We start from the raw sequence: 260,572 nt of genomic DNA on the forward strand, positions 1-260,572 counted from the left end.
AAAAAGGTAGGGTCAAATATCTATGGGGGTAATAAATACATCCCGTGAGGAGTTATTTCACTACAAAAAAAACGGAGTAAGTGTCATGAGAAACAAAACAGATCTGCACCGTGAGATCTTCAGGACCAAATATGAACCTCACAGTTGTAGTAAAATAGTCATAGCTGTTAAGGCAATTAGCTTAGCTCTCGTAGTTTCTATTTCGGGGCTCTCTGGGGGTCTCTAGGGGAAGGGACTCGCAGTGGCCAAACCCTACGAGCCCATAAAAGCGAATGAGCCTTTGTCCGAAAGGATGTCAGGAATGTGACCAATCATTTGGGTATTTGAGGCAGGAGAGGCCAGGCTCGATGAACGAAGACTGCAAATAATCCACCATGTCGTACGACACTCTGGAAAAATGTATCGCATGTGCACAGCGGGTCAGAAAGGGCGCGAGAATACCGGTTCATGCATTAGGGAAATTGGCCTAGTTTGGGTAGATTAGCCTAAAGCTAAAGCATTGCTGGAATGTTTTTGCTTTGGGAATGTTGGCTGCTTTATTGTTGGCCAATCCGATGGAAGTGACTGATACCATAAATGCCATCAAGCGGGCAGTGGAATTGTTTGATGTATATTAACTGTCACGTCGGATTTGACTTATCTTGTATACGTTTGCCATGTATTTAGTCTGAATTTAGCAACAATAATTCCACTGTGTTTGAAGAGGCAGACATCAGTGAGAAGGGTTGGAAAAAAATCTGCGACAAGTCGGCAGCATAACGGGAAGATTTATGAAAATTGATGATAGAGTCATGTAGATTTTAGTGATGTAATCTGCTTGTTTTTCAATTAGACCGTTTCTAAGAGAACAATTACAAAGTTGTTCTAAAGTTTAAAAGGGTTTCAGTGTTATTATACTTCAAAGCATCTCATGCAAGTACATCAGATTCAGATCCAGTACACACAGGAAAATAAAATAACGGCTGTATATGCTATAAAAATAAATAGGAAGTACGACACAACATCAAAACTTCGTAACATGTGTGCTTTTAACCAGGCTGCTGTAATATAAAATATGGTGACTCCTGGATGGCACATACAAAGTAAAGCAAACAAGGTAACTAATGTTAAAAGCACAATGTATGTGAAGCTAAGATTACTGTACATAAAAGAAGCAGTCACAGCAGAAGCCATGCAATGTCACCACTTGTTTTCATGCTCCCTACCTCGTTGTCCTCCTGTGATTCATGTATGAGACAAAACCAAAGTCAATATTGATGAGGATTATTGTGAGGTTGAATTATAACATGCAACTAACTCTGTTTTTTAATCACACGTTTACATACTTCTCCCATAGATGCAGATGTCGAGGACTTCCTAACGTAACGGGAATCTTCCGACGTCGATTGGTCTGCTGCAAGTCGAGCTCTTCGTCCAGACTTTGCAACCTGGGAAACGTGCATGATTTTGAAATTGAAAATTGATATATCATAAAACCATAAAATGGCACATCAACCAATTATCTTATTAAGCAGAAATTCTGGAAATACACCCATCTCTTATAGAAAATAGGTTTCTCAAGTGCTGAAAACTCAAATTGTCATACCTCACTGACGGATCTGAAGGTACTTTTGCCCAAAGTGGGACCTATATGTGCTTAGTGCTTATTGATATGGATATGGGATGAATAGGACATTTCATGTTGGTCAAGGAGAATAAAGTTGAACCTTTCTCAGTCACTGCAGTTAATAAGGCAAGATGGAAGAAGTGCATCAGTGGTGAGACATTTTGGGCCGGTGGACGTGCCACCATGGGGGGGTAGGGTGTTAAATATAGACAATAACTAGTTGATTATTTTTTAATTGCACTGTATTAAGTTACATGACACACTATAGTGTATTTTTATAATACCTACAAATATAACGTTAATATTTCCTTACTGTAAACTAAAGATAGTTAGGTGCAATGCAAATATTCTCTTGCATGTGGGTTTGATCGTCAAAATGTTAATAAAAAAAAGTTTAAACAAGGTTGTATGGAATCAGAATTGTGGTGTATGGTTGATTTTGCAGTTAAAATAAGCTCATACAACCTAACGTCAATTAAATGTTTAAACTTTGAACTGTATGTGCATACAGCTAGCTAGCAGTGCTAACCACTCACTTAACGTTAAGTTAGTTATCCATATCGTTATACTAACAAGCAAAACGACCCGCTTCCTTTGTTAAAAAACAATGAATGGCAGGATAAGGCCTCCTTACTGGTACAAGATAGATTCTGTAAAACAGCTTTCATTCACTGACTGTATAGATAACTAACGTTAATGCTTTACATTCGCTTAGCAACTAACGCTAACCAACGTTAGCTAGCATTAGCCTCTTTGCGGCGTTCCATAACGCTCCCAGCTCCATTTACAGCACGAGCAGCTAACGTCACCCCTGCCTATCTGACCCCATATATGACCACGCCAACGAGTCACTTACATTTTTTACAGATCCAACATTTCCGAGCTGAAAGTTGTCATCCATTTCTCTCCTCCTCACTTGCTTGTTACCACCGGGGCAGCCAGCGTCTTCCTGTTTACAAAGAAGCGTCACATGGCAACGCTCTCCATGGTAACGCCAATCAGAAGGAAAGTTCGTGTCCAAGTCAATCATCATGACGTCTTGTCTGTAAGTTAATTTAATAATTAACACAAAAAAATGCTTCCATACAAAGATAGTGCTAAACAAACATTTGATTTCAGATTTAAGGGACCATGCCTTACATACAGAAGCATGCGGTTTTGACTGAATGGTTGGACCAATCATTAACTCAGTTTTGGGTTGTGCCAGTGAAAACATAAAAGAGGGATAGAGGAAAAAAATGATGTCATCTAAACAATCAAAGTCGTAGGCTTCCTTTTACCAAACAAATATCATCATCCCCACAACTCCCACGCCCTTTGTCATTTTTCCCCCCAAACAAACTCCATCAAGTAAAGCACCGTTAGATTATCTCATCTAATTCAGGCCTGCACAGTCCACATCAAAGACTACATATGAGAACAATATTCACAACACTTCAATCTCTGAAAGAAAATATTTGGTACCTGAAGTTACCCCCAACGACCGCTAGATGGCGCCGTTCTGCATGTTTTGTTTGTTGCCGGGAAGAAGCTGAACGGTGGCAGCATCCGACAGATCACAGCAGCTGGTTGAGCTCCTGTGCACCATCAACATCATTTGATATCTTTGGCCTTAAATGTGGATTTGTTTTTTCCTCCAAATCTTTGTTTTGGGTGAGGTAAATACTTTCCAAAAATGTGTAAAAGTCCAAGTTAACTCAATTTTAGGGTACAAGAACAAAACGCACAAAACCGCAGGACCAACATAATTCCATTGACATAACGCTCGAGCGCCTTTGGTCGAGAGCCGCTTTTTAGGAAATCGCAGTTTTACGAAAAATTTTCTCAAAAGTCCAAATTAAAAGCATTTAAGAATAGGACGGAGGCTAAAGGTTGCCGCCCCCTGCCTTGGAAACGTCACAGCCAGTGGCTATAAAGCACGAGGCAGCGTGGAGCGCGCCGCAGTGTGTTTGAGCCCGGACTGCAGCGAAGGAGCACAGAGACGCACTGACTCCACCGGGTAGATGCAGTGAGACTGAGACTGAGACTGAGCTGCGGGTGCAGAGATCGGCACACTATAAAACTCACGAAGATACTTAGGACGTGCTTGCATGAGATACGGGGGGTAATGAAGAGTAGTACAACGGGTTTGATTGAAGAATTGAGAGTGTTTTTTCAAAATGACACGGATTTGCTCCCACGCAAATGGTCATTTTGCAAAGATGACATAGCACTTGAGAAAATGGGATCCCTTCTGGAACAAGACTCACTAACGACCTGAATGAAAAGGGAAAGGGGATTCTATTCAAATCGGAAAATTGCTTCCTCTTTTCACTTGACACCCCTCGTTTGTGAGTACGTAGTGAAATATGAATCTGGGAAATGCACTTCTGCTTTTCCTCCTTTCAAACTGTGTGACAATGACTCTGTCGCTATCCACGTGCACCACTGTGGACATTGGCCACATTAGGAAAAAAAGAGTGGAGGCGGTGCGGGGACAGATTCTCAGTAAACTCCGGCTGACCAGTCCGCCTCAAACAACAGGTCCAAGTCAGGTACCGTCTCAGGTCCTGGCCCTTTACAACAGCACCAAGGAGCTCATTGAGGAGCTGGGAAGAGAACGGCATCAGAGCTGTGGACAGGATAACACGGAGACTGACTACTATGCCAAAGAGATTTACAAGTTCAACATGATCAATGGTCCGCCGGAAAACAGTAAGTTTATTGTTTTTAATCATTCTGGTGTTTTTTTTGAGGCTCATCCAAAAGCCACAGAAGACCTTTTGGTGTGGAAGTGTGAGTGATTAAAACACAATGATTTGCTTTGCCAAGTGCGCCTTTCAGCCAACATTAGCCGCCCAAACGTAACCCAAAAAACCTTTTAAACGTCATTGTGCGAATCTATATAGATTCTTTATCCTGGCTTCAATTGAAAACGTATTATATGCGAGGTATATGACAAAAGCAGGTGTCTAGCTTCCCCAGTTTACGCTCAGTGACCTGGGGTCGGTGCCTTTACGCACAGACGCGCCTGCAGTGGAGCGGCGCACGGTGGAGAGGGCAAAGTAAACAGTCTAATTGGAATGAGCACCATTCCTCATACATACCTCGCACCAAAGCCATGGGAACTGCAGCCTAAGTCTGACACATTCCTAAGCAGGGAAAATTCTCAGGCAGTTAGGTCTATAGTATTTATTGCCAACTCCAATACCTCATTTCCATTTTCTGGCTGTGAGTTTCCCCAATATATTTCATGCAGCGTGAGCAGTCTCTCACTTCTATTTCCCGTCTATTTCTCTCCGGTAGCAAGGAGCTGAGTGGCTCTCTCAGTAATGATCTAATCCCCTTGTTCATCCATATTGGTATTTCCTGTGTATGGTCTATTGATTGTTCCAAAAAAAACAGTAACAGAAGCTAACCCAACGGCTGGTCCTCCAAAGTGAAACGCTTTTTTAAGTGGACCATTTTGATTTGTCCCTTTTCAGAGTCAGAGACCGGTTGGTGCAGGGTGTTGCCATTTTGAAATCAACAGGTGTTTGTGCTGCTGTGACATAAACCAGAGCCTCCGCCTGAGTCCTGAATCGAATCTGTTTCACGGGGCCCACAAAGTGCTTCTGACACTCAAAATACACGGCTCAGGGTTAATCCCCTGGTCAGAGGTTGCGAGATCTCCCAAAGCAAACAGAGGCCCAAGGAGTGCCATCCGTGATGAGGAGGCCATGGCGTGGGTGATAACACGAGACGTGAACATGACCTACCACACGCTTGACGGCCTCTCCAGAAAAATCTATTGGCAAATCCAACAAATACATTAGGATTAGATCATTAGAAAGAGAGCGGGGCATGTGGCTGCATAAAGGAACATCACGTCTGTGGCCTTGATTATTTTGCCTCATTCCTGCTGAATATAATGCATTTTACATTCACTGCATCACTGGCTTAAGTATATTGAGACTGGGCAGCCATATTTCATCCTTTTCTGGTCATCAGAATCATCAACCAAATACCGTGGAAGACATTTGATAAAAAGAGAACCAAACTGAATGATGACCTTTGACACATTAAGATCCTTGGAACCCGATGCCTGTTACATTAGGAAAGCCCAGCACACTGAAGCCTGCAGTTTCAGTGAAATTTCGAGCCAATACTTGACTCAGTGTTGGGTCAGTGAAAAAAGAGCACTAACGCTGAGGACAGCAGGGTATCTGGAATATAGGACAGTCGAAAGATGATGTCATCCGAGCAAACAGAAACAGAGGTCTTTGGCTGGTTCCCAAACCCCCCCGTCCTCCCCCCCTCACACACACACACACAGACACACTAACACACCCCTCCCAACTCCCACGCCGGAACCAATTTTTCGCTTCCTCATCCTTAATCAAGTGCGAAAAAAAAAGAAGTTGTTTTTCAACTGCAGAGCAGAGCTCCGTCACATTATCTCATCTGCTGGAGGGGCCGAAGCCACCAAGCATGACTCCTCAGATACAAAAGCAGCTTTGCGAATCTGTATTATCAAAACTAAACATTATCTATGCGCAGTACCAGTCAAAAGTTTAGACTGAGACAATGCGTCCTATGAGACCCAGTAGACAACTCAGCAGCTGGCCAGCACCTGCTGCCTTGTGCTTCCTATTTCCTTTGTTTACCTCCACAAAGCTTTGGAGGGACTGACACGGCGGACGATCCGCCCGGCGAAAGGGCAACGAGGGGTGACCCTCTAGTTTTCATTTTTGTATTTATTTTGTCATAGGGGGATCCCAGACACTGGAGGGTGAGCCAGGGTGGGGGGGGGGGTTACAGCAGAGCTCTTCAAACATCTGTCCCCAGGATCTCCTGAACAACTCCCCCCCCCCCCCCTAAATCCCTCACTAAGCGTCCATTTAAAATCAACTATTTTAGGTAACAATGCGAGCATTAGATGAACTGAAGCGTCTGTGTTGTCATCCTGGCTTTCACATGTGTACCACAAAGCAAATGCGTTAATGAGAATGGTTGACTGTAAATCCAAATGACTACTTATTAACTACAACATATACCTACTCTGCTTACTTCCATCAAATTATCATTCGTTTTTGAGTGGAGTTACATCTGGAATCAAAAGTCCAATGAAACTTATTTTTGACATAAATCTGTCCGTTTCAAACAAGTTACACTTATGTCAACATTCTTTAAACAACTGATGGGAGGTCACAGAATTGCTCAATGTATTTAATTTAATTATGCAAGCAACCCCTTCCACTTACCAACGTGGAACAAATTACCTTTCAGACCCTTGGCAAAAATAAGCCTTAATGTGAAATCCACCTAAAACCATTGCAATAGGAAAAATGAGGTCATCCAAAAGGAAACCAAAGACTTGATTAGAATTTCAAATCTCCCCTCAAAGTGGGGCTTTCCACCTCCTGTTGGGGGGTGCAGAGGGGTGGGAGGGGGGGGCGGAGGCTACTGAGGTTTCCTCCTTATAGATTGTGTGGAAACACTGGACAGATATCTGGCTGCGGACGAATGCTGAAAAAGGTCACCTATAAATAGGGAAAGTTGAAAAGAAAAACATTGTGGAAATATGAGATAATGACTGGAAGGACTCTGAAATAGGATAATGGGTCAAATGAAGTACAGATACTTCTGCAAGTTCCTTCGGCGTGACACAAAACAACCGATCCAAAGTTGCAATGCACCTTTCAGCCACCAGCGAATCCGAGGCCCGGGTTAATAAAATACAAACTTCGGGTAATATATTAGCAACGGCTTGGCCGTAAATGACTGTTTCCATTTGGCCCATAAAAAGTTTGCTTTGTGCCTGTTTTGCTCGACGCTGCATGTGCTCGGCCCTGTAAAAATAACAAAACTGCTCTACGGTGTTACGGTGTGTAAAAAGGTGGTGGGACGTGGTTGTCTTTGAGGGCCTTTCGCCTTTAGAACGTAGCGGATCCAGCAGAAGGATCCGGCGTGCCGTCGCCTTCCCACGCGCCGCGTCGACAGCATGTCGCTGCCTGTCAAAGGCGTGCACTCGGTCGCCCTCCTGGATCACAGCCCACGGGGGGGGGTGGGGGTGGGGGGGGTACTTGGCTCGCGGCCGAGCCCCCTTCGGAGCACCTGTTGGGAGCAGGAGGAGGAGGAGGAGCACCCTGCCGTCCCACTGCAGCCGGCTCCACCACCACCACATGGGACATTTGGTTTTCATTTCATGACTTTGACTTGTTGCTAACGCGGACCGCACAAAGTACAAGCAGATGGCTGGTGGTAACGGCCAAACTCTCTCTGGAGTAGAAATAGTAAAAACAAATCATAATAAGGGCTTGCTTTTATCTGCAAACTATATAAACTCGTAGAGGGGAATCCTCTGAAAAAAAAAAAAAAAAGGTTTATCAATAATCAGAAGAATGTCCAATTCTGGGAGGAAAAATAGTGTAAAAGTGGCCTCAACGGCGTGATCACTCGGAGGTAACAGATGGGTAAGAGTTTAAAGAGATTCTGAAAAAAAGAAAAAACAATGAGAGTCTGATCTCTTTTTGAAGGAGATATTAAAAGCCTCTTAAAAGTCATCCTTTCCACTTTACCCGCAGATGACCTCCCCTACTGCCCCAAGGGCATCACCTCCAAGGTATTCCGCTTCAACGTCTCCACCATGGAGAAGAACTCCTCCAACTTATTCCGGGCCGAGTTTCGAGCCCTGCGGATCCCCAACGCCGGCGCCAAGAGAAACGAGCAGAGGATTGAGCTCTACCAGGTGTGTGTGTGTGTGTGTGTGTGTGTGTGTCGGGGGGGGTTTCATGTGCTCCGTTTCCCTCAGAAAGGCCTGCGCGGGGGCAGCTAGAAGGATGAAAACATTTATATTGGGGTGTCCAACTCCCTCTCTCCTCTTTTTGAGTGCTGATCATTATTCCACGTGCTCACGGTCAAACGCACTCCACAAAGTCAAGAGCTTCACAGCCACCGTACGTGGAACTGCACCTGCGTGTGTGTGTGTGTGTGTGTGTGTGTTTATGAGGATGTCCTGTGGTAAAGCAGGCATCTGTAAGATGTCTCTGTGGGGGGGGGGTGACAAGATTGGATTTTTTTCTTTTCTTTTGGGTTTCCTCATTAACCTCCCGTGAGACACTCGGAGTAATGATCGGGTTCCAACATTTCCTGCCCAGGGAGACAAGCGTCTCCGGAACCGCGTTCCGCCTCGGAGGCAGAGCTCCGGGCGCCCAATGCAGGCTGCCCCCCCCCCCCTCCCTTTTCCCCCCGAGGGGAGGCAAGGTCACCCGCCGGGGGCAGTAAACGGAGCCGCTCGCTCGCCCCCACACTTTTGAGGACGCCGTTGATTGGCAGGAGGGTCGACTCGGGCCCCTCGTTCCCACAGGAAGACAGATTAGATGCTGACAATGTTCAGGAACCTGGTTATCCAGAGCACTGCTGGTGGGGGGGGGGGGCTCACCACCCAAACACACACGTCCCTGCATACAGATAAACACCTTTGTTCAGAGGGGTGAGATAGGAATGTCTGGACCACAGTGGCAATTTTCCGTAGTCGGGTTTGTATCATTCGGGGGGGGGGGGGGGGGCAGCGAAAGTGTAACGACGTAAAGGGCAGCCATGGTTCTCATTGGCAGGGGGGGGGCAACGCACAGGCATTAACTTGCAAAAAAAGGGGGATATCAACAGGAGTCACTTTTTCCATGAAGAGTAGACATTTGGCCCAAGGCATCCTGGAGAGTCTGGCTCAGACAGACAGCTCTGGTTCTGTGTGTGTGTGTGCGCGTGTGTGTGTGTGTGTGCGTGTGTGTGAAAGAAAGAAAGAAAGAAAGAGAGTTTATGCAGCTGGGTCACATTTTCATCTTTCCTCACAGATCCTCCAGAAAGACGACCCCAAAGCCAAACAGCGCTACATCGGGGGCAAGAATGTCCTGACCAAGGGAACTCCTGAGTGGGTGTCCTTCGATGTCACAGAGACAGTGAGAGAATGGCTGATGTACAGACGTGAGTGGGACACGACTAGTTTTTTTTTTTTTTTTTCTCGCATCGCTCCTTAATATCGTCCGCTGCCAAATAGCAATGAGGTCAGGTTCCTTCCAAATGAAGCAAAGCGGCCTCGGGAGAGAAAGAGCCGGCTCCTCACAGGCTCTCGGCTCTCGTTTCGTCCTCAGAGACCAACCTCGGCATGGAGATCAGCGTGCATTGTCCCTGCCACACGTTCAGGCCCAATGGGGACATCATCGAGAACGCCAACGAGGTGCTGGAGGTCAAGTTCAAAGGTGAGAACGCGTTCAATACCTCCATGATGTGGAATGAATTTAGATCGTTCGGATTTGCAGCCGCAATCGATCCTGTTTTTTTTTTTCCCGAAAGATTGTTCAAATTTAAGATTAGATTTAGATTGGCAGTCAGACACATTTTGGCTCGTGGCCGTGTGACTAGAAAATATATAAAATAAAAAGCTCTAAAAAATACAAATACCAATGGTTACAGATGAATGGATGAGTCATGGTTCAAATTCAGTGGGACATATGTTCCATTTATTTCATGTAACCTACTGCCAAACCAAATATATATATAGGTGTTTATTTAGTCTCCTATTGTGCTGTTCTCGTCTAGAGCAGACTTTCCTACAACGAATGAGAATCTGGTGAGTGGTTATAAAACAATAACATCCACAATACGGTCTAAAAAAAGTTCTCCTTTCATCTAGTCCCCAACATGTTCCTCCAGCAGCAATAACCATCGAGGTCTTGCTGGTTAGATAATGGGCTTCCTTTCTAAGACGAGGGGGGAGACAGAGAGAGAGAGAGAGAGAGAGACGCGGGAGCATGGGAACGCAAATCGATCTGGTATCTCGCTTAGCACCGGGGCCCCCGGGGGCCCCCGGGCCCTCGATCCCTGGGAAACACTCCCGACTGGCTCGGCCGCAAGGAATGTGCTGCCACGGCGCTCAGGCGCTTGGCCCCCGAAATTAAAGAAGGGGCGTACGTATCCAACAGCAGCATCCCTCCCTCTCTCTCTGTCTCCCTCTCTCTCTCTCTCTTGAGATATCCACTGCTTTAGCTATCAGCGGCAGATCGGATGAGCAGACGCAGGCCCAGGGGTGGGGGGGGGAAGCTTGAGGCCAGTGGTGAATAAGGAAAAGGGTGGAAAAGTGAGCCAGAAACGAGTGAAGCCCTTTCCCTGCATATTACGGGATCTTCCTGTAAAAGCTCCAGCTGACCACACTGATCAGAGTTGAGACGCGGCTCCGCTGAAGTAAAAAAAAAAAAAAGGCGTCTTCACGGTTCTCCCGTAAATCTGCAGTTTTCTCTGGTGTGCCGCGGACTAAGTGTCTGTCTCCTGCAGGTACGGAGGCCGACTATGACGCCAGAAAACAAAAGGAGCAGCTCTACCCCCACCTCATCCTCATGATGCTGCCCCCCCACAGGCTGGATGCCCAGTTCTCCTCACGCAGGCGGAAGCGGGCGCTCGACACCAACTACTGCTTCAAGTACGGCAAAAAAAAACTTCAGTTCTTGTGATTCGATATGTGCAGGGTGGGGCTGGGTTTTGGGGGGGGGGGTGTAAGCCTCCACGCCTTAAAAAGACGACATGCAAGAAGAGTACCTGGCCATTGAATACACGGAATTAAGCGTGTTAATCACATGGACGAGCATGACAGAGGTATTAGCCCGAAACACACAAGTCTGAATCCGTCCCAGTACCAGCAAACGCCACCTCCCCTCTGCACGCCGTCTCCTCGCGTCTGGATCTCCTCTGTCAGGCTGACAGGCAACACCAAAGGCACCTGGGCCCGCTCCAAGGAGGGGAAAATAAGGGCACACCCAAGGGTGGAATTTCTGAACTTCTCGTCTTTGGCCGTGTGCCCACAGGGAGGAAAAAAAAATGTATACAACTGTTTATTTGTGAACACGGCAAAGTTAATCCTGTGAGTCTAACCCTCTGTGTGTCCTCCCTCCTTCGCAGCAATTACGAGGAGAACTGCTGTGTCCGCTCGCTATTTATTAATTTCCGGCAGGATTTGGGCTGGAGGTGGATCCATCAGCCGGAAGGGTACTACGCAAACTTCTGCTCGGGCCCCTGTCCTTACCTACGCAGCGCAGACACCACCCACAGCTCGGTGAGGCTCGAGTGCCGCGGGGCACGTTGCACTTTTCGCTTGTGGGTCTATATATATACGCTCACGGGCTGATCCCCCCCCCCATCTCCCTCGGACCCTCTCTCTCCCACAGCTGCTGAGCCTGTACAACACGTTGAACCCGGAAGCCTCGGCGTCGCCCTGCTGCGTCCCTCAGGACCTGGAGCCCCTCACCATCCTCTACTATGTGGGTCGCTCCCCTAAAGTCGAGCAGCTCTCCAACATGGTCGTCAAGTCCTGCAAGTGCAGCTAAAACATCCCGGGGGCCTTCGGGGGGGGGGGGGTGGGGGGGGGAAGAGTGAGATGTGACCCCCCCCTCCCCCCTCCTCCCCCCATCACGACTCAGGAGGAGCGGGTGTGAGGGGTTGACTTTGCCCCACAAAAAGTACCTCCAACCCCTGCTTCAGCCCTGCCTGAGCTCTCTCTCTCCCCCCCCCCCCCCCCCCTTTAAATAAAAAGATGCACTCCACCCGCAATCATTGGCAGCATTTACCGAGAAGACCCTTCAAACACCACTCCACCCAACAGCACTCTCAGACCCGTCAGACCTCTTCTCTGTCCATTGCCCCCCCACCCCCAACCCTTGTTTCTCTCTCTTTGTTTGTACTTTTCTTTTATTCCAGCATTTTTCGAACGGCCGGTTCCTCCAGTGTCACTTCGCAGGAGGAAGAGAGCCGTAGTTGACTTTCAAAAAGACCGGGGCGTTCGTAGTGGAGACAAAAAAGAAAAACCCCGAGTGCAGTCGAAAGGAGAAAAGCGACCACGAGGAACACGTCGAACCGGGTGGGAAACCGGAGCTCATTTCGTTTGTCGAGAGCAAACAAAACCCTTTCGGGCTCTGACGCACGCGGGACACCGTCGAGTGTTCGGCGCCGGAGGCCCGACGGCGTGGAGGCCCCCCCCCCGCGCTGTTTGTCTGGGGCTGAGAAAATGACACTTGGGAAAAAAAAAAAAAAAAAAACATGCTGGAAAAGTTACATTTCCATGGTTTTATGTTTACCTCTGTAAGACAACACATTTTTGTGTTTTAAGTGCAGCCTTTTCTGTTGTATGAGACGACGTATGTCACTAAGTGAACGCTTAACTACATCACAAACTGTAAATGTTTTTCCTATTACTCTTGGAAACACCTTTTTTTTTTAATTAAAAATGAACAGTTGGATAGAATTGTTCGAATTTCATTGTTATTGGAGTGTTTTTGTTTAGTATTTTAGAGCACTTTATTTGATAGGGTAATGGGGTCAATTTTGATGAATAGCTAAGAGGTCCAGTGAGTCGTGAACAAACACATGAAGGCACACGATCGGCACGTTTTCTACGCGTTCATTTTAATGTTGTTCGATGTTGTCACTCGATGATTCAAAAAAATATTACAATTCCATGCACGTGTGTTTTACACAATCCGTTACAAAACAGAGTAAACGTTCTGACTGTAAACAACTTAGTATCAACCACAGGAGACCAAACGCATTGATTTTGATTCTGCTGTTGGACAATTGCAACACATCATGCACTGGCCCAAAGTAGTAAATCAACAAGATTGAGTTAAACATCATTACTAAAAAAATACCCCAATAAAATGGACTTAAAAGCAGTTCTGTGTTACCGCGTTAAAAACGACTGTACAAAAAGACTATGATGACAATCATCAGTTGATATGATAAAAACATGCACGACATTCAAGTATTGCGCTCAAAGTCACCACAAATATTCGGAATCTTTTGATATTCAACACAAATGGTTTTATTCTATCAACACACCCTGAGTTAACTCGCTAAACGGCCACAAAGCAACAGAATATCCACATGAGCATTGATCTCTGAGAGCAATGTTAACCTTCGTTGTAGTCAAGGCTGTGCATAGCCGCACAACGTCTTGATGCCTTCAGCTACAGAAATGGCCAAATAGGCTGTTTGGTCGACAATTTACAGTAAATAATTACTGACCCAATAACACTCATTTAGTCTACAAAAAATGTTACTTTTGGTCCATCAAAAAAAAAAAAAAACAACATCCACATCCCGACAATTCAGAGGAATAATGACAATCCAACTGTATTCTGATCTTGATCTACAACTTAACCATCCCAGCAACATCGCTACATCGTCGTGCCGAGGATGCTACAACCAAGCACATCCTTCCCAACGTGTATGATGGGGCAGCAACGTCAAACAAGGACCTGGAGTTGGACTGCCTGATCCTTCTCATCCTTCTCTTTGCGTCCTTTCGTGCTGTTTGTAGAACTTTTCAGGAAGATAAAATCGAAACGCTGTCAATGACGAGCCATCTGATGAAGGCCATCTGTCGGTGAAGTCTTCGGCGGTGTCGGTGGGACAAGCGCACAGGGACGGGTGTAGGGTGACCAGAGGGAGGGAGGGCAGGTCGGGATGGAGCTGAAGAGGCCATCGAAGGCCGGGCTGAGCAGATAGAATCCCGACCTGCATCAAAGCCCTGGAGTTCCTGGCCTGGAAGACTATCCTCTTGCGTGGGGCTGGATCATGGGGACATTCGATAGGACCCCCCGTTTGATGTCTGTGACGCTTCCATCTGTGGCTTTTGTCCTTTCCCAAAATACACCTCTGTGAGGGATGTGGTTACATGCAGAGACACCTGTCGGGCCAGCAGAGGGGCGGGGCGGGCCGCCGGTCGCTTTCATGTCATCTGTGGCCGGGCTCCTGGCCCTGGAACAGATTGCGGTACGCAGAGAGACCTTGGGAATCAATAGATCAAAGTATCATTTCTGAACAGGGATAGAACGATAAAAACTTTCCCCCACAGCCCCCCAACAGCGTCAAGGTCAAACCTGGAAGAGCTTCGCAGTGAAACCCTCCCGGTGAAATGTTTTGTTGATGTTTTAAACTTTTGGTCCAGTTGGTTACCAGCGGATCTCCTGCGTCATCTCCGCGCTTCGCCTTTTTGTCTGATTGTGCCTTCATTCTCAAACACCCCCCCCCCCCCTCCTCCGGCTACTCATCCTATCTGCTGGCTCGAGGCCAGGCATCCGGTAGAAAAAGGCATTCCGAGTACGGTTAGAGTTGCACTATTCGTGCTGCCAAACAGTATTTCCTTTCATTCGCTCCCTGCACACTCTGTTTATTTTGGTGCTCTTTTACATCGTGGGGCCTGCCCGACTAACTGGAAAACGAAAACATCTCCCTGACTTCAAATCGGAGGACACGACTGCTGCATGCATGTATTGTCCCTCTCCAAAAAGAACTAAAAAGGACGGAAGAAGTGGTCAATGTACAGTGGCAAAGAATAATTATATAAACAGAAATGTCCAACAGCGTCGCTTCAGATCAAACTTACACCACACGTGTGAAAAATGGATGGCTACCAATAACTGCCTTCCTCTCTCAACAGGGTACCACGCAGTCTTATTTTGATGGAGGAGAGACCTGAGCTATCCGCCCTAACATGATCAGACTCCCTTTAAAACATCACAAGTGCGGCATTCGTTTCCGTCTAAATCTCCCCAGTCACCAGCTGTTGAGCCCTGAGAACTCCGAGGGAAGCGTCGTAAAACACACGCGGTCGATATAATCTCGGTTTAGCGAGCTCTGATCGGTCCTCATCAAAAAAAAAAAAACCTCCCTTCATCTCGTGTCAAAACTGAGCGCAGAAGAAGTGGGGAAGGAAAACGGGGGGGGGGAAAAAGGGGTGAGGCCCGCAGGAAGAGTTTTCAGAGAATAAAGGGGGGTTTGTGCGAGCAAAGAGAGGAAGAGATTAAGAGAGCGCACCAGAGAGAGAGAGACAAAGGGAGGGTGTGATTAATGGCGGCTGACAGCTGATCATAGAGAATGCTCTGCGTTTGGACCCGCTCTAACTCCCTGTCAGAGTCAATCAGCGGACCTCAGTCATCTCGCTACAAAGGTGCACACCGGGGCAGGCAGAAGGACCTGACGCACTCCGGAGCCCCCACAAAGGCTGCTCCCCCCCCCTCTAACAACAGCCTCCTCCCTCCGGCGCACCCCACTGAGTCGCATTCTGACAGCAACCTGCCTTGCTAACTGGTTTCGTTACGGGGACATTTTTTCTTCTTCTTCTTAAGTTAAGACACTTTTTTAAAGTTAAGAGCAAAGCTTCTCCCCCCCCCCACCAAAAAAAAAAACCTTTGAGCCCCGAGCGACGGAAAAAATGCACGCACGAAAATTCAGAAGCTTCTCCCAACGGATCCAGTTACAGTAATTGATGAGTTTATAAGATGTTTGTTAACTTAAGCCAGCCTCCACAGTTTCGGGGGGGGGGGGGGTGACGGTCACAGACACACGCACTGAATTTGGGGTGGGTGGGAGTGCGGGTGAGGGGGGGTCTGCTGGTGTGGGTGGGGGGGGTTACTGGGTGGTGCACAGCTACTGTGTTTTTCCAAATGCTGAGAGACCGTCTTGACTGTGGGAGCCACGTGACGTGATGAATGGTATGAATTGCTAATGCTAACGTATAGTGGGTCTATGGAAAAAAGCTCTTGATCAGGCAAACAGATGTGTGCATCGGCGCAAGCGGCCTAATATCACTGCTACTGCACCGAGCTCCACGCTTTGCTCAGGATGGAAAGAGTTGTGGAAATAGGGCAGGACGGCGGAGCCCACGTGAGCGCACGCAACCACAACTGCAGTGCATTACTCATAATGCACTTAGCAAAGGCCGAGCTACATTTTTCATTCTCTCAGTGTGATTTCTGGGGCACAACTGGACGGCCCTCTTGGCGGACAGACAGTGATTACGACTGCATAGGAATGACCAACAGATGGGAACGCTCGAGCTGTTCCCATCACTGGATCTCATTACAAGAGGAAGATGTCATCCGTGCTGTGCTTCTTTATCTTTCTGCAGTAATCTGACCGGTATTGTTGCACCGGTGCAAAAAATATGATGGAATGGCTAATTACAGCACTGGTGAATTCCTTTATGCCGGTTGAGGTCCGGCTGTTTTGGGTAGAAACCTTAAAGTGGGTTATAGTAGCAAATAAAACCTCAATTGGACAAATTCTGGTAAGTTTTTACACTATTTACCATTAAGTGATATAGTTATGTGAAGTTAATCATGTGCAGAATAGGTTCACATATGCTACAAAACCACTAAGCGGGCTAAAGCCGGGCAAAAACCCCCCAGTCAGTGGTGTGTATCGGTCCTCCATGGGGAATGTCCACTATGGCTGGCTGTGATCAGGGACACTGGCATAGAGAGAGGGGGCAAAACCTCCAACCGGCCCAAGGACTGCAGCACCGACCGGCCAAGTTGCAGCTTGGTACTAAGTGTGTGCGGAACTGCAGCACCAGACCCACCTGTTTTACCACAGACGGCTTCGTAGACCACATGACGGCCACTGGCTGAACTCTCCGCGGACGTCTGCCTGTTAAAAAAAAAAGAAGAAGAAGAAGAAGAAGATGACACAATTAGAGTCGGCGATGACCGAAAAGATCGCTCCACGAGGTGTTATCCAATACGAAAACAAACTGTATCTGAAAAGCGCCGCTCATCCCCACGGCACAGGTCACCTGATCGATCCCAACGCGTCAGCGCTGAAAATCAACAACAACTAAACAGCAGCTGAAAACTGTGGCAACTTGTGAGCAGAGTGTCTGATGAGTCATAGTCTGACAGGAGAGAAGTGGAGTCAGTTTCTAAAGGTGTGTTGTGTGTGTGTGTGCAGCCATCCGAGGCTGGTGTGGGGGCCAAGTGTTGTTGCTGAGTGCCTCTCGTGAGCTATGGTGACAAGACGGGCCAAATTCCAGCTGCTTGTCCTTGTGGGCGATGTGATTCTCACCAGATTGTCGTGTCGATTGCTGACAGTGGGCACCTGAGGGTAATTGCTACAGGCACAGAAGGGGTAGGCGTAGTCTTTTGTCAAAGGGGGGGAACAGTTAATACCGCAGCGTACATTTGCCTCACACAGATACAGGAGGACGATTTTTTTTTTTTCCCCAAACGAGCAGAAAGCAAAAACAGTGTTTTGAAAGAGTAAACCATTATAAGCCCCGTTGAAGCGCAGCGCGGGAGCAGACACGTCTGCAACTTCATACCTTAAATCTGCTAAGCATTTTTTAGGGGGGGAACAATAAATAAAGCTTAGCTAGCATTAACCTCTCGCCCCCATAACAGCAACCTGCCAAAGGAGCATTAACAAGGTAATGAGGGTGCACACTGCCGCCTTGTAAGGGACTGCACAGTTGTTCTTTCATACCATTACACAACCACAAATAGAACTGGCCCACTTTAAGCGTGGCATACCTCGACAGGAAGCAACCCCTTTCGCATTGAAAGGGTGGGGGGGGGGGGGGGGGGGGGGGGGAAGAAGAAAACCTGACCTCTGGGTTTTTCACATCGCTCTCTTTGTCAATAGTCTCACTCCGTCACTTCGAGAGGCGGGCGGCGGCCAGAAACACTGCGGCTGGGAAGAAAATCTGAACTGGCCGTACGCACGGATGAAATACGAACCTAAAGTGAAAGAATATTTCACACTGCTCGCAGAGAGAAGCACGGAGTCCACAGTGTAAAAACACGGCTGATGTGCTGCTTTTTATGTGTTCAGGTAACCAGCACGTCCTAATGATGTTATTCGGGTTGACCAAAGGGGATCAGGTTTAACCATAAACACACTTTTGGCCGCTTCTGTGTGTATACGGTATCCTGCAAAAATAACTACTGTTGTGGCTGATTAATAGGGAGTGAGAGCAGCAGCAGGGCTGGCATTAATGGTGGCGCTGTAATTGTCACCCTATTAGTAATGCCACACGACAGCCCGGGTTTCCGCAGTTACAGCTGCGTCTAGCCAAAACCTCACAAACAAAATACCAAACAGGCTCATTTACTTGTGTTACAAATTGCTCCTTTCAAAGCCTTCCCTGAAGTTATACCACATTGAGTCCTTGCAGCCCCTTGGAGTTGGCAGCTGTGGTATGTTGATGGACCAGGGAGCCCTGCCCTGCTGCGTAGATACCAACACGAAGCACATTCGCCTCAAGCAAGTGCAACGCACGCGAGTTGAGCTCGAAAAAGGCATCCGCCGCTCTTTGCCAAGGTCTATTCAGCATCGTTAGATCTTCGATTCGTGCTGACAGCGGCTTCAGAAGAAGTTGATCGGACGGCACCATTGTAGTTTTTTTTTTTTACTTCTCTCCACTTCCTTTTCCTAAACCAGTACGAAAACCGTCTGCCAGTGATGATCGGGGGGTGTATTGCTCAGGGGAGGACCAGGTGAGGCCACTGCTGGTACATTATTACATTCAGCAGCTGGTTAGAGGAAGGTGTGACCTTGAAGGGTTTGAATACACCGAGCAGAGTGCTTCTATGATACGTCTTAGGACCTTGGGTCTACACTGGGTGCATTTCAGATGTGCCTCAATAACAGAGGTATTGTGTTGCCCCTAAAATGAGCCCTGGAAATAAAAGGGAATTATTATATTATCCCCCTATTTAAAAAAAAAAAATCCTCCTTTCTCCTTTTTTGCTGTCATTTTTTTTCTTCTCCCCTCTCTTTATTCTTTTCTCCATTGTTTCCATCTGTGCATTTTTGTCCCTGAAGCTTCCGTTTTTCCCACACTCTCCCCCTGTCACACCGCTCGACCGCAAAAAATGCAGGAGAGAGGAGAGTGTGAGGGGGCTCTGGAATTCCACAAGCAGAGAGGGTAAACACGGCAACTGCAGGAAGACACACACACACACACACACACAGGAGCAAACACAGCACCTACCCCGGGCCGCCCTAACCCATTCTGCGACCCCTGCCCTCTTAACTCCTCTCCTGCCAGCAGATGACCGTTGGTACCAGTCAGGTGAGATGACCGAACGTAACGCCGTGCCGGCAGTGCGATGGCGTCGCTCGCCCGCCCGCCCCGCCGCCTGCTGCTGCTCTGCGGCTCCGCCGCCCGGATCGCCGGGGGACCGGAAAAAAGTTGCAATGAATGAATTCAATTCGTTTTGTGGCAAGAGACCGGCACAGCCCGCGAAACAAACAATTTGCTGTTGTTGTGTGATTTGGTCAAATTTAGCAGTGATACAATTATAAAGTAAGTGAGGGAAATAGTTGGCAGTCCAGCCCCGCTTCCCTCCTTTCCTTTCATTTTCCCTTTTTTGCGCTCCTCAGCTTATCTCCAAAGCAAACAGAAATGAAACGGCACGCGGAGCCCAGGGTCCCTTTAACTTTAACCACGTTCTGTTTACAGTTGGGGGCAGAAATTCAGGCCTGTGATCACGTTGTTTACTGAGCAGCGAGATACACCCTGCGGCCAAACGCAGTATTTGGGAGTATTCCACATATTGTGACTCGCATTATGATGAGCCATATCCCCTTTAACCCACCGATGTCACGCGCTGGGGTCTCAATCCGCGGGCAGCGGCCAATCAATGCAATCACCGGGGAGGAGTGGAAGTCACATGGCCGACTCTGTGAAACCCTCAGCTAACCTGACCCTATCACCAGGAGTGGGAAAGAATCGGGGGGCTATTGCTTTAGTCCTGAGTCCCGGAAGAGCTGGTCTTACTTGATGAGGCGCTTGTTGCCGTTTTCCTGATGTGTCCCTCCCGGGCACTGCTGGGCGGCTTCGGGGCGAGAGCAGGACGAACAGAGGTCTGAAGGGGGCCGGGGCCGTGGCTGGGATTGGACGCGGCATGAAAGGTGGCCGAGGGCAGCCGGATGAGGTTTTGGGAGCCTCGGCGTGAGGAGTATGCGTCTGGTCTGGGAATCGAGCCTAAGGAACAAGAAAAAAAAACTGTTATTTAAGGTTAGTTTTAGCGAGCCGCTGGATGTTCTTTCATCAACTGAGATTGCAATTGTAGTTTAACCTTTAAGAGCATTAACAAGTAATAATAATAGGGATGTAGGAGTCTACAACAGCCAGCGTGGCTCTCAGCACCGTTGAAGCTTGGCCCCTAAAAGATTCCTTACTAGCACGGCAGTAAAAAAAAATAGAATACTCAATACTTTGACAAATGACAAAGGATGGACGAATGACAAGGTGCGAGATCAGGTAAATTATGTCAGAATTCCCCGATTGTTGTTTCCGTGAGGAGCAGGAAGAGCAATCACAATCGAGATTGGGGGAGAAATCTCGGGCCACTTCGGGGAAATGTGATTTATAAATGCCATCCAGTATCCAAACAACACATTGCAGTTGGCTGCACTAAAAAGCAAATTCTTCACGTTATTTATTTGTTTATAAAAGACCTCTGCAAAGGCTAGGGAAGGGGTGGTGGGGGGGGGGGGGGGGGGGGAATACTCTTTTCTTTTTGACATAATAATGTATTGCTACATTTCACTCGGCCTTGAAGTTGCTGGTGAATGCTTTTGCGTACATTCCTTCCACATCTCACGTCAATACTATTTCACTGCCGCTTTATACGGCTATCTGACAAGCCTCACAGTTCAAGGGGCCCGGGGCGCGCGTGACAGGGGGATATCTGATGAAATTTGCGCGTCGATAAAACGAGAAGCCGAGTTTCCAGGTTGCGGGGGCCTTCGGGTCGCCAAGTCGGGTTAGAGCGGGACCAGCGAGGCCACCTTTCGTTGGTGCCAGGTGGCTCGGAGCCAAGCCTGTGGAGGAGCCGCGCAGTCTGCTCCCAGTAACTGGAACGTGGACCGGAGCGCCCCCCCCCCCCCCCGCCCCCCCCCCCCCCCCCCCCCCCCCACCTTTTCTCTCCATTCTCCTCTCACAGAAGAACACACTCACACATGGGCCCTCGCGCTTGTGTCTTTCGATTATTCATGAGTTATTCATTGATTTCACCAGGAAGCCAGAAAAGCCAGCGAGGTGAGATTCAGTGACGTGAAAATGAATCGCTCCGGGACCAGGCAAAGATACGCGTAGCTGGGTCGGGGGGCCCATGTGGGAGCGGACTGGAAGGGAGGCCCTCTGATTTGATTGAGAGATATCCAGAGTCAGAGTTCCTATGAGCTCAGTTTGGGAGGGTTGAGCAAAAGGACGGCTGTGTTATAAAGAACACATGCAGGAGTATGATGGGACGGCAACAAAGGAAATGTGGTCAACTCTGTACCAACTATGGGACTAAATTAAAAAGGGGAGAGGAACAGAGGAAAAGCATGGGATCACGTCCATAAAGTGCCTCGCGTAAGGCTGCCCGACCAAGCCAAGACAAATACCACCTTAATTGCATTAATTAAGGCCTGACCAAGACAATGACGTTAGAGCAGCCGCCTTGCTGAGGACAGATTGGAAAGAAGCGGCTGCGTCAAATCATCCCTCCTTTAAGCTGTCCCATGAAACCCTCTCTTTCCACAGACGGATACAAAACCCATCAAAATCCGCTTTCAGAGCAGATGTACAGAAAAACAGGGGTGCTGTCTTTTATCTCAAAACGTCCCATGTGTGCAGCGCAAAAACGAACACGAGCTCTTTATCGTTCTAATCTGCCTCTAAGAAGAGTAACGTCTCATCACAGCTGGTCAGGCATGAGAAACACAAAATGTTGCTGCATTACTAAAGTGTCACTGTAAAATTGTACGTGTGTTGTGATTGGAATACAAATGGAGCTTCGTTACCTACGGTGCATTCTTCACACTCATGATTCCTTGATTACTCACCTTACGATGTGAACCCAGCAGAGTCGATAAGCCAGACAATGTCATCTTTGAGTAAGGAGCCATGTTTAGCTCTCCAGGAAGGAGCTTATGTTTGACAAAGGATATTCCAACTGAGCACCATTTCGTTGAGTAGTTAGGCAGGAGAACGGCAGAATAGGTTTGAAAATGCTCACATGAAAGCTTTCATCTTAAGGTGGATGTACTTTACACTACTTTGGAGGGCGCAGTGTTTAGGTAAAGGAATATTCTCTACACACACACACACACACGCACACACAAATATGAGAGCTTTCCCGAGCTACAGATCAATAAGTCTCAATAATTCTCTTTTCTCATTGGCTTGAGTAAAGCATCGCGCAAAAACAAAAAAAAGCCAAGTAGGTCAACTATTTTGATGAACCCTCATTCAGCAACAACAAAAAACGACTGACCCAAGTAACACGATGCTGTGGAGCCCTCATATACCTGGTGTCTGTGATGGCTTTGGTCCAGAAATTGTCGAGACTGAAGTCGTTGCTGTTGCAATTGCTGTATTGCAAACTGAAGCTGGTAGCTCTCCTGGGTGGGCAGGTAGCGCTGGAGGGGGTTCACCCCCGTCCCCAAGCCACAGGCACTCTGCATCCGACCATCCCGAAGAACCTCCTCGCGCTTCATCGGCATGTGGCTGGGAGAGCAAGAATGAAGAGGAATTTAACGAAAGACGCACACCAACGTTTGCTTCAGGTTCAAACCGCGGTGCAAACCGCGTTGCTTTGCAGTAAACGGTGTCGGCTAAATGTTACTTATTTGGAGGAAGAAATCATGTGTGAGACAACCCTGCACCAGAAAAAGCTCCAACGTGTGTGTGGCGAGGAAATATGAATACATTACATTCATTAGATTATAAAAAATTGCTGGCAGTAATGGTTGAGGTAAGCAGCGTTTTTTTTCCTTCTTATTTGGGTGGGTTAGGAGAAGAGACGATGGGGGAGGTGTGACTAAATAAAATCATAGCATACATGGAAAACATCATGTTAAAATAATGACAAGTCTCAAATTGAGCTAGCACTGACGTACAACTGAGCCATCTTCATAGCGAGCAATTACTTGCAAGATTGCAAAATGGCACCAGCTTAAATTACTCAATAGTAAGCCATACTACCACAGTATTTGCTTCTCCTCGTCGGTTACTTTCCCATCCAACCAAAGCAGAGATGATCCACGTGTTGAGCAGCAAGACCACCAGCAAAAATGAGACGAAAAAAAAAGAGAGACACGGCAGCTCCCGGAGTCCCAGTCGGCGGCTGCCGGGCCCACACGAGCCTCGAGCCGAAGCGCGCAGATCAGAGTCACAGGAGAGGGCAAGTCTGTGGCAAATACAGGCTGAACTAAAAACCTCTTCTCTTTGCCTCGGTGCTCCTCCGGCTTCACGTTCCATTCACATCACAAAGCCACAAGCTGGAAGGCAAACCTTTCTGACGAGTTCCACGAGTTTGTAACTGGATTATTCGTCATTAAAACTAAGACAGCTTTTTTTTTTTTCTTTTTTTTGGGGGGGGTTCTGTTAAAGCAATGAGGTGATACTCTCCTTCAGACACGCTTCAATTAAGTCTACGTTGAGTCTTGTGTGCACGGACAAGAAAAAGTGCCATTAATAGCACTATTTTAAAAAATTGAAAGAGAAAAACACAGAGATGGATACAAGTACCGTTGAAGAAATGGGATCCCTGGGGTTCATAATCACAATCACAAATCCTTAGAAACTCCCCCCATTCCATGCAAAAACATTTGTCCATTGGTCGAGAGTAAAAGGAAACACTGCAGACTTAAAAATCACAATAGCCACTGTATTTTTAGAGCCAATCTAAAATTAGATTTCAATTAATCCTGAACAATACACACTGTGGGATAATAATCTCGTGTCGCTCAAGTGAAAACATATTCTCGCCCCGGGTGACACGAGGCGCCTTAAAGCCATGTGAACAGAAAGGCACATATAGTGCAAAAACAACTGGCGTGACCGCGGGGGCCAATTCAACGTGTTTCAGCTCCTGGAAAACAAAGGCTGGTCTGTGAACCTCGCAAAGGCCAGAGATTCTACATGGCCGGGAGACAAAACAAAAAAGTCCCTCTTTGTTTACAACAGTCATTTCCTTCAGCTTGGAGGCAAGTTTCCCTACTGGACCACAGGGACCTTCAGCCCTACCGGTTTATTAGCATATGGTGCAAAACAGATCACCTCTCAGGTCAGGGGCATTCACTTTTCCATGACCAGAAGGTATTTTTTCTGTGTTTTTTTTTTTTTTTTTTTTGTCAGACACCTCGGGGGAAACGTTCGACAGAATCACCATTCATTTAAATGCATGAATGCAGGGGGCCGCGGCTCGAGAAGAGCAGCTTTACACAGCTGAGTTTCTCATCGCTCGGGACAGCAAAATCTGCACGGCGCTCCGACAACGCGGCGGGGGCCCCGCCTCCCCCCCGCGCTGGAGGGCCGCCCGCCGGTGTCGGGGTTGCTCCCCGCGGAGCTGACCGTCTTTTAATGTGCTGATGCGACTCGCTGCAAGTTAAGCACATCTAATCTGACTGTGTGGGAACGTGGATGACAGGGTGAGGGTATTTCCACCCCGTTGATCAGTTGACATTTAACGTAACTTAAAAAAAAAAATTAGCCCAGATGCTTCAGATAAAGAAGTAGATAGCAATATAAGATACTGAAACTACTGGGGCTCTACTGGTTTACAGACACATTGCGCCTAATAACAGTTTTAGGGAAATAATGTACAGCTGGTGGTGCTGTTTATATAGTTGAGTACTTTTGACTGGATGATGGCACTACAAATGTGCATCATCCATCCCTTACGACCAATTATCATATATGCAGATAACACAGAAAAGACATTTTTCAAGTTTATTGGTGAACTTAATTTAGTAAAATTACTTCACGACGGGTGCAACTCAGTGATCTATTAACAACCTGAGTTTAACACAGTAGACAATTGCACTGCTATAGAGCATCAGTTCACTAGAATGACCCTCTCGTACCTTTAGGGTACACCCTCCTATTACCACATCTGGCTCCAATAATTGAGAAATCTCTTCTTTTAAATTCAGGGAAGAGAGACATCAGACCAACCTCCATCAAAGAAGTTTTACATTTTCAACAGAGCTATTCTGATTAGTTGGGTTGCTGGCTCAGCAAATGTCCTGTCATAAAATCTTTTGGAATGGTATGTTCGAAGAACATTCGACCAAGTCAAACATCAATCTACCAAAGTATTGAACAGAACTAAAAATACCCAGCACAAGTTTTGGTATTTCTCAGTTCTAGCTGTGCTGGAGAGAACACTGCAGAGGAAACACAGGTTTGGTTTGTGGTCATTTGTACGTACGGTGAGAAGAAAATGAGGTGTTTTTTGTGGACGTGGTGCTATTGCAGCTCAAGGCACATTCATTCAAAATACTAATACAGGTGGAGAGGACAAACCCGACTATATAATACCATACAAATCATTCCAAATCAGAACCGCAACTGTCAAGACAAACCAAAATGAGTTGTCTGTTTGAAGAATGTGTGGAACTATTATCATTGATGTTGTCTCCCTGACTGCAGTCAGGATGTCTGAGTGCTTCACACTGCTCACGTCATCTCACAGGTACGTCGGATGGAAATCATCATTAAAGTTTCAGGAGGTTTTCGGCGCCGGAACTGTGCCTGCCTCACACCCACCCCCCCCCCCCTCCCTTCAGCTCGCCGTGGATGCACGAGGACCAAAGCCCTCCGGGTCGTCAGCACTCTGCAGTGAGGCAGCAGCCCTAATAGTGCTGATGAAGCAGACCTGGTAGATCCCGGCAGCGACACTTCAAAGGGCCGCGCTGCTCTTTGAAAACCCATCCTACTTCACCCCTGTGGCTGCTTAAAGAGCCAGTGTGCTTAACGGTTTCAGTGTGTTTGGCACAAACCGTCGGGCCGGGTGTGGAGGGAGTGTGTGTGTGTGTGTGTGTGGGGGGGGGGGGGGGCACAGGAAATTCTCTGTTATAAGAAACAGCTCCGAGGTGAAATCAAGGCAATTTATCCTAATATCTTATTAAAAACATTTCACTGCAATGAGAGGTGAAAGCCAAACCGAGGGCTCAGAGTAACGGGGTACAAGGGAGCTTTTGTATTGCTAGCCAGTGACAAATGGGAAGATAAATGCGGCTGTGTGTATCCTGGAGAGATTTGGAACAAAAGCTACTGTATATTCCACCCTCTATGAAGTATTAACCTGAAATGTGAAAAGCTGATGTAAAGTAAATGTATTTTTTTTACATTTTGTGTTGAATAAAGTGCCAAAAAGTGTAGGAAAAGCACAGATGTTTAAAAGGGCACGAATGTGTGATCCAATTAAAGCACTGGAGTTCTAAAGTTAAGTGGGAGACCAAAAGGGGACTTCTGTTGCTTCAGCATCATATAAAAGCTACATGAAGCTACCCATTATATTATACATTGTATTAAATCTCTCTTTTTGATTTTTGGAAATAAAAGGCAAACGGCCAGCAGACATTCTTGGAATTCCCTGACAGCTCGATACATAAGGAGGGGAAGGACTGGAAAAACAGAATCCGAGATCAAGGCCAAGCTGTCGGAGACATTGTCACTCGCGTATCAGGACAAAAATAAAGTGGAGTGACCCTACATGCTTACCCCTCAACGAATCAGACCTTCAAATAGCCCTTTCATTACCCTGGCTTGCCACGGAGCGTGACTGTGTGATCACATTCTGTCCTTCTGTTTCCTTTTCCATCGTCTCCTCGCAGCCACGGGGAGCGGGGGGTGAGATGTGGGCCGAGCGATGGGGAGTGGGAGGCTGGAGAGGCTGAGGAGAGCTCGGAGCAGACAGACTACGTGGGTGTTGACATTGCCCCCTCACCGCTGCCTCCGACGCAAAGGTTTTCGAGCTGCCAGCGTGCCCCACACACTCCCGACACTCGGCAGCCAATTCTAGTGTAACTTAGCCGCACAAAGCACCAATAAAAAGAGAATCAAACGCCCATTTCCAGGCACGTGTTGAACTAACCTGCCCAGAGGAGCGCTGGCGCTGCCCGATCCTTTTCCAAAGACTAACAATCTTCAATCTAAAAATTTGTCAGAGACCATTAAAAAAGCATTTAGATTCTATTGAGTGTGACCAAATAGGCTACCACAATCCAACTGTCTAGTAAAGACTTGTGTAAAGTTGATTACACAGAAAATCCTCCGGATATTGATTTGTCCAAAGTGATTAACACTTGACAGTGAGAACAGCTTTTATGTCTTATAAACACTGCTCAAGAATGAAAACTCAACTGTAGCATTTACACTCTTCATGCCCGATGACATATCTTAAAAAAACAAAACATGAATGGCAGTTTATATAAACTACAATTTCTGTTTAGGTTTACATCAGTAAAGCATCGCTCAGAGGAATGATCTGTTCCTTGGCAGTGAACCCCATTCAGACTGTAACACACTATTGCTTCTCTTCTGACTCATGGAAGAGTGAATACGTTGTTTATTTGGACACAATAGCGCAATTTGACCTGAAGTAGAACCGAGGAGGGTGCAGAGGGTAATAGAGTAATAGAGAATTTGCTGTAATACTGAAAGTCATTACAGAAATTGAAAAGGAGATTGGGGAGGAAATGTAAAAAGTTTATACACAGTACCTCAATGTGAGTAAAAAAAAAGGGCATGTATCAATGGACATGAATGATTTCATGTCCACTGATACATTATTTCCATTGTACATACATAACTTAATGGCGTTTGCAGATTCAGAGTACCAATCAGACCCCATTTATTGCAGTCATTTGTATCGAAGATAACATCTGGGACTGTTGTGGCACTAATAACGATAACGAATGACCAGGAATGTTACTGATGGTAGAAACACTGAGTTTTACTTATAGAGGGAGATCATCATCAGCAACTGTGCCAATCCGTCCTATCAAATTGGTCCATCCCTAGTTGTAGTGCAGTAGAAGTACTTTGGATGTGCCCTTTTTTTTTACAGTTCTGCAGTACTATGTCACATGTCTTTGGACTCACCCAGTGCTGCTGCTACATAGATCTGCTCCGGAGTGAACGGCTTTCACCGGCCCTTGGGTTGTAGCGGCAGTGCGCCGCGCTTTGGTGTTCAGGGAGACGTTCTCTCTGCTCAGCATCCTGTTTGCCAGGTTCAGGTTGTTCAACTGTGGGCAGAGCGGGAAAACTTCAACGGATCGTTCAAGCCGGACCAATTCAAAGTCAGTTTCATCACGCAGTTTTAACAATACGCGTGTATGTATGCACATTCACCGACAACATCTATGTTCCTGTGAGTCAAGTGTCATCCGCCAAACATCCCACTAAGCCCAACAGTCAAAGCAAATGGGAATACGTGACAAATAGGCACTCACATCGGTTCCTCCCCACGTCGACCACCGTATTCTCTCTTCTCTTGGGGGGGGGGGGGGGGGGGGGCTGTGTGAAATGTACACACCGCACATGGCACAGCTAGTCTCCGCTCAGCACTAAATCCAGGTGGTCCCCTCCTCCCGTCTCCATCTCTGACAGGATCCGCTATATCATGACTTGCCAGCCCCAAAATCTGTTTACGACTACCGCGGCAACTGCACCACTGTGCTGCTCCGTACTACCCTGGGAATTATGTTCACGGAACGCCAGCGGGAGAATAAATTATCCCGCTGTGGCGTTTTATTTACTTTATTTACTCCCGTGCACTAAAGAGTCCGTTGGGAAAATTGTAATGCCGCCAGGCCTTGTACGACGTGAAAAAATGTGTCAGCGTGGTGTTACACAGCCGCAGCTCTGAGGGCAGACTGGACGTGTTCCGAAACTAAGGGAATTAAAAGACGCATGTGGAAAAACAATACCGGAGGGCTTTTGGACTAATTCGCATGGATCCTTTATCGTGATAAGCCATTTAAAGCTGCATATCCAGTATCTACCATAATGAATACATCTTTGACATAAAATGCACAAAGTTTGCGTGATTGCCATTACGCCACATTGGTAAAGGTCATCTGCACTAACTCTTCTAACTGACCCCGAGGGTTACATTTTTTCTTCATATTTACGCATCTCAGCACATAAATCTTATTCACTTTATTGAGTCGGACTTTACTCAATTTTAAGTTTCTGTTTTGTATACATTCTGAGCAGTCTGAGAGCGAGCTGTTAGACATTAGAGTCAACATTAGAGTTCAACTGGGGCGACAGGGTGTTGTTCGTGTTTACAGCCCTCTCCATTTAGTTCGGCGAGTGATTTAATGACCAAATCTGACCCCTAAAAAACCACAAAATTCCCTCTTTGAGCCTTTAAGTGAAAGAGCCTGGACTATATCACTCTACAAAATATACTGCTGCCATGTCCAGGATTAACTAGACGAAAGAAATACAGGAAGCACTGTTGGGATAGACAGAATAATGAAGAGTCGAAAGGAAAGGATGTTGTGGGGCTCCCCACAGCGAATGACAAACCTTTGGGGAATACAGGAGAAGGTGGTGATGGAGCTGCCGCTCCCCTGCTCGGTGCCAATTTGCCACATTCCTCTATTTATAAGCATCAATTACCCAAAAAAAAAAGCATCTGCTTGTTAAGTATCAACAGAAATCACTCCCCCGTGGTGCATCTGATAATGAGACCTCACACAGAGCTGAGGCTTCATGCGGCTCACTACTGTTTAGGCCGGCCAGCTTCAAACCCCGGGCTCCAGATCCCCCTCCCCGGCCCCCCACGAACCCTAGCCCACCGACTGCTGGCGAGCGAAGGACTGAAGGAGGAAGGTGCAAGGCAGCAACAGCTCCAACGGGTCTGCTGAACGAATAAGCAGATAGATGCCGGCAATCGGCGTGGGGGTCGGAGCCGGGTTTACGCATCGACAAAGAGAAATATCACAGACCCAACATGGCTTCTTGTCGGAGAACAATGGAATGTCGTGCTCCCGGAGGGAGGAGCTGCCGGCTCAGCGGGCTGTAGAGGTGGAGGTGAACTCACGTTTTGTGCCAGGTTGATGTGACTGGAGCTGGCATAGTGGCGAGCAACCTGCTTGTCAGCCAGCTTCTGCAGGGCTGAGATGAAAGCCCGCCGGTTGGACTGGGCTTGTGCCGACAGCGAGTTTAACTCCTTGAAGGTCCCGGCTGAGTTGGACTTCGGCTTACTGGAACTGCTCGTCCTGATGACTGAGGTATAGAACAAGCAGAAGAACAATGTGAAAGACACCGTGTGAATGTGAGGAAGCAACAGCCGTGTAGAGTACTGACTTTACCTTGGCCTGCAGAGGTGGGTCTAGAGAGCTTCTGGCTGTAGATGTGCGAGGCACTCGGCATGGAAGAGGCCGCTCCAGAGCTGGACGATGATGAGGTAAAGGACTGGATCCTCCTGAGCCCCTGGGTGGGCATCGTTGGGTCACAGCCAGCGGGAACGGCTGTCCACATTGCTCTGGGTGGCTGCGTGACCACGAGGGCGGGGGTGTACGCAGGGGGGTCAGAGGCAGCATCCGGATGGCAGAACTGAGACTTGGCTAAGGACTGAGCGTAGGACGGCGGCCGAAGAGGGGGGGGCGGCGGCGGCGGGGGCGGCGGGCAGTGGAGAGGCAGAGACGTCGGGGCTGTGGAGCGGTGCTGCAGATCTAAGGTCACGGGAAAGCCGGAGCGGTGTTGGGAGGCCCGGACCTCCGGCTGGGATTGACCAGTTCCGCCAGCCGGCCGCGTGTCTCCGGCGCGGACAGACGGGCGGCGCTCCGTGGTCTTGATGTCTGGGTCGCTGCTGACTTTCCCTCCGGAGAGCGAGGACTCCGAAGCGCTGGAATCCTCTTTGGCCACAGGCAGAGCTGTTCAAAAGAGGGGAGAAGCCAGAGCTCCTTTATCTTCAGTTAGTCATTCCTCGGCTCTGACACACATTTGTTTTCCCCCAATGAGTCCTAATCGTTTGAAGCTGACCTTTTCTTCACCCCAGATGACTCAATTTTTTTCCTAACACTTTTTTTTTGGAGGGGTTAGGGGAGGGGAGGGGGGTTTACAAATCTAAGCTATTCCTGAGTGCCCAAATGATAAAGTATTAAACACAAACCAGACCTTCGGTAACAAAAAATATGGGGGAAAAACATGCAGGAGGAACTCACTTTTGGAGTTCTCACAGTTTCTTAAGGCATTTACTTCATGAACGTCTTTCCTGACACTCTTGACTTTTGTTCCGAGGAAAACGGTGGCAGATTTATTTTTCTGTGTGTAGAACGTCAGTACTTCCTCCAGATCGTTTTCACTGTTGTTGAAGAAGAAAGACGTGAGATGAATGCGCATTGCAGACAGAGATCGTCCTCCCGTCAGTACCATACATACATTTAAGAGTAAAGAGCCAGACAATTAACAATGGGCAGTGAGTTTGCCAATTCACTAACCTTGCTGCAGTGATGTACTCCTGAAACACACTGGGATTAACACAGTGCTCCTCTTGGCTCTTCTCGGCTTTTTTCACCACGTGTTCAGTTTCCTGAGAAGATAGAGAGAGAGTAAGAGAGCAGCTATACGCTGCACACGCTGTGTATTTCCCAGATTAGATTGGTGGTCTGGGAACAGGCACCTTGTTGTAACAGTGGATAAACTCTCCTAGCTGGTGGGACAGGATGCGTCTGCGGTCTTGGAGTGAAAGCTGTCGACTGGGCAAGACCACCTTGATTTCCTGTTGAAGGTTACTAGCTGCTCTTCTCAGGAAGCGAATCACTAGCTCCTGTGCAGATTAAAAACATTCCTGTTATTCCTGCAATATCGCTGAATCACCCTGTGGCACTTATTCAAGCTGCCTGTGTGTTTGCCTTTCAGCGTTCAAAGCTTTAGAATGTAATAGACTAGAAGTCTACTTGAATTCACATCTATTTGCCCCTTGGGTTTGAGGTCACCGATGATGATGGTGATGGTGATGATGATGATGATGATGATGATGATGATGATGATGTATGCCCTAACGATGCAGACTTTCCAATCAGGCTAACATCTACCAGAGACCACGTTTTCCCCCAGTGCGGCCACAAATGTCTTGTGCATATTTCAGCTACAGCCAGGGTACATATGAGTAACTGAATAATAATTAGGGGAAATTTGGCATGTAGGGAGGCAATGCCCCAGGGCCTTCCACTCATGTCCATTTATTAGGAATGGGAAATCATTATACCACTTGGTCGTTGTCCTCGTCTGGCCAAGCCGGGATGGTATTTGCCCTGCTTTCTGCCAGCAGTCTCTGCTGGACTCGCAGCAGGTATGAGGAGAAGGCCATCCGGGCCTGCACTTTACTGTAGAAGAGCGAGGGGAAAACCATCAAGAACTGCAAAGGTAAAGCACGGACAATAACAAGCAGTTCAAAACGTTAGCAACTGGGTTTTCTGCTAGGAGGAATCCGCTACAGCAGAAAAAAAACAAGCGTTACTCATTCATAAATTCATGAGCTCACATATGATCCAGAAAGGGAGAGAGAAAGCAACAACAGGTATATATCAATTTCAGGCAGGCGATGTTGAGACACAACGTTTCTTGTCTTGCTGGGCATCAAAATGATAATGAAATGAGTACTTCAGAAGATTAAAAAAAATAATAAAAATGTTTTGGAAAAAGCTGTCAAATACAAACAATGATATGCTCTACTAAAATGTTCCCTGCTCCATGCAGAGTCCTGGCAAGCACTGAGGAATTTCTACAAACTCAGACTTGTTATTGTCATTTTTCCACAAATTATCATTTCAGGCACACTTTTGGGATCACCATCAGACCGCAGTCTTTGTTGCACTTAGCTAGAACTTACATTGTTACATACTGTATGTGTTAATGATATGTATATGTTGTCTTTTTCTTGATTAAACAATATATCAAAAGGGAAGATGTTTTTCATACTCAGCCAATTCAGAAAGCCTTGCGTATGTTGATATCGTCTTACCAAATGTCCCTTCACTTCTCACTCGGTAAGCAGCAAAGGCTGTAGCTTTCACAGAATGGGTTACAATTTAACAAAAAATGTAAGATGTAGCTTTCTCGCTAAGGCATGACCCTCAGCAATCCTACCTATGAGGCTTCCTCATTGTACGCTTGCTCAAAACTAAATATCCTGAGGAACCAGCCGGTGTAAAGCTTTAATTCAAAGGAGCTCAGAAAATAACAAAATAACGAGAACATTCAAAAGTAATGTATTTTCTGCACAGATGTGCAAGTTGTGGCGGGCGATTAGACTCTGTAGGTTGTACGGTGACAAGTGCACACAATAGTGTGAGGTGTGATTAGTGCATTTCATATTTCCCCTCATTCAATAGGAAAAGGTGCAGAGAAGAAAATACAGTAACGGTGGGAGGCGAGAGCGGCTCGGCATACGGACTGACCTGAGGTCCCAGCCCTGCTGAAGGATGTTGAGCAGGTCGACCGTGCGCCTGGCGTTGTGTGTGGCTGCCTCCGAGCTGGACGGAGCCTCGCCGTGGCGGCGCTCCAGCGGTGTGGCCATTTGTTTTCTTTGCTCCGTTACCAAAGCCCTGTGTGAGACCGGCTCGCGAGGTAGTTTCCCCTCCTCCCTTTCCTCCTGGGCGCACTCCTCTCCCTCCTGACTGCTGCTCTCCCTCAGGGAGGCCTTGGATTCCTTCCCTGAGGTATGCGGCATTGCAAAGGAAAGACACATGTCAATTGCATCACCGACATTTTGGACCAAATACACACGTAACCTCAAAAAAGAGGGGTTCCATTGTTGCTGCAATGAAATGAACTCATACCGAGTCATATTTGGCCAACCTTACCATGACACGGGAGAATTATTTATTGGAAACAAAAATGCATTAGCGTGTGTTTTGGTCCCACTCCCACAAGTTGTTTCCTGAAGTGAGGGCGTCCTACCAGATTTCTTCTTCTCCGCAGCAGAGCGATCGGTCCGGTGGCGCTGTCTCCTCTTCCGTGCATCCAGGGACAGCAGCTTCCTCTCGTACTGGACATCGTGACATCTGTGGACGGCCTCCACCCTCAGCTGCGTCTTCCCGCTGACATTCCTGGCAGAGCAAGACATGTCATCACAAATGACAAAAATTATAATTGCTATATATATATATATATATATATATCGTCAACAATTATGAAGCAGAGCGACTGTGGTCAACTTGTGCTTTCTGAGAAAGAGTTGGTGTTGAGTAGCTCTTCTAGAAGCTGACATGACAGAGTATGAAAAGGAGAGAAACCAATAATGATTCAAATAACCTAAATGCATGTTGTCTTATAACAACCAAATGTGGTTTAAAAAAAATAAAGTTGATATAATATATACACTATAATTGTCTTTCCCCTTCTGCCCCCAAAAGCAACATAGACGTTGGGCGCGTGCTGGAAAAGTTGACTGTGCAACATCTTTTCTGCTGCTCTTCTCACCTAACCCAATCAGAACCAAACAAATGACAATCCAACCGTTTCCACAGACCGATGGAGAGACTAAATCCCCAATCCCAACCACAATGGAAAAGCTTACCTTCCATGGAAAAGTCGGTTTGCCAACATGTAATTCATCGATGTCTTCGACTCCAGATATCCACTGAGAAAGGAAGATAATGAGCAAGTTACAGTCATAAAAGGCAGAAGCCCCAGTGAGCCTCTGTCTTATTATTTGCAGCAAATGTGTTAAAAATGAGGCTTCTGTGATAAAGCTACTCTGGAAGAATCCCCCGTTAAATGCGCCAATAATTCATCCAAAATGCTGACTAATATGCTTTTAAAATTGTCACAAAATCCCTGCCTCTTGGAGAGCGATGGATTTCCACTCATTTTAAGACAGCATTAATAACGAGTAACGTCATACATGAACATGAACAAGTGTTTGTTCTTGGCTCAGCTCACCCGTAGCGCTCCCAGGTTTCTGCGGTGGGGAAGATCCTGACGAAGCCTCCCCGTCTCTCGTCCTCTTCCTTTATCCTCCTGAGCACTTTGATCTATGTTAGAGAAGGAATACAACAGACAGTTTAGTTCAGTTACTGTACTTTCAGGTTCCCATTATGTGTTAATACCAACAATATCCGGCACTTCATGTCCATCACTAGCATTTCGAAGGCCTTACCTCTTCTGCTGTCAAGCTCAACGTGCTGTCTCCTTGGCCCTGCTTGGGTCCGGGCTTGTCTTTTGACCCGTCTGTGTCTGAGTTACTGGCTGCAGTGGGCCTCTGACGCTACAGAGGAGAAGAGTGGAGACGAAATCAACTAACGCCAACCACTAGAGCCTACGGTTCTATTTTCTTCTAAATCAACACATGCCAATGTAAGAAAAATGTCACGCTTTTCAAAAGGTTTTAAGAGTGGTCCCGCTTTTGCCATTTTCTGTTCCAGCTTCTGTAACTAACCTCTTTTCTTTTCTTCCTGTCACATAAATTGAGCATTGTTATTATGCACTGGCCTCCCTGTGTACCAGGCTGTGATTGACAGGTCTGGCATGCAGGTTGGAACTTGGGCCAGGCGGAGGGGCACAACCCCACAGGATCACGTACAGAATTTGTCATCTAAATAGCAGGGGGATCGTATTTAATTTGTCTGACCAGCTGGGGGGATACAAAGGCAGCCAAAAAGTGACATGGCCTAATCCTTAAAAAAAAAAAAAATCTGTTGCTCCTAATCAGAGTAAAGGGAGAGGAGAGGTTCGCTGAAGGGCCCCGGAGTTGGACACAAGCCTCTGTGGTTTAGTGTCGGGCTTGCTTCAGCGATGTGTGAGTAACTCGGTACATCAGAGTCGGTGCGTTTTGGGCCAAGTGGTGCATTGCAGCACTTAAAACCACTTGCCTACTAAGGCCACGTTGCTAATGTAATGAGAATTCTATTCAATGCAGCATTAGGAATCGATCCGACTGTCCGTCACTATGAAAAATAGGGAAGCCACATAATCAAATAAGGAAAAAAAAAAGCAGTAAGCAATTTCTTACCAGTAATGTTACAGGCATCAGGGAATTGCAAAGGAACAAGGCAGAAGAGAAAAATGATGTCTGAGTCTGGATAAAACTCACTACTTTGCTGTGTGCAGTGACTGTCGGTGCAGAAACAGGTTTCTAAGAGCCAATGGGTGAAGACACTGAGTTGTTTGTGAGCATCAGAATCACTGTTTAATCTTATAAAAGCCCCATAAAGACAGCAGAAATCTGTCTGATTTAGTCATCTCTCTACAGCAGATCCTGCGCCAAAACTAGGTGCAGTAGTCGAGGGGAGGGAGCCAAGTGTGCTAGCTGTTGTGGCATCATTAGGCAACAAGGCCTAGAGAGCGCATTAGCCACTTGATTAGAAATGATAAAACAATGAGCCACAGAGAGTAGCTTTTACAAACGGATGTCGACCAAACAGCGTAGTTACACTAGCAGTTGTTTTGCATTACAGTGAATTCCCCATCAGGGTGGAAGAAGAGCTTGACGATAGTGGCAGGAATGTACTGTAAGCAACACAGAGATGAAGACAAGAATGGGAATGTTTCACAAGGAAGGGTGAATGAGTCCAACACTTGGCTCATCTCTTTGCTGTGTGTGTGTGTGTGTGTGTGTGTGTGTGTGTGTGTGTGTGTGTGTGTGTGTGTGTGTGTGTGTGTGTGTGTGTGTGTGTGTGTGTGTGTGTGTGTGTGTGTGTGTGTGTGTGTGTGTGGTACCTGCGTCCTTTGGGCTGCTGGGTGCTTGAGGCTGGGGTCCAGGGGAACTCGGTCAGACCGCGGTTGTCTCAATAGGGGGTCGTGACACACCAAGCCTGCGGGGACACAGTAGAGCCACTAAGAGCTACATCAATGACATCAGATCTCAAACATGTTACTCATTCCCTTGACCTTCATACATTGCATCAGATCTTGAATGTAAGTGCAAGAAGACCAAAGTACAGCATGGGAAACCAAGGCATTAAATTACATTAAAATCAAATATATCTTTAACAATATCCTTCTCGGTCAAAGACACATGCTTTGATATACTGACAAACCTCAGTCCCCTGATCTGAACCAATGACCACACAGAATTGCCTGATGGTTTGGGAAATACGCTGATTTACTTTCTTCCCCAGAGTTATATGAGGGGATTGATATCACTCTCACAGCGGTATGTTGAATTTAAAGCTAAAGCCACCATCTGGTTAGGTTAGTTCAGCATGAAGGCAGGAAACAGGAGAAAACAGCTGGCCTGCTCGCTGCCTCCCTTCAAATGCACTAATTAACATGCAATAACTTGTTTGATTGGTAAGAATTAAAATTATTTACAGGACTAATTCTTGTCTCAGAGCAGTTGCCAGGCAACCACCTCAAGAAAGTTACAGTTAGTTCCCCTCATAATTAGACTTTCATTTGTATACATTTTTGCTATTAGGGGTATTTTTGGTATTTTCTCACTGTCAGACAGAACCAGGCTAGGTGCGTGTCCTGTTTTTAAACTTTTTCTTACGCTATAGCATTTTAATACACAGGTATTGATCACGCCGCCCAACTCTCGGCAAGAGGGAAGCTAGACAAACTACTCCTTTAACTTTTGACTCCTGGACAGAAGGAGTGTTGTTCTAATTGTGACACTGGTTAGAATTTACATAGCTCAAAACATTTGAATTCTAGTGGCGGCTTGATAAGAGCGGGGAGACATTTGTAATTCCTATTTCCCACAAAGACGTTCCCACCCACTCAGTAAGATTTAAATCCACGATCTTGTGTTTATTAATTCCCACGCTCACTCAAGGCTAACCAGAGGTGAACATGAAATGTTACAGTATTATGTTTATGTTGCATCTTGCAGTCATAGTTGAGTGAATTGAGTCCATCGACAGCTTGGAGCTGGAGGCTATTTGTTCTACCTCAAGCCGTCAGGTAAGAATCAGACCTCTGCCGTGCTCTTTCCTAAACACAGCAATTATTACAAACACAGGCGACACTGACAGCTCCACGCAGGCGGAAAATGAATGCTAATGGAATGCTGTCATTATTTACAAGTCTGGGATGCGGCCCAAGTGTTATCATCCAACAGCGCCTTAGTTTGTTTGGTACATAATAGATGGGCTATGTTTTACATGCCACTGCTCATTTTCTCTCCCCCCCGACCCGCGGTAGCGTCTCGGTCCAAAGATAACTGGCAATTTATGATTCTGCTCTTTCATTTAATGAGCAAGAGGGGAGGGTTTCAAGCCACAGCGTGGACTGGGCTGAGATACTTGTGCTCTCACACTGACACATATTAGCTATTCCTTTAATGTCATCAGGAGACCACGGGCGGATTTAATGCTTCAGTGCCAGTTCAGATGTATACCTGCAAATCACTGTGCTCCAAGCGTCCTGTGATTGGTAGTAAGGATACGTAGTAAGGATGAAGTGTATTAATCAAGAGATGTGAAAGCTGTGTAGTTTGTCCCTTCTTTTGCTAAGACAAGCTTTCAGACTTCTGCATGTGTTATTTTCATGTGGAATTGATCTTACATATTGCAATATACACTCACCGGCCACTTTATTAGGTACCCCATGCAAGTAACGGGTTGGACCCCCTTTTGCCTTCAGAACTGCCTCAATTCTTCGTGGCATAGATTCAACAAGGTGCTGGAAGCATTCCTCAGGGAGTTTGGTCCATATTGACATGATGGCATCACACAGTTGCCGCAGATTTGTCGGCTGCACATCCATGATGCGAATCTCCCGTTCCACCACATCCCAAAGATGCTCTATTGGATTGAGATCTGGTGATTGTGGAGGCCATTTGAGTAGAGCGAACTCATTGTCATGTTCAAGAAACCAGTCTGAGATGATTCCAGCTTTATGACATGGCGCATTATCCTGCTGAAAGTAGCCATCAGAAGTTGGGTACATTGTGGTCATAAAGGGATGGACATGGTCAGCAACAATACTCAGGTAGGCTGTGGCGTTGCAACGATGCTCAATTGGTACCAAGGGGCCCAAAGAGTGCCAAGAAAATATTCCCCACACCATGACACCACCACCACCAGCCTGAACCGTTGATACAAGGCAGGATGGATCCATGCTTTCATGTTGTAGACGCCAAATTCTGACCCTACCATCAGAATGTCGCAGCAGAAATCGAGACTCATCAGACCAGGCAACGTTTTTCCAATCTTCTATTGTCCAATTTCGATGAGCTTGTGCAAATTGTAGCCTCAGTTTCCTGTTCTTAGCTGAAAGGAGTGGCACCCGGTGTGGTCTTCTGCTGCTGTAGCCCATCTGCCTCAAAGTTCGACGTACTGTGCGTTCAGAGATGCTCTTATGCCCACCTTGGTTGTAACGGGTGGTTATTTGAGTCACTGTTGCCCTTCTATCAGCTCGAACCAGTCTGGCCATTCTCCTCTGACCTCTGGCATCAACAAGGCATTTCCGCCCACAGAACTGCCGTTCACTGGATGTTTTTTCTTTTTCGGACCATTCTCTGTAAACCCTAGAGATGGTTGTGCGTGAAAATCCCAGTAGATTAGCAGTTTCTGAAATACTCAGACCAGCCCTTCTGGCACCAACAATCATGCCACGTTCAAAGTCACTCAAATCACCTTTCTTCCCCATACTGATGCTCGGTTTGAACTGCAGGAGATTGTCTTGACAATGTCTTCATGCCTAGATGCACTGAGTTGCCGCCATGTGATTGGCTGCTTAGAAATTAAATGTTAACGAGCAGTTGGACAGGTGTACCTAATAAAGTGGCCGGTGAGTGTATTATGAGCTGTTCTTCTTTATGAGCACTTTAGTAGGGAGGATAGATAACAGAAACATTCCCTACTACAAACAATGCTGTATAAACAGCATTTATCTCTGCAATGGGCCAGGCTTGTTTTTTTGCATCATCATGTGAAAAATTGCTTTAGTTTGACACGTCAGGTCTAGTTTCTCATGAAAGCTTAATGTCTCCAAAACAACTACGGCCTTTGTGGAGAATTTTGTCTGCAAGTCATTCTGTGTTAATTAATGAAGTGGTTTCTTCTCTCAACAGTGGAGCTTTGCAGTTATTATTGGCCGTTTAGACAAATTCAAATGAGTGGAATGAACAAAAACAATGAGCTTTAAACAATAGATAACCGTCTCCGCTTGCTAGAAGCCTGATGGTTACAAGTGGGGCCGCTTTCATTCATCTCTTTCGAGTACAGTGAAGCGAAGAAAATCCTGCATAATAACAACACTGTTCATTTTATATCAGCTTTTCCCAAACTGAACATATTTATCAAAATGATTAATAAATAATCGTACCTCAAGTAAAATACATTTAAATTCAAATCCACATGACTAAATTATTATTCAGAAATGTGGCTTACTGAATTACAGTACATTTATTATTATTTATACTGGTGTGTGTCTTACTTCTTTTTCTGCCTCTACCCACGATTTATCCAACTCCTTCAACTACGTGGTTGATAATATAAGTTGTGATATATGATATAAGAGTGTTCAGTGACTCCAAAGGATTATAGTTGTTCGGTGAACATTATTAATTGTAAGCGGCGAATTGACATGAACTCAAAGTCTATGCAGTGCAATCACCCAAACACTGTTGTTGTATTTAGTCATTGTTTCAGCATGCACTCACCCACAAGTGAAAACATGTCTGCAATCATGCTGGCCTTTATCTTCAGATCCAAGGGCGCATCACTGTAAATGAGTAGATTTATTTTTATTATGGTGAATAAAAAATAAAATCACAACACAGTTGGAGTTGAGAAAATGAGTCGAGTGTGATTGGAAGATAGAGATCTATTGTATGACCTTAACTGACTGCTACACCGACTTAACATTTCTCTTCTAGTACTTTTAGCCCGTGGGTGTGCTTTCAAAGTGTGAATGTTGCTTTCTCGGTTGGTGGTGAAAAAATAAACAGTGATTCCTCCGCAAAACCAACGAATAAAGAATAGAAATATTGAGACGGTGTCACTCACCAGGCCAGGGAGGGAGAAAGGTTCACCTCTAACAACCAGGGTTTCAGGTTGGAGTCAATGAGCACGTCAAAACCATACAGCTCTACAGAGGGAAACACAAAATGAACCTCCACAGAAAGCTCTGAGACCTGATCGCTGGAATCCAAGGATCAAGGCTATCAAAGCATCAAAGTATTTTTCATAGCCTCATTGTGTGGCGTTTGGCTGAATGGCTTATGTCTCTCTGCCACTGATTAAACGCATGTTATATCCCCGATCACTCAAGAGAGAAACCGGCACCCAAGCCTCACACCAAGCGATTGGCTCAATTACATTAACTAAGTACGTGCACATTTCATCTGTCAGAAAGTTGCTTGCGTGGGACGGTGGATTAAAAATCCATTGAGGCTTTGAATATTTAGGCTGACGGTCAATCATTTTCTTGTGACTGGTACGGTTGAGCAGTCTAGATGTCAACAATAAGGAGGGCACACTTAAGGTCACCAGAAAAAAACCTTCGCCCTGCTCATAAAGTTAGAATCTTACTCAACATGGGGCAATAAAATATGAACTTCAGAAGTACGAAGCTGGAGGTGGCACGTGGGAAGGTAGGATTTGGTATGGTTCCCTCCAATAACAGCTCAGCCCTGAGTGGCACAATAAAAGACTTTTACAAAGTGGTGAGGAAGTTCCCTGACTAATTTGTCATTCATTCCAACCCAATTTTCCCTCTTGTTTCACTGACTGATATATACATATATATATATATATATATATGGCTCACAGAGGCAGAGCTGGCTGGTGAGAAAGCATCACACTGCTCTGGGGAGTGTCACCGCGTGAGCCAACGACCCGCCGGCCTCAAGCAGAAAAACCACAACATTTTACAGGGGTAGTGGCAAAACCCAACCATAGAGCCAGGGGAAAAATCACGGTAATGGCACTTAAAAGAATAAAAGTGGGCCCAGAAGCGGCTATAACCGCCACCGTTTGTCAGGTCAGCGCCGGTGTCAGCGAGAAAGGGGCAGTATTGTTCCGCTGTGCAATTCTCCTCTAACGAGGCGAGTTAAATGGATTTATCTATGCATTACTTACGGTTGATATCTGTGAAACAAATTGTCACCCGCAACTCACAAATTTGAATTAGTTTACTTGACAATGCATATATATATATATATATATACACACATTTGGTCTTTTATACAAAGGAGCATGGATTTCAAACAGAACACACTCGGGAAATGCATTATAGGACATTTACAATCCAGGATTTTTCCACATTTGACCATTCTCGACGGCCCTTTTTTTTCATCCGTCTCCTGTGAGTCCCCCAAGTTTATTAAAAAGTAATACTAAATTGCTCCTTAAAACACTGATTTGATGTTTCTTTCCCTACTCAACTTTCAACGTCTGTATTACGACAAGTTGGCAAAAAGGCATATTGGATTTTGTCCTTTGGGCTACATAACATGAGCCAGGGGGATCAAAATCTGGTAGCTTCACGAGGTCCAAATTGGTGTCGCTGTGAACTGCCTTTTCATGATGGAACTGAACGAGGTTTGCCGAACGCCACTGAGCCAAGAGCAGCAACCGGAGCCGGCGCTGCCATCTTTAACGTCTTTAACTCCTGAGGACGGGACGGGAACCCCTCGAGCAGCGAGCAGAGCGCCGAGATTTTATTTTCCACTCGTGGGTTCATGCCGTTCTAGCCGCTTAACGCACGCATAAAACATTTAAGCATCAGTTCCCGGGGAACAGGGCGCTGGAATAAATAAAATGGGTTGGAGAACGCAGTGCCTCACTCGTGGCACCACAACAACAGGGGGAAAAATTGGGGGGGTGGCGTTACGCCGCCTCACCAGCCCCCCCCCCGACAAGCAGGCTCCATGTGCCGCTCATTTCACCCCCCCCCCTCCCCACCCCCCAATTAGAAGCAGACGCCGGCTTCTGCCCCGTGAGCCTGCCATGCCGCTCACTGCTAGACACGTTTATCTGTGCGCCCGCAAGAACCACAACAGGCATCGCAGACAAGGAGAGTGGAGGCGGCGAGCGTCCACATCACACCCATTAAAGGGGGAGGATGAGAGCAAACGTGACAGAGCAAAGGGATGATGAAGAGCTTTTTTTATATGTTATTGGATGGGCGCTGCTGGAAACTTCACCACAAGAGACAGACGCCCAAAGACAATAATCCCCCCCCCCCCCCACCACCCCCGGGGCCTGGTGCCGGGTTGGCCCCACAACAACGGCGACGTGGAGCGTTTTTCGCTCTGTGTGTTTTACTCTTTTGGCGAGGACTATCGGTGTACTCTCGCAAACATTTCGGAGGGGGGGGGGGGATTAGCGGCGTTCCAGGGAGAAGGGGCGGGGCAGGTTGGAGCCACAAACGCGGGGGACCCTGTGAGCACAACGCAGTGAAAGGAGGATAAGACAAAAAAAAACACTCTGCGGCCTCGCGGTGATGAATTACGCAGCGGAGACACTGTCATCACAGGCGAAACCAACGGCGTGCTGCAGTGTGGGAGTATCTGACAGATGTGAAACAGGGAGGGCGAGCGGTCCACACACAGGGGATCCGACCACACGGTGCACCTAATGAGCGACGCTCCGTGGAACACAGGACCAGCAAGTGGAATGTTTTGCATGTAATAAAATAGGCCTTTGGGCTTGGCTAATCAGATCTCAGTCAAAACATCTCGTAATCAGCATCCCTCAGCAAAAAGCCTGTCCATTAATCACACGGCAGCGGTAAGTAGCTGCATGGGTGGCATTTTCTCCCCCCCCCCCCCCCCCCCCCCCATCCACACCACACACGCACACACTCTCTTCTCACCAGTGTAAAATGAAAAACCTTTTGTTTTTGTTTCTTCCCACATGAGACATTACGGAGCTATAAAAAAAAAAAAAAAAAGGTTTTGTTGCAGTGTGCCCGTTTAGATACGGATGTGCAATTTGCGCAATGAGAAGAAATCCCATTTGAAAGCAATAAACATAGTATTAAAGCGATTAATGGACATTAAAATGGCGGTGAACAATTTGCGGTAAATTACGATTATAATGTGCTTTATGGTCTCGCAAGGCTCTCTTCCAGTCAAGCAGAAGACCGTATTAAAAACATTGGCTCGCTTCTATCGGCACACTGGCAGTTATTTTGTTGCCCTTGCATTCTGACAATCTGACAATTGAAGGGCAACTGTCGAGGCCCCCGGGTCAGTGCTGCGTGTATTTTAGGTTGCAAGGTGGACTGGGAAAAAGTAGTAAGGATACGTGCAGCTCCCAGGAGGGGGGCTGAGGCTGTCAACGACAGACTGAACCCGACTCCTCGGCGGTTTGGGTGGGTTTTGTTTAAAAGACAAAAACAAGCCGGCCCCCGAGATGCTAGACTGAACTCCCTGAAGCTTATGCAGACCTGTGTATTTGTAAAACGCGTGCTTCACACCGGTTGCTGCATGTCTCTACAATAATACTGCGTGCGTGCGCACACTGACACACACACACACACGTGCAACATGACCACACTGGGAGAAACAGATGAACAGAGAGAGGGTGAGGGTGGTCCTCTGGAACCGTCAGTGTCTGTTTTTGGAAACTTAATCCTCTGGACAGAACTATGAATGCTGTAATTAACTTGCTTGGGGACATCTGAGGACAACAAAAGAACACTCAATTCAATAGTAAAGTGATACAGTTGAAGTAGTAATGGACATGTTCACAGCGGACCACAGTGTATTATATATCTGAGGGAAAAGTGTAGAACCTAATTGCCTCTGTGGCGCATAATGACATTGCTGCAGTATCTATGTCCACACGGATCTCTATAGGCTTACGTAGTAAATTAAAAGAAGCCTCAACGCAGATGTTAAGACACTTGAACTCTGAAAGTTTGTCATGTTGTTGTTCATTGAATCCTTTCATATCCTTTGTAACCCAGAGTAAAAAAAAACATTAGAAATCAAGCACAAAAGATGGCACCACACCGTGTGCTCTCATTCGTAAGCTTATTAATGGACATTCCATAAAGCATTGTTGCAATTATAATAAGGGAACGTGTATAAACAATTAATCCAGGTCTACCTGAATGAGTGAATGAATGAAAATAAGGGCAAACTTGTTTTTCCATTCCACCAAATATGTGTCATCTGGTTGTTTCATGTCTAACACACGCGTGTGAGAGCCAGGTGGAGGCACGGTAAGCCACATTTCTCCGTAAACACCTGCGTGGTCGACATTCACACCCCGGACTAATGTGGTTTTCCAACCTAGCGGTTATGCTGCTGAGTGCAGATAGCGTCTTCATGCAGGCGACCGTCTGATGATGGGAGTCCACGCTGCCGCGCCCCCATACAGCCCCGAACAACCACCAATCCGCGGGGCTATTATGTCTACAGAAGCCTGTCAAAACTAAAAGTTCTTTTATTTTCCCTAACATCTGAGGGGTGAAAGAGAGTGTGAGCAGGAGAGGGAGAATCATAAACAAACAGAAACAGCGAGGCGAAGAGGAAAAAAAGACAGCGGTGTTGAGGGAGGCTTGGCCAACGCGCTCGTCCCTCAAACCCCCAAATCTCAGAGAGACCGCCAGAGAGAGAGAGAGAGAGAGAGAGAGAGCACAGACAATTAGGGCCAACACTAACACGGGTAATGGCTCCGAAATGGAGTTCACACGAGCCCGGCGCTAGGCATGAGCGGCCAAGAAAACAGTCAGCCTAAATCAGGCCGACCTGAAATCGCAACGGGGGAGGAGGAAGCAAATTCCTCCCGCAGACAGGAGGCCCTCCGCGACGCGGCAGCCAGTCAGAGGGCAGCGACGGCCCGGAGGGCTCGGTGTGGAAAAGCTACAGAGGAAACCGCTGGACGAACGAACGTGAAACTAAAAGGAAACGTGTGTGTCTGTGTATCTGCACAAAAAAAGAGAAGAAAGAGGAGAAATTCATTTTCGAGGAAATTCTTCCGAAGCAGCTGACGTTTAGATAATGGTCAAAGGGGCTTCTGTTCATCTTTAACACTCCGTGACATCATTCTCCCTCTCACACCTGCCCATCAGAAGTACAACTAATCGTTCTCACCTACCCGTACACCGCGGGACCAATTTGGGGTCAAGTGTCTTTACCAAGGACGCACTGTCACACGCCAGCAGAGCCCCCGTGCAGGCGTGAAAACGTTTGGCACAGCAGATTGCTTTTAGTTTCTTCGAGGTCAAACACACGGCAAGAAGAAATTGAAATGATTTACCGAAGCAGTTGGTTTTGTGGGGAACATACGTCTTGCAGGCGTTGGCTATCTGCAGTTCAGCGCTCAGTACCGATTTGACGACGAGGTCCTCCACCTGTCGCATCAGCACTGCAATGCACAGAAATGGAGAGATGACTTTCTGAAGCACTCCCCCTGGATTCTTATGTTGTGCTTAATTGACACTGTTTTTTATCCGATTCTAAAGGAGAAAAAACAAGCAGCGGGTCACAGTGCATTCTTGGTCAATTTTAATATTATTTTTGGTATTATTTATTCAGTATTATTTTCGCATTGAGGTATAAACAAAAAAGGCAAAGATGAAAGGAATGAGCAGGGGAATGAAATGAAAGTTTGACTCACATGTGGTGTCCTTCCCCTCCTGCTTCAAATACCTCAGCACTGCACTCATACTCCACTTGTTCCCATAATCCTCAACTTCAGGGTCATCGCAACTGAAAGGAAGCAAACGCACTTCAAACGGCGACGGTCCAACAAAAGGATGAGACGAGCAGCTCCCCCCGTCCACCGCCGCAAAAAAAAAGGTTACCTGACATAATCGCTGCTCTTTTTGTTCACGCTGTAGTTGGTGAGATGCATGAACGTGTTCTTAATGTTCTTTGAAGTCTGGTCATACTTCACGGTGGCAAATCTGCAGACAAACAAGCGTTTATTTGTGCAAGAGAGAAGAAAAAGAAGAAGAAGAAAAAAAGATTCTGTCATCCAACAACTTCACTTTATATCAACATTCATAAAGCTGAAACTGCACTGAATGAAGAGGGGGGGCGGGGGGGGGGCACTTTGGATAGAGATTAGCTTCTGGCAGTGTTTGGGAGGAGTGTATGCCACATGTGCAGTACTTAGAATTCCTTGGCACGCAGAGCGTACCTGAATACCAACACAACCCGATGGAATGTCACGAGATAAAAGCAACATTCAGAATTGGGCCGTGTTTCATTGACCACGGCTGATAATCGAGCCAGCAAACAGGGGGGCGGCGGCAGCAATCCGTTTCCAGCACGCTGCCCCTATCGGGCCGTAAATCATCATCAACGTCTCCTCGCCTACCTGCGCCTGACAATGGCCCCTTTGTTGATTATGAAAGAAGTCTCGCTGAAAATAAGTAGATCCAATGAATACAGGTCGGTTACACAAAGTCTTCGGGGAGATATGCCCTTTGAATAACGACGCAATCAGTCATTTTTTGATGAGCACGTTGCACAACTGGAACAATAGAGTGCTTTGTTGCCCGCCGGCTCCGCGACGGCCCGGCCTGAGAAGTTAAGGCTGCCCTCTCCTGGACAGGGAGGGGGCACCGGAAACTTGTTTCATTAAAACTCCTCACACTGTTTATATGTCTTGATCTGTTTTTGTCAGAAATGAAACCTAGGAAAACCATTATGGAGGTTTTAAGAAGTTGGTGTTGCATTTTTTGTTAAATATGAATTGCGCTGTGCAGTATATTTGTCCCCAGAGAGCTGTAATAGCAGGTAACCCTGTCGCAAACGGTGCGTAAACCTCACACGCCCCCCCCCTCGCACTGCTCACCTGGCCAGGCCCTCCTCATACACGTAGATGAGGACCGGATCGTACGATGTTACTAACACGTACAACCGCACATCGAACTTGAACTCTGGAAAACAAAGCAACAAAAAAAAGGTGGAGTCATCCACGCCGGTTATTCAGAACGCCAAAACCGCATCCGTGCAAACAAACAATGGGCGAGGAGGCTACTCACCGTCTATCAGGAGTGGGTTATTGATGTAGCGGGACACCAAGATGTTCTCGTCCATTAAAATCTGACTCGGCTGCAGACGATAAACAGAAACCAATAAAAGACAATATAGTTAACACAATGTTTCTTTCACCTGGATGCGGTTGAGATGGAGGGTCGATTTATTGACTCAACAAGCGGTCGTCTCTGTTATTTACCGAAGTGATGAAGTGTGACTTATGAAACTCCATCTCCGTCTCTCACTAGCAGAGCATGAAGAACATTTCTTTGGCAGAGGTTTCACACTCCTCCATACTGTATATTCATTCACATACAACGCCGGATTCCAAATAGATGATGTGACTCTGCTGTAAACCATTAACATCAAAGAATCAACAAGAATAGCCGGAGACGGCAACGACACTGGCCGTAGCGGGTCAACGATCCGAAACAGCCTATAAAAACACAATCCGGTGGTGGGAGATGGGTCATTTATGAGGTTGAAATGTGTTGCAGGTGGGGAAGTTGAGATGAGATGGGACGGAGGAGGAGGGGAGAGGAGAGGAGAGGGGGGGGGGGGGGGGGGTGGAGGAGGGGCGGGTAACCTCAGCGCTGGCTACAGTTCAGAGAAAAGCGAACCAAAATAATGAACGTATTTCTTTCCTCTCTCTCTCTCTCTCCGAATATCACTCCGACATTCTTTCCACCGTTTCATAAAATGCCTGAGAAGAAGAAGGATTGTGCATGTGTTTTCCGAGAGTGAGAACCTTGTTGAGCGCCTCCAAGAGTCCGAGCCTTGGAAGACTGTAACTTACTCCACAGAGCTTATTAATGTCTGAAACCCCGGTTGATACTTATTTCAAAGACAGCTGTATCTGCACGCCCCTCCACACACACAAATAACATCTGGACAGCTGACTTTTTCAGTTCACACAGTATTTCTCTAAAGTAAGGATGCTTATAGTTAACTCCCACAAGGTCTCACATTATTACCAATCTGTGTTCAAAATTAAAAATATTTGGTTAGCTCAGCTTGGCTTAAAGATGACTTGATGTGTATTCCTTTAACTCAAGTCTTTGAAAGTAGATGTAAATGGCTCATTTTAATGGTATGTTTAAGCATATCGTTTGTCATTAGTCAAATAATCAAATGGCCTCTGAATTCACCTTCTCAAATGTGAGGATTTGCTGCTTTTTCCGTTTTAAATCTTAGTCAACAGAATTTTCAGTTTTCACAGTTGGGTTTTTCATCTTATGCTCTGGGAAATGTAGTTTTTTCAACTTAATGTTTTAAAGAACCAAAAATAGGCGGAATAATGGATAATACAAATTAATAATTACAGTGCTAATTTCAGTTGGAGGTTCCTAAAAGTTTGGGCAAAATCACTCACATTGCTGACCAAGTAGATGCCTCGCCCTCTTGAAGATGCCACTGGTTTTATGATCCAGGGGCCCTTGTCCTTCGCAAAACAATCTGAGGTCGAGGCATAAAGCACGAGCAGAGATTCAAAGAGAAAACAAAAGGTATTTAGTTTAGACATGGACATTTCACTAAGACAGGTGTACTTTGACAAACAAGACCGTGTGGGGTGCTTCTTACTGCAGAACTCCTGGTACTCAGAGGGAAGCACGAAAGTCTGAGGGACAATGTGGAAGTTTTTGAAGCCGTGAGTCTGCTGCATCCGCTGGATGTTCTTATACAGGCGGTCTTTGCGTGTCAATTCATACGATCTGCAAATGAGATTACAGGTTGAGAGCGTCGACACCGACAGAACACAGAGTGTATGCACATATAACAGCGATGGATCGCCCTCTGCAGCATGATTCATTTCAGGGAGGCAGTGGTCCAAACCAAACTGTGCTTTGCAATGGAAGCCAACAAACACAGTGAGGCTTTGAATGGCTCAGTCACTGCTGATATTTATAACACAGAAAACAGCGGCAACACACTCACACAACTCTATTATTACCTTGGAAAGTGGTTGACCTTCTGAAAGTCTTGAAGGCTGCGCAGTATGTAAGGCTTGAGGTGAGATCCTGTCCACATGAGGTTGAAGTCGTTGCTGTTCGGGTGAACCTGAGGAAACAAACAAAAAAAACACAGACAAGGAAATGATTTAGATTCAGTGTTGTTATTATATTATTACAGCGTTATTATATTCTGATGTCCGTCACATAAGTAAGCAGTAAGTAAGAAGCAGAAAGACTCAATCAATAACCTGTAGAAATACAGCCGGCTCTTCAGCAATTATCACAAAAGGAAAGCTGGCTCACAGATTTTCATCACCCTGATGTTATTTGAGCTGTTTTGTTTTGTTTTATTCCGATTGGTTAGGAGGCAGAATTCAAACGGCTGCTCTGTGTTTAGGGGAGAGCCAGATGTTTGCAGTAAAAGCTTATTAAAGTTCTGGCTTTGCCGCGGCCGTAGTAGACACTCTGCCTTTGATGATGGGTTCACGGGAGTCAAGAAGCACTGAAAAGAAATAAAATGGGAATTAATTGTAACTGTTTGGAAAGAGCCATAATGGGGATTTTGTGCCCTCGTGAAACAGGAGGAATGCTTTTGAGGTCATTTTCTTATCACAAGTGCATTCCAGGGCTTTAACAAAAAAACAAAAAAAATGATCTGTTATGCTGCACAGCCGAGAGGTATATAACTATGTGCTGCAAAGACACACAGCTTTTGTTTTTGCAAGATATAGATAAATCTTTTACATTTGCATGATTTAGAACATTACCTCATGGAATCCATGATTGGTGAGTAGTCCTCGTACCAGGCGACTCTCTGTGCGAACAATCTTGAAGGCCATATTGTAGCGCTCTATGGTAAACAACGTTTTTTAGTGTCCACCTTATTTGAGCTTTCAAACTTTGAACTTTTATTATTTGCAAATTGTAGTGTACCTCCAGTAGAGCAGATGTCCCCATCTTTCGTAACAGCAGCTTCAGGGAAAAACAAGAGAACTGGGATGGTCTTGCTGAGGCCACTCCAGGCCACGCAGGGGTGGTCTCTAGTGCACAAACAATTAGATGATACACTCACAGTGAGAGTTCAGGACCCACAGAACTGATCAGAAAATCTAGAAGAAATGCACAATGGAAAACTTGCCAAAAAATAATATCATACAGATGTTTGTACTGTGGCACCGGAGGAGGTCAACTAACACATACGTGTATTATGACAATTATTGGAAAAAGCTGCAGGTTCTGGGGGAAACAAACCCATGCACCGCATTAACAAACACCCTGAAAAAGCTGCATGCTATGTGACACAACCTGCTTATCGGGGACTAAAAATAGGATAAGGCAGTTTGACAATGAAATAAACTCAATCAGGCACGACCGGCCTTGTTTATGTGGAGAGGCATGGAAACAATTGCCTGTGATATCGGTCGATGTGCAACATGTCTTTCCCCCTGTGGTGGATTTCTTGCACACCATTACGCAATGTACTCGTGCATGGGTGTGTTGGTCTGCATGTGAGCTGTGTGCCTCCTGTATTGGCTAATAATACAAGACTTGATTGTCTTTTTCATTATTGCTATTCATTGTTGCCTGTTGTCATAAACTTCTACGTCAGTGATACCATTTAATCAAATTTGCCGCCAATGCTTATTTGGTACTAAGTACAAAGGTGTGCTGGAAATAAATATATAAATATCTGTAACACAAAAACAAGTTTGACAATTGTGGTGTTCGAGGATGCAGTTTATTGAGCAATGTCAGTTCTTTCTTTACTGTTACGGAAGCATCTCAATGCAGCTGCATCAACGGAAATAGCATTGGTCCCCTGGAGGTTGAACCATAACACAGAGCAATCAAAACTAATTTAGGAAATGGAAATTAGACTAAAAGCAGGCGCAGTGACGCTCAGTGTGCAATGACTAAGTATAGCTTAAGAGGGAATTAGTCTGCAGGGACAGAGCTAATGTAGTCACAACTTTGCTGCTATGATCTTGATCTCGACAGTCTTGTCTCATTCAGTTAATCGGTCATCAGTGGTGCTAAGACCTGCTAGTATCAACTCTTAGGTGACTCTCAGGTGTGCAACAAAAAAAACCCTATTGAGTTATTTCGTGGAGGAGGTATGGTGGGGGATCCTTATCACAATCATGTTTTTTTTTTGTTCCTTCCTTAAAAGCTTTACCAAAGTGGTCGGTAACTATGACGACCGGAGTCAGGAGCGGACACTTACTCGTCTTCTGAAGAAGACTCGGAGTCGTCCTCGTCGCGGGTCACCGCGGGCATCTTCACGGTGAAAGAGGACGAGCTGCCCGGTGAAATCCTCCTGACATCAAGCATCCAGGTCTTACCATGGCACCTGACGCTTACCAACGGCCAAAAAAAAAGAAACAGCCGTTAATGAAAAGCTCGGCTCCATTCAAATGAACGTCGGCCTGTTGCTTTTTTTTATAAGCGTAGCCTAATCAATAACCACGTTATAACGGCGCGTAAGAATTAATGGAAGATCGTAGGGTCTTTTCAGTGCTTCATGTTTAGCGCTAACTAAGGTTAGCTCGGGACTGCTAACGTGTTAGCTCCGTAGGTAGCGGTGGCGCAATGGTCTCATGGTGACAGCGGCACGGGGGGGGACAGAAGACGTTACGACGAGTTAAACCCAAACAGAGAGAACATAAAGACGTGGACAAAGCCGCGTTAGCTAAGAAGAAGGAAACAAGGAGTTGAACGTTGCTGTCATTTAGTAGCGGGAAGCTAAGTTTGAGACCGCATGAACAGACGTTTGTGAGATGCCACACGAGTAACGTTACACACCAACGTAAGCTTGCCTTTTTCTCTGGGGTGCTGCTTGCTGCCAGCTAGCTGGTATCACCGCGACCAGTTAATCATCGCGGTTAATCTTCCTGGTAACTACAACAACTGAGTAGCAACACAGCAAAGAGCATGCGCAATCAGACAAGATATGTATTCTCCCAACTGACTCAAGTTTGCGTTGCGTCTACTGTATGTTACATAAATACTCGACGGTGGCACGTGGGAACGTCCAACAAACAAATAATCCTAATGACGTGTGCTTTTTGTGTGCTTCAACAAATGCGAACAGGGAAATCCAGTCTCTTACTATGGACGCACATATTGCTTGATTATTATTTGTTATTAACTATTAAATATTTAAAAAATGTAATACTGAGAAGAGTCCTTCCTTTACGAATATTACAGTAGTATTAATGTTACTTGATTTTCATTTTCCCCAAAAATGACAACTCAGCGTCTCCTTACGGTGTACTTCTTCACGCATTATTGTAACAGATTAAACGAAGACACAAGTCATCGCACCGCACGCTGTTGTCCAACATATACTCTTTGTTCATCCACAGCCCGTCCCACAGTTTACAGGTGACCGAATTGTTGAGTTCCTACTGGTTGGATGGGATAGTAGGCGGGTCGTCTAAACTCGTATGGGCCAATCATATGAATGGTACGACTGGATGGAGCCATTTCTTAAACTCTGGTATTGGTCATCCCTCGAGTACAAGATAACACGATGAAAGCGTAACACCGCTGGCTTGAATCCCACCTAAATGCTTTATATTCTAACCTTTCTCTCAGCATCATGTCCACGTTGTAGTTTTGCAGCGGCCTCCAGGTAAATACACCCACAACTCATGTTATTTATTTGTTCGGGGAGGGGGTGCGCTATCCTGCAATGTCACGTTACTTGTCGTTGACTGTCTTGCAGACAGGTTTGACAGGTGCGTCTCTCGGACGGAACATGAGTCGCTTTCTGAACGTGCTGCGCAGCTGGCTGCTGATGGTGTCCATCATCGCGGTGGGAAACACGGTGCAGAGTTTCAGAGATCACAGTTTCCTGTCGGAGAAGCTCTACACGGGCGCGCCGCAGTTCGGTGAGCGGACCCGAGTTAAACCACATTTTACATGTCGCCTCGTAAATCAGTAAATCAGCTGCTAATTATGACATTCAAGCTTTATACCTCCATATGAGCATATGGATATGAACACAATCCCAATAAAACAGTCAGATACTATACTATACTGTTTCTTTTTGGGGGTGGGGGCAACTGTGCTGTGCAAGATCTTATTTATAGTATAAAAAGACCAGAGGCCAAAAATCTATGTGTGAGTAAAACCTCTGATAGAATAGAATACTCATCACCTGAATAAACGTTAATATCTTGGCTAACGTGTAAGTTCTCTCTGGTGTAAAGGTGACGCGGTTTCTAAATGACCCTGATCACAGCATCTTTTCCTTTTGAGTGCAACAGTTTCTCTTTTTATACTCCAACAGCAGTGAAGTGTTTATCAGCCATAGATGGGTGAACCACTTTAGCAACAAAGCATACATCTAATATTTGTAAATGAACTTAATTTAGGCAGACTAGGATAAACAAAACGGTGCCTCATTCGCATATTGTTTGTTTACTTGTAATTTGCTTCAGTGAATGGTCTCCAAGCGCGAACGTTTGGCATTTGGACGTTGCTGTCGTCGATCATCCGCTGCTCCTGTGCCATTGACATCCACAACAGAACGTAAGACCGCTCCTCAAGTCCCGCACCTGGTTTCTGTCTTCACCCTGCGTGTTCTTACCGCGTGTCGTACGGGCTCCTGCAGGCTGTATCACATCACCTTATGGACATTTGTGTTGGCGTTGGGCCACTTCCTGTCGGAGGCCTTCGTTTACAAAACGGCTCCTTTGACGATCGGGGTCATGGCGCCTCTCATTGTGGCAGGTGAGTGTGGACTGTGATGGGACATATATTTTCCTTATCCCTGTTAAATGTTGATTTTTAAAGGTATTTGAACACCATGTGTGCTTCTAGGTTTCTCCATTATAGGAATGCTGATCGGATATCATTGTATCCCAGAGTCCCATCAGGAGGTCGGAGCCAGACAGAAGAAGCGTAACTGAATCCTGACAGTGACATCTTGTTGTACTCTACATTTCACTTTTGATAGACTACATATACAACCTAATCTTGGCTGTATTTAATATTTTTTTCAGAGAGCAATCATCAATATGTGCCATTTGAATTCATTCTCAAGTGATCGGTACATAGACGTTTCATTTAGTTTATTTGAACCATCAGTGAAAGTCTGTTTCAGAAATGTATTGAGTTTTTATTTCTCCTGCACACGTTGTCTTATACCTGATCTGCAAAAGAACTATACTATCAATTACTAAATCTACCTTTTCTATTAACTAGTTGTTCTTGGTTCTGTGCTGTGAAATATTTGCACACCCTTTAATTTCATGCACAATTATTGTCCTATAAAACCTTTTCTTGATGTTTTCTACTAGTCGCCAGCAAATGATTTTATGCATTATTATCGGAGCTGGAGGTTATTTTCTGCTGAATATAGACTATATTTGGCTGAAAGAACCAGATGCAGAAGGCAACTAAAGATAAATACAGACTAAAGTGGCACATTTTTCTTGCAGTTGGGTATAGGACACAAACTCAATTTAGTCTTGATTCATGGTTTTTAATCCAATTATTTTTTTTTTTACTTCATTTTCCTGTTGTCATAGAAAATACTACACGGTGTATACAGTCAAATTAGAACAAAAAAAATCAGGGGATGTGGATTCTTATTTTATAGCACTGTAAAATGCAACTGAAAGAATAACTGGCACCTCTTAAAAACACACTCCCAACATTCATTATAGCGGAGGAAAACCACTAGACAACTTGCCACAACACATCAAGTAAAACAGGTTTATGACAAACTACACTGGTTACGCGGCATGGACTACATTTATAATTAACACTTTTACAAGCTCAGTAGTATTACACATACAAACACTTGTTCCAGACGCTCTCTCATGTTTATCCAGACGCGTATGAACAAATGTGAGATCACTTACAGCAAAACAAGGACCAAACTGACCTTCCAAAAAAAGTGTAGTCAGATGCACAGCATCCATTAGATTTCATAATCAGCAGTGTACAAAAGAACAACGTCTGATCCTGAAGGACAGGCAGAGATCATACGACTTGTTGATCTGATGATGGGGGGGGGGGGGGGACGCAACACAGTTCCACATTATGTTAAGGAACGTTCACATTTTTAATATTGCTCGTTAGATACACAGAACACCAGAGGCGGACGGTAAAAGCTAAGGACCAAGTTAAGTTTAGTCAAGTGGCCGTGCATAATGCAAACATTGGATAAACTTAATGTTTAAACAGATTATTCTGTTTAAGGGTTTCAACCATTGAGGTTCTTTGTGCAAGGATCAACGTGTGCTTTTTTTTTTGGGAAGAGTTAAGTTGCACTTGGGATGTTCGTGTGAATCAATACATAATATGTAATATATCCGATGTAAAGCAGGCCTGCTGCTTCTTAAGGTCTCACAGAGGGCTGCTCAGTGTGATTCACTCGACTTGTGCTCACACTTCACAGCAGCCCTCTTCTCTCCATGGCCATGTGCGCTTTGTAACGTGTTTGCGTGTCGGTGTTTCTCTTTTTATCCGTCATAGTGTCGTTTACAGTCTGTCCTCCTTAGAACTTCCCCTCTTTCACGACGGCTCCTTCCAGATCAGCCGTCGCTTTCTGTAAAAGGACGAGGACAGAAGACAAATCAGAGGGCACAAACGAATCATTGCAGCCATCACAATATTACAGAGGATGGCTTTTTTAGAAGTTTCCCCACAGTGCACCAGTGCAACCACCGCGTTCACTCTCGCGCATGCTTGCAGCGGTGCACTGCAGTGTGAGGACTACAGATGAACCAGTCAGAGAGCATTGAGCCCAGAGCGGCCTCCCAACGCGTTGCTGCTCCAAAAGGGAGGCGAAGATCTCACCTCTGAATTCACTGTCTGCGCCTCAGCGTTCAGAAGGTTGGCTTTCTGCCGTCGGAGGTCCGACTTGATAAAGCCTGTGATGCGGGGGGGGGGAAGGAAACACTTGGTTCATTAACGCGGTCTGTGTGAAATTAATATTAATAATTAAAACTAGAGCTATAGGAAGAGGAATAGCGAAATGTAGGTAATCGTGTTCATTTAATAATCACCTTCTATCAAAATAAATTATTGCAACATGGTCTACAACCATTATCACTTTAGCTTTCAATGGAAAGGAGAATCATCATCATAATAATAATTATTATTATTATTTCTAATCTCACAAATCATTTTGCAATTGCATTTTTGGTTGCAGAGCCCTAATCACTGCATCTCAGTTCTACCTCCTCAAACTTTTTCTCACATTTTATCATCTTTGAAATTAGTAATCAAAATTCTATACAAAACTGTAACAAGTACCTGCTTTTCAAAGTGATGATTTGCATGTTTCAGTTCAGTAAACATAACATTTTTTGTGTGGCAATGTGAATCTACCGCTAATAAAAGTAATGACGTATGGAAGGAAACGTAAAGGAATTTTAAAACACCACTTGTTTTTGTTTAATAAAGAGCATTGACCTTCCCATTCATTGGTTTCTGGGGATTCTTTGTTCTGCCACTAGGGAGAGACTTTTTCCTACCAAACAGACGACAGGGTTAGAAAGTCGTTCTCCACCTCTAAAAGACACCATGCTTTAAAAGTGTATCTAACTCGCATCTACGGTTGCTGATACAAGTTCATTGTTCACGAGTATTTCTGTGTCGTCACCACAGGATGCTGGAGGAACAGAGGAGGAGTTCATTTTGTACCTGTCAGTGCTGTTCCTATCAGCAGGAAGATGCACAGGAAGATGTTTCCTGCAAAGGTGCCCCATTTATCAATAATCTTCCCTTGGCAGATGGTGAAAATGATTCCAAAGATCTGAAATTAGAATTTAAAAAAAAACACAGTTACAGCCCCAAACCGACACATTTTGTATTGGGTCTTGTGTGTGTGTTAACCTCTGCTGCCCGACCCTGACCTGAGCCGAACAGTTAAGCAGTCCAGACGAGGTTCCCTCTGACTCCGGATATGTCAGCTCTACTGCAAACTCAAAGCCCAGAGGCAGATATCCCGTCATGAAGAAGCTGCAGATAGTGCAGGTCGAATTAAAGGAAAGACTAAAATGCATACATGGAATACATCCACAGAAGTTTTCAAAAAAAAAAAAAAACACAAATCTAGAGTATCACTGTATAATACTTTTTGTCCTGGGTTAAAGATAGAAAGGCAGACAGGAATCTCTATCGAAACCAGTTATGGGCTTAATCAGCTTACCACAAATAGCAATAATTGTAGGGATAAAGCACAAGGACTGAGAGATCCAAGGAGCATTAAAATTGCTTTCTTGCCATGACAAAATTCTGTAGAAAAATCGAGATTTTAAATTATTAAATTATTTCTGATGGAGAAAACAAGTGACTTGTCAAATCCCGGCTGGAAACGTTTACGGCCCCCCTGTGGTCATTTATCGGTCATGGCCACTTACCCTAAAACTCCCGCAGTGACAAACACCACCCACAGGTGGCCCAGGTTGAGGGTGAAGGTGTAGACCAGCATCCCGATCAGAGAGAAGAGATAAACGGCCAAGGTGGTTTGTCTGAGAAGACACGAGAGGAACGCGGTTTGAAAAGCGCTCCGGCGACCTGACCGACCCTCAAACACAGGAACACACACAGACTATCGCCTGTGAAATCTGTTGTGATCTCATTTGACTTTTACCTTAATTAATTGTGACATGGCTGCTGTTCGCTAGTTAAATACTTAATAATAATCCGTGTGTATTATGAAAATTCTGAACTAAAAGCTGTTCCCTGGGAACACTGGGGTTTATTGAGTATTGATCCCATGTGGTATTTGCTGACTAAATCATTAAAAAAAGTTTTTTTTTTCTTTTCTTTTTCCCCCAGAGTTAAACTGGGAGGACTGGGACAGTCCCACAAGCCGGTGGCTCTTCTGCTCTACACTTAACGTGCATCGTTCCAAGTGTCCAAAGCATTTAATGTGTGTAATACATATCTTGATACAGCCGGTTTAATGTCTACAAATATCCTTCGTTTCTATAACTAGACGAGATGAGAAAGAAAAAGATAAGATAAGAATATTTATTTTTACAGTAATCTCAAAAAGTAAAACTAGAGCACTTATATATATATAATATAATATGAAATCCTAATATTCCAGAGCCACTAAAGACCAGTAGTGACCCAGGGCCTTCAGCTCAAACAGGCTTACCCTCGTACAACCACGCGTAAGATAATGCTGCAAAATATTGTTGTTAATATAACACAGTCCTTTCTCTCTCTCTCTCTCTCCCACGCGGGACAATAGGCCCGCAGGGGTCAACAAGGTAAATCTGGGGCCGGACTGCTTTGACAGCTAAGCATCCTCCTGACTGCATGTAAGGAATCTGAGGGCCGAGGATTTCTCTTTCGTATCATAATAGTTTGCATGCCAGGACCCTGAAGGCTGAGTAGTGTTGGGGGGGGGGTGGGAGTTAATCTTATGCACACTATAAGTCTCTCATTAACTCAGTGACCTCTCCCTTAACTCTGTGTCCTCTCTCATTAACTTAGTGACCCACATTCTGGACCACACTGATTCACAAAGGTAGCGTTTTACTGTCTTCTGTCTTTCAAACAATGATTGTCTTCGGCCACACTAAGGAGGGTTGGGGGGAGAGGGGGGGGGGGGTGCATTGCTCCACACCGGTTTCCCTCTCTGATGTGTATTATAGATTCTCTTTGCACCAGAAGCTTGGTCAGACTTTGGTGCTCTCTGGGAACTCTGTCCCTTTTCAGCAGAGTCATTGGACTTCTGGCTGTACTTACAACTTGTTTTCTGTAATTTTCTATATATTGTAGTTAGTGATAAATACTTAATCACAAGAGATTGATTTCGCACAGGGGCATCATCCACACATTTCCACCACTTGTACCCAGTATCTGACACGCGGAAAACTGCTGAAAATCAGTGGAATCATTCTGTTGGAAAAGGGTTCAAGTTTAGCTAAATCAAGACAAAAATAAGAACAATAATAATAATCAGATACCCATTGGATTTCTCCACTTTTAGGATGGAATGATTAGTATGCTCCATGTTTAAATGTGGGGGGCTTGAGATGAGCAGCAGAGTAAAGCCTGTCAGTTCAGATAAGCGGAGAGCGACATCACGCATAAAACTCAGTTCCGCCGGAGTCCACTGTTGTTAAAAGTGGGCACGGATTCCATTGGTCGCCTCCATGTAAATGGATGGTTTGAGAGACATCTATGCAAGGATCCCATGTTTTGAAATGAATAAAGAAGAGGAAAAAAGGACGTCTTTCCTCAGCGGTTTTATTCATTTTGTTACACAATTATTTTTGATTGCTGACAAATTCATATGCCAATTTGATGATTTTTGGGTATGCACTGATCAGTTTGGCAGCTTTTCTGCTCCAAAGTGAAATGATCAATAGTAAAAGAGTTATATAGAAACATCTTACTTGTATGTTTTGGTCCTGTCCAGCCAAATGCCACATATGAGGGACCCTGCCATGCCAGCAACAACAATAGTCAGACCAATTCTCCCAGCATTCACCTCTTCACCCTGAGAGAAAAAAAAATAACTGTTACGGTTTTACAGAGCATATGAGGCCTCTCGGACATTTGTGGTGATCTTGTCCTGGAGGCTCTAAAATCAGACCCGCAGGGTGATCTCCAGTGGCAGCTTTTTAAGCGGTGTCAAAGAAAACCCTACGAATGTCAACATGCCAGCATTATTGACACAAGTACTATATGGCAGGACAAAACGGTTGAGGAGATAAGAAAAAGAGCAACACATAGGACAAAGAAAGAAGTAAGCGCTAATCTAGCGGGGAATAAAGTAAAAAAGAAAGTGGCATATTATAGAGCAGACACGCCTTGACTCACTGGGTAGTGTTCAATGATCATCCGATTCAACAGTGTGGAAATAGAATAGAAGCAGCCAACGTTGAGCCCTGCAGACAACAAAAGTAAATTAGTAACTGTCTATTTGGAGAAGACCTGTAGGGAAAGGAAGGGGGTTGCAGATGGGACCTCATGCTGCCCCCCCAAAACACAGCTGACAACTTCACACATCAAGTCACCACATTACAGCCTTGGGAGACTTTCCTGGCTCAAAGCATGCAAATTCATTCATTAATTCATACTGGATCACCTTAAAATAACATTGTTCAGGCATGTTCAGGCAACAGATTTACAGCTTTTTTGATGTAAAGCATTAACATGGCCACATTAGTGACCTTAAAGGCAGAATTAAAGTGTCTCTCAAGTCTTTCAAATCAATGATAAACATGTTTAGTGCACTAGAGGTCAATGTGTAACGATGGCCCATCCTCTGAACACCAGCTGATCAAGACAAATATGAAAGTGGTGGCTCCATCTGAAGACATCGATTTTGAGGCTTTTACATGGATAGCTTTCACCTTGGTATTGCAAAAAGTAAAAAAGTAAGATGGTGGCAGTGTGCATGAAATGCATGTTGCAGTGATTTAATCAAAACATCATTATGACAAAGAGGTGTCATGTGAATGCACTCACCTAGTTTTCTTCTTTTAATATCTTGTTGATTCTATCTATGATTTAGAATTTAATTTATAGAAAGTAATGAAAGGATCTCTGCTGGAAGTAATTGTCATCAACTAGTCATGAAAAATGAGAAGCATCTACCTGTTATGGTTTTCAAATGTGAGGTCATTTTTCTTTATTATTATTGGATTTTTGGTGGAAAAATAGATATTTTGACATTTTGGAAGAGTTTGCCTGACATTGACCTCGGATAATTACTCAAAAGAATAAACCATAGATTCATCATAAGTTGCAGTTCTAAACATGCATGTATGCAGCAGGACCGACCCACCATAGCTGAGCACCAGGAGCATGAAGGGCTTGTTGCGCAGCAGGCTCAAGATCGAGGCCACGTACGAGTACTCGCCGGGAGGGATGTTCCTGGACTGAGCCTGCGCCTGAGTCGGAGGGATCTCTGGCTTCTCCTGAAACACTAGAAGACAAACAGACTTCCTTCGGTGTTCCTTCGCATAGCTGCTTGTGATTCTCTCATTGGCCGGTAGAAACACGCCAAACAAACAGGTGTGTGTGTGTCTTGTTGTAAGCCCAGAAAGTATGTGTTTTGGATTTGACAGAGCTGACCAGGGAGATGGCTTCTTAAAACACTTGCAGGACTAGCGGAGTTCCTGCATGCATTTCACATTGTGTCTACACGCATCTCATCAAAAGGTGAACCATTACAGCAATTACTGCAGCTGCTCATCCAGTGCACTGCGATGCTGTTGAGTTTTCGGTAGAAAGCACATCTCAGGGACAGAGCTCTCCAGCCGTGCTGCCTGAGGGGCCCAATGTAACTGCTCCATTATATAGAAATGAAGGAAATTGTTGTGTTGAACAATAAACCCTGATGTTGCAAAAAGTCCATCCAGGAAATCACTTAAAAATACCATTACAATTTAAACTAAAAATGCTGTTAGCAATGCTGTGGGACAAAGAAGGTGAGGTCGCTTTGTCACAGTCCGACTACTACTAGAAAGCCCACAGGGTCCGGATGCCACTTTGCTTTGTATATTTTCACAACCATGGCTGTGGGAGTTCTGTGACATTGAAGGGTGAGCTATTTCTGCCCGAGTGAACCTTGACAGCGCCCCCTCCCCCCCCTCTACGAGCCTGCGACCTGGGCAGTCATCTTACCGAAGATCACAAGGACAAAGATGAAGGTGGCGACTCCTGCGCTGATGTAGAACATGATTCGGATGTGGGACGCCAGCTCCTCCACATCATCCACATTGGGCACGAGGATGGGTGGAAGCAGGAAGCCAACGGCGATACCCAGCTGTCGGTGTGAGAGGCACAAACATTTGTTTTCGTTTAAATAACTCGGCGCCGCCAGCGGACAAAACATCATTGCATGAGGGGAGAGCATTTGAGTGACTAAAAAGGAAAAAGGCTTTTTTTTTTTTTACCCTACCTTAATAAAAGAAAAGTTCACGTCTGACTAGCTTGCCACAATCATTTCTGTGAGGGATGCCTGTTGTAAACAGATCAATAATAAATAATGGGTATTTCCCATGTGTAGTGACTACATTCAAAATGTATGAAAGGGGAGGATAATTTTCAGAAACAAGTTGATTAGCTTGCCGTAAAGACTGTAAAACAGTTAAACACTTGGCCCGGTTCAGTCAAAATGAAATAAACCCACAAAGCCATCAGCATCTCTTAAAGATCACGATAACATAATATCTTATTTATGTAATCTGTAAAGATGAATGTAGTGTAAAGAATGTAAAGTGTAAAAGCATTCTGTCTCAATGCTGAGCTAAGCTAACCGATGCTAAGCTAAGCTAACCAACTGCTACTAAACTTTCCCAACGTGAGTGTATATGAGCTGTCCCCACGCATTCGACGAGAGGGGGGAGAAGGAAAAGTGCAAAGAGTGACACGGCATATAGAAACAGCAATGGGAGCACCAAGCACAGAAAAAAGGAAAAATCCCTTCAGTCTGTTGGAAAAGTGAAAGCCACCGTGAATAACCGACATGCATCCGTTAGCATCTGCGGTATAGCATACAGACACAAATTAAGCTTTGCTACTTGAGCAGTCATTGTTGGGTATCACTGTCCCATATCGGATGCAAAGAAAAGCCACTGTGTTACTTATTTATGTGCATCTTGGATAAGAAGAGCAGCTGGAGAACTTGTCCAAATAAAAGACCTCTTATGAAGTTACTTCTGGCTAACCTTTCGATCGGTTTGTTTGTCAAAGACCTGCCAAAGGAATAAAGACGTGGTGAGCAAGTAAACATCAACAACAATGTGTCCTTTTATCCTCAGCGGCAGGGGGTTTGACTTATGAACAAAACAAGAACATGCGTGACAATGGCCGGTATGCAGTGTTTGGTGGAACACAGGCGAGAGAGGACAATTGAAAAAAACAACATGTTATGTTCAGAGGTTCAAGAGCATCGGGGGGGGTACGACGCCTTTTGATGGTCCATGTTTATAGGTTAAAGGCCACGGTGCCATCACAAGGCATCCATATATAGCCCAGGTACATAGGAACGATCATGCGTGTGCAGTTTGCCTGTGTTGCATTGTGAGGAACCGTTTAGAGATGACGATTTTAAAGAAGTCAGAGCTACACTTCTCACTCCCAGTTTGGTAAAGTCCATACCACAAACACCAGTTGCCTTGCCTGACTACCCTACTGCAAGCGTGAGAAGTGGAAGATTTTTTATAATTTATAATAAGCCTGTATTGGCCGACATGGAAATTTGCTCACTGCTTCCACATTTTCAAGCAATTTAGATTTTTCTTAGAGTTAATAATTTCACAAGCTGACTGAATTTGACTTTTCGACTAAACTGATACCAACAATGCCGATGTGTTTTGAGAGCTCGTTTCTGCTTCTCTTAGATCCGCTCCGCTGATGGAAGCTGAAGCACCGGCCAGAGAGCGATTTGCTTTGTTGAGTCAAGAAGGACGCGACAGAATTCCCGTAAACAGGCAGACGTACTCACACATTCACACATGCCAGACACTGAAATAACATGACATGTAGGCGAGAACGGGATTGGTCGTCACACCCTCTTTGTGTGTAATATTCGGAGATGCCTTGGGCCCACCCCCGATTCCCCTTGAATGTGATAACCAAACCCATTCTCCCCTTCCTTCCCAGCCTATTTTAACCCATCACCAAAGACGATAGAGCTCTCTTTCAGTCTTCCTCTGCACCTGACACACTCAAACGAGTTCTCTTAACACCAACCCGAGAAGTAAACAACACCCTTCACACCCCGCCAAAGATGTTTTGAGCCCAACAGACACACACCTGGGTTCCGAGAACAGCAACAGAACAGGCGGTGGACACCTCCCGCTCCCCAAACCACAAGGATGCAAGTCTGGACGGGATGCCCATGTAAACAGTGGCCACCGAACACACGAACTGGCCGAAGAAGGTCATGGCGAACATGCTGGGGGTGGCCGTGCCCGTCTTGATCCAGGCCCCTATGCAGTTGAAGGCCGCCGCCGCCACCACGACCTCCCTGACGCCCCGGTTGTTGAGCACCCACGTGGCGGGCAGGAAGAGGGCGACGTAGGTGAGGAGGAAGACCATGGACAGCCAGTCGATGGCCAGGGCGCCGATGCCGTAGAAGCGCAGGAAGATGTTGTCGATGATGCCGTACTGCAGCCACATCAGGGCGTTGCTCGCGGAGAAGCCGCTGAAGATGAGCAGCATGACCCATCGCCGCTTGTACAACCTGGTCTCCGCCGGTGGGAGGAGCCGTGGGGCGCCCAGCGGCGAAGGCTCCGAGGCGTCGGTGCTGTCTGCCAGAGGCAGCCGTCTGTATTCCCCCAAACCGTTACTCTGTTTTCTTTGTGGAGACCAACCATTGTCTCCATCCTCCCCAGCGCCGTCCATCCACTCGTCAGAGGATTCATCCAAAGAACTCATCTTCCTCCCACTGAAGCCTCAGGTTCATCCAGAACTTATCAACTAGAGGGAAGAGCAAACATTTTTGTTTTCTTGTGGGTCGGCTCTCTGGACACTGTGGCGGTTTACCTGACCGTCCTGGTCATAGGCAGATCACCAGCTGTTGCTAAAGTATGCGGAGGTCGATCTGGGGTGTAGATTTCGAGAAGCGTTTGAAAGCTCTGATCACAACAGTTAAATAGCTGACCTGGCCTTTTCGGTCATGTGATGAGCTTCACTACTCATTTCAAACCGGATATACAGTCAGACGGTCCAAGAGACCAAAGTCATTAAGTTAGGCACATGACCACACACACACAAACCTACATAGATAAGCACAGAGGAGCTAAAGTCCCTTGAGGGTAATGCTAAATCACAGTGCATTGATCAAAAAACAGTCAAGATAAAATGAATGAAACTAGTGCCTCACATGCTGGGAAAACAAAGGCTGTGCACGTAACGCACTTGCAGACGTTCTCTCTGTCGCTTTATTTTTTGTAATCTTCCTTTTTTAAGACAGGGCGGGATTTGGCTGCAGGAGGGGAAATAGGTGAGTTCAGGACAGGCGGAAGTGTTCAGAGGTATCAGAGACCATGTAGCCATGTAATTGCTACTGATTGTTGAGTTAATATATCAATGGAATTAACAGTCTCGCAAGCTCCGAAAGTCGTCCATGTTCAGGTTTTGCATCCATAGTTTTCCCAGTATGAGAAAAAATCTTTAGCAAATTCTGAAGAAAAAAAAAAATTGTGTTGCTTTGCATGTACTCCAGTCAACACCAGCTACAACAACAAAAGCAATGACCACTGGGGGATTTATTAGGATCTTGTGGGAAAAGGTTAAAGGTGGACCTCACAAAAATTGGGTTGGGCCATAACTCAAGTATAAGTGACGAGGGCGGAGGCGATCAGCCTAGTTTTATAAAGCCACGTCACCTTGGGTTCCAGAAATTTCAGTATTTCTTCAACATCTGTCTTCAAATCGATGGATGAAGAAAAACGAGTAGATTAATCAAAATTGCAAATGATTTCACTGATCTAACAAAACGTTATCTGTCTGACTGTAAATGACCCTTACTTTAATGTGCCTCACTTTAACTAAATAATACTAACGCAACATGACGCAACTCTACCATTTTGATTTTAGTTATCCAAAGCATATTTATACGTACACACAAAGCACTGAATTCAGCCTCCAGCTGCTGCACCTGTGACGGCATGGAGCACATCCAACGATGGAAGGAGTGAAGGGAAGAGGCGGAGACTCACAACTCTAAAGCAATTTAAACTGCAGCCCGAAGGACTTCTCACTGTTCTTGTTCCGATGTGGAATGCGATCATGTTTCAGCAGCTTTAGCGGGAGGGAAAGGTGTTTAGCCGAGATTGGCTCTGTTGGCAATGGCGATCAACCCCTTAATTCTATCAACAAAACACACAAAAACAGCGCAACAACACGCTTAATCACAGCAGATCACCCGACGGTCCAACACTCCCAGGAAGCCGTATCTAAAAAACACTCTCGGTATTTAGAACTATAAATTGAGTTACCAACACCAAGTGCGATGACGAGGTGTGAACACGTGACCCTCTGAAATAACGCCCCTTCAGCCAGGGTCGTATCTTCTGATATTGTGATATACAGTTTGTAGAAGTTTCCCATACCTGACGCGCGGCAGCACGAACGCACTCGACGGCATGCTTCAAAACGGCGAGCACGTGACCTGCGGACGAAACCGGCGTAACTGTGCGCGTCACCTGACATTGTCTTTGGCACCCGCCCTCAAAACAAAGAATCCGTGATGTCACCTTCACTCCGAGACGATTTGGGAGGTTAAAGACAACTTTTCTATATAAGTATACATATCTGATTATAATAACACTAGATAGTATAAAAACGAAACCTTTTGAATGTGACTTCTTGCAGAAAACCAGAGTTGGGCCAATTTTCCAATGTCTGTACAGCAGCTTCACCAAAGAGACATTTCACATCTTTGTTTCTCCAATATTTAATCAATAAAAATGTCAACGCCCAAAAAGCGGTAAATATTGGACATTTCACAAAGATTCACACAGCACAGCTTACTTTCTTTTGTACCTCATCAATAATGCGTAATATTTGGTTGGGGCCAACGCACTGGAACTATACATTTATTTAACTATTAAAATCCAATAATATGATATACAGCTAATAAAAATACCCAACTCACGAGTGTATTTTTTTGTTTGTTGCAGAAACGCACGCACGCACACTCACACGCACACACACATATACCCGGACACTCCTTCAGGCTCGGGTTCACCTTAAATTTGCCAATAAACAAAGACACCTGGTCGCCTTGTCAGAGTTTAAATAAGCATGATGCTTCGCATTAGAGATAAATGTGGACCATTAACAGCGCTATAACTCAACATTTTATGATCATGAACAATTCAATATATTAATCACTATATTTGTTTAGTGACTAGATTAGTTTCCTGTTTTCTCTTGGTATCAGCGCAAGAAACAAAGAAATGAATTGCAACAAGTTTTCCCTGAGAGGTCAAGCCATAAGCTTAAGTGTAATTTGATTAACTCGCCTGATTCCCAAAAACTCCAATAGAGCAGGCGGTGGAGACCTCGTCCGCGCCGAACCACACCGACGCCAGGCTGGACGGCATCCCGAGGATGAAGACCTGGGCAAGCGAACTTACAAACTGCCCGAGCATGGTCAACCAGAACAAGTTGGACTTGGCGCTGGCCACCTTGATCCACGTCCCGGAGAAGTTGAGCGCGTTGGCCAGCAGAGCGGTCACGCGCAGCCCTTTCTTATCCAGCAGCCAGGTGACCGGGAAGATGAACGGGATGTAGGTGAGCATGAAGATCATGGACAGCCAGTCGATGGCGAAGCCGTCCACGTCGTAGAACCTCATGAGGATGTTGCTGATGATGCCGTACTGGATCCATTGGTACGCGTTGCTCAGCGAGTACGCGCTGAACAGGCACACGATCACCCAGCGCTTCTTGTAGAGGCGCGTCGCGGCCGCGGAGCGCCCGTCGCCGTTCGGGATGCTGCCGCATTCGATGTGCTCCAGGGCTCCCGGACCCGGCGCCGCGGGACGCGCGTCGTTGTCCTTGGCATCGCTCCTTTGGCGCGTGGCCGGCGCGTCTTTCCCCATTTTACGCGTCGATTTAAAACGAGCGCGCGTAGTTGGAAGGTGAAGTCCTCCGCGACCGGCGTAGTTTAGTTATTTCAAAGGAAAACGGTCAGAGTGAACTAATTCAATCACAAAAGGGGCAGCGGGTAAGGGGAAACACTTGCTCACTTGGTTCAAAAGAACTAGTGAACCAAAAGGAATTCGATAACTTTAGACGTCATTCCAAAGCACTGACCGGCTCGCCACGAGTTGATTTAATACTTGAGCTGTCTGACAAATCCTCTGTATTACACAATACTAGTGGACCCGACTTTTACTCCACCCAGCTTCTGAGATGATAAGTGTGTGTGTGTGTGTGTGTGTGTGTGGGGGGGGGGGGGGGGGGGGGAGGGGGGTCAGTCAGTCAACAGATAAGACAAACACATGACATGTAAAATAAACAAACTGACTCCATATGAAAATGTATGATGTAACTTTTTTCCGTCATATTTTCTGATTATAATCTTTCTCCAAGTAGAGAACAAAGTGGGCCTTGTTGGTAGCTGGTTTTCCTGTAAGTAGCTTGTTATTATACTTTTATCTGGGTCAAATGTGAATTAAATACCCAATCTGATCGCATAAAAGTATTATATTACACTATTGTTCCCCTAGTTCATTTAATAAACGATAAAGTAAAAATAAGTCATTTGAAATGGTTGCAAAATGAACACGACATGAAGTGAAGGGAATAAGGTCAAACATTAAATATGCTTCATTAGACAAATAATAAATCACCTCGTCTTTTCCGCGGTTATAATTTCTATCAAACTGCTGGAACAAAGCGTTCCCTCAGCAGATCCATGAAAACCTCCCTGTCAGAAATGATCCTGAGGGTAAAGTGAGATAATGAAGAGGAACAACAGCTAAAATGTTACATTAGTTCCTGCACAGAACAGTAACAAAAGTGTGACTTAATGTCGATGCACAGGTTGAGTCGGGTCGAGATGCTCCAGGCCACCAGATGGCGCCGTTCAACTAAGTTGGGTTATGAAAACAATAATGATTTCAAATGTGCAGGACTCGAATAAATCCAAGGAAAAAACAAAACTAAATATTTATTTCTTAAGGAAATACAAAATGGGATTTTGTGCTTATATATTTATATAACATATATAAAAGTATAAAAAAACACAATTGGTCTTAACAATATGCTAACAGAAAATAAAGTACAATGTAAACAGTCCATATCTATATATATATATATGTGTACAGATACATATATATGTGCATACATGACGCCTGCGCCAAAACCAACAAACACAAGCATCGACCGCTCAGCCACCAAATGAATAAAAGAACCTAAATGCGTTTAGTAATTCACTGCAAAGAATCGTGGAGGCCGTTATGTAGTAAAATAACTGTCTGCGGGTGGAAGAATTGAATGTACTATTTCCTTAATGAATTGAATGAGCAATTTAAACTAAATGTATCGATTAGATCTTCCTATTTGCCCTCCTCTAGTTGCACTTCAGTTAAACATTCTAAGAATTCCAGAATACAAATAAAATAGTTCCTTTGACTATAACTTTCTGAGCTGAAACTCTTCTCAATAGTACACAAACTAATGTATAGAATGTAAAGTAACGCGTCGACAACTGTGTTTGTTTAACTTCATACTTACAGTGCCTGGAGCTCTGATGATCACAATGACAACAACAAAAAGAAGAAAAAAAACACAAAGAAAGAAAAAACGTGAGAGCCAGAGAGAGACAAAGAATATGCGATTCAGCTGCAGGATCCACGTCCTTCGGCGGCGTCACTCGGCCTCGCTCTCCGGCGTCTTGGCGCTGTCCGTCCTGACGATGCACGTGGGCCGGTGCCGGTTCAGCAGGAGGATCAGCTGCTGTCGCTCCAGCTTCAGCTCCACGATCTGGGCCTTCAGGTCGGAGTTCAACGTCTCCAGTCGCTCCGATTCCTGCGTGAGGACGGAGAGAGAAATAAAAAGGAGGAGGTGATGCGGGCGACCCTCCGCGACAACGTTTGAGGTGATGACCAAGGGAGTGTGTTTTCACATTTTGAAGATAATCCGTTCTCTCCTTCTTCTTGTTTCGACATCGCGCCGCGGCCACTTTGTTTTTTTCCCGCCTTTGTTTCCTCCTGTCGTCTTCCTCATCTCTCTAAACCAGCAGGTGAAAGAGGTTTGAGATTAAGGACATGAACATTACTATGTGTTTACTTTTTTATAATTTCAGTCAAGTCAGTCCAGGAGATCCTGCAGTGTATTTAACAGCACCCTGCATGTCCACTAGGTGGAGCTGTTGATTAACGAATAACACAAAGGTGGAACTGCAAAGGTATCTTCACACTTCACAGATACTGAAGTATTGAAACTCCTGGTTTGTCCTTTCCAATTGTGCCTAAATCCCACAAATATGTTCCAAAGTCCGTTTAGGAGAAGAAAAAACCCAGTAACGGCCTCAAAAAGCCCTTTTGTGTTGATACAATGTAGTGTCCCATACCTCTGTTTTGATCACCAGGGGCCTCCTCCCCAGACCGTCCAGGAAGTGCAGAGGCGACAGCATCGCGCCGAACTCGTGGAAGTCGCCGAATTTGAGCTTGTCCGTCAGCGTGGTGGCAGAGATCCCAGCCAGGGGGCCCAGGCTGGGCAGGGAGCCCGCTGTCACAGAGGGATCTGGGATTCGTCCTGGCATCGCGTCAGACTCGGCCGCGACCGCAGCTGTTAGGGAGGCGTTACAATAACCCGTTAGCGGCTTTATTTGACCTGCAGCCGGTTACAGAGCTTGGAGTAGCCACGTGCCCCGAGGTGCACTGCTCCTCTCCAGCAGGCCCGACTCGCCTTGCTGATGAATCGCTGGTCTGTCATGGGAGCCGGATGCTGAGGCTGCTCTCATTAGGCTATTTGACTATTTGCCCTTCTTTTTTTTGGAATGAACACACAGTCATTTCCAGGGATCTTAGCAAGACTTTGCCTTATTTAATCCCCACAGGCGTAAAAGCGAGACAAGTAACAGAGTGCAAACCACACTCTTGACAAATTCCTCTTTATTTCAAGGAGAACTGCAGATATAATCGCTGTTTCGTCCTCGTGAGACCAAAAGAAAGGAAAATGCAGCAACCAAAACTCAGCAGAATGGGGTAAAATATGAAGCCAAATGTATTTGTTTGGTTTAGCTGCGTGAAAAATAGAATTGACCCTGTCCACTTATAATTTATTGCTCAATTTGAAAAGGTTGAAGAAGAAATTGCATGGCTCGACGTAATGAAATGACTTTCGAGAGCTCTGCAAATCTCCAGGTCAACATCTAAGACCTGTAGCCCACACTGCAGTGACGACAAATAGACAGGAATCAGGCATCCACCAAACAGTAATGCTGAGAACGGGGGAATCATACGTGGGAATAATTTTGCGTTTTCACACTTCCCCAAAGAACAAGTCCAAAAGACCGAGCTAAAGGCCACGGCTTACCGCACACGACAGGCATGACGTGTGGATAGTGGAGCAGGACTAAATGAATGCGATATGTTATGATATGCATTAGAAATGAATGTTGAGTTTGAGCAACAGCATTATGCCGATGCTGCTTTAAAACCACCGACTCCCAAGCATGGTACACAAGTAAATGCTCAATGTGCAATTTATGTTATTCCCCTGAAGGTCCCAGAAGCCGACTATCAAACTTACACCGAGCAGACTGCATTATAATTAGTTGTTGACGCACTTCCACGTGGAATAAACACCCTGCAGGACAGTTCACGAGCAGGCAATTTCCGTGTGTGTCTTGAACTGCGTTGCGTTGCAGCGTGCACACTGAGGCCATTGGTCAACTTGAAAGCGGAAGTTTTTTTTTTCTCCAGTGCGGTATTTACCTTACGCAACTGTCTTCTCTTTTAAAGAGCTGCAGACATAATGAAATAAAAAAATAAAAAAAACCGTTACCGCTTCTCCAAACGCATTTTGCTTTCGTTTACTAAAGACAGTTTAAGAAGCAATGCACAGCTCCATGGACACGCGCACACGGGGTCTAGATAGGAACATTTTGTTCTGCAAGTGTGCACGCCGTGGTCGCATGCACGAGGAGAACATACACATCAAAAGAAACATCATATTTCTGTGGCACGCTCGGTGGGATGCGAGGTCTTCTTTGAATGTTGAACAACTCACTGGATCAGTTTTATGCGAGCGTGGCCGCAGACATTCTGTATCTGCAGCGCGCGGTGACGTGCGCGTGGCGCGCGCCGATGGGCTCTTCAGCATGGAAGAAGAAGAAGAAGAAGAAGAAAAAAAAAAAACATTCAGCCTTTGACGATTCACGAAGTTTTGGGTATACCGACCTGACTCTGATCCCAGGTGCAACAAATGTCCCTTCTTCTGGTCAGCCGAGGGTCGAGAGTAGATTTTAAAAAGTGGAAATCGTTGCATCAGCGCGATTTTAAAAAACGTGATCCCGATCTGGGAGGACTCGGGAATGCGGAAATTAGGTCTGTGCCAGGCGAACGTAAGCAGGGATGTGAGCGAGTAGCCTGCATAGTGGGGGCAGTAGTGGGGAAGTCGCACCGCTCCTCCCATAAAGAAACACTGAGGCTGCAAACTGCAACGACCGAATGTGGCTCGGATCGAGGCCCGCGACGTGACCATGAAAAGCCTAAAAAAAACATAATTTAAAACAGGATTCAGGAAACACATGGAACGTATGCTGGAAAATACAGTGATTCCAATTTGTTGACACTTTCAACTCTTCCCCAGCATGCTATATTTCCTTTGTAGAATTCTAAATATGTAATTTCGTAGATCACGTCCCCTGGATGAGAAAATTATTTCTTAGAAACAAATCGCAAACACCAACGACAAACTCCACTTTGAATGTAGATTTATTGTAATTATTCAGCAGAATAGATAAGCAATCAATGCTCATTTTTACTTATTTTTTAATCCAACAATAAGTTAAATTCTGAAAAGGTAAAAAAATAAATCATAGGTTACATCTTGATAAGATATATAGCATATAGCACTGGATGTTTTCATGGAAAACTTTCGACGAGATCAAACCACAGTTGATGATATTGAGGTATGCACTTAACATGGATACGTAAATACAACATTTACAGCAATCAATACGCTATTAACACAAAACCATACCGATACATCAAATTCCACATTACATCTTCGATCTAGTGACAGATCAGATATAGATATATATGTAAGCTTTTAGAACTATATGGAATTGTTCAGCATGCGTTGTGAAAATCAACAGTTGCTTCAGTCCCGCTTTCAAAGTTAAAAGACATGCGTTCTGCTACATCGCTCTGTCGGCTATCCGGAGAAAAGTTCACACACTGGATTCGTCACAGACACATGGCATTGCACGCGTGTGTCCCTTGCAGCAAACTGGGACGCATGTCATTCGTATCATTTCAGAGTCAGAAAAAAACAACAACAAAAATCACAGAGATCACCTCCCTCTGTCGATTATAAGGCCAGGAGAGTCGGGGAGTTGAGGAGGTCCACCGAGTCGGCCTTGCCCCCGCCGCCTTTATGACCGTCCAGCCCCTCTGACAGACAGTCCAGCTCGGGACACGCGAACGTGAACACGGACAGGTAGCTGCCGCAGGTCGGGGTGGAGGTCACCACCGGCGTGCTGAGCGGCTCCAGGTCGCCGGAGACCGACTTGTACAGGGTCTCCCAGTCCGACACCCCGAGGGAGCCGCTCAGATCGATGTCCGGCACGGATCGAGCCGTCTCCATCGGGGTTCTCTCCTCCGGACCGGGTGACATGCCTCCCAGCGGCCCGTCCTTGACGTCCAGGGAGGGCTCCAGGTCGTAGATGTTGATTTCGGCGCTGGCGCACAGAAAGATGTCAGAGTTCCCGGAGATGGCCGCCGACGGATCGCTGGAGACGTCCAAGTCCTGGAGCGAGGGCGCTTCCTGGGCACCGTCCTCCGGGAGGCGGCCCTCGTCCGGACCGGCCGGCTGCTCCGGGGACCCGGCGGGCTCCTGGAAGAGGGACTCCAGCTCTTCTGACATGGGGCACGCCGGCCTGTGCGTGGCGAGGATGAATTCGAGCCGTTCTTTCTCTTTGAGGAGGTTGGCTATCTCGGTCTCCAGGGCAGCTTTTTCCTCCTCCAGCTCGTCCGTCTCCTTCGGGTAGATGTACGTTCAGAATCATCCACATCCAAAAGACACACAAACAAGCAGCTGGGTAAATAAATCACCATCTACTTACAGTTTGCAGCGTATCAGTCAGTTCCCTCCGTCTGTTGCGACATTTCGCTGCAGCCATTTTATTCCTCTCCCTCCTTATCCTCTTTTTCTCCTCCTCCTCCGGAGACAGCTGCGATGGGAGAGAAGGAATTCAGTTATTTCCTTGCGGAATCCAGCCCATCTCATCCTTTAATCCGCTGCATATGTTGCCAATTCACCCTCTGCAGAATGGCAGAGGCATGTTTCGCTGCAATGCGTCTAAAAATAGACCATTGTTGCAGACTTGACTGTGACCTGAATACAAATTGACGGCTTGAGGACGGCACCCAGCCCGGGCACACGGCCCCAGAGGAGCGTGCACAATAGCTCCGTCGCACACACACGGCATTCAGACATGTGTAAATTTACGCTCCCGACTGTTCCGTCCAATGGCAGGTGGGCTTCATCGGAGCCAACCTACCTGATCCGCTTTTCCCTTCCTGACAGCATTTTTGCCCTTATTCCCGCCCACTTTGGGTGTCGCCTGGGGAGAGCTTTGTGGATCATTGGCTTGCTTGCTGCCCGGAGACGGGGAGGCAGATGTAATAATCGTGGGCTGGACCATCCACTGGAAATCGGGGGTAGAGGAAATTGCAGTGACCGTTGGAACAAACAGAGTGTCTTCAATGCTCATGTCTTCGCAGAGATCCTGGGAGGGGGGAAAAAAGGAAATAATCGACAATGAGGACTACAATAGAGATGTGTTGATATTCATGTATTCACATGTCGTTAGTGGCTTTAAGTGGATCCTGGTGGGACGATCATCAAAAATCTATAAATCGAATGTTTAGGAAACTAAAACAGAGCAGGCTGGATGTGTGCTATAGTTTCTTGAAATACATCCAGTCCAAAAATAGCCTCCTTCAGATCAATATTTGACTTGATCATGGTTTCTGACGTCAGCACTGACGCAGAGCTGCTGTGGAGTCTCCTGAATGGATTTATTTTTTTTCTCAATGAACCGCTGCATCAACACGCTCACATTTGGTCCCAGGACGTCGGGATCATAACAACCCGGGAAAACGGGGCTCAATTGTCAGCGTCCCATCCCACTGCCGACCTCATCCCAAAATGATGAAAAATACAATAAACGATGTAGAAAAATGAATAAATAAATAATTAAAAAAAACCGTCGAGTTGATTCAAATGGTATCAATCAGTTCCCCCTCCCCCCACCTGGAATGCTAACAAGCCTCGATACAAAAAGGGGGGCTCAATCAGCCGGTAAACGCGGCGCCTCGCGGGCTGCATGTGGAACGCATGTCCACCCGGAGCCCGTCATACCTTCGCGTCGCTCTCCGAGGAGGAAGCCGGAGAGCTCGCCTCTTCTGACGTCTTCGGGGAAAGTGTCCCGGCGGCAGCCTCGGTCCGGCAGGTGGAAGAGACTGAATCCATGTCAGGCGCCAGGTTATTGTGATACACCACGAGGAAAAACAAAAACAAAAACACACACACACGTTCTGATCAATGACAAATATGACGGTGGCGTTCCGCCGTGCAGATCGGCGCGGGTCTTCTCTCCAGGTATGTGCCAGGTAACTGGACGACTAGAATGCAAGCCCCTCCTTTTATGCTCCGCTAGAATTTTATGAATGAACCGAGACTGTACCATCCGTTGAGGAGGGGGGAAGGGTGTGTGTGTTTGTGTGTGTGTGTGTGAGGGGGGTGTCTCAGAAAGGCAGACACACATTTCGGGGTAAAAAAAAGAACATTATTTCGACATTTGGCTTCCTGAACATTTCCTCCGCGAACGCCATTTGATTCATATGTCGCAGATGTGGTGCAAACTTCGTCACGGCACGAAAGCCACGCGGCGGCGTTCACTCCCATTCATAAATATCCGCTTCTTCTGAATGCAACGTGGTGGGAGAAACGGGAGCCGATTTATAAATAAACATATGAACAATTTCCTTGACGACGAAAGCTTGATCCTTCCATCTATTCGAGGGTAAAATGAAAAAAGGCTAACTGCAAAACTCACTCACTTAATCGCATGGTTCAATTAATACATGTCGTCTTTGCTTACAGATTAATCGTATGTGCTCTAAATATTTCATTTTTTAATCAAATGTAGGACTCTTGCCTTTTTATTCTAAATGTTTTACTCAGTGTGACAAACTTCTGTAAAAAGCAGCACTTCCTGCTGGCAGACATAATAAAACGATGCTGAATTGTTTACTTGGGGCCGAGGTGGGCGAGGAGAAGAGGCTGCACATGTGGGGGCGGAGAAATCACGTGACGCGACCCGGAACTGGGGGGCAAAATGATGTGAGGGGGGCGTGGTCTGCATTTGACAGGACCAGCGTCATCATCACACTAAGTGAAACGGCAAGAGCATCAAACCAGTCGGGATTTATGTTGGTATGGCAAAAAGAAGAATGCAAAAATACATACTGCAATGAATGGACATTCGTGTTAATACGTTTTTTTTCTAAAAATATAATGGATGCTGTGAATAATCACAAAGTCGAAAGCATCGTAACATGCCATTCTGAAAGAACAGTCTAATAACCAAATGTTATGAACAGAGTGCCATTTAATTATAATATGGTTCTTCACCGAATGGTCAAGCTGAGCCTGAAGCATGATGTGGGAGCCAAGAACAACACAGAGGTGAGGGGTCGTGTTAATGCGGTTACATTAAATATCACCAGCACCATTAGTATTAATCCAAACCACTACTGAAAATCCAATGTAGGATGGAGCGACAAAAACACATTTTGCAATCTCTTTGTCGGACGTAAAAACATTGGACAAACTGACCCTCCATGAGGCGGAGCTAAAGCATCTCGAGCACCTCTCATGGTCCATTGCGGATGACTTTACTGGTCCCATTTGACTCTGTTCAAGACAGGTGTAATAGCAAATAAAGGATTCCTTTATAAACTCCTCCTTTGTGTACAACTTGTGTATTCATTTGCTATATATATATATATAAAATTGCTATATGTATGAAATGTTATTTTGGGAAGTCTTTCAATGAATTAACAAAGAGGCTCAGGTTACAGAGCTTTGGGGGGATTTTGACTATTTAAGCCATTTAATAAGGGAGCTTTGATGAGATACACACCCAGTTATCCATTTCCATGGAGTTTCCATGATTTATACATTCTTCTGAGCCTTTGAAGGTTGGGTTTCTGTAATTCCTAAAAGGGGACAACAATGTTAATCACCACCAGATTGTAAAATTCCTTAAATAGCATATTCAATACGCAGTTCTGGTCTCGTACCTTCTCGTCGCTGTCCAAATGGAGGGTGTCTACTAAGGGAGCAATGGATGGTCGGCCATGGGCACACTGGAAGGGCAACTGACAGGAGGACAAGGAAGCCACCAAGCTGCAGCATTCGTCTCTACTCAGGGAGTCATTGAATTTGATGGCACCTGTTTAAAGCATATACTTATCAAAGTGATGTGTATCAAGATACCTGAGGGGAAAACGGTTATCTACACAATCGTCAAATGAAAACAAGTGAAACTGATTGATGGAGAGATAACTGAACCTCACCGTGGCATGCTAACGAGGCTAGCACCTTCAGCACAGTGAGAGGCAGAGTTCCTCTCACTCTCCCAGTTGAGCGAAGCAACTGAGGAAAAAAAAAGAATGATGCATGTTTCTCTTCATTGAATCAATGTGACCATTTATTGATACAATAAGGTTTAGGACAAGAGAAAGCTTACCTCAATCTGCTCTTGAAGATATTCCTGACGTGCGAGTATGGGGGGGGGGAATAAGAGTGGTGAGACGCTGGTTTAGCTAAATGAGTGACGCAATAGATGGTCCTAATACGGGCTTTCATAAGTCCTACCTTAACAACAGTCTTGATTACGGACGGTCGGCCCCGCCTGAGCTCATTACTTTCCTTTTCCATGAAGCACAGCGGTACCTTTCCCACGAGAGCTTGTGGTTTCGCTGCCGCCGAGAACTTCACTTCCAGGCCCAAACTACGCAAATGTGCTTCACAAGACCTTGTAGGGGAAGGGCCCATTAGCAATACAGACAACCACGCTCACCAAACCAATGTAATAGGGTCCGTATGGTCTCAACAGAATGCCCAGTGTCAGAGACAAGGAATTAAAAAAGATTAAAACAGAACACAGCTATGGGAAACATTGGTTCAAAACATTTACAGCAAGCAAATTGATCATTTAAGTTTGAAAATTGCAAGTTTGAAAGATGACAATTGACTTCTGAGCTGCCCGAGGGCGTCTGCAGTTACACATTCAAATCAGGCAAAGTGCTTTCTCAAGAATTGACTCATTCTTCTACCTGGAACCTGACCTGTTTTTCTCCACTTACAAGAAAAGCACAGTGAATAAAACACAACCTTTGTATTTACCTTTATTAAATGTAACTACGGCATTCTGGGATGCACACGCTACTCTTAATACAGAAAGCCACTTAATTAGAGGGCTGCTGGTTCTACTGAATGAGGGCATTACGACGAAGAGCACTACGCAGTTAGCTCTTCGTCCCCCCCCCCCTTTGCCATCTCGATTGCTACCGTCTATAATCTCATTGACAAAATCGGCTTCTGGCGGCCTTGGTTGTTGTAAAGAGAAGACGCCGGGCTCCTTAACCTCAACTAGCTCAAGTGCAGCAGCGAAGAAAGGAAATCAATCAGGCCATTAGAATAAATGTAAATAAAAAAAACCTATGTATTTTGACCACTGTCATTACTGCATAAAAGCCGGGGTTCATGCACAGAGAAGACCAAAGGTCATTTTGTACCTGAGTATTGAACGGAGCCCTCCCAAAAAAAGAACAAAAAAAACAAAATCTTAGATTGAGAACATTTAGTCTCTGCACAAAAATCAGACACTAACCCAGAGATGTCTCCTCACAATTGTTTTTGTGGCTTTCACACAGCAAAGAAGGCAAACCGGAGGCCAAGGGAGTAACACTTACAATACGTTCCGCTAAGTATTGGAAAAACGAAAGTTATACTATATCTAAGCTTTGCCTTTAAGCCAAAGTGTTCTGGTTCTACGGGTGTTCTCATGGGCTCGTAGTGTGTCAATAGAGCAGAACCCACCTCAGCAGCCTTTGCTCTTCCTCCGTTACGCTGATCTCGAGAGGCGGCAAAATGGTGGATGAACACAGACGTCTCTCCCCAGGCGCCTCTGGGTCCTCCTCATAAGAATCTATGAAAGGATGTGCATTGATGACTTTTGTATCGCATCACGTTCCCAAAATTGTCAATCCAACATTGAATTCCCATTATTAATACTGTAAATTGTGATGGTTAAAAAAAAAAAAATTGTTTTACCTGCGAGTAGATTTTCGAGTCGAACTCTTTCGTGCGCAGCGTGTTGGTCTACCAGCACCAGGAGGTTTCCTGGAGTTTTAAAATAAAGAGTGTGAGAAGCTGATGAAACAGCAAACATTAAAACCGTTAAGTCCTGACTTTACCTTCAGATTCAGCGAGTGCTGCAGACTCCTCATCCCTCGTATCAATAAGACACGCAAGAAATTTCTTATCCACCTGATGAATAACCTATAAATGTAATTAAATAGCAATTACTTCATAACATCAATGGAGGTTAAATGGATGAATCATTAGAAAGAACATTTGGTCAGAACATGGAAAACCAAAAGAGAAATGTGCCTTCATTGAATGAATCATGGCCTTAGAGAAACGGTACGGAAACAGGATGTTGTGGATCTTGACAGCGAGTCCGTCGGCTCGCCCACTGGAGACGTCCACGCCGACCTGTGGGCACAGTAGAGTTCATGAAACGCCGGAAAAAATAAATCAAAGTTCAAAAACTAATTAGCAGGACACTAAACGTGAATAAGGAAGATTGTAAATCTTTACAAAGCTAAACAGAAACGTTTTGTTTACCTTAGAAGGGCAGACAAAAACAGGATTATTCCATTTTGAGTACATCGACTTCAGCGAGTTGGCCCTCTCGACGTCTGATAAGACAAACATTATATCACATGAACACACACACACAAGCAGGCAAGTGTTCCCTTTGTATGCAAATGTGTGCGTGTGTGTGTGTGTGAGGCAGCCTACCATCCAGGATGTGATCTGTGTGTGGGGCACCTCTGTCATCAAGCCCTGAGCTAACCACTCTTTCTGCCCTGGATTTAGGGAGGAAGGGCAACACTAGCTTCACCTGAAATGGGTAACATCTGTATTCCAGCCCTACAGTTTAAGAAACTCCTGGTTAATGTGGAGCGCGACTCCCAGCTGCCAACCACTTCAACCCGACCTGCCAGCTCACCCGCTTCAGAGATGACGCTGACCGCCATGTTGGTGACATCCGAGGTGCAGCGCGCCCGGCTTCCTTCGGCAGGCGGCCCTTCGTACCGGCTGAGCCCGGTCGCTCTGTTGACGTAAACCGTCTTTCCGACGCTTGCATCGTAGTGATGAAGCCAGTCGCCCGACGCCGTGTCCTCCTCCTCCCCCTCGGCCAGTCGAGGGCCTTCACACCGGCCGAGGACGTCGCGGCGGTCCTCGTCGTTGTTGTTGATGTCGCCGTCACCACGGCAACAGGTACCATCCTGGGAGGTCGCCCGCGGCGGGTGTGCTGAAACGTTTGGCCTCTCTGTCCTGTGTTGTGTCAAGTGGGAAAGTTTAGCCGCCAAAGACAACTTAGCTCTATCCTGCCCGGAGACGGGTTTTGAGTCGGCGAGGGCCGAGGAGGTCGGCGGGCGCCGCAGGTCGCTCCGCGTCTCCGGTTTGGGAACGCCGCCGCTCCGATGGTCCTTCTGGCACACAGACACATTGTGTGAACGCTGAATTTGGGGAAATCTGGTATCCTCCTCTTGAGAGAGAGATTTCAGTTCACCAGCTGGACCACAAATTCTTCTAAACTTCTCAAGGGATCCAGACTCCTTACATTGAGGCAACTTTTGACCAGCAGAGACCCGGAGAATCTTTTTGGGAATAACTTCTTCCGATGGTTTCTGACAGGTTCCGCCACGGCCCGCGTACAGGGAGATTTTGCGTTTTGATGCAAAGGATCTCTCTTCGGTTTTCGCCGCTGAAACCTGTTGCTGCAGTACCGACTTGTTGATTGGGGCCAGGTCCTGAGTCAGCAGATTTTCATGAATGAAAGGATCACACAGGCTGATCCTTCGGTTACTGATTAAAGTGTGTTCATGCCCTCCAGCACCCTGGCAGTCGGGTACTATTTGCTCAACTTTGCTTGAATCGGGTTGAGTTTGTTGATAGATGCTTTCTAGTGGAATCACACTGATGCTTGAGGTACTTGTGCTCCACAATATCTCGTTTTCCTTTGAGGTTTCCAGTTTTTCACTTTCTAGTTGTCTGACTGAATTCGACACAGACGACAATGGAGGGTTTTCCCCAGCTCCAATAAAGCTTCTCTTCTCTTCCACTGGAATTGTATTATCAGAGGGTTGTTTGAGCCCAGCATCATCATACAGCAGCTCATATCTATTCGTTTTGTTTAAACTTTCTTCATTATTTATCTCCTCCTCCTCTTTTTCAGTTCTCTTTTGCCTCTCTGGTTCTTCAGTCTCTTCCTGGCCCTCGGTCTGACCACACTCCTCGCTAACGTCGTCCTCACGCACGCGGCCATCCTTGCGCTTTCGATAAACAGCATCAGATGCCAGTTTCATGCCAAAAGCACAATCTACAGAGGAAGCTCTGTGGGGGTCTGGACCACCGTTGCCCGTGCTGTGTGCCCCTTGGTCTGTCACACGAGCACATGACATATTTGGAGCGTCGCCGCCCACGTCATCCTGACGAAGCACAGCCACCAGGCCCTCCTTGCTCAAGAAAGCTTTAACGGCCTCTTCCATGCATAGCAAAATCCCGTCCCAATCTCTGAACTCTATTAGAGTTTTGGCAGGCTCAAGGCATATGTCGTACTCCGAGTAAGGGCATTTGATGTTGATGACGTACACCGCGTGCAGTTCTTGGCTTCGCTTGTGCTTTGGGCTCCTGGTGGTGGAATGCCCGTCCGGACTGTCGCCCTTCTGATTCGAGCTGCTCAGTCTGCGGAGGAGAAAGTTCAGGAGCTTGTGTAGCCGCGTCCTCAGGAGCAGTCGGTCATTCACATACAGGAACTGCAGGCTGTTGCTGTAGTGGCCTTCTCTGCCCACGTGACCCGTCACTTCAAACGGTCCGCGGGTGCTCCGGATGTCTCCGAGTTTCTGTGCCCGCCCGAGGCCGTGTATCTGGGCATACCTGTGGTAGGTGTCTGTGACTTTGGGGAGCTGCACCATCATGGCTCCTGTGCAGTCGTTCTTCAAGGTGAAAGACACAGAGGGGTGCATCAGCGAGACGGCCTCCACTCGGTGTCTGATCCGCTCGCCCTCCAGCACGGCGTCCATCCTCTTCCTCCGGACCGGCATGTTGCGGAGGAAGTTGCAAATGACCACGGTTGTGCCGGAAGACGGCCTGGCAGTCTCTGCTTCAAACACACCCATGGCCTTGCCGTCCTTGAAGATTTTGACGTGAGTTCTCACCGACGATCTGGTCCGCGTGGAGATCTCAACCAGCGTGGCTAGCGACGCCACACTTGCCAGGGCTTCTCCCCTGAAACCGTACCACCGGAGGTTGTCCAGGTCTTCGGCGGTGCCGCACTTGCTCGTGTGGTACCGGTTTCCCACGCACTCCATGTCCTCGGCATTAATGCCGGCACCGTTGTCGACGACCTGAACTTTGAACGCCTCCATGTCCATCCTGACCCCCACGCAGGTGGCCTCGGCATCCAGGCTGTTGAGGATGAGCTCCTCTATGCACTGTTGGAGTGAGGGAATAGCGACGCCGGAGCGAAGTTTCCCCTGCACGTCTTCGGGCAAACATTTAATCATTGTGGTCAAATACTACACGCCTGTTCTGCGCGACTTGAGAGCAACGCTAGATAAACGAGTCAGTTGGCCTTAAAATGAGCAGTTGCTTGCTAGCTAACGGCCAGTACAGTTAGCTTTTCCTCCCCCTTGAGTTACAATTGTTTGATGGCGATACATTAAAAAGTAACTCCGGATACACCGCCTGTAATAATGAAATAGATAAATTATTGAAATCCATGTTAAAAATCAACCTCGGCTGCTGTTTACAGTCAACGTGTAACGACAAGAGCTGCCGCAAAGCGGCCAACAGTCAGATCTAACAGCGCCATCTCCTGGTGGGAGGAGCTACAGTTCGACCGTCGTCTTCCTCTTTTATGGGTCAGCAATAAAACGGCCAGCTTTCAGTGTGCGTACCGCCACCTGGTGGACGGAGTGTGACTTCTCACGTGTTTACTGTTATTTGTATTACCAACTATTCCATCTCATGAAGATACTATATTGATATAATCGTTAGATATTTGGCTAAAAAAATTCCACACACTGTAAATGCACTGTAGCTGAACCATTGGATTCTTTTCAATATTCCTATTCTTTAACCATATCAGTTTTTTTCCCAGCATTTTTTACATGAGACAATTTCCATTACTGTTTTTCCTTTAGATTTTCAAAAGAGACAAAAACATGGACAACATATTTATTCTATGGAAAAAAGTAACATCTTCACTCTTAATAATCCCTCCAGATGTAATTGTTGGTCTATTTTGTATTTTGTATTAATGTACCCCTTTCTATCGACAAATAAATATATAATTTCATCACAATTGCGTGAAGAGGTGGTCACACATTTTGTAAGACGTGCTGTCTCCTCCAGGTTTTTCTCCTGACATTAGTGACTTCCATCACAAATCACAAATCCCTCAAATTAATAAAATAACCGGGATTTGATGTTTAATTGAGCTTTGGTAGTTTGGTCATTTTCTCCCCAGTCACCCGCAGAGTCACTAATTTCCAAAGAAGACCAACAGCCTTTAAACTGGGTATTTAGTTATTTTTCAGGCTCCCCTCAGAGTCCTTCAGTCTGTCTTAGTGGAGGCCAATGAGTTTGGCGGTGACAGATTTCAAGGTCACACTATCGCCTGTGTGCTCACCAGGATGTCTGCCGCACTCATCAAACAGATAAAGAGTTTGTTAACAGTGTCTGTTAGGTAATGTAGTCCCCTCATCAAGTATTCCCTTAACTCGGTTGCTACAATAAAATTAAACAATGCAATACAGGTTGGAAGGAATTCTATTTTTATTATACTATTATATAGATGTTATGGAGGAAGATAAACACATCCTTTCATTCATTTCATTGCTTGAGCCTCATTCCAACTAATAAAATAAACTAAATAAATAGTATATCTGCATCAAAGTTAATATTTATAGGTACAATCTATACTTTATTTTTATCTTACTATGTTAAAAGATAAGTGTTCTAGGCTATCAACCGCTTTCTCGTTTTTGAACTCCGCCTTGCTTATGCGGGACTTGGGGCTCCCGGTGGATTTTAGCCACTCTTGCATTTCCTTCACGTGGCTTCGTGGGCCTTGAAGCTGCCCCTGAACAGTTCCTGCGTCTGTGTTCTGGACCCATCCCACTAGGCCAAGCTTCCTCCCCTCTGCCTGGAAAATCACACAGGTGGATTATAAAATAAATAAAAATATAACTGATGATATAACTGATGAGAAAAGAATTCACTAGCTTACTTTTGATATTTATCTTTAGGTCACTGTCAAACTCACTTGAGTGTATTTCCGAAAAAACACGCCTTGCACTCTGCCAAAAATTTCATACTCCACTGAAACGAGGTCTTCTTTGCTCATAATGTACCTGGAAAAGGAGAAACGAGACTGTAGCTACCTGAGTGTAGTGTTGTGTATTATTATCAGGTCCCATGGTGCATTGCAGGAGCTAAGGTTAGCTAACGTTACTCCAACCTATATGCTAACATAATTCATGTCTGTAGGTGAAAACCATTTACAACTTGAACATTTTCCATATTTGGTGTATTACTCACGCTGTAAGGATACGGCAAAGCTCGCTATATGTCATATAATTCACCTGAATACTGTTCGTACGCCGTGAGACGAATGTGCTGCTACAATTTCAAAACACAAGGGGCTGCGTTTCCGGAAGCGATCAGTGGACCAATCAGAGAGCACCCAAGATATTTGGTTTCTAGGCAACGAATGCAAACCTAAAAGTCGCAATAGTTAGAATGCCTTTCAGCAGCTCTATTTTTCGATAGGTTGCTAAAACTACTGGTGCTTATCAGTTATCAGTTTTTTGTAAGGGTTTCTCCTTTCCCTTTTTTTGTTATGGCTCATTTATTTAGAGAGTTTTGTTATTCCTTCTCCGCAATGGCTTAAAGGTAAGCTTAACGCTTCAATGACCTTAAAAAACAGCAGAGGACAAGCTGGATCTCCACTGGCTTGCATATTCTAAAGCTTTTGACCATTTAACACTAATCTTTGGCACACTTTATCTGCTGTTTACTTTGTTTTTGGCATGGACGTGTGCCCCCATAGTGATGACTGTATCTATAGTGCAAGGAAAGTACAAAACTACAAATGCCTGAAAACTTGGAAAATGTATCTTAAAGTTTGTGATTTGGTTGCAAGTGAGTTGTTACTGACTTTTTTCAATGTCAAGAATATATTGTCAAGTTCAGTCTGAGGACCTGTATGATTAAAATACTTTTTTTTAACTAAAATTAAACAGGACACTGATTACATGAAAATACGTAAACTTATACTGCAGTTGCACAGCATTTTCCTTCAATGTCTTACCTTTTTGATGCTTTTTCTTCTTCTTAGCGATGATACTGATAACATTCAGTATTTGGTGTGAAGGACTTGGGTTTCACAACAACAAAGCAACCTGAAAGAAAACTGCTTAAGTCATGAGCTCGTACACAGGAAGAAGACAAAGTCCTCAAAGGGGCCACAACAGTGCAGGAAAAATAAATGGCAATGTCTATACACAGGCACAACCTGAACCTGGTGGGAGAGCAGAGGGCCTAAATGGGCCATTTCCAATCAAGCCGGTCTACCACAAAAGATCTGTCCAACCCAGTAAACAAGACATATTTAAACCGTATGATTTAGAAAAAACTGCTATGACAAAACAACCAAGAGACCCTTCGTCGGCCCAGGAACAGCTTACAAATGGCAAAGAAACCAACGGATCCCGAGATCCAAGAAACCGCTCCGACTGCAGAACGCCCAGCGGAGAACTGCAGATGGACAGAGCGATTCATGCGGGAAAGCTCATGCTGCAGGATAAGCTGTGGATCTTAGCGGAAAAAATGAGACAAAAAAAACAGAGGGACGCCGCTGCACTCGATGACCTAAAGAGTGAGGAGCCGAGACACAGCAGGGGACAGGCTGAAAGAGGAAACCCTCAGACCAGATCCAGGCTGCCAGAGCAGCAGAGGAGAGGACCAGCGCACAGAAGGGAAACAAAGGGGCAAGGAAGAGGACAGGAGAATTTTGAACACGTGGAGACACAAGGTCAAGAAGAAGGGGCCAGGGGCACAGGAAGGGAAATGGCAGTCGCAGAGTCACGCGAAAAAGCAACTCACCAGATCACAGTTCCGGAGCAAGAAGTGAGTGGAAAGCTGAGCAAACCACGGTGGGAAAAAGTGAGAAGGGAAGAGGATGAAGAAAAAAACGGCATTTGGGGCGAGACACGTGTGAAGTTGCACAATGGAACGGTGAAAGCAAAAGAAAGATATCAAAGTGCAGCCTCTGCGGGTGATGAAGGTCGGGAGGGAGAGAAGAAATACAGGGAAAGGACATGTGAGGAGAAACGCGTTTCTGACACCGACCGATATACGCCTCAAACGAGTCAGCAGAAGGCTTCTCACGAAGCTGCAACGGGAGGGAGAAAACCATCGGGGGGACCGTCGCGGCCCCCGGCGTCCCATCCCGTCGGGCTCAGCGGACCAGAGCCGGACCAGAACCGGAACGAGGACTCCGGCCTCCAGCTCTTTCCTTGCAAGATTTGCAAGAGAAAGTTTGCAGGCGATAGACTGCAGAAGCACGTCCAAATCTGCGAGAAGGTGAAACGATCACCACGCAGAGTCTTCAACAGCCACCTTCACAGGATCAAGGGATCGGACGTAGAGAAGTTCTTAAAAACGCTGGAAGCCGTACCAGCTACACAAGCAGAGGTAACCACTCGAGTAGTTTGACCACTCGTACCCCCATGGAGTGCTGTTTTAAAGAGTGCGTAATATTGACCGTTTATAATGAAGCATTTTGTTTTGGGTTTTATTCAGGTTTTTAAATAACAAAAAGAAGAAGGAGCCAAGCGAAGATAGCCCGGATCCAAAATGGAACCTCACAGCACAAATGGACTGACCCGTGTAAAAGGTTTGGTTTGGAACCATTTGAACAAGAAGTAATAAAACACAGTGTCAAGTAAACCATCACCATCTCATTGGTTAGTAGTTTCTTAATTCTCTGCTTTGAAGTATTTGCCTTTTCAGATCTTGTCAACAGAAGAGTTGTTTTCTGACTCTTTACCCGACATGTAATCGTATTAATATTAATAAACAGAAATAGCTGCAGTTTTGGTCTTGCATTGTGGAAAATATAAAACATTTGAAAAAAAAAAAAAAATTAACCGCTATGCTTTATTTTGGACTTTTACACAAAGGAGCAGTTTGCAGTAAGAGAAGTGTTTATACAACTGTTATGTCTCCACTACGTTTGGTTAATTGTTGACAAACAGACATTATTTTACACTCATAAAGGCACACATTTACATATTTGCTCAATTTTTTGGTTTCATTAGCTTGCTAAGGCACTCTTAATTGTATTAACGTTGCATTTTGCAGAATCTAAAATCCTGCCAGTGTTCTCGTGGTGGACCGCTGACGGCTTGTAAGCAAACTATGACAGAAGTGTTGAAGTGTTTCACAAACAAACGCACAAACAAACACACATTTGATGTGACACGCACAAACATTCTCAAAACGTGCAACTAGCTTTTTTAAATACATAAAAACAACATTTCAGAAATACCAACAGGTAAAATGGTTAAAATAAGAAAACATTATAGCCACATGGTAAGCTGTATGTTAGATGCCTCCACATGAAAAAAACGGTTCATACGTGTCACAGAGACCTACATCTGTGCTTCCCTGTCAAGAATTCAAGAGTTGATGCTAATAAGAAAAAGTATGCAGCAGCAAATAAAAAAAAATGAAAGTTTTGTGTTTCACACAAATACTTTATAACATGCAAATGTAAAAAAGATATATATATCTGCATGAGATAAGTAAAATATGTTTAAAACATTTCTCATGAATGTGGGTAAACTGTTAGAAACTGTATTTGGCACTTTTAACTTTTTATGGATATTAAATTAAATCAAAATAATTAAAAATTAAAGCAAAGTAAAAGTCAGAATAAATCTGCACAACATCCTGGGAGCCAAAATCTGGACCATTTACAAAAAAAATAAATAAACGTGATCTTTGGATTTTCTATTTGCATTAAACGGCCTTTAATAATATATGAGGCACAAAGGACCAAAGCCTTAAAGCTGACATTGCTTTAAGTCAACAATAGCTATACTCACTATGGTGATGGTCTGTCTGAGGGTCCGGTGCCTCGCGTTGAATCCAGCCAACATGTCAGCATGTGGAGAAACTAGCCAGATGGCTGCACACGGCTGAACACAGGTGTGCAGATGAGGGTCCAAGGTGTTACCCACGGTAATACACAGGTAACGGATAGTAATAACGCAACCTAGCATCCCGTGAAACGCGTGTGCTGCATGCATGACCTCTGTAAACGAGCACGAGACCGCAGGGCGGACTGCATGTCCCGACCAAGCCTCCGATCCCCCCCCCCCCCCACCTAACCCCGGCTGGTTTAGCTTCACATGTCGCTCCCGTAGTCAGGACGCCCGCAGGTAAAAGTCACACGCTGGCCCCCGAGGATCGGCCCCCGTGAATCGCGAACGCGCCTCCTCGCTCTCCTCCGTCCCCGGGCATTCGGGCATCGGAGGTATGGTTTCCGTCGCCGTCGCGTCCCGCTTCCCTTGGCGCCGAGCGACCGATGGCCGCCCAGAGCCTTTCGTTCTCCTTCTGCTGCTCGTTGACCTGGAAGGAGGCAGGGGGCGCCGTGCTGTTACCCCACCGCACGCGCCCGGGATCAAACTCTTTTTTGGGGAAACATTTCTTACCTGACTTTCGAGCCTCAGGATTCTCATGTCTTGATTAGCGAGCATTTCTCGCAACTGCAATAAAAAAAAAAAAAAGCCCTGTTGAATACTGTGGCAACGGGTTGTAGTGAATATATCGGAACCTGCGGCGCTCGAGTGGGCAGATTTCATACCTGTGTGACCTCGTAACTTGCATTGCAGCATGCGCCAGTTTCCCCTTTTTTGCAGACGTCGGCCTCCTCCAGTCCCTTGACTTTATCACAGCTCATGCGTTTAGTCTGAAAGATAGTGGACATAGTGAATGCGTAGTAAAACATAGTAAGAAAAAAACGCAGTATGAACATCAGCTCTGTGAAGCAATTACTTGGAGTACATTACTCGTGTCTAGATAAGCGACAGGACAGGTATTCTGGGCATTACCGACAGGTCCTTCTGAGTGCAGGCTGCTTCTGCAGCGGCCTTCAGCCCTTTCAACTCCTCATAAGGCAGAGTGACGCTCTCGGAGATCGAAGAGAGCCGGTCCGGAACGGATCCCTCGGAGTCTTCTGGCATCGGGATGACCTCGGCATTCTCAAGCTCCTGTCGGATGAAAGCCTCCCTGAATTAGAACACTCGAGTCTCCACTCAGGTTTAAACATTCCAACAAATGTTTCCTTATTCCTAGAAGCTCTCATGATGACAAACATTTCTAAGCCACAGAGGGCAGGAGCTGTCCCCGGTCTGACTCGTCAGCGACATCGCCGGAGTCTCCATGAGGCACCGCTCCGTGTTATCCTCCAGTGTACCGCCGAGACCCCGGTCACGACCGTCCGTCTCCGAACCAGGTTCTATGTCCAGATCCACTGTAGATGTAGATGCCTCTTGGCCCAGTCCTATATCAACATATACACAGATTGTCACAGACGCACAAAAAACGTTGATTTTCGGGTTTAAATGTAGAAAATGAATCAATACACATATCGGTGACCAAAGGAAAGTATGTACCACTACCGACTGATAGTCCGCTGCTGTTAGAGCGAATGGTCTTGGAGTTGAGCACCTTCTCTGCAAAGGAGAAACGATATTAGACGGCTGGCTGCTTGCACGAGTACACTGTGCAAGCGTCTCCGGTTGTGGTTACTAACCCATTATGATAATGGTGTGCCAGCCACGGCAGGAGAGGTCTGGCACATGGTGCAGGGAACCGAAAATAGGCTTCGGCATGGCAGGGCACACCTCTGTACCAAATTCCTTATCAGCCGGCATCCCAAGTCGACCGTTTCCTGCGTTTCCCCATGCAAATATGTGATTGTCTGCAGGCAACACAAAAAAACGGGTGACGATAAATCCTCAGGGCCGAAAGTTAGGGGAAGGAAATGAAAGTGGTACAAACTCTTGACATAGAACCTGAGAAATTAACTTGTTAACGCGACAGAAGCACAACAGGAACAGGTGTGGTCCTACCCAGAGTGGCGGCAATGGTGAAGCCATCCCCACAAGACACTTTGGTCACTTTCTTCCCTCCAAAGGGTCCAACAAGGAGTTGGACACCCTGGTGTTTCTTAAAGTCCTTCACACCCAGCTGTCCGTACTTGTTGCAACCGAAGGTGATCAGACGGCCATGATCTGAGAAGCAAAAAAAAAAAAAAGATGTACAAGTTTTTGGGAAATGGTGAAAACGTTCACTGTGGTGATGAATATCAGCCTCTTGGGAAGGTACCATCAATGGCGGCTGTGTGGGCCTTCCCCGGGGCTATGACCTGAATCTTAAACCTGGCCAGCTGCTTTACCAAAGTCAGTGTAGTGATGTACGGGATCCCATAATAGCCCTGCTGTGGTGTGCAAAGGAAGACAAACATGAACATGGCTGCATCCCCTAAAATCTGGATCAAAAGTAGGAACTAGTACCTCTCCAGTGTGTTTTTTTAGACCAGAGAATCCCTGGTTCAGACCAAGTTTGTTGAATTCATTGTTTCCACATGCTAAGACTTTGCCAGTCTCGGTTAAAAAGAAGGTCCCGTCGCTGGCACACGACACCGAGGAGATGATGGCGCCTTTAGGGATCTCCACCTGGGAAAACCGGACAACAGACGGTACTTTTGATTGCTTAAAAAACACTTTGTATCTTCCTGACTCCTGCAAGGTTATAAGTGTGTGCGCCAGAACATCTTACTTGCATCGGAGAAGAAAAGTCATCCTCACACTCCAGGCCGAGACGCCCTGCAACCAGGAAAACAGAGCAGATCCTCCTGAGAACGCTTATTTTTAATGTATAGAAAAACAACAACAAAAACGGAGCGCCTCTACTTACCATACTCTCCGCAGCCCCAGGAGTAGATGTCCCCGCTCTGAGTCAGGACGGCCACGTGGTGGTCTCCGCAGGAGACCTGCCGGACAGGCCGCTCCTCGAAAAACTCCAAGAGCACCGGTTTCAGAACCTCATTGCCGAACTCTCCCTCCACGCCGATGCAGCCGTAATAGTCCGACCCGAACATGTACATCTGGTCCTCGTCTGCAAATAAAAGATGGGGGAAAAAAAATGAAAAAGCAGCAGAGGGTTCAAAGTGCACCTTCACAGGCAACGTTTATAGTTCTTCATTTCTTGTTTGTAGGGGAGGACGCGGTCCCCTACCGGTGACGCACGCGGTGAAGTCGGCCCCGCAGGCCACCTGCCGGAAGGCCTTCCCCTGGAGCTTGTCCACCTTCTTCGGCTGCCGGTACGAGGCCTGATCTCCCTGCCCCAGCTGGCCCACCATCTTGGCTCCGCCTTGGACGTTCTGAGAAGAGACGTTTTAAGAGAGAGCTCCTTGTGAGCGAAGCACAAGAAGAGCGGCAAATACTCACTGCCCAGGTGTACAGCTCCTTTTCCACGGTCACTACTGCAAAGTGACTCTCTCCCGCGCACACGTGCTGCGCACTGCTACCTCCTTTGAATATGTCCATTTTCTGGGGCGTGAACCTCCCTCCGCCCCAGTAGTACACCTCCCTTGAGCGCGTAGTCACCACGGCAACCGAGGTGTCAGTCACTGTACTCAGCCTGTGGTGCATCCCGGGACATCAGGTGAGTTAAAGGCTACGACATAGTCCTTAAGGGACTTTTACAATGGAGAATATTATGAAACATCTGTCAACAACTTACTTGGGTTTTTTCATAGCCAAACTCAGGAGGGCAACTCGTTCTTCAAGCTCCCTTAAAGAGGGAACAAAGTTGTCAGTGGGTTGACTGATGGCTGTTTGGGTTCTGTTGGAAATACTCTTTAGGATGGAAACAAATCGACCAACTTACTGTCTACAGCAGGAGACGAGTGGCTGGTCCAGGATCTGGTTCGCCGTGGGCCTCTTGGCGGGATCCTTTCAACAAAAAAAACACATCATCAAGGAGTCAAACGGTGGATCGCTCCACAGAGCCGGCACAACAATCCTCTGGTTATTCCCGTCACTCACTGGGTCGAGGCACTCGTACACCTGTTTGATCAATTCGGATGAATACACATCCGAGTTCACTTCCATGGTCCAGTTCCCCTGGACTATTTTCACACAGAGGTTCAGAGGGTTCTGGTTGACAAAAAAAAAAGAGTACGATTTGTTCATTCTGGAGGAGGATTGGGGGGGGGGTCTCTTTTTTTAGATTGAAGACAATAATGAAAAATGTTTTTTAGCAAGTTAACAAACCAACCGTTGCATCGAATGTCCGTGTAAGAGCAAGGACTTCAAAGACGACACAACCCATGGCCCAGATGTCCGATTTGAAGTTGTACTTTGTTCCTTGGCACAATTCAGGTGACATGTAATATGGAGTTCCAACACACTGGATTTACAGAAGAAGAAAAAAAAAAAATGAAAAATATCCATTCATATTTATTGAGTTCATAGCTGGTCTAGTAAAATATGACAACTTACAGTCTCTGCCATTGAAAACTCAGAGTTAAGCTTCTTTGCGAGCCCATAGTCACCGAGCTTGATGAGGTCGGTCTTGGTCAAAAAGATGTTCTGAGTTTTGATATCTCTGCAAGAAAAGAACAAAAAAGAAGAAATTAAAAAACGCAGAGGTCACCAATGAGGGCATGGAAATGTGCTGACTATCTCACCTGTGAAGGATCCCAGCCTTGTGAATGTAGGCCACAGCGGAGGCGATCTGGTACAGGTACCAGATGACCACCTGAAGAAACACGTCAAAGAGTAACTAGAATAGTCTGTTTGTTTGAAACACAGGGCCTGCAACGGTGCACCCATACCTCTTCACTGAAAAGTTTCCCCTTCTGGCGGTTGATTTTATCATACAGGTTTCCTCCTGTGATGAAAAGCCCATTTAGCATTTAGTCACAGACAAAGAGCATTCACGCTAATCCTGTAACATTGATTTACCATTGCAATACTCCAATTCAATGAGCAAGGTGTTTTTATCCACAAAGTGGTTCAAGTAGGCGATGATGTTGTTGTGCTGCAGGATGGAGAGGATGCTTATTTCATTCATGACATCTCTGCTCTCCTTTTCCGAGAGGGATTTCAGCTCCACCTCCTTCCACACCACCAGGGAGTTGTCCTAAGCCACAGGGGGGGACATGTTAGGAAAAAATACTATTGTTATTAAAGGTGAAGAAGGAAAACATTAAAAAAAAAAACAATGGTGTCCCGGTGTCTCTATGTTGCTTGATACCGGTTAACAGAATAGAGAGATACACAGAATAGTAAGATATCGAATTGGTTGAGAATTCATCTATGGGAGGTGGCAAGAAACGGGAAACTGGACGAGAGGATAAAGCAGCAAAGCATATGGAAAGTAACTCATCTAGTTCTCCTTAAGGAATTTCTCACGGGGGGTCACAAAAGTCAGCGGGGACTGACACATCTTGTACAGGAAATCCTGCATCACTTTGCGCACAAAAAAAATCGCGTGGCATTAAGTGACGTCCGTGCCCTTTTTCTTTGTAAAGTGTCTTTTGGGGGCGTCCTAAAGCTCACTCACCTCCGTTCTGCGGTACAGAGTCGCTTCACCAAACGCCCCCCTCCCGAGGATCCGGATAGGAATGTAGTGCAGCTTCTCCTCGTCGCCATTGTACGCGCTCGACGCCGTCGATCTCTCGCTGAACACCGACCCGCCGAACAGGTCCGAGTTTAGCGAGTCGAAATGCCTCTCATCGTCCGCGAGGGACATTTCCTGCCTCGGGACTTTGTTCGGCACAAAAAAAAATGAGGGGTGGCAGTGATGGAAACAACCCGCACGGGCCTTTCGACGACTATTTCTGAAAGAGTGCTACGTAACTCGTAAACACGCGTCTGACATGTCTCTCCCCCCCTCCCACACACACACATACACACACACACGGATACCCGTCAAGTGAATGGTAATAAGTTCCCCGGGTGCCTTAGAAGCCACTTAACACACACACACACACACAAACATACGTACAATGTACGAATAAAGTACAAACACAGCGTAGCAAAATAGTTCGACAGAGTGAGGCGTAAAGAAGAAAAAAATGAGGGCGCTCGGTCAACTCTTTCAGAATTTCAAAACAAAGGTCATAGCTCCGGGAGTGTTTTGGTGTATTTTACGCTGAAAGTCCACCCAGCGTGTTTCCGGTCGCGGCAGTAGTCTACTCGCCTTGACGAGTTGAGCTTTAGCTAAAGCTTCGGTTAGCAAGACAATATGACACTAACGCAATGAAAACATCTAAATGTTGTGGCAATGTTAAAAAGCTAAAACAGCTCCGTAAATTCCGCGTAAGGCGCAGTGGTGGGCGATGTTTAAAATCAGCTCACACGCCGACATCCCGGACACATCCATCGTTTACTCGCGACCAAACCCGGAAACGATCAAATTAAACGGTCCGCTAGGAGTAAACAATAATATTAAAAAAGTAAAAATATTTTTATATACTGATGTTTGGCTACTCTAGAGGCTGTGATGAAAACTAAAAGGGAGAACACGTTTAGTCAACGGCAGTCAGGTGTCATACATACAGATATGTGCACGTTCAGTTCACAATTTTATTTTGATAGCGAAGGAACATAGTTCATGTGAAACATGCATTGTGACACAACTTTCAGAGATTACATTCTATCTGTATAATTCTGCAGGAGGGTTTACAAATAAGCGTTTTTTATGTCTCTCACACCCCGTTGACAAATCACAACCCTTGGTGTGTGTGTGTGTGTGTGTCAGCTGTATAATCTATTATACCTCTCACTATTTGCATCGTGTGCGTAATGAGAATCCAAAAAAAAGAGAGACAACAAAGAAAGTGAGTCAGGAGACATTTTCACATAAGAGATACCGGTTAAAGGGGAGTCAAACACACACACACACACACACACACACACACACACACACACACACACACACACACAGTGTTGTAATATTGACAGAGCAGCCATCTCACACAGATAAAGGTGGCATGCGAGGGGACTTTCTGAGATCAAAAACAGATGGCTAAGACAAGAATGATTTCAAATAATGACGACAGCATGGATGGAAGGAATAATGGTAGGCTTGCCGAATTTGAACCATGACAATTTCAGAAATTACAATGCATTATTATCCAGCCCTTTGAACTAAAAGCGTCTGTCTGTTCAGGATCCACCCGCACAGTCAGAGTTGGGTCCATAAGTCTTCCACTGTATCCGGTGTGTTTAGGACTGCTGAACATTATACTGGTTTTAATCGGTATTGTGATTGGGATTTACTGTGAGTACAACTAATCCAATGCTTGTCTTGTTTAGAGTCACTTTGTAGTACATTGTTGTTCATATACATCCTATCCTTTCAATACTCGTTGCTAAAAAGAAATATTTCTCTGCTGCTCTCCTATAAGATATGACTGTAGAGCGACCCTCTTATATCTGCTAACCACAGGTGGAAAAGTAAGCGGGGAATCCAACCCCTACCAAATAACAGCACAGGACCTCATCCTAGAGGTGAAGCAAATTCAGATCATGCAGACTGAAGTGATCAAAGCTCAAGAAGAGGCCCGACACGCATTGGAGACAGAGCTCGAAAGCCACCGGCAAATGAAACTTCAGCTGAAGCAGGCCGAGGCCCTCAGCGACGGCGTTCAGAGGCAGATTGAGACCCTACAAATGGAGGAAGAAACACTGAAGGCAAATTCATCTGATATTTGTGAGAGCTGTTAACGCATACGTTTAAAAAACATTTGGAATCAAACTTATTCCTCTTGTTGTGACTTTAACTTTTTTCTTTGAACAGTGAAAAGTTGTGGTCGGTGCCAGTCAGGGTGGCTTTTATTCAACACATCGTGCTACTTCCATTCTGAATCCCTACCCTTAAAGAGCTGGCATGACAGCAGGGAGGACTGTCTCAGGCGCGGCGCAGATCTTGCTGTGATTAATAACTTGCAAGAGCAGGTGAGTCTAGTGTCATGTTGGGGGAAATGTAGAGACGAAAAGTGACCCACAATAGATAATGCAGAGGTTTTCAAACTGTGCCAAAAATGACTGAACAATAAACCCCCAAATGTAATAAATAAGACGAATAGTCTCAAGTGACTCTCTGTCTAAGAAGTCAACGACGATTCCACGCATCCTTTTTACTTTTTCGTTACACATTTAATCAAGGTCCATTTTTTTCAAGAGCTTTCCCCATTCCTTCAGTAGCAGATTTAGTAACTCCCAGGTGTGAGAAGAAAAGTACTTTTTAAGACGTTTCAACTTGCAATAGAAGGTAAAAGGCTGCCTAATAACATAACTGGCGGCTTTATACCATCAGCAACACATTGTGATGCTATTCAACATCTGTTCATCTAGGTGAATATTTTCGAAAACCTACCAAAACGAGATCCAAGCATTCGACCGTGGTGGAAGCCGCCAGGAGGCATTTGGATCGGCCTTACGGGTATTCAAGCAGAGGGCAATTGGACGTGGGTAAATAATGTGCCTCTGCAGGATGAAGGGTGAGTGTTTTCATACCTGTTGTTGTGTTCAAAGAATCATGTCATGGTTTGGAATTGGCTCATTGGCTTCCTTCTTGAGAGTTTGTCGATCCATGGCTCTCAATAAAGTAAATCAACTTAATTACCTGAATGTCAAACAATTATGTCACTATCAGACTGTATAGTCCTGAAATGGCCACAAAAATATTTTCCATAGTAGTTATGTTAGTTATCCATGAACCTCAAGTTGCCTCTTCCTGTGTATTCAATATAGACAATTTCAAAGAGATTCATTTTGCTATATTTGCTATATAAACAAATCACATTCTTAATGAGGTCCATACAAATGGCTGCAATGTGGATCTGTTGACCGATTCAAACCAGGGAGACAGCAGGAATTATTATGATGATTGTAAAGTGTATCTTCGGCCTCGCTTTAGGTACTGGATACAAGGGGAACCCAACAACTATCACACAACAGGATCAGAGGGGGAGGACTGTGCAGCACTCATGAACCTGAGAAACGTCAGGGCATCGTGGTACGATGCCGACTGCAAAGGGAACAAGGAATGGTTGTGTGAAAAGGAACCCAACTAGCTGCGGAGAGCATGACCAGCCGAATCCTTCATGTTGACATCCTCTGTGATGTCAACATGATGCTTAGCTTGGCCTGTAGTAAATGTACAAATAACCTCTAGTTCCTTAATGCGTTATTTCTGAGAGTAAGCAAAACTCAAGTGAATAAATTACATTCATGTGTCAACTGCTTTTTACTGCTTTGTTACATGTATTTGACAGATGTAGTGTGTCATTCTCTGTATAGAGCTGGATACAATACATGAAGAATCTCTTTTTTCAAAGCAATACTTTGAAAAAACTTTGTGGGCAGCAGGTGGTTATTATTCATTCATTTATTTTTCATGGAAACCTATAGGCGATAACACAGTTAAATTATTATTTGCGACCACTGTTCATTTAATATCTTCCACAACTCATAATGTCACAACTCTGACTTCATTAAATGACCGTGTCAAATATTTACCACGTTTAAATAATTAAGAATTCATATTTGTTCTACACCTATGATTCAGAAAATGACCTGTTTTCTGATATCACACATAAGATAGAAATAAGTGACCTCCTTATTCTGTTAATCACATTTGGCATTTTCAGTGAGGGATCTGATCCTGACCAAATAGCAGCAGCTGAGCGCATCATAGTGACACAACTTCTGATGACTAGCATTATCATAGCAAGTGATTAAATATTCTTCTTCTTACTTTAACTGTAGGGAAGTTGTGGACGATCTTGGTCAGGATGTTTTTATTAAGTACATTACGCAACTTCCGTATTCAAACAACAATCTCTTCCCCCGGACTTCAGATGCCGTACATGGAAACAGGACACGGCATAGAGACACAGCTCTCCCTTTATAGCTTGGCTCAAAGCGCTGTGACTCAGTAGAACCCCACGTAGCTGCAGGCTCTCCCCATTAAACATTTGCACAAGGTAAAAACTTACAACTGAACCAAAAACTATCATCCAATGCTTTACAGTTACTCATCATTTACTCTCTCGAAAGGACTCACACTGAAGTTTCTTTTCTTTCTGTGACCTCGGTTTGAACTTTCCGCATTAATTGACAAACATCTTACATGTTTTTAGAATTGAAAACAAGATTTTAACTCTGTAATCATATCCATCAGTTATCATTAGAAGATCACCATATTGCTCTAAAATAGAGATGTAGTATTAAAAGTTTGCCTTTGAGGAACTTATGGTCTGTGTACAGGAGGAGGTGACATAATTCATCAATAACATAATTTCGCAGAGCCCTAAAGGACGTGTTCAAGGCCTTCGGTAGTTCAGACACGCCGGTGTTGCCAAATACCTTCAGGTTCCTCATTCAGCTACGATGCGCATCATTATGGAGACAAAAGTGCACTTTAAATCCTCTGCAGCCGCTGTAAATATTTAACAAATTAACCTGATTTTCTGTTTGTAATGTTACACACACACACGCACACACACACTTAGACACAGGGCAAGGTCCTAACAAATAAACCTCGGCGGTTGCGGCAGACTCATTTTAAGCGTCGAAATGGAGGGAGAAGAAGATTCGAGTGGTTCTTTAAATAGTTCATATAACAAACTGATTCATCAAGAGGACTCCAGTGAAGATAATTACAGTCTCAACTCAAACCAAGACAGGCAACAAGGTATAGTAAATGCCTGTGCACACCAATGACAATGTTATAGATTTTATCTAGAAATTCTAAGATATTACTGGAAAACAGTCCCTGTTGTAATTCAACATGTTTCCTTGTTTAGTTTTTAGGTGCACTGTTCAAATTGTTGTACATCTCATTTGGTTTTAATTAGCCTTTCCCGACTCTCTGTATGTGGTTTTGCTTCTACGATCTGTAGTGTCCGTGTTGATGGTGAGGCCTGAATCCCGTTTGGATCATCACAAACTGCTCACTGTAAGCCTGGCGCTGCTTGCTGTCCTTCTCTTAGCAGGTGACGTTGGCCTGGGTGTTTATTGTAAGTTTACTCGCCTCCTCAGATACGCGTGTGGTGATCCTGCATTTCTTGCAGACCCCCGTGTGAACACATACCTGGTCCATAAATGTGATTCGTAATACAAATAAAGATCCTGTTGACAAAACAATTTATTTTATTTAATAAATTCTAAAAGTTCAAGTAGCTATGATGTGTTTGCATTCATCCCTTTCGCCATTCACTTTTAAAGTGGCAGCTAAGGAAGGGGAGTTAAAAGGAAGGAAAGGGAAGTCAACAAACAAGGTAAAACTCTTATAGGTCCGACAGCTGGTTTCTGCTGCCCCCCAGACATAAAAAAAAATGTAGAAGTCAGTCAGCCAACCAATTAAACTAATATATAAATGTATAAAGATGTACAAATGTATTTAAACATATTATACTTATGTTAATTCTGTGGATTCTTCATACTCCTGCGCGCTTATATAAATTATTACATTTACTAGCTACTGTAGGAAATTGTCTATGTAATTGAGAAACACTTTGTCTCGATCCCTTGCAGATAAAAAGCTAACTGATGGACAGGATGCAAATGACATCAGCAGCGAGTTGGCCAAACTGCGAGCTTCTCACGACTCTGCAATCCAAAGCAGGGATGAAGCCAGGAAGCAGCTGGAAAGTGAGATCAACGGGCAGCAACTGACCAAATGGGAGATTGAACACCAGAATAGAAGAACCAAATACTACGAAGAGCTCAGTGACAAAATCCAAATGAAAGTTTCGACGTTGAAGTCCCACATCCCAATGATCAGTGAGAGCTTCTTTCAGTGATTTGTTTGTGTTGTCGAGGTTTACGAGAAAAAAAAACATAATTATTGTGCCTCAAACGACGAGACGTCATGTTTCCATTCTCTTTGGCAACAGAAGACGGCTGCAGGCACTGTCCACCCGGGTGGACCTTCATGAACTTGTTGTGTTACTACTTCCCATTCTCTGAAGTGATGCAACACAGATCATGGAACGAAGCAAGACAGTTCTGCAGAAACCAAGGAGGTGACTTGGCAGTGGTAGACACCAGAGAGAAACTCGTAAGACTCCACATTTATGCAACACCTTGACATTTCTTTTTCTAAATGCAATGTAAATGTATCAGTGGTGAAAGGCGTTTACAGATCCTTCACTTAAATGAAAGTACAAATACAATACAAGAGGAAATACTCCACTAAAGTCCTGCATTCAGAAACACACTTAAATAAATTATGCATTAGCAGCAAAACGACCATTAAGTGGGATGTAAACTTTTAAATGAGAAGTTCTGTCAGTGTTTTACAATTTACAATGTTTTTGAATTGATCTTAGTGTTGACAGGTTGTGCTGATTGTAACTCGTGTATGTGTGTGTTTTTGTACATTTCTGTTGTCGGCAGATGGCAATAACTAGCTTGATAAATAATTATCAACGCCCCTCAGGCCCGAGGGGTTTTTGGATCGGATTGACAGATGTGGAGGAGGAAGGGTCTTGGAAATGGCTGGATGGAACAAGGCTGATTGAGGGGTAACAGTTATATATGCACAGAAAAACAACCATAATTCAAAGAATAATTAAATGCAGTCAAATGTTGTGTGTGTAGGAACTGTTGAGACACTATAACACAATCTCATAATTAAAGCTGTCCATTCATAATACCACTCTTCGAAACCAAGGAATAACTCCTTCTGTTTGCGCTTACAGTTACAGAGCAGTTGTTATTTCTCACCTTCCTATTATCTTCTTTAGATACTGGAATGATGGAGAGCCCAACAATTCGGGTAATGAGGACTGTGGAGCAACATATCCCAACACGAACCCCTTTAAGGCCTGGAATGATGCGCCATGCAATCATGGACTGAAATGGATTTGCCAAAGAACACCAGGTGTTAATGTGGCATTTTGAAGTCACATTTAGTTAACATTTAATTGTTTGAATAAAAACTGAAATGTTTTTTTTAAGACTTTTAAATCTCTCTTTACTGTCATGTGAATATTTGATGAGACTTCAATATTACAAGGAAAGTCCAAATACCAAAAATACATTTGATCCATGAAATATAAAATGTTGGACAAACATTACTATACTGCAATAAATAACATGACTATGTACATATGAATTGCTACTTTACAGACATGTACACTAGAAAACCAGTTTATCACACATATGCATTGTACATTCCTACAAGTCACATGTTGCGTGTCAAAGCAACACTTCAAGTGTAAGTTAGCATCAAGTTGTTAAGTTCAGCTTACAGATGTTACAGATGCTCTTAACCGCTGGAGCTAATTTACCAAAACAGCTGTCTGTTTGGACCTTGTGGAAAGCAAACAATCAGTATCACTGATTGTTTCACTGACTAGTACACTATCAGGGATTCTGTACATCAAAACGGCTGAAGGGGTCAAATGAGAATGGCCAATTTCTTGATTTTCAAGTCTGACTTACCTGCCAAACTCCATTGTAACAACCCTTTGTTCAGGAGTGTCATGGCTACTGCTACAGCGCACCCCTTAACTTTAACTACTGCATTATTCAAACCACACCTTGCTGTTTAAGCGGGCTGGTCGGACGCTCACAGAACCGAAAAGTTCTGCCGAAGTTGCTTGAGAAGCTGCTGAGTGTCGACATGCTCCGGGAAGGAGTTCTCCGACTTTTGGGCGGCAGTGTAGCTGCCTTGAAGGTCTCCAATCTGGAAACAGACCAAATCCTCACATCAGCAGACTGTACTGTGGAGATTATGCTTTTTCTTTCTTTAATTACTGCACTGTTTTGGATATTTAGATGGTTTAAATAGCGACAAACTACCTTTTCGGAGAGAATGGAGAGATTGAAGTGTGGCTCATACATGTGAGGGGCGAGTGACGCTGCCGTCTGCAGGAAGGCTTTGGACTGGACCAAGGACAGGGCGACATTTGTAGTTCAGTCACTTTGTAGTTCAGTTAGTTTGTAGTTCAGTGGCAGTTCAGTTGAAGACTCTAGCGGTTTGGCATTTACTCCCATCTTTGCATTAACTTTGTATGTAATCCAAACGCCGTGTTTGGTGTGCAAACAGCATCAGCTATCAACAAGCCCTCCGGATGTGAATCAAATAGACTTTCAAAGCAAATAGACTGGGTTTGACATCCAAACATCCCTAATGAATGTCGGTTGTGCCCACAAATTACCTAATATGTTTCTCCTTGGATCTTCAGCTTTTGCCTGACTTATGTTAGCACAGCTACGTACCGACTTAAGGCTCAATGTTGTATCGCACAAAACCTTCTCAAACAACAATTCTGTGTCTTACTACATGCTCTACTTAGGTTGGAAAATAATAATGCCCCGAGGACAGGAAAATGATCTAATTTCACATATTTAAACAGCGGCATTAAAAGCTGTGTGACTCAGACATATTTTCACCTGTTCGATGCGACCTTTGCGCAGCTCCAGCACTGCCAGATTGTTGTACGCCTCCGCATGATCATTATTGTTAGTCAAGGCCAATTTAAAACACTGGTAGGCCAGTGTCAAGTCTCCTATGCCCTGTAAACATGGAACACACGACTCATCTATTAAATATGATGAAATCAACCGCCATTCTGAGATACATTTGGAGGATTGTGAACTCACCACAGCCACATGTCCTATGTTGTACCACACATCCGCCTGCTCTTCGTCATTGGCCACCAGGGCCTGAGCCCTCTCGAATGAGGACAGAGTCATGTCGTACTGCTGGGCGTAGAAGCAGCACAAGCCCAGGTTGTTGTACAGCTGGCAGTTATACACCCCCATCTGAAGTAGCCGTCTAGGATTGAGAGGGACGGGGGGGACGGGACGTATTGAATCACAGACGGGATACAATTTCTCGTAACATATAGTGTAACAACACATTTCATAAATGATGCATAGATGCGTGTCGGACCTGTAGAAGCGCAGGGCGATCTCAGGCTGATCGGTGTAGAAGTGGTTGCTGCCTATGCAGGCTATAGCCTCCACGTGGGTGTTGTCCTGCTTCAGCACATCTTTGTAATACTCTGTGGCTGATGAGATGTTGTTCATCTCCTGTGGTAATATCACAGTACAAACATCACAAGATGGCTTCCTCTTTCATTTTCGACATTTGCAACTGGAGTGAGAACTAGGTGGATCCTATAATGACGATCATGGTGACATACTCTACCTCGTGTATGCGAGCGATTCCAGTTAGCAGAGTAACCTCCCCGGGAAAGTGGTCCAGACCTTGCTTGAAAAGGTTAAGTGCTGTTATTGGTTGATCCAGGCGCTGATACACCTTGAGGAAAACACAAACAAGGGGTTTCATAGCTGACACTTGACACCAAGAAAGTATTTTCCAACAAATTGGTAATGCGTCACTACCTTTGCAAGGTAGAGATACGTATCCACCACCTCTTTATGGTTGAGCGCTGATCTAAACTGTTTTTCTGCCTCTCGATATAAACCAAGCCTGCAAATGTCAGAGATATTAAACCTTAGATGAATTCCAAAACAATACGTGAAATGTGGAGCTCCAAACATTTGGGTGCCTGTGAGTTACCTGTAGTAGCATTTTCCGAGCTGAACTTTCCACCACCAGTCTTTAAACTGGGCATGTTCAGTAGCTTGAGCAGCCAGATCTAATGCCTGGGAAATAAAAAAAAAATTGTTGTATGAATAATTGTCAATGGAAAAAAACAAAAAAACATTTTCACATTTTCTTCAGAACAGAAGAAGATTCATAAAACACTTACATTTTTTACATCATTTTCATGATGGAATATGTACTCGAACAATGTCTGAGAAGGGAAAGTATGATTATGTGACATGCCAGAAAAATAAGGATATTTACTTATTTATGCAAGTGGTGGTCTCAATCTTACCCTGGATAATTGTGGTTTTTGGGAATACTTGGCCATATTTAGTCTCGAGAGGTTTATATATGGTCCTTCTGGATTGGTTAACATTGAAGCCTGGAGACACAGTAAAAGGAAAGTCATGCAATGATGATTGCTTTCCCTGTAGTCAATATAGCAATAGAAAACTATTAAAAATAAACAACTGCACGCAAAGATATTGCTGCAATGAAAATGTAACATATTGCATTTTAAAATACTATAGACAAAAATCAATAAAACACTAACATCATGATGGATTTTTTTTTTTTTAAGCTGAAAATATTGATGAAGTTGCTGTGTTTCAATAAAGTAGCTGATGTGGGAAAAACGTATTTGTGTTTGCACATGGAACCCTTTCTGTTGACGCAGACACAATGTCATGGAATATTTACTCACTGTGCCCAGACGAATGAATCTGCCCGAAGCGCTGGTGACAGGACGAGCGGTGCTTGCGGTGCGGGGGGTCTTGATGGCCTGCTCCATTGTCCCAGGACGACCTGACTGTGTGCTGGGCCTCACAAATCCTGTGATAGGACGCCCTGATTGTGTCATGGGCCTAGAATACGGAAAAGTAAATTTAGTCCATGTGTCCCTTACATTGGTGGAAAAGTTATCATAAAATGCAATGGTAGCTACTACAGAATCATTTTCTGGCAGAGAGCACCTGACAGCCGGTGTGGGGCCGCTGCCATGACTTGTTCCAGGGAGCCTCAGTGATGTTCCCGGTCCTGGGAGAAAGTCAAGTCTTATCAATAAGACTGATTTAACAATTGAGTAAATGTATGAATGATTTATTTTTCCAACCGTAAGGGGCAGGGAGGAGTACACACTTACGTGCAACTTGGGCGATAGAGCTTTCATCCAGCATCATCTCAGCAATCCCCTCCTGGTCAACCTCAATTTCATCAATGTATACCATCTCTGTAAGAGCGCGGGTTTTCAAGCTCCATGCAGCCTGAGAAGATCACAAAATGTCAGTCATAGAGAAGGCCTCGGGTGTGATGGGGAGCATGTAAATCCTCCAGGACCTGTCCGGAGCTGCGTTGAAACATTACGAAAAGGGAAGGAATTGAGTAACAAGGTTACCTCTGAGATAAGAATGGAGGAGTCCTTGAGGCAGCATGCAGTGGGTTAGTGAGAGAAGAAGAAGAAGGAGAAGAAAGGTGATGGGATAATGAATGGAAATTTAGTGCAAAGAAGAAAAGAAGTGTAAAAGAAACTTCGTCCGAAGTGCACGGGAACATGTTCCAGAAGCAGATGAGACCAATGAGACCCGATTACGCTAATGCTAATAAATACAACGTAACCTAAGTGAAATAACGACAACCTTCCCTTGGACTAATCGGGATTATGCACCATGTTCGACCGCATTCCTGCGTTAGCAAACAAGGAGGCTTTCCTTAACGGATAATCGCTGGCATGCTAAGCTAGCTCACGGCTAACTACGCCACAGTACCTGGTCGTACGGGTTGTCTTGTAATATTTTAGTGCAAATATCTGAACATTGTTGGAGCTTTCGTCTCCGGAAATAGCTCAACGCCAGGAACAAAGGGTCCATCTTCACCTCCATTGCTTTGTGGGGGAAAGTGTGACGTTAGGTGTAAAAAGTCGGCTACCAAGCTATAAGCGAAACTGGGATGATGCCATACATGGAGGGCGAGACCCAAGCTTCCTCTGTCGCTCGGCAACAGCGGAGGAGGGCGGGGCTTCACTGCTTGAACTTCCTCTCATAAGTTTATATAACGTTGTATATTGTTTTACATTTTTTGTGTTATTTACATCCTCACAAAACTCACATCTAATGGAACATCCACAAATATTAAATATAATAGCTGTTGGAATGCAGGCTTATAATATGTTATGTTAAAATGTAATTTCATTCAACCTTTTTAAGGCGCACATTTTGGCCTATGTGTGTGTGCAAAATGCTCATTCAAAGAATGACACTGTTCATTAAGACACAAGAAGTCATCTAGTTTTGAAATCCAGCGTAACTTTGGACGTAGATGTCGTCTCCATCTTCTCGCTCCTCGAAGATGAGTTAAGGGATCTAATTGGACGATATAAAGGTCCGTCATCTTTGTGGGCGGTGCTTGCAGAATAACTGTGCAGCTCCATCTTTGTAGGATTTGACAGGAGCTTTGACCTGTGTCGAGGAGGACAGCCAGCCTCGGGGAGAAGCAGTGGAAGTAGATTCTCACAATGAGAACAACCGCGTTAAAATAACCTGTTTCTTGAATAGAAACAAAGAGCTCTCATCTTTCCGGAAAGCGAGACAATACCTTTCACGCGACCCTTTGGAAATGCCTAATTTCAACGCTTTCTCCGGACTGGTGGAAATCCAACGGATCTAATGGGACAAGCGGGCTTAACATAAATCCTTTTTTTTTTGGTGAATGACACTATATAAAAAAAACCCTACGCAAGAGCGACAGAGAGAGACACACACGGAAGCGCGGACATGGCTGACAGGACTGCTCCAAACTGCCACCTGAGACTGGAGTGGGTGTACGGATACCGGGGACATCAGTGCCGCAACAACCTGTACTACACTGCCGCCAAGGAAATAGTCTACTTCGTTGCCGGCGTGGGAGTTGTGTACAACACCCGGGAGCACAAGCAGAAATTTTACCTGGGACACAACGACGACATAATCAGGTAGCGTAATGATACACGGAACTATTTGATCCAGCACCTCGGACAGCGCCGGACCCTCATTAGTGAACTAATTGATATAGTAGTGTTGACATTGTGGGTGCTGGTGTCACCTTGTGTAATGTAATATGATTTGTATTTATTTATTTAATTTTTAGCCCAAGGGGGAGGGGGGGGGGCACAGCAGCATCCCCAGTAGTTCATGAGAGGAGTGTCTCTTCAGTGAGGCAGATACTGGTCAGCAGGGGTGAATTTGCTCTTCCTCTCTGTACTAAGGAACTCACTGCTGCCTCTCCTCTCCGCTGCAGGGGCTGCTAGATTATTTCAACAGATTTAATTATCAAACCATTTAATCTATAAAATAGAAGGGAATGACCCATGAGGCTATTTTCATGAGCACAAGGTGATTCTTTTAAAAATGGTGTTTTGTTTAACCAACAATGCAACGCAAAAATACACTTAATTAGTAAAAAAACATCACATCACAGTGATAATATAAAAAGAATGGGTTAACAGAAAATATTTATAATTTTGCTATTGATTGATTGTCTAAACAAAGAATTATAAAAATCTTTGGTAGAGATGGACATTGCTAGCACTGTTTTTTTGACATAAAGGGTTTTTCAAAAAGGCAGCCCACATGGGGGGCAATACCATGCACTTGAACAGAACACTAGTGTCCTTGAAAGGATCCTTAAACCTCAAACCTTTTTATAAATTTTTATGAAACACCGCACAATATGTTGCATGTAAGGCTCCTGCTTTCCAGCTGTTTCTCTGAATGTGACGCAACAGAAACCCATGTCTTACTATCCAGCGCTTGTGTTGTCATGTATGTGTGGGTTGGCCTGGAGATGACTACACTATGTCGGTAGTCAGCTGGACTCCTGCTCCATTATTAATGGACCAATAGAGAGGCTACCCTCCGCTTTGCAGTGGGTGAATTACCCGGGTTCCAGCATATGCTTGAGGAGTCACTGACTGCATGCGCAAGACTAATCAATGCAATCGTAATTAGTTTGTAAACCACCAAATCAACCATCTGTACATCTGTTCTTAAAGTGTTATTTCGTCTTTTGTTGCATTTTTTACACCCAGGCTGTTCAAAATGGATACAAAGCTTTGGCGGTTCAAACACATTTACAGTAAAATCTTACAGTTCTCTAACAGCCGTCTGTTACTGCTGACAGAGACCAGGTAAAATGTATTTAAAATGCAGATCTCAGAGGAGTGCTTGTGAAGCTCCCATGAACCCTCAACCCAGTCTCCAAAAAAAGCGTGAAATGGCTACGTTGGTCCACCGTGATAAACGTAGTCATGTTACGTTTTCCCCCAAAATAACGTTACTATGTTACGTTTCTTTTGGCCCATTCATTTACATTGCTTTGCAAATAGGTCACGTGACTATCAAGTTTCCCGTTAGTGAAAAGAAAAACATGGCGGACGGTCAGCATAATCTCGGTGAAAAACACAATATTTTAAGAAAGCATCAGCATTTGTATGCATTTCGATGGCATTTCTAGCGAGAAGTATGCGTTATTCTTTCATAATCTTCTATCAGAGACTGTAGAAGACCTTCCGTTTATTCGTTTCTGCGAAGATTTGAGTGTCCCTTTGGGAAAGCGTGGCTACGCAACGCCTTTAACGGCGCATTATTAAAAAAACACTTCCAGTGGGGGCGTTACCGTAAAGAAGCGTTCAGCCTTAAAGCCACTAATCGCCAAACAAAACAAACTCAAAGCACTCGAATCACATTATGACTTTTTAAACATAAATTCCGTTATTTTTATGAGTTTTCAATGAAAGAATGCATCATTTCCGGGGGTAGGCATGCCCGGGACATCCCGAATTATGGGCAATTTTGATTTGTCCAGCTTTTTGACAGCTCCAGTCCCGACTTCCAATCACAGCCTCCTAAATCAATGACGCGCCTTAAACTCTCGGTTCGAACATTACGTCTTGTTTACATGGGAAAGGGGGGCGGGGCTTCGCCCTCAGAGCGGAGCGTCATTTCTCGCTCCACACGTCTCCTCTTTTTACTGGCCAGGAAAACGGGCGATCTATCCCACGTGGGTCTGGCTCCATTCCATTGGCTCTGACGAATCCATAGAGAGGCGGGACTTATAATTTGCCCGGCAAACGGAGAGATTTGAGCTGCATTGCTTGCACTGTGCGTGAAGTGGCCGTGAGGCCTCCACTAAAGTCTCTCTCTATTTGTTCTGCTTTACTCAATAAAAGTAAAACCTTTACAGATATACTGTCCACACACTAGGCTAACATAATGGAGACTTCCAGGCTTCGTCCTTTATGTTTTATGGGGATAAAGCCCCTGTAAGTAGTTTTTTCCCAAGCAAATCTGAGTTTCTTCTTTTTTTGTGTGTCCCATACAAATATCAAAATATATATACTGATTTTCACATCCAAACACACTCACTTATGTTCCCTTTTATCATGACAACAAGAAATTTCAAGATATACCTTTTGCTTTCATAAATATGACAGTTTTAGTGTGTAAATGCCCAGCAGTGTACGGTCCGGGGGCCCCTATCGGGCCACTTGTTAGATGGTTCGATTAGTCTATCACTACTATACTTTGATCTGACGACTAATTTGCACATCATGCTCGTACCGGCATGGCTTCGCCCTTCCCAGGCATAGTTCATCATCTTCCGGGGTCCTATAGCCAGTGTTGGGAAAGTTTACTTTCTACATTAACTAGTTCAAAGTTTAGTTTACAAATTTTAAAAAGGAACTAGTTCAGTTCATAATTCAAAATATTTGAACTAAGTTCACGGTTCCAAAAAATGAACTAGTTCAGTTCTTTTTTTCCATACGTTGCTGCGAGCTATTTTTTTTTTAAATTATTGCCACAGCCCAGAACCACAGACAGCAATTATTTTATCAGTTTTAACACTGAAGCGATGCATCAGATTTAATCTTCTTATCCAATTTGAATCCTTATCCAACCAGGGTTTACATTAGCATTGAGGGGACAGCATTTCCCTAATGATTCTTTGATGCTATGTTGCTGTCTATTCACTCCACACTAGCAGCAGTTGCAGAGTTTACCCCTACACTACATTCTCAAACACATGCTGCTTAAATGGTCTTTTTTAAATAAGGAATTATTAAAAGAAAAACAGGACAGTAATCATTAAGGTGCAAATGTTTGCAAAGAAAGGTCAGATTCCTCCCATCCTCACCGACCTTGTCAGTAACTTCATAAACTCTTTATAATTGTTATACGCCGCCTCTTTGCTACACTTATTAATGCGTGTTTACGGTGTGTTTTCTATAGAAATCTGGTACCCCATTGAACGATGTTAAGCTGAACGAACGCGCCGTTCATAGACACCAGAATGAACGAGAACAGTGACGTTCATCGGGCATTAATACAGTACGTTCAGTTCACGTTCGCCCAAAATATCAACAAGTTTATGAACGCGTTCAGGCACAACACTGTCCCGAAAGGGCCGGGATCGCACCTCACCCAGCATGCCTCGGCCTTCACTTTTTTCACTACAGAGTTTTGTTGCACCCTGTGACTCCGGCGTTAGACTCCTTCGACTGAGTTTTAAGATGGGTTGGATGGGTTACTGACTAAAATTTATGCCCCCACCCCCTAACTGCCTCAGGGAAACTTGTAAATATAATAAGTCAAATAAGTCAAACAAGCAAGTTGTATCTGGTTTAACTCTTTTATTCCTGTAGGCGTTTTTTAGGTCTCATGCTGGAAATTGCATTTACACACTAAAACTAGGATAACGCATGTCTGATGATAGTGACAGTGAGTCTGTCGATCAAGATGAGGATGGAGACATAGTAGAGGTTGAAAATCCTCCTTGTTGAACACCCCACAATACATTCTGTGCTCCCTCTGGCATAACATTTCTAATGATATCATGTCCCCCCCTTCAGTATTTTAAGACATTCTTCAGGTTATTGTAGGCCAGTTGAATGTGTATGCCATAAAATTTGACACAAACAAGCCCTTTAAGTTTACATGTTTTGTATGTGGATTTTGTACATACAGTGTTGGTCATTTCATTTCTTTGTTTAATATTTTTGAATTTATGTTTGAATCCATTTGTGGTTAATGTGCTCAAAATGCACTACTTTCTTAATGCTTACATTGCTTGTTTGACTTATTATATTTACAAGTTGCCCTGAGGCAACAGACCTAAATCAAGTTAGGGGGTGGGGGCATATATTTTAGTCGGTAACCCATCAAACCCATCTAACAAGTGGCCCGATAGGGGCCCTCGGACCGTACACTGCTGGGCATTTACACACTAAAACTGTATGATTTATGAAAGCAAAAGGTTTATCTTGAAATTTCTTGTTGTCATGATTCAAGGGAACATACACTCACCGGCCACTTTATTAGGTACCCCATGCTAGTAACGGGTTGGACCCCCTTTTGCCTTCAGAACTGCCTCAATTCTTCGTGGCATAGATTCAACAAGGTGCTGGAAGCATTCCTCAGGGAGTTTGGTCCATATTGACATGATGGCATCACACAGTTGCCGCAGATTTGTCGGCTGCACATCCATGATGCGAATCTCCCGTTCCACCACATCCCAAAGATGCTCTATTGGATTGAGATCTGGTGATTGTGGAGGCCATTTGAGTACAGCGAACTCATTGTCATGTTCAAGAAACCAGTCTGAGATGATTCCAGCTTTATGACATGGCGCTTTATCCTGCTGAAAGTAGCCATCAGAAGTTGGGTACATTGTGGTCATAAAGGGATGGACATGGTCAGCAACAATACTCAGGTAGGCTGTGGCGTTGCAACGATGCTCAATTGGTACCAAGGGGCCCAAAGAGTGCCAAGAAAATATTCCCCACACCATGACACCACCACCACCAGCCTGAACCGTTGATACAAGGCAGGATGGATCCATGCTTTCATGTTGTAGACGCCAAATTCTGACCCTACCATCCGAATGTCGCAGCAGAAATCGAGACTCATCAGACCAGGCAACGTTTTTCCAATCTTCTATTGTCCAATTTCGATGAGCTTGTGCAAATTGTAGCCTCAGTTTCCTGTTCTTAGCTGAAAGGAGTGGCACCCGGTGTGGTCTTCTGCTGCTGTAGCCCATCTGCCTCAAAGTTCGACGTACTGTGCGTTCAGAGATGCTCTTATGCCCACCTTGGTTGTAACGGGTGGTTATTTGAGTCACTGTTGCCCTTCTATCAGGTCGAACCAGTCTGGCCATTCTCCTCTGACCTCTGGCATCAACAAGGCATTTCCGCCCACAGAACTGCCGCTCACTGGATGTTTTTTCTTTTTCGGACCATTCTCTGTAAACCCTAGAGATGGTTGTGCGTGAAAATCCCAGTAGATTAGCAGTTTCTGAAATACTCAGACCAGCCCTTCTGGCACCAACAATCATGCCACGTTCAAAGTCACTCAAATCACCTTTCTTCCCCATACTGATGCTCGGTTTGAACTGCAGGAGATTGTCTTGACAATGTCTACATGCCTAAATGCACTGAGTTGCCGCCATGTGATTGGCTGCTTAGTAATTAAGTGTTAACGAGCAGTTGGACAGGTGTACCTAATAAAGTGGCCGGTGAGTGTAAGTGAGTGTGTTTGGATGTGAAAATCAGTATATATATTTTGATATTTGTATGGGACACACAAAAAAAGAAGAAACTCAGATTTGCTTGGGAAAAAACTACTTACAGGGGCTTTATCCCCATAAAACATAAAGGAAGAAGCCTGGAAGTCTCCATTATGTTAGCCTAGTGTGTGGACAGTATATCTGTAAAGGTTTTACTTTTATTGAGTAAAGCAGAACAAATAGAGAGAGACTTTAGTGGAGGCCTCACGGCCACTTCACGCACAGTGCAAGCAATGCAGCTCAAATCTCTCCGTTTGCCGGGCAAATTATAAGTCCCGCCTCTCTATGGATTCGTCAGAGCCAATGGAATGGAGCCAGACCCACGTGGGATAGATCGCCCGTTTTCCTGGCCAGTAAAAAGAGGAGACGTGTGGAGCGAGAAATGACGCTCCGCTCTGAGGGCGAAGCCCCGCCCCCCTTTCCCATGTAAACAAGACGTAATGTTCGAACCGAGAGTTTTAGGCGCGTCATTGATTTAGGAGGCTGTGATTGGAAGTCGGGACTGTAGCTGTCAAAAAGCTGGACAAATCAAAATTGCCCATAATTCGGGATGTCCCGGGCATGCCTACCCCCGGAAATGATGCATTCTTTCATTGAAAACTCATAAAAATAACGGAATTTATGTTTAAAAAGTCATAATGTGATTCGAGTGCTTTGAGTTTGTTTTGTTTGGCGATTAGTGGCTTTAAGGCTGAACGCTTCTTTACGGTAACGCCCCCACTGGAAGTGTTTTTTTAATAATGCGCCGTTAAAGGCGTTGCGTAGCCACGCTTTCCCAAAGGGACACTCAAATCTTCGCAGAAACGAATAAACGGAATGTCTTCTACAGTCTCTGATAGAAGATTATGAAAGAATAACGCATACTTCTCGCTAGAAATGCCATCGAAATGCATACAAATGCTGATGCTTTCTTAAAATATTGTGTTTTTCACCGAGATTATGCTGACCGTCCGCCATGTTTTTCTTTTCACTAACGGGAAACTTGATAGTCACGTGACCTATTTGCAAAGCAATGTAAATGAATGGGCCAAAAGAAACGTAACATAGTAACGTTATTTTGGGGGAAAACGTAACATGACTACGTTTATCACGGTGGACCAACGTAGCCATTTCACGCTTTTTTTGGAGACTGGGTTGGAACCCTTCCTTTGACTTATACTATTCTGGCACCACCAGGAGCAATCCTCCGCAGATGCAGTGCTGAATAACCGTCGGACTGCTCTCACATTGCATTAACCCCAGAAAAAGACGCAGCCCGCTTCAAATAGCCCAAAAGAAATCAATAGCCTCTTTCGTTTGTTGCTCTTGTTTTCCTTTTTCTTCTTTTTTTTTGGCTGTTTATGAGCTAAATCTGTGTTTTAGTTCATGAATTAATTGCTGGCCTTGTTTCTCCCGCCTGGTTCTGTCTCACCCTGCGGCCCTTTGAGACTATTCTCCCAGTCAGATGCGAAGGAGCTAATAGACAGGTTTTCACATTAATGAAAGGCTCCGCTGTCTATGACCGTGCATCAAAGAAACAAGATAGTCGGACCTTCTTTTGCTGGTTTGGCACCTAAATTAAATTCACAGGTTATTGAGCAACGAATGAATACTGTGAGGATGTAAATTTGCAGTTGTTAAAACCCCCCCTTAAGTGTTAGTTAAATGTGTAGTATTACATTTCTTTCCTGTTCTTTCCTCATACCACTCTTCAAATGTTGAACACTCTTACAGCTCAGATAAATATTCCAGTCTAAACCCCAAAGAACCTGAAACGACTGTTTAAAACCTTCCGGAGTCGGTACCTTGTTGACATGAACCTGAAAAATGCACCCAAATACATTCATGCATACCGAATTGGAAGCAGAATGACTAAATAATGCTTTGGGTTTGTGATCCCTTAGTTCCCATAAACAATTGCAAACTAAGAATTACACACAATCCTGTCGAGGAGGGAGGGGTTTTGGGGAAAGATAATACTTGAGATATTTTGTAATGATAAGAACACAAATTTCTGTCCCATCATGTCTTAAGACAGCTAGCTTCTTTTTTCGGCTGGTCTCCTGAATCTTGGCTAATTCATATTGTTTGTTTTGATGGAGGGGGAGGGTTAACGAAAGGGTGTTATGGACACAGGAATAAAAGGCTGTGTCATGTTACACTATTTTATTGATGATATTCGTTATGATGGACCACGGCCAGAGTTATGGATTATGGATGCCAGACTGAGACTGGTCTTGTTTCCGCGAGGTGAGAGAGACGCAGTGAATCCGTGAACTGCGGAAGCTAAAAAAGGGCAAATGAATGAGCTAAAATAAAAATGACAAAACTGAGTAGCATGTTATAGAAAGTTTGATAAACATGCATTATAGTGGTGGGTTTTCTAGGAGTGAAACTATTGGACAAATTAAAGCTGTGCATGTGAAACAAATGACTTACTGGAGTATTAAGTAAATATGTGGGAATATGTGTATAGATATGTACATTGATAACCACCATGTTTCACTCATTAGTGTATCAATCTTCAATCTTCATTAGAGTATCAATTTTTTATGTGGATTGATTGAAAGTTCACCTAGTACTTAAAATAGAAAGCATAATAGCAACAACTCCCATTGTTGGTGACAATGCTGTCTGCCCATGATTTTGCTTTAAATCTTTGCACATATTTCGGTGCTCTGTGCAGAGTGTCAGAGAGATGCCCTCCTGTCCCATCATCACTGTGAGTATAGCCTGTAAAGAGCAGGTCTGTCTCCCCCAATTAGGATCCTCCAGAGACCAGTACAGTTACTTAGTGCAGTGGCATGATTCAGCATCATTGTCGCAACGGTTCTAGAAATAAACTCTGAAAGACGTCTCATTTAAGTGAAAATGTTATAAATGTTTCCCACAGAAAAGGTAAAAGCAGCTACAATGCTCTGATATTCTACTTTACCCTCACTTAGAAAGACTCAGTTAACAGAACTATTCATTTTGTAGAATGTTAGTGCATTTATAAGTTGATTATATGAAGCATCACCATGAATAGAAGTTACAATAGTTATGAGTGGGTAAATGGTGAGTGTCGTGTTATTCTGGTTTATTTAAAATAAACTAAATGTGTCTTTGCATCTTCCACCTAAAAATAACAAACTCCTCTGGCTGTTTATTTGCCTCCTATCTACACGATAGTTGCTGCAGGGTTAAGCCAGTCTAGTAATACAGGACTTGGCAGACGGAAGACCGTCTATATTAAACAGGAGAGCCCCCGGTGGTGCACTGCAGGCTGCAAGTCATCAGTGAACAGAAATGGAAATGAAACAGCAATCTTGTCGCTGACTCAAAAGAGTGACATGCACACGCACATATGTACACGTTATGTGCTGGCAGGACGGGAAAACAAAAGTGAAAGTGAAAGTCTGGCTGAGTTTCCTTTTAAATTCTTTTGGCACGAGACTGACTCCAAAGCTGTTGGACATTCTATTCTTTAGTTTCTGCGTTTCATGGAGGGTCAGAGCAGACACATCGTCTGTGCACCACCTGCTCGAGCCGAGGCGCTTTCTCTGCCGCGTCGGTCTGCATCTCAAAGGGGTCCAGTCATGCTTCTTTCCTCTTCCTCTGAATGCTATTTATAGTTGCTTGCTCTGATTATGTAATTCATCTTAAAAAAAACAAAACAAAACAAAAAAACAACAAGATGCCATTGTGCCAGGTTGGAGAGAGGTTCAACAAAGGAGGTGAGAAGCGGATGATGAGAGAAAACAAGGAGAGCCGAGGGAGGACAAACATCGGGCCTGTCGGGCCTCACGTGCCGCAGTCGGCAAAAAAAATGTCTTTTTCTCGAGTCCTCAGTGACAGCATGTTCCGAATGCAGATGAGGTTCAGCTTGAGCTTGAAATCGTGGGAGGACGAGGATGGAGATGTGAGATGTAGATTGAGGTGTAGAGTGAGGGAGGAGGAGGAGAGCCTCGTTTGTCCTGCTATTTGAATTCAAGCCAGGATTAGACATTCCGGAGAGCAGTTGGCGAAACAGGCAGCCTGATTATAATGGGGAGGTGGGGAGGAGGGGGGGGGGGGGGGGGGGGTCTGTTGCAGCATAAAATATCTAGACCGGGACAGGGCAAGAGGAAGAATTGCCCAGTGAATCACTCAGGCCTTGCCTGGAACGTGACTGGCGGGCCGCTGAAAGGCCGGGTCGGGGAGGGGGGGGGGAGGGAGGGACAGCTTCATTCGGCAGGCTGTTGCTCAGCTGTAGAGTGGCAATGCTTGTGGGTGGGGGGGAGGCACGAGTGGAGGGGAGGGGGAGCGCCGAGATTATGTAACAGTTTTACAAATATATGCCCGGTGATGCGAGGAAATCCCAAATGAAATGGGCAGAGAGTAGATCAAGAGGGGGGGGCTGAAAAAATGGAAGAAAAAGGTTCGCAGGTTGATTTTTATACATTGTGAACACCCTGCATGCTTATTTGAGCGTGACTGAGTTAATTGGACCATGTCACCTCGCCAAGCTGCCCCCTGTGCCTTCCTCTCCAGACCCATCACAGACTTAACGTGCTCATCTCATCCCAGTGGTTTCCGCTGGGAGGTGAATCCCGCCGTTTGCTCCCCGCACGCACGCACACACACACACACACACACGGCAATAGGGCAACGCTGACCAGATGTTTTCTCTTTCTCTCTCTCTCTCTCTCTCTCTCTCTCTCTCTCTCTCTGTACAGTTTAGCGCTTCATCCGGAGCGCGTGTTGGTGGCCACAGGACAGGTGGGCAAGGAGCCTTACATCTGCGTATGGGACTCCTACACCGTGCAGACCGTGTCCATCCTGAAGGATGTGCACTCGCATGGCATCGCGTGCCTGGCCTTCGACCTGGAGGGGCAGGTACAGTCGTTCAAAGGCCTTAAATATTCTTAGCAACCAGCATCCGGATAAAAGGAACATGCAACTATTATTAGTTACTTTTGAAATTAAACCGTCCCATCTTTTGAGCTTCCTGCAGCTCCCTACAAACTTGCCACAAGTCAATATTTACACAGTGCAGCCTCCACTCAATGTTGATTTGGACTATGAAAATCGATACTGTGCGGAAGCATCTCTAGGTTTTAATCTTTAGAAGTCTCTGTTCCCCCGTGGGACCTCCCACAGTTACACCTCCTGCATTTTGCAGTGAAAGAAAAGGAGAGGACCCTTTGCTGTTTTCCCGCTCGGGTCTAGAGAGACGGGGATTTAGATAAAATGTGACAATGTCTCTAGCCAGAGGAGCCTGCTTCGCTTCTCAGTTTAGCAGCTCCATTTATTCTCTCTCCTTCCTGGTTGAGAGAAAATCAGAGCTGAACTCAAAGAAATCCAGAGTAATGCCTTGTGCCATGACCCTGTCCCTCTATTAAAGCAATAGCAAAATGACATCTCTTGTAGGTATTTCAGTATGAGCCGTAGTGGTGACGGCTGGTGAGAAGAGTGTAACTCACGACCTTTGTTGTATTATATGTGTTAAATACTCAGAGTATTCCAACCACCCCACACAGCGCACTATGCTTTGTTTAAGGTGACTCATTTATAGATATAAAATCTGCCTGTTGCATAATCGCAGACATTGAACGTCCCTTATATTTAACAGTGAAAGGCCCTCTTATATTTGGACTCTCAGCTGTCACATGGGATATATGGGCTGGAGGTCTTTTTAATAGTTGTTTGGACATTTACCCATTGAACAAAAATACCATAACCAAAGTAATTAGGATTTTTCACCCTGCTGTGGATGTACTTTTAAACCTTATAGTCCACATTCTCTTTGCTCATCATTCAAATACAGACTTCTCTTAATACATGTTAAAACAGTGCAAATGCCCCAGCAGAGACTTCCCTTCATAACTGAACTCTTATTCAACAGAGGCTACAAGGACACCCTTTATGGTGTGAGTGCAGGATTTCCATAAGAGCTGCTCTCCTCTCTGCTGCTGCTGCCTACTCACTCACTCACTCACTCACTCACTCACTCACTCACTCGCTCGCTATATGGGGCTCCTCCAGCAAACGCACTAAAATGTGCTCACTGGAAGTGCCAGCGGCCGGACAACTGTTCTCTGTAGCCGTTTTTAACCCTGTGCCACTGTGAACCCAACTTTAGACTGTTTTGCAGAGATTACGGGGACACAGTCAGATGAATTTGATGGTATTTTGCTTTGCTCTCATCCGCACAGTGCCTGGTGTCCGTGGGTTTGGACTCTAAAAACACAATCTGCGTGTGGGACTGGAGGAGAGGAAAGGTTCTGGCAGCCGCTCCCGGTCACACAGACAGAGTAAGGACTCTTTCTTCCCCCCCCCCCCCCCCCTCCCCCCCACCTCCCCATCTCTGTCACAAGCTCAGCATCGACCGCCTCCATTAGCTGTAGACGCCGGATTGATTGCCGGCCCAAAGGGGACGTGAGCAAGTTAGGCCGGATTGGTTGTGAGCTTTCCAGAGCCCGTCTGGGAGGGTGCAATAACAATGAAGAGGAATTTAAAAAAGATGAAACACAGGCAGCTGTTGTTTTTGAATTCAGCCCACATATATTACAAAGCAGCTTTTAACTAAATGAACATGACATTAAAGATTTACACAAAAGATCAATATGCTGCATTATTAATATGCCTTGTATGATGTGGTTTTGTTTGTCCAACAATATCTAATTCACTGTATGTTTTTGCCCCACAGATATTTGACATATCATGGGATTTGTACCAGCCAAGCAAGCTTGTAAGCTGTGGTGTCAAACATATCAAGGTACAGAAACTTTGGGGTCATTTCACAGCGTGCAGATCACAGCCGGCTCCTGGGAGCTGGAGTTTGTTCGCGTCATTTGCATAATATTTTGAAAAGTTTTTGGAGTTCTGAATAATCCGTTGGCTCCCAGCCTCCATCTTTCCTTGTCTTCACTGCTTTATCTACATGACCATATCAAAGTCTTAAAATAGATGTAGGCAATTTCACTTTATGGTTACGGGGCATGTAGCATAAGTAGGACAGGCAATGACTAACAGTCTCTTTCTTCACATTTGTAGTAATCTCCGCTGGGGAGAAGAAAAATGTTTTAATTTGGTGGGGGAACCAAGAGGCTGCTACTCAGACGCTCCCTCCTCAGCTCTCCTCATTCAGCTTTTCTTCACGGCAACACAAACTGTTGCTGGGCTCCATTCCCCTTCTCGGCCCCCTGTCTGTATCGCTTCTTTTTCACAGAAGAGTAGTGCCCGTAAATCTTTAATCAGTTCCTGCAGGGTGTCTTCGCCAAAACCTTCCCTCGGGGGACGTAGTGGTGTTCTTTGAGTGCCGTGGCCGCTATAGGAAAGAACAGGGAGTCCGGAGAAAAACGTCAGAAAGTCATTGAATCTCCTGCTTGGGTGGGAAATGTGACCAGTGGACCTGTGAGGCCTGATGTAGTTTGGATGTGCATGTAGTACACTGGGGTGTAGCATGATGACTCCCCCATCTCAACTTAACCCCCCCCCCCCCCCCCCCCCCCCAGTCCAATTTTGAATCCTCCAGTGGTGCCCCTCCTCCTCTTTTCCTTCCCTCCTGGTCTCCTGATGCCAAGGCAATCCAGCAATTGTCCCACATAATTCCCCTGCCTTCACCCTGCGGACCATGTGACATCTGCTCGCCGGCCCTGTGCTCGCTCAGCGATTATAGCACTCAGAGCACCCAGGAGATTTAGTCCCAGTAATCCACTCACCAGCGGGCTCAGGAATACTCAACCTCTTGTGGCGGTGAACAACGGTCGCTGCTCCTCCTTACCAAGCTGCTCCCTGGCTAATTATACAGTCATTTGTGTGTTTTTTCGCCAGGGGAAGTATTAGAAAATGTTTTTCCTGATTATCTCGAGACAATTCAGATCTAACTTCAACTTTTTTTGGTTGTATCACACAACTTATATCATACCATGATGTGTCAAAAATATATTTTTGATATTTATCAACAGTCCCTTATGAAATGAATTGAAGGCGTCCGCTCTGCCTAGTTTCACTATGTCGTCATTATGAAGTCACGCATTGCTTTGACCACAAGATCCGTCCACACCATTTTTTCTGATAAAAAAAAATAATCTTAACCTCCAGGTGTGATCTGATCTCGGCTCCACGTAGACGAATGGGAGACGGCAGCTTAGATAAAAATCTGCTTCCAGCAACGCTGGCACCCGGACATCTTATTTACTTTACATTAAGCTGCCAAAAGATTGACCTCCGTTAGCGTAGCATTTAGCGCTGTGACACCTTTGGGGGCAGGGTAGCTGTAGTCTGACATTGTGCTACGGATGATGCAGTGGCTGATGGCTTGCAACACTGTCTGCATGAATTGCATTTAAAAGATTCTCCTTGTAGTGATGGTGCACGCAATTAAACTAATGAAATATATCGCTAATGACAGGTTAAGAGGAACAGCGTCCATTATAGTAGCAGGGTTCTCTGGAGGACGTTTGAGGAAAGAAAGCGTGTTATTCAGAGAAAGCAATGGTAGCTGTGTATTGATTTCATTTTTCTCCTTTCTACCTTTCTGAAGTGTTCTGCCTCTCCCTCTGTGCTTTCCACTGCTGGCCTGAGTGTAAACCCCCCCCCGCAGCATCTCGTCTCCTCTCAGCAGCGTAGGGATTAGCCGCCGCCCGTGTCTCGCTGCCTTATCAGTTGCGTCCAGGGAGGGCTGTGCAGTCACGTCGCATCCATCCCCGCTGCCTTCACCACAGACTGGGCCACAATCCCCCCCCCCCCCCCTTCCCCTTACCGCGCCCATCTCAGCCAAACCTTCCACATACCCAGCACTTGACACACTTCAACTCCCCATCTATACCACTCCTGAATACACACAGCGCCTGATCTTAACCACATGACCTTCAGCCTAGACCCGCTCACACACACTGTAGCTCATGCACATGCAGCTACTCCCCCGGAGCTCTGTTAGCACCTCGGGATTAGGAAAGATGTTTGATGCTTGATTGCAGCGCTGTATCTGAGGCGGTGATGCCCGTTTCTGATAATCGATCCGTCCTGTCAGCGCACGCACGGCGGCCCCATCAGCCAGCAGGAGAGTTGTTAGCAGCTCATTTCACCTACAATTTCTTCATTGTCTTCGCAGAGTCAACCTGGTTCAATGTTTGTTTTTGTTTTTGTCAATGAACCAGGTGTCAGGTGTTGTGCATGAGCATTTTCCATTGCTGCTGCTCGGGGGGTGATGAGTTTGTCTCATGTCTTGTGCCGCGTTCCCCCCCCCCCCCCTCTTGAGCTTCCTCGCTGTGATCCCATCTCCATGCAGACAGACCGTCTCTCTTTCGCTCTCTCCTCGTTTTGATGGATTTCGCCCCCTCAGACAAGGCTGTGGCGGTGCATCCCAATGACCTTGTTCATAAGTAATGAGTCATGCGTGTGTCTGTGCATGCTGATCAGGTGTTTGAAACACTGACCCCCCAGCAAGACTCCCCAGTGTCACGTCAAGAGGGGAGGGAAGCATTCAAATTTGACTTTACTTTCCCTCAAGGTCTCTGTGAATGCGTCCGTGTTTTTAATGAAGTCGAACCATAAATGACTTCATTGTTTTCATTCTTTTGTATCCAAATGTTCTGTAATTGTCCATTTCAATTGTCATGGCTAATGAAAGGGGATTAGAGGGGGGGGGGGGGGGGGGGTATTAGCCACCATAATCTTTCACTCTTTCTGTTTGTGTTTGCAGTTTTGGAGCTTATGCGGCAATGCTCTCACCCCCAAACGTGGTGTTTTCGGCAAAACGGGGGATCTCCAAACCATCCTCTGCCTCGCCTGTGCCAAGGACGAGGTCACGTATTCAGGTGCCTTGAATGGCGACATCTACGTGTGGAAAGGGATCAATCTGATGAAGACAGTGCAAGGAGCTCACGGGGTGAGTTGTTTGTGTGTTCTTTGCGTGCCCGAAGCAGACTCTGCACCCGGCTGCACCATGCACAAAAGAGTCCCAGTAAATCTGGTCAACTTAAACCGTGGTCAGAACCATGCACGCCGGCTTCATTTGATGCCGCTCAGTGGGAAAGGATCAGCCCTTTTGCTCCACAGGATTAAATGATATCTATGGGATCAACAAATGGGGTGAGGGGAAGGGTGGATGAGTGGATGGGGGAGGGAATTATAACTACAGTACATGTTCACTGCTGCTTTTTGTACTACCAACTGCTCACTGAGGGCTCAACAATGTGCCTCCCTCTGTGTACGGATACTCTACGGCAAAGGAGGTCACCGGTAGAATTTTGTCAGTACAACAAAATAAAGATAGGACATCTACCCTCACCTAGTTCTGTGATATCTTGCAGCCCTGGTTGCAGGTTTGTAATGATGAAATCCTTAAACAAATGCCTGGCTGAGCAGCAGCACTATACGGCCTGTAGCTGGGGCTGATTCTGTCATTGCTAATTTATTGTGCAGATCCTCACTGACAGCCTGTCATTTCCTCCAGTCAGGGATTTTCAGCATGAATGTCTGTGAAGAGGGCTTTGCCACCGGGGGCCGAGATGGCTGCGTCCGGCTGTGGGATCTCAACTTCAAACCAATTACGCTCATTGATCTCAGGGAAACAGACCAAGGGTACAAAGGTGATGTCAAGCTGCCTCACTTTTCCTTTAATCTGAGTGCAGAAAGGTTGCAGACCAAACTTTGGTCTCCTGAGGCACTGGAAGAATTATGTAAATCAAAACAAAAATTCTATCTTCTTCTTACTGACATTTTCCTTCTTGTTTTTTTTATTTTCTCCATCCCTTGTATTTATAATATTGGACCTAACAGTAGCTAGAGGGAAATTAGGAGAGGTGGGTAATTTGATTACAGACATTAGTTTATAACAATGTCGGAACAGATGTTATGTTCTCCTATGTGTAGGGAACATGCTTCCCCCATCCTCTTCTGGCAGTGTGACCCAGAGTCACTGGGCAGATTTGCTTGTATTTCCTTGTTAAATTCTCCTTCCTGGGTAGACCGCAGATGGCTATTTGTACCTTCTGTCTTCATTACCCCCCCCGTGGTGTTACCTTATAATTATTGTGTCGGCATTTGTAAACGTTTGACTGATTCCGTTTTAACATGTTTATTCATCTTTTTCGTGATCTTTACGTGCATCGGTGTCCTTTTCACAGGGCTGTCTGTGCGCAGCGTGTGCTGGCGTGGAGATCACATCCTGGTGGGCACGCAAGACAGCGAGATCTTTGAGGTGGTGGTCCACGACCGCACGAAGCCCTTCCTCATCATGCAGGGTCACTGTGAGGGGGAGCTGTGGGCTCTGGCTGTCCACCCCACCAAGCCTCTGGCCATGACGGGAAGTGATGATCGATCAGTCAGGTGAAGCTGCGAAACATTCGGGGAATTTCTGAAGTAGCATAATAAGCTAAACACAAATTCAGGAACATTCACAGTTTTTTAAATATGAAAGACACTTTGCTTTCTGATCGGCTCCTGCGCACAAGAGTGTGGCACCAAGGGTTTTATTAATTAAAATCTACACTCAGAAGCTAAACACATTACAGTGCAGACTCAACGCACATCACTGCCGTGGTTTTTTGACAATGTAATCCCGTCAGTGCTCTACATTTGTCCTACTTCCCTCTGTGTCTAAAGGATATGGAGTCTCATAGATCACGCGCTGATAGCTCGCTGTAACATGGAGGAGCCTATCCGCTGTGCAGCCGTCAGCACGGATGGCATCCACCTGGCCCTGGGGATGAAGGACGGCTCCTTCACCGTTCTCCGAGTCAGGTGGGTGAAAATTCAAAAGTCCCCATCTGGTCCTGCTTGGATCCTGTGCAGCGGCTACTGTGACGAAGAGCTTCATCGTTTTGAGTCCGTTTCAGCTCTTTCATTCAAGCTGCATTTCTCCTCCAGAGACATGACAGAGGTGGTCCACATAAAGGACAGGAAGGAAGCCATCCACGAGTTGAAGTATTCCCCCGACGGGGCCCACTTGGCTGTCGGCTCTAACGATAATTCAGTGGACATCTACGGGGTGGTGCAGAGGTACAAGAAGGTGGGCGAGTGCACTGGCTCCAACAGCTTCATCACGCACATGGACTGGTCCACGGACAGCAAGTATCTTCAGATCAACGACGGCAGCGGCAGGAGGCTTTTCTACAGGATGCCAAGTAAATGAAAAATATTTTAATCATTTAATGGCAATTGGGAAAACGGCCCAAAAGTTGCTTTGATTAGATACTGGAACAGAGCTTCTTTTTGAGATCGAGTCTTTCTGTCTTCTGTCGAGGTGGGAAGGAGGTGAGCAACAGGGAAGAGCTGAAGTTGGTGCAGTGGGCCTCATGGACGTGTGTATTGGGCCCGGAGGTCAATGGAATATCGCCCAAGTACTCAGACATCAATGACATTAACTCTGTAGACGCAAACTTCAACAATCAAGTCTTAGTGACAGCTGACGACTACGGATTAGTGAAACTTTTACGATATCCATGTATAAAAAAAGGTAAAAAAATTCCCAATGTTTTCATTTTTTTGAAGTTTTAAGTTCTGATATTATTATCTGGCGTATTAATGATTCATTTCAACTTGATTCTAGGTGCAAAATTTAAAAAATATTTAGGTCATTCAGCCCACATAACCAACGCCAGATGGTCACATGACTACCAGTGGGTCATAACTATCGGTGGTGCTGATCACTCTGTGTTCCAGTGGAAGTTTGTTCCTGAAAGAAAGTCTAAAGAGGCTGTGCATATAGCGCCGCAAGGTAAGATGATGCCCTCATTGATGTATGACGTAGGCATGTGGGATCCATCTTCTCGTGCACCTCTGCACAACGTGAAACCAACTTCTCAGTTACCTTTTAGGGGTTGTATGAATGGCCGGCTATTACAACATACTCTGCTGCTAAACCAGTATACTAGATTGTTCCCTTCCCGTACATTTCCCTCAGAACTGCTATTACTCTAAAGCTCTGAATTGGAGAGGCCATTACATTCATGGTCCAATAAAACGTAATAAAGCTATAAGTACAGTTGTCCTTTCCAAGACAGAGACAGAGCTTTGCTTTCTGAAATTAAAACACATACTAACAACCTTTCCTTTTAATTTTCCTAATGGATCTGGTGAGTAGCTGCCAGTTCTGCTTATTGACTTGGCTTGGCACGGCGTTCTTATGCCGCGTCAGCATTTTTTGGGCGTGAGTAATGCCACTGTGAAGCACGAATGCTTAATAAATGGGAGGTTTCACCGGAGTGGGCCCTCACTTCTCCTGAAACAGGATTCAGGGAGTTCTCACAGGAGGAATGTGTGTCCGATTTAAAGACACGGAAGGACCTTGTTTCTGCCTGCAGAGACCTTGGCGGACTCTAACAGTGAAGAGTCGGACTCTGATCAGTCAGACGTTCCCGAGATGGACTCAGAAATCGAGCAGGAGACTCAGCATACGTATCGACGGCAGGTTTGTGATCGCATCAAACATCTTCCCCGTTCTAACTGGGCTCCCTAATGGTGGTCTGCACACTTCTCTACGTGCGTCCAGGTTTATAAAGAAGATCTACCTCAGCTCAAGGAGCAGTGCAAAGAGAAGCATCGAGCAACCGCCATGAAGAAGAAAGAGCGAGCGCCGGGCAGCGGGGTGAAGCTGCACTTCATTCACGGGTAGGTTTTTAACAAAAATGTTTATCATGCGGCATCCTAACAGAGAAATCCTGCCACGGTTGGTATTGTAAGATGGGTTTCAAGTAGGCGAGGCACCTTCAATTAACATCCAAGCCCTTCACGTAGTCTACTCTCTTTTCTTTGCAGCTACAGGGGCTATGACTGCAGAAGCAACCTGTTCTACACTCAGACCGGGGAGATCGTCTACCATGTTGCTGCCATCGGGGTTGTGTACAACAGGCAGCAGAATACCCAACGTTTCTACATGGGCCATGATGATGACATCCTCTGTCTGGCCATCCACCCCCTCAAGGACTTTGTAGCGACAGGACAAGTAGCTGCCTGCACTCACTGACATCAAATATTCCGCACTTCTTTCAGCTTAGCTGAACTAGATCATTTGCCCCATCAGATGCAGAAGGAGCTTGTGTACATGGGTGGAATTGAATGGACCGTGTACATACTTTGGATGCTGTTGTTTATGCAGGTCGGCAGAGATTCCTCCATCCACATATGGGACACAGAATCCTTAAAACCCATGTCTGTGTTGAGGGGTTTCCACCAACTGGGAGTGTGCGCTCTGGACTTTTCAGGTAACTATCAAACACAAAAATATGCTATTGTTTTGTTTTCACCAAAAGATTCCAGACATTCTGGTTTCACAGAGGAGCAAATAATACACTTTCCCAAAGTAACTCTAAAACACAAACAACATTGGAAAACACCGTTTCCGCAGTCTGACAACATCAGAGCACAGCTGCTCACCTCGTTTCTCCTAATCGTCCCCGTAGAGCCAGGCCGGTCGTCTGTGTGTCATTGTCAGTCAATCGCCTGCCGGAGATCAAACCCTCTCGGCTGCTTTCATGTCTCTAACGGGCTTAGCCAAACTTGAGTGAGCCAAAGCAGGAGCTGCCTCTGGGCGGGCGTGTGCTGAATGAATTTTTCGGGTTTTCCCTCCACAGCGGATGGCAAGCGGCTGGCCTCGGTGGGCCTGGACGACAATCACACCATCGTGCTGTGGGACTGGAGGAAGGGGGAGAAGCTCTCCACCATGCGGTGAGTGAAGCTTAATTAGAGTGTTTACACGGGCTGCAGGTGAATGTTAAGCCTTTTCGGCGCACGCCCAAAAAAGACAAAGCTTCCTGTTAATCATGAAGATTGTTTGAGTGCTTTTAGTTTGAATTTGACATTTATGGATGAGGGTTAGATTGAAGCCACTCTGCAGAGCAGAGCTGGCACTGTGATTGATGTGGAGGAAAGAAGGGGAATTGCCTTTTGGATTCCAAGGCAGCTTTGCTTCCACAGTTGGAATTGTTAGAGGGAGAGTGTGCCCCAGGGCCCCATCTGTAGATCCATAATTAAAGAGAATGAATCTTCCGTGTGCTCTTCCTGGCAAATTAGGGTGCTTAATATCTCATCTTTTAGTTTGACAAGAAAACGATAGAAAGCAAATGTTAAACGGTGTAATAAAAAAGATGAATTAAAAGTAGTAACCACATCCATACGAGTTTGTCCAAACGGCTGCAACAAATTGGACCATAAATATAAAAAACCCTTTCACTTTCACACATAAAATATAAAGGAAGATCCATTGTAAAAGTGTCCAAGGCCACACAATCCTGAGCTCAGAAGTGACAGACTTTCTATACAGCTGGAGGCGAGGAGAGAAACAATGACCTTGTGTGGGACGTAAGCAATACGGATTTGGGACACACACACACCAGGCTCGTGCATTTGACGTGACGTGAATCGCTGCAGAGCGTGAGCAGTGTTAATTTGCTCAGAACATCCAATTTTCCATTTCACCGCAGATATAATTCTATAACCTTGAAACCAAAAGTATCTCCCTGGAAAACATCCCCATCACAACATGAATTTGCTTTTGCTTACCTGCTTGTCCTAGTTGATGTCCGTATTTAGTACCCACTCCACTGGAATGGCCCCTGGCTAGTTTGGAGCGATGCACCGCAGGTTGCTGTCCTGTGTGTTGTGTGCCAGACTCTCACTGCCGCTCAGAGACAGCTCAGCGCTGCACTGGTCTCCTTCGCCAAACCCCTGCCGGGCGATTCCGTGAGGTGGAAAGAAGGAAAAAGGGGCCTGATGGAGGCTAGCTCCTGCGCCGCCACCGTCTAGTCTTCAGCTCCAGTCTTCTTTGAACAGGGGACAATGAGTGGAACTTAAAAGTGTTATAATCCGTTGCATGGACTAGACTGACGACTGATCCTAAATGTTTGTATTGTGCGAGTCACATCGCCCTAGATCGTATCCTGCTTTAGTTTACTCTAAATAGGACCATCATTCACCAAACTACCACCCTGCTGTATTTAAGAGGAGTTGACACCATGAACTTGTGTTTACAGTCTTGACTGAGGTAGTGTATAAAGTAAGAAGCAGGGTAATTTTCTCATAGGCTTTTATACCATCTGACTTCCTGAGGAGACTTCCTGACTAGAGACGACGCTAATTCAAGAAACCCGTCCGTAGACGGGTGGGAATCCACAAAAGAAACGTATGAATGGAATATTTCTCCAATGTTCATTTTTTTGTGATGTAATTGCTTTTCAGGGGCAGCAAGGACAAGATATTCGTCGTCAAAATAAATCCCTACCTACCCGACAAGCTCATTACAGCCGGTGTGAAGCACATGAAGTTTTGGCATAAGGCTGGTGAGATCCTTGTTGTTGTTGTTTTTTTTCTTCTTCTTCTGTTGAGCAGAGACTCTAACAAGCACAACCCTGGCTTATCTGTGACACGTCTTACTGTGAGCTTCTCTTTCAGGTGGGGGTCTAATTGGCCGCAAGGGGAACATGGGGAAGATGGAGACAATGATGTGTGCTGTGTACGGCTGGTCCGAGGAGATGGTCTTTTCAGGCACATGCACGGGGGACATTTGCATCTGGAGGGACATGTTCCTGATGAAAACCGTCAAGGCTCACGACGGCCCCGCTTTCAGCGTGCACGCTCTCGAAAAGGTACCACGGAGAAAGGGGCTCTTTCACCGATCGGTTGTTACTGGCTCATTGCAGCTTTAAGTGTTCAATCATAATGTATGCCTAGGGATTCGTGACCGGTGGGAAGGATGGCATAGTCGCTCTGTGGGACGACACTTTCGAGAGATGCCTGAAGACCTACGCCATCAAGCGGGCGGTCCTAGCTCCGGGCTCCAAAGGTAGACGAGTCATCCCGTTCCCTGTTGTCCCTTACTGTCCTTGGATAATAAGCTCCAGAGAGAAAATACAGCCAAATCTAGAAAGAAAAAAAAATGCATTCAATGCTTTTAGCTGAGATGAAGATTGGCTCCTGGTTCAAACTAAAGTTTCTATGATTCATTGACCCTTCAGGGTTGCTCTTGGAGGACAACCCCTCTATACGTGCCATATCCCTGGGCCATGGCCACATCCTGGTGGGGACAAAGAACGGAGAGATCTTGGAGGTGGACAAGAGTGGGCCCATCACTCTGCTGGTCCAGGTAAGACTCCAATGACACACAGCATTTCAGATTCTACCTCTGACGCACCACGGTGTGTTAAACCCTAAGTCTAAGGTGACTTTTTCTAAGTTGGTAACGATTTTCAACAGAAGCATAACCATTCTGTGGCTCAAACATCAAAAACCTACCAGCTATAGACCATAGCAGAACTGCATCTGTTTTACTGAGAATCACCGCGGAGGTGAATTTAAACGGCCGTGAATTATTGCTGCTTAATGGGGGATTTTTAATTTAGTGAAGTGTTCCTGCAGCGTCCCCTGATAGAGGTAGACAGAGTGAATGCTATTGATCGCCCTTTTCGAAGGCTATAAAATACACAAGCACGCTGTGACTGATGGGATCAATTGAGAGAATATGAAGTAGCTCTCAGTCAGCTATAATAATACTGTACGATCATAAAGTAAGTAGGTAAACAAATAAGCAAAGCAAGCACACTTTACTAAATTCTCATTAGTTGTTTTCACAAACTTAGCATGGTTGGTTAATGTGTTTGCAGGGTCACATGGAAGGTGAGGTTTGGGGCCTGGCCACTCATCCCCACCTCCCTCTCTGCGCCACCGTCAGCGACGATAAAACCCTGCGCATATGGGACCTTTCGCCCAGCCACTGCATGCTGGCCGTACGCAAGCTCAGAAAAGGTGAGTCGCCGCTCGAAACCGCAAAACAGACGGGTGTATTTTCTGACAGGGAGGACACACTCTCCTCCCCCCCCCCCACCGCCCCCCCTTTCCCCCCCGGGGGCTTCAAACGAACGCGTTGTCCTCCGCAGGCGGCCGCTGCTGCTGCTTCTCCCCGGATGGCAAAGCTTTGGCGGTGGGCCTGAATGACGGCAGCTTCCTCATTGTGAACGCGGATACCCTGGAGGACCTGGTGTCCTTCCACCACCGCAAGGACATCATCTCCGATATCCGGTTCTCTCCAGGTCTGACGTGCTCTCCTCCTCCTCCTCCTCCTTCCCCCCCCCCCTGAACTCGCACTGCAGCACGTGTGAGAAACAAATGTGCTTCTGCAATCTGTGTGCACTTCAGAGTATCTTAGTGTATCTGGGATGCCTTTCGTTCAGCAGGTTTACACATTTTGCCTCCACTGTGAGCGCAGGGGTGGGGATGGCGGGGGGCATGAGGCAAAATTGATGGCTTTCTATAACAAGGCCAGAGAGGCCGCAAAAGAGGAAAGAGTTTGGGTCTGACAAAGTGAGACTGAGGATGCTTAAAAGTCACTATATAAAGCAGTGAGCATTTTGTGGCTGTGAAAAAAATGTACATTCACTTATTTAATAGCAATTTAGACCAGTTCTTAAGTCTTTTGGGTTGTGACAAAGCAGTTTTCAATTAGCTCACTGAATATTTGCTTTTACTGGAACTATAAAAATGTTAAAAAGTTATTTCATCAATCCCAAGCCGAACATTATCAAAATGACCCGTGCAAGCTGTTTCCATCCATCGGTTGCGTAAAGCGTCAGGACCAAAGAGACCGTCCCCAACTCCTCCCTCTTGTGTCCGCTCAGGTTCTGGGAAATACCTCGCAGTTGCCTCAGGAGACACTTTTGTGGACATCTACAACGTGATGAGCAGCAAACGGGTCGGGGTGTGCAAAGGATGCCTCAACTACATTACCCATCTGGACTGGGACAAGCGAGGTAAACGTGCCTCATTAAATACTCGCTGATCCTGTCGGCTGCTGCTGGTGATCGTGTTGCGCATTTAAAATGTTTGCTTAAAAACCGCGTGGCCCACTTTCGTTCACAGGAAAACTGCTCCAGGTCAACACAGGTGGCAAAGAGCAGTTTTTTTTCGAGGCTCCCCGTGGCAAGAAGCAGACCATCCCGGCTACAGAGGTACGCAGGGGATGAAAGGCAGAGGAGCGGCCCACATTTTTCCCCCTTTGAGATCAGAGCAAGCCGGAGGACAGGCCGGAGATGTATTTTCACGGCCCACATTCTACCAGTGGCTGTCTATAAAATTCTCCAGCAAAAGGCGGATACTGTTTCGGGGACCCGTGATACAGACGCCCTGCGATGCACGCAGCGGAAGGGAAGCGTTAAGAATGATGATTGTCCGAGAAGAAAGATGCTGCTAGATTGTCAGCACGACTCATCGTGATGCATTCACCCCCCCCCCGCTCGTTTTGCTCTTGTACACTTGATCACAGGATGGTCATCGTCTCCCTCCCGCCTACCTTTTGGAGGAATAGTTTGACATTTAGCGCTTATTTGCAGGTGGTTAAAAATGCGGTGGCCTGTTGTCTTATGTTAATTGCAGTGTTGACTGTCTATATTGAAAGGCTTTAGAAACCTGTAGAGGTTCTTTGTGGTGAAGTTCTTGAGCATATTTCTGATTTATTGTTTTATTTTGTTGCTCCTATGTGTTTTACTGTCTCGCCTGTTGGCTGTAAAGGATCGTATTGTGAAGTGCTTTTACAAAAAGCTTTATAGATTCGTCTTTCTTTAATTACTCACTTTGCTCAGGTGGAAAAGATCAACTGGAGCACGTGGACATGTGTCCTGGGATCGTCTGTTGAGGGCATCTGGCCTTTGATCAACGAGGTCACCGAGGTGACAGCCGCCTGCCTTAGCAACGACAAGAAGGTGCTAGCGACCGGAGACGACTTGGGATACGTCAAGCTCTTCAGATACCCCGTCAGGGTAAGACGCGGCGCCCTCGGGTCCCCGCATCAGCTGGATTGAGCGCCTCGCAATCCGCGGCTTGGCTGTGTGCAAATGTTATGTTCGTTTCAAACGTCGCCCCTCTTCCCCCAGGGGAAGTACGCAAAGTTCAAACGCTACGTGGCCCACAGCACGCTCGTCACCAACGTGAGATGGACCCACGACGACGGCCTCTTGGTGACGGTCGGCGGGGGCGACACGTGTCTCATGATCTGGGCCCACGAGCCCGAGGGCCACCGGGAAATCAGACAGTGTGACAGCGAAGAGTCGGACGTCGAGAGCGAGGATGATGGAGGTGAGAGAAGGGGGTTTCCTTTTCCGGATTTTTTTTTTTTCCACGGAATGTTTTACGTATTATTCCTTGCCGTCGCCAGGTTATGACAGTGATGTGACGAGGGAGAACGAGATCAACTACACCATCAAGGCCTTGTCCACCAACATGCGACCCATGACCGGCTTGAAGCCCCACCTGCAGCTCAAAGAGCCCTCTGTGGACGAAAGGTATCTGTCGTTGGAGCTATGATGAAGCTTTGCAGAGGGCCAGAGGGGTCACGGCACACAAAATAAGGCTCCTGCATCGAGATGAAGCCAAACCTGCCTTCTTCAGTCGACATATCTTTTCTTTTCCTGCGTGAAATTCCTGCCCTATCCCTGTCCTTTTGAAATAACTCAGGCTTTTCTGCTCTTTTTCTTTCCTTTAATGGCTGTCCATCTGTCATTATCCTGCTTCCTTCTTTAATTCTACTTGAAGACAAGGGGTGGTCAGGTAAGCTCTAGTGTGTTTAAATAAAGGGAAACACCTTAACTGACCAAATCATGTAAATACACACAACAGTATCTAGAATTGTCTTTGCCTTTCAATCTTTACATAAAAGTGAGTCTCCTCTGTGCACATTTAGCGGTTTTAGTTATCCCGTTTTCCTTGTGTGATGCACTTTTGGGTGTTAATTAACTTGCTAATGAGCTAATAAAGACTAATTTGGCAATTGAGGTAGAGCTTGAAATGAATTTACTTCAAATTAGCAGAACAACATTTAAATCAGATTATTTTTGAGAGTCAATGACTGTACACATCTTTAGATTCTTATTGTATTATTCAATATACTTTGTTAGAAATATATATATTTTTTGTCTTTGTCCTGAACAGTCCTTACCAGCATGATCATACTTTCCATCATTATGATCCATCTTTAGATGTGTCTCATACTTTAGGTGCTTCAGGTCCATTGATTTCCAGATTAGCTTTTTTTTTAGGAGGATGCAAGCATCCACGCAGTTGTCATGGAAATGGACTTTAGTTGTCATGGTTACACTATGGCATTGACTCTTGTATTTTATGTTCTTGGTGGCTGAGGTGTTGTGTGGCATCTTTCTGAGTCTAACTTTTTCTTTTTTATTGCTGCCATGTAGAGGGTCAAGGTAAGCTGCTTACTTTCTGGTCATGTGATTACTCTATGGAGGGCCCAGACATGCAGATATTTATAGAATAAATAGGAAGCCGCCCGTCTCTTGCTTCTCTTTGCACACCCTGCATTCAATGCAGAATGGTTATAGTTTCATCTTACATTTTAGGCCCAGCTGATTTCAATGATTTAAACTGTACTTTTCAGACCCTAATCCTGAGGTACATTACATTTGTTTAATATTTGAATGCCATAGCATTGAAAGAGTGCCTAAAGATGTGTGTGTGTGCGTGTGTGTGTGTGTGTGTGTGTCGGGGGTGATATCGCAAAGATTCTGTTATGTTATACAACTTTATTTTCCCCAATGGATGATTCTTTAGCATTTCCCTTTCTGTTGAAACGTTGCCACTCAGTCCTCTGATTCACAGTCATTTCATTGCTTCGCTGGCAAAAAAAACTCATTCTTTTGTGAAAAACCACACCTTGAAATACATTTAGAAAGAAAAGCTTCACCTGCCTTTTCAGAAAGAATCATCCCTCCTCCAGAATGATATGTCTTTTCTTTTGTGATAAACCATCACCTATTTAATAGCATTTATAACTAGATGTTCATGATGTATCATTGTTGCCGTCATCATTGTCATCATCCATCATCGGCAGCTCTGCAGCAGCCCCTCTCATCCCAGCTGTCTGTTTCAGGCCTCCTGTCAGCAGAGCGCTGCCACAGCCGGAGAAGCTGCAGACCAACAACGTTGGCAAGAAGAAGAGACCCATTGAGGTAAGAGGAGCCTCAGATCCTCACCGAAACCTAAGGTGGGAACTTAATGTAAACAGGATCCATGTCTTGGTCGAGGCAGCAAAACATTCCAAACCTTGGTTTTTCTATTTGCTGTGTGCGATGCCGCCGGCTCCGAACATCCTAGTTGCCATGGCGTTGACCTTTCTGACTTTTTCTGATTCCCCCCTACCCCCCCCTTGCAGGACCTGGTGTTGGAGCTGGTGTTTGGTTACCGTGGCAATGACTGCCGCAACAACGTGCACTACCTGAATGACGGGGCGGACATCATCTACCACACTGCCTCAGTTGGCATCGTGCTTAACTTGACGACCTGTGAGTAGGCGCTCTAGAAGACGTGTTACTAATCACTTCCTGTAAAGCAAACATGCATTTTATTTTGTTCCTTTGCCCGGTGTGTTTATGTGTGTGTCTGTGTGTGTGTGTGTGTGTGTGTTCTTACAGCCTGCCAAAGTTTCTACGCAGAACATAGTGATGACATTTTGTGCCTGACAATCAATCAACATCCCAAATTTCCCAACGTGGTGGCAACAGGCCAAGTAGGTATGTTTGTGAGAAGCTGACCTCCAGCCGCCTCAGTTCTCCCCCCGTGTCCTGTGTTGTGGTTTGTGCACGGGGGGGAGGGGGGAGGGGGTATTCAACATGGCAGACAGCTCCTCCCCCTCCTACCAGCTCATCTGTGCTATAGAGCAATATTCATCCATAAATGAATGGTTGTGAGATTGTTACGCATGTTGCGTTTCTCCCAGAAAGACAAGATATTTTATCAGGAGAGTTCATGAAATATAGCACAATTTTATATGCACAACTAGATCTTTAGATATTCTGTATATTACAGAAATGCTTTAAAATAGAAAGGTTTTCAAAGCCAGAAACACAATTGCTTAGAAATTGAACAAAATGTATTGGCTCAGTCAATTGATCCTTGACTCCTTCTTTTCAGGTGATACTGGTGACATGTCAGGTAAGTCTTCCTGAGTCTCTATTAGGAAATCTGTTTTGTTTCTACTAATTATATTCTGTGTTTACTTCAATGCTCACTAGCGGCCCCATGATTTGTGGTCTTTACCTCGGACACACCCTATTTGTATGAATCAACTTAAAATTTGGAAGCCTTTTTGTTGATTGCCTGATTATTGCCTAAAATGTAATAATTACAAAAAAATATAAAAGTTCATATTTTAGCTTCAGCGTTTTGTTTAATTAGACTATAGATTTGTGCATAATTCGTTATTCTAGTAAAAGAGTCACAGAATACATAAAAATAAAGACATGCGTTGACAATAGCTGATTTTAGACGAACATTTCTCCTTCTCTGTCCCTCAGCCACGTCTCCATCTATTCACGTGTGGGACGCCATGACCAAGCAGACGCTGTCGGTGCTTCGGTGCTTCCACTCCGGCGGGGTTTGTTCCGTCAGCTTTAGTGCCACAGGAAAACTCCTGCTGTCCGTAGGCCTGGACCCCGAACACACCGTAACCATCTGGAAGTGGCAGGAAGGTACAACTAAATATTATAACCCTCCCCACCGTGACCTCATACCCGGAGGTTAGAACTTCCCACCTGAACTGAGGGAGAATTATTTCAGTGCACTGCATCTTGCTCCTGCAGGTGCCAAAGTGGCCACCCGGGTTGGTCACACCCAGAGGATCTTTGTGGCTGAATTTCGTCCGGATTCTGACACCCACTTTGTGTCCGTGGGGATCAAGCACGTGCGTTTCTGGACGTTAGCTGGCCGAGCTTTGCTCTGCAAAAAAGGTGTGCTGAGTTCCATAGAGGATGCCCGGATGCAGACCATGCTGTCCGTAGCATTTGGCGCTGTAAGTGACTTTAGATCAATACATCTAGTATGTTTTTTACCACCTGCACCAATCTGTAAACCTCACCTGATGCCAAACTGTCAACTTGTTTTTGATGGCTCGCTCTGTTCTCTTAGGCCACTAGATTAGTGCAGATTTGTTTTCTTTTCAGAATAACTTGACATTTACAGGTACCATAAGTGGGGATGTGTGTGTGTGGAAGGAACACATTCTAGTGAGAATTGTTGCCAAAGCTCATACGGGCCCTGTGTTCACCATGTACACCACACTGAGAGACGGCCTCATCGTCACCGGAGGCAAGGAAAGACCGTAAGTGCTGCTGTTACACTGATGCACCCTAGCACGTGTTTTTCAGCTCACACTGTGCAGCAGGGTATACAGGTGAAACTCAAAAAATTAGAATATTGTGCAAAAGTTCATTTATTTCAGTAATTCAAGTTAACCGTCTACCAGGACATTTTAGAACACTTCATGCTTCCTTCAGCAGACAAGCTTTATGGAGATGCTGACTTCATTTTCCAGCAGGACTTGGCACCTACCCACACTCCCAAATTTTTTTAAATTTGGGGTTTTCATAAGCTGTATGCCCTAATTATCCACAATTATATCAAATAAAGGCTTGAAATATCTTACTTTGCATGTAATGAGTCTATATAATATATTAGTTTCACCTTTTAAGTTGAATTACTGAAAAAAACTTTTACACGATATTCTAATTTTTCGAGTTTCACCTGTATGCATAGTTGCCCCTCATATACACTTGTGAGCGGGGGAAAGTGCAGACATATTTCAGGCTGTGAATGTGATCAGCTGAGGGGTGACATACAGGTACGTGTTCCTCCGCAGGTCAAAGGAGGGCGGTGCTCTGAAGCTCTGGGACCAGGAGCTGAAGCGCTGCAGAGCGTTTCGATTAGAAACCGGACAGGTCATAGACTGTGTTCGCTCCGTGTGCAGAGGGAAGGTAGGTTTGCAGATAATATATCGCGCCCTCAGCGCTCATCATGTGTATCTTGACACGTTCTGACTGATTTCTGCATCAGGGGAAGATCCTCGTGGGGACCAGGAACGCGGAGATCATTGAAGTGGGCGAGAAGAATGCAGCGTGCAACATCCTGGTGAACGGACACATGGACGGGCCGATCTGGGGCTTGGGCGCCCATCCCTCCAGAGACGTGTTCCTGTCCGCGGCAGAGGACGGGACTGTCCGTCTGTGGGACATCCTGGAGAAGGTCAGCCCTGTTTCCTCAGGCCCCTCAGAGCCATCTCAATTCTTCCCAATCCTATCGTGCTTGTAGACCTATAAGATGTTGCTTTTGTCAAGGGAAATAAAGATGGTTGCCCCCATTCACCAAATTACACTAATAACAAGAATGTGCTGATGTTGCATGGCCTTGTGGGGAAACAGAAGATGCTGAATAAGGTGAACCTGGGCCACCCGGCGCGCACCATCAGCTACAGTCCCGAAGGAGACATGGTGGCCATCGGCATGAAGAACGGCGAGTTCATCATCCTGCTGGTCGCCTCGCTTAAAATCTGGGGCAAAAAAAGAGACCGGCGCTCTCCAATCCAGGATATTAGGTAACGACAGACGGAGTTCAAGGGGAACACACACTCGCAAACATCTCACTAAAGGGAATTTCACACACTTTTAAAAAAAACGCTGCATGTCTTTCTAACAGGTTCAGTCCAAATTCTCGTTACCTGGCCGTGGGCTCTACTGAGAGCGCGGTTGACTTCTACGACCTGACACTCGGACCGCAGCTGAACCGCATCAACTCCTGCAGGGACATCCCCAGCTTCGTGATGCAGATGGACTTCTCGGCCGACAGCACTTACGTCCAGGTATGGTCCGCGAGAGAGGCTCCGCCAACGCCAGCGGGGGGGGGGGGGGGGGTAGAGGCCGTGTCTGTCTCACCCCCTAACCTGCAATGTCCTGAAACAGATATCCACGGGTGCGTACAAACGGCTTGTGTACGAGGTGCCATCCGGGAAGCAGGTCACAGAGCAGCCCCATATCGACAGGATCACCTGGGCCACGTGGACAAGGTGAGAGTCCCGGAGTTCACACAGACACAAAGCCGATGGCCAAATATCTGATTGCTCCCTCTGTCTCGGCATCCAGTGTCCTCGGGGACGAGGTCGTAGGCATCTGGTCCCGCAACACTGACAAAGCAGACGTCACTTGTGCCTGTGTGTCCCACTCAGGCCTTAACATAGCCACAGGCGATGACTTTGGAATGGTGAAGCTCTTTGACTTTCCCTGTCCGGAGAAGTTTGTAAGTATGATAACATTGTTATTGTTATGACATTAATATTTACCCTATGCCATCTGCCTGAATTTACGATTAGAAGATGTCTCTAACCCTTTTAGATAGAGACATTTTATAATAGTGTAAATATATGTATCTGTCTTCACAGATGCCAGCTGGATAATATATAATGTGATCTGTTTTCAGGGCAAACACAAGCGATTTCTAGGCCACTCCGCTCACTTGACTAATGTTCGCTTCACAACTGGAGACCGCTTCGTCGTCAGCTCCGGGGGAGACGACAGGAGGTATGACTGAGGCTCCAAATAGCAACATTTGGCTCCCAAATGAGATCCCGTTGGCATATGAGGTGACGCATCCTCTCCTTTATGTCGTTTCCAGCGTCTTTGTGTGGAGGTGTGTCCATGCCGCCCACTGAGAATCACCCCTGGACCGCCCCCGCCTCCGGAAGTCTACCAGCAAAGGCGCCCCAGAGAGACAACTGCTAAGGAGGTGCATTGAAAGGAGGAGGAAGACAGACGTGGCAGCTTGTAAATGAGTGGTGAACTGACTTCCTGCCTCAAACCTAGGTGCATGCATATGTGACAGGCTCTTTTTCATCACAGCATCGGTCTTGATTGTCAACACAGGCAGAGGGCATACAGCCCTGAGCTGACGACATTACATCATCCTTAAAAAAAAATATATATATATATGTTTTGGGTTTTTTTAAGAATGAGTGTATCAGTGTACATGTTGAAAATGGTAGTTCTGCCACTTGTTAGGCCTATGAAATTGTGTTTTTGACGATGCCATTTTTTTTTTTAAACATGTAGCGAACTGAATTAGCCTTAAACTGAGTGTTTAATTTACGAGGGTTTGGATTTGTTTTGTATTAGTTGGTTTTACTTTTTGAATCATGTACTCATTTGTTTGTTCTATTTTTTACTGGTGATTCCAAATCCTGTGGCCTTCCTCCTGAATGTAACATCCACTGTTATGTTCTGGATGTCAGCATGCCAAAGCATACTATGCACTGTACACCTGACCTGGTCACTGTGTTCCCCCGGTGGTTCGTTTATGGTTTGTTTATGTGGTTGTTGTTGTTGTTGTTGACCGGTTGACCTCGAACCTCCCTCTCGACAGTGTTCCCCTCATGACGAGTTAAACGTGTGCGTACTTGTTTGAGGATTTGTTTGTGGTAAGTGGGTGTGCATGGCTTACTGGAAGACAACATGTCTGAACCAAATTCCTCAGAAAAAAAAGAACAGCTGTAAATTGATGTTTTAATTCCACAGCTGCAGTTCTTTCTCACTTTTCAGTGTGCTGCTATGATGTATTATTGTCGCATTTTTATCAATATGAATTGTGCGACTTTTACAACAGTAATTTAATGTTTTGTGTGAATATATTGCTTAAATGGAATGTTTTATCAGAGAAAGAATTTAAAAGCAAAATACTTTGCTCCTTGTATTAAGATTAACTATACACAAAAAAATGTTGCTGCATACTTTGATTTACATTATACCAGTGTAAATATCATTTGTATATATTCTTTTTGTATATTTTTTGTGAGATGTTTCTTAAATTCCACTTTAATAAAAAAGGCAACCATGACTTTAATGTGCTTTTACACTGAATCCTCACCAATTATTAAAGTTGAAAAAGTAACCCTTTTAAGGAAATATTCAATGCCACTAACCTTTTATCAATTATCAATAAATAGAGACATTTGTTTGGTATCGTTTCATCATTCTAATGTAATAATGAAAGCGCAATTATATAACACATAATATGCATTTATTAATAATTGAGAAGACTAAAGACATAAATACACACAATTTAATGTTAGATGAAACAAATACAATTACTGCAATGATATATCTAGACTATTTACATATTTTACACCCAGGGAAAGCCTTAACAACTCATTTGAGCCTTTGTATTTGTTTGCATTGCATGAAGATTACAGTTGAATATTGGCAACTCAGCTATCAATGAGCAAAGACTTATTCACTGTCTACGAAATAACACGTTCATAAATATATACCCCGGCCTTTGATTCAGTTCAATTGGTGCACACCTAGAAAACCAGTCGGTGCAATCCATTATATTTAAAATTGTCTGATATTTAATTGTGTTTTGCGCACAAACCAGGGTATCAAGCGAGATTGATGCAAGGTCATAGTTTGACGGAGAAGGAGCTGCCACAGGAGCAGCCATGATCGGCTTGAGGATTCTTGAGCACGAGGAAGGTGGAGCGGATCAGCTCCTGGGTGAAGTCCACAGTGGCTCCTTTAACAAACTCCAGGCTTTCCTCGTCCACAATAATGCCCACTCCTCCCTGCTCGAACACTCTGAAGGCAGGGCAGCGCGTGCATGCAGGAGGGAACACGGTTGATTTGATTAATAGACAGCAAGAACACAATGTGTAAAACAAAAACGTCAGATAGGTTTGTGGCAGTTTACCTGTCATCTTCGTTCCTTTTACTGTCAACAGAAAACTTGTATTGGAACCCCGAGCAGCCTCCTCCCTCCACATGTATTCTCAGATAATCACCCTTCTCCATGATTTCCTCTAGTCTCTGTTTAGAACGGGGAGGGGTGGGACGAGATCATGATTACACATAACGCTGAAGGGAGTAAATATGAATGACATGTGTTTTCGCTGTCTAATGTGGGATCATGTGGGGGATTAATCCAATGTTTGGGTTTTAAGACATGGAAAGAGTTTGATTCTTAATCGTGAGCATCTAACTGACCTTCACACATGACTCTGTGAGTTGGACTTTATCTTCAGATGGTTCTGACCCCGCCGTATTCTGCCGGCTGGATGCACTGCTGAAGCGATGGAGCCCCGTTGTGTAAAGGGAAGCCTGTTTTTGAGGAGGTCGATGTAGCTTTTGGCTCACGTTGTGGTTGGACACAATAGTTGATGCCCTGTCAAGAAACGTTTACATTATATTAAGATCAGATCGCACGACAGGAGGACACTTAACGTAGCCCTAGGGTAGGCTAGCTTGTTAGCTAACGGTCGCTAGCTTAATAACAACCTGGCAAAACTACAACACACAGATGATTTTCTCTTACTGAAAACCTGATGTTTAGGTTATGGTCCCTACTAATGTCTACGATAAAAGATAAACAAGCGTTACCTTGCAAGGTGCAATACTTTTGACTTTGACGCAGTAATCATAGCTCCTCTTACGAATGACATCTTTCATAACAAGTGTTGGTAGATTGAAGCCCAGCCTACAACAAAAGGGCCGATCGCGCCTTCATTGGCTGAAATGGTTGTCTAACAAACAGATACGCCCCGATTCATTCAATACAGTTGTTTGATTCGTCAATTTTTCTTGTCACTTGTAAGGTATTGCTTCCGGTGGTAAGCTATTTTACCTTAGTTTTGTCTTTCAGGCAAATAATCTCTACAAATAACGGTATATGTTGCCCCAAAGCTAACCATACACCAGATGTTTTTATTTAGGTGGGGGTTGAAGATGACTGCAGTCGTGTCTACAGTCATGTGTTCGTGAACTGCTTGAGATTTTGACCAGTCAATTGTATGTTTGATGGCGGGGTCTTAGTGGTGCGAGGCTTCCTGGCAGGCTTCGCTGCGGGCAAACAAACACCCGAATTCACAATCAGCAGTTTCTGAATAATGGGCGTGGCTTGGATCTCGTGATACAAGGAAATAAAAGGTGCCAGCCGGGTGTTATTTATCTCACTTTCGAAACTGACGGAAGCCCATCAAAGGTAAAGGGTTTCAACATTCCATTGCTAGCGTTACTTATCAGAAGGTTATCTTTTTACCCTGTATATCAGGTAGTCGAAGAGTTACGTATTTTGTGTTGTGAAACTCTACAATCCCACTCACTGCTACGTTCAGGACGTTTGAGGAAACAAACTGTCCAAAGATTTAACACGTTCTCCCTCAAGTCATACTTCTGGTGAGCTTTAGTTTTTTAATCGCGTAATGACTGTTTCGCGTTTTTTAAGGAAAGGAACCATGGACGTCCGGACTCGTTTTTTCGTGCTGCTTTGCTTGATCGGACTCACCTGTGCGGAGCCAGTGAAATTCGTTGACTGCGGTAAGTTTGACTTCACTCTTATGAAAGACCTTTTTTAGTTTTTATTGTTGCTCAAACGGCTATTAACCAGAGGTGTGGACTCGAGTCATGTGACTTGGACTCGAGTCAGACTCGAGTCATGAATTTGATGTCTTCAGACTCGACAAAACGTACAAAGACTTGCAACTCGACTTGGACTTTAACATCGATGACTCGTGACTTCACTTGGACTCGAGCCTTTTGACTCGAGAAGACTTGCTACTTCCCATGAAAACTGGGGGAAAACATTTTCACACCGCTCTGTTTATCTGCATCTGTCAAAAAAATGTGCGCCACCTGTATGCAGAGAGCGCTGCCTGCACGACATCCAATCACTGCAGTCCATTTGACCGTATCAACGAGACAGCTCGTTCATGCTTAAAAAAATCGGGATTTTTGAACCCGGATTCAGACTCCGATGGAAATCCTCGCCAATATTATGTCAACGTCCGTTTTAAAGTACTATAACACAGTCAATCCACCATTACCCTTCCCTTCGTAGTCTAGGTCTGTGAGGCAGCGCACCATCACCCAGGGTTCCCCGTCCCCACTATAATAAGAGGACTTGAAATGACTCTAAACTTTAATGATAAGACTTTGGACTCTACTTGAGACTTGCCTCATTTTTGACTCTTCTTGACTGGGGACTCGAGGGCAACGACTTGTGACTTGCATAACAATGACTTTGTCACACCTCTGCTATTAACTTAAAAAAATGTTTCTTCTCAACATTGTACGTTTCCTAGACCACTTTTTTTCTTTATTTAGCACTTCTCTAAATAGAGGTCTCAAAACTGAAAAGAAGAAGAAGCAGCAGCTGACAAAGATCGAAATGCTTGGTCTCCAATTTGCGTGAACTTCCCGATAAATAAATGCCACATCCGAAGTTCCCAAGATGCTACTTGCACATGTTTGTCACGAGACTTTCTGATATGAGGGTTCTTTTATTTATTTATTTTTTACATTTTTGGAAAGCTCCTTCCAGAGCCACAGGAGAACTCCACCTCTACTGTGTCATATTGCTGAATGACTCATGCAATCATGAGTATATTGGGAGATTATATTCTTTATTTTCTATTTCAAATGCAAAGCAGGTTGGTTTTAATTTAGTTTTGTTCCTGGGAATTCAAATTTGTTGTTTAATCTTTCTGTGTGCTTCCAGGTACTTTTTTTTTGAACAGCCACTGTTGTGTGTATATTTTTAGGTTCCTCTTCTGGCAAAGTTTCCTTAGTGGAGATTTCCCCTTGTGCCAGTCAGCCATGTCCGCTGCAACGAGGACATTCCTACACTGTTAATGTGACATTCGACAGTGGTAAGGGGGCTGTTTTCAGATGACTTTTTCCAACAATTGAAGAAAATCGGCTTTTCTGAACTTGTTCATGTGGCTTAACTGTTCTAGCTGTTCAGAGCCAATCGAGCACAGCAGTGGTTCATGGCGTCATTGCTGGGGTTCCCATCCCCTTCCCCATTCCCATCGAAGATGGCTGCAAGTCTGGCATCCAGTGTCCCATCCAGAAGCAGCAGACGTATCACTATCTGACCTCTCTTCCTGTAAAGTCAGAGTACCCTACCGTAAGTTCTAATTAAATCTGCAACAATCCCCCTCTCCCATAGTTCTTTTTAATGTAGCCAGATGACTAAGCAAAATAATTTTGTTCTAGCTTGACTAAAGGGAAACGTCTGTTTTAATTGATCTCTCTTCTGCATGTGTAGATAAAGCTGGTCGTGGAGTGGGAACTGCGAGATGACAACAAAAAAGACCTGTTCTGCATCCGGTTCCCAGTTCAGATTGTGAACTAAGTTGGCTAAAGTACTACTTTTGATACTTTCTTTTTTTTAAAGGGATTCAGATTAGAGTAAAGAAATGTTTCCAGTTCAGATTTTATTTTATTCATTCATCAAATTGATTCTTTTAAGACTCCTGTCTTTCACTGGTTTGCAATAACTAGTTGAACTTGCACATTTTGACTCCAGCTGAAATAAAATACTAATCTCTGCAGTGACCTTCCTAACGGTTTCTTTTGAGTGAGATAGATTTGACTAGTTTGTATTTGTCAATGACCCTCAACCACTTCCACCACTGCAGCACAATTGTCTTACTGTCTGCTCTGTAGTTAGAAAAATTGCATTCTGTATTTTTTTTTTTTTTTTCCCAACTAGAACTTTTGTAATCTTTCTTACGGACCGTGTACTAATAGACATGTGTAATACGAGATTGTGCATTAAGAATAAAGAAACATGAATGTGGCATAGTGTGAACCTATTTATTTCAAACTCTATGCTGGTCTTTCTGCAGCTATGCATGGTTTTCCCTCCTGTCAGATTTATAGAAGGTTAAACATGAGGAACAACAGTTCTGTGACTTTATTGGTCTGGGCAAAGGTCAACAGCAGAACGTGACCATGTGAGTGCACAATTAACACTCAAGCGCTAGTGCAGAAACGCACTGACAAAATATATACATTAAAACCTCTGGGATATTTTCCTTTCATAGCAAAAGCTTGGAATGCAAGCTATGGTTACACTTAAAAATGTTTTTAAAATTTAAACCAAGTGCATTCATTAAGGCAGGTAGTGTGGGAGTTGACTGTAGCTTTGGCTGATACCTGCTTGAGCAGATTCTGGTTTCAGTGCGGGCAGAGAAACTAATTCATGCAGCCTGTCTTGGCTCATTTAGAGTTGGAGTAGGTGTGACATTCTCAAATGATGTGCATAGCGCCAAATCTGCAAGGTACAAGTTGGGAAAATCTTTCCAAAGTAAATGTTGCAACAGACCCATATGGCCAATCCACATGACGTCATTCAATATGGAAGTCCCAAACCAAGCAGTCGAAGTACCCCTTATTGTAGTGGTTGCTAGGAAGGTGGACACCACATATTGGAATTACATTTGACCAGACTTGGTGCCTATGTCCAAAAAGACCCACATTAACAACCTCTGTTCCACTTTGAAGTCCTTTTTACTGTCCGTTTTGCTTGAGCCTCTCCAGCCGCTGTAGCAAAGCGTTCCCAAAGGCCTCTCTGTAGCCCGGACTCAGCTTGTCGAGAAGTGAGTAAACGGTCTCGTGATACTGTGTGTTTAAATCCTCGTCCACTTGATTGAAGGCATAGCCCACCACCTGTTTGGGTGGAGAGATTTCATTATAGGACATGCATACAATGGGGAAATAAAACTCGACACCACAACGCTGCCCTTTCCATAAAGCTTACCCTTAATCCGGCCTCTGTGAGCTCCAGACAGTACCGGTTTCCCTCTCTTGTTTCCACGTTAATGTAGGCCACATCTGACGCGCTGTTGAGACTTTGCGACACGTGCATTTCATCCACGGCAAAAAGCACGTCTTTTACCACTGCCTCCGCCTCCAAACTCATGTCCTTGACATTTCCATGCACAACACAGTCCTCCTTAAAGGAATCCTCGGGCTGGCAGTCTACATCCATCCCCTGTCACAGGAAAAAAACAACTTTATTGGCTGACTCTGCTGAAGCCCAGAGAGAGTCTGTATTAGGGCTGCAACAACGAATCGATGAAATCGATTAGAATCGATTATTAAAAGCGTTGGCAACGAATTTCATTATCGATTCGTTGTGTCGCGCGACTATTATGTTTGAGTATTAAAAGAAAGTTGCGCGCGCCGCGCAGAGCTGAGAAAAAAAAGTTGAGCGCTCGCGCAGCAGAACATCGGAGAGACCCGTACTACTGTTCTGAAACATGCGGAGGAAGAGAAGCCAATGCGATCTAAATATTTCACACTGAAATGGGGGGTGCGGGTCCTAGCGGGCAACGGGGGGGGGGGGGGGGGGGTGCTGCAGTTTTCTTTGCAGCGCCAGTAGTTTTACGTTCTAATCGCCGCGCTCGACTTCAAGGTGTAACCTTTATTATTGTTCGGTCTGAAACAGCGCGCCCAGTGACGGGTGGTGCAGCAATATTGTTGTCCGGGTGGAAATCAGGAGAAAGGTCGGTCCGGGATATTTTCGGGAGGGGCTTTGAAATTCGGGAGGGTTGACATGTCTGATTGTAAGATATGCAAAAGCGACATGGCCTGGCACGGGAGCACCACGGCAATGATTCATGATTTTGTGCCTAATATATTTAATTTGGCGGCTGTAAAGTATACATCATGCGATGTGTGTCTGTTTTTTGTGTTAGTCCATTTTATTTGCTTACTTAGGGATGTTCAAGGAGCAATCTGCTAGTGCAAAACATATTTAGAAAGTTCACAGTCAGTTCTATTTTTCAATAAAGGGTTGGAAATTAATGTTTTTACATTTTTTATTTTTTTATCCGATTCATCGATTAATCGAACAAATAATCGACTGGCTGCTGACTGGCACATTCATAGAAAAAGATGTCCGTCAAAAATAAATGAGCTCACTTCAGAAACCCTCTAGTTCACTGGGGCTGTCAGAACAAGCCGCTCTAGCACAAGCACTGCTGCCATGGTAACAACAATGGACTATCGGTCAAGTAAAAACTTAAGGCAATGCACAGCTTTATTTGCATAAGTCGTTTTAATCAGGTGTTTCCTTAAGGCCCACCATCGGAAGATAAAAAGCAGAACTAGAACTGACAAGCTGCGGACTGTTATAGTAGAAGTGCTAGGTGGACTATTTTTAACACATAAGGTCCTCTTTGAGTAACCATGTTGTGTGAGGAAAGGTCGGACCTACTTAAGATAGGAACTTAACTATCAAGTTGGATCAATTACTAATTCATTAACTTCCTAAACTAAGTGAAGGAAGAATACAATGGGTATCTTCAGAATAGATATTTTGAGAAAAACACTTCCTTCTGCATAGTTAGCGATGTAATCAGAGCCCTAGGAATTGAAAAAAGGCCAATGTGTTCCCACAGAAAAAGACTAACATAGTATCCAGTATTTCTGAAAGATAGGTTGGCTTTGTGTTTTTTTCCCCATCATCGTACAAATGCTTTATTCATGAAAATCACTCTGAATGAAACTGGCTGCTAAATGCTGACTTATCAATGGATTCCATGAAAATAAACAATGTAGTGACACATCAATTTGTACTATTCACTATCCTCCAAAGCAGCGATGCATTTTTGTTAAACTCGTTGAATCTTTTTGTATGGGTTAGGGTTACCTGTTACTAGACATGCAGCAGCCTTTACTTAACCTGTCCCTTCTACCTTATTGATATCCGCCTGATGTGTATTTACAAGGGAATTGTCATTTTAAAGGATTGACAAAGTATCATGGTTTATTTTTTTTGTATTTGTATAGCTGATTAAACCAACACACAGTGCTAGTACACGTTCTAAACTGAACCCATGACGTTGTAATAAAGCAACAGATTGAAGGATAGTCCATTCAGCAGTGGACGATGTACTTAAATGCTTCACTTCAGCTAAAGCAGCAGTACACCGAAGAAAGAATAACTGGTTCCAAGCGATGCATTCAATTAATAAGACGAATTAATATGTGACATCATCTTGTTGTAGTTGGTACTGGTGGATGAGAGTTTAAATATTGACTCTATTAAATGACTTTAGTGCATATTTTTGCCAATGAAAGGACATTTAGTTAGATAAGACTAATATAAGCTATCTAATTTAGATGGCTAATGTTTGCTAGCTAACGTTACATCTGGGTGTAGCTAAACTGAGGAAACTAACGTCGGCAAAGCGGTAAACTGCTCTGTGGGCTATTCGCGTATTTACATTCATTCAGCTATGATCAACCCGCACGCCTAAAGTCACACCTTTGATCTGAGTACGTTGCAGGCGTCTTTTCTAACCCAAGAGCGTACCTGTTTCTCACCTCCTCGTCGGTTGGGTTCTTCCGAGTTTGTGGGAGCTTCCGGTCCGCCGAGAGGTGGTTCCGTCGAATGAGCGTCACCTCGCGGTAGGTCGGTATCGACGAACCGTTGGGCTTTACATTTTGTCAGTAACCGGAGACCGAAGTCACATTAACGTCTAAAAGAACGACATGGGAGAAAAAATTCAATGCCGGTCCAAAGGTCTAAACAGCATAACAGAGCCGCCATGTCGTGACGTCACTTCCTAATCCCATCCCGGCGGAGGCTCAGTTGGTGCGGAGTCATGAAAGTGTTTGTAAACAACTCAGACGGAAGGTAACTCCACAGCCGCACTGACACATTCAACCCTGTTTGTTCACATGCGCGTTTCGCCGTAGTCCTCTGGTGTCTACATGTAACGGGATTTCCGTTAGCGTGCCCGTTATGGAGGGAAGATAACTTAATAAATTGGTTGGATTTTGTGGTTAGCTGGCCATCTAGCGAGCCCATACCGCTACAGTCTTTAGCCTGACGTTAGCCGGCTATGCTAATGTTGCCTCACTCTGCAGACAGGATTGGTTCACAGGCTAGCTAATGTCGCTAGTCTTGCTAGCTGGCTAGTTTAGCTAGCTAAAAGACATACTTTTGTCTTGCTAGCGCGACCCTCGTCTCTTGACCAGGTGATTACAGCTAAGGGTAGTTATTGATTGGCGAGTTTGTGGCATTCAAACAGTCAAAAACAGTTATTTCGCAAGAGTGTTTGGCTTGAAGATCAATGTGTGCTTAGGATAACAATGACACTGTTGGGATGTAATGCTCCGCTATAGTATAATGGTTTTCAGGGTACATTTAAAACTGTATCCGACGTAAACTGACGCATTGAAGCACCTTCATGTTTCGGTTGTGTGGCAGACATTGTGTGTCAAGTGCCATGTTGTGTCAAGTCTTAAATTACATCTTGCATTATGTCTGTCTTTCAATAGGAGCTGCAAACTGGAGTCTCACCAATTCCCACACATATCCCTGAGTGTCAAAGCATCCTGCAGAGTGTCCCTAATCTTGGGCTGTGAAGGGTGTTTGAGCTCAAGATTTCTCAATGTCTTTAAGTCGAGAGGATGACACAACTGTAACATCCGGCCCTTAATTCATAGTCGTTCCGAGTTGCCGTAGCATTTCGGTAGCCGCCAGATCCCTGTCGTTGCATGTGTGCTTCCCATTGAGTTAAGATGCCGTGGCCATTTTCGGAGTCCATCAAGAAGCGGGCCTGCAGATACCTCCTGCATCGGTACCTTGGCAACTTTCTGCAGGAGAAACTGAGCTTGGATCAGCTCAGTTTAGACCTCTATCAAGGCACAGGATCACTTGCACAAGTGCCATTGGATAAATGGGTGTGTTAAGTATTACCGTTAATACCAATTATTTGATTTCATTAACAGCATCTTTGTGAACGCTTCTACGTTTTTTCTTGTTCAACAGTCACTCAATGAACTCCTAGAGACGGCAGATGCCCCTTTTGAAGTAATCACAGGGTTTATCCAGACAATTTCACTAACCGTTCCATGGGCAGCCCTACTGCACGAAAACTGCGACCTCGAGGTCAAGGGTTTGGAGATGGTGCTCCGACCAAGACCAAGAGGAGGTAAGGAGCCGCTGCATTGCGTGCCGCTAAAACACCATCTTTTAAAAAGGTGTTGGAATGAAATGTCTCGCCATTCTGTAGCATGTTAAAAAGTTGACAACTCATTTTATTGAAAAGTCAATGACTATGTCACCGCTCGCTGTCTCTCCAGCCTCCGGCACTGAGCCCATGTGCTGGTCCAGTTTCATGACGAGCAGCATGCAACTTGCCAAAGAATGTCTCAGCCAGAAACTCACCGACGATATGGGAGAGAGCTTCCAGCCTTTTGAGGGGTTGGAGAAGTTTGCAGAAACGATAGAGACGGGTACAATAAGTAGATACTGTTAAGTGTCATTTTAAAATGTTAAACAACCTACAACTGTGTGAAGTCAATTCTGTTCAATTTCCTACTTTGCAGTTCTGAGAAGAGTTAAAGTGACATTTTTGGAAACTGTTCTGCGAGTTGAACACATTCCAGATAATTCTAAAACCGGGATCGCCCTTGAGATTCGAATAAAAAAGTAAGTTTGGGACAGTCTGGGAAACCAGAACATTTTCAAAGTTGCACACAACATTTAGCATAACACACTACAACATATTTTAAAGCATCAGAATTTAACTACAGGGCTCCATCCATTATCAATTTTTATTTCTAAAATCTATGATCATTCAAAAAGCAAGACAAATAAATAAGGGGAACAAGAAAAAAATGCTGTTGAATATTTTTCTATTGTGATTAAGGTTAAGGGAAATAGTTTTCCCTTTCTAACTAATAGTGTTTCTTTCAGAATTGTTTATTGCGATGAAACAGGCGAGGAGACTTCCAGTGTGAATGTGCATCAGCCAACCACATTTGCACATAAAAACCTGCAGATGGAAGGCATCACTGTATTTTGGGATGAGTTTTCTGATGTGTCCCGTGCTGGTTGTAAATCTTCAACCACTCCAACGGTTGGTGTATTGAGTCTTTGAAACTTAGCAGTGTATCTTCAGTACGTATGTGGCTGCCTTTTTTAAAAATAAATGTGTCCCTTGTTTTCCAGGAAACTGAGCCAAAGCTCTCCCCTAGCTGGAACCCCAAAATAATATGTGAGCCTCATCCTCAGTTTACGGAGCCTCTGTCCTCTACGACACCCTTTGAACCTGTGCAGATCGGGAGCCTCTGTGGTAAAATCGAGTTGTCCCTCACTCTGAAAAACAACTTGGCAATGCCTGGAGCGAAGGTAGATAAAGCGTTTCTTCAATCCAAAATACTATAAGCAAACAAATCTGGATTATTTAAATAGTCAAAAATACGAACGAGGGGTAATTGACATTAACAGGGTGTTTTTTTACATGCTTTGCTTTTCAGCTGGATGTTGTTGGACATATCGACACACTTATCGTTCTTCTGTCCCCTCGACAAGTTCATCTTCTTCTGGACTTGTGTGGAGCTTTTTCTGGGGGAGGTGAGCCTCATCTGTGGTGATAGTTTAGAGGCAACGTTCCAATCAAACAGGGTGATGATGTACGTAAGTAAATGAGCTGAGTGAAATATAGCATTCCTTCGTTTTGTTTGTGTGTGTGAAGGTGTGCAGGAATGGGCGAAGGACAGAAAGAGCAGACCCATACAGCAAGAGGATGAGTATCGGCTCCATATGGAACTGAACCGCTGTCTGAAGAAGGATACCACTGTGCTGGGAACAGACCCCGACCTCTTTGAGAGCCACACCACCAGAACTGTGTCTAGTCGAGGTTGGACTGAAACACCTTCCCTCGATCCCTTGACCTTTTTTGGAGAACCAGGATGTTGTAGTTGCATTTATCTAATAGAATGTGTTCTTTTCGTGTCTTTCCCTTTTCGTTTTATTTTTTTAAACCCATATGTGGTTGCTGTAGATGATGTGTTCTTCTCCATGGCAGACATGGACATGTCTCACAGCTTATCATCCCTTCCCCCACTGGGTGAACCACCCACCGTTGACTTGGATTTGTCGCTCAATAGCAACTACTCTGCCTCCCCAGGAGAATCTCCTACTGGAATTTCAACAGTAAGTCTTCACCTCCTCGACTGCAGTCATAAAGCATCAGTGTGTTATGGTTACTCAACTAGAGAGTTAAATCTCATTGGATCGTCAGACTGACCAAATTAGGAGGTTTGTGATATGCGAGCGTTTTTAGTTTGTGTTGTAAAAGTTATCCGCAACAAACTGTGTATCTGTGTTTGCAGGCTATGTGGGATGATTACATGGATGTACCCCGACAAAGAGAGAGGCCGGCAAATGAGCCTCCCATCCAGTCGCGGGACTCGGAACTTGCTCATAAATTACTCAGACAGACTTGTAAGTATCACAATGTATCCGTATACATCATTTCAACACATGTTAAATGTAGTCACCCTGTTCCCACGTGTTCCATGTGCCGCTGTTGTATTTTTCAGCCCATCCGTCCAAAACCCACGGCGACGAGTCAAGGCCAGAGCTGGTGTTGACGTTGACGCTGAGTAGCCTCGCCGTGTCGGTCCTCCACATCGACCCGCTGCCGCCGCCAGATGCTGCTCCCAGTCCCCTCGGCCCCATGGCCGCACACTACTTCAGCGCGCTGGGCCCGGGCCAGCTGGGCCCGGCCGCCTTCCTCCAGTCTCGGGCGGCGTTTAACCAAGCTTGCCCCCATGACCACCTGAGGTGCACTTTTGTTTACAACCAATTCCTTTTATGCAAGATTTCAAGGTTTGTTGATTGAGCAAACTGATTTGGGGATCTTTTTGCAGGTTTGTGGGCCAGGACCTAAAGATCTTCTATGAGCACTGTCAGGGGTCCAGCCTGCGGACCTACAGTACCGACGTCTCGCTTGGCCAGATGGAGTTTTTGGAGTGTCTTTTCCCCGCTGAGGCTGTCCCCGGTGGCTCCCAAAAGGGCATTCAGTACACTGAGGTTAGTGTTTCAAGTCCAAGCTAAGCACATCTTAGCTGAAGCTATACATGGAAATACATCGAGAGGGATTCGCCAATACTTTCTCTGTCGTACCTCAGCTCCTGACATTTGACACCACCGTCGGGGCCGACGCGCCGCTCACCAGCTGCCTTCACCTACTCTACAAACAGGCCGAGCGCAGAGGCCCTCAGGTGACGGTCCGACATGAAACACGAAATACAACACTTAACACCTAAATGCCGCGTATGCGCCATTGTCAGGCTCTTACTCAGTCAACGCCTTCTGTGCAGGGCGGCCAGGTTCGTCGCAGCACCATTCCCAGGAAAGCGGAGATCCAGGTGGAGCTGGGCGCGGTGCGCTCTGAGTTGGACATCAGCATTGTGGACCGTCTCAACTCACTGCTACAACCTCAGAAGCTGGCCACCACAGAGTTGATGGCCTCCCACATGTACACATCCTATAATAAACATGTCAGCTTGGTAAGGGCATCACATTTTTAGCCAGAGTCTAAGACAGATTTGGAGGATCAGAGGCGTTGTGACAATACAGTAAATATATATGCTCTCTAACAGGACTTTTTTTTGTAATTCTTGTGTCCCTTTGACACAGCATAAGGCCTTTACAGAGGTTTTCCTTGATGACCACCATACTCCCACCAACTGTCATGTGACGCTGACTGTCAACGCCCCGTTGCTGGGCCTCGCCATCCGCTTCCCCATCCCTGACCTGCGTTCAGATCAGGAGAGGGGCCCTTGGTTTAAGAAGTCCCTGCAGAAGGAAGTCCTTTACATGGAGCTGGAGGACCTGGAAGTGAAGACAGAGTTCATGGGTGGCAGCTCGCCTGACCAAACCAAAATGGAGCTCACTTTCAGGGAGCTTATTGGTATGTGGTGAAAAGTTCCCCCTAAAGATTTCTTCACGTCGGGATATGCTTTTTAAATGCATTTGATCTATTTATTTATTTCTTTGCATAGGGAAGTTTCGAGAGGAGCCGGATCAAGCAGCTGCCCGCTTCCTCAGGGTGTCCCACAACATGGAGGGAGAAATGACGACATCTGAAAGTGTCAAATTTGATTGGCCGAGGTAAGTTCATCCATCCAACCAACCACAGACTGCTCTGTTTAATCAGTGGAACCCCACAGTGGTATTAAATATCTTGTGAGCAGGGTTGTACTGAAGATGAACCCCACTGCGGTCCACTCAATACTTGAGCGGATCACAGCTGAGGATGACGAGTGTGCTGAGGACCACTCCCTCGAAGAGGAAGAGGAGGAAGGGGCTGCCCATTCACTGAAGGACGTGTGTGACTTTGGGAAACCAGAGCCATCTCCATTTTCGTCACGCAGGGTCATGTATGAGAATGAAGAGGTGGGTCTTGGCCAAAGGGCAAAAATATATTATTCCATTTCTTTTAATGTTGTTTGAAGTACCTAAAGCTGCTGCTACATGTATGAAAACCACCAGATTGTTTCTCAACTTGTCAATCACAAAATGCTCTGTTTGGACCATTTATAAGACCATATACAGTATGAACCATGTAATCAAGACACAGATGTGTTTCAGGGAAACAACACATACCTTTATAGGAATACTACAGCACCCAAGTTCCTTTTTAAATTTGCTTGACAAAATAATTGTTGTCTTAGTTTTGATGGTTGCGTTGGTCAAAAGCAGGTGGATTTTCTGTGCAGGTGGAACATTTGCATTCAGTAGCGAGTGTATTTTCTATTTGATTATATTGCATTGACAGATGCATCATTATGCAAACGGCAACATCCGCAGTGCTTTGCAAGTCGAACCAGTTGACCGAGCTGACCGTGCTTTTGTTTTTTCATTTACCTCCAGATGGTCATCCCCGGTGATGCTGCTGAAATGACCGAGTTCCAAGAAAAAACCACAAACAACTCTCGCTTCGTCCTCGAGCTGTGCTTCCCCAATGTGCAATTAGTGCTTCCCGGCAAGGCATTTTATGAGAAGCTACACAACAGGTAGCACATCTGTGACATGATGCAAAATCTGTTCACTCGTTTTGTAGTAGCTGAAAATCAACCAATAATGTTTGAATACATTTAGATCACGTTTCAGTTGACGACTATCGTAATTAAGTTACAAACCGTGTGGACATCCCGATGAAATTTATGACGAGATACATACATACAGATATCTTAATGTACTCAACCATTGTGAAACGTATATTTTCAATATTTTAGGATAAACAATGACCTGTTGCTATGGGAGCCAACGGCTCCATCGCCAGTGGAGACGGTGGAAAGCATGCCATACGGAGTTGGACTCTCAGTCGCCAGTCAGCTGATCAACACGTACTCCAAAGACAGCTTCAGCCAGTTCCGCTCTACTGGTCCCGAGGGTGAGACGACAAAAAAAAAAAAACATTAGAGTTTCAGTAGAAACATCTGAGATGAGGTTGTCACGTCAAAAAACATGCTTTGTGTTTTTCTGTCAGAGGACAGTGGCTCAGAAGAGGAGACCATGAACTATTACTTCCCTGCATCGGACCTGGGCCTCAGGTCTCGCAAGAAGAAAAAGCCCAAAGTCCAGAGCAAGACCTCTCAGAGCCTGTTCTCCGTCATCATCGCTGTCAATCACGGCCTGGTGGCCCTTCAGACCAATGCTAAGGTGAACTCGCATCCTTTCTCCCATCACAGTGTGTCCTCACATCGGGTTTTATGGACCGTGGAGTTGACCTTTTTTTCCCCCTCTTTTTCCCAGAAGGAGGATAAAACGGTACTGAAAAACAAACATGGCGAGTTCTGGCTGGAGGTGAAAAACGCTGTGTTGTTCAGTGTGACGCAGTACGAAGGATATAAAGACCAACACTACATCTGCTTTCACACCAGTAATGTGCACATGTATCATCAAGGTAAACGGACACATTCACCAAATCTATAACCGTGTACGTGATATTTGGTGAATGTCCCCTTAAAATACAGACGGAGTACCGCTTCCATACGACCCCACTGTTTCTACACCACCGTCTGCGTCATCCTTGTCCCTCTGTCCAATCTGTTCAGGCCTCGTGGATGGAGGCGCCGCCGCCTCGGACGTCAAGTTGCCGTGCAGGACGCATCCCCACTGGCTGGAGCCCACCATCTACCAATCCGAGACCTCCCCCGAGAGGGCCTCGACCCCCTCGGAGTGCATCGGGCTCGAGGCCCGCAGCATGCTGTCCGTTGCCGTCAAAGTCTCATCCCAGAACGCGGAACGCAACGTCAAGGTAGGTTGCTGAAATCGCTGGAGAGGAAGCTTTAGATCGCCTCGGCACAGGCTCCCTGTTGGAGAGCTGTTTTATACACGCGTCATTATGAGCACCCATTTTTTTGAGGGGGGGGTATTGGAGAATTGTAGTTTTTAGCTATCAGGGGGACGTTTTGTATGCTGTGGAAACCCCATGGCGAGGTGTTGGTTTCATCCACACTCAGTAAACATTTCCCCTTATTTGAGGGAACTTGTGTTTGAATATATCATTTAGCTTTTAGCTAACCCATTTTCTTCTTTTTTTAGGAATTTCTGATTGCTGTTGGAGTGAGAGGAGCCACACTGCAGCACAGAGTGGTCTCTCCCAGCCTGGGCTGGTATGACCAGGTAGGTCAATATGGAGCTACTCATTCACTAACTCCTTCAATAGCTCTTTTTCTTTCTTTTGTCTTCCCATTCGCTATCTTAATGCCAAGTTATGTGTCAACAGATTGTTGACTTTCTGAATGTTTCCGACGAGCCTGTGTTGGGTTACGCGCCTCCTACGTCTGTCACCACCCTACATTTACACCTGTGGAGCTGCTCTCTAGACTACAGGTAAATAATATAATCAGAAAGAAGGACAGGTACAGCAAGGAAACACTGTTTTCAGGTGCCAATACCCTATTTTAAATGAATTTTTCACTCTTTACAGACCCCTCAACCTGCCACTCAGATCACTATTGGTTGTAGAGACTTTTAGCATTTCCAGCAGTGTCTCCTTAGATCTCTCCTCCTCAACACTCAGGTATGAACAGGCTACTGGTTTTGCCGACACAACTTTGAGAGATCTAATTGCGATTGGGTGACTTTTGCTGGGAATAACATCTTCTGCACAGGATCATTTTGGACGAAGCGGCTCTGTTCCTCTCAGACAAGAGTAACGCTGTTTCTGTCAATCTGGTGCGAGGTCAGTTGACAAGCGCGATGATTAGATTTCAACTGCTTAAAATGTTCAAACGCAGCTTTGACCCCAGCGTGCTTCTGTTTTGATTTTTTTCAGATTACGTCCAAGTGGTAGACATGGGGACATTGGAGCTGAGGATTACAGCGGTCAAACCGGGAGCCGGTGGAAAGTTGGTAAGAGTTGACCGTCTTCAGCTGAACTTTTTTTTATTTCAAGCCTTTTCCCGCCAACTGAAGTTTAAAGAATGTGTGCGCCGTGATCCACTGTCCCTCTCTGCCGATAGTCGGAGCCCAGATTTGAGCTGCGCTGTTCCAGTGACGTCATCCACATCAGAACGTGTTCGGACTCCTGCGCCGCCCTCATGAACCTCATCCAGTACATCGCCAGCTACGGAGACTTGCTCCCCCCCGAGGAACCGGAGGCCAAACACAGCAGAGCCACAGAGAGGGCCAAGGTCAGCAGTCGCACGGCAACGCGACCCGACACTGCGGCACTGAAAATCTCCACTGGCCGTCCGTTCTTATTCTGAGTGTGTCTGTGGACAGGCGGAGTTTCCGAGCCGGCCTCCATCGCAGCATCTGCTGCTCGCTGAGACCGAGCAGCAGATGCTGCAGGATCTGATGAGTGAAGCCATGGAGGAAACGGACGGGCAGCACGCACCAGGGCCGCAGCAGAATGGTGACCACTTTGTTCATTTAACATTAATGCTTCAGCTCCACGAATCACTCAATCCCGGTTTTCAATATGCGCCTACAGGTGGATGTGACGAGCGGAATCAAGACCAAGACCCGCCTCACTCGGACCTCTTCCTGTTCCCCGATGAGAGCGGGAATATCAACCAGACTTCGAGCCCCACTTACCCGATGCTTCACTCGCCGCTCATCACTCCTGTCCCTAACCCGGCGCACGAGGCCGATGACTTCTGTATCCTGGAGACTCCGGGTTCCAGAGGACAGGTCGGGACCTACTCGCTCGCACGCTTCTAGCTAAAAAGAAAATGAATTTAAAAAAATCTGTGGCTCACTGGAAGCAGTGTGTGTTTCAGGATATTGATCAAGAACCTGTGGTAAAGCAGCTCACTTCAGATCCCGTGGAAATCAAAGATGATTACTTCAGTCAGCCTCTGGATGGGAGTGATTCCAGCCGTGGAGCCATGAACTTTCCCATCCCAGAGGTGCGCTACCTCATCAAAGAGATCTCGGTCATCTGGCACCTCTACGGTGGGAGGGACTTTGGGAGCGCCCCGTTCACATCCTCCCCCGCGAGAAGCCGAGGGTGAGACGTTCACCGTGTCCACACAAGGTCTTTGAATGTGCTAGAAAGGAAACAGACATGAGGAATTTGTGTCCTTTTCAACCCCTCGTTTGCAGGTCCACGCCCCATAGCTCCCCCTCTCAGACGCCGGTCAGACAGGCCAAGGCTTCAGGGCGGACGGGAGGTGGAAGAGGAAGAAACCCTGAAGTCCTGATGGAGATACAGCTCAGCAAAGTAACCTTCCCCTTTGCCTGGGATGCTATTGTGTCCCTCTCGCAGTCATTTGTTCACCAGATTTACCATCTTTTCTTTCACCTCCTTCCTAGGTGAGATTTCAGCATGAGGTGTATCCACAGGGCCAGGTGGCTTCTGGACCAGCAGCGGACCAGCCAGTGTCCCGGCAGGTGTTTGTCGTGCAGGACTTGGAGATTCGAGACAGACTGGCTACTTCACAGATGAACAAGTTCCTGTACTTGTACTCCAGCAAGGAAATGCCCAGAAAAGCCCATTCTAACATGGTGAGGAAAGCAACACACGCACGCCAACGCGCTCAGGCCTCGGCCTTGTGTGACTTAGTGTGTGCTTTTGGTTTTAGTTGACAGTTAAGGCACTGCACATGTGTCCCGAGTCCGGCCAAGCGCCCCAAGAGTGCTGTTTGCGTGTTTCCCTGATGCCTCTTCGCCTCAATATCGATCAGGTAAAAGTATTTGACACAGATGGTTTTATTTCATTATTTATACCTGCGTCCTCAGTTACTTTTTATGTGACGTTTTGGTTTTTGTTTATTCCAAGGATGCGCTGTTCTTCTTGAAGGACTTCTTCACAAGTCTTGCGACTGAGGTCGAGTTTTTCTCGCCACCTGCTCAAGAAGGTAAAAAAAAAAAAAAAGTGTCGTAAACTGTGGCAGAAGTAAACACACCCTTTGCCAGAATGGACTCCTAATAACATTTTGCTCTGTAGCTGTCTGTGTTTCCACAAAAAAAACAGCTGCCCCAGAGATCACATGCAGCTTCTCCAAGCCGGCCGGCAGCAGCAGCCAGGACCCGGCGCCGATCATCTCGGTGCCCGCTCAGCGGCGTTCGAGCCACAATGGTTTCACCACATCTGGCGGGGCGGAAGTGAACGACAATGAAGCCTCTGCTACTTCTTTCACAGACCAACCGATCTTTTTTAGGTTAGTTAAACAACTAAACAATGACCCCCCCCTCCCCCCCCCCCCCTACAACACACACACACCTTTTTGAGGAGGATATTTCATTGATTGTTTCTGTAACATTTGCTTTTTCTAAAAAGGGAGTTTCGGTTTACCTGTGAGGTTCCCATTCGCTTGGATTACCACGGGAAACATGTTGCAATGGAGCAGGTACTAAAAAGGTCTAAAAGGCGTCAATCCTCAATATATACAATTTGTGCTTCATGAATGATCTTCTGACGGCTCTCTTACAGGGAACGTTTGCAGGGATCGTTATCGGGTTGACGCAGCTTAATTGTTCAGAGCTGAAACTGAGGCGCCTGTGCTATAGACAAGGGTATGTGTGTGATGCGTTATATCAGACAGTGTTCTGTATTATTTGATATATTTGATTAAGCTGATAACGGAGCAAATATAATTGTCCTCGTAAGAGTTATGGATTCTCTGGGAGTATAGGGCTTGATATTGATTATTCTCTGTATTTCAGATTATTGGGTGTCGATAAGCTGTTTGCCTATGCGATAAACGAGTGGCTAAGTGACATAAAGAAGAACCAGCTTCCAGGACTACTGGGTGGTGTAGGACCCATTCACTCTCTGGTGCAACTAGGCAAGTAAACGACACGTTCTCAACAAATCCGCCTTGTTGTAATTGCAATGGATTGCAGGTTCTTAAGATGCATGTTCTCTTCAGTTCAGGGATTCAGGGACTTGGTCTGGCTCCCGATCGAGCAGTACAGGAAAGATGGCCGCATTGTCCGCGGGTTTCAGCGCGGCACTGCCTCCTTCGGGACCTCTACTGCCATGGCTGCCCTGGAGCTCACCAACCGGATGGTGCGGACCATCCAGGTAAAACTCGTGGAAAACGCTCTCCGCTGAAAACCAACGCGCTCGCAAGGCATCCGACCAATCTGTCGATGTGCGTCAATTTAGGCGGCAGCCGAGACGGCCTACGACATGGTGTCCCCGGTGCCCGATGAGAGGGACACAAAGAGGATAAAGCGGTTCTCCCATTACGGACTGGCCCATCAGCCCGTTGACCTGAGAGAAGGTGTTGCCAAGGCATACACTGTTGTGAAAGAGGTAAACAAACTTAAAAGCTAAAAATGAACAATGTATTTATTTGAATTCCATTGACGAAAAAAAAAAAGAAAAGAAAAAGAACCTATTGAGGATTTTGTTTCCATCCACAGGGCATCACCGACACGGCACTGACTATCTACGACACAGCCACCAGGGAGCACGAACAGCGCGGGATGACGGGGGCGGTGGGCGGCGTCCTCCGCCAGCTGCCGCCGGCTGTCGTAAAGCCACTCATTATGGCCACTGAAGCCACCTCCAACGTCCTGGGTGGAATGAGGAACCAGATACACCCCGACGCACGGCAGGAGGAGTCTCAGAAATGGAGGCAGGGCGAGGAATGATTCTTATTGCCGTATGGTACCTGTCTAAAACCATGACTGCACATGAAGCGACGGCTAAAACGTGTGTTAAACTTTCTTTGAAGTTGCATTTTTTAAGGAGGACCTCAGATGTTCACTCACAGCCCTCGTGTAAATACCGTAGTGATCTTTTTGTGGCAATTTGAGCTACTGTGACTCGGCTTGTGTCAGCTAACCTGTTCCCTCACAGTGCCTTCATGGTTATCAGCATTGTTTATTCAAAGGATGTATAATAAGGAATGAATTATAAGCCACATCTTTATGTCTCTATGTGGATTTTGATTTGTATTATGATAGAAAACCGCATTATACATGCACAAAAACAATGAAGAAATAGGTGGTTGTCACATTTGCTTAATTCTAAAGCTGTTCTGTTTACAAGTTGTGTGTTTGCGTTCTCTAATCCTATTTAAGTGTCAAAAAACACTAATATTGTAGGTATGATGACTTGATTTGTATAATATCCTGTATCTGGGCGTTATTTACTGTAAATATTCAAAATGTGTAACATTTCATCCATATATAGGAGAACAAGTATAGAAAAATAATGTGTTGCTGCGGTGTCAGGTTATTTTATCAGTACTTTGAAGTGAATAATAGTTACCTGGTCAAAAAAATGACGGCCCGACCATCCAAATTTGTTATTTAGTTTCATAATTATATTTTGAGTTTGGATCAACTTTGGGAATTGTCTCAAAAACTACTGCTCTGAAAAGCTGCTTTTAAATGTTTAAACGGTTTAAAATGTTTTTTTGTCAGTCAGCGCTCACACTAACAGGCTTGTGCCTGTTACTCAAGATCTTGAAGTCTTAATATCTTGCACAATTGTTTTTGTTTGAATAATATTTGGCTTTATATGCTGTGCCGCAGACATGTCATATTTGCCCATATTTATTGTATATATGTGTACAGCTAAATTTGTATTAAAAGCATGGAAGATAAATAAAAAAGTTCGAATCAGTGTTTGTTTAGCTTTTATTTGTAGATAAACTCAATCTTTGTCGGCAGTCATTTTAGTTTGAAATGTTTAAACCGTTGAATCGCTCGAACAAGCGGAAGTTGTTTTGTTGCCATCGAAACCGTTGAACCTCGCACTTTTCCACAACGTTGTGAGACTTGTCCCGATACATTTTTTACTCATTTGACTGCCGTTGAAGTATTGAGAAGATGATGGACGTGTCCGCCGATTTAATTAGTTTTTCTTTCGAGGCCGAACTCACCGAGGAAGAGAAAAAGTTCATCTTCCTTCGGACGCGCGCGGCTGGACTGACGTTTTGCGGGTGCGCGCACGCAGCTTTCCTCTGCAAACTGGTCCACCTACTGAGGTATGTCACCCATCGGTCTGTTTTGATTACCATTGACACACGAGAAGGACTTCGTGACCTTTATCATACTCGATGTTACTGTTTGACGTCATTCTGATGACGTCACTATTTACAGATATAGCATCAAAAGTCTCCCCGCAGACGGAGGCTCGTCGGCATCTGGAGGAGACCGTGACATCCGCGTTGGGATACTTGGGATGGGTCAAATTGGGAAAAAGCTGCTTCTCACCCTCCTTGATAAGTCTGACATCAAACCGTCGCACATTAAGATCTCGAGCAGGAGGCCAGAATCTGCAGGTGCGCTGAGAAAACCAGAAGCTCGAGGGTCCGAATCAAAGTTCAATGACCCTTCTGATGCAATAGAAATGATACAAAAAGAGAAAGTGTCTGTCATAAAACATAAGCCTGGAACTGCTGTGTTTTGTCTTCTGCAGGCGAAAAGGACTGAGATATAACATGCAAAATAGACTAATTTAGTAATAATGAACTAAAGAATGAACATAATTTTATAAAGATCTTAGGATCATATAACAGCTGATTGCCATACACTTAAAAACGAAATTAATATGCTCACAGTACAACGAAGACAGGTAGATAATGAAGTCAACAGTTAAAATGTTTATTTGTTCTAAGTTTACTTCCGTCCTTATTTCAGTGGAATTCTCCAGGGCGGGAGTTGAATGTTTCTTTGACAATCGCAGTGTGGGCGCGTGGGCGGACGTGCTGTTCCTCTGCTGTCTGCCCTCTCACCTCCACAAAGTCTGCGCTGACCTCCGCTCTCACTTGTCCGCGCGCTGCCTCGTGTACAGCTTCCCCACCGGCGTGCCCGTCTCCAAGTAGCCTATACTCCCACCTTCCACACACAAAGCAAATGTCGATTTTCCAGTCCCCCGCATCCCTCGATTTTCTGATCATTCGTTTCAGATTGGCTCGGCTTCTTGGACACGATTTCATCCTCAGGCCGCAGTGTGACTTTATCTCGCGTGATGCTGCAGATGTGTGGCTGTCCTGCACTCGTCTGACCAAGGATCTAAGAGATCCTTTATTAATAGAGGCATCGTGTCCTCTTACACCGAGCGGTATGTTGCATTATTGAAGACTGTTTTATTTCTCCACCTATAATTTCACAACAACAAGGCTTCCCTTCTTAATTTTACATTGTTGTGCATAAATGAGCTGATCTTTCTATACTTAGGTGGCATTTCCGTGGGTCTGACCTGGATGAGTGCAGTGTTGTACAGCCTGTTAAACACATGCACCTCTAGTGGTCTGGGATCCAGTGATGCTCTGTCTCTCATCAACAACCTCCTCAAAGAGAAGTGTCCAAACGCCGTGGAATTTGACGCGCGCACGTTTATAAGCGCGGCCTCCCTTCGCACAGAGGAGTGAGTGAAACACTAAGAATGTGGGTATAATGTTTATTTTAAGTTGTATTTCTTGTCTGTTTTGAACAAACCCCTTCTCCCCCCCCCCCCAAAGACCTTTTCCATGGATTTCTCTCACTGATGCTCAGACCCAGGAGACCCCGCTGCTGCGCTTTCTATCGAGCAGCAGATCCACGCAGCGGTGCCTCGCTGCAGTCTACACGTCCCTGCTCTGCCAGCCCAATAAGACAGCTACTAGCTAGCGTGAAACACAACTGTGTATTTTATATCTACCACACAGGGTTAAAAGTGTGTTCTATATTTTGTACATTTTTTTACAAGTATAATTTAATAATAAAAATAAAAATAAGGCCTCGGTGGGTTTCGTGATAGTTGTACATGTTGTGTCCTCAGTGTTTGTTTGGGAAAATAAATCCAGCAACAATGAAACGTTTAAACTTAAACTTTCAAACTAAAGCGCGTGTGAATCACAGATTTTCGTCAACGCTCGTGACACGCGGAAGTGTCAAATCTATCTGCTTTTTTTTTTTCTTCCTGCCGAGCAGCAGCAGCCGCGCGCGGAGCTCCGTCACATGACCGAAATGGCCTGAGTTGGACCGAAGTAACACCGTGTGGCTTATTTTCCCCCCGACTAGCAGCGTTACATCGTGGTGAGATAAACGCGTAGCTGTCGCGGCTCCTCCCGGATGTTACTTTTCTCTGCCCGCTCGAGAGCGTTAGCTGATGCGAGCTAACTAGCTAGCCTCCCCGCTAAAGTCAACGCCAGAGGTTGATGCTAACCCACGAAAGCCTCACATACGGCGACAGTATTCACTTCTGAGGCGAAAGCCCCCAGTGAACCGCTTACGTACTTCGGCCAGTAAGGCCAGTTGCTCCAGTTTGTTTGGTTAGTTTATTTTACCAGTGTTTTTTTCCTAGGTTGTCACCCCCCCCTCCTCTCCTCCCCCGGGTAGGTGGGGGCGGGGTTTCATCTGTTTTAGCCACGCAGACTGAGCTGTTTGTCTTGCCTTTACAGCCATGGAGAGATTAGAAGCCACATCAGAGCTCCAGTCGCGGTTGTCCTCTCTCTCCTTCTCGTCGTTCCCCGGAATCACATCCAAACAGAGCGACAAGCGACCTCTGGACAGGTAGCCTGTTGCTGCGGAGAAGTGCTGCTCATTGCATTCATGTCTCCTCTGTTTATGTATTGTGATGTTTTTTGTTTTGTTTTTGTTTTTCTGCCGATGTTCCATCTCTGCTCTTCAGGCTCCAGAACACAGACCTTTCACAGAGCAGCACCACGTCCAAAGGGCAGGCTGATATGGATGAAACCAAGGGGGATCCAGAGCAACATACCGAGGTATTTCACAGGCACGCTGACAATAAGGGGCGATAAACTTGGGTAGAGCCAGAGAATATAATGTCAACGGGGTTTTTGCATTTTGAGGGTAATGCAGCGGCCTCAGCAGAGCTGGCCCATGGGGAAGGAGGCGAGGAGAACAACGCTGCTGCGAGCAGTCAGCTGTCTGCTGAGATGAAAGGTGAGCACCTGCCGAGTGTGCCGTCATAACTGCTGCTTCTGTTTTTTTATCTTTTTGATTTAAACACAATCTTTAAGAACATCAGGCTTAGATAAGTGGCGGTGAAAGCTGCCGCCATGCTCTGCGTGGACACGTTGACATTTTGCTCCCTAATGACGGCAGCCCAGACGCCGCCCCTGAAGCCTCCGACGACCTGGACATCTGCCGCGCTGAAGGAGCTGAAAGCGAAGCTTCGAACGGAGGACGACAGCATGGTGACGGTGTACCGGGGCGACATCATGACCGTTCACGTGCCCACTGTGCCCGAGGCCAAAAAAGTGTGCTGGGAGTTTGCCACAGATAGTTATGACATTGGCTTTGGGATATATTTTGACTGGACGCCCGTCACAAGCCGGTCCATCACTGTGCACATCAGCGAGTCGAGTGATGATGAAGACGAAGAGGAGGAGCTGGAAGGTCAGTTGCTGTAGTGTTTGCAGTGTAAAGCGGCCCAAGCTTATCATTCTATAACACATCAGTCATTCCATATCTATAAACACACCGGAGTTTAAAAATAAAAAAATGTTTTAATAGGTTTCTCTCCAGCTGGTCTCTGGGGCGCTGTGTTGACTTTGTGCTTCTGTGTGGTTGCCGTTGCAGGGCCCGTCGGCAACGGAGACGTCGAGAAGGGCTCCAAAACCCAAACCAACTCAAACTTGGCGGAGCTCTTGCCCGTGTACCGCCAGGACAGTCACACACTCGTTCAGGGGGGCAGCCACGATTTTCCAGGTGAAGGCACATACCTCCTGAAGTTTGATAACTCCTACTCACTGTGGCGGAACAAAACCCTCTACTACAGAGTTTATTACAGTGCCTGAGATGCATGTTTGTGAATGTAGAATTTAAAAAAGGAATACCGCTTGTAAGACCAATGAACTATTTTTGATTGCATTCCTTGAAGAAAAAAAACGTTATAATATAAAAGGTTAAATATCAGCATATCTATTTTTAACACGATCAGCTTGTGTTGCAACACATCGAATTCCTGATCAGATAGTTTTGAATGCAACATTTTCTCAAATGACATATATATATATATCAATTTCGAGACCCTTTACACATGTGCCGTGTCCCTGTACTATTTGGTCCAGTGTCCGTCATTTACATGAATCGTCTTCTGCTGTGATATTTCTATGGTAGCAGTGATCAGGGAACACCTGCACAGAATTCATTTCACCAGGCCAGGTGCTTAATCAGCAGTGCTCTAAAGAAATCGTTTTGTTGTGTTTGTGTGTACTGTGAGCGTACACCTGTTGTTCCGTGTATTTATCCCTCTGCTTTGTATCTTAACTTATTTTCTGTCGTTGTCAAACTATCTAATGGAGAATATAATGATATAAAAACAATTGCGTGCACTAAGTTGTATACTGTCATATATATGGGTGTGTTGGTAAGATGTATAAGTTGAATGTACTGAGGCGAGTCGTAACAGTTAGCCAGAGTGGGCTTTTTATGACACAAATAAAAGCCATCCCTTATCTCACAAAGCTCTTATGTAATATATTCAATATTTACTGTCGCTCTCCCTCCCTTAATTTGCTGTATCAGAGGTAGCAAGCGGTTGTAATACTTCATCTAAATGCATTCTGTGCACAGATGTGAGTAAAGGCCACTGTCTGCTTTCAAATCTCCTTCGGTGCGTTTGGCGTACATTTTTGATGGCGTTGCCTTGTTCCACCCGGGTTCTAAAATCCACAAGTGGACCACACTCACTTCCCAAGAATGTCTGGGGATTGTCTGCTAACGCTGTATACAATACAAAGGAACGGGTTTAAAGCTTTCCATGTCTGCTCAACTGTACCTTTTTACTGTAAGTCATGATGACGTTTGTTCATGAAATTTATATTCCCTAATAAAGAGAAGATTGGATAGTTTTCTTTGTGGTTTATTTGAGAATTAGATCAAACATGTGAACTCTGTGATCAGTAGACTTTAGTTTGGAAAGTGAAGAGCAGGTAAACATTGCGACTTGACACTTAGGATATGTCATTAAGGCAGCTTTTGCGTGTAGTCCCTCAACTCCTACGGCAGTCTCACTGCTGATCCGAGATTAGAAACCTCTTTAGGCGTGTCCCCTGTGTTTCCATCAAGTTGTGGCATTAGGGGATTGATGTAATTGCTCCAGAAGTGCTGATGAAACCAGGTTTTATTTTCAGCTCTCCCTGAAGGCCAGTCACTCCCGAGTTACATCTGTGGTCTCTCACATCACACTGGGTGCTCTTAAATTATTCTTGTATGAAGCCACTTGAATATACTTTGATTTGATTATTTTTTACATGAGATGTACAGTAACTTATTTAATTTATTTATATTTGTGGCTGTTTTCCCCATATAGACCTAGTCATGGACATTTGTCTGCAGGTAACATGCAGAGCCAGACAATATTTCAGACTATGGATCGAGGTGTTGTTGTGATTACCTGAATCGTAGCAGAGGTGTATTTAGCACACCCCAATTACAATCTGTACACCATTCAAACCACTTTGCAGCTCTAAACATGAAATTACTGAATGCAATGTTTAAAAAAAAAAAATGCTTGTCTTCCGTTACCAAAATTATCACTAAGTGCAACCTTTTTTTCAGAATTGTCTTTGCTGGATTTTTTTACCTCAGAAAATTGAAAGGCATAAACCTGATGATACTCAGTAATTCCACCTCATGCTCTCCTTTCACTTCCCCGGTTCACAAAGGTGAGGCCAGCCAATAATCGAGTAAAATACATAAAACATGTACCCTTTTTACCCTTTTTTAGTAACTCAAATGGATAAATTGTAATTTGTGCTCAAAAATAGCTGATAGGACCCAGCCAGGCAAACAATGCAGGTGTTTTAACGATGGATAAACTTGGTAATTAAAAAATCAAGGGCGCTGCGGTTTCAGCTGTGCGTTTTCTCGTCTGCTTGGAGTTTGAATCAACCAATCAGAATAGATTAACCGAGCCTCAGGTTGAACCAAAGACGTGCCGGCTGCTGCTCGTGCGTCACGCTCCTTGCAAGCCACCTGAAACGACAATGGGGAGGTTGCATTTTTATGTCCTTTGGTCCCTGCGTGACGCCCCCCGCCAGTTCATCAGGTAGGCCTTCTTTTCCCAGATATATTGATTTATTTGTATTATATATTTTTTTTAAAATAACACTGATAAGAACAATTGAAACACTCGCCCTCTGCAGCAAGTCCAACCGGAGTGTCTTCCAAGTCCACATCCCGCTGCCTCTCCCCAAACACCTGGTCATCTTCGGCCTCGGCGAATGGGAATGCAGCGAGGCCACGATCTCCGTCGACGTCCTGGTCAGCGCAGAACTACTGGCCCAGAGAATCGGGACCCTCTCGGCTCAAGCGAGGTGCGTGAGCGAGCGCCGTCGGCTGCATGAGATGAATCCATGTCTGAAATGAATGAAGTAATCTACTTTGCATTCAGGTGCTTGACTTGGGAGGGCGAGTGGAGCCCTGACGTTGTCACAGTGGCAGCCGAGAGAGGCCGGAGAGGAGTTTACGGCAAGATTATTCTCACAGTGTGCGGGGAGGTCGGACAGGTTTGTATTTACTGTCCCTGTTGACGTTCTGCATTTAGAAAACAAATCTCTAGTATTTTTAAAAACATGAATATTGGCTTCCCTGAATGACGTCACCGTTTTGTTTCACACAAAGACTAGTGACCAGCAACCAAATGAAGTCCGTGTCTTCAGCAGTACGCCTCTGGTTCAAAGGAAGGGTGTGTTCGGAGAGCAGCGGGACGCCACCGATCTCTCCTCCATGTTGCATCCGAGCGCCGGAGATGAAACGGTGAGACGAACAAAGGTTTAAAAATGGTTTGGCCCCACGTTTTTTGCCGCCAGGTTTCATCCTGCGCCGTGCCTTCCAGAAAACCCCCAACTCCTCCCACATTGGGGATAGTGTTTGCGACGTGGACATTCAAGTGGATAAAATTGACACCAGCGATCAGACCGTGGGGGAAAAACGCCCAGTTTGGCCCACGGTAAGAGGGACAAGCGTAAGACTTATCTCCCCTCATGTCCGGTATGTACTTACTCTGCGATTTCTAAACCCCTGAAAGGATAAGACGCCCAGACGGACGGTCATCAGCAAGAGGGGCCGCCTGACGTGGAGCTCTGAGGACGTGGACGAGGCTTCGGACTCCAAGAAAATGAGGCTGTCCAGAATGAACAGCCAAGACGACATGACCGCGCAGATAAGGAGAGAAAACCGAGAAGGTCCGAAAAACCCTGCGAGGCTACCGTGGTCACGCCTTTCTTTTTTTTTTAAAAGCTCCGGCCTGGTTTTTACCGAGCTTTTTTATTTCAGGTTCTGTGTGCCCGTCAAAGCGCTGGAGCCATACGATGTGTCTGAGTGACCGCGACACCGCCATCCTCATCGGAGGGGAGACGGCGGATCAGAACTACTGCGAGGACTCCCTGTGGAAGCTCGAGTTGGGTCAGTTTCGAGCCTGTCGATGAGCCGCGTGGTCGTACGTTTGCGCAACCAGTTGAGGCCATGTTGGAAACCCTCAAAGACACCGAAGACTAAAACGTGCCCCACCCTCCCCCCCCCCTTCCTCCCAATGACCTCTTTCCAGACAGCGACTTCTGGTTCCCGATGCACTCCTCGGTCTCTGGGCCCGTGCCTCTGTGTGCCCGGGGACACTCTGCGACCTACGACCCCGGCACTAAGTCGCTCTTTGTGTACGGCGGCCTGAGGGAGGGCCGGCGCTACAGCGAGCTGTACGTCCTAAATACCCTCACCTGGAAGTGGAAGCTTATCACTGTGGGTTTGTTGAGTCAACAACGTATTTGCACCATTTTCTTTCCTGTCAAGTTCTCCAGCAGAGGTCTTCAAAATGTTTGTTTTTTTTCTCTTTTGGGCAATCAACTTTAGGCGAAAGGGAATGTTCCAAATGTGGCGTATCACTCCGCTGCCTTTTACAAGAAAGAGCTTTTTGTCTTCGGTGGAGTTCAGCCAAGTCATGCCTCGGGGGATAAATCCTGCAGTAATGCTCTGTACATCTTCAACCCAGAGTTTGAACTCTGGTACCAGCCGATTGTGGAAGGGGACAAACCACTGCCTCGGTTTGGGTCAGTCTTCTTTTCCAAACCCCTTCAATTGATTTCACCGTCATCCAAATTCAGAGTGGGGGGGGGGGGGGGGGGGGTGTTTTTCCTCTCCCCCGTCCTTTTTAAACATTGCTGCCATTCTTCTGTTTGCATGAAACAGCCACTCCGCCACACTGCTGTCTCAGAAGTTGATCATATTTGGTGGACGGAAGACGGCGACCTACCTGAACGACCTGCATGTTCTGGATTTGGGTAAAATGGATGATTTTTGTAGTTGCGTGACATGTCTATGTTCTGTTGAGCTGTAAAGTGATATCACATTTTATTTAAAGGGTTCATGGAATACACAGCTGTGAAGAGCGGGAACATGCCACCACTGCCTCGAGGGCGAGTACCGGATTAATCGACCTTGAGAAATGTCATCGGCGAAGCCATCTGCTTTTGATATTTTGGTGTCTTCTGACTATTTTTTTTTTTTTTTTAATCCAATGGGGTTTAACAGAGAATCCTCCTGGCAAAATGATTTTATTGACCTCAACATGAAAGAAACCGTTGGTGGTTTAAATATTAAATAGAGACCCTCTTGCAATGAAAATCTTCTCTTTGCTTGTGTAGATTTCACGCAGCTCTCCCGGTTTCAGACAACAGGATTTTAGTCAGTGGAGGTTGCAGCGCCATCGGAGCCCTGCAGGATCTCCATATTTTCAACATTGGTGAGCACATCGCTTGTATTCACTATACAAAAACTGGGACCGAAGTGTGCAGTGAGTCCTCCCGCTTTGCTTCTTCCCCTTAGACACGAGCACATGGAGCGCCGTGGTTTCTCCTGTGCTTTGCTCAAAGCCTCGTGCAGGACACAGCATGATCAACTGGGGCCGCTCCATCCTGTCCGACGCAGCGAGGCGGGAGCGCGGTGACAACGCCGGCGTCCCGTTGCTGGTGTTTGGAGGCTCCGACTGCTCCGGTACCTTCTACAACGACACGGTCAAGTGCACAGTGGAGATTCCTCCTGACAAGTGATGAGCGCGGGAGGATTCAGCAAGGACACATTTTTTTTAGCTTCTTTTTTTCTTTAAATAGTTGTGAACAATGTGATCTTCCTGAGAGAAAATACTGTTTTTCAAATTAATTTTTAAAATTTATTTAGCAGTGTGGACTTTTTTATTCCGTTCAAATATTTTTATAATCACGTATACAAATCTCTGATCTGCTTGTTTTCCACGTTCCCCCCCGTCCTTTGTTCCCCACATGTCGGTATGTACTCAAGGGAAAAATGTAAATTAAAAAGACAATAAATATATATTTTTCATTTTAAGTAACGAGACTCAAAAGCGGGATCATTTTCTAAGCGATTTATTAAGAAGCTGCAGAGCTGATCTATGAACGCAGATCAGCAGGCGTGTCTGGCTGGCAGGACGGGTTGGTCACTTTGAACGCTTCGATCTCAAGTAAGGTTTGGTTTAACCTTTTGATGGTTGGATACTGCTCGACATCCACTTTGAACCTGTAGAGAATTAAGAGGGTTTGTGCATCTCCGTATAGAGGATGTTTTGAGTGCTCTAATTTCAACAGGGTTAAAACAACAAAACATTTATATTCTGTTCGCTGTTTGTCGTGGTTTATGAAATGTCTGCTTCCATACCTCTCTGCGTTGTAGACTTGTGGGACCAGACAGATGTCTGCCATGGATATCTGAGAGGTAAGCAAAGCAATGAGTTATATGAAAGGTCTGTGTACAGCTCACTGTCTCCATGCTTTGTGACGGCCGCGCCTCTTACCTCATCACCGACGCAGTACTTCCCTGCTGTTTGCTTCAGAATGGGCTCAAGAGCTGGAATGAAAGAAAAGAAAAGTTACTTCTAATAGTATCGCAAAGGCCGTGGAGGGATGAAGGCTCTGGGCTAAAAGGCTCCCACCTACCTTGGAAGCCGCGCTCGATGAAGTGCTGGGCCCACTGCGCCTTTTCCGCTCCAATTTTCTGGATCACGTGTAAATTCTGAAACGTCCGCAATAGATACCGTGAAGTTATGTGCGTGGGACAGTATTTTTGCACCATGTCACGCCTGCAGCTTCTTTGCTGTTCAAACCGCCTGCTGCGGGTTATTTTACCTGCAGAGGCTGTATCCCAGAGGCAATGAGGTCACTTATCATCCGAACCTGGGCCCGTTTCTTTGGGTCAGCGGGGAGGAGCAGAGGCCCTGGCCTGGTCTCATCGATGTACTGGATCACAGCCAGCTGTGTGGGTAAGAAACACGTTTTTTTTAAACTATTTATTACTGATGCGTGGTTTACTTTATCTGATCGCAAGAGTTCGGGGACTTACGGACTGAGACAGGGTGATGCCATCAATTTCAACCGAAGGAACTTGTTGCATGGGGTTTAATTTCTTGTACTGTTCAGAAAGCTTGAGTACATAAAGAACAATAGTGATAGAAATCCAGGCTTGACCCTGACCCAGTGCCTCATGCTCAATACATCATGTAATATGTACCCTACCTGCTGACCTCCGTCTTTGATCAGATTGACTGCAACTTGGTCGTATTCAATGCCTTTGAGCGCAAAGGCTGATGCAGAGAGAGCAAATGATCGCATGGTTGACATTTTAAATGCATTTAGTTAACAGCCCAGTAGTCCGATGCTGTGGCACGACTTACCGATGCGAACCCTCCAGGAGCAGGAGCTTCTGAAGTATCCATGAAGAACTGGCTACAAGGAAAAGAACGGAACAAAACGCTTTGAATCCACGTGGGAAAAAAACGCATCAGTTAAAATGTCTCGTGTCAACCGGTTTACCTTAGTTTGAGATGCCATAGCTTTTTTTTTTTTACTCAACTCACGTAGAGAAGATAAACTTGCAGACAGTTTTTTCTACAGTATAACTTAACTCCAGCAGCCAATAGGGTGCGCTCCTATATTCCCTCCTACCTACTCTTCGGTCCATGACTAAGCAATATCTGTCCGTCATATGGTTCACATTAAGGTCACACGCACGCACGCACGCACACACACACACTGCGGACGAGTGTTTGCAGTACCTTTAGTAAGGAGGCGTGCATGGTTTGGGCGGTGATGACGTTATGCCCCCGCTGAGCTGCGTTTCTTGTTGTACAACGTTAGGAACATGAGTTTTAGCAGAACGCTAGGCTTGTATTTAGGGTGAAAAGTATTTTATCCAATGGTTAGCAGAGTTCTACGTCTAAGGCGGGATTACCTTAGACCTGAGCTAGGGATTGGATAGGAGGGGCTCAAAGTGGACGAATCAGGGCGCGTTCTTTATGGGCGCGTGAACATGGAGCGAATAGCAAGCCTCGAAATACAGGAAACACGAATGCCGCCCGTAGAGTTGGTGAATAAAGTGGTCAAATATTACATAGATTAAAATTCCCACCAGTGCATCAACGGCATTAATATCAGCACTAAAGGCTAATGTAAGATAGGTACGTTTTGGGCAGGTGTGACAACTTGTTTACCACGTGCAATGTGTCATGTGCTGCAAGTTAAGTCGGGATTGCTTTTATAGAAATACATATATCTGTTTGACGCAATTAAATTCACTCAAGTGCACCTCCCATGGCAAAAAAGGAGAGAAAAATAAAAGCAATTACAACACATATATATATTTCTCTATTTCTACTGACGATATTTATTATGTATTGTTATTTACCACCAGTCAGATTGACTCAGTTAGTCCGCCTGAAGCCTTCTCATTAATTGCAAATGATTCTTTTATGATTTCTTTTAGGGTGGCCTTTAATAGGAAAGCTGTCTGTTTTGCTTGGTTAAAATAGGTGTAAACAGGTGTAAATATCTGACGCATCCTGTCCAGAAGGTGGCAGCATCGGCCAACAGATTCTTGTTGTGGTTTTGGTTCTCTCTGCCAGCGGTAAAGATGAGAGGGTACCAATCAAACTCCACTAAAATGGACTAAAATGTTGACTACATTCACAACACAAAATTTGGTAAGTTGTTTGTACATAACTCCCCTGATGTTCCCATCTGGTCTGCTGCTCTGTGGTGCTCACACATCCACTTTCGGGAGCCCAGAACCATGGTGCGGTGATGGCGGATGCCAACAAGGAGAACGCTGAACCAGCTCGTGGGTGCAGCGTTTGGGGCACCCCTCTCCAGAGGCCTTATTCCCCCTTGGTTTAGTCATCTCGTGGCCACCCACGTCGCGGTGACCAAGCCTCTCGCCCTTTTGCCATGTTGTAACTTCTCATTGCAATCAGCTGGGAGCGAGGGCTTGTTGAGTCAGCCCTGCTGCAAATCTGTGGGCAGCTCTGCGGCCCGCAGCTAAATGGTGGTTTTAAAGCATCAAATCTTTTGGGCGAGGGAGTTGATGGGGAGTAAAATAGAGAACGATTATCCTTGTTTGCTGTGATATGTATTCGTTTCTCTTTTTTTTGTAGTAGTAGTAGTAGTAGTACACAGGAAACCTGTAAGTATCCATTTTTGAGGGAGTGCCTCGAGGTGCCCCTCGTCCTGGTTTTGTAGCAAAAGGTCAGGTCAACATAATGAGCTCGAATCATGCCAATGCCATAGTAAAGCCGGGTTGTTTTTGGGGCCCTGCCAGGAGACCAGCCTGGTGCGGATGTGGGGCCTCTGATCTCTTCGGAGGCCAAAGAGAGTCTGCAGTATGATCCAGAGTGGAGAAGAAGAAGAGGAGCAGCAACTTTATGGGTACAAAAGAAAGTTAACATCTTGACTGGCTGTTTAGTTTAACTTTCTTTTGCTTCCCCAACCTGAGATGAAGCTCTACACTCAGATCTTTGGCCCTGTGCTGTATTCTTTTTTTTTCTTCGTTGAGGCAAACACTCTTGATGATGCCATCGATGTGGTCAACAGGAACCCCTGTGGCAACGGTACAGCTATCTTCACCACAAATGGCGCCACTGCACACAAATACACTCACGAGGTGGACGTGTGCCAGGTGAGTGCCTGCAGCCTCCAAATGTGTTCCTCTGTTTTGAGAGAAAGGAGACGTTCACGTCCCTCTGTCATGTCTAAACGGCACCTCTAGTAGGGAGCACATCACATCTGTTTGAAAAGTTTCACACACAGAAAAACAAAACCTTTTTTTTTTTTTTTCCATGTCAAGGATAGCCTTGTTTGCCCATAACCTAATATACACACATCTGGGAAGCCCCCCCCCACCCCCCCTCCCCACACAGCCCCACCAGTCAGGACTACAAATAGCCTGAGTAAATACCTGTCTCACTAAAGAAGACAGGGGGACATAGGAGCATGTTTTCCTGGGACATCCTAAATTAAACTCAGAAGGGATTCCTACAGTTCTATTAAGCATAAATATGGCCAGCCTCCCCGCCCCCCCCCCCCCCCCCCCCGGTTTGTTTGAGTGTGGAGCCTTCGTTATGTGTTTGCTGTTCACAAGTCGGGGAATGCTGTGCAGGCCCGTGTGCTGTTCTGCGCTCCAAACCTCCATGCAACAAACATCAACTTCTTCCCTTTCTTTTCCTGGCCAAACGGTGTCCAGACCTATTCCCGCTGTTTCAAACCTTCTAAACCAATCATGCCCTGCCTTCATAACAAAGTTTTATTTAGTTTCTCTTCCCTTTCGGAACAATGTGTGCTTTCAAAACTGCAAGTATAAGCCACAAGTTTGTCTTTGTTTAGTGGGATAATGTAAGCTTGTTTTTTAAAAAGGTATGGATATACCACATCTATCATCAGCCGCCTCGAACTCAGACCCAACAATTTAGGATCCTGGGGAATTGTTTTACAAACTTACACTTATGGAAAATACGGGCTTTCTGCAGGTTGCAGGCAGTTCCTATCCCTTTGCACTGCCCATGTGCCCTTTTACTGGCTCAAGAGGATTCCTCTCAGGGGACGTGAATTTCTATGGAAAACAAGTCTGAAATGAACAATGCAAGCTATTAAGAATGAGAAGGGAAAAAGTTGATGTAAAAGCATATTTCTTTAGTCATTTTTATAGGGAATCCAGTTCCACACACAAACAAACTATAATCTCCAAATGAGAAGACGAAGAGGCTCTCTGAGGGGGGAGGGATTCCTCTCCCGGTATGGATAGACTGCGATGCATGTCATGTGTACAAAATGAACAATGTAAAAGATGTACAGTACGTTCAACGCAACAGATGTGTGATTTCTTTTTTTTTTTTGTTATACACAATTGGGCAAATAAAATAACTTTCCAAAAATGAGGTTTCCTTCAAATGATACGTTCTGATTCTTCTATGATTCTTCAAACCGCTTTGTTTAGTCAGTTGGTAGTCATGTTGAATAGGTTGGTAGGATCAGGGTAAATTTTGACATTTTGGCAGAAGATAGTGCGTGTGGTTTCTGATTGGCAGTTAGTGTGCTTTCTTTGCCACGTACTTTGTACAAGGACAAAATGTTTTTGTGTATGGAGTACTATCATTTTAAAAGTGAATTTTCATTTCATGATGCACTCCCTATTTTTTTTTTTTTTAGAGGTCTTGTATTCAAAGTGTAAACAGATCTGTCAATGTCAACAGTGCAAAAAGCTCTACACAGCTGGGGTGACGTTATTGGAATCTATAATTTCCTCAAATAAAACACCGGTATTGCATTTCTTCAATAGTATTTTCTTACTTTTGCACGGACACTTATGAGGCATATTTTTTTAGGTGGTCCAGTCTAATTTAACCTATGAGCAATCGGTTTATTGATCCGTTTAAAATGGTTCACAGAATTTCAAAAAGCTTCACCTGTGAGTGTATATATATATATATATATATGGTAAAATGTTTATAATGAGCACCATTAAACATCGAGGCATTCCACTACACACAGGGTGGCACACGTACGAAGTGTGAGGTGCCACAGAAGAGGTCACGCGCTGTGGACGTCCGGCAGGCTGCTTGGGCTCGGAGGCCGAACGGACTCGGGTGCCCGGGTGATGAAGGTCGCCGGGGAGGGCTCCTCTCTCGTTCTGAAAAACAGGCATCAAGCAACGCTAAAACTAGCAACTAATCAATGAATCAAACCGAGGCGATAGTGCTCCCCAAGCCTTTCCCTCTAAATGTGGAATGTGGCACCGGTAATTGCAAAGGATGATGCACAATGTTGGTTCCCGTACATTCCCTTGGCGTCTTCCCCCGCGGCATCGCTGTCGGTGAGCCTCTTCATCTCAGAGGAGGCCGGGTGTCTGCTGGCTTTCCTATCAGGAAAATGAAAAGTCGCAATTAAATACAGAGCGTCTTGGTGAAAAAGCCTTGTTCTAGCACACTGGTGTGTCTCATCACTCTGTCGTGGGGAGGGGATGGTAGGGGGAGGAGGGGAGGAGGGGAGGGGGGAGGGGTTGTCACTCTGGGTAAACCAGATGAACATGTTCTTTTGATGCTCGGCGTTATTCTGCCGCACGTCGTGCCAGACCGCCGCTAACGCGGATATTTTTCTCCTCCCGCCCCGCCGTACCTCCGTACATTCGTCTCCCCATCACGCTCTTTGAAAATCATGTTTCCAGCTGCTCCCTGGCCACAAAGCGTTCAAGGAACAAAATAAACTGCGAGTGCGCGTGAAGGAGGGCCAATGAGCTGAAAGCAAATCGACGTGACCAGATGTTTGTTTCCGAGCACACGACTCTGTGGCCGGGCCTATTTTTACTATTGTGCCCAGACTCCTTTCTTCATTCTTTTTAAGCAGCTGGATGGAAAAGAAAATTGGTCAAAGCCTAACTGATGTTTTATGGTATCCTCTTCTGCTGAGAAACAGGCTGTTTATAACATTAAAAAGAGGGAGGAGTCACCAGAAGTTCAGCCTGACCTACGGTTTGCTGTCACTGCCTTTTGTTCATTTTCAGGGGTATTATTTAGGATTAAAGAAACAAACAAGGCTTTTGCTCAAACAAACATAATGCAATCATTGGATGATTTTTAACTACCTTTCCCTCTGTCCATTCATTTTAGCAAAGAGCAGCCTGAGCACTTGTTCCTTCTGCTCCCAAGTTAGATCAGTGACCTCAACTCGGCTGCCTGGTTGATGAGTCCTTAAAAAAAGACAGGTGGTAATAAGAATGCATGTTAACCCCTGCTATTGTACACATTGTTTCACTGTTACATTGCTTCATCAAGATTAACCATGAAGTGCAGACGACTGAATGTGCTCCTGGTTACCTGGTTCTGATAAACACGAGTTCTTAAAAATACTAAGACAAAGTGGTGGAAATGATCAGGAAGTGGACCCACCACCTTGCCGCCGCCTCCATGTCTGAATAGACAGAGTTGGTGCTGTGGGGGCCTTTCCCAAAAGTGCGGATAGGTGGGAACTTTTGTTTTCCTGCCGTGGCCTCCCTCAGCCGCCTGCGATAAGCCTGCAGCGCCTCCTTCTTGTACTGCGACCTGCTGGCCGCGATCTCCTGCTTCACCTGGACCAGGGCCTCGTGGAAGAACCGCTCCAGCTCGCTGCGCTGCTGCACGATGCCGCGCGCTAGCCGCTTCACGTGGCCCAGTTCCCTCTCCCGCACGGCGAGCACCCTCCGGAGCTCCTCCAGCTCTACCTGGGCGGCCGGGACGCTGACCAGGGTCTCCTCCTCCTCCTCCTGTGTCTCGGGTCCGTCCTCTTTGAGCTCCCGGGCCTGCTGCAGGTAGGCTACCGTGGCCCTCAGCTTGGATAGCTCTTTGTTTTGGGCCTCCATCTGAGCTGCGTTTTTCTTTACCATCAACTCCAACGTGTTCTGGGATATAGCGGACAGAGGAGCAGAGCAGTGAAAATGCAACTTTGGAAGAGCCTTTAATTTTCCTGCCAGCGCAGAGCTGGAACAGGTGATGGTTTGTGTGCCCAAGGCTTCAACGCGGTCGGATTTACTTCGCGTATTCACTGTCATCATCGGAGGTGCGACTAATGTACCAAATATTTATTTGTTGGAAGGAATCCGTGCCAAAAGAAGCCACTGAATTTGAACCCATACACTGCTGGAAACTCCACCACAACCACTGACCACTGAGAGGCTGGGCAGCAGTCAGGAGGTGGAGGGGTATACGAGTCGGACCACAAGCAAAACACACAGGGTCAGCACAAGTAAACAGCACAAGGGAAAAACCACCTGAAATACCTGCACAGGTCTAAGTGTTTCATAACTGAAATGATTGAAAATGACTCCATGGAGATGAATGGTTTCTATCCAAGGACTGCCTGAGAGAAACGCTTCTGTTTGCTGTTCTACGGGGTCGAACACACCTTGTCCAGTGCCAGGGAGGTCTTTTCCTTAAACATTGAATTTGTCAATATCTGCAGTTGCTCTGACTCCTTTATGTGATATTTCAGCGCTTCGTTGAGTCGGACGTTCTCCTTGAATACAGAGCGCGAGGCGTCGTCCAACTTCCTATAGAGCAGGACAAACAAAACAAAAGTGACTCTGATGATGAAAATATCCCTATATATATTAATGTCATGACAGACATAATTTGCTCTGCTTCTTTACTGGCTCAGTGTACTTTATGTTTTAAATAAATGACTGACACCGTGACCAAACCGGCAGGACCGCACCAGTATCAATGTTGATGTTTTATGAGCTGCAGAGAGTAGCTAAACATAGCGGTGGTGAAATAAACATCTTAAGGTAATAAACTATGGTTCCCCACACACATCACGCTCCCTTGTTCTGGGGCAGATGAAGATGTGATCATTGGCTCGGATGATGTAGATTATCTGAATATGACCGGACGGTGTGGTCAAGAAAATAACATTAGTTGTATTTATATATATTTAAACATATAAACCCTTACGTGCGTTCATTATTATTTCTGCGTTTTCGGAGAACCTCAAAGTGCAGCTTAAAGAAAAACATTAGATTGTAAAAAGGAAGTGCGGAGACACACTCACACGATGGCTTTGTTGTGGGCCCTCTCTTCCACCAGGGCGATGGTTTTCTCAGCTTCCTCCTCCAGGCGAACCTGCAGGGAAATTTAGAAAAACTCGCTTAATATTCAGCCTGTGTCTTCCGAATTGATCAGAGAAGGATGATTTAACTAAACCGTGCCTTTTCTATGAAGAATTTTCGCTCCAATTTGTTGAGGCTTTCCCTGTGGTCCTTTTCGGCGACGTCCATGTTTTCTTTAATCTACAAAATTGAAAACTCAAAAGTTGTCGTTTGCATTCGCATCCTGACAATAGGATCAACCTTTCACAATAGGAGAAAAGGTGTTTTTTTGCACTCACATCAATGAGCTCCTGCTCCATTTGGGATTTCCTCTTCTGAAATTCCTTAATTTTCTTCATCCCATCTTGGATCATATCAAAATCACTGGACTTCTTCATGAACAGTTCCTTCATCTCATTGATTTGCGTTGTGTAATCTTCAACCTTGTGTAAACCAATAACATTACATACACAGTGAAAAACGTTCTGCACAATAAATGCGTGCCTTAACTGTTCTGCTCATTTAAAAAAAGTACTATAGAGATTCTGTAAAGTTGCCATGCGTGCAGCTTGGGAAGAAGAGTTACATACAAAGATCTCACATACTCTTTTTCAAACCAACTTGTGCACAGATCAGTGTGCCCAAAAACCTCAAGATGCTACTGTGGAGAAGCCTGTCAGAGCAGAAATGTGACAAAACGACCAAAGTCACGAGAGACTCGCGAAGCACTCGCCCACTAAGATGTAGACGAGGACTAAATGACAGGTTATCGACCATCTGCCTGCCACTTTTTAGGCCTAATCGTGTTCATCCACATAATCGAACCAGCCGCTGTGCAAGTTGCTTTGCATCATATGCAATTTTCCCTCTGGGTGACCGACCGAATGTTCAACATCCCAAAAAGTAGCCACAAGTTCACAACCAAACAGGGATGAGATGTTTGTCTTCTCCTCATGATGCACAGGGGACTACACTTTTTGGTTTTTATGCTTTCAGTGGAGTAGTTCTTCACAGGGACATAGAGGCTCTGAACTGCATGTATTGGTGTCTCCTGTTCCCAGTAAGCCACATGCAACAGTCCCATACATGTCATTAGGAGGGATGTTTCACGTTACCGTGCTTCCTTTTTACATCCCCAGAAGCTTATTGTATGAACTCAATGAGCAAAGCTGGAGGAAAACAGCTGCTATCGAGCAGAAGCAAAAGTAGATATTAAATGAATCCCTTTAATAGTTTGATCTCAAGCAGCAGGACTCGGCTGAGGTAAACGGGTTTAAAACAAGTTCCCTTATGCAAAGCAAAACAAGTGTCTGGTGAGGTCAACACATCAAGGTCCGGGGTGAGAAGGTTTTCATTCCGTCTTGGTTGTTGTCTGCTAACATATTGAATACTACTACTTAACACTTGACCCGGTTCATCGGGGTCATATGGCGCATTCTACAATGAACAAGCCTTGCGGCCCAAACACTGCCTGCTTTTCTTTTTCTTTCAACGAACTCACCACTTTCTTTTGTTCTTTACGTGCAAGTTCTTCTTGAACTATGAGGCTTTTCTGCAGCGCATTGATCTGTTCAAAAAAGACACGATCGTTTAAAAAACGGCCGCCGTTCATTCAAACTTGTCCACATTTTTACGCACGCGTGTTGGCGCGACCTTGTTCTCTTTGGCCGCGTCTTGTCTCGTCAGGAAGCCGGTGATGTCGATCGCGTCCTGCTCCGCTCGGTACAGCCGGTCGGTGAGCTCTTCGTTCGCACGGGCCAATCTGCGCGAGGCCTCCCGGTACTCGACGAGCGAGCTGTCGGTGACCCGGAGCCTCAGCTCCCACAGGGCCGCCGTGGCCTTGGCTTTCTCGATGTCGGACTCCTTGACCGCTTTGGTCTCCTGTTTTCCTTCTTTCTTCCCCTTTCTTTTTTTTTGTTTTTAAACAAACGATACACAAAAGGGGGAGTTCGAGTTTTCTTTTTTGGTTTTAATGAAGCGAACAAATGTCGGCACTTACCCGGCTTTCGCTCGCTTTACTTTGGCGACTCTCCTCTTCTGCATCGTTGCTGAAGTCGAGGTGCCAGAGCCCCGTGACACCGTGAGGGGAGGAGGTTCGACACCAAGTTAACGGGGCCGGTACCGGTGTTTGTTGTTGTAGTTGTTGCCACGTAGTGGCGCGTTCTGTTGTTGTTGCCATGGAGACACGGCAACCGACAGGTTCAAGTTCCTCTGGTACGGGACCTTTGGGACCCGTGGTGTATTTATTACACACGCTTGTGGTCATTTGATCATCTTTCTCTTTGAAATTAAACATTTTATGTGTATGGATGTACAACTATACCCATTTTTTTAAGTTGCACAATGCAGGACCTCGATGGAACAAAGTAATCGTTATCATGTAAACGTCTGCTGTGTCAAAAAAGCTCACCAGAAACATCATTAAATAATTCAAACCCTGAGTTCATCACAAATGATATAGGCCACATTTAAATAAATTAGTAGAAGTGAATGAAAAACACCCTCTTTCTTACAGCACTTATTCATCATCAGCGATTGTATTTGAAGATTTGTATTTATATCTGACCTTCTGCTAAACTTGTTTGATTTATAGAAAGGTTTACATGAATCGATCACTTACAATCCCTCTGGGAGTGACTGATTGTCACTAGAATCTCGACGTGAAATGCATTTGACTCCTACATCAAAGTCCAGATTGTCCTAAAAAGAACTATATGTTACTTTCTGCCGCCACCAGAGTTTTACTGAAGTCAAAGGAAAACCACTAAATGCATTTGGCTTACATCTCCAAAGAAGCTCCTCCAAAAGAAGTAATGTGTCACGGTTTGGCTTCGCTTCCGGTTTTAGTTTGAAGTTTCATGTCTCTTGTGGTCCTGGGTTAACTTCACTTCCTGCCTTGTCTTGTGATTGCGTGATTGATTCCACCTGTGTCCAATCACCTGCACCTCCCTTGTGTATTTAAGCCCTGTGTGCCAGTTGTCCTTTGTCGCGTCATTGTCCATGTCCATGTGTCCCTTGCCGTTGGAGCACGTTATTGTTTTCTTGTCAAGATTAAAGAGCACGTTGTTCGAGAACCTCTGCATTTGAGTCCTGCTTCCGCCTGCTCCAGCACCGTTCTTGACAGAATGACGCGACCAAGGAAGGACTCAGCAGGATTTTACCCTAATGATAAATATTTGGGAACTCGCCTTGCGTTTGGGGGACCACGGAGCATGCAGCAGGCTGCCCGGCGAAACACCGGCATGCCAGCGGACTCCTGGAGCGACCTGGGGCCTGACTACCTCGACGTAAGAAGCCCATTTTTTCAATGGAAGACTAATGTCGTTGTTGGCCCCAGGAGCTACCAGGAGGAATGCTTCAGGCTCCGGGACCTCCTCAATCCGAGGAGAAGGAGCCGACGAACCCCCGCAGTCCCGGCTCCCGACTCGGCCCCCAGATATCCGTTCCAGCCTGAGCGGGCCCCAAGACGCCCGTTTCAGCGTGAGCGGGCCCCAAGACGCCCGTTTCAGCCTGAGCGGGCCCCAAGACGCCCGTTCCAGCCTGAGCGGGCCCTAAGACGCCCGTTCCAGCCTGAGCGGGCCCCAAGACTCCCGTCTCCGCCCGTTCCGGCCCCCAGAGTCCAGTCTCCGCCCGTTCCGGCCCCCAGAGTCCAGTCTCCGCCCGTTCCGGCCCCCAGAGTCCAGTCTCCGCCCGTTCCGGCCCCCAGAGTCCAGTCTCCGCCCGTTCCGGCCCCCAGAGTCCAGTCTCCGCCCGTTCCGGCCCCCAGAGTCCAGTCTCCGCCCGTTCCGGCCCCCAGAGTCCAGTCTCCGCCCGTTCCGGCCCCCAGAGTCCAGTCTCCGCCCGTTCCGGCCCCCAGAGTCCAGTCTCCTGGCCCGTCCCCACGGCCCCTGATCGTGCCCCCTCCCTCCCATCCCTTGGTCCTCTCCCCCCCACCCCTGGGGGCCGTCTGGGATCCGGCCCTTGAGGGGGGGGTGGGGTCAGGGGTTGGGCCGCCGCACTGCTCGGCGCCCCCCGCCACGACGACGCCGGAGCCGCACTGCTCGGCGCCCCCCGCCACGACGACGCCGGAGCCGCACTGCTCGGCGCCCCCCTCCACGACGACGCCGCACAGCTCGGCGCCCCCCGCCACGACGACGCCGGAGCCGCACTGCTCGGCGCCCCCCTCCACGACGACGCCGCAGCCGCACTGCTCGGCGCCCCCCGCCACGACGACGCCGGAGCCGCACTGCTCGGCGCCCCCCGCCGCGGCGACGCCGGAGCCGCACAGCTCGGCGCCCCACGCCACGACGACGCCGGAGCCGCACAGCTCGGCGCCCCACGCCACGACGACGCCGGAGCCGCACTGCTCGGCGCCCCCCGCCACGACGCACGGCCGCCGACCCGGCAGACCCCCCGAGACCCTGAGGCCCGGCCGCCGGCCCGGCAGACCCCCCGAGACCCTGAGGCCCGGCCGCCGACCCGGCAGACCCCCCGAGACCCGGAGGCCCGGCCGCCGACCCGGCAGACCCCCAGAGACCCGGAGGCCCGGCCGCCGACCCGGCAGACCCCCCGAGACCCTGAGGCCCGGCCGCCGACCCGGCAGAACCCCCGAGACCCCGAGGCCCGGTCGCCGACCCGGCAGACCCCCCGAGACCCCGAGGCCCGGTCGCCGACCCGGCAGACCCCCTGAGCACCCCACGCCTGGCCGCCGCCCCGGCAGGCCGCCGGACCTTAGCTGTCGGGTCCCCACCCTCCCTCCCCTTGTCTGATTTTTTCCGGTTCTGCTCCCCTTTAGGACCGTCTGGAATTCGGTCCTTGAGGGGGGGGTTCTGTCACGGTTTGGCTTCGCTTCCGGTTTTAGTTTGAAGTTTCATGTCTCTTGTGGTCCTGGGTTAACTTCACTTCCTGCCTTGTCTTGTGATTGCGTGATTGATTCCACCTGTGTCCAATCACCTGCACCTCCCTTGTGTATTTAAGCCCTGTGTGCCAGTTGTCCTTTGTCGCGTCATTGTCCATGTCCATGTGTCCCTTGCCGTTGGAGCACGTTATTGTTTTCTTGTCAAGATTAAAGAGCACGTTGTTCGAGAACCTCTGCATTTGAGTCCTGCTTCCGCCTGCTCCAGCACCGTTCTTGACATAATGTATAGTTAGTGCAGGTCATTATTTGAAACCACTACATTCTCTCAATTATCTTGTTCAGCTTTCCGCTGGAGCCTGTGTCCAGTGTGGATTATTTATCAAACAAAAAAGTAAATATCACAAAAGTGTTGGGTGTAGCTACTGCAAACTGAATCCGATCGGGTCACTCTCTGCTCTGGCTTCATCAACGGAGTTTGAAGACTAAATTTAAAGGTAATTACTATGACAGTGAGGAGAGAACACTGAAATAACCCTGAGCTTTTCCAAGCTGTCATTATCACTGGAATTGTAATGACAAGGTTTGGGACTCTTCAATGGACTTCGTGGGGCAGGACACCCACAAACATGGCATTCCTGAGGGTAACATTGCAGCATATTAATGATATATTGCACAGTGTAGATTACAAAGCTGGGGTCTCTTCTCATGCTTTATGGTTTCAGTTAACTTGAAACGAAATACAAAAATGTCCTTTAAAACATTGTGTTTGCAATGTGCAGCGTCATGCTGCAGAAGAAACCTTTACATACTGATTATAGAGCTGGAGTTCACTTTTGGATGACGTCCTAACATGATTTGGCAACATAGAGAATTTTGAGCTCGGGGGTTAGCTTTGTAGACTCAATGCAAAACAATTCTGTTTGTCTTAAATATGTTTTTGATACTTCCAGCCAGCAGAGATTTTCCAGCAATTACCTTAAATGTCTGTTTTAAATATCCATATTCGTGTGACATTTTACCAAGAGGGCAGTTCCTATTGCATCACGTTATAATGCTTTTAGGTGTGTTTGAAACTGAAATGTGCTGTGATTCACACACCAAATAGCCTGAGGTGGAGTGCAGCTGCCTAAACTCTACACATTATCCAAACTAATTGTGACATTTACTCCGAGATGTGTCTGAACATTAACAGCATTTAACGTCATTTTGAAAAAATATTTAACAAGGGACTCCAAAATGAAAACACGCCCCAGACCAAACGGGGCTTCTTTTATATTTGCACAAGGACATTTGTGTCCAGGGTTTATTAGTCACATTATCACATACGTTAACATGCATCCAAGACATCTACCGGCCCGAGCACGGGAGAGGTCCTGCACATGGAGCTTTGATAGGGGCGAAGGGCCATTCTGGTCAGCCGCAGGATTGAAAAAAGTAGCCACAGTATTTAGAAAAAGGAAGGAGTAAAGAAAGTCCAATATTTTTAGTTCAAATTACAGTGCTTTGCAAAGTCAAGTGTCCTGGGAGCGGAGGAGGAACATTGGTTCCAAGCCCCACCCTCCCCCACATTGTCCCCTCTGTGGGCTTCCATGCAACTCCTTTGTGCCCATCTGCAGGACCTCGGCCCTTCCCCTTTACGCCCTCCAACACTGGGCTGCAGCCAGCCGCTTTGGCTTCTGCCTCAGTAGCCCGCTGCCTGGGGTGAAACAGTCATGCATAAGAACATGCTAGGTCAGGGCCGGGGCAGGTTCAGTGTCCATAGGATGCCTCAGTTGCTATATCAACGCCTCCTGTTTCTGCTCCGGTGATACAGAGTGGTGGGGGAAATATCACAGGCCTGTAAAAAAATCCCCGTTCACGTACAAGGTGCCTGAGCGGCTCCGGGCTTCACTGCCGTAGGACATCCTTGCACCCTGCAGTAAGTGAACGTTACTGTGAGACAGCATTAGCTGATACATTACGGCATGTTTTCTGATGCTCTGCCAAACACCCACCAAAAACAGCCACTCATGCTTTTCATGCATTTTCTAGTGAGACGTGCCTCACGGCCCAAATACTTTTCCCTTGGAAAGCCTGTGGTTAACACAAGGATGAGTGGGAGTGAGATGATACTTTTTTTTTTTTCTAGCTGGAGCGCAGGTCACGTTTGTATTTTTTTTAAGGATGGTGAAAGTGCTGAAGTAGAATTTACTGTGGTGATTATTGCAGGATCATGAAGATCAGACATGATTCATTCCAACTACTTAACATGGTAGTAGATAATACCTGATAAAACAAAGCCTGAATCCATTCTAGCAGCAAAACACAACGAGTCATTTTCATTTTCTGTCTTTAACAAGTGTAGGAGTTTCTTGTTTTAATTCACTGTTTCATCTAAAAAGCCACAATATACTGTATGTGAAATGCAAGATTATAAAATTATAATAACAGTAATTCAAATAAGAATTACTGGTGTGCTTTTATTACTGCTAAAATATAACTTACATCACTCTTAATGTGGGAAGTAGCCAAATTTGAGGAGTTGTGAAAGGGTTGCAGAGTAAAGGAATTTCTGAGGCAAGTTACTATGTAAGTCCTAAAGACACCCATAAAAGGGTCATTTAAGAGTTTTTTAAGACCTTTAAAGAACTTTATAAATCCCGTTCTTCTTTCTTTGGGGGATTTTTTTGGCTCCAGCAGGATAACCAGTAAAGATGAGGAGGGGAAAAACATAACCAACCCCCTAAAAAAGGAAATGCTGTTGGTAGGCAGGTAGTCTGTCTCAAAGTCAGCACATCAGGAGAAGGAGGGTGGAGGGGGGGACTCCTGATGGAGTTGGGATGGACCTCCACAGGATTGGTGGATGGCTTCACTCGGCTTGGCCCCATGCCAAGCCCATATGTCTTTATATACTGTGAGCCGGTGACCGGACTGTCCCGAGTCCCTCTGTCTCTCTCTCTAACTGTCTCTCCCTGCAGGGCCGCAGTCCATCTTGAGGTCCAGCATCCCACCGGCGCTTCTTCTCCACCAGCTTCCCTTGCTCTTCTTCTTCTCCCCCCCCCCCCCCCCCCCCCCACACACCCACCCACACACCCACCTCCGCGGCCATGCACACAATGGCCCTGCTCCTCACTCTATCCGCGTGGCTCCTGGGTGCGAGCCTCGTAGCGGAGGCGACCTACTACCGGCACCACCGCTACGTCCCCTACTTCCACCGCTACCGGGATCACTCCGCCAACGCGGAGAACCTCCTCCCGGAGGTCCCGGACCCGGCGCCCGGAGCCACGCAGCCGGGCGCGCCGACCCGTCCCGAGATCCCCGAGGTGATCCACCCGCGACCCGAAGTCCTCGACCCGGTGCCAGAGCTTTTCCACACGGTGCCCGAGGTGGTGCATGCGATCGAAGAAGCCTCCTCCGCCGGCGACGCCAACCGGGTTTTCTACGGGGTCATGTTCGACGCCGGGAGCACGGGCAGCAGGATCCACATCTACAAGTTCATCCAGAAGGACCCCGGTAAACGCACCGCCTTCACTAACCTCTCTCCTTAGAGCGACGCGCACGTGCTGCTCGCGCGGCGCGCTGTCCGAGGGTAAACACGCACCGGCACAGTGCGCGCGCGCGCGTGCCACAGTTTCTCAAAGTGGCCGATGGTGTCTTATGAGCTCTGACCCTGCAGGCAGACGTTATAGGGGACGAGCCGTGGAACAAATGTCGTGACTTATAAAAGAAAAACCTAAGCACTTACATGCACTCGGGTGTTTTATATGTGCACTTTATGATCTGTTCACCCACACTGACTTCTCTTTCAGTCGAGCTGCCCGTCCTGGACAGTGAAATGTTCCACGCAGTGAAGCCTGGACTGTCTCATTATAAGGACAACCCTGAGAAGGTATGCACGCATGTCTACACCGTCACTTATTATTAATTATCGGGTAAATTGGGGAGTTGTCCAATGTGTGCAAACCCCTGGGATTTTCTTTTGGGTTGGGTTCATGTGATGTAAACACTGTATAATTACAAAATCGCCTCCTGCCGATGCTGTCACTGCTGCCCGCTGCTGTGCCTTGTGATGCACGCAGGTTTCACAAAGACCTCGACCGCCTGTAGCGAAACTACTTAGTTTGAATACCTAATGCTCTCCATTTGATGACCATGACGCGTGTGACCTGATTGTCATCTCTCCCGCAGGGTGGCGACACCATCCGACAGCTGCTGAAGATTGCTAAGAAGACGGTGCCAGAGGAGGACTGGGGGAGGACCCCGGTGGTCCTGAAGGCCACGGCGGGTCTTCGTCTGTTGCCTGAAGACAAGGCCAATGCTCTTCTGGAGGAGGTGAGGCACGTTTTCTCATTCTGCCCTCAGACAGTTTGGCACAAAAACCACCCGTCGCGCCAAGCGAGGGATGAGAAAACCACTAAGTGCTTACAAATGTCACTGAAGAAGAAAAAAAGAGGCAGCGAGTCTGCCCGTTTGGTGGCTATCGTGTTGCAAAAAAACAGCTGTTGTGGGGTTGTGTGGAGTGACCATATTTGTCCTTTAAAGGATAAAATCCAGGCTACTGTTCCAGGCATGCTTGTGGCTGAGTTATCTGTCACTCCGACACCCGAACTCTGAAGAGACTATATCTTGACACCAGCAGGGTTATTTTGGAGTGTAGTCATGTATCATTGTATTATTTTGACACGTATCCAGGAGATGATGGTAATGAAATTGTGATAAATCCATTCCATAGGTGCGAGAGGTATTTGACGAGTCCCCTTTCTTCGTGCCAAACAACAGTGTCTCCATCATGCAAGGAGCAAAAGAAGGTAGGTCACCTATTTGTGCTATAGTACGCAAAAACAACCAGATTTATTTTTGGTTCATTTTTGACAGCTTCATTGTCTGACCAGGTGCTTTTAACTGCCTCGTTGAGCGAGGACGCAGCAACCAGTGCTGCTCTCGTAACTCCTTTTTTTCAAGATGTCTGTTACTACCTCGCTTAGGAAAAGAAATAAGCCACCGCGAGTCGTCGCCCCCACGCCCAATAGTTTAGTGCCATCCCTCCGCATTACTCATTAAGACACCCTCGCTATGTTATGTCTCACCATGCAGTACGTGCCCTTCATTATCCTCGCTTTATGAGCCCAATAACGTGACATCCGAGACAGTTGTAATTACCTGGGCTGGTCTGCAACAGTAACTCTTAGTTGCACCAACTCTGCTGTTTTAGCTTCAACACGATGAATGAGCTTTTACTAATGCCGTCATTTTCACCCCTGTGCCGTTTTTAGGAGTCCTTGCCTGGGTCACAGTGAACTTCCTCACAGGTAAGACGTGGCTTGTGTTTTGCTATGGTGGTGTCAGCGGTCAGGAGGCTCATATCTGGGGCTCCAGTGTACACAGAGGCCCGACAGGGACAGACTCCTGTCTGAGGTCGTGAGCTCGAATTAACGGCTCCAAACAGGCTGCGAAAAAAAACCAACCCACCCGGCTCGAGCATGTGTCCTTATGACAGACGTGTTTGTAAAAGGCAGAAATGACAGCTGAAACTGCTCTCTTTGTTGCACTTCTTTAATGGCGCCTCGTCCCGTTTAACCTACACCTCGTTCCCCATAGGTCACTTGTACTCCAACACCAGGAAGACGGTGGGCATCCTGGACCTGGGTGGAGGATCCACACAGATCACCTTCCTCCCCAAGTCAAAGGTAAACAATTGATTGTATTTTGACAAATAAATTGCATCACCAAGATCCAGCCGCTAAACCTTTTTTTCATCCGACAGAAAACGGTTCAGTCCGCTCCCCCCACTTACATCGCTCAATTCAACCTCTTCGACCATCAGTATCAGCTCTACACGCACAGGTAATTAACACATGCAGAAGTTGCCGTTGGATTGGACTCGGCCCGTTGAAACTTCAGAGCAAACAGATTTACCTGAGAACTTGCGCCTCTGTCACCATCACACAGCTACCTCGGAAATGGACTGTTTGCGGCTCGACTGGCAACTCTCGGAGCTCTAGGAGCGGATGGTAGGGCTTCTAGGTTATTACTGCTTATTGCACTTTGTGTCAATCCACCACAGCGTCTTCATTGAGACGTTTTTCTTTTACCCAGGCCTGGATTGGAAAGTCTTCACTAGTTCCTGCCTCCCGAAAAAGTTCACCGACGATTTGACTTTTGGGGGAAACACATACAAAGTGAGCGGGATTCCAGACGGTAAGATATAAGCACCCTGAGGCTTTAAATTGAAGTGCTTTGGACGCAGCGGCCTGTGCATTCCTTCTTCAAACTCTAGAAACCTTTGGAGTACAGTAGAAGACGGCCCCTCGCAAGAGAACATTTATCCGCTCAAGCTCCTGTGACCTTGGCGCAAAACGCATGTTTTGTCATCCTCTCTCTCTCTCTCTCTCTCTCTCTCTCTCTCCCCCCGTCTTCCCTCTCGGACAATTATACCGCAGTCAACCTTGTATTTAAACCAAAAGAAAACTGTCAGTTAACTTCACAAGTAAGGCAGTCACTCCCATACCGCAGTCGAGTGGCCAAAAGATGCCGGGGCTTGTTGGTATTTTTTTTTGTGTGTGTAACGAGCGGCTTGATCTGAACCGCTCACAATTATGTGGTATAAATAGACAGGCCAGCGGGGCCGCAGTGGCTGCCGCTCTTGTCCCGGGGCGCATGGCTTTGCCGGCACAAATGAGCCGACCATATCCGCGGGGGCTGTGTGAAACTTGTCCCTCTGGGGCTTCCCTTGTTTATTGCCTGGTGAGCCCCCGGCTTTTGACCTCGGGCTAACCTCAAAGCTGAGGCTTTAGACTCTCCCGGGTTCCATTCCACCCATCGCTGCTTCAAAAAGCACCTTCCCAGCAGCAAAAAAGCGCCACCTCTTCCAGTGTTAGTCAAGAAACCCTTTGACGTTTTCCTTTGCATCTCTCTTTCTTCAGGCTATGCGGGATACAAGCTGTGCTACTATGAGGTCATGAAGGTAATCAAAGGAATAGTGCACCAGCCTTATGAAGTGAAGGGCAGCAGTGTCTTCTATGCCTTCTCCTACTACTTTGACAGAGCTGTGGACTCCGGCCTCATTGGTGAGTGGGAACAGACCAAAGAGCCAACATCAATATCATTATTTTCCTTTGCACAAAATAGGTATGCATTTATTGCATGCTTGTTTTTTTTCCGGCACAGATGGCAGTCGAGGTGGTTCCGTTGAAGTCAGAGATTTTAAGAAGAGAGCCAAGGAGGGTAAGAGTTTACATGTTACCTTCTCTAGGGTTAGAAGTTGCACATATCAGTAATTGAATCCCTGAAACTGAGCAAAAATGTTATCCTTTGCAAATATGTGAATATAGGTCATCATTGCTACAAAATGTTTAAGCATATTTGACACACAGAGCGTGACACTTGCAATACCCACGTAGAACCAGATCTATGGGAAGGAGACGGACGTGTTATGCGAGGCCGTTTGTGTTTGTGAGAACACTGTCACGTGGTCTCGAGGAACAAGTCTGGCTCAGACCGGCTGAGCCCAAGATGCCTGTCTGGCCCCCGGCAGGAGGGCACCTGACAGCCACACACCAGCCCGGGGGCTGACACACACTGAAACACACAAACTGTGTTTGACACTGCCGCCCACCCCGCAGCCTTGCGCTGACCCTCGGCTGTTCTGATCGCACCTCCCTGTTTATTTAACCAAACAAAACACAAAGATCATCCTTTAATCATGCAGCGCAGGGGCTAGAAAAGGTGTTTTTGTTTTTTAATACATGGGTCTATGATACATCTGTCAAATGCTTTCTTTCTTTGTCAGTGGTATGTGAAACCCGTACTAGTGTTGTGTCTGAGACCTGTGGTTATTTGTGTTTGCAGTGTGCAACAAAATGACCAAGTACCGTGCTATTAGCCCCTACCTGTGCATGGATATGACATACATCACCTGTCTGCTAAAGGAGGGCTTTGGATTCAAAGACGACACAGTGCTGCAGGTGAGCAAACAACTGGGCAAAGTGGGTTTGGGAAATCTTGAAGAGATGCATAATATGACAAAACCGGAATATTTGATCTGTACTGTATATCTCTGGGATCATGAATAATTCCCCCACCTGTAACTCTGCTCAACAGCTATCCAAGAAGGTGAACAACGTGGAGACCAGCTGGGCCCTGGGAGCGACCTTTGACTACTTCAGAAACCTCAACATCCACTAAGGACGGCTCGCTGCCACTGCAGCCGGCACTGAGAGGGACAGCGCGTCACCGAGGGGCTTCCCCGCCCCTCCATCAGCCCGTCGCGCCTCTTCTCCTCGACCTCGGCCGCCCCGTTGAAGAAATCACTATATTTTTCACAAGGCCAGCTGTTTCTACTGTATGTCGAGCTAGTAACTGGTTGCCTCCCTTCATTTTTGTAAAACGTTTAGCTCTTCGACCCCTGGTGGGCGTCTGATTTGCGCCCACCTGGTGCGTGTGCACGGGGTAGTCCAGAAGCAATGCAACATTGCGTGCACTGTACAGTGGAATTTACTGGAAGTGCAACAAATAGTTGTCTTTCTACATGCTTTTAAAACAATCACCTTCCATTTTTAGTAGTAAACAATTATGCATAACCCTAATTTTCTAATTGATTTGCCCCTCAGCATCTTTAGCAGGAGAGCTGTGGACAATTCTACAGATTCTTTTCTTCAACTTTGCACGTAACACTTTAATTGCAGGTATTGTAGCTCCGACATGATCAGTTGCTTCAATGTTGACTTGTGAGTTGTGAATACACGTTTAGTTTTTGGAATCACCATGACTGAAGGGCGGCAAGGAGAACTCTGTGTCGAGATGCCTTTCACAGACTGTTGTATAGCCGTTACATGTATGACGTTAATGCCTGTTGTGTTGAGACAATATTGTTTGTTTTATCTAGAATGGAACATATCTAATCAAGTGTGGCTAAATTGCGGGTGTGCCTGGGCTGAACTCTGTTTTAGATTTTAAAAAAGGCCTCTAATCAGGGAAGATACAGCTAAAACTGGGTAGAGTGTGACCAACATCATTCAAAGCCATTAAATGCAGCAAAATTATTTAAAAAGGTGAAACCCAACTTATTTGTTGCTAGTTGCGCAAAAACATTTATGAATGGGAGCTTTTGAATTAATATTTCTTGTGAACTGTACAAATATTTAAAGTTTTTTTTTTTAATATAGAGCATTTGAATTGCTCTCTAATTTTTGTGTAACTGCTCTTTTGACTATTCCTTTGCAGTCTTTTCAGTATTCAACATGTTCAATAACTACTGGTGTATATACAGAATGTAAACTTCTTATTCATTAAATATTGTGACAGTAACTCCTCTTACACTGCTGCACAATTTCTCACAAATGTTCATCATGAATAACCTGATAGGCGACAACATGTAAATTGCTTTTATTATGACCAGTGAAACGGAATATTGTATATTATAAATGTATGGTTTAATTAAACATGGTATATTTACTCTGTATTTGTAATTTTTATATCAGACTTCTTGTAATTAAATGCTTTAGAGCACAATAAGGTGCCTCAGATCAAAAAATGTTTGTGCTTGAAATCATTTTTTTTTTTTTATCAGAATGTGCAAACATTGGACTTACTACACTGTTTAAATAAACTCCCATTGGAGAATAGGGTGCTACACAATTCCTATAATTTATGAGAAATGCACATCATGGATAATTGGTCATGAACAATAGTTATGCTTTAAACATACATATAATATGCTCGGAGCAGCTACAGTTTAGTGTTGTCGATCTGTATTCATTTTGTAGCAAAGCAAACAAAAAGAACCAACGCCACAAGATTAAAATATATCTATTTAATTTCTTTTACATTTTTTTACAGCCATCAAATCTCACACAGTTTATGAAGATCCACCAGCACCATTAGCACAAAACATGCATCACTTGCTTGCAAATGCCATGATCTGCTCCTGTAGAGAAAGAGAGACATCAATTTATAAACTGAATCACGCCTACTAAAAGCCAGATACACCGAAGACCTCTACACAAAACCTGTAAACCAGTGACCTCAGAACATTTAATATGGAAAAAATGTCACGTTCAACTTTTGTGCCTCCATCGTGAACGGCCTCTCAGTCACAGTGGTGCTGGTTTGAATCACTTAGTAGGGAATAAAGTCATTTCACATCAGTGGTCGGTGATAAAAGGGGTGTGAAAACACAAGCCAACACCGCCGTCCGCTGCCCCAGGACCAACCCTGCACCCCACCCACACACACACTTTTTGGTAACACTACATTTGGGGCTAAACTTAGATGCCATAGTAGTAGGTTGAGACCTCTGGAAATTACAGACACTGCCAAAGTAAAGCTCTGTGTAATCAGAAAAGTGCATGGAGGTGGAGGCGGAGCTTGGGTTGGATAGGTGTTCAATATTATCTGACTGATGGCCAGGTTCACTGGGATGTGCAGGAGGTCGAGGCTAGAAGCTTACTTTCAGCGCTGGGACCATGTTGGTGGCCTGCAGACCGAAGGTGCGGAGGAGAACAACAGGAGCGGCGTTAGTGGAGTAGAGGTGTTTCATGAGGTCGATGGCAGCCATCATGGGCAGATTGTGTCGTTGGCGTTCAGTTTCATACTCCAGCAGGTGCTGCATCGCGCCTGCAGAAACAGATTTGGGGGTTAACCTATGAGGACAGTTTAAGTTGAGTACTTCAGTCCTGTGTTTCCTGCATTAAGTCAAGGCATTGGTGCTATTTTGAACATTCAGAACTTTTAACAGTGGAAAAAATGAAGATAGTATCTCAAAACAGAATTAGATTTCTTATAAAAAGCAACTTGCATATAGTTCTTGGCAGAATTAACAAAAGAAAAAAAAATGTTGCCCGGAAAAGTCGCTTTTTATATTTGGGTCGACAGCATGCGTTTGAGTTGGCGCTATGGAAAAGAGTTTAGGGGAAACCGCTGGTCTATGGTCGCAGGGCTTGGGTCTGTTTAGAGAGTTCTCACTGACCCAGATCCTTCCCGTCAAAGGCTGCCTGGCTCAGGATACGTGTCAGGCAAGCCACATCCCCAAAGCCCAGGTTGGCTCCCTGACCAGCCAGAGGATGGACGCGATGGGCTGCATCTCTGCAGAGGAAAACAGTATGCCATTCCATGCACAGCGCGAGGAAGAAGCGTCATGTAGTTAATGTTGCTACTGCGCAGGCCGCCGTGACCATCTTACCCAATGAGAGCTACCCGGTGCCTGATGTACTCCGATGCATGCCCGATGCCCAGAGGAAACTTGACCCTGCTCTTTGGACCGATGCCTGCCACACTGGGGGGAAGCTGTCGAGGCGAACCTGCAGATGGCATGATGGCCGACAGGGTGCTGCGGAACAGTGAGCCAGCCGTCTCAATAAACTCAGACTGGTTCTCGTTACTCCACTGTCGAGAACACAGACAGACAAGAACACAGGGACATGTTCACAGGGAAGGAAATATGACCAGATGAGAGAGAGAGAGAGAGAGTGCAAAAACAGACGTCATTCCTTTGAGTGGAGAAAGAAATTAGCTCATACAGGCCAACGAGGGCACAAGGGCTCTTTTCCCCTCCCTAACTAACTGGTTTGGCAGGGCTTCAAGAGCCAGGCTGATTAAAAGAAGATGCCAGCCAGGCTGTGCTGTTGAATTAGGCCTGTTTGAAAAACATTCCATGCAGTAATGGTCGACACTGAAGGACCACAGGTTTAATTAGCAAACCAGGCCCGAAACCAAACGTGACTCAACCGTGGTGACCCCGTCCATCAGCAGGCCTAGCAAAAAATAGACGGCTTGGGAAAAGGAGTTTCTCCCAACATAAAAAAAATACAAAAAGGTATGTCATTGTCATAGTGAAATAGTCAAACTGTTTAAAGTTTGGGAAAAACAATTACGGCATTGTTTGCATGAGTCATAAAACAGCTCAACGCTTCAGTGAGTCTATGGGTATTCCGCCACATGTCGCGCACCGCACAGAATGCAGAATGGTGCAACACCTTGCCGTCGGACATAAAATCTGAAGACAAATGGGCAGCTCGACGGTTAGAGCCAGACTTACGAAGGCAGAGTTGATGGCGTCGACGAAGCGCTCCTCATCCAGCTCCAGCAGCTCCTGTGCTTGTTGATGGCTGGTCGACCAAACCAGAGAGCTCTCCGTGTCCGACAGCTGCGGCGCACAGAGGATTGGTCGAAGAAGCGTTATCAGATACTTAGGAGACTGACGGGACACTTTCAAAGAAAGAAATACTGCAGTGAATAATGTGGATGTATTACCGGTAGCATTGCAATGGGCCCCGATGGGAGAAACCTCTGCCATGCCACATTGTTCTCTGTGGGCTGTCCAACACATGAACCGGTTTAAATTAAATATTGTGGCTTTGCAATGTTAATTACATAGTTTGCAGTTATTACAAAAGGGTTCTTCTGGGTTGGTGCATTGGAACATGAAACGCTATGTGAAAAGGTTCAAACTCAGTGACCCCCCCGCCCCCGAGTGTATGTGACACTCACCTCTGATAGGTGCAGCACGGCAACCACAGCAGATTGGTCGTAATTCCACTTGACTGTTGGAATCCCCAATTCCTGCCGAACCATTGAGTTTGGTCCATCGGCACCAATCTGAAAAACATTTGGACATGGTAAAAAAACAAAACAGGAACAAGAACAGATGAATGTTTCGCTTGTGATGATGGAATGAAACTGACCAACAGCTTGGTCTCAACACTCTCTCCGCTGGCCAACGTGACCTTGACCCATGGGATGGCGTGTGCGGGCTGGTGGGGCATGGGCCACGAGTACTTCACCACCTCAGACCTGTATTTTACTTGCACGTTCTCTGACAAACAACAAGGACATCAAAACTGGTGACTACATAGGCAGCAGAGGGGGTAAAAAAGGCAGATTCAGGATGGTGTGACAAAAGGGATCAATCTGGGTCCTCAGTATGCGCGTGTCATCACACTAAATCAGCGCTGTGCTCATTTTTCCAGCAAAACAAGGAGGATTTTGTCCCTGCGGCCACAGCAGTGGAAGATCTCTAAACCACTTCATAAAACCACCATTGGTTCTCCTCCTTAAAACTTTACATTTGACAGTCTTCTTAATGGTCTCGGCGTCCCCCAGTGGCTGGTGTTTTATCTAAAAGCACAGCAGGCCACGGACCCTGAGCTACGCCGAATCACGCGGACTTGGAGGGGCACCCTTCCACAGCTACTGCTTCCTGAATGAGACAAAGTACAGGTTTCCTGGGATTTTGAGAGCAGGGTTCCATTGAAACCAGCTGTGTTGAGCACACATTTCATGTACTTTGGGCTAAGCCGGACAACCCCGCGGCTAAAATGAGAGGAGAGAAGCCGTCGAATGGGAGGCACATGAAGCGAAGACGTGCCGCAATCACACGATCGCCGTTTGCCGCAAAATGTTAAAAACGGTTTATAAATATGCCACCTGAGCTGTCAGGCACATTGCGGGGCTGGGTTTTATTTGCAAATCTCACCAAAGTTGGTCTAATGTCAACAGAAAGACAGCACGAAAAAATATCAGCGCTTTGGTGTCTGAAGAGGTGGCAAAGCTTGGGAGCACGTGGCAGCTGTGAATCGGTCACTGGACCACTTCACGTGTACACAGAGGGTGCCGGGCCCTGCAGTCCTAAAAATGTAAGAAAAACAGGAGCTCCGAGGGCCGAACCGGTCTTTAAAATCCTGGAGAGGGTACAAATAAACAAAACCTGGGGACAGGATGGCCTAAATGTGGCAGCATTAGCTGCCAGACTCAGCTTCCATTACGAAGATGGAACATGAATCAAGGGGGTCTCACAGAGCTCGGCTGCTCACTGTGAGGGGCTTCGTCTTCCAATCGTAAATGCTGCGCTTACCAGGCAGGTCGTCCAGCTGTTTAGTGAGTGCAGCCACAACGATGTCGTTCTCCACAATGTGTGCCATCTCGTCCTGCATGTCCTCCTTATCGAACGTGATCAGGACATCGGAGCAGGCATCCCAAACCTAGATGAGAGAGGTTTATCCTTAATAACAGAATTTCACAGCTGACTTCGAAACAATGGAGCCCTCTGAGGGGGGGGGGGGGGGGGGGGGGACGGACCACATGACACTTTGTGTCTCGTGCAAACGCAAATAACAAATGACATCTTTGTGAACATAAAGATTGAGTCAATATTTATCCGCAACAAACAGTAGAGATATAGTTTTGGGTTACCATAATTCCAACCTGGAATTACTATTTGAGTTAAACGTGAAGGGGTGACAAGTGTTTGTACAAGGTTAATCCTCACCTGGGTTGTAACTATGGTGACCAAACCTATCATTCTGCAATAACATGCTGCTGCACTACTTTTTTTCCCCCCCAACTTGCCATAAAGTAGGGGGGTATACCTGACAGAAAACCACTAATGGCAGTGGGTTTGCAACTTGTGATAAGTGGTTGGGAAGCAAGATTGACGGAGATCAGCACCCCCCCAACCCCTGTTTTATGCAGGGCGAAATTAAGCAGCATTAAGGTCGAATCTGTTATACATACTTTAGGATTTAACTAAAACACTTCCTCAAAACTTAGAGAATCTAGGCAAAATGACACCTTGTTTGCCTTCTCCTTTAAATCTAAACCGTGGAAGAACATTTTACTGCATGGAAAGAATGTTATTTAGAGTTGACCTGCAGTACATACTTTTCAGTGCAATTGAGGAAACGCATGAGCGAGATTCAATGGGCAAACAAGCCATGGTGGTGGTAGAAGACTCGAGGTATAATGGGAGAGGTGCACTACCATAATCACTGTAAGGCACTGCATGATGACATCGTAGGGCCAGAGAGAAACCCTGCGGTTGGGTGCTTCGTACACAGCAACCACATCTTACAAGAGGGACTGAGCCCGCACCCACAGCCGTAAAGCGGGCTCCCTCTGCAGCAAACCACCAACCTCCGAATCTTTCATCTTCTTAGCGTTGTTCGCTTGAATTTTCATAATTATAAGATGTGGGGAATGAGTACTAATTTGAAAACGTCAAAATGATTTACTCTTCATAGAAAAAAAATGGCTTTAGTAAGTAAAACCTGCATGGTCAAAGAGCCATCCAGTATATCCAGAGTATATGCCACAAGATGGACTTTTTTTATATACAAATTCTTCTTCTTCTTTGGTATTTCTAGTAGCACAGATCGGGCAAAGCTACTGAAAAAATAAATTGCACTAAAAGGAATGAACAAAATGCAGTATTACCCATAACCCCCGATTCCAGCTATTTCATGTGAACAATTGCATCTCACAAACATGATATGATACAACACTGGGTTGCTTGTTGACTACACTGAATCTTGAGTTTGAGTGTCAGACTTTTGAAATTGCATGAATCTGTCCCGGTGATTGATGGATAAAAGAAATGCATGTAGTTAGCCTGTAAATTGGAAGAGTCTGGAGGGCCTATGAATAAAACAAAGTTGTGTAACCAAAGGACTACTGTAGTATGCGGTAGTTTTGATTGTCTTAAATTATTCTCTTCTGAAAGTTTGACGTAGCCCTGCAGTGGCAGTAAATCTACCTTTGTGTTGCACATTTTAAAAGATAATTTAGTATAAGTGAGCTCAAGATCAACATACCTGCATCCTTTTATAGGGCTTGCACCGCATCTTTGTGATGTGCTCCCATGCGCCAATACCTGTGTGTGCACAAATACGTTTAAAACAATTACAATACTGCATGTCTGGAAAAAGACTGTTGGTAATTGAACTAAAAATACAAACAAGGTAAGTTAGATAAACATTTGAACAATTATTTTACACTGAATAAAATCCATATTATTTGGTAAACTTTCATATGATTTTTGTCAGACGAACAGGTGGAAACCCTGGTTGTTTGTGGCAGCACATACAGGTAGCCTGAAAGGACTGTAATGTTGAGCTATTTCCAATGGATTCTAGACACGAGATAGCGAATTTCACAGGAGAGTCCATCGAACTTGGCTCGCTCTACAGGGAAGGACAAGTAAGGTCAGATATGGCCTCTGCCAAGCCCTACTGACTGGACAGTGTCTGACCCCTTATCCACACCGTGGGAGCCATTTATCAGGAGCTTTTCACAGGACTGGAGCTAATCCATTTTTTTGATATATTTTCTGTCTGTTGTGCCCCTGACGTATTCAATGTGTATAGAACTTTAGCAAGAACACAACCTGCCATAAGGCTGAGTTTTCCAGTGTTTAGTATGTCAGGAAGTATACTGTACCAGTGAGGAGGGTGGCAGAGCCTGGACTGATGGAGCTCACTCTGGTGCTGTAGGTGTCTGGGACCTTGTGCATTACTTTCTTGTTGCCCGCTTCAAGCAGAAGAATCTTCTTTCCTTCTAAGTTGCGATCCATGCCTTTAAAAAGAAAAGAAAAAGAGTATTAAGTAACAATGCTATTAAATATACGATTGAGTTTAAAAAGTTTTGCTGCAGTACAAAGTTCAAATCTGGCTAAATATGACTACACGTGTTTCCCAATGTCAACACATCCTGGAGTTTCTATTATAGTAACTAAGCGTTGTGTAATAATCCAACGTTTCTATGGATTCAACTAAAGAGTTGTTGCTCCCCTGTCACCCCGATGACACTTTTTAAAATGTATTTAAAATGTGTGGTTAGCTGATTACACGCTCCAAAATGTAAAGGACGACGTCACTCACCTAGGGAACATGCCATTGCAGATCCAACCATTCCTCCCCCGGATATAATGATATCATACACTTCATTCTTGCTGGAGTCGTCCACGTGCTGCGCACACACGAATCCTCGGCTGTGGATTTTTAAAGCAGAAACATGGTTTTCTGCCACCAGACAGCGGCCGAGTCCGTTAAAGGCCAGCGTCGCCCTTGTGAGCTTGTGCATGCTTCTGTCCTCACTCTGTCCTCAAATGAGAAGAGCCCCGGATTAAACGGGATGAACCACTACGACTTTGAGGTCTGTACACTTTCGTGCGTGTTATCAGACGGACGATCCCCCGTGAGTGTGTTGCAATTACTGCAGCTGTGCCATTTTTTGTGAAAATCTCGGCCGTATTAGTTTGTGTTGACAAGCGCTCCGAGATGAAACACTTCCGGGTTTCTTGTCCAATCACAGAAGAGCATCGTCACGGCCGACCGTTGCTGCTTCTGTCCACGAGCAGTGCTAACGCTACGCTAACCAAGGCAGGGGAGGGAGTGTAAGTAAAACACGCTGGCTTCGGTTTAAGTGTAGTACTCTATAGTACTCTTGTACACTTTGTTTAAACAGAAAGCCTTAACGTTAGTTTATTGAATAAGACGTAATGCGTTTTGTCAACGTAGAGCTTTTGCGACCTTACATTCTGTTTGGACGACGTCAAAACTCACCATGGCCAGGTTTGCTGCTCAGTGATACTTTCATCTTTTAATCATTTTGCTTTTCAGTTAAAAACAAGTAATACGTTTGTAGTTATATAAGTATAATTCCTTGGTAAAGGGATAGTTTCACTACAGCGAAATACATGTCAGTAAACCAATATTGCACGACTAATCCTATGTTGAGAGCGGAGAGGTCTGGTTACCATGGAAACGCTTTTACACTGTGTTTGTATTGCTTTTGTTAGCAAGGTTTTAAAATACATTAATTGGCGATTTCAATTCATGTATTATTCATTTACTTCCTCAGTCATTTAAAATCGCAATGATATATTGTTTAAATGGCCATCACAATTTCCCAGAGATCAAAAGGACGTGTTAAAATGTATTTCCCTCAGCTGGCTTATTTTTCAATGATTTAAATTAAAAAATCATTCAATTGATTTTAATTTTTTTTGTCAAATGTGTGTTGGAGTTGTATGTTAAAATAAAAATAAAACCATTAAATTAAATAACTAAATTGTTCCATTAATAGATGAATTAATAGAAAAAGATGTATTGATTAGTATTTCAGCGCTGACTAAAAACAAAAGCATTTCCCAGTTTCTGTTTGCGTTACAGGTCAGAGGAATATGCCAAAGCTGGAGATCCTGGAAACGGATGCACTCCGATCAGAGTTAATGCTTCGGCAGCATCTGAAGGCCCTGAGTGAGGCCCTCGGGCAGCAGCTGCAGGAGACCAAAACAAGACAGAAAGAGGAGCTGGATAGAAGGATTCATGAGAACTCTCTACTGTCGGCTGAGTCCAGTGATCGCAACAAAATGAAACATCAGGCCAAGTAACTAAGGTTTTCCTTATGTCTTTTTATGTTTGGTGCTTATAACATATCAACTATCCTAAAGAACTGTACTGTTGTTTAAGACATGTAGAAATGAGGAGAGACACATCTGCCCTGACGTCAGACAAAAAGACTTTGCAGCATCCGAGAGACTCAGAGAGCCCCAAAATATCTCCAAAGTGGATTCATTGTTCAGTTTCCATGCTTACTCCGGCCAGGACTCAACAATGTGAACGGTTTGATTCTACTAAGACAACACAGATAAGCAAAGAGGAGGAGGCTAAGACAGAGTGTCAGAGGAAGTTCCGCGCTCATCCAGTGCCCGCCCATGTCAGTCAGACCCGGTATCAAGAGATGATGGAGCTGAAAGAGAAGGAGAGGAACCAGTGGCACGAGCAGCGGAGGGACTTCTTGCTCTCTATTCAAAGACCTTTCAGTTTCCAGGAGAGAGAAAAGGAGAAGAGGGAGAGGCTGATTACAATGTTAAACCAAGTCAAGGACAAAAAAAAGGCTGCTTCCGTTATGAAACCTCCCCAAAAAGAGGTTAAAGACTTGTCCAATTCTGAGGACAAAGGTGGGTTTTCTGAATGGTGTTGGCAAGTGTTTGATATGATAGTTTGAATTGATGTGATAACATGGTGCGATAAGACTCTGTAACATAACTGTCATTTGACAAACTCTAATGTGAGCAGTTCCCCCAAAGAGAGATTGTTTCCCTCTTAGATTGTTCCACCTTTGACGTTGGGTGTCACTGGTAGTCAATCATTCAATATAGATTTATACTGATTTCAAAATGTATAGTAGCTTCTTTGCTATAGAACCATGGCCTCCTGATACATATTATATTTTACAAATTCATTTTGCTATTCAATTATTGTTCCTGATGTTCCTAATTCAACCTGATACAATGTCCAAAAGTGTGCCTGACAATGTCAGTGAGCCATAATGATGGACCCGATCAATTTTTGACCAATTCAATGTTGGATTCTCGGTGGCCTACACAGAAACAGAAGCAGTTCTCTAGTGTTCTCCAGAAAAGTGTAATGAAATGTATTGTATTGAAAATAATTATACTGAAAACTTAATTTGCATTTCCTTTTTGTTGCATTTGAGTCACTGCGTGACATGACTTAATCTTTCACATCACCTTGTTGTATTTTTGTCCTAGACGTGGAACTTCGGAGTCGAGTCCCCACTCAGACAGAAGTGGGACACGAGAAACCGACTGTGTCCGGCTGCCCAAAACTTCGCACTTCCGAGCGCACCAGGAGAGAAAAGTTGGGCTTCCTGGACGAGAGGCCCAGCTTCCAGCCCCAAATCATCCAGCAAGTCCCTGATTTCAGTAGACTGCACAGAGCCCTGCAGACAGAAGGGCTGAGAAAATCCCAGAGGAAAGATGTGATCAAATGTCAGCCCTTCAATCTGAGGACATCTGCTCTCCCTGCAAGGCAAAGTAGGACCAGCCCTGAAAACTCACAGGTCGAATCCTTTCTTTACCACACTCCTGTTTGTTTACTATAGAGGCATGTTAAAATTGTTGTTTTTTAGGCTGGTCAGACCAGGCCCCTTAGTTGTGAAACTGTAAAGCTATTTAAAATGCAATGGGCACTCTTTAGAAAGTGAAAACTCTTTTCAGCAGTTGTAATTACGACTTTCAAAACCCATCATGTGTCAAGTTCAACTCACTATTTTTCCTCAATTCATGCAGGAATACAGTCCATGTCATTTTACAAGAACATCTCTCTATATATATGTTCACATAACGTTTGCTGGGTGGATGATTCGTGCGACGGCATTACAGAGTAACAATAATTATAACAGTAGTTAAATATAAATAACAGTCATTCACTCTAATCCAAAGTGGTAGAATGGACTTTGTGATCAGTGAATGTTCCTTCCTGTCTTCTTTACATGCATTTACTTATCCTATTAAGCCTTGTTGCTGAAACATGGGGTAAAGACGTTACTGTAGATACGTAGTGACATTATATGTAGATTACAGTATCAAGTAGGTAGTTATAGAAAAAGTCTCATACTTAATAAATATATTTATTCTTTGTGGTTTCTCTGGAAAACTAAACGAACAAAAACCATATTCTACGAGTAGTGACAAAGAAAGAATAAAAAAGACAATGTTGGTCTTTTCTGGTTCTCCTATATTACGTTTAGTAAATAATAATAATAATTTGTCATGTTGTCGTATCTCTAACAACTCACTGCACAGATTTGACAAATCTATAAAAAGGCCTCCATAACTAAATGTTAACTATTTTCCTAATCATTTTTAGGTTCCAGAAATAAGCAAACTCAGCAGAAGCAAGTCACTTGGGGCCTTAACGTCGCTGTCGTCAAACACACTCCCCACATTCATCAGCGATGCAACGAGGCAGCGCAGCGCGGCCATCCGGTGACTTGCATTGTTTTTGCCGTGACATTAGAAAAATAGACAGTGGATGTTTTTTATTTCTCTCCCCTTTATTGTTTTTACCCAATAAATAGTTAAACCATCCGACATACAAAATAATTTGAGCCTTCACAGAAAGTCAATGGAGATGAGGGATAGCAAGAACCAAGCGGGTGCCGACTGGCTGAGGAGGTACCAGATGAGATCCCAGGCCATGAAAAAGACAGTCGCACTCCATGCCAGGTTGCTTGACCCACACAGCAGCTTGAAAGCCGTGTATAACGACAAACTGCAGCACCATCGGTGAGTACCGCTGATGTTGGGTCGTTCAGTTGCCAATAACGCAACCGTTGCAACTCTCATCACGACCACCTCAAACTGTCATCTTCTCCCGAATGAAGGGAGGCTGACCAGCAAAGGATGAAAGAGTACACAAGGGAGTTACGGGACATGAAGGCACGAGTTGGCCAACGCCCTTTTTTGTTCGAGCAGGTGAAGCAGGTGAGTGACATGGTGAGTGAAGATTACGTCACATTGTCATCGGCGTGCCCCTCCAGCGTAACTTTGACTTTTACTAAATGGCAGAAAAATGCAAAGGCTCAAGCGGAGCAGACATACAGGAACACGCTGAAGATAGTCGGCCTAAAGGAGCAGTTTGTTGAAGAACACGGAGAAGCAGTCAAAGAACCATCTTCATCATCATCATCATCATCATTCAGCTCTGAGGAGGATACAGACAAGAATCACATGGCTGAGGATCACATTCGCAGCAGGTATGTAGAGCGAGAAATTCTAGAAAGTTTTGTTCATCCACTAAGAATTATGAATAGAACTGGTGCTGGAGAGCCAAGGACTTCCTGTGGTTTAGTCATACTACATTACATGATTTTCTGAGCTTTCCCGGCAGTCTCAAGCGAAGAAAGATAAATACCATAGCCAAGAAAAAGTTGAATGTAATTACAATATAGCCATTTCCTTACCCAACATGTCTGATTTAGTGGGAGAAATGTAGACGACGGGGAGCAAATTGAAGATGTGAAAGAGAAGAGCATGAAGACCAAAGAGGAAAATGTGCCATGAGGAAAAAGGTTTGGGCGGTCGAGTTTTTTATGGCCTCTCTACTAGAAAAGAAAATTCCCACCAGACATTTGATAGCTCAAGATGTGCAACTACAAATTATGAGATGACCAAAAATCTGGACTTCACAATCTTTACATGGTGTATGAATTTATAAGTAAGTCATGTTTGAAATGATTTGAATATATTTGTATCTTTTGCTCGGGAATATGTAACCTTGTAATTTTAGGGGATGATTTACACTTGGTCTCAAATTAATTAGGGTTTTACCAAATCTCCCAATAGGCACTAAAAAATACAAATGAATGTCTACACTTCAACAAGGAGACCTGTATGTGTTTTTGCTCTACTTGTTTTTTTTTTTTAGCTCAGTTTAAACAATCTCATAAATGTGTATATATATATATATATATATATATATATATATATATATATTTGAATGGGTCGGGTCCCGTAAGGACGCCCAGCGTCCGACATGGGCCTTTCTCAGATGGCTGGGTTGAAGCTTACAGTAATTTCTACAGCCACACTGCCCCTGTAAATAAACAGCCCTCGCTGTGCAGAATGCATTCACAGAGACCGGCTCAGTGGTCGGCTCCCAGCCCTCGGACCCACATCAAAAACCCTGCGACACCGGCCTACCCTGTGAGCTCGTGCAACCGTCTTTTACTATCAGACCACATGGGAAAGTCTGTATACGTTCATAATTACGCAGTCGTGAAGACAAGTTCATACCATAGGGTTACTGTTTTTGGGCCACTGTGCTATACATTGATGACATGGAGGGCAATGTTTATATGAGTTGAGAAACACATCATATAATTAAGTGTAGACGGTGACACGATTGAAGGCGTAGTTTTGAAATTTAGTTTAAAAGACTCCATATGTTACATCAAATTACAGTACAATTTGGTGCTGTCAGACGCATGTGCATATAGGTAATGACAGAGAAAATGTCACTGTTACAGTGTCTGCCATCACTGTCTTTGTTTTAAAATAAAAGCAAGCATGATTAAAAATGTTCCCATATGGTTATTAAAGATGCATCAAGAGTCCATTCCTGAGATCTCAAACATCACAAGTTGAAGCTTCAAGGGCTCCATCTTGGCAGGTTGTCATGGGAACAGTTTATCCCTCCGCTCTCTGCCTTGTAGTCCCTCAGGAGAACACTGCACCTCTAAAAAAAAAAAGAGAAAAAGAAAAAACGGTGCAGGGTTTCCAAACAAGGTGATGCTCTCCCAACCTTTTAGACCACATCTGAGTGACATTGACACTTATTGCAACCAGCTGCAGTCCAATGTTTGTCGAAGCTGAGAGAGGAAACAAACACATTGCATTAATCTAAACGAGAGGTTTAGCACTTCTCCACCAAATGTTCTGATCACAGTTAGAGGAGTGGATCTACGTAGCAGATGAGCAGTGTAATTCATCTGAGGTGGTGCGTTCGGGTCTTTTTTTTACTCCCGCCGCTATGAGATGTCAAGATTCCCACACATTTGAAATGTTGTGAGTGAGAGTGACTAGAATTGCTGATGTAGGCCTCAAATGATCCCCGCTGTCACAATGACAGCCGATTCCTAACCTCCCATTTCCCTTGTCTGCTTTCTCCCCTGACATTTCCTTACTGACATTTACCTACTGTCTTGACATTTCACATCCTGCTCCTCCTCCTGCACAGCTGTAACCTCTGTGTTCCCGTCACCTAAACTCCTGTCGCTCACCCGCACACCTGTTACCGCTACCTCATCTGCCCAGTAGTTCAGATACCTGTCCACTTTATTCCCCGGCTGATTACCTGAATGCTGCCATTTCCATTTTCTGCCTGACTACCTTAGCCGGCCTTTAGACTCATGTTCTCTAACCTGATCCCCTGTTGGATGGGTTTCCCCTCATCTCCCCTGCCTCCCCTATTTCAACCTTTGCTTGTTTTTTTACCTGGGTAAACCTGGGACTGTGAAATACCTTTTTGTTACCTTCTCTGCTCAAATATTTTGTTCAGCGCAGTGCATGCTTCGGGTTGTGGAGTTGCCCTGCATGTACACTCACCGGCCACTTTATTAGGTACACCTGTCCAACTGCTCGTTAACACTTAATTTCTAAGCAGCCAATCACGTGGCGGCAACTCAGTGCATTTAGGCATGTAGACATTGTCAAGACAATCTCCTGCAGTTCAAACCGAGCATCAGTATGGGGAAGAAAGGTGATTTGAGTGACTTTGAACGTGGCATGATTGTTGGTGCCAGAAGGGCTGGTCTGAGTATTTCAGAAACTGCTAATCTACTGGGATTTTCACGCACAACCATCTCTAGGGTTTACAGAGAATGGTCCGAAAAAGAAAAAACATCCAGTGAGCGGCAGTTCTGTGGGCGGAAATGCCTTGTTGATGCCAGAGGTCAGAGGAGAATGGCCAGACTGGTTCGAGCTGATAGAAGGGCAACAGTGACTCAAATAACCACCCGTTACAACCAAGGTGGGCATAAGAGCATCTCTGAACGCACAGTACGTCCAACTTTGAGGCAGATGGGCTACAGCAGCAGAAGACCACACCGGGTGCCACTCCTTTCAGCTAAGAACAGGAAACTGAGGCTACAATTTGCACAAGCTCATCGAAATTGGACAATAGAAGATTGGAAAAACGTTGCCTGGTCTGATGAGTCTCGATTTCTGCTGCGACATTCGGATGGTAGGGTCAGAATTTGGCGTCTACAACATGAAAGCATGGATCCATCCTGCCTTGTATCAACGGTTCAGGCTGGTGGTGGTGGTGTCATGGTGTGGGGAATATTTTCTTGGCACTCTTTGGGCCCCTTGGTACCAATTGAGCATCGTTGCAACGCCACAGCCTACCTGAGTATTGTTGCTGACCATGTCCATCCCTTTATGACCACAGTGTACCCAACTTCTGATGGCTACTTTCAGCAGGATAAAGCGCCATGTCATGAAGCTGGAATCATCTCAGACTGGTTTCTTGAACATGACAATGAGTTCGCTGTACTCAAATGGCCTCCACAATCACCAGATCTCAATCCAATAGAGCATCTTTGGGATGTGGTGGAACGGGAGATTCGCATCATGGATGTGCAGCCGACAAATCTGCGGCAACTGTGTGATGCCATCATGTCAATATGGACCAAACTCCCTGAGGAATGCTTCCAGCACCTTGTTGAATCTATGCCACGAAGAATTGAGGCAGTTCTGAATGCAAAAGGGGGTCCAACCCGTTACTAGCATGGGGTACCTAATAAAGTGGCCGGTGAGTGTATATCCTCTGCGTGTTTTTTAGTCCTCGGTTCACCTGCAGGAGGAGCTGTGGCTCGCTGAAGCCTCTCTGGAGCAGAAGAGAGAGATCCCTCTTTTTCTCCTTCAGTGGCATGACAAATATCCCCAGTGCTGGAGAGAGAGAGAGAGAGAGAGAGAGAGAGAGAGAGAGAGAGCATATCAGGAGGCAACCGAGAAGGGGAGGGAGAGCGAGGTAGCAGCCAGCGTGACAGATAAGAGCGTGGCAGAACTTGTCTCCTCGACTGCACCGTTGGGGCTGGGGAAAGAGACAGCAGGTGCACCAGGGTGTCAGGCAAGACTGCTGCCTGCACACACACACACACACACACACACACACACTGACACACACACACACACACACACATACATACACGCACACACACTGACAGACAGACAGACAGACAGACAGAGGGACCCCTCTGCCCGCCTGCACCAGAGGAAGTTCAGAGAGAAGACTGACCTTAAGAAGGTACAGTATTTCCGTGCATCTATAGTTTTGGAGTTGTGTCCCCCTCCTTTGCATCGGAGTCATTACCAACAAATCAGCTGCACTCACTTGACGCTCCTCTTTATTTTCCAGGTGGGTTGGCGGACGTTGGGTCTGTGGATTGACTTGAATGTTATGGCTTGCCTTAAACTGCGCCCTCTTGTCCTGTAGAGGAGCTGTGTGTTTCCGCTCTAGAGGAACTTGCCGTGTGTGTTTACAGCCTGAGGGAGGATGGACATGCTGTCAGGAAAAGACAAGGAGCTGATACGAGGCAGCTGGGAGAGCCTCGGCAAGAACAAAATTCCTCATGGTGTCATCATGTTTTCCAGGTAATGTATTTCACAAAGCGGGCATGATTGGAATGGAATTGGACATTAAAGTGTCACGGTAAAGAGGAAAATGTTTTTATTCTGTGCCGGCCTCCTTTCATCAACATTCATTCAAATTTGTAATATTTAATATTATCTTGCTGTTTTCTGTGTTGGTTTTCAAGTATATGATTTTGGGGTGCTTTTGAAGTGCCATTTTAGTGTGTGTGTATACAAAGGGGGAAAACGGTCATCTGGCAATTGTACAAACAACCAGTTTGTTATACTGCAAATATCTAAATATTGCAATATATTTTCAGCGGTGGGGGAAATCTTGGTTGTTTTAGACCCTTTGGCGATAGATAGCGACATAACAAACACATTTGAATCAGTATGTTCGTTTAAGATTGCCACTTTGTAAACTATGTCGTCGAGAGTATGCACAGAGAGAGAATCGAAAGAGAGCGAGGGCTTGACTTGTTGCTTGGCGACAGACTGCAATAATCAAAAAATTTACTACGTGACAGCTGCAGCTAAATAGACCAAGAAGAGCGTAGACGTACGATACATTATTTGATTTGATTGTTTGTGTCCGTGTGAATGTTTGCCATCCCCTGCTGTGTGCGTACACCTTTTAGACTAGTTTGGTATGTGTCTGTGGTAGGCTGTTTGAGCTGGACCCCACGCTCCTCACTCTGTTCCACTACACCACGAGCTGCGGCTCCACACAAGACTGCCTCGCCAGCCCCGAGTTCCTGGATCACGTCACCAAGGTGAGCTCCGCTCCGCCACTCCCCCCGCTGCAGGTGCACTGTTGGCTTTGGTGCACAGTTGACAACGCCCCTCTGTGTGTGTGTGTGTGTGTGTGTGTGTGCATGTATTTGTGCGCGTCATCCCAGGTGATGCTTGTGATCGATGCAGCGGTCAGCAATCTGGACGACCTCCCCTCCTTGGAGGACTTTCTGCTCAACCTCGGGAGGAAGCATCAGGCGGTGGGAGTCCACACGCAGTCTTTTGCTGTAGGTATTTGATAGTACAACTCTCTCTCTCTCAAAAAAAACCCAAACAGTTGTGAGTGAGTTGTTTTCCCTGTGTTTGGACTTCTCAAGGTGGTGGGTGAGTCCCTGCTGTACATGCTGCAGTGCAGTCTGGGCCAGGCCTACACGGCGCCGCTGCGTCAAGCCTGGCTCAACATGTACAGCATCGTGGTAGCAGCCATGAGCCGAGGCTGGGCCGAGAACGGGGAGGACAAGGCCGACTGAGGCGCCGCAGCCGGAGCTGCCGAGCTGTCAAACGAATCAACATGGTTGCCATGGAATAAGGTTGTGTAACTTGCTGCATTGTGGCTTCGGCCGCTGTACATTAGCTCTTTGAGCGCCGCAGCGTGGCGAAGCGAATGTATGGTGTGGTTACACTTTACAGTTGGATCCATTGCAGAGTTTTTTTTCTCCCTTTGCTGCGGATGTTTAGCGACCCAACGAGTACGGCGGTTCTGAGCCAGCCAGCTTTGGTTCTTCTAAGTGTCGGAAACCGAAATCTGTGCGCCTCACTCTGAGAGAGCGCAAACGAGGATACATACCGGTTGAGTCTCTTTGTATATAATGGCATTGATATATCTACGCAAATAACACTGGCTGTAGTGGTCTTTGATGTATCTTAAAAGAGTCGCACAATTGTGAAACACTAGATATCCTATTTAGGCATCAACTACTCAAACTGTGATGGTTACTGTGGCCAGCGTGGCAGCTCTCTTTCTAACTGGAACACAGTGATCCTGTACACGACATGTTCAAAGTTTTGGGACAAAGCAATGGAACTATACGGAAGAAAGTCCTTTCACCTTAATCCTAATCATACTGTGTTTTTTCTATTACACCTACATGTGTGTGACACTTTGTTGTCCAACATTTCTATTTTCAACAGATACTGACTAGAACTGTTACAATCTCTGATAGGTCTCTTCAGCGATCTATGACTGTTAAGGCATCGATGTGCACCGTACTCAAAATGGTGCGCGATGTGATTGTTTCAATAGGCTCCAGCTGTCTGTTAAACTCTAGCTCATAGACTGTTAACTCTTTACCCTGCAGCCAAGGGCATCTTTGGGGAATGATAACATCTTTTGTTCCTCGGCCATCAGCTTCTAGTCTTTGTTAGTGTAAGGTGGTTTTTCTTGTGATGTAATCGCTTATCTTAGTAGTGCTTATTAACAGTATTTTAAATGAAGCATTACCTCAGCTTTAGAGTGGCTCGTGGTTCTCCAACACGTGGAAGTGGAGCTGGACGTGAATATTTATTTTTGCATTATGACACAAGGGGCAAACTGGATTGATGGAGATTGTTTCCTTTTAATTTGCTCAACACAGAAAATAATCATACAGATACTTTATGCTGTCGCTGACCAATATGTGTGTGTTATTATTATTGCTGACATAACACTGTATGTATCATCCTCAGCTGTTGTTGACATTCATGGTCATAACGCCAAGTAACTTAGCAACAGTTGCCAAGTATTAGGTAATAACACCATACAACTGTAAATCCAAGCTGCTGATGTGTGGTTATTATCGCTTTAGTCCAAGTTTACATTTACAAAGTTTATTTTTATATCTTGAAATGTATGTGTTGTTAAAGAGCATTGTTTTTTTTGTTTTTCTTCAAACATAGTTATATCCTCCAGATATATTACCTTGTGTGGGTTATACTTAATTAAAATAATATATACAGTTGATGATATATATATATCATAAACTTCTAAATGTCTAGTCCTTACAGAAAATGAATATGAACTGATTGTGGTGTATTTATAGTGGTTCTTGTCTTCGTATCAGTACACAGCCCTAAGCGGGTAGTTCTTCACATCTTTGTTTTCAGTTATCTGACATTAAGTCCTTTTATCCGGCATGGTTGATAACTGGAATGTTTTCCTGTAAACATCCAGCTGTGTACATATTGGGTGTGTCACTGTCTACCTCATCTTAATCAGCTGCTATTGAACAGTGATGACTTCACCTAGTTATCCTTCAACCAAAAACGCACAATATTACTATTAACTTAATGCAAGAACGCACTCTTTGTAAACTGGATTCCACCCTAAACAAAACCTGTTGTGTGCGTATTTGAGACTAAATAAAGTGTTCTTCTGTGGATATTATGCTGCCGAACGGCGTCAGTGTGTTTCCATCCTGCTCTCAGATTGTTTGTCGAAAAAACGGACGGTCAGCGCTTGAAATCAATCACACGTTGCCTGATTTCCTTCCCACTGACAGCCCATCTCCTCGTGTTACATAAGATCCAAGCGCCGACTGGCTCATTGCCCCTGGCTACAGAGACGAGCCCACTTACTCATGCAACCGCACAATGTCACATCAAGATTGTTTACAGATTTCCTAATCACTGCGATCTGCCCCACATTTTTTCCTTTTTTGTCCGAAACCAAGTAAAATCCGTATCCATGTTTGCGCTAGTTCCTGCTTGAATACCCGTGTGTGTGTGTGTGTGTGTGTGTGTGTGTGTATACAATTCACTATCATTGTAAAAGGCACATCCGTGAGTCTGTTGGAGGATAAAGGAGCAGTGGCTGACGTGGCCTTAATCTGTCTCTGTGCACAGTTGTCCTCGCTCTCGTGTCTGCCGTATTCACGCTGCGCTCCCCGGCTCACCGCAACAACCCTGACCTCCACTCAGGTCACCGACCAACAGTCGGGATGCAGCGCCAGTAACTAAAAAACACCCTTATTTTCCCTGTAGTGATGTAATAAATCAGTACCTGTGGTTCACGCCGGCTTACCTCGCGGTACACGGGGGGGGGGGGGATTTGCTCTGAGGGCCGGCCACGTCGTCTGAGAAGGCAACGCGCATTATTTTTAGAAAGTCTGCAATGTGTTTTAGCATGAAGGGGTAGTCAACGTTGTCATGGCAACTGTTAGGCGATGGCGGTCCAGAGTTGTAATCGTGTGTGTGTGTGTGTGTGTGTGTGTGAGAATTTCTTTTGTTTTCGTATGAAGGAGGAAAGCAGGACACTGCTAAGGTTCAACCACTCACTCATCCTAAAGCCCAGCGTGGAGAGGGATGACGAGTGGACGGAGCCAGCTGGCTCGGCCTCATATATATAATGTGTTCGCGCTGGTAGCTCACTGGAGTCTGCAGCACGAACCTGCCAAGCAACAGGGAGAATGAGCTGTCGCCCGCCACTCGAAGTACAACCAATTAAAGAATGTATGTCAATCAAAAATCTCACGAAAAGACACGCGATTTAGAAAAGAAAAAAACCGTCTGGGCTTTCAGCAAATGTAACTCAAAATAAGAATAAGAATAAATTGTGTGTTTTTTTCAGCCGCGGGTTAATACACATTTTGGAGGGTTTTTGGTAGATTTTACACTGGACTTGTTTCAGCTGCTTTTTCATCTTTTGAGAGAACATATACGTGCAATTCGCGCTGAAAAATCCCCAGACCAGAAGTGAATTTCAGTGCTTCAGCTCCATTATGTGAGTGAACCTACAGGGATTGTGTACGTGGTTCGGAGCACGGTGACCTGCATTCGATGCTGTGTTGACACGCTACTTTTGCTACGGGGGGCAATGGAGACATCATGTAAATGTCCCGCAATTCCTGGTATGCTGCATTAGATACTGTTCTAGACACCCATTACCTCGATGTAATGATGAAGGAAAAAGTATAAAGCTCACAAAACAATGTCAACAGATTGAATGTCACTAAACTACTAAACAGATTGTTTACAAGGTCGTGGGTTACTTTGCTATCTCATATCTTATGCCAACATGGAGAAATCCATCTGTTGAGTGTGAAGCTCTTGAATAGTTATTAAATGGAAAGAGTAAGATCTACTCAGGGGGGGGATAAAAAGTTATTAAAATTGTAAATACTAAACAACACAAATTCATTAAGCAACATTTGCATGCTGTACCGCATGGAAGGGACAGTATGTTTGCTGCAGGAGGCAGAGACGTTTTCTATTCTGAGCATCTGTGCAGGAGTAGACGAGCGACAGGCCGCGCACCCGGAGGAATTAACCTTTCACTGAGGAGCACGCTCTCGGCAGTTGCCACGGGTGACGGGGGGGGGGGGGGGGGAATGGTTCTTCTGGACTTTTCTCTCTCGTAACTCGCAGTATCGAAGAAGCGGGGCGTATCGTGTAATGCTGTTTTCTTACAGTGTGAGGACCTACTACAGCCCTGCTTTGGCTGGAAACAGCATCTACTTTTCCGCCATGATGTGCATCAAAGCAGAAGCTCACGCAACGATCCGCCACAGCCACCCCGAAATGTGCTTTCAGGAATCGACCTTCAGTGTACCGTGTACCGAGGCTAGTTTGTATGCAGGTACACTGCTGCAAACTCTAAGCTAACATGCACTGAATTCATTAGCATCCCCCCCCCCCCAGCACTGGTAAATGAGGACATCTTTTCTGTGATTATCTTTTGGAGAGACGGTTCGGCTGAGGGAATCGCTATTTGGGATACATGCTGATGTTCTTTATAGTTAGATTTAACATAACCACGTTTTTCAAGATTAATTTTAAACCAGTAATGCATTCGTTATATATTTGCTCACATTTCCTGAAGGCCTCACTCTACTTGCACTACAGCCAAACACGTGTCACTGACCACAGAGGAGGAGCACAACAAGGAGTTCATGGCACAAAATGAGTGGATTGAGCTGAATTCATTTTAATCTCAGATCACAGCACTTCACTTTTGACAGATGACAACTCAATGGTCTCTTTCAGTTGTCAATCTCAAATGCAGCCTTTCCTTTAATCTCAACCTTCATGTAGATGCAACAGCCCACGTTTACAGCAGGCTCACATACTGTATGAAATAAAGCACTTCTGATGCACACATCTCATAAGAGAGCGAAGACATGTCTAAAGCTAACGTACCTCCGAGTAGACGTCGGAGTGGTCAAGGCGAACAGACGTGACACGATACAATAAAACTAGTCAGGTATGAAAATGGACCATCTCTCCTTGCACGAACATTGGAGCTAAGAATAGCAAAAAAACAATTGAATTTGGTATTTTTCAAAGGAGAGTACATTTAATGATCTGTGAAAGCCGCAGGGTAACGGTGGTGCTTCACACAGAGACTTTTAGAGATGCTCTTTGATGTTTATTTTTCTTCGTGATTCTCTTTAATGACCACTCAGGCTCTGCTGCCTGCGCTCCTTCTCTTTTACACAGCATGAGAAACCACCGTTAGATTCCATGTAAAACGTAGCAAATAGATTTGAATTTAGTGCCACAAATAAATCTTAAAACAATTTACGACCTCTGATTTTTCTCATTGTCAATGAGAGAGAAAAACCCCACACGCCTTTTTGAAAGATTGTGTCCTCTGCAGAAAGAATGCTCACACGTCTCATATGAGTTTAACAATATTGATTGAAATCCACAAGGCACCAACAAGGACGTAATACAAAACATCTTAAAGACGTGACAGAGCTGCTGTGGTGTAAACAAACTGTGGGATTAGCTTAGTTTGGAGCGTGACCGTTCTTGACTTTTAAATAATGCTTATTCCAGAGCTTTTCATCTTTTAACCAATCAAATTCATCTTTAGAACTTCCCCGTGTCCACGATGCTTTACAAGTTTAAGTTCTTAAAAGCTTTAGAAAAAGCAAGTAAGGGGACCAAAACGTGCACTAATAGAGTATAAAGTTTGAAGGACCGTGTCCATGAAAACTCAAGACCATGTGATAGAGTTGAAAGCTCCAGAGAAGTAACTGCTTATCTGAGGACTAACATGATTAACGTCCCACTGGCTCTTTAACACTGTGGCTTGTTTTGTGTTTGTTGTTGTGTTTTTATTTTTTTATTTCTTAAGATGTTTCTCCGGCCTTTAGTTTTCAGTCCATGCAGCATATTTCAGGCCGTGCTGGATTGTCACACGAAAGGGAGTGTTTGTTCAAGGCACAGCAAGAGACACGAATATCAAACTATAATAATCAGTGTTGATTCAGGAGAAGAAAAACCGTTCACCCCTCCACAGGGAAACAGAAATTGGAAACACACACGCCCGACAATGGGAGGAACACATGGAAATCTCTGGTTCAGAATAGGAGTACATACCTTATTTATACATGTTACTTTTTCAACATGCATGCAAAAATGTCAAATGTCAAATTTAAAGAATGAATTCTAACTAGAGTTTTTGAAAAGAAGTCAATTTGGGATAGAAACCTTTTTCGGTTAAGGCCAAGAATTAGATAAGAAGATTAATACCACACACACATGTGAAAATGGTATCCATCGCCTCATCTAAATCTCGGCAAGAAAGTGAACCAGCATATCCGAAATGTTGAACTATACCTTTTGTAAAATGAAGAATTGATAACATTTTGTTGGATCACACAAACTGAGTCAGAGTCAATCAAAACAGCGTAATAAGGGGATACGTTACTAAGACAGGACAGCTGCAAAATCCTAGAACAACCTCCAGTAGTCCGACACAACGCACAATATTAATGACACGGAAAGTACTGTAGCAAAAATAGCGACCTCCAATAGTTACAACGAGCTTCAGGTACACGGCCCCCGGGCGGCTTGCGCCGACATTCAATACAGCACATGTCCGAGTTCCATTCGGCCCTCCGTCTGTCTGCTGTCTCGCTGCAGATGGCTTCCCGACAAGCCGCCCCCCGCCGCCCCCCCCCCCCCCCCCCCCCTCCTTCAGCCTCCCCGAGCGCTGCGTCCGAGGAACCAGATATCACCCCTCTGTCGCTCGGCTCACACCACCCACCATGGCGGGAACTTTCCCCTCCGCCCATTGCCAAGCGGCCCGGTGTGGAGACAGCAGCATCCCGTAGTTTAACTGAAATAATCTGTACATCAAGGGAGGCATCGTCCGTGATTTATTATTATTATTTTTTTTTAATGTTTTAGTAGGTCGCTGTCTAGGTATAAATAGTGCATTCTTTCATCTTCAGGTTCTTCATCAAGCCAGCTCTGGTCTCAGGGTCTGAGGTCGAAAAGCGAAAATGCAGCATTGCAGCGTTTAGCAATCTGTGCCCCCCCTCCCCTCCCCTCCCCCCCGGGGGGGGGGTGAGCGGCGTGTGGAATCAGCTTTGTGGTTGTTGTTTTTTGTTGGTGTTACTGGAAGCCCACGGGGCTGTCCATGAGCGGGCTGGAGCAGTAGAGGTCGGCGGGGTCTTGGAGTTCAGTCTCGCGGGTCTGGGCGCGCCCCCCCCCCCTCACACTCGCCGCCTTCCTCCTCCTCCTCCGGCGCGCCGTGGCTCAAGCTCTGGGATCTGGCCATGGCGCCGTAGGTGTGGTGGGCCGGCGACGGCATGGGAGTCAGAGCCAGCTCCGGCTCCAGCAGCACCGAGGCCACAAACAGCTGAGGGAGGACGGTCAAAGTGCGGTTAATGATGGCGTCACACAGTAAGTCACTCATTTCGATGAGAGTGTGATTTATGCCTTGTCTCCGGGTTTGTTTACCTGACCTACACTTAACTCATTCACCAACTTGAGATCCTAACACATTTTTAAGTCTGTGTGTATCTTGGATCTAGTCTTTAAAAAGTAAATGTCAATTATCTTAAATGCAGTTGTGGATACATAGAACCTGTTTTTAACTCGGCAATAAATGCAGATCATCTGTTTAGTCTTTGACGCTATTAAAATCAGAAAAGGACTCCTAGGAGAAGGTATTTTTGCTGTACTGTCAAACCATGAGGAGGAATATGAGACTCTGTACACTGGAGGCAGTGGTGGATGTTACAGTAGTCCTGTCTGCGTCGGTGAACGTCCCCTCGGCTGGCTGATCACTCATCTGAAGCAAAGAAAAAACACATCATTTGTTCAGTGTTAGCGCACCCGAAGCTGGACTTGGTCTGTGCGGGTTATGGCGGCGCCGACCTGGTAGCTGGTTGACTTGTCCGGCTGCTTCCTCAGGCACAAGCGAAACAGGGAAAACGCTATGCAGGAGAGCAGGGACACTAAGGTGAAGAGGGTGATGGGATGCACTGGACCTGTGACAGTAAGGCGCAATAAATGACAACTTCCTGATGCCACATTGCGCGCTAACCAAGAAATGACGGTTACAGACGCCGTCACGGGATACGAGTGGGATTGAAAAAGTACCTAATCTGAGCATTGAGAAGAAGAGCAGCCAGAAGATGCACAGGATGGGGGCCAGGATGACCTGGCTGATGGCCGCTTTGTGGATCCGCTGGCTGAGCTTAGTGGGAACGTACGCATAGTAGATGTTGTATCGGTCGACCATGTGCTTCAGGATCACATAGAGCAGACCTGCAGGGGGGGGGGGCAAAGGAAACACAGAGTATTCAACGCAAAGTTGAGTGCAATGTGAAAAAATGCACAGAGCAGAAGGTTAGCCTGTGCGATATGGGCCTGTTCGCGCTAGTTTTTTGACTGCAGTCGCAGCGACAGGAGCCGAGTGGGCGTCTGGCTCGCAACTCGCGGTGTCTGGGACTACGGCAGCAAGTTCACACACCGTCTGCATCGGTCGGGGCGGGCAGTGGCGCAGAGCGAGGTTACAGCACGAGTGCAGTGGAGTGGACACATGCGCGGGAAAGACAGAAGGTGGATTTTTGTCCGTGCGTCCGGCTCACCGAAGGGCGTGATGATGGGACACGTGATGCTGTAGGTCATGCTGACCGCAAAGATGCACATGGTCCAGGCGTACTCCAGACCGAACTGGAACTCGTAAGCCTGGCTCTGCACGCACAAGCACACAGTACATTAAATCACACAGAACAGAAATCGAATGGGGGAAGAAGAGTGAAGAGTGAAGAGATGAGGCTCCGCGGACCCGTTTGACGTGGATCCGCTCCGCCTGGGACTTGGCGAAGCAAAGGCGGAGGGCATACACGGTCAGCGCCGGGATGCGAAGCAGCTCCATGGACGTGCCGATCAGACTCGACGTGATCACGTAGTTCACAAAGAATGCACCGTTGTCGGGAAGAAAAACGCACCTGCACAGAGAAAAAAGAAAGGAAAAAAAGGGTTTGCCTGCGACTGAAATGTTTTTGTCTCGAGTTTATAATTTATTTTTATTTTTTTTAAGTTCTTACTGGAATTTGACCTCCTTTTCATTCAAGAAGTTGACATCAAAGAGCCACGTGAAGAACAGGTCCAGACTATAGACAACAACAAAATATCAGAAGAAATCCGTGAAAATGGGCAGACAAATGGAAGTGATCGGTTTCTTTGGCGGCTGTGGGTGTGCTGAATGTGTACCTGGACAGACCAAGCGAGGGCAGGATGATGACCATGAAGACCAGCAGGAAAAAACACTTGTGCATCGTTACTTGGTTCTCGCCCGATCTGAGACATTAAATGAACGACAAGGGATTGTAGGAAGGTCGTTGTTTAGTTAAACAAAACATATCAAGGCAGTTCCCTTCCACATGGCACACTCAAAATGGGAAATAATGAAATGTAAAGTCAGCTGGCTCTAAATGTAAAGGAGCGCTTTTCACTCCAGGCAAAACGTTCATTTGCATTCGCCCGTTGGCACATCACGCCTGCACAACACGTTTGTGGGGGTGGTGATGTAAAGAAAGGGAGCTCATTGGTGCTGCCTGAGGTCCTCTCCTAATGCACAGTAGTTCTGCCCCCGCCTCCTGCTAGTCACCATGTGCCTTTCCCCCTGTGCATGGGGGACTACTGTGCATATGATTATCCTCCCCGTGGAGATCTCTATGACAACCTGCCTAGAATATCAGTGCAGGGAGGGAGACCGAGAGGAGGAGGAGGAGGAGGAGGAGGAGGGAGGGAATTAAAAGAGCAACAGGGTGACAAAAGAGAAATAAATAAATAATAGAGATGGGAGACAGAGAAATGCTGAGAGTTGAGAGGAAGGCAGGCGGCTACACGTGAAGGGTCTGCTTGAAGGAGCGAAGGAACGGGCATTTCCATTTCAGAGGAGAGAGAGAGAGAGATGCTGCAGAGTACCTGGTCCAGTGGGACTCAAAGAAGGCGGAGTAGTAGACGATGAAGGGCAGGAGTACCGAAAACGCCCACAGCAGAAGGGTCGGGAAGAACTGGGTAATGATCGGGCTCTGGATCGAACAGATCAATCACTCATTAATCAAGACAACAGAGAGTTCAGACCGAGCGCCGCCGTCCCCGGCACCGACCTGCAGACTGTCCACGGGCCGCGTGACGTTGAACTTGTCCATCGTGTTGACGATGATGGCGGGAGTGGTGAGGAAGAAGAGCAGCAGGAAGAGGAGGATGTTGAGGAGGACACACCGGAGCCACCAGCGAGACCCGCACACCGACAGGTTTTCCCTGGTGACGGGGGGGGGGAGCAGCACAATTCAACGCTCGGTTATGACGAAGGAACAGAAGAACCTGCTCGACCCCTCGGCCTCCTCCAGTTGTCCAGTTAGTGCAGGAAACACCGTAGCCAACCGGGCACGAGCAGCGAGCGGCACCATGTCTTTGGTTGATGCCCCCCGTACATACAGTATGCATCGTTACATAATCTCACTGTGACGGCTGCATTCGTCTCTTTCCCAAGATCAGAAACATGCCTGGCTACTGCAATCGTGGAAAGGGAGTCGGCCTAGAATTGGGGTTTTTTTTGAGTGAAGGGCTGCAAAGAAGAAAACCAATTTCCGATGAAACTTCATTTAATTATTTGGTAATGTAGAAAGAACAGCACCGTGCTCAATGGGAAAAGATGTAGGAATATTATTGTGAAGTAGATATTCTGATTTGTTTTCCATTTGTCTAAATAAAACAACTAAAGGTCTGTCATCACAAGCTAATGTTGGATTATAAAATGACAGTCCTCAAAGCACTGGTTTAAAGTCCAGACACAATCCAGAGGGTTTCAAAATACACCAAAACATTTTAATTAGGGGGGAATGTGTTTAAATGATACGTAAGACATGTAAAAGTGGATATTATACGCAAAATATGTGTTTATATGCGTTTGCTCCAGTTTCCTCCCTCAGACCAGAGAGACATGCGAGTGTGGTCATTAAATTGCTTGTACTTTGGGTTTGATCGTGACTCTGAATGCTTGTTTGTCACTGTACCAATGCATGCTGGGATACCTGCAACCATGCACAAAATATGAGTATACAACAGAGGGGTGGATTTATCGCTCGCTAGAAAAGTAGCGGTCTCAGTGTGCAAAGGAATGACAAAGGAAAACAAAGTTATTTAGGAAACTACAGCAAACTATGCGAGTTCCGGTAAAGCCAGTACCGACCATATGATGTCACTGGGAGCAGGTGCGTAGTCGACCTCCCATCGTTGCGAGTGCACCACCGTGGTGATGCTGGACTGCTGGGGTCTGCGACGGCAGCGCACGCAGCCGTAGTCCTTCACAATGCTGCGGGACGGGAAAAAAAAACAAAAACAAGATGCACAAAAAGTATTCACGCGGGTTCGCGGGACGAGAGGAACACAGACCCCCCCCCCGCCCCCACTCCCCCGGGCCGGCGTTTACTCACACAGCCGTCATCCGGTCGTCGCGAAAGGTCACGAAGGCAATGCCGAGCCTCTTCATGGTGATGCGGTTCTTCTCGGCATTGAACTCGTCCGTGCGCTTCTCCTCCAACTCGCTGTAGTACTGTTCCGCGTCCACCTGCCGATGAGAGTGAAGCTTTCATCCTCAGGAAGAGCGTCGGGTTCAAAAGTGGCAGGAGATGTTGTGTGGGTGCATGTTCTTATTTCTGGATTGCAGCGCCATCCTGTGGTAACATACTTTCTGTGCAGCACCAGTGAGCCGCACGTCTACTGGACGCGCACTATAAACACTGGACAAAAAAAAAAAAAAGAGTACCTTTTCAAAGCCACACGCGTCGCAGCAGAATATCTGAGCACATGGATGGGTCTTGATCATGATCTTCCCCTCCTTTTGGGCCTTTGCGGCGAAATACAGCCGGCCTTTCATTGCCTTGCGTCTGAAAAACACAGCATCCTCAGACACGAGTGTGACGCTGAGCCCGAGTTGTGTCGGTCCAGCTTAATGCAGCAACTCTACCTTTCTGCGTCCAGCCTCATCAGCTTGTGGACATCGAAGCAGAATCGGATATCCGTGACAGTACAGCTGGGGTAGGCCTCACTGGTTGATGGGAGCGAGAGGAGTTAATCAAAATCAAGGCAATGATGTTCTACGTTAATTAAACAAAATGCAAAAAGGATTTAACTGAACAGTGAAAACCACAAAAGAACAGGTGTACTGGAAGTGTTTGGTGATGAGTCCGGGGTCAGAGATCTCTCTCGGTATGGAGGTAATCATTAGTGTCCTGGCTACCTGAAACACATCATGTAATCACCATGAGAAGTACTTACAATCAACTGAATAATACTTTCCTTCCCTACAACTTGATGCATGGTGCATGATGTTTGAAACACGTATTCCCATCGGGATGAATTGTGCTTTGGTGACCCTGTGTTTAGCCCCAATTAGCATGCTAAAACAATAGAGAATTTAACTTGATACGACAAATATTTTTTTTTTAAATATATTGCAGTAGAAAAATAGGCCTGGGCCTAAATGTTTAAACAGTGTCGGACCTTCTCGTCTTCTTGGTACTCCAGCCGTACCAGGTGGTGAGCCATGCACAGCGACGTGATGATGAAGTAGACCAGAGCCAAGACACTGTGGAGCCACAGAAAGCCGTCCCTGTGGGACACAAAAAGGGTTTAAACAGATTTAGATACGGTTCTGCCCTATTTCATGAGATTTGATGTCATTCATAAAATGCTCGACTTACTTTGCACTAACATTAGCCAGTGTTGTTCTCCCAAAGTTTTCAGGACTGTCTCCTGTAGCAATAATGAAACATGACGGAGAGACGTTTTAATGTTCTAATGACTGGAAACCGCTCCTTTTTTTTAATGACATCGTTCTCATCTCAATGACATTTCACACTAAATTCAATCAGTGCAGTCAGGCCCAACTCTTGAGGTTTAGTTCCGGCCCTCTTTGTCTGCTGTTACCATGGCAGCGTGACATAGGGTGTTGGTTTATTTAATGGTCACAATGACACACTGGTTCATCAGATGATAGCCAGCAGTAGTAAAAAAAAACAAAAAAAACATAACAAACCAGCCCTGGTGCTGTTATGGAAACGATTACTCAACACTTCCTACAAAGTAAGCACACAACTGCCAAAAAAAGGCCTTTTTGCTGTTATTTAGCGGCAAACTTTCTGCACAATCCAACCCCTCACACCTATGTGTGTTTCTTCAGAGGAAATTTAGCACTTTCTATTTGTATAATCCTGGGTTCCGCGCCATAAACTCCCGTTTAATGAAAGCAATCTTTTGTGTCTGGTAGTTTCACCTCATTATCTGGTTTTGTGGTTCATTTTAAAACTTTTTTTTTTTTAGTTGATTTCAGCTTTGATCTAATTTCATACATGCAAGATTCTTTTTTTTTATAAACTCAGCTTTACCACAGATTATTTCTAAGCCAAACGTTCAGTGCATTTAACCTATACATCCTTCGGAGAAGCAGACGCTTGTGATTGCCTGTGTGGCCTGGCCTCCCAGCGAGATGCCTCGTGTGACTCTCGTGAGGTTAAGGATAACCTTTTGGCTTTTCATATAGTCTGCCGGACCATAATTGAAAGAAAATCATACCCAGGAGGTTCCCAGAAAAGTTGACCGGCAGTATGATGGCCAGAGAGAGCAGGCAAACCACGGTCATGAGCAGGATGATGTGGCGCTGGAAAGACAGGTACGTAACGGCGTCGATGCCGCATTTGCTACGGATCTCCTCATCCCTGCGGAGACAGAGAGACGGGAAACTATCAGAACCCCAGGGTGAAATATTCAACAGACCCCTAAGCCAAAAAGAGAGATTATTCTATTTCCACACACACACACACATGGATGGGACACACAGACGCACAGTGCGTTCCTGGCCTGTGAATGCAAGCAATCATAAGTAAGATTGTGGCTCCGCTTTGGTGCCAGAAGCTGTGGTTGCCAGGGAGGTTCAGAAGAGGCACAAAAATAGAACTATAAGAAAAGCATGGAATAAAAATTGAAGAAAAAAAAAGCGGGGCATGCCGGTCACGTGGCGGCCCACACACTGCGAACTCTCAGGGTGGGTTTGCATATTCCTACGGCGAGCCGCTGGCACAGGAGCCAAAAAACAGAAAACACCCAGAACTCCACCATAATACGATGGAAATCATATTTGTGTAGTCAGACTGCAGCGAGAGCAAATAGCCAACGCGGTCACGAGAGCCCAGAGTCGTTTGTTTTTGTTGCTAAGTGACACATTACAGGAGGCTTTACGTTATGCTGGAGACATCCATCTTTGAAGACAGAGGACCAACAACAGGAGGGAAGGGTAAAAACTTACTTCATGTGGTAAAGGTACGAGAGCCATGAGCAGAAGCCCTGGAGAAAGAGAGAGAGAGAGAGAAGCATGGTAAAAACATCCCATGGATTAGTTCTTAAAGATAAGAGACGACACGTATGCACAACTTTGTGCACACCACCATCTGCTCGCTTCATGTACTATTTGCACAGCAACAAGCTCTGCACACCGAGGGGGAGGGGGGGGGGGGGGATTTAATAGGTCTAGCCTGCAGCGGTGACCGCTTTACTGCAGCCTCAGCTTTGAGGGCGATGACTCCCGTCTGACTCTTTGTCTTTCACCCGTCCGCACACGCAGGGAGGGGCCTCAGTCACACAGGTGTGATGGAGTCACACGGTGCGGTGTGCATTGTTCGACATCAACACATCATTTCTAAATGAACGGTGGCAATGATATAGTTCATGTAAATAAACGAGAAGAGGATCGGGAATACCGGCTGGTGGTTTATCATCAGCTGTGTTGTTGTTGATGTGCTTCTTAAAACTGTTTCTGCATTTCCCACTACGCCCACTGTTTTACCTTCTGTGCACTAATTACTTTCATTAGATGGAATACACAAATATTTCATGAGGTACGGATGAGCTTTAGGATACGTGAAATGTGATTTGTTTTGTCTGTTTAGAATTAAGTGTACTTTTAAATGATCTGAAAATGCCATTAAGGGGTTCCTTGTTGCTTTTATGAGCCTGTAAGAAACTCCAAGCCAAATAAAACCAAACTCACCATGTCCTTGGTCTCAGAGTCGGAGGGGCTGGACTCTGACGGAGACTTCTCTTTCTCATTTGGTTCTCCATAAAACAGGGAGGTGAGACTGAAAAGACGACATTTGACACGATTGTTATCAGTGCATCCCACACGGAGCGGGTCGGTGAAGTAGCAGTGAGGACATAAAACTCTACACAGAAAGATCACACCAAACACGTTCAGTGTGGTTGGATCTAATAAAGCTAGTGTGATGATTGCATTTGTGGATATTGCTTTCTGAGCCGTACCACTGACAGTTCAACATTGTGTCAAATTAGGCAGCATAATTTAATCAGAGCAGACCGATGCTGCTCGCCTTCGGGCGCCGTGAAGCCGCTCAGGCGGAGGTAAGCGAGCCCGTACGCCGCCGAAGAGGCGACTTTAGGTCAAGCAGAAGACTCCCGCAGACTGCTGGAAGCTCATTGATATTATGATTAATGGTTTACTAATTATAAGCCTGGTGATGTTGTATTGTAAAAGTGAAAAACAACAGTGAACAATAACACAGTTTAACAGGTATTCAATGTAGTAGTCAATGTCTGTTTGTAGTACAAAATTGTTAAAAAGTTTTTTTTTTTTAAACAGTTTAACTATAACCAGAAACCACGGGATACGAGTATTGCAGGCAGGGTAAAAAAGTTGAGCTGAGAGATGGCTTAACACAAAAAAAACCCCACAAAAAAACGCCAGCCTTAAAGTCTTGTCCTTTAGGCTTTTCAAGGTGAAATAGCCAAATATTAAGTCTTTAAATAAGAGAAGTTGCTGCTTTTCTTTATTTTATATTGGTTTAAATGAAACATTAGGATGATTTAAGAAAGTCTATTGGGACAAAACAGGCATTAATTTGATTATTTTTTTAAATTGTATTTAATACAAAAAAATAATTATTAGTTGTATCCCCAAACTTAAATGGGTGATTAGTCCATACATCCTTTTATCTTTATATCTATATATACGTTAAATGTGCATGTCTAATCTGTGACAACCCATATATTCACTTTTAATAAGAAATACATTAACATTCATCACTCCAACGACAGCAAAAAACCAGCAGCAAAAGCTGAGCAGCGCTTTGCGGCACTGGGCCTCCTACGCAGTACCGTTACTCCTCAGCAGAGGGAGCTGGAGGCCTCGTGGTCAGGACTCAGGAGAGGTTCCACTGAAAATCTCTTAACCGTTGCCATGGCCTTACAAACCAGAGGCTTATCGGCTTTTGTGCGTGACGGATTCACCTGTCGTTCTCCATCAGCAGAGCTAGGCGACCATAGTCCCATGCAGCCTTCCTCAGACACGAGAAGACCAGCAGCAGGAACTAGAACACAGAGCCACAACATGAGTGCATGAAGCTGCCGAGAATCGGAATTACACGATCGCACAAACAGACACACACACACACACACACTCAACAGCTCATCCAAAGACTTTCCATACTGCCTGATTCGAAGGCCGTGGCCTGTCTGTCGTTTTATGTCAATAAGGAGGCTCCATATAATAGACGGGTTCAAAAAGCAGCAGCAATAATGAGCCCTCGTCTTTCTTTGGAGTGGTACGCGGTTGTCTTGGAAACAACCAGGGACAGGTCAGCATGCACACACAAACACTAAAAGGGAGTGCGGTCAAAAGCAAGAATTAATATGAAAAGCCAATTTTTCTGCCACAAATGAAAAGGCAAAAGGAAGCCACACAATGAAGCAAACAAACAAAAACCTGTTCAATGATAGAGTACACAATACGGAATTCATGCTTAACAGCTCTTGTTAAACCTAAGAGCATTATTGAGCGATAAAGGATGGATGTTGACAAATGGAAATCACAGGATTAAACTGTAAATTTGGGTTTAGAAGGGATTTGGTTTTACTGGACAAGGATAACAGCAATGCTAATAGGGAAAAAAAAGAAAAGTCTTTGGTGTTACAGTGCTACGCTTAGAAAATAAAGGCAGCCTGTAGCTGACCAATCAGCGCGTGTTCACATCCACCGTCAGGGTCAAAACTCCTTCTTTGAATAAGAAGCCCTCCGTTATCTCGCTGTCTCCGTCCTGTTGTTTCCGGTCTTAACGCTCTGCTTAAGTCCCACAGATGATACAATTATTATTCTGTATGATGATGGAATTGATGCAGAGGCGTGCTCCCATCACCTGGGGGGGGGGGGGGGGGGGAGCACGCTTTGACTCATGCTCATCAGCAGGAGACGGCGGTCGACCCTGCGTGTTGTCTTGACAACGAGGCGGCGTTAAAGTGGGGCAATTAAAATGGGGAGGTGGCAGACAGAGTGATAGGGATCAAGCTAGACGAGGCATTTATGTTTGTAATCACTGTATTATAATATGTGGGGGGGGGGGGGGGAATCTGAAACATCACGCCTGCCTGAATACGTTAAGCGCTGGCACATAATGGGTGGTGGCGGACGGGTGCAGGTCAGTACCATCCAGAGCACGACGTTGATGGCGAGGACCGTGGGCACGCCTCCAAACGGCAGACCCTGGAGGACGCTGCTGCGGGAGTGCGACCGGTAGCATCTCTCCGCGGTGCCGTTTTCGTCCCCGAAAGAATCCAGGAAGCTCAGAGCGTCCGGCTCTGCAGCCGCGCCCTCCGCAGAGGGCGCTCTGGTCACTAGCAGCTGCAACTGCGCCATCAACGCTGGATTATTACCTGAAGGAAAAGAAAAAGATACAGAGAATTTGACCATTAGCCAAGCTTTTAGACTTAACGTCATGTGACCCCGTTGAAGCTCGCGGAGGTTTTAGACACAGTGATTAAGTGTGATCACTTCGGGTTAACTGATCATTAATACACTCTGTAACAGTACAATGATGTAAAAGTGATTTTCCTTAATAGCGGCAGTTAACACTTTTCTTTAGATAATGCTAAAAGCTAGTTTATTTATAATACTGTTTAGCAGGTTGTTTACATGCTAAGCCATTCCTGCTTTGCATTAGAGAAGAGTCAGAAAGATGAATCATTGAGAGGGTTAATGTGACATTCTCGTTTAATTTTTGCCATCCTGTGTGAACAAAGAGGGAAGCTTAGGGAAGGAGAAGCTTAATGAAGGAGAGTCACTTCTCTGTACACTGTACTCTCCATCCTCTTCACACATTTAAAAGCTATCCAATGCTATATTAAGCCTGCTTAATGCACCTTTAACAAACAATTGCTTCACTATTTCTTCTGAGAAAACTACCTGCCACTCACTCGAAGTGCAGCATTGATTATTATTGAAATGATTGGCAAGGATCAGTCTAATAACTATTATTCTCTTCCCAGCTATTGACTGCCGTGTCTGTTGAAGTGACAAGATGATTGAATCACACCATATGACCTGTAAATAAAAACATAAGATGTGGATGAAAGATGCCCATTCAACCATATTTCTGTTGTTTGAACTAAACAGTACAAGAATAAAAGCTTAAACGTGTTTACTCTAGAGATTTTAAACAGCTTGTTAAGGATTGGCCCTTTCTGTGAATCCCCTCGTCTGCAGAGGCCGGGAATACAACCATTCACTGCCATGACCACAGAACGAAGGACTGGACCATCTGTCCCGTAGCAGCACACATTGGATCAATACACTCCAGGACCCCAGCTGCTCAGCTTGTGTACACTCCTCACCGGATAAACGGTCCGAGGAAATGGAGCGGCAGCAGAGTGCTGACAAAGCGTTGCATCAATACAGCGAGCGAAATGTCATCAGTCATCAGGTTTCACCGGAGAAGCAGCCAGGTTCCACGAGATGTTTTGGGCGGCGGCTGCGGCAGGAGTAAACAAATGTCGAGTTCTGCATCACGGCCCTCCGCTGTCCAACTCTGACCAGAGATGTGAGGTAACGTGAGAAGAAAAAAAGGCGGAAGCTAAACGCCTGCAAACAGGCACACATTTCTGATCCCAACCAACGGTGTGATTGATCGCTGCGATCAATGATGTCACTTCCTGAGAAGTTGTGAGGAATGGACCAAGCAGCACTTATTGAACACACATGAGGATGTCTGGTGTGTGTGTGGGGGGGGGGGGTGGGGGGGGGGGTTTGAGCGGATCAATGACCGTGTTGCCGGGACACCACACGGGCACAGAGGTCTTATTTGCTTTAAGTAAATCCTGGTGCCCTTTTATCACTGTCGCAGTGTCTTTTACTTTCAGTTTTGAAGCCATAAAGCCTGGAGTCAATATTGAGATGCTGTCAGCATCTAAGGCTCCCCATAGAGACCACAAAGCAGAGCTATAGTGTACACACACACACACACACACACACACACACACACACAATTAATAACCACCAAAGGCTTACAGTGTGATCAGAGAGAATATTGTTTTCTGAGAAAAAATGACATGAAATGATTCATTGGATCATTTGTATCTATTACAGTCATTTTAAGAGGAGTTTTGTTTTGCATTGTCATACAAGCTGATGGATGAACTCAAATGATTATTCATAATAAAAGTGCTAACACTGTGGTGATACTGTTTGTAGCATTTACCTTCTTTAATTTGATTCAATCGTCACGTAAAAAATAAGCCGAAGGGGAAAAGTAAACGGCTCTGCAGGTTTTTATAGCACTCTGACGGTTAATGGCAACAAAACAAATCAAATAGGAGCTGTGTGAACTGAACAGCTGGATTAAAAGGAAATGTAGGTCTTATTTGGAAGAAAAGACAACCAGCTATCTGTGAACTCAAGCCCTCCCTGAACTTGACATGCGATGAGTAAACAGACCTTTATCGTCTCATCGTTGTTCTTCTTCCTGCATCAGACGGGTCGTTCACTTTGAGCTCAGCACCGATGCGAACACTTAAACTCTTCCTCTCCACCTCCACAGCGGGATGCTGAGGGATACAGACTGGCTGTGTGTGTGTGTGTGTGTGTGTGTGTGTGTGTGTGTGTGTGTGTTTCACACAACATTCAGACAAACGTCACGGCATGACTCTGCAGTTCAACAACAACAAGACTAGGTGGACTTTTTTTTTTCCCGGTCTCGCACGTCGCATATAAACCCCTCCAACATGGTCACATCCATCCCACCGTATTCATTGGGTCTCCGGCTCACTGAATCTCTCCTTGTCGTCCCCTGAGTTTCCGTGCCGTCGCAGCAGACTATAAACTGATGTTCGGTTTGGTGGGCAGCACGCGTGAGATCTCTCCTCTCTGCTCGGTTAGACCGTTAGTCAGTACAGGAACAGCAAGCTGATGACAAAAGACCCCATTTTCAGTCAGCGAAGCAGAAAAAGAGAAGAAAAAGCTGGCTCAGGTTAGCTCATTGCACCAGAAAAGAACATCTGAGGTATCTGTAGTTGTGTGTGTGTGTGTAAGAGAGAGAAATCAGATATCATCATTGACGTGACAGAAGAAAAAGCTATTTCACTGTAAGTCAGAAGGTCGATATCTAGCGATGGACCCTAATTCCATCTGGAAACATTTCATCAACTGCGGTTAACATTTTCATGAAACCAGCTTCTTCTATAGCCGTGTTATTTGTCACAAACTGAAACTACTTTTCACCAGCTCAAAATATGTTGAACATCCATCCAGTGGTTCATAAGACATTGAACTGAAACCAGAAAATGGGAAACTGAATGTAGATGCTGGAGGGAAAGTCATTATTATCAGTATCTTGGCGCCATGGATCTTTTGCCAATCTCAATGCAAGAGTTTTTTTTAAACCGTGTCATTTAAATTAGTAACCTGTGCTGAAGAAAAATGCCGGACGTCAGGAATATATTTTTTAAAAAGTTTAAAAAAAAAATCATGTCAAGCGATATATAACTCGTCTTAACCAACTGGCGTTCACCTTCATGGTTTAACACAGCGAGGGCTGTCTTTTATATCACTTTACCCGACCCCCTCAACAAGTGCGCTGTCATGCCATCAGAAGCAGAATCTACGGCGCCACGAACAAATGAAACAGGGTTACATCCAAAGAGCTCGGTACTGGGGGGGGGGGGGGGGGGCGCGTCCTCTTCCCAGCTGCGCCACAACCTGATGAACAACATAAACCATTTGGTGGACAGCCGCCCAGAAGAGCTTTTCCTCTCATCATCAAACATTCAGTCAGGCCAGGATTCATTGCCTGCCAGAGGGAGTGATGAACCATGAATAAAAATGTGAACTCGTGTTGACTTCCAAACCTCTGCTCTCCGTATCAACTGTCAGCGGCTGTGAGATAAAGACCACAACCCAGAGGAACACTTGCAATCACCATAAATAAAAGAGTAATATCAGAGCTGTTGTTCTCCTCCGTCCTGTGTGCATGTTAAACGTGGCGTTTTCTCTTACCACGCTACGCGCATATCAACCGCTTCCTCTCGAAAAGGCCTCGGAGCCCGTACAACATTCACGAGGTGTTTTTAAGCCGTGCTGTGCATGTTAATCTTAAAATCTGAGCTGGCTGATTATGGAAATCCTGCTGGTTAAAAGGTGTTCTGTCAAAAACAATCCCTCTCTAATGAGCTGTGAAGGAGCCAATTAAACATGAGCCATGAGACGAGATGACACGTTGTGGAAGCAGATCCGTTACCTCTCACTTGCAGTATGGTGGGAGGCATGGGAGAGGCAACAATAGGTAGAGAAGATAACGTAAACCCGTCTTAACTCGAGGAATCCTGGTTTATCGCACCAGGATTGACCAGGGCCGTGATCTGTAATTAGACCGCTGTGATGGTTTCAGGTGGTGTTGGAGGTTGTGGATAGACAACCCTCATCAAACTCAGCCTGAGGGGAAGAGTGGGCGGAGGTAATCGCACAATCTGCTCACCACCTGCCCGCTGGCAGCGGGAGGAGGCTCCACGCATCTCATCTCCTCGCTCCCCTTCTCTCCATCACACAAGCACAGATCAGCGAGGGGCCTCTTTCTGAGGCCCCAATGAGCCATTGCATGAACGGAGTGATGACTTGCACACACGCGGGTCGCAAATCGACGAACCAAAACACCTGCTTCCTGTCTGCCTGCACGCACTCGGCGAGCCCCCCAGGGGAGCGCCGTCTGCCCGCCCTACTCATTAGAGCCCCCCCCCGTCCTTGACCTCGGTGACGGCTTCAGCGCAACGTGTGCTGGACGGACCGGAGAAGAGTCTGTATTTCCTCTGCAACTTACTCCCACGTCTAAAAGAAAGTACAGCCAATGCTCATGTAACAGATGGCCTCAGATACATTTCTACCCTTTGTAAGCATCTTAAACATATCTGAAAAGGAATACCCAAAGAAATCTAAATACGCTTGAAACGACATTTGAAGCGGGTTAACTACTCAGTTTTTTAACATTACACTATGACTGAAATAAACACAAACTGAAATGAAGAAAATCCATAGAAAAAGGCTTAATGGATGATTCTCTCATACTTGCCACATAGCGGCCTCTTCAGCAGTTGTACTTAAAAATCCATATCCATCTCTACAGAAATCCCCTTTTATCAATCTCAGCTCAGTTTCTCCTGAAATATAAATAAGTGGTTGATACTCAAAGATGACCAGCGTTCATTTGCTCTCTATTCTTGAGATACTTAGTGTGCACTCATCCTTGTTGGATCTTACATTAAAGTAATAGCGCACTGAAAATCTTTTCATTATTAAACACTCTGAATATAACACTTTGTTATGCTAATTCAACTTGACTAATAGTAATATTGAGCCTTAGATTGAACAAGACAATCAAAAGAAGTGAGCTACAAACAGCTGAGTGAATTTAAATAATAAAATACATACACGTTAAATGATAGAGGGGCTTAGGCGGGGTTATCAAACACTCACCACCGGTCCGATTAAAAAGAAGAAAGTTGTATTGTCAGCTGGAATAGATTGCAATGAGGAACTTTCAAACCTTTTCCACATGCATGGAATGTTTTTTCCAAAAGCGTTTGAATGCAATGCACGGATGATCCGCTAAAATGTCCAAACTAAACCCATTAGAAATCTGACCTTTTAAAGGCCACTTCCCTTCATCACAGTCGGGTGCAAAATGGCAGGAGATGTTAATAGCATATGGAGTCTGCCTTGGTTCTAAACATTACAAGATTACCATGTACAACATTTAAACAAATCAGACGTGTTTATATAAAAAACGGAATGATGAGTTACTGTCAAAAGAAATGTAGTTAGTATGACTTCAACTATGAACTTATTATTGACAGAAGCAACAGAGATCATTGGAGTGTTAAAACATGCTGAATATCCAGCAGAAATAAGTATTCAACTGGCCAAAATACCAGTTTATCCAATACCACTTGACTAATAGAACAACAACAACAGGCAACAGCAGAGAGAATATAGCCACAGCATGGCTGTAACCCTAAGACGCCATATGCAATATTCTTGTTATTATTATTACTACTACGACAGCTGGGAGTTAAGGTTGCCCAATCAAGGTCTCCCACACAATCACTCCTACACAAATACTCAATTAGGAACAATAGATGTTGTGTTTTGGGTGTAGTAGCCTGACACGTTGCCAAAGACATCGACCCGACCAACCAATAACAAAGCAGCACAACGCTGCGGGGAGCGAGCATTTTACAATGGAGCCCTCAATTATTTAAAAAAAAATGCATTTTTCAGAACCGAAGGGCAACGTGCGTCTCTTTACAAATACGGCGACTGTGATCGGCGGCTCACTGCAGCCCTCGCGACAGTCTGTGCGCCCACCTTCCTCCTCCTCCGCCTCTGTAACTTGATAAAAAACGATTGCGCCACAGATTGCGCATTCAACCGCACCAGTCCGCGTTTAGATCACCGCACAGATACAAGACATGTCTCTTTTTAAAGTCACATCGCTCACCCTCAGAAAGCTTCCGGATCGCTGGTGTCTGCCGGTGATGGGTGCTGATATTTTTTCTCTCCCTTCAACACCAAGAAACAAGAGAAACTCCCACCTTCTCAGGGGCCGTCTGACAATTAAACACCTGCCGTGAAGGCTGCTGAGGGAGCGTCAAGAAGGCGTTCCCTCCTGCATCCTGTTTTGGACTCTATTTTAAACAACAAAAAATACTATATGGACCATGGAATTTGCTTTTACACACAAGGCCATGCGTGGGGTCTAAAGCATAAACTGCTTGAACTGATTGATACTTACCTTGTGTTGTCTCAGTCATTCTGTTGCAATCTTCACTACATCAATTTATCAGTAAAATTATTGTAAAATAATAATTTGTCATGTCAGATTGTCATGTCTTGTGTCAACCTTTTAGACTTACTAGCCCAGACAAACTTAACAAAGCCATTTTCTAAACAACCTCGCAACCAACTGCTCACAGTTCACGATGACAAACAGTAAATGCACTGATAGTTATATTAACATAACAACTAAATGTATAGCACCCATAAAGACCTAAGAAATATCCCATATAAGCTACATTTATTAAAAGTAGTGAATTCTGCTAATAAAAAATCATAATACTAATCTAAGTGGCCCTCTAAAATGATTTAGTTAAATTATGTAAAAATTGATATAACTCCCCCCTCCACATTAAACAATCAAATTGAATTAATAATACGAAAAATCATCAACACCAAATGACTGTCATGTTTTCACCCTTCTTCTCCTACGTCAGATGTGGGCTGTTACTACAACGAGCGATCTACTCAGCCAATTACAAGGAAGGGATGAACAAACGCATCCACACCAACAGGTGGCGGTAGAGCAAGGAGCTGACACCCCAATAATAATTTAAAAAAAAAAGGGCATCAACGTGGAACAACATGACCTTCTCCGCGTTGGAATGAACGGGCTGTGAGCCGAGGCTCCGCGGTGCTGAAAGGACAGCTCCCCCTCCGCTCTGCAACACCTGCAGGTAGGCGACCCGGACACCGCGAGGATGGCTGTTTTAATTGTGTCGTCATGGGAACGAAATGATTGACGCCGTGACGATAACGAGGAGCCCGCGATAGAACGCTGTGGGGGGGGATCTATGATATCTGGGGCAGTGATCGACCTAAATCGAAGCTTCCCACCATTTTCACAAATGGACGTGATCACTCGTTTTTAGGTTTGGCCCCTTGCTTCCCTCTTTGGGTGCTTTGATTATCCGTGATTTTCTCATCTGACGAAGATGACAGAGAAAAAACGAGAGATATTTTTAGTATTCTCATTGGCCCCTTAAAGTCCCTAGACTCTACTTCTCAGAAAAATCTGTTTTTTTTCTCGGCAGCAGACTTTGTCTTTATCATCTGAGCAGCCGGGGAGAAGATTTTTATGATCAATGTGCAACTTTCAATAAGATGCTCTGTGTAAATAGTCCTCAGGTAATCCAACAGAACTGTTTAAGCAATCTGTGGGAGACGTGGCAAGAAAAGAAGATTACATTGTGATAATAATGCAGTGCTACTGGGGATGTTATTATATGTCCTTTAAAATTATTATTTTTTAAAGATTTTACTTATTTTAATGGCCATTTGCTCTCACTTGCAGTAAAATATTCTTCCAACAAAATTTAAAAGACATTTGGTCTGTAACCCTTTTCTCCAAGTACATTTTTTAAATAGATTTCTATTCTGTATAAAACTTGTGCTACATAACCACCCCCGGTTTCCGATAACATTCTACTTACTGTGTCTTCACTCTCACAGATATGTTCACCAGGATGTTAAAACTGAGGCTTCTCAATGCTGTAGCGCCGGCCTACTTCTTCATGGCCACAGCAGTCACCTTCATTTTACACTTCTGCTTCTTCATCCCGACAATCTTCCCCGACCCGAACGCATCGCTGAGCTCGTCCACAGCTCTGCACACAATTGTTTTCCTTTTCTTGATGTTCAACGCATTGGGGAACTACATCATGACCATTAAATACCCCGCCGAGAGTGCCAACGAGACCGTGGTCCCGGTGTGTTCGGCGCACTGCTCAGACAAAGTGGACGCACACTACCTCCTCAATGGTCGCCACTTCTGCAAACTGTGTAAGAAAGTCATCCTGAAGCGGGACCACCACTGCTTTTTTACCGGAAACTGCATTGGTAACAAAAACATGCGCTACTTCATCATGTTCTGCATCTACACCTCGTGCACCTGTTTGTACTCTTTGGTTCTTGGCGTGGCCTTTCTAACAGTGGAGTACTCCCTCTCCTTTGAGAACCCGCTGACCTTCCTGACTCTCCTCCCGCTCTCCACCGGTTACTTCTTCACAGGTGACTTGTTCGATTATTCCAACCAAAGCAAAATATTCACGATTTAAGTGTACTTAATTCTTAACTGCCCCCCAACAGGAACAATCTCGGGCCTGCAGTTGTTCCTGGTGCTGATGCTCTATGTGTGGCTTGGCATCGGTCTGGTCTGCGCGGGCTTCTGTTGCCAGCAGGTGCTGCTGGTGGCCCGGGGACGGACCTGGTGTCAGATGCAGAGGGGCCAGCTGGTGGAGAACCGCAGCCCCTGGAGAAGCAACCTCAAGGATGTGTTCGGTACCCGCTGGATCCTGGGCCTCATCCTGCCCGTGCAGACTGCGGAGACGAGCTCTGAGGACCCGGATGCACATAAGCAAGACTGAGCGAAAGCCACGTGTCATCAAAAAGCTTCCCCATAGGTCACAGAAGTGGCACTAGTTGTAGTAAAAAGGCTTCCTTGGGATCCGTGTGGTGATTGATTTGAAACGCTAAGTGGATGCATTTTGACTTTTGCAGTAGTTCATGAATTAATTAGTTGTTAGCATACATTCCTTTAAGGACAAGAGCCATATATCAATGTGAAACTTTTGAATAGGTGCATAGTGTAATTAGGTAAGTAGATTTTGACACGGTAATATTAAGAGTAATAAGTCGGTTGTTTGGGACATCCAGCAGATTTTCATGCAGCGCTACACACTTGCATCGCAATATAAAGACGGCTTTGCATAAGTGCATGCAATCCCAGCTTCATTTTTATAAATCGCATTATTGATATCAAGGCCTGCACCAATTGATGCTTTGAGATTAGCAACCAAGTGTGTATTTTCTGCAACAATGTGACATTCAGGAAACTTGGGGTAGTTTTCACAACAATAATTGACTTTTACATTAAGGGCTAGGAGGCAACGCATGGGGTCTAAAGCATAAACTGCCAGGCTTTACACCATTGTTCTGACATTAAACTGTCACATGTAGAGACTGATTTTTACTCAAATGAATGTGGACACAGAGCTGCCATCTGCTCCTTTGTGAGAATGGGTTGGGGAAAGATGAAAGATTACCATGTGATTATATGCAGGGTATTATTCACAATGTGCCATAAACATGTCTTATACGCTTACAGATGACCCCGAGGACGATGTATTCAGTAAACTGCTAATGATAGGGGCTTCTGTTTAATAAGAATAATAAGAAGTTTCACTGTAATGCTGCTGCTACAGCTACTGACGTATTCAACATCATGTTGAAGCTGTTTTGGATTTCAACAAATATACTTTTTAGAGCTATTTTGTCTATTCCTGTTATACCAATAAAAGTATTAGATCTTAACGAACAGCTGTTTTGTGTTTTTAACTCTCACTCTGATAGGATCGGACAGGAAAGTGAACTAAACAACAGAAAAGAGTCTTTAAACGTTAACGTTGGACCACCCAGCCAGGGCACGGTGTGTCTTTCAGATAAGAATATCAAATCTCTAATACATTCAATCATTCTCTTGACATGAGGTTTACAGTCTAAGCTGCTCAAGCATTGAATGCAAAAAAAATTTGCATTCAAAAATTCAGAAAGGCACAAAAATCGAAATAAACATGTATACTCACATTGGTTCATTATTTTCATCTCACAAAAGAAGCTGTAACATTTGTCTGAAAAAGTTGTCAGCATTCTTGGAACTAAAGTGCAAGTGTTGGAAATATAAAACAATTGTTGCATTTTCCTTGCCTGGACGCTTTAATCTAAACATGGCAGCAACATATGCAAAGTCAAAATGTATGGCTGCAGCACTTGTTACAGTCTGTTATGTTAAGTAGACCGATATAAGAAACGTGGTTTACCAGAGAACTCCTTATAATGTGCTTGGGGTGTTCATACAGCTTTAGTCTTGGGTTTGACAAAGTATCACAAATGAATAATGGCCCGATCGATTAACAACAAATCTGATCTCTGATCTCTCACCGAGCCACCAGGCTGACGGTTGAGAATACAAGCTGTCGGTATATATGTACTTCCTCACTACGGTGTAATCTCCTCATTTACATCAATTTACCTTCCGATTCAAAAACAAAATGAAAGGACAAGGTATTTTTCTTTCATCCAAGATCTCAATAAAGAGCAGCTGTCCTGAATGTGCCGACGCTTCTTACTGCCCTGCCTGAAAAGCGTCAAAGCATAGTTTACTACTAAGTTACTGTTTGTTTATCTATAAAGCCAAATATTGTACATAGAGTACTTTACACAGCTTTAATCGCATGGATTTCCGATGTATATTTTAACATTCAACGAATCCTCTTGTGACCCTCCGATCCGCGCTGATCTTACACGAGGACTCTCTGAGCTTTGGCTCCGCGTTACTCCTTGTCCGTGTGCTGCAGCGAGAGCTGCAGCTTAGTCCACAGATGCGGATCTCCGCTGCTCTGAGCCTCCAGCAGCAGAACCGTTTGCTCCCGCAGCTCCCTCAGCTGGCCTTGTGTGCGCTTGTTCTCCTTGATCAGCTGCTTTGTGCGCATGGTGATCCCCAGCAGGCCCGATTTGTTAAGAACGTTGTAGGTGTTGCTGAAACGTTTCAGTTTGTTGACGTCCATGGAGAAAGCGTCGTCCTGGTCGGCATCCTGGTCGCTGCCGTCACTGTTTCCCGGGAATTCGTCTGTGTTGGGCAGCGCAGAGCTGCTGCCTGCCAGCTTCAAAACGGACCCGTCGTCGCCTTGACCGTGGGCCGCCTGCGACTGGCCGGCGGCCGCTTCAGAGTTTGGGACGGATTTGATTTCAGTCCGCGGCGCCGGCTGCAGGCTGGCCGAGCTGTGGAGCCTGTGGCCGTGGCGGGGCCTCTTATGACGCTGGTCACGTCCCGACGACAAACCAAACCTCACCTTGGAGGATCCCGCCCTCTTGGCGGGCACGTCTGACGGGTGCGGGGCGATTTTGGGATACGACTTAAGGACGGGCACGCAGCTTTTTGATGGTTGGGTATTTTCAGAATTGGTGCTCGAGCAGCTGCTGCTACTATTCGATACCACGGTTTGGAGGAGAACCATCTGTGACTGGGGCAGGATATCCAAGGGTGAAGGAAAGCTCCACTGTTTTTCAGGGGGAGACATCTGGGACGGCTGGAGGAAGAAAAGAAAAAAAGTACTTGAATACAAGAAAATGAAAACACATAATGGCTGAATCACAATGTATACAAATACTCTACATGTGGGCTGAGCGCAGTTTACCTGCTTCAATACAAAGTTGTTCATGATGATCATTGGCGATAGTCCAGCACAGGAGCCTCTCATCACGGCCACCTGCGGAGCAAGCGGGTCGTGGCCAACCATGAAACCATTTCTCCCTGCGTCTTCAGAGTCAGTCAGATCGACTGTACTGAGGTGCTCGGAGCTGGCGTCTGAGGACAGGGAGACAAGCACATGGTTTAAAGAGTAAGGTATTTACCTCTCTGATGTGCACAGACCCCGGGGGCCGAACATGAGCGCTATGAAAACAGATGCAGAGGCAGATAAGCCCTTCCAGAGTCCGGTAAGAAGAAACCATCAACATGACGAAGAAGGCTTAACCAGATCCAGATCAGCGTTATTGGTGTATAGAATAATAGTCATAAGACAAATTGACCCAATACAGGATACCCTACATAGAAAATGTGACCTAGATCCCTTAATTTGATTAAGGCTTACCATGTTGATAGTCATTTATTTCTAATTATGGAAATCATAATTATATGCAGGTAGATAATTGAATCACACCCGAGAAGCCAGAATCTCTCCCCAGGTCAGACTTTGATGCTCCAAAGTGTGCTGCCTTGGTGAATGATGGTGTCCTGTGTCTCTCCGGTCTACTGAAGCTGCTCATGTCGGCCTGTAAAAACAGAGATAAGAGGTGACTGATACGCTCCAGACGTCACTTTGAGAGAGAGTTCAATGTGCCTTAGTCATGGTTAAGTCATTTTAAAGACAAGACATTTGGTCGTTTAGCAGCAAGCAGACTGAGAAGAGAATGAAGAAATACAGTCAACTTGTAAACACATTTTTACAACTCCCATTACTTCTTTATTAATTTTGTTTTGGAGGCAATTTACCAAACATAATTAGACGAGAAGAGAACAAATAGCACAGGATTATAAATAGGATTTTATGTTTTTACATAAAACATACAAATATGCAGCACCTTAATATAAGATCAGCTAAATTGTAACACAAGTGTTGTGTGTTGTGTTCATTGATTGAGGCCTGTACTCCCCAGTCTTATAATACTATAAGACATGGTTTTAAACATTTACGGACGCTGCTTAATCTGTGTTGACAAATAAAATATGTTGATGCCATTAATCAATACGATAAGCTGGAAGTCCTTTGTCTAATATCTGCAGTCACTGGTTACAGTACTGCCCCTGCGTTGCTGACGTTAGCTCAGTTAGCTCGCTAACAAGCTAGCGCAAGCTAGCTTCCTTAGCTTCAGCTTGGCAAGCAGCCCACCGTGAGACCGTGAGATGTTCGCTTATAAGTCTGAGCTTACACACCTTAACAATACGCGCTTTTCTTGAAAACAAATATCCGTTAATGCCGGCATCCAGGATTAAGTACAAAGTTAGTGTGTTTTTCCCCACAGTCGCACTCGAGTCAGGTTTAGCTTCTTCTACCCTTATTGAGGGCTGGAGTCAGCTCGCGTCATTGCTGTTGCGTTACTGCCATCTTCCGGAATTAACGTACTATGTTTATATATTGTCAGATAAACGTCTCCTACACGTATAATATTTTTGGAGTGCAAGTTGTTGTGCTCTATCATTTTCAAATGTAAGCTGTTGTTATTTGTGATAAAATGCATTGGAATTCTGCAGGTGTCACATCTGATAATTCATTCCTGACATTAACAGCATAACCAGTAAATAGTAAATACAAATAGGGAGGTGGATAGCTGAAGGCTATGTTCACACCAAAGGTTACAGGAGAAACTACAACAAAGGGATGCTTTTTGACTATACTATATACTATACTAACATTATAGAAGTTACACCATACTTACACCAAAAACAGCAGTACTCTGCAGTTTTATACGTCTACTTAAATTTAAAAAATATGGTGCCTTTGTTGACAAATGATACACCATTATACACCATTTGGAGGACATAATACCTCAAATGAATTTCATTGACAAACCCTGATAGAAGATAGTAAGTAAACAGTGATGTTACTGACTCCTTATAACCACAACATCTCTGCCGAAAGAGGGCAAGGCTCAACACAACTATGCAATGAAATAAATCGCACAAGACAAACGGACAATCATAGCAATTTAATAACAAATAAATATCTAAATGAAATAAAAAATACTAACACAGTAGAATTGTTACTTTGTACATTTTGATAGAGATTTTCTTTGTGTAGTAAATGAAAAAAAGTACAAAAGTACAGAATTTTACATAATTACTTTAACTGATCCCGTCCGATGGCACACTAAGAAAAAGACCTGTGCTCTTGAGTGAGAAACTTGCAATCACAGTAAAACAAGATGACAATTCATCAAAAGAAATTGTACTGTTTAATCGTATTTGTGACCGTAGTATCGATCTGCCCGTTGCTGAACTTGTCATGGCCATTCTCCTGTCTACAACACACTTTCTGGTGTAATTTAAAATAAACTGGTCTGATGTGTTCTAACTTTACAAATCGATAGAGGAAGTGAGATGGATGTCAAACCAAAATTTAGACTTTTAAAAGACCTTTCATACAACTTCCGTTATTCGTTACCGGAAATACGCAATCGTCATGGTGATCTTCTTCCTGTCTGGTCATGGCAACGGCGGTAAACAAATGGCGCAAGCAACGAGTTATTGTAGCGTACCTATGGTTGTCTCTAGGCCTTTTCCCTTGAAATATGTCACCACTAAAGGAAAACGGGGTGTTCAGTAGCTGACGTCTGTAGGAGTTGAGATAAAAGAAATAGCAAAGACAACTTTAAAACTGGACCAGGATTATGCGACGCCTTTATTTATTTTCTTTTTTTTTTGTTTACGGAGTTTTCCTCCACCAGTCTTGCAACGTCAGCAGATATTAATTAAGTAATTGTAGGTAAATCTGTGAGCGAAGTTGTGAAGACTCACTCAGGGTCTCGGATCCATTTTCTCCTGATCTGTTGACGCTTGACAGGAAGTCCACTTCCGCATCGATTACGTATTTCCGGTTATTGTGGAAAAGGCAATTGATACGTTTTTCTGATCAACATTGTCCTTGAAAGTAAACACTTTATAGTCATGCCAGGTCACATGGCGCTACAGAGGGAAAGTTACCTCTATCATATCAATAGTATAAGAATCCAATAAGCTGATGAAGTGATTGTGACGTACAATACTGTCCTAAAGTCTAAAATAAGTGCATTATTATTATTATTATAGAGCAGTTTTAAACACTAGAGGGAGACATTTAATTATTTGTTTAAATGTGCAAAGCAGCTGCACACATTTGTTGCCATGACAAGTCAAGTTGTCTTATGGATAATGTTTGAAGACAAACTTTTAAAAGGTTGCTAGTCCATTTATATTCCGCTGTATCAATAAATATAGATTAAAAACCACCTTTAAATACCAAATTACAATAGCTGATACAGTAATAACTGATAAAAATGAGAAGGCGTCGGTCTGTTTGGTTCGACATTGCACTGGCTCCCAGGGACGTCCGTTGTGTCAGGGGTCACAGCAGTGTTTCCACCCATCAAAGCACACTTCTGCTCGAAGCTTGTCATTACGAATGCGCTGCCCGTCAGCAGGAGGAGGTCACGTCAGCAAAACAACCCGGCTCTTTGAGTCTCTGGCTACGGAGGAGACTCTGGATGCTGTCACTGTGGTGGGAAATAAATAGCGAGCCACACTGCAACGGGGGTTTTGGGAGGGGGTGTGGTTTGACCGCCACTGCAGTTACCGGCGTGGGTTCTGGCAGCTGAAAAGAAAAAAAGAAGAAAAAGACAAATGGGTTTTTATTGTTTTTAACGGCTGGTTGGAGATGAATGTCTGACACTTGAGATTGCGTCATCACCTGTCACATTCTTTCGTTTTCTGTTTCTCCTTCCTCTTTCTTCCTCTTCCTCTTTGTCTTCTCCTACAAGGGGAATAGAGTTACCAAAACGCCCCTTCATTCTCTTAGATGGAGAAATAATCTCCACAAAAAAAACAGAAGTTATGGCAATAAATGCATGTTCTTACCTTTCAACAGTCACAATAGGTTTCTTCGTTCTGAGGAACAAAGCAATGCATGAGTTAATAAATAGCCGTTGTAAAAATGTGTCAACCCTGTCTGCTACATATACAATATATTTATTCATTTGTTTCACCAAATACGTAAATTGGTAAACGTAATTGCTGCATTTTGTTGCAGTCATATAGTCTATGGCCCCAGTAGGTTAACTCCATTGTGTTTTGGTAAAAAACTTCAGTTACTATTCTGCTGATTTATATTTCTAGTACATTAAGGTTCCGAGTGGACACTGTTTCAAAACGCAAGAAAATGTTTTTTTCTTACCTACATTCACATTTCTGATGCTCCACAAACGTCATCTCAACATATTCCTGACCCGGCTCTGATGGCCTGATTTTCAACAGCTGAGGGATGAAACCAGTTAATATTACAATTTAAGCAAATAAAGTACAATTTAGAAATAAAGTAAATTTAACAACACCGATTACATCGCACGAAGCCTTAGTCGTACCTGCATGGTGACGTTCGTGGTGTGAGTTGGGTGGCACTCCATGTTTTCGTCCCCGCAGCAACCCGCACACCTCACCAGCGGCACGCAGGCGGGGCTGTAGATGTGCTCCACCTCGGACGGGTACTCCTGCACCACCTCCACGAGCTTCTCGATGGTCTGGCAGAAGCTGCGACGCCACACTTCTTGGAACATCAACACTAGGATGAGAGGAGGGCAACTTTTTAGTCACAAACAAGTCAACTTTTCTTTCTTCTTATGGGAATAAGAAGCTTAATGTTCAAAGTGCAGAGTGAATTTCCGACATTCTGACTTGTTTGAGTTTGTGTAAGTGACGTAGCACTACCACATCTATTCGTACTGGTTGATTTTGAATTGAACTGCAGTGGTAGAGATCATACAAACAATCTCTGTAATTCCCTTAACAATCCAACCGTGGCAACCTTATACCATGTACACAGAAACATAAAACCAGTCGCAATACGCCCGTGTGTATCCTGTTTTCATTTCGAAGTCAGATTGCTTGTGTAATGTACAGTATGCTTTCCTGTGGGAGCAAATGTGTGAAAGTGTCCCAGTTGCACAGTCTGCGGGGGGAGGAACAGGGAAGACTACGTCCGAACAAACAGAGAGGGAAGAGAAAACAAACACTGGAAACACGGCCACGAACAGGACCCTTCTGGCGCTGCAGCCGAGCCGCCCCGCAGGCACCTCGGGGACTACCGTGACCCCCGGGGGTCACCGAATGGAGCCTCGCAGCACAACAACTGTTTAGAAAAGCAGACAGGCTGGGAGGAGGAGGACGGGTGGGGAAAGTGTCTCCTCGGTAGGGAGGTGAGGCCACAAACTACGCTGTTAAACAGTGCAAAAGGGGGCAGTTCACTGGACAGTCACGGCTCCTAACGGCCCGCCTGCTGCTCGTTTGATCTTTTCCTGCTACGCGTAGTCCTCTGGCTGCAGTCTGTCCCTTTCTCTTTTAGTAGCATGCCTTCACAGTGATGTGAGGGAGGAAGAGGATATATGTGTATATATACTGTATATATATGTATGTATAAGTTCAATGATCTCAGCTACCTGACATAAACTGCTACTGGCTTGATTCAGATAAAGACTCGAGAGCTTGGTTATTTATAATTCTCAACTGCATTTTGTTCGACCTGGAAATAAATTATTTTTTAGAACTCTTGAAACTAGCACGTCCACTGCTCAGAGAGGATTTCTACAAATTAAAAAAAAAAAATTCTTACCTCCAGTTGTGTTGCTTTTGCTCGACAGGGGAAGACTCTGTGAAGCAGAATAATAAGCTCGTTATTCATTCAGGCTTCTTGTGGCTTTATAGCGTAAAACTGTATAACCTCACTGCACACGTTTCAAACTTGAAAATGAAGAATATATACAAGATATCCAGGACATAAAGACAGCTGCTACACTGCAGTGGCACCAACATTAAGTACGTTTGTACTCGCGCTGGTGATGGCTGGAACTGCACGGAAACAAAGCCAACAATCAGAAAAGTCTCTGTGACATGCAGCAGATCCAGTCTCTCTTATATATCACGTTCCTCTGTGTGCCCAAATGTTTAGATTCAAAACCTGTTTCCTGTGGTTTAAGATTCAACCCTCTATTTATTTTCCCTCTCCGTCTTTTCCGGTTTTTCCCATCATCCAATGATAAACAGAGTGCATTTCTCATTCGCCTGGGAAATCACAAAACCTCCAGTTGACTCCATCTCAGGAAGGGAAATCTACGTTCGATCAAACACCCTCCGGCAGAAGAGCTGAACCGGCGGCAGACAACCTGCCTCTGCACAACCTCCCCATGACCGCTGCAACGTTTCTGTGTCACACACACACACACACACACACACCTGACACTATTTATTCTGTAACACTGTCTGCGAGCGTGAGACAGACGGTGAGACTGAAAGCCTTGTTATATCATAGCACACAGACAGACACGGATATTTCCAAATGATGCAAGCGAGGAATGCTGCTTTTTACACCATCTGTCGGTTGCTGAAATGCATCCACTTCCCGCTAAGGGCCAAATTTAGTTTTGAGAGGGAAGATTGCGTTTCTTTTCTCCAAGTACTGTGATTAAAGAGGTATGTCCTGCTTTGATGATGATGCATCCATGTCCGACTGTCACTGAGATAAGTGGCGGGGAGTTTTCTATGTATTTGGGACAGATCTGTCTGTGCAACAGAACGTGCTGTATACAGATTTCATATCAATAGACGCACAAGAGCTTCCAGTCAACCACTTAGGAGGTTTGGTCCTCCCAGTGTTAGGGGATCTGTTCAGGCTTCTCCCCTCTTTTTTTTTTCTAAAGTGGCGGGTGATCTGGCCAATGTGTACAGCTGTTGCTCTGTCAGAACAGCTGTTCCATAGAGCGGTGCCCAGTGAACTGTGCTGGCTTTACAACAGCACCACAGGATATACGTTTGGCCGGCAGCTTCAATTCACAGCACCGTAACGTCACAATTCAGTTTAGGTCTTTGTTTAAAACTGTTTTGAAAACTTCCATTCTCATTCATGTCCAGCAAGCTTGTAAAATAATTGGCTTATGATCCTGCACTTCTTTTCCGTTGCTGCTCCACATCACAAGGGCTTTTTGGCTCCGGCTCCTCGGTTGACGTTCCGAATGTGGTGAGGTGGGGAGAGTTTTCTGACCTTGGTCATGGGTTAAGCCTCGACATGCCGAGCAATCGTCTTTAGCACCTCCTGTGGTTGAGAACAGAGGAGCGAGCTTTCCACAAGAAGCTGGCATATTGCAAAAGGCTGCATGGAGATCCTCACGTAGACATTCCTGCCTCTTGCAGCACTTGCAGTAATACTGTGTGATTAACGGGGACTGGGAAGTTACTCAGCTCTGGCGGGGAGTGACTGCCGCTTAACACCCGGGTACAAACCTGTCTGAAGGTGCATTACAAAAACCAACAACACCAACAACAATAGGAAGACATGTTTACCATAAGCACAGAAAGGAATATATGAGCAGCATGGCTTTCCTGCACAATCTAAGGCTAATAGTTGGGGATGGTGGATTAAACATCAAGGGCAAAGCAGCCCCAAAAAGAGCTGTTGATGACTTATAGGTTATCCATCTTTCATTTACAGTGAAAAGGAGAGAGGACGAGATGCGTGAGTTCTATGGTTAAAAACAAGGTGCCCATTGTGGTCACTGCCCCAAGTTATTTCCAGCTCTTGACTTCTCAGAGAACTTTTGCAGTTTAGCCCGAGCCTTTGACCGGTTGCAGTGTGAGTTTGAACTGACGATTGAGACATCTAACAGAAGCTAACAATGAAAACCTGGCCCCTGGCGGCTCTCACGTGATCCCGAGGCCCCCAGCGAGAGTTTGCTGCGCCCCTCCGGGTCGGATCAGAGGACCTGTTGGGTCCCCGGGGCTCCTGCTGTCGGGCCACAGAGGCTCCGGGGGCCTCATTACTCTCCACTCCCACCCAGCTGAACTGTGTCATCTTTAACCTCTCTGCTTAACTCCATCTGTCAGAGAAAGGGCAGCCTGTGCAGGGGAGCGAAAACCAAACGTGATGGGGACCCGGCGTAATGTTCATAAAACATCTCTCAACTTTGAGGGTCGAGATGGGGAGGGAGGGGGTGTTGGCTATTCCACAGCAGGTACTATGGCCACCGGCCAGAAAGACCAGCCAGCATGTTGTACATTGGGTTTGCCAACAAGAGAAACGGAGACGACTTACAGATGAAGTGAACCATTGAAAATCAACTGCAGATTTAGGTATCTTTGCCAGTTCAGTATTAATAGACTGGACAACTTTCTACTGGACTGGAAAATGAGGCAGAACTGTATTATAAATACAAATATTTCAAAATGAGAGCCCAGCGATACTGATGAAACTTGCATTTCAGTGGGAAACCAAAGTAAAGTGACTACAAAGTCTTTTTAATTCATAATCAATACATTGTTCAGAATTAGCTCACAGATCGTTTAGGTTTTAGAGGAGAATGACTGGCTTGTTTAGTCAAAGCTTTTTGGATCCAATGCCATACCCTTTGGAGTTTTCTGTTCATGACTGAAAGAGGCCGAGTCTTTCAGAGTGTCTGTCTGGCGCTGAAGCTTCTACAAAAACATACTATTTTGTGAAGTTCAAAGTGGACTTCAGTTCCAAATCCTTATTATAAAAAGCAATAAACCCATGGATGAAATAATCACCCCGTAGCACACAATTACTGTCTTGAGCAATGGAGGGTGTGAACCGATGCTCCCAAAGCCGTAGTAGACCAGTAAAGGGACCTGCACGTCCAGCTCACTGAGCGCACATAGCTTTGGGAGGAGCTGCGTCCTGGTTTTGGCCCGACTGAAGCTCGACTCCGAACACGAGACCACACAGTGGGCCGAGACCGCTAAAGCAGAACGAGCGAACACAAACAGAGACGGCTAGACGACTGAGGAACGGAGCTCCCTCCCTGCCTCACTGAGCGTCATCATCCATCCTTTCTGGAGAGCCCCGGATTCCACATCATCAGCACCATGACCGTGACATTTATTCTCAGGCCCGTGGCCTGCAGGTCTCCGTATCCATTGTCAGCCAGTACAAAAGCAAGCAGGTTCTGTTTTGTATACACAATGTGGGTGAACCCAACAATGACAAAGCCGTGCCATTACAGGTCTGAGGGTATTCAGCGGGGTAACCGTGGCGGTCAGGTGACGCCTTTTGATCGACGAGCACTGCCAAAACACCAAACACGGTTCAAATGCGTCAACGTGCCGTCGGCTCTTCTGTAATCCGGGTGAATGGCGCCTGGGAATCGTTCCACGGGTAGATACACTTTTGGCTGTCACACAGATTCTGGGAGCAGTTACTTTCCGTCTCAGCTGGTTTCCTGACCTCGCTGGGATGACAGGACTTTTTTTTCCTTTGTGCAAACTGTCTCTTTGCTCCTCTACTTCTCAACGGGAAGGCAAATAACGCACATTCTCTGAAAGATTAAACAATCCATCTGAGATTGCTGCTTACACAAAGAAAATTATATTGTTTAATATAATGATGCCTTCTTAGAGTTTGCAAAGATTACAAGCGGTCATGGCTTCTTGGAGTAGTTGTCTAATTTTTGGAAAGAGAAAAAAAACAGTAAAACAGCGTCAAGCTAACAAATGTAGATTTAGATAAACATTATTTCCTCAGCACAAGTCCATTAATTCATGTGCAAATGTCTCCCTAAAGACACACACAAACATACACAAGCACTGTATAAACCATGGACTCTATCTGCAAACATACACACAACACAGGTCTTGAGATAAGGCTGACCGGTGGTAATTGTGGTCTCTATTACAGTAAACGCTTTTCTCCCTGTGTAAACCACAGTAAATTACATCCAGATGGGAGATTAAAGCTGAGTAGACGGCTGCCCCCGAGCGCCACCGCTCCTCCTCCTCTGCAGGAGGAAGGAGAAATCCATATTTCCTGATTGCGATTGCGGGCCTCCCTCGGGCCGGGACATTACAACTGGAGAAAAATACCACAAGAGCGCCAATAGGAGCCCTAACAGTCAGCGGGTCATTGCCACTGCACAGCGCAGCACGCAGACATCTGGACTACAAAAGGTGAAAAAGTGTGTGTGTGTGTGTGAGAGAGAGAGAGAGAGAGAAACAACCGAGGACAGAGAGACGTGTTCCAACTTTGACTGTTGACAACTTGAGCTGAAAGCTTGTCGCTCTTTGATTCCGAGGGACTGAAACCTCACCCCCGATGCGTCCGCGCTGACCAAATTGCATCGCAACATCTGGAAATCGTGACGTCGCGCCGTCTACGCGCTGGTCGTTCTCAGCGAGAGGGAGAGAAACACACCCTGCACACAAACACGGCCCATGTGTGCGTACGCAGATGGTCGGACTCAGGCATTGTTTTTGCTGCCGGCGATGACGTGAAGGAAACACCTGTGTAACGTCATGTCCTCACACACGGGGAGCAGAGACTCCAGCAACAAGCTGCACTGGGGAAGTGACGGGTCTAACAGATCGTAGCCAAGAAGTGGTTCCTTTAAGGAGATTTCTTAGGTTTTGTTCAAAGGAAATGCCGTATTTTGAAATAGAAACAACCACAATTCTTACATAATATAAAAGGGGATTCTTTGTTTCCATCCCACACAGACTTTTCTTGATACAGTGGAAGTATGTCGACTATTTCAGCTCTCAACCACACGGCCCACAAAAAGCTCACTGTTGTCAGTCAAGTTGTTTTGATGCAATATTTTAAACTGCTTATTACTACCAGTAAAAAACTGATTTTAACTGCTTTATCATATATTTAGAAATGTTGTGATTCAACCACACACACACACACACACACACACACACACACACACATGACTACTCTGCCTATATAGTATGTGTTCTATATACCACTAATGTGCGTTGTAACAAATGAACTGCGTTGGTAATTAAGTGACTAAGAGGCCATCATTGTTCGGGAGGGAAACCCAGGTGCTTCCACTTTTTTCTGAGCCACGTCGGACCGAGACCATTTTTAAAAGAATGAACCACATCTCATAACCAACGCAACAAGGATTCTGAAGATACAACCTCTGTTTGAAGCGGATTCAAAAGACAAACCTTTTGTTAAGAATGCTTATATGTGTCTGCCACACACACACACACACACACACACACACACACACACACACACACACACACACACACACACTGGGTTGTTCTGTAAAGCCCTGGTGATAAAGCAGAGGCAATAAGCACATGAAGTTAACCACACCCTCTCTCTTGGCCACTCTTAGCGGACATGAATGACGCCATGAGTCACGAGGCGGCCAACGGCAGTTCCAGCTGCCACTACAATGAAAAATACTCATTATGAAATACTGACACAAATCCATGGGTAGAAAATCCCAAAGAGAAATATAGAAATATGTATAAATTACAGTCCCAAACAAACGTCAATGTCTGCTTTTCCACTTTGGTAAGCCCATGCTTATTGTGGGGGGTGGGGGTGGGGGGCTGGCAGAAGAGTCTCACACCACCACCATGGCTCTAAAGGAGCTACAAAGAGTGTCGCTTGTCTGGAAAATAAATTGAAAAGTGTGGGTCTTTAGGTCCAACTTTGCACTTAAACATGAAAGCAAAGCAAATGTTCCATTTAAAGCTATAATCTATCTACATTAGTAAATAATGAATGGCAGATGGAGGGTTAGAGAAAGACCTCAATCCATAGCAGACAGGTTGTTGAAGCTCAGAATTGAATGGTCTAAGTTTGGGCAGCGGGGGGTTCGCTTAACCTGCTTCACTTTGAGGGTCCCTGGATACTGTCACTCCTACTTTGACCGAGCGGGCCATTAGCTGATTATGAGGATTAGTGGAGTTGGGGTGATCCCATGCCTCTCCCACTCATGCTCAATTCAGCAACAGCTGCAAAGTGTCCGGCTAAAGAATCTGGGGAGCGACGCCGGCGCTTCTTTTTCAAAACCTTGAGAGCCTGACTTTGTGAGTGTAAAAATGTCTAGACCAGCAAAGCTGGCAAAAAGGGGAAACTAAAACAGTGTTACTCAGCTCGACCGGCTGCGGCAGCCGCATGAAGTGTGACAGATGCACTGAAAAGGACACAACAATGGCCCGGTTTGCATTAAACATGAGATGCATCAGAAATAGCTGCCAGCCATCGGCCACCTTGGGACACAATCACAAACTGAATGGGTCCAAGGGCCCGTGCACAAATTGGCACAATGCCTGCCGTCCAAACGACACATCCTCTAACAAGTGTTTCTGGCCTTTGAATAGGATTCACTCCGGTGTCAGCTGTGTCCTGTTCTGGCACAGTTTCATTTTAATACTAAGGCAGTGCCAGGCAACAGAGAACAGAACATCTTTGTACTCCAGTGAGCCCCTGCCAGCCTGACAGTGATATGACTGGCCTCAAATTAAGTTTCAATAGATTTTTTTTTTGCACACATTCATTCATCTTTATCAGCTTGATTATTCCCACTGCACATGTACAACAATAAGCATGCACTTGATACGAAGGGATGAAACAAGACAGGGAGGAAAAGCTGTAGCTGAAGATGCAAAGAACTAAAAACTGCCAACTTTTACCAGTTTTACCTGATACACTGCGATCCCTTTGAGAGGCTAAGCAGAATCTGGTGAAACTGTAGGTATCAACATTAAAATGGTGACCAGGGTTGCTTATTGAAGGGATTTCTGATGGAAATCTACACTGCCAAAAAAAGAAGAAAAGAAAAATACCAGGGGTGTGATCTGTAATTATAGTGTAAGTAAGCTCGGATAGAAAAGTAGGTACTTTACATCTTCCACGTGTTGCCAAGTTTCATTTTATGAATAAACTGAACAGAACGAAGGTGTCAAGGCACCATTGATTATGATCACCTCATCTGGCTTCTGCTGACTCACCCATTTTCTACACAGCTCGAGACACAGCTATGACCATAAAAGCTAGCCATCCAAAAATATTCACGTCTTTTAAATATGACATCAAAAGCACTACTTTTTATTGTAACAGTATAAGCAGTTCCAAAAAAAATCGAACTTAAAAAAAAAAAAAAAAAAGTATCCCAGCGTGATCAGGAAGTGTGAGTTGAAACGACAGGACGTCCCGTCTCGCGCTGAGCATCACGTCTCTCCCTGAACGGGACTTACCTGTGCAGGTGAGAGCAGCAGGAAAAGCGCCACCGCAGCCTGGACGACGAGACCGAGTTTCATTTCGCGATGGCTGCGGGTGGAGAGGAGGTGATGGTTCACGGCGTGCACAATAAAACAATCCAAGCAAAGTGCCAAACTACTTAGAAAAGGAAAGGAGATGCTGACCGGGAATCCGCCACCACCTCCCCCCCCCCCCCCCCCTCCTCCTCCTCCTCCTCCTCCTCCACACACACACACACACACCCCCGGTTCAGCAATGAGTTCAGTCACGTAGCTCCGCTGGCCGCATGTAACCTGATGAAGTGGATTGTGCTGGACCGAGACCTGGAGACGAAGGTTTTGCTAAAGGGGCAAAACGATAATGAAACAAAAGTTTTGAAAAAAAATCGTGCAAAAAATAAAGAAAGAAAAAGAGTAGCCCGTTCAGTCCAAAAAAAACGTGACTCCCCGTTCCATGGGGTGGTTTGCACCGAACGGTTCAGTCCTGCTCGGGGCTGAGCTTTGCTTCTAATTGCCACCACGCCACCTTTACACCAGCTGGCCATTTAAATCTCCTCCCCTTCTCCGCCTCGGCCGTCCTCACGCGGCTCACTGCCCCTTTAAGCAGGCAATATGTAAAGGACACACTGTGTGTGTGTGTGTGTGTGTGTGTGTGTGTGTGTGTGTGTGTGTGTGTGTGTGTGTGTGTGTGTGTGTGTGTGTGTGTGTGTGTGTGATGCTGTACTTCTCGCAGTGATTGGGGCTCTGCTGCACATGCTTTATTTCTGAATGGTAGACTATACACCACAGGTGATTTACAGAGTATATACAGACGGGGCTGTGAAGCTCCTCCTGAGGACTTTCTGTGAGAGCTATTCAGTCAAGGTAAACACGAAGAGCTTCTTTGCAGCGGAGACATGGGTGGTATCCTCAGTGCTGTCTCAGGCTGCAGGATTCACACAGGCTTTTCTTCCTCCGAGGCGTTAGTATTTTCAGAGACAGAATGGGGAGATCCCATTACCAGTCGTGTGTTTTGGGAGATTCGTGTGTTTGGAGGAAAACCTGAACGAAAAGATTCCTCGTGGGCTCCCACACATTCCTTCTGCAGTGTCGAATAGCTCCAGTGCGTCCATGCTATTGCACATATAGCACACTCAGGAGGAGGGTGGTTTTTCCAAACCGCTCAGACACTTTGGGCACAGTGACCCCACCCCCCCCCCCCCCACCCCCATTGCCAGCGTCCCAGATTGAGCATCAGCCAGGGCAAACGATCAGGGATTGTGAAAGAAACGTCCTCTCATTATACTGGGCAGTGTCACAGTGGTCCTTTTCCTAAATTGTATCTTCAGATGGAAACGATGGATCCTCTTCTAAACTCAAGGAGAGGACAGAATGGAAACAAGAAAGCATGACTGTCTGTCTGTCCACCTCATTACAGACAGACCAAGTAGCCCAGAACCCTATAATGACATCAACTTCAAGCAAAAGTAGGACTATGCTATAATTTTGTTTTAAATATTTTGATTTGAAAAGCTCCAAACCGGTACGTCTTCTCTCCGCCTGCAGCAGTGGACCTGACTGTTTGCTCAGAGGACATAGACAGACTCCTCTTGTAAGTCCCGCCATCTGTCCGGTGATCTATCTGTGTTTTTAAAGGTACACAAATGGATGTGGTCTAATAAGATCACTGACATTGTTTTCAGTATAAATACACACTGACAAGACAAGCAAACCAGGCTTGAGTGATGGTGTTTTTCCAGCAGGAGATGGATCGCTGGTCTTGTTAGATGGTGAAACAACCTCGAGGCTCTCAATTGCTTTCGCTAAAACCACAGGGTAAGTAGTCATATCCATTCGAAAGATGGATTCATTGAAGATATTTTGCATTTGCATCATGCCTCTTCGATATTATGCAGTTCTGAAGGAGAAAATATGCTTCTGTTTCTGTTATGATCAGGGATGAAAAGAAAACGTATTTCATCGCGAATAGGAAGAATGTTTAAAAAGCTTTTCACTCAACCATGAATAAAACTCAACTTCTTTGCTATTTTTTTTATTTTTTTTTATGAGGCTCCATGATTGAAGAAAGGTCAGCTGGTCGTGTAAATACGTCTTTTGCAGTCTATGATGTCTCCTTATGTTGTGAAAACCAAATGGATGCCTCTCAGACACTGGAGTGCCAAAGTAAGCACATTTCCCGTTTGCTGTTGACCCCTCATTTTCCCAGATTGCAGAGTAAAAGGTAAACAGATGAACAACATTAATGATGTCCATTCATCATTGTTGGTGTTGTTTGGTTTCCTCCACAATGGGGCCTTGAAGGGGAAGGTGGGGAGTCAGAGCCTCCAACTTTGAAGGATCTCATTAACAGTTAGAGCCCTACAGGGTGAACAGCGTTTTCTGATTATCATCTTTGATTTATAACGTGCCTTAAAAAACGTGAATGTTGCTGAATTTAAAACACTAAGCCAAATGCAAAGCTACAGTAAGAGGACAACTTGCACAACAGGCTTCTGGGAAATGATGTAATGCGATTTTACTCCTGTGGGACCACCTGGACGGCCGAGGCAAACAGGATACCACAATATGCAAGATCCAGACCAGTTCTTCCTGTTTTATATTTTGAATGACCGGTAAATAGGAAGTTCCCCGACCATGAGTAGAAAGCTGCTTACCGCTGCCTGGGGTGATTAACGTTACATCACAACAAGTTATAGCAAAGCTGTACCGACACATTACTGGCACTGAGCACATTTGTATTCAGAGGTTGTCAGGTGTCATCCTGTTTACATGCCACATGCCACATGTGGATGTGGCAGCATTGTTTTATTCGGCAGGAAGTCAGTCAACATGTAAACAGACAATTAGAAGTTATTTTAGTCTGAAGGTACCACCTGTACCATCTACTGTAATCTATAATACAATCTTTATTCCGCTGTGTCCTGGGCGACGTGACGTCAGTTTGCCATGAAAACTGCACGATACAAGAGGATCAATATTTTGTTCCAATTATAGCAAACTACATGAGCTCATATCATTGCTGAACAAAAGCTTTCAAAGTGAGAAATTCGAGCAGAAAAGATGAGAAGATTAATTCCCAATTGTATTACATTAGTGCTATGCATAAAGCTAGGGCAAGGGGGTGGTTAGCCTAGCGTAGCTTAGCATAAAGACTGGCAGAAGGGGAGGACAGCTAAAGCTCAGTAAGTGTTGTTTTAGTTCAAACTAAAATGTGTTTGACCATGTGCTACTGCTAGGCATGCATTTGCAGCTCATACAACCTCCTTTAAGATCACTTCCTGTCTATTTGTGTGTAAATGAAACAAATGGGACAAGAGGCATTATTTAGTGAGCTTCAGAGGGGCTGATGGGGTTTTGTACCTTGACAAAGAAGAGGCTGTTTTCCTGTTCCTTGCTCTTTTTGCTCAGCTTATTGGCTTTTCACTTTGACTACATATACAGCACACTGTGTAGATATCAGAGTGGTCCTAAATCTCTCTGACACTTTGAGAAAGTAAGTTTTTCATAATGTCAAAGCAATCCTTCATAAAAATTCTGTTTAAAATGTTCCACAAAGACTCTTACACTCGCACGTTCACTTCAAATTACCTTCTGTAATTAACATGCATTTGGTCTTTTGATTTACAGATAGACTAGCTCAAGTTTGGTCAAATTAATGTGCAACATGAACAACATATCCACTGTAAGGACGTCTGTTTCTTACCACGAGGCTGTGCCCCTCCACACCCCCCCCCCCCGGACTAACTGTGCAGAGGACCCGGAGCAGTGTTCTGAAAGGAAACCGAGTGTTAGTCCGAGATAAAATTTCATCACCTCCACGAGCTGCGTGGAAAAGTGTCTGCGGTTGGTATAGAAGAGGAAAAAAAACTGCACAGAGAGTGAGTTATCGCGGCTGGTGTCATTGCCAGTTGTAAAAGCCGTTAGCCTTATAAATGGAGGGCAAGCTGTGCAAACTGCGCGGAAGTGGTCCCGCAGTCAGAGAGCAGGTTATAACTCAGGACTGCAGTGATACCCTAAGCTCCATTAGGAGGTCCCACATGTGGAGCACATTCACAAGTTCATGGGTTGATGCTGTCGGAGGTGGTTCGGCGCGGGGCTTTGTACAGATACATTTGATTATTATGATCATTACATCATCTCAACTTTTTAACCTCAAATATAAATGTTAAGTTCCACCAGGTGCGCTGCAGCCATCCATAGTTTGGCTTCGCTAAGAGTTAAATCAGAAGATCAATAACAGTGTCGGTTCTGGAAGACAGAGTAAGCAGCCTGTAGCTTAGCTTAGCACAAAGACTACAAACAGGGGGACCCAGTTTCATTCAAAGGTACAGAGATTTCACTATTCCTCTGGTAACAGAATACATGCTTGGATCCCCAACAGCGCGACAGTTCATCATTCATTTTGTGTCAAAACGAGAAAGCCGTAATGGCACTACCTAGTTCTAACCAACAAAGAACACAATGTTAAAGGAAGCTGCGTCAGAATGAAGAGTACAGAAGTAGGCCGTAGCCCCGAGCAAGTGTGAGGTGAAGATCGTCTGGGTGCAAATGTTTACGCAAACTGCAGCCAAGCAAAGTTGTGCACTGAGATGTATTTATGTGTAGAGAAATGCAATAATAGCTTGTAGAACAGGGAACAAGAGAATGGGAGCAGAGCAAGGAGAGGGTGGGTGGAGGTCAAAGAGCAAGGGAAAGTTAATAACTTGGAATAATAAATAATGCAACCCACTGATGGGAATTTGGCATCGAGGCCATTTATTATCGTCAGTTAACTCAGTTCGCTTGGCAAAAATGTCCGAGCTTACCGCTTTGCGGCTACTGTGCACTTGCTGGGACGAGGAGATTTCATTACCGAAGACAATGTGAATGTTTGTTGTTTTATTCCTGTGATTAAGTGTCTGGTCTTGAAAGTGTTGCTGCCATGGAGACGGCGGAGACAACTAATCCCAGATGACGCTGTGCCCAGAGGGGAAGGATAAATGAGGACCACCAGGGTGGATAAAAGGGCAGCGTGGTGACACTGCCTCTGTAGCCTATACATGCATTATATTACCTAAAGCACAGCAATGGACGGAGAGAGGTTTGACCAATGCATCTTAAATGATATTCTCACTTTGCTCAAATGAACGCGCCTCAGTTCTCTGTGACAAAATCCGTACGAATTTCCACTTGTAAAGGAAACATTTTCGGCGACATTGGGTGATATTTGATTTTCCATTGCCCTAAAAAAGAAAATAAGCAAATAAATTCCATCAAGTTCCATTATGGGGTTATGAGAAAGCAGACAAAGTCTTGCTTTCTGTGATTTAAAATCACAGAAAGTAAAAAGCTGATGTTCTAGCCCTGTGATTCATTCACAGCTCATACATTACAACAAGACCTTTCGATTTCCTCATGGAGCAGAAGGATCTGTTTTCTGCATAAACCAACTGTGAGGTCCTTCCAATAGGCATCTGTGACACAGAACATGACACCCACCCTCTGTGCAAGACTGACATCCAAGTAATATCAGGCGTGATTACAGCCACGATTGGTTTCAGACCACACAAATCTGTTACCAGAGGTAAATGCTCTTTATCTCTTGAATGAAATGATTGAAAACTGATGTTTGACAATTCCAGAGGTAAGATCAACA

At 45.4% G+C, this 260,572-nt stretch overlaps 32 protein-coding genes and 1 long non-coding RNA gene across 64 annotated transcripts in view; 16 read left to right on the plus strand and 17 right to left on the minus strand.

The window, feature by feature from the left end:
* The window catches only part of LOC119228085 (intraflagellar transport protein 43 homolog A), a 12,117-nt gene extending 9,504 nt beyond the window's left edge, over positions 1-2,613 (minus strand). The window contains exons 1-2 of the mRNA XM_037487393.2: positions 2,463-2,613; positions 1,326-1,427 (exon numbers count right to left, since the gene is read on the minus strand). Coding sequence (XP_037343290.1) covers positions 1,326-1,427; positions 2,463-2,507 — 147 coding nt within the window. The 5' untranslated portion in view covers positions 2,508-2,613. The remainder of the gene's footprint in view (positions 1-1,325; positions 1,428-2,462) is intronic.
* A 935-nt stretch (positions 2,614-3,548) lies between these two features.
* Positions 3,549-12,133, plus strand: tgfb3 (transforming growth factor, beta 3). Its single transcript, XM_037486897.2, has 7 exons — positions 3,549-4,300; positions 8,152-8,315; positions 9,421-9,550; positions 9,718-9,825; positions 10,898-11,042; positions 11,519-11,672; positions 11,785-12,133. The coding sequence occupies exons 1-7, from the start codon at positions 3,955-3,957 to the stop codon at positions 11,941-11,943; spliced, it is 1,206 nt and encodes a 401-aa protein (XP_037342794.1). The 5' UTR covers positions 3,549-3,954; the 3' UTR covers positions 11,944-12,133.
* An 865-nt stretch (positions 12,134-12,998) lies between these two features.
* On the minus strand, positions 12,999-53,341 carry ttll5 (tubulin tyrosine ligase-like family, member 5). Its single transcript, XM_062557278.1, is given in 33 exon segments — positions 12,999-14,400; positions 16,977-17,044; positions 20,175-20,190; positions 20,193-20,318; positions 20,321-20,381; positions 22,697-22,895; positions 28,281-28,423; positions 30,232-30,416; positions 30,503-31,066; positions 31,358-31,497; positions 31,634-31,725; positions 31,816-31,962; positions 32,404-32,521; positions 33,596-33,851; positions 34,098-34,246; positions 34,717-34,779; positions 35,082-35,173; positions 35,299-35,406; positions 36,858-36,952; positions 40,750-40,811; positions 41,096-41,177; positions 46,304-46,411; positions 46,664-46,755; positions 46,851-46,952; positions 47,849-47,933; positions 48,039-48,108; positions 49,406-49,488; positions 49,615-49,745; positions 49,985-50,091; positions 50,753-50,835; positions 50,919-51,025; positions 52,210-52,341; positions 52,788-53,341. Coding segments are annotated over 32 exon segments (3,894 nt in total). The 5' UTR covers positions 52,317-52,341; positions 52,788-53,341; the 3' UTR covers positions 12,999-14,347.
* A 128-nt stretch (positions 53,342-53,469) lies between these two features.
* On the plus strand, positions 53,470-55,283 carry erg28 (ergosterol biosynthesis 28 homolog). Its single transcript, XM_037486903.2, has 5 exons — positions 53,470-53,619; positions 53,713-53,878; positions 54,431-54,521; positions 54,604-54,722; positions 54,813-55,283. The coding sequence occupies exons 2-5, from the start codon at positions 53,746-53,748 to the stop codon at positions 54,899-54,901; spliced, it is 432 nt and encodes a 143-aa protein (XP_037342800.1). The 5' UTR covers positions 53,470-53,619; positions 53,713-53,745; the 3' UTR covers positions 54,902-55,283.
* A 202-nt stretch (positions 55,284-55,485) lies between these two features.
* On the minus strand, positions 55,486-68,851 carry flvcr2a (FLVCR choline and putative heme transporter 2a). Of its 4 annotated transcripts, none has more exons than XM_037486894.2 (10): positions 67,040-67,948; positions 64,737-65,402; positions 62,601-62,742; positions 61,759-61,899; positions 60,789-60,856; positions 60,362-60,465; positions 58,367-58,477; positions 57,860-57,965; positions 57,648-57,759; positions 55,486-56,872 (listed from the first exon to the last, which is right to left on the minus strand). In XM_037486894.2, the coding sequence occupies exons 2-10, from the start codon at positions 65,358-65,360 to the stop codon at positions 56,730-56,732; spliced, it is 1,551 nt and encodes a 516-aa protein (XP_037342791.2). In that variant the 5' UTR covers positions 65,361-65,402; positions 67,040-67,948; the 3' UTR covers positions 55,486-56,729. The 4 variants fall into 4 exon arrangements, with proteins under 4 accessions (XP_037342791.2, XP_037342792.2, XP_037342793.2 ...); XM_037486895.2 differs by having other exon boundaries at positions 55,486-56,547; positions 56,799-56,872; positions 64,737-67,948; XM_037486896.2 differs by lacking the exons at positions 64,737-65,402; positions 67,040-67,948 and adding an exon at positions 67,955-68,851.
* Positions 68,852-68,906: 55 nt separating this feature from the next.
* Positions 68,907-73,034, minus strand: LOC119227802 (jun dimerization protein 2-like). 3 transcript variants are annotated; one of them, XR_005121396.2, is made up of 5 exons: positions 72,845-73,034; positions 71,011-71,228; positions 70,564-70,668; positions 70,173-70,466; positions 68,907-69,378 (listed from the first exon to the last, which is right to left on the minus strand). XR_005121396.2 is itself a non-coding variant. In XM_037486900.2 (4 exons), the coding sequence occupies exons 1-4, from the start codon at positions 72,930-72,932 to the stop codon at positions 70,308-70,310; spliced, it is 570 nt and encodes a 189-aa protein (XP_037342797.2). In that variant the 5' UTR covers positions 72,933-73,034; the 3' UTR covers positions 69,998-70,307. The 3 variants fall into 3 exon arrangements, 2 of the variants coding, with proteins under 2 accessions (XP_037342797.2, XP_037342799.1); XM_037486900.2 differs by lacking the exon at positions 68,907-69,378 and having other exon boundaries at positions 69,998-70,466; XM_037486902.2 differs by lacking the exons at positions 68,907-69,378; positions 72,845-73,034 and adding an exon at positions 72,675-72,834 and having other exon boundaries at positions 69,998-70,466.
* A 329-nt stretch (positions 73,035-73,363) lies between these two features.
* On the minus strand, positions 73,364-76,293 carry fosaa (v-fos FBJ murine osteosarcoma viral oncogene homolog Aa). The gene is made up of 4 exons (XM_037486883.2): positions 76,035-76,293; positions 75,172-75,399; positions 74,734-74,841; positions 73,364-74,648 (listed from the first exon to the last, which is right to left on the minus strand). The coding sequence occupies exons 1-4, from the start codon at positions 76,143-76,145 to the stop codon at positions 73,980-73,982; spliced, it is 1,116 nt and encodes a 371-aa protein (XP_037342780.2). The 5' UTR covers positions 76,146-76,293; the 3' UTR covers positions 73,364-73,979.
* A 932-nt stretch (positions 76,294-77,225) lies between these two features.
* mlh3 (mutL homolog 3 (E. coli)) lies at positions 77,226-83,861 on the minus strand. Of its 3 annotated transcripts, XM_062557286.1 has the most exons (13): positions 80,983-83,861; positions 80,772-80,903; positions 80,595-80,668; positions 80,358-80,462; positions 80,162-80,246; positions 80,019-80,087; positions 79,785-79,893; positions 78,558-78,717; positions 78,430-78,453; positions 78,257-78,335; positions 77,981-78,132; positions 77,821-77,896; positions 77,226-77,591 (listed from the first exon to the last, which is right to left on the minus strand). In XM_062557286.1, exons 1-12 carry the CDS (start codon positions 83,543-83,545, stop codon positions 77,825-77,827), a joined length of 3,624 nt encoding a protein of 1,207 aa, XP_062413270.1. In that variant the 5' UTR covers positions 83,546-83,861; the 3' UTR covers positions 77,226-77,591; positions 77,821-77,824. The 3 variants fall into 3 exon arrangements, with proteins under 3 accessions (XP_062413270.1, XP_037342778.2, XP_037342779.2); XM_037486881.2 differs by having other exon boundaries at positions 77,226-77,896; XM_037486882.2 differs by lacking the exon at positions 80,772-80,903 and having other exon boundaries at positions 77,226-77,896.
* Positions 83,862-84,800: 939 nt separating this feature from the next.
* On the minus strand, positions 84,801-86,484 carry acyp1 (acylphosphatase 1, erythrocyte (common) type). 3 transcript variants are annotated; one of them, XM_062557268.1, is made up of 3 exons: positions 86,356-86,484; positions 85,309-85,396; positions 84,801-85,188 (listed from the first exon to the last, which is right to left on the minus strand). In XM_062557268.1, the coding sequence occupies exons 2-3, from the start codon at positions 85,387-85,389 to the stop codon at positions 84,973-84,975; spliced, it is 297 nt and encodes a 98-aa protein (XP_062413252.1). In that variant the 5' UTR covers positions 85,390-85,396; positions 86,356-86,484; the 3' UTR covers positions 84,801-84,972. The 3 variants fall into 3 exon arrangements, with proteins under 3 accessions (XP_062413252.1, XP_037342945.2, XP_037342946.2); XM_037487048.2 differs by lacking the exon at positions 86,356-86,484 and adding an exon at positions 85,584-85,708; XM_037487049.2 differs by lacking the exon at positions 86,356-86,484 and adding an exon at positions 85,628-85,704.
* LOC119227862 (uncharacterized) lies at positions 86,469-87,995 on the plus strand. Its single transcript, XM_037487042.2, has 2 exons — positions 86,469-87,740; positions 87,849-87,995. The coding sequence occupies exons 1-2, from the start codon at positions 86,469-86,471 to the stop codon at positions 87,858-87,860; spliced, it is 1,284 nt and encodes a 427-aa protein (XP_037342939.2). The 3' UTR covers positions 87,861-87,995.
* Positions 87,996-88,186: 191 nt separating this feature from the next.
* LOC119227860 (serine/threonine-protein kinase Nek9) lies at positions 88,187-95,529 on the minus strand. Of its 2 annotated transcripts, none has more exons than XM_037487037.2 (23): positions 94,689-95,529; positions 94,088-94,265; positions 93,958-94,013; positions 93,811-93,881; positions 93,623-93,728; positions 93,399-93,530; positions 93,167-93,277; positions 93,009-93,073; positions 92,862-92,912; positions 92,567-92,759; positions 92,355-92,499; positions 92,034-92,234; positions 91,896-91,942; positions 91,631-91,792; positions 91,443-91,554; positions 91,187-91,348; positions 90,868-91,035; positions 90,728-90,787; positions 90,428-90,615; positions 90,164-90,322; positions 89,917-90,021; positions 89,765-89,818; positions 88,187-89,681 (listed from the first exon to the last, which is right to left on the minus strand). In XM_037487037.2, the coding sequence occupies exons 1-23, from the start codon at positions 94,875-94,877 to the stop codon at positions 89,499-89,501; spliced, it is 2,898 nt and encodes a 965-aa protein (XP_037342934.2). In that variant the 5' UTR covers positions 94,878-95,529; the 3' UTR covers positions 88,187-89,498. The 2 variants fall into 2 exon arrangements, with proteins under 2 accessions (XP_037342934.2, XP_037342935.2); XM_037487038.2 differs by having other exon boundaries at positions 90,734-90,787; positions 94,689-95,528.
* Positions 95,530-96,054: 525 nt separating this feature from the next.
* LOC119227864 (CD209 antigen-like protein E) lies at positions 96,055-98,622 on the plus strand. Its single transcript, XM_037487046.2, has 6 exons — positions 96,055-96,209; positions 96,300-96,410; positions 96,579-96,842; positions 96,930-97,087; positions 97,487-97,632; positions 98,052-98,622. Exons 1-6 carry the CDS (start codon positions 96,152-96,154, stop codon positions 98,206-98,208), a joined length of 894 nt encoding a protein of 297 aa, XP_037342943.2. The 5' UTR covers positions 96,055-96,151; the 3' UTR covers positions 98,209-98,622.
* A 1,023-nt stretch (positions 98,623-99,645) lies between these two features.
* LOC119227863 (C-type lectin domain family 4 member M-like) lies at positions 99,646-102,092 on the plus strand. 2 transcript variants are annotated; one of them, XM_037487045.2, is made up of 6 exons: positions 99,646-99,830; positions 100,039-100,155; positions 100,673-100,921; positions 101,038-101,198; positions 101,537-101,664; positions 101,887-102,092. In XM_037487045.2, exons 1-6 carry the CDS (start codon positions 99,713-99,715, stop codon positions 102,041-102,043), a joined length of 930 nt encoding a protein of 309 aa, XP_037342942.1. In that variant the 5' UTR covers positions 99,646-99,712; the 3' UTR covers positions 102,044-102,092. The 2 variants fall into 2 exon arrangements, with proteins under 2 accessions (XP_037342942.1, XP_037342940.1); XM_037487043.2 differs by having other exon boundaries at positions 99,651-99,830; positions 101,035-101,198.
* A 137-nt stretch (positions 102,093-102,229) lies between these two features.
* Positions 102,230-106,690, minus strand: ttc8 (tetratricopeptide repeat domain 8). Of its 3 annotated transcripts, XM_037487039.2 has the most exons (15): positions 106,469-106,690; positions 106,099-106,122; positions 105,847-105,967; positions 105,677-105,740; positions 105,409-105,568; positions 104,998-105,087; positions 104,869-104,913; positions 104,676-104,761; positions 104,498-104,585; positions 104,301-104,411; positions 104,043-104,182; positions 103,751-103,925; positions 103,541-103,663; positions 102,947-103,030; positions 102,230-102,830 (listed from the first exon to the last, which is right to left on the minus strand). In XM_037487039.2, the coding sequence occupies exons 1-15, from the start codon at positions 106,580-106,582 to the stop codon at positions 102,714-102,716; spliced, it is 1,542 nt and encodes a 513-aa protein (XP_037342936.2). In that variant the 5' UTR covers positions 106,583-106,690; the 3' UTR covers positions 102,230-102,713. The 3 variants fall into 3 exon arrangements, with proteins under 3 accessions (XP_037342936.2, XP_037342937.2, XP_037342938.2); XM_037487040.2 differs by lacking the exon at positions 106,099-106,122; XM_037487041.2 differs by lacking the exon at positions 106,099-106,122 and having other exon boundaries at positions 105,847-106,050; positions 106,469-106,603.
* A 424-nt stretch (positions 106,691-107,114) lies between these two features.
* On the plus strand, positions 107,115-141,020 carry eml5 (EMAP like 5). 5 transcript variants are annotated; one of them, XM_037487032.2, is made up of 44 exons: positions 107,117-107,670; positions 117,974-118,133; positions 119,453-119,551; positions 119,947-120,015; positions 122,947-123,132; positions 123,700-123,835; positions 124,373-124,574; positions 124,851-124,988; positions 125,115-125,371; positions 125,491-125,703; positions 125,797-125,964; positions 126,551-126,657; positions 126,739-126,857; positions 127,005-127,191; positions 127,345-127,450; positions 127,820-127,913; positions 129,423-129,523; positions 129,636-129,829; positions 129,915-130,026; positions 130,199-130,326; positions 130,844-130,985; positions 131,117-131,269; positions 131,855-131,986; positions 132,096-132,184; positions 132,815-132,991; positions 133,106-133,307; positions 133,387-133,513; positions 133,764-133,778; positions 134,423-134,431; positions 135,115-135,193; positions 135,397-135,526; positions 135,656-135,754; positions 136,155-136,175; positions 136,538-136,711; positions 136,823-137,031; positions 137,183-137,340; positions 137,878-137,992; positions 138,072-138,260; positions 138,437-138,609; positions 138,711-138,873; positions 138,974-139,077; positions 139,154-139,307; positions 139,488-139,588; positions 139,683-141,020. In XM_037487032.2, exons 1-44 carry the CDS (start codon positions 107,474-107,476, stop codon positions 139,717-139,719), a joined length of 5,925 nt encoding a protein of 1,974 aa, XP_037342929.1. In that variant the 5' UTR covers positions 107,117-107,473; the 3' UTR covers positions 139,720-141,020. The 5 variants fall into 5 exon arrangements, with proteins under 5 accessions (XP_062413211.1, XP_062413210.1, XP_037342929.1 ...); XM_062557225.1 differs by lacking the exon at positions 134,423-134,431; XM_037487033.2 differs by lacking the exons at positions 133,764-133,778; positions 134,423-134,431.
* An 88-nt stretch (positions 141,021-141,108) lies between these two features.
* Positions 141,109-142,563, minus strand: isca2 (iron-sulfur cluster assembly 2). The gene is made up of 4 exons (XM_037487047.2): positions 142,436-142,563; positions 142,043-142,220; positions 141,750-141,865; positions 141,109-141,637 (listed from the first exon to the last, which is right to left on the minus strand). Exons 1-4 carry the CDS (start codon positions 142,495-142,497, stop codon positions 141,463-141,465), a joined length of 531 nt encoding a protein of 176 aa, XP_037342944.1. The 5' UTR covers positions 142,498-142,563; the 3' UTR covers positions 141,109-141,462.
* A 334-nt stretch (positions 142,564-142,897) lies between these two features.
* Positions 142,898-145,541, plus strand: LOC119227225 (NPC intracellular cholesterol transporter 2-like). The gene is made up of 5 exons (XM_037485795.1): positions 142,898-143,036; positions 143,280-143,371; positions 144,595-144,702; positions 144,790-144,962; positions 145,104-145,541. Exons 2-5 carry the CDS (start codon positions 143,290-143,292, stop codon positions 145,188-145,190), a joined length of 450 nt encoding a protein of 149 aa, XP_037341692.1. The 5' UTR covers positions 142,898-143,036; positions 143,280-143,289; the 3' UTR covers positions 145,191-145,541.
* gskip (gsk3b interacting protein) lies at positions 145,519-149,290 on the minus strand. 2 transcript variants are annotated; one of them, XM_037485796.2, is made up of 3 exons: positions 149,174-149,290; positions 146,601-146,834; positions 145,519-146,509 (listed from the first exon to the last, which is right to left on the minus strand). In XM_037485796.2, the coding sequence occupies exons 2-3, from the start codon at positions 146,829-146,831 to the stop codon at positions 146,351-146,353; spliced, it is 390 nt and encodes a 129-aa protein (XP_037341693.2). In that variant the 5' UTR covers positions 146,832-146,834; positions 149,174-149,290; the 3' UTR covers positions 145,519-146,350. The 2 variants fall into 2 exon arrangements, with proteins under 2 accessions (XP_037341693.2, XP_037341694.2); XM_037485797.2 differs by having other exon boundaries at positions 149,115-149,187.
* A 63-nt stretch (positions 149,291-149,353) lies between these two features.
* Positions 149,354-162,690, plus strand: atg2b (autophagy related 2B). Of its 2 annotated transcripts, none has more exons than XM_037485789.2 (43): positions 149,354-149,486; positions 150,134-150,538; positions 150,627-150,789; positions 150,941-151,093; positions 151,187-151,289; positions 151,557-151,719; positions 151,812-151,991; positions 152,120-152,216; positions 152,338-152,502; positions 152,647-152,798; positions 152,978-153,089; positions 153,188-153,431; positions 153,518-153,680; positions 153,779-153,871; positions 153,971-154,159; positions 154,290-154,563; positions 154,655-154,763; positions 154,847-155,048; positions 155,526-155,668; positions 155,891-156,048; positions 156,145-156,317; positions 156,411-156,561; positions 156,713-156,915; positions 157,203-157,283; positions 157,387-157,493; positions 157,591-157,683; positions 157,775-157,845; positions 157,939-158,015; positions 158,126-158,296; positions 158,388-158,520; positions 158,599-158,798; positions 158,888-159,117; positions 159,213-159,330; positions 159,423-159,614; positions 159,692-159,793; positions 159,889-159,967; positions 160,057-160,270; positions 160,390-160,459; positions 160,543-160,625; positions 160,776-160,897; positions 160,982-161,136; positions 161,221-161,370; positions 161,481-162,690. In XM_037485789.2, the coding sequence occupies exons 2-43, from the start codon at positions 150,377-150,379 to the stop codon at positions 161,709-161,711; spliced, it is 6,231 nt and encodes a 2,076-aa protein (XP_037341686.2). In that variant the 5' UTR covers positions 149,354-149,486; positions 150,134-150,376; the 3' UTR covers positions 161,712-162,690. The 2 variants fall into 2 exon arrangements, with proteins under 2 accessions (XP_037341686.2, XP_037341687.2); XM_037485790.2 differs by having other exon boundaries at positions 156,414-156,561.
* An 84-nt stretch (positions 162,691-162,774) lies between these two features.
* On the plus strand, positions 162,775-164,695 carry noxred1 (NADP-dependent oxidoreductase domain containing 1). Its single transcript, XM_037485794.2, has 6 exons — positions 162,775-163,054; positions 163,170-163,351; positions 163,710-163,890; positions 163,979-164,133; positions 164,250-164,439; positions 164,534-164,695. The coding sequence occupies exons 1-6, from the start codon at positions 162,897-162,899 to the stop codon at positions 164,679-164,681; spliced, it is 1,014 nt and encodes a 337-aa protein (XP_037341691.2). The 5' UTR covers positions 162,775-162,896; the 3' UTR covers positions 164,682-164,695.
* A 269-nt stretch (positions 164,696-164,964) lies between these two features.
* Positions 164,965-167,872, plus strand: tmed8 (transmembrane p24 trafficking protein 8). Of its 2 annotated transcripts, none has more exons than XM_037485791.2 (6): positions 164,965-165,089; positions 165,455-165,566; positions 165,685-165,778; positions 165,866-165,959; positions 166,122-166,415; positions 166,599-167,872. In XM_037485791.2, the coding sequence occupies exons 2-6, from the start codon at positions 165,457-165,459 to the stop codon at positions 166,814-166,816; spliced, it is 810 nt and encodes a 269-aa protein (XP_037341688.2). In that variant the 5' UTR covers positions 164,965-165,089; positions 165,455-165,456; the 3' UTR covers positions 166,817-167,872. The 2 variants fall into 2 exon arrangements, with proteins under 2 accessions (XP_037341688.2, XP_037341690.2); XM_037485793.2 differs by lacking the exon at positions 164,965-165,089 and adding an exon at positions 165,208-165,325.
* Positions 167,873-168,932: 1,060 nt separating this feature from the next.
* zgc:163014 (uncharacterized protein LOC100038766 homolog) lies at positions 168,933-172,348 on the plus strand. 2 transcript variants are annotated; one of them, XM_037487509.2, is made up of 13 exons: positions 168,933-169,071; positions 169,169-169,339; positions 169,417-169,531; positions 169,647-169,781; positions 169,861-169,974; positions 170,053-170,209; positions 170,301-170,429; positions 170,572-170,759; positions 170,871-171,067; positions 171,207-171,298; positions 171,379-171,433; positions 171,662-171,759; positions 171,843-172,348. In XM_037487509.2, exons 1-13 carry the CDS (start codon positions 169,010-169,012, stop codon positions 172,064-172,066), a joined length of 1,737 nt encoding a protein of 578 aa, XP_037343406.2. In that variant the 5' UTR covers positions 168,933-169,009; the 3' UTR covers positions 172,067-172,348. The 2 variants fall into 2 exon arrangements, 1 of the variants encoding a protein (XP_037343406.2); XR_009941612.1 differs by lacking the exon at positions 171,379-171,433 and having other exon boundaries at positions 171,843-171,971.
* Positions 172,349-172,383: 35 nt separating this feature from the next.
* gstz1 (glutathione S-transferase zeta 1) lies at positions 172,384-174,239 on the minus strand. 3 transcript variants are annotated; one of them, XM_037487512.2, is made up of 9 exons: positions 174,082-174,239; positions 173,701-173,752; positions 173,543-173,610; positions 173,370-173,438; positions 173,156-173,281; positions 172,967-173,042; positions 172,825-172,877; positions 172,689-172,738; positions 172,384-172,550 (listed from the first exon to the last, which is right to left on the minus strand). In XM_037487512.2, the coding sequence occupies exons 1-9, from the start codon at positions 174,100-174,102 to the stop codon at positions 172,424-172,426; spliced, it is 642 nt and encodes a 213-aa protein (XP_037343409.1). In that variant the 5' UTR covers positions 174,103-174,239; the 3' UTR covers positions 172,384-172,423. The 3 variants fall into 3 exon arrangements, with proteins under 3 accessions (XP_037343409.1, XP_037343407.1, XP_037343408.1); XM_037487510.2 differs by having other exon boundaries at positions 173,370-173,450; positions 174,082-174,238; XM_037487511.2 differs by lacking the exon at positions 174,082-174,239 and adding an exon at positions 173,840-173,984 and having other exon boundaries at positions 173,370-173,450.
* Positions 174,240-174,344: 105 nt separating this feature from the next.
* Positions 174,345-177,279, plus strand: LOC119227185 (uncharacterized). The gene is made up of 5 exons (XR_005121324.2): positions 174,345-174,474; positions 174,835-175,005; positions 175,620-175,726; positions 175,892-175,976; positions 177,003-177,279. It is a non-coding gene; the product is annotated as an uncharacterized LOC119227185 (long non-coding RNA).
* A 7-nt stretch (positions 177,280-177,286) lies between these two features.
* Positions 177,287-183,044, minus strand: LOC119227181 (basal body-orientation factor 1-like). The gene is made up of 11 exons (XM_037485691.2): positions 182,911-183,044; positions 182,565-182,817; positions 182,413-182,478; positions 181,211-181,354; positions 181,032-181,112; positions 180,875-180,945; positions 180,230-180,374; positions 179,239-179,726; positions 178,935-179,039; positions 178,131-178,211; positions 177,287-177,983 (listed from the first exon to the last, which is right to left on the minus strand). Exons 1-11 carry the CDS (start codon positions 182,952-182,954, stop codon positions 177,884-177,886), a joined length of 1,578 nt encoding a protein of 525 aa, XP_037341588.2. The 5' UTR covers positions 182,955-183,044; the 3' UTR covers positions 177,287-177,883.
* A 3,868-nt stretch (positions 183,045-186,912) lies between these two features.
* On the plus strand, positions 186,913-195,398 carry LOC119227182 (ectonucleoside triphosphate diphosphohydrolase 5). The gene is made up of 13 exons (XM_062557443.1): positions 186,913-189,240; positions 189,537-189,616; positions 189,916-190,059; positions 190,460-190,535; positions 191,001-191,036; positions 191,326-191,414; positions 191,492-191,571; positions 191,677-191,738; positions 191,824-191,925; positions 192,651-192,794; positions 192,895-192,951; positions 193,576-193,691; positions 193,828-195,398. The coding sequence occupies exons 1-13, from the start codon at positions 188,835-188,837 to the stop codon at positions 193,909-193,911; spliced, it is 1,476 nt and encodes a 491-aa protein (XP_062413427.1). The 5' UTR covers positions 186,913-188,834; the 3' UTR covers positions 193,912-195,398.
* A 125-nt stretch (positions 195,399-195,523) lies between these two features.
* Positions 195,524-202,786, minus strand: coq6 (coenzyme Q6 monooxygenase). 2 transcript variants are annotated; one of them, XM_037485694.2, is made up of 12 exons: positions 202,377-202,783; positions 201,937-202,071; positions 201,312-201,370; positions 199,577-199,703; positions 198,408-198,538; positions 198,214-198,321; positions 197,977-198,039; positions 197,762-197,869; positions 196,907-197,109; positions 196,694-196,809; positions 196,175-196,341; positions 195,524-195,652 (listed from the first exon to the last, which is right to left on the minus strand). In XM_037485694.2, exons 1-12 carry the CDS (start codon positions 202,576-202,578, stop codon positions 195,623-195,625), a joined length of 1,449 nt encoding a protein of 482 aa, XP_037341591.1. In that variant the 5' UTR covers positions 202,579-202,783; the 3' UTR covers positions 195,524-195,622. The 2 variants fall into 2 exon arrangements, with proteins under 2 accessions (XP_037341591.1, XP_037341592.1); XM_037485695.2 differs by lacking the exon at positions 195,524-195,652 and having other exon boundaries at positions 196,202-196,341; positions 196,907-197,053; positions 202,377-202,786.
* A 27-nt stretch (positions 202,787-202,813) lies between these two features.
* On the plus strand, positions 202,814-209,350 carry fam161b (FAM161 centrosomal protein B). Of its 3 annotated transcripts, XM_062557442.1 has the most exons (10): positions 202,905-203,069; positions 203,670-203,886; positions 203,970-204,460; positions 205,055-205,365; positions 206,175-206,293; positions 206,426-206,593; positions 206,692-206,791; positions 206,876-207,063; positions 207,289-207,378; positions 209,046-209,342. In XM_062557442.1, the coding sequence occupies exons 1-9, from the start codon at positions 202,997-202,999 to the stop codon at positions 207,368-207,370; spliced, it is 1,749 nt and encodes a 582-aa protein (XP_062413426.1). In that variant the 5' UTR covers positions 202,905-202,996; the 3' UTR covers positions 207,371-207,378; positions 209,046-209,342. The 3 variants fall into 3 exon arrangements, with proteins under 3 accessions (XP_037341587.2, XP_062413426.1, XP_037341586.2); XM_037485690.2 differs by lacking the exon at positions 202,905-203,069 and adding an exon at positions 202,814-202,891 and having other exon boundaries at positions 207,289-209,350; XM_037485689.2 differs by having other exon boundaries at positions 207,289-209,350.
* A 1,443-nt stretch (positions 209,351-210,793) lies between these two features.
* On the plus strand, positions 210,794-214,592 carry ngb (neuroglobin). 4 transcript variants are annotated; one of them, XM_037485698.2, is made up of 5 exons: positions 210,794-211,115; positions 211,354-211,462; positions 212,106-212,214; positions 212,341-212,460; positions 212,551-214,592. In XM_037485698.2, exons 2-5 carry the CDS (start codon positions 211,365-211,367, stop codon positions 212,701-212,703), a joined length of 480 nt encoding a protein of 159 aa, XP_037341595.1. In that variant the 5' UTR covers positions 210,794-211,115; positions 211,354-211,364; the 3' UTR covers positions 212,704-214,592. The 4 variants fall into 4 exon arrangements, with proteins under 4 accessions (XP_037341595.1, XP_037341594.1, XP_037341593.1 ...); XM_037485697.2 differs by having other exon boundaries at positions 210,795-211,226; positions 211,305-211,462; XM_037485696.2 differs by having other exon boundaries at positions 210,796-211,115; positions 211,305-211,462.
* Positions 214,593-219,125: 4,533 nt separating this feature from the next.
* Positions 219,126-236,417, minus strand: tmem63c (transmembrane protein 63C). The gene is made up of 23 exons (XM_062557441.1): positions 236,287-236,417; positions 229,953-230,179; positions 228,761-228,840; positions 227,508-227,595; positions 226,767-226,804; positions 226,037-226,179; positions 225,166-225,217; positions 224,966-225,074; positions 224,629-224,702; positions 224,430-224,510; positions 224,229-224,349; positions 223,897-224,030; positions 223,653-223,775; positions 222,568-222,721; positions 222,383-222,489; positions 221,666-221,752; positions 221,500-221,565; positions 221,238-221,400; positions 221,038-221,143; positions 220,547-220,714; positions 220,322-220,434; positions 220,161-220,235; positions 219,126-219,800 (listed from the first exon to the last, which is right to left on the minus strand). Exons 2-23 carry the CDS (start codon positions 230,160-230,162, stop codon positions 219,621-219,623), a joined length of 2,472 nt encoding a protein of 823 aa, XP_062413425.1. The 5' UTR covers positions 230,163-230,179; positions 236,287-236,417; the 3' UTR covers positions 219,126-219,620.
* A 767-nt stretch (positions 236,418-237,184) lies between these two features.
* zdhhc22 (zinc finger DHHC-type palmitoyltransferase 22) lies at positions 237,185-239,933 on the plus strand. Its single transcript, XM_037486823.2, has 3 exons — positions 237,185-237,298; positions 238,074-238,631; positions 238,710-239,933. Exons 2-3 carry the CDS (start codon positions 238,076-238,078, stop codon positions 238,985-238,987), a joined length of 834 nt encoding a protein of 277 aa, XP_037342720.1. The 5' UTR covers positions 237,185-237,298; positions 238,074-238,075; the 3' UTR covers positions 238,988-239,933.
* Positions 239,934-240,182: 249 nt separating this feature from the next.
* Positions 240,183-244,789, minus strand: cipca (CLOCK-interacting pacemaker a). 3 transcript variants are annotated; one of them, XM_062557309.1, is made up of 4 exons: positions 244,696-244,789; positions 242,342-242,453; positions 241,817-241,986; positions 240,183-241,708 (listed from the first exon to the last, which is right to left on the minus strand). In XM_062557309.1, the coding sequence occupies exons 2-4, from the start codon at positions 242,445-242,447 to the stop codon at positions 240,953-240,955; spliced, it is 1,032 nt and encodes a 343-aa protein (XP_062413293.1). In that variant the 5' UTR covers positions 242,448-242,453; positions 244,696-244,789; the 3' UTR covers positions 240,183-240,952. The 3 variants fall into 3 exon arrangements, with proteins under 3 accessions (XP_062413293.1, XP_037342718.2, XP_037342719.2); XM_037486821.2 differs by lacking the exon at positions 244,696-244,789 and adding an exon at positions 243,115-243,299; XM_037486822.2 differs by lacking the exon at positions 244,696-244,789 and having other exon boundaries at positions 242,273-242,411.
* On the minus strand, positions 243,873-255,110 carry pgfb (placental growth factor b). The gene is made up of 7 exons (XM_037486824.2): positions 254,935-255,110; positions 247,538-247,574; positions 246,294-246,490; positions 246,107-246,186; positions 245,791-245,820; positions 245,624-245,686; positions 243,873-245,527 (listed from the first exon to the last, which is right to left on the minus strand). Exons 1-7 carry the CDS (start codon positions 254,995-254,997, stop codon positions 245,506-245,508), a joined length of 492 nt encoding a protein of 163 aa, XP_037342721.1. The 5' UTR covers positions 254,998-255,110; the 3' UTR covers positions 243,873-245,505.
* Positions 255,111-260,572: the final 5,462 nt, after the last annotated feature.

Source organism: Pungitius pungitius, chromosome 14 (assembly GCF_949316345.1).
Source record: "Pungitius pungitius chromosome 14, fPunPun2.1, whole genome shotgun sequence".
Taxonomy (NCBI): domain Eukaryota; kingdom Metazoa; phylum Chordata; class Actinopteri; order Perciformes; family Gasterosteidae; genus Pungitius; species Pungitius pungitius.

Coding starts and splice junctions, on each gene's coding strand:
- tgfb3 (XM_037486897.2), top strand. CDS start 3,955: ATGAATCTGGGAAATGCACTTCTGCTTTTCCTCCTTTCAAACTGTGTG. Junction 9,551..9,717: donor AGAATGGCTGATGTACAGAC/GTGAGTGGGACA, acceptor TTTCGTCCTCAG/AGACCAACCTCGGCATGGAG. Junction 11,043..11,518: donor GACACCAACTACTGCTTCAA/GTACGGCAAAAA, acceptor CCTCCTTCGCAG/CAATTACGAGGAGAACTGCT.
- erg28 (XM_037486903.2), top strand. CDS start 53,746: ATGAGTCGCTTTCTGAACGTGCTGCGCAGCTGGCTGCTGATGGTGTCC. Junction 53,879..54,430: donor CACGGGCGCGCCGCAGTTCG/GTGAGCGGACCC, acceptor AATTTGCTTCAG/TGAATGGTCTCCAAGCGCGA. Junction 54,522..54,603: donor ATTGACATCCACAACAGAAC/GTAAGACCGCTC, acceptor GGGCTCCTGCAG/GCTGTATCACATCACCTTAT.
- flvcr2a (XM_037486894.2), bottom strand. CDS start 65,360: ATGAGTTCTTTGGATGAATCCTCTGACGAGTGGATGGACGGCGCTGGG. Junction 61,900..62,600: donor CTTTGTCCTTGTGATCTTCG/GTAAGATGACTG, acceptor TTTGTCTTCTAG/TGTTTCAGGAGAAGCCAGAG. Junction 60,857..61,758: donor GCTCCTGGTGCTCAGCTATG/GTGGGTCGGTCC, acceptor TGTTGTCTGCAG/GGCTCAACGTTGGCTGCTTC.
- LOC119227802 (XM_037486900.2), bottom strand. CDS start 72,932: ATGCAACGATTTCCACTTTTTAAAATCTACTCTCGACCCTCGGCTGAC. Junction 70,669..71,010: donor CCCTGGTGATCAAAACAGAG/GTATGGGACACT, acceptor CTGCTGGTTTAG/AGAGATGAGGAAGACGACAG. Junction 70,467..70,563: donor GAACGGATTATCTTCAAAAT/GTGAAAACACAC, acceptor GTCCTCACGCAG/GAATCGGAGCGACTGGAGAC.
- fosaa (XM_037486883.2), bottom strand. CDS start 76,145: ATGGATTCAGTCTCTTCCACCTGCCGGACCGAGGCTGCCGCCGGGACA. Junction 75,400..76,034: donor CCTCGGAGAGCGACGCGAAG/GTATGACGGGCT, acceptor CCCCCCTCCCAG/GATCTCTGCGAAGACATGAG. Junction 74,649..74,733: donor TGACTGATACGCTGCAAACT/GTAAGTAGATGG, acceptor ATCTACCCGAAG/GAGACGGACGAGCTGGAGGA.
- mlh3 (XM_062557286.1), bottom strand. CDS start 83,545: ATGATTAAATGTTTGCCCGAAGACGTGCAGGGGAAACTTCGCTCCGGC. Junction 80,247..80,357: donor CCATGATTCATTCAATGAAG/GCACATTTCTCT, acceptor TTACATTTATAG/GTTATTCATCAGGTGGATAA. Junction 78,718..79,784: donor GAAGAGCAAAGGCTGCTGAG/GTGGGTTCTGCT, acceptor TTCCCCTACAAG/GTCTTGTGAAGCACATTTGC.
- acyp1 (XM_037487048.2), bottom strand. CDS start 85,618: ATGACATATAGCGAGCTTTGCCGTATCCTTACAGC. Junction 85,397..85,583: donor CTTTGCCGTATCCTTACAGC/GTGAGTAATACA, acceptor CTCCTTTTCCAG/GTACATTATGAGCAAAGAAG. Junction 85,189..85,308: donor TTTTTCGGAAATACACTCAA/GTGAGTTTGACA, acceptor GTGATTTTCCAG/GCAGAGGGGAGGAAGCTTGG.
- LOC119227862 (XM_037487042.2), top strand. CDS start 86,469: ATGAGCTCGTACACAGGAAGAAGACAAAGTCCTCAAAGGGGCCACAAC.
- LOC119227860 (XM_037487037.2), bottom strand. CDS start 94,877: ATGTCCCTCGCGGACGATGAGAGGCATTTCGACTCGCTAAACTCGGAC. Junction 93,278..93,398: donor CACGGACATTCGATGCAACG/GTTGGTTTGTTA, acceptor TTTGTCAACCAG/AACCCTCTGAACCTCTGTGT. Junction 91,793..91,895: donor ACTTTTCTTCTCCGATGCAA/GTAAGATGTTCT, acceptor CGGTTTTCCCAG/GTGGAGATCCCTAAAGGCGC.
- LOC119227864 (XM_037487046.2), top strand. CDS start 96,152: ATGGCTAAGACAAGAATGATTTCAAATAATGACGACAGCATGGATGGA. Junction 96,411..96,578: donor TATTGTGATTGGGATTTACT/GTGAGTACAACT, acceptor TGCTAACCACAG/GTGGAAAAGTAAGCGGGGAA. Junction 96,843..96,929: donor GGCAAATTCATCTGATATTT/GTGAGAGCTGTT, acceptor TTCTTTGAACAG/TGAAAAGTTGTGGTCGGTGC.
- LOC119227863 (XM_037487043.2), top strand. CDS start 99,713: ATGGAGGGAGAAGAAGATTCGAGTGGTTCTTTAAATAGTTCATATAAC. Junction 100,156..100,672: donor CGTTGGCCTGGGTGTTTATT/GTAAGTTTACTC, acceptor GATCCCTTGCAG/ATAAAAAGCTAACTGATGGA. Junction 100,922..101,034: donor GTCCCACATCCCAATGATCA/GTGAGAGCTTCT, acceptor CTTTGGCAACAG/AAGACGGCTGCAGGCACTGT.
- ttc8 (XM_037487039.2), bottom strand. CDS start 106,582: ATGGAGGTGAAGATGGACCCTTTGTTCCTGGCGTTGAGCTATTTCCGG. Junction 105,569..105,676: donor GGCCCCACACCGGCTGTCAG/GTGCTCTCTGCC, acceptor TCCGTATTCTAG/GCCCATGACACAATCAGGGC. Junction 103,664..103,750: donor ACATAGGACATGTGGCTGTG/GTGAGTTCACAA, acceptor CCATGTTTACAG/GGCATAGGAGACTTGACACT.
- eml5 (XM_037487032.2), top strand. CDS start 107,474: ATGGCTGACAGGACTGCTCCAAACTGCCACCTGAGACTGGAGTGGGTG. Junction 107,671..117,973: donor CACAACGACGACATAATCAG/GTAGCGTAATGA, acceptor CTCTCTGTACAG/TTTAGCGCTTCATCCGGAGC. Junction 137,993..138,071: donor GCTCCGTGTGCAGAGGGAAG/GTAGGTTTGCAG, acceptor TTTCTGCATCAG/GGGAAGATCCTCGTGGGGAC.
- isca2 (XM_037487047.2), bottom strand. CDS start 142,497: ATGTCATTCGTAAGAGGAGCTATGATTACTGCGTCAAAGTCAAAAGTA. Junction 141,866..142,042: donor TCACAGAGTCATGTGTGAAG/GTCAGTTAGATG, acceptor CGTTCTAAACAG/AGACTAGAGGAAATCATGGA. Junction 141,638..141,749: donor AAAAGGAACGAAGATGACAG/GTAAACTGCCAC, acceptor CCCTGCCTTCAG/AGTGTTCGAGCAGGGAGGAG.
- LOC119227225 (XM_037485795.1), top strand. CDS start 143,290: ATGGACGTCCGGACTCGTTTTTTCGTGCTGCTTTGCTTGATCGGACTC. Junction 143,372..144,594: donor AGTGAAATTCGTTGACTGCG/GTAAGTTTGACT, acceptor GTATATTTTTAG/GTTCCTCTTCTGGCAAAGTT. Junction 144,963..145,103: donor TAAAGTCAGAGTACCCTACC/GTAAGTTCTAAT, acceptor CTGCATGTGTAG/ATAAAGCTGGTCGTGGAGTG.
- gskip (XM_037485796.2), bottom strand. CDS start 146,831: ATGGATGTAGACTGCCAGCCCGAGGATTCCTTTAAGGAGGACTGTGTT. Junction 146,510..146,600: donor TCACAGAGGCCGGATTAAGG/GTAAGCTTTATG, acceptor CCACCCAAACAG/GTGGTGGGCTATGCCTTCAA.
- atg2b (XM_037485789.2), top strand. CDS start 150,377: ATGCCGTGGCCATTTTCGGAGTCCATCAAGAAGCGGGCCTGCAGATAC. Junction 154,160..154,289: donor ATAATAAACATGTCAGCTTG/GTAAGGGCATCA, acceptor CCTTTGACACAG/CATAAGGCCTTTACAGAGGT. Junction 161,137..161,220: donor GGATGGTGCGGACCATCCAG/GTAAAACTCGTG, acceptor GCGTCAATTTAG/GCGGCAGCCGAGACGGCCTA.
- noxred1 (XM_037485794.2), top strand. CDS start 162,897: ATGATGGACGTGTCCGCCGATTTAATTAGTTTTTCTTTCGAGGCCGAA. Junction 163,055..163,169: donor AAACTGGTCCACCTACTGAG/GTATGTCACCCA, acceptor CACTATTTACAG/ATATAGCATCAAAAGTCTCC. Junction 164,440..164,533: donor GCCTCCCTTCGCACAGAGGA/GTGAGTGAAACA, acceptor CCCCCCCCAAAG/ACCTTTTCCATGGATTTCTC.
- tmed8 (XM_037485791.2), top strand. CDS start 165,457: ATGGAGAGATTAGAAGCCACATCAGAGCTCCAGTCGCGGTTGTCCTCT. Junction 165,567..165,684: donor GACAAGCGACCTCTGGACAG/GTAGCCTGTTGC, acceptor TCTGCTCTTCAG/GCTCCAGAACACAGACCTTT. Junction 165,779..165,865: donor ATCCAGAGCAACATACCGAG/GTATTTCACAGG, acceptor TTGCATTTTGAG/GGTAATGCAGCGGCCTCAGC.
- zgc:163014 (XM_037487509.2), top strand. CDS start 169,010: ATGGGGAGGTTGCATTTTTATGTCCTTTGGTCCCTGCGTGACGCCCCC. Junction 170,210..170,300: donor AAGGAGAGAAAACCGAGAAG/GTCCGAAAAACC, acceptor TTTTTATTTCAG/GTTCTGTGTGCCCGTCAAAG. Junction 171,760..171,842: donor TCTCCATATTTTCAACATTG/GTGAGCACATCG, acceptor TCTTCCCCTTAG/ACACGAGCACATGGAGCGCC.
- gstz1 (XM_037487510.2), bottom strand. CDS start 174,102: ATGCACGCCTCCTTACTAAAG. Junction 172,739..172,824: donor AGTACTGCGTCGGTGATGAG/GTAAGAGGCGCG, acceptor CTTACCTCTCAG/ATATCCATGGCAGACATCTG. Junction 172,551..172,688: donor CAAGTCTACAACGCAGAGAG/GTATGGAAGCAG, acceptor AATTCTCTACAG/GTTCAAAGTGGATGTCGAGC.
- LOC119227181 (XM_037485691.2), bottom strand. CDS start 182,954: ATGCAGAAGAGGAGAGTCGCCAAAGTAAAGCGAGCGAAAGCCGG. Junction 182,479..182,564: donor ACGCGGCCAAAGAGAACAAG/GTCGCGCCAACA, acceptor TTTTTTGAACAG/ATCAATGCGCTGCAGAAAAG. Junction 180,946..181,031: donor GAAAATTCTTCATAGAAAAG/GCACGGTTTAGT, acceptor ATTTCCCTGCAG/GTTCGCCTGGAGGAGGAAGC.
- LOC119227182 (XM_062557443.1), top strand. CDS start 188,835: ATGCACACAATGGCCCTGCTCCTCACTCTATCCGCGTGGCTCCTGGGT. Junction 191,037..191,325: donor CACAGTGAACTTCCTCACAG/GTAAGACGTGGC, acceptor CGTTCCCCATAG/GTCACTTGTACTCCAACACC. Junction 193,692..193,827: donor AAGACGACACAGTGCTGCAG/GTGAGCAAACAA, acceptor TCTGCTCAACAG/CTATCCAAGAAGGTGAACAA.
- coq6 (XM_037485694.2), bottom strand. CDS start 202,578: ATGCACAAGCTCACAAGGGCGACGCTGGCCTTTAACGGACTCGGCCGC. Junction 198,040..198,213: donor CCGTGCTGCACCTATCAGAG/GTGAGTGTCACA, acceptor TGTGTTGGACAG/CCCACAGAGAACAATGTGGC. Junction 196,342..196,693: donor CTTTGACGGGAAGGATCTGG/GTCAGTGAGAAC, acceptor CTGTTTCTGCAG/GCGCGATGCAGCACCTGCTG.
- fam161b (XM_037485689.2), top strand. CDS start 202,997: ATGCGTTTTGTCAACGTAGAGCTTTTGCGACCTTACATTCTGTTTGGA. Junction 204,461..205,054: donor GTCCAATTCTGAGGACAAAG/GTGGGTTTTCTG, acceptor TTTTTGTCCTAG/ACGTGGAACTTCGGAGTCGA. Junction 207,064..207,288: donor GAGGATCACATTCGCAGCAG/GTATGTAGAGCG, acceptor TGTCTGATTTAG/TGGGAGAAATGTAGACGACG.
- ngb (XM_037485698.2), top strand. CDS start 211,365: ATGGACATGCTGTCAGGAAAAGACAAGGAGCTGATACGAGGCAGCTGG. Junction 211,463..212,105: donor GGTGTCATCATGTTTTCCAG/GTAATGTATTTC, acceptor TGTCTGTGGTAG/GCTGTTTGAGCTGGACCCCA. Junction 212,461..212,550: donor TCCACACGCAGTCTTTTGCT/GTAGGTATTTGA, acceptor GGACTTCTCAAG/GTGGTGGGTGAGTCCCTGCT.
- tmem63c (XM_062557441.1), bottom strand. CDS start 230,162: ATGGCGCAGTTGCAGCTGCTAGTGACCAGAGCGCCCTCTGCGGAGGGC. Junction 227,596..228,760: donor CTGCTGATGGAGAACGACAG/GTGAATCCGTCA, acceptor TCGTCTTTTCAG/TCTCACCTCCCTGTTTTATG. Junction 226,180..226,766: donor TCGTACCTTTACCACATGAA/GTAAGTTTTTAC, acceptor CTGTCTCCGCAG/GGATGAGGAGATCCGTAGCA.
- zdhhc22 (XM_037486823.2), top strand. CDS start 238,076: ATGTTCACCAGGATGTTAAAACTGAGGCTTCTCAATGCTGTAGCGCCG. Junction 238,632..238,709: donor CACCGGTTACTTCTTCACAG/GTGACTTGTTCG, acceptor GCCCCCCAACAG/GAACAATCTCGGGCCTGCAG.
- cipca (XM_062557309.1), bottom strand. CDS start 242,447: ATGAGCAGCTTCAGTAGACCGGAGAGACACAGGACACCATCATTCACC. Junction 241,987..242,341: donor GAGAGATTCTGGCTTCTCGG/GTGTGATTCAAT, acceptor CCCTGTCCTCAG/ACGCCAGCTCCGAGCACCTC. Junction 241,709..241,816: donor ACAACTTTGTATTGAAGCAG/GTAAACTGCGCT, acceptor TTCTTCCTCCAG/CCGTCCCAGATGTCTCCCCC.
- pgfb (XM_037486824.2), bottom strand. CDS start 254,997: ATGAAACTCGGTCTCGTCGTCCAGGCTGCGGTGGCGCTTTTCCTGCTG. Junction 247,575..254,934: donor TGCTGCTCTCACCTGCACAG/GTAAGTCCCGTT, acceptor TCTGCTTCACAG/AGTCTTCCCCTGTCGAGCAA. Junction 246,187..246,293: donor CCACGAACGTCACCATGCAG/GTACGACTAAGG, acceptor TTCATCCCTCAG/CTGTTGAAAATCAGGCCATC.